At 42.8% G+C, this 252063-nt stretch overlaps 10 protein-coding genes, 3 long non-coding RNA genes and 1 other non-coding gene across 28 annotated transcripts in view; 4 read left to right on the plus strand and 10 right to left on the minus strand.

The window, feature by feature from the left end:
* Window positions 1-10500, plus strand: part of LOC149975136 (uncharacterized) — a 15721-nt gene extending 5221 nt beyond the window's left edge. The window contains exons 3-6 of one of the 2 annotated variants that reach the window (XM_021575102.3): window positions 897-1070; window positions 3262-3423; window positions 3746-3857; window positions 9155-10500. In XM_021575102.3, the coding sequence (XP_021430777.2) occupies window positions 897-1070; window positions 3262-3423; window positions 3746-3857; window positions 9155-10113 (1407 nt within the window). In that variant the 3' untranslated portion in view covers window positions 10114-10500. Of the gene's footprint in view, window positions 1-896; window positions 2332-3261; window positions 3424-3745; window positions 3858-9154 lie in introns of those variants that run through there. The other variant, XM_090210533.1, reaches the window with a different exon arrangement.
* A 586-nt stretch (window positions 10501-11086) lies between these two features.
* On the minus strand, window positions 11087-18088 carry LOC149975137 (uncharacterized). The gene is made up of 2 exons (XR_016488848.1): window positions 17807-18088; window positions 11087-14330 (listed from the first exon to the last, which is right to left on the minus strand). It is a non-coding gene; the product is annotated as an uncharacterized LOC149975137 (long non-coding RNA).
* On the plus strand, window positions 17657-21833 carry LOC118941341 (uncharacterized). The gene is made up of 3 exons (XM_036953791.2): window positions 17657-18159; window positions 19183-19313; window positions 19487-21833. The coding sequence occupies exons 1-3, from the start codon at window positions 17883-17885 to the stop codon at window positions 20609-20611; spliced, it is 1533 nt and encodes a 510-aa protein (XP_036809686.2). The 5' UTR covers window positions 17657-17882; the 3' UTR covers window positions 20612-21833.
* Window positions 21834-23106: 1273 nt separating this feature from the next.
* On the plus strand, window positions 23107-29304 carry LOC110498500 (uncharacterized). Of its 2 annotated transcripts, XM_021575153.3 has the most exons (4): window positions 23107-23613; window positions 24006-24136; window positions 24343-24513; window positions 28700-29304. In XM_021575153.3, exons 1-4 carry the CDS (start codon window positions 23337-23339, stop codon window positions 28796-28798), a joined length of 678 nt encoding a protein of 225 aa, XP_021430828.3. In that variant the 5' UTR covers window positions 23107-23336; the 3' UTR covers window positions 28799-29304. The 2 variants fall into 2 exon arrangements, with proteins under 2 accessions (XP_021430828.3, XP_021430827.3); XM_021575152.3 differs by lacking the exon at window positions 28700-29304 and having other exon boundaries at window positions 23115-23613; window positions 24343-26694.
* Window positions 29305-40818: 11514 nt separating this feature from the next.
* Window positions 40819-44297, minus strand: LOC149975138 (uncharacterized). The gene is made up of 2 exons (XM_090209687.1): window positions 44292-44297; window positions 40819-44002 (listed from the first exon to the last, which is right to left on the minus strand). Exons 1-2 carry the CDS (start codon window positions 44295-44297, stop codon window positions 42830-42832), a joined length of 1179 nt encoding a protein of 392 aa, XP_090065813.1. The 3' UTR covers window positions 40819-42829.
* A 9282-nt stretch (window positions 44298-53579) lies between these two features.
* On the minus strand, window positions 53580-61486 carry LOC149975139 (uncharacterized). Of its 3 annotated transcripts, XR_016488830.1 has the most exons (7): window positions 60960-61486; window positions 60448-60578; window positions 60074-60247; window positions 55778-55969; window positions 55290-55401; window positions 55072-55167; window positions 53580-54927 (listed from the first exon to the last, which is right to left on the minus strand). XR_016488830.1 is itself a non-coding variant. In XM_021575081.3 (6 exons), the coding sequence occupies exons 1-6, from the start codon at window positions 61246-61248 to the stop codon at window positions 53975-53977; spliced, it is 1851 nt and encodes a 616-aa protein (XP_021430756.3). In that variant the 5' UTR covers window positions 61249-61486; the 3' UTR covers window positions 53580-53974. The 3 variants fall into 3 exon arrangements, 2 of the variants coding, with proteins under 2 accessions (XP_021430756.3, XP_090066657.1); XM_021575081.3 differs by lacking the exon at window positions 55072-55167; XM_090210531.1 differs by lacking the exons at window positions 55290-55401; window positions 55778-55969; window positions 60074-60247; window positions 60448-60578; window positions 60960-61486 and having other exon boundaries at window positions 55072-55221.
* A 12818-nt stretch (window positions 61487-74304) lies between these two features.
* LOC110498510 (uncharacterized) lies at window positions 74305-82108 on the minus strand. 2 transcript variants are annotated; one of them, XM_036953722.2, is made up of 8 exons: window positions 82034-82096; window positions 81588-81830; window positions 81099-81229; window positions 80755-80928; window positions 77664-77816; window positions 77164-77275; window positions 76817-76944; window positions 74305-75488 (listed from the first exon to the last, which is right to left on the minus strand). In XM_036953722.2, exons 2-8 carry the CDS (start codon window positions 81820-81822, stop codon window positions 74541-74543), a joined length of 1881 nt encoding a protein of 626 aa, XP_036809617.1. In that variant the 5' UTR covers window positions 81823-81830; window positions 82034-82096; the 3' UTR covers window positions 74305-74540. The 2 variants fall into 2 exon arrangements, with proteins under 2 accessions (XP_036809617.1, XP_036809616.1); XM_036953721.2 differs by having other exon boundaries at window positions 81588-82108.
* Window positions 82109-84270: 2162 nt separating this feature from the next.
* LOC149975140 (uncharacterized) lies at window positions 84271-86937 on the minus strand. Its single transcript, XR_016488847.1, has 2 exons — window positions 86814-86937; window positions 84271-84910 (listed from the first exon to the last, which is right to left on the minus strand). It is a non-coding gene; the product is annotated as an uncharacterized LOC149975140 (long non-coding RNA).
* A 12336-nt stretch (window positions 86938-99273) lies between these two features.
* LOC110498480 (uncharacterized) lies at window positions 99274-139688 on the minus strand. Of its 4 annotated transcripts, none has more exons than XM_090210542.1 (8): window positions 139149-139688; window positions 138623-138753; window positions 138263-138424; window positions 127336-127500; window positions 126854-126965; window positions 121412-121536; window positions 114849-115092; window positions 99274-101191 (listed from the first exon to the last, which is right to left on the minus strand). In XM_090210542.1, exons 1-8 carry the CDS (start codon window positions 139423-139425, stop codon window positions 100500-100502), a joined length of 1908 nt encoding a protein of 635 aa, XP_090066668.1. In that variant the 5' UTR covers window positions 139426-139688; the 3' UTR covers window positions 99274-100499. The 4 variants fall into 4 exon arrangements, with proteins under 4 accessions (XP_090066668.1, XP_090066669.1, XP_090066667.1 ...); XM_090210543.1 differs by having other exon boundaries at window positions 99274-101047; window positions 114705-115092; XM_090210541.1 differs by lacking the exon at window positions 99274-101191 and having other exon boundaries at window positions 112888-115092.
* Window positions 139689-146315: 6627 nt separating this feature from the next.
* LOC110498466 (uncharacterized) lies at window positions 146316-170030 on the minus strand. Of its 4 annotated transcripts, XM_090210502.1 has the most exons (8): window positions 169291-170030; window positions 169101-169216; window positions 168763-168921; window positions 166571-166735; window positions 166340-166451; window positions 166013-166134; window positions 149025-149136; window positions 146316-148803 (listed from the first exon to the last, which is right to left on the minus strand). In XM_090210502.1, the coding sequence occupies exons 1-8, from the start codon at window positions 169553-169555 to the stop codon at window positions 147851-147853; spliced, it is 2004 nt and encodes a 667-aa protein (XP_090066628.1). In that variant the 5' UTR covers window positions 169556-170030; the 3' UTR covers window positions 146316-147850. The 4 variants fall into 4 exon arrangements, with proteins under 4 accessions (XP_090066628.1, XP_090066627.1, XP_021430768.3 ...); XM_021575089.3 differs by lacking the exons at window positions 146316-148803; window positions 149025-149136 and adding an exon at window positions 163139-164641; XM_090210501.1 differs by lacking the exons at window positions 149025-149136; window positions 166013-166134.
* Window positions 170031-185704: 15674 nt separating this feature from the next.
* LOC110498549 (uncharacterized) lies at window positions 185705-188309 on the minus strand. Its single transcript, XR_016488844.1, has 3 exons — window positions 187739-188309; window positions 187318-187448; window positions 185705-187117 (listed from the first exon to the last, which is right to left on the minus strand). It is a non-coding gene; the product is annotated as an uncharacterized LOC110498549 (transcript).
* A 2205-nt stretch (window positions 188310-190514) lies between these two features.
* On the minus strand, window positions 190515-223769 carry LOC110498528 (uncharacterized). Of its 3 annotated transcripts, none has more exons than XM_090210495.1 (7): window positions 206321-206837; window positions 203284-203414; window positions 202926-203099; window positions 199273-199437; window positions 198776-198887; window positions 198154-198275; window positions 190515-193395 (listed from the first exon to the last, which is right to left on the minus strand). In XM_090210495.1, exons 1-7 carry the CDS (start codon window positions 206613-206615, stop codon window positions 192481-192483), a joined length of 1914 nt encoding a protein of 637 aa, XP_090066621.1. In that variant the 5' UTR covers window positions 206616-206837; the 3' UTR covers window positions 190515-192480. The 3 variants fall into 3 exon arrangements, with proteins under 3 accessions (XP_090066621.1, XP_090066622.1, XP_036809675.2); XM_090210496.1 differs by lacking the exon at window positions 206321-206837 and adding an exon at window positions 223251-223664 and having other exon boundaries at window positions 190517-193395; window positions 203284-203408; XM_036953780.2 differs by lacking the exons at window positions 190515-193395; window positions 198154-198275; window positions 198776-198887; ... (2 more) ...; window positions 203284-203414; window positions 206321-206837 and adding exons at window positions 218248-221762; window positions 221955-222085; window positions 223251-223769.
* Window positions 206392-212501, plus strand: LOC149975141 (uncharacterized). The gene is made up of 2 exons (XR_016488846.1): window positions 206392-206705; window positions 211528-212501. It is a non-coding gene; the product is annotated as an uncharacterized LOC149975141 (long non-coding RNA).
* Window positions 223770-225922: 2153 nt separating the features above from the next.
* LOC110498535 (uncharacterized) lies at window positions 225923-230275 on the minus strand. 2 transcript variants are annotated; one of them, XM_036953789.2, is made up of 3 exons: window positions 229791-230275; window positions 228986-229116; window positions 225923-228797 (listed from the first exon to the last, which is right to left on the minus strand). In XM_036953789.2, the coding sequence occupies exons 1-3, from the start codon at window positions 230077-230079 to the stop codon at window positions 227646-227648; spliced, it is 1572 nt and encodes a 523-aa protein (XP_036809684.1). In that variant the 5' UTR covers window positions 230080-230275; the 3' UTR covers window positions 225923-227645. The 2 variants fall into 2 exon arrangements, with proteins under 2 accessions (XP_036809684.1, XP_036809685.1); XM_036953790.2 differs by having other exon boundaries at window positions 229209-230267.
* Between the last annotated feature and the right edge of the window lie 21788 nt (window positions 230276-252063).

A 252063-nucleotide genomic window follows, 5' to 3' on the forward strand; every position in this document is an offset into this window, starting at 1 on the left:
TGGTTTCATCTTACCATATGACATTCTTCCAATCTTCTTCTGGATCATCCAAATGCTCTCTAGCAAACTTCAGACGGGCCTGGACATGTACTGGCAGGGGGACACGTCTGGCACTGCAGGATTTGAGTCCCTGGCGGCGTAGTGTGTTACTGATGGTAGGCTTTGTTACTTTGTTCCCAGCTCTCTGCAGGTCATTCACTAGGTCCCCCTGTGTGGTTCTGGGATTTTTGCTCACCGTTCTTGTGATCATTTTGACCCCACGGGGTGAGATCTTGCATGGAGCCCCAGGTCGAGTATCAGTGGTCTTGTATGTCTTCCATTTCCTAATAATTGCTCCCACGGTTGATTTCTTCAAATCAAGCTGCTTACCTATTGCAGATTGTCTTCCCAGTCTGGTGCAGGTCTACAATTTTGTTTCTGGTGTCCTTTGACAGCTCTTTGGTCTTGGTCATAGTGGAGTTTGGAGTGTGACTGTTTGAGGTTGTGGACAGGTGTCTTTCATACTGATAACAAGTTCAAACAGGTGCCACTAATACAGGTAACGAGTGGAGGACAGAGGAGCCTCTTAAAGAAGAAGTTACAGTTCTGTGAGAGCCAGAAATCTTGCTTGTTTGTAGGTGACCACATACATATTTTCCACCATAATTTGCAAATAAATTCATTAAAAATCCTACAATGTGATTTTCTGGATTTTTTTCTTCTCATTTTGTCTGTCATAGTTGAAGTGTACCTATGATGAAAATCACAGGCCTCTCATCTTTTTAAGTGGGAGAACTTGCAACATTTTTGGCTGGCTAAATACTTTTTTGCCCCACACTATCTTATTTGACCACGTTCTCATGAATTTGATGATATAAGCGTGAAGCCCATTAAAAAACACATACTTCTTGTGTCAGGATGCAGATGCTGCAGGACCTGGGGTCAAGCTGGAGAGGTCTGAAGGAGAGGAGGACCCGCGGCACAGCAGAGACATCCAGACTGGAGCAGCGGCTGGAGTGGCGCCCCCTGTAGCCATGGAGGACACCACCACTGCCCCAGCGCAGCCCAGGACCCGATGCAGCATCACGGAGGTCAGTGGAACGCTGAACGCCGGCCTCAAGTCAGAGACAGACACCGAGACTTTAATGGGGCTCGGGCAACTGGGCTGTCCTCCTGCTCCCCGCTCAGAGTATTTACTTTATGGTAGCCCAAGGACGGTTCTATCCCATCAGGACACAGGTGATGCGTTACAGGCTGGCAATGATCCGTCCTGTTCATATGCGACAGAGATGATACCTGGTGACATGCCTGTGGGCTTAGATACACAGACTAATCCAATGAGAGGGGAAATGGACCGGTACAGTGGTAGTGTCTACTCTGAAGGGTCCCTAGATAAGAAAGGGGAGGTTATAGTCATAGATGAGGTGACTGTAAAAGTGGAGGGTGGTGCACCTCTGACATGGAATGCAGACGAGACTCATTTAAGAGAAGGACACTCGCAAGGCAACACCAGTGACTTCTTAGACTATAGTGAAAGCATAGAAAAAAATCTAAATGTCGTGACCCACTCCCCTTTACTCACTTTCAGGGATTGCGACCCAGTGTCCACGTCGATGGCACCTTCCGATTCACACGGTCGCGTCCTTTTTGATCAGGCATTGAACTCAAACAAAAGGGCTAGAGCTCAGGCTCAGGGAGGGGGCACCACATCGGGCAATAGTAAAGAGAAACGGTTCCTCTGCATGTTCTGTAACAAAGGCTTCAGCTGCCCCCAGAAGGTGGAGATTCACCAGAGGGTCCACACGGGGGAGAAACCCTTCAGCTGTACCCAGTGTCACATGCGCTTCGCCCAGGCTTGCACCCTGAAGAGGCACCAAAGGGTCCACACGGGGGAAAAACCCTACAGCTGTACCCAGTGTCACATGCGCTTCGCCCAGGCTGGTAACCTGAAGATGCACCTGAAGGTCCACACAGGAGAAAGGTCTTCTGACATGTAGATCAAATCCTGCATTAAAGACAAAGGTTAATTGTCATTGTTGTCAGCATAAAAGATCCACAGATACATTTGGAATACCGAGAGTAACAGATTTCAGTGTTGAATATTCCTGGGTAGAATATTGCATCCAGACATTGTGTGATATTTTAGCCTAAAAATCTGTTACCATATTGTGTTTGTACTTTGTAAGCTATATGATGGTCACGAATGCCTATTTCATTACTTCCATTCAAAAGAAAATGAATGCAATTCGTCAAGTTCATGCAGATTTTTTTGTTGAGACGTGTATGTGTGGTTTTCATATGGTGTATTTAACACTTGTTTGTTTAATAAACACAAAATGGGACTTTTCATTCTAACACTTTCATTGAGACTCTCTTCAGTATACATCACATCTGATCTCACCCTATTCTGCATAAACCCAACAGCACTTTATAACCAATATACTCTTACTAAATACACCTAAAGCTTGCCTCATAATATGAAGTAAAATGTTAATGTTTCAAACAGCATAATGCCTCCAGCTCACATTGCAAGTGGTGTGTGATGCGCTGAGTGGCGAATGGGAAGCTCGCTTCAATTACCAGTTGAGAATTTAAAACAGTAGCTCTTTTTAATAGTGAATTCAAAACTGTTTTAACGCGCTCATGTGCGGTGCACTTTTGATGACTTGGGTTGTCCTGCTAATTGCATTATGGAACGACAATTTGCACACTGCCTTGTGTACATTGCTGTGCTTATAATGTGAAGAAATAATAGTTTATCAACATTTTAAGGTAAACGTTCTGATCTGTTGTATCGGCCTCATTGCGATTGAATGTTTTTCTTATGTAGCCTAGGCCTACTGGTTGTATGAATTTGGGATCTTTCGTCCCACAACTGTCCCAGAGTCTGTTTGGAATAGGCTATTTCTTTCTCGCATAGAACGACAAGCTGACCAATATAACAGGTACACTTTTCTACTGTGGGGTGTAGTCTTGACATAGGCTAGTGATTCTGCTGTTGGTTACTCATCTTGTTGGCTGAAAGAAAAGTACATGTGGACAGTTATTCTAACATCTTCAAAGTGCGCATCGGAATTCGGTAAGAAGGACGTTCTATTGAGATGAATTACCATAGTCTAAATGTGATTTCTGTCATTCTGAGCACTGTGGGTGGACGGCCTAATCAGGTTACGCACCCAATGCATATGGGTCTGGTACATTTCTCAAATGTCACATAAATGAAAATGCTTCCAGAAATGTCCTGTGTGTATGTAACCTGAGGGTATCACCTGTCTCTTCCAGGAGGAGGGTCCAGAGATGGTGCTGGTGAAGGAGGAGGGGTGTGAGGAGAGTCTGGGGAACCCTGAGGGAACCATGGTCATGGAGGACAACCAGACTACACCCTCTCCTGAACCCACGGAGGAATCAGCTGAGCAGCACAGGACCACTTACAGTCTCACTGAGGTGAGCCCAATGTAAACTAGAGTCTGAATGGTATTAGGTCAGGGCCTGAATCCACAAAGCTTCTCAGTGTGAGTGCTAATCTGCATCAGTTTTGCCTTTTGGATCATAATGAATAAGATTATATGTACAGATCCTAGATCAGCACTTTTTGTCTTAAGTGTGGGACCATGTATTTTGAATTATCAAATCATTAAAGACTGTCAAGTAATCAAATCAACTAACATTTTTGCATAGTACTCATAGCAATCCCTCATTTCCCAATCAGAAGATGCTCATATCAGATTTCTTGATCCAACACAATGTTTTTCTGTACCTCTTACAGTCAGTAGACATGGAGGATGGGAAGCCTGATCTGATGCTGGTCAAAGAGGAGACAACAGAAGATGGACCAGAGAGCACTGACCTGCTGAGTGGACTAAAGATGGGGGAGCAAGGTAAGGGAGAAATACATATTTTATTCATTTTTTTTATTTTACCTTTATTTAACTGGGCAAGTCAGTTAAGAACAAATTCTTATTTTCAATGACGGCCTAGGAACAGTGGGTTAACTGCCTGTTCAGGGGCATACGGTAATAGCTCTTCAATGGGAATAGTGATGCTTCTGGCTATTAGGTCGTTCCACCAATTAGGTGGCTTTTGAGTAGTGTAACTTGGTGTAAAAAATAATGAGCACATATTCAATTAAATAAAAAACATTTTGTCCCCATCTCAAGAGGTTAACCCTTGTGTAGTCTTAACATTCTGTATACTCCCCTTGTCCTAAGGGTAAAAAATGACCCCCCCTTCACTAAACCCCTAAAATAAAGCATCTTAATTGAATTTTAAACCCCAAATCTATTTTGCATGAAGAAACAACCTGTCATTCATCACAAACTTTGTGAATATCTGGGTTATCCCTGTTGACAATGCAGAAAGACTGCATTTAATCAGTGGACACCACTCGTTTTTATTACAACACACCTCTCATACTTGTTTTCTTTACTAAAGTAGAGGTTTATTATTATTATTGCTAAAGGTACTGCATAGGTGTAAACATACATTTTTCAGCAAGAGATAGCACTTGTATAGCCTAAGAAAGTAGCAGAAAGGTGCAGAAAGTAGTTTTGAATGCATTTTATTGAAGGGAAACAACACGTCTTGAACCTTTTTGGCAACATAGTGATATATTCTTATTTACTGTACAATGAGGAATTCAGCTACAAAATACTAGCCTTCTCCCATTTTTTTACTATTGCCCCCACCCACAAGGTGTATAAACAACAACAATAAATAAGAATAAAATAAGATAATAGATACAAAAACGTGAAGAACATAAATCAATCAACTCGAATTATCACATGTAGGACAGTATGCAAGTGTGTGTGCATGGACTTTGCAGATGTATTTCTCACATGTGCAGCACATAGTATTTGTTTTACAATCCTCCTTTGGGGGCAGAATTGGCATCTCCTCTTGCCTGCCCCAGCTGCAGCCTCAGGTGGATCAAGACAAGATTCAGACCCCTGAACAGCTTTCACAAGCGCTGCAGAGGCTGCTGTGTGGGGACGCGCTCCCTTCTTTGAATGTGTGGAGTTACAAGTGCCTTTTCCAGCTGCTCCCTCCTCTTGTTCTGCTTATTAGGCATCCAGATAGGGTTGATCTTGCTCCATATCACGAAGGCATTGTATGAGGACACATCAATGATATTATGGAAGATGACCAGGAGTCAGCGGGCAGTCATCCTCCTGCAGCTTTAAGTTCTAATCACCTTGTCCAGGTTGTCCACGCCTCCTTTGTGGGGGTTGTAGTCCAGGATGATGGCATGGTCCTGTCCTCACGATTACTGATCTCAGCTGTTTTGTGCAGTGTGCTCAGGAGTGCCACATTCTTGATCCTCTTTGGGAGATAAGAAACTAGAGTGGTGATGGGGGTGAAGGCAAACTTTGACGAGAAGGCCTCTCTCCCCCTTGTTGTGAGGATTGCAGGGGTGGAGCTCAGGCTTGTTCTTTCTAACTGTGCCAACCATGGTGATCTTCCTCTTCAGGAGCTGCTGGCTGAGTTCAATCAGTAGCACACATAATCTCAATTTCTAATTGTGTGTGTCTTTGTGATTTTTCTGGTGTGTAAATGGTTTTATAACGTGCCAGGTCAAAAATGATCCTAAGACAATCTTTGTACCCTGGTGGTGTACAGCTTTCATGGAAATATGAACAAAGGCGATGTTTCACTTTTTCTAATGTTGGGGTCACTCTAGGAAAAGTAATACAATTTCAAGTTGGTTTTCTCTGCAATTAAGACAAGGGTTAAATAAAATAAAAAAGGCTAAGTCCCAAATAAAGTAACAGGGTTGATAAATTCATCTTAAAACAGCCATGAATCCCCTTGTGACAGGGAATGGTTGCCTAAAATCAGACGGTTACCATGGTTACTCCATGGATATACGTCTTAAAGAAATAGTCTCTACAAGGCAAAATGTTGAATCAAATTATATTTACACTTACTTTACCGGTTGTTCATGCTGCTGGTCCTTTTGGGAGTAGGAGGTGGAGATAAGGTATCCAAAAGGAAGTGTTGTTTACCCAACTTTTTGTGGTGCCGGTAGGTTCTCTCGCTTGTATTTTCAATCAGTTAATACATTGCACGTGATGCACAATATGTAGACAATAGCCGAATGTAACCGAATGTAGTCGACCGAAGCATGTTATATCGCAATCAGCTGGTAGTGTTTGCCGTTAGGTTAGGCTCGGGCACGTTGTGCAAGTGTTTGTCACCTGCAAATTGCATCAGTATTGAAAATAAAAAACGGAAATACAAACAATATACATTCCTACCTGCAAAAGGACCAACCACACAGACAACGGTAAAGTATAATTTTATTCAGCTTTATGGCTTGTAGAGGTCTTGAGAGGAAACTTTCCTGATCCAAATGCTCATTTCTGCCCGACGTGGTTCTTCAACCTAGGGGAATGGACGCTTGTTGTGTACAGCAGGAAGGGGAAATTAAATGCAAGCTTTAAAAAAAAAAAACAGTCTAGAAATGTTTTGTCTATCTATAGGTGTTAGGAGAAATATACATTCTCATGGTTCATAAGCTGAACTTCAATTAGAATTCTCGGTCTGTGACCCAGAAGTTGTAAGGTTCTGGTTGAAATGAAACAGATAGAGACCAGTCCACAATAGTCAGTTACGTTTATTCTCGAGAGCTCTGGTCATAATCCCATGTACATTCGTTTATATATCACACATAGCGTCCTAAATGTCCCTCCTCCTCTCTGACAATGACAAAGCTGCTTTTCAATTCCATTCCAACACATACATATTGCTTATCATATGCTACCACATGTTACACAATCTACTGCAAGCCCAACGGTTTCTCCCCTCCCTGGATGGGGAAGAGACATCTTTCCTGTTGTTAGTTTCACTGTGGTCACAAGTTGTCTGTCCACAAGTTGTCTGTTAACACTTCTTCTTTGGCTATGTACAAACATTCTTCATCAGACAGGATAGAATTCAATTAGTTACAGTTCTACGTTAAATGTATACATCATTTAGTCATTATTCATAAAAATCCCATAACAATAGGTAACAGGGTTTACATGTTATGCTCGACCCGCTCAGAGTATAAAGAGAATAACCAGCTCAACTGATTTTACACTATGATTTCACGACGAGATGTTCAATGTCTTTTGAAAATAATATTTATTTACATTAAAATTAAGGTAAAAATCACATGAAACAAATAATCTTCAGTAATTACTTTGTCAAAGCAAAACAATAACTAGGGCTTAATGAGGGTGAAAACGTATAGAAATGTGGGTTAAAATGTACAAAGGGAAATGTCAAAATGCTGAATTTTGACACAGGCTATAAATGTATTTATTCATATAAGCAAATCTGATTTTTTTTTTGTGCTCTATATTAAAGGGCACTTTAATATTAGTGAATCATTTCTATCTAAAAGATCAATGAGATGCATTTTTTTTTTTTAATTACTGTGTGATGACACTTATTCTTTCTTTAAAAAAAAATTCATTCCATAAGATGAAATTAATAAAATTTACACTACCGGTGAAAAGTTTTTGAACACTTACTCATTCGGCGGCAGGGTAAAGGTAAATTAAAAATAAAAATTCCAGGGTGTTTCTTTATTTTTACTATTTTCTACATTGTAGAATAATAGTGAAGACATACAAACTATGAAATAACACATGGAATCATGTAGCAACCAAAAAAATCTAAATATATTTTATATTTTGAGATTATTCAAATAGCTACCCTTTTCCTTGATGACCGCTTTGCACACTCTTGGAATTCTCTCAACCAGCTTCATGAGGTAGTCACCTGGAATGCATTTCAATTAACAGGTGTGCCTTGTTAAAAGTTAATTTGTGGAATTTCTTTCCTTAATGCGTTTGAGCCAATCATTTGTGTTGTGACAAGGTAGCCCCCCTACCTTGTCACAACACAAATGATTGGCTCAAACGCATACAGCAGTATACAGCAGATAGCCCTATTTGGTTAAAGACCAAGTCCATATTATGGCACGAACAGCTCAAATAAGCAAAGAGAAACGACAGTCCATCATTACTTTAAGACAAAGGTCAGTCAATGCGAAAAATTTCAAGAACTTTTAAAGTTTCTTCAAGTGCAGTTGCAAAAACCATTGAGCTATGATGAAACTGGCTTTCATGAGGACCGCCACAGGAATAGAAGACCCAGAGTCTCCTCTGCAGCAGAGGATAAGTTCATTAGAGTTATCAGCCTCAGAAATTGCAGCCCAAATAAATGCTTCAGAGTTCAAGTAACAGACACATCTCAACCTCAACTGTTCAGAGGAGACTGCGTGAATCAGGCCTTCATTGTCGAATTGCTGTATAGAAACCTCTACTAAAGGACACCAATAAGAAGAAAAGACTTGCCTGGGCCAAGGAACACGAGCAATGGACATTAGACCGGTGGAAATCTTTGCTTTGGTCTGATAAGTCAAAATGTTTGTATCTTTCTGTATCTGTATCTTTCTGTGGAACGCAGAGTAGGTGAACGCATGTTCTCAGCATGTGTGGTTCTCAGCATGGAGGAGGAGGTGTGATGGTGCTTTGCTGGTGACACTGATTTATTTAGAATTCAAGGCACACTTAACCAGCATGGGTACCAAAGCATTCTGCAGCAATACGCCATCCCATCTGGTTTGCGCTTAGTGGGACTATCATTTGTTTTTCAACAGGACAATTACCCTAAACACACCTCCAGGCTGTATAAGGGTTATTTGACAAAGATGGAAAGTGATTGAGTGCTGCATCAGATGACCTGACCTCCGCAATCACCCACCTCGACCCAATTGAGATGGTTTGGGATGAGTTGTACCTTAGAGTGAAGGAAAAGCAGCCAACAAGTGCTCAGCATATGTGGGAACTCCTTCAAGACTGTTGGAAAAGCATTCCAGGTGAAGCTGGTTGAGGGACTGCCAAGAGTGTGCAATGCTGTCATTAAGGCAAAGGGTGGCTATTTGAAGAATCTCAAATATAAAATATATTTTGATTTGTTAAACACTTTTTTGTTTACTACTTGATTCCATATGTGTTATTTCATAGTTTAGATGTCTTCACTATTTTTCTACAATGTAGAAAATAGTTTAAAAAAAACACACATTACAATGTATGAACTAGACCAGGTAATTTACTTATTTTTCTTCTCCATATGTAGAGTTTTCTCTGCCATGTTTAGAAGTCTATTTTGTAACCCCTTCCTGCAGGTGATTGGCTGGAGGATAACAGAGGAGACTGGGCGGCCATCTTGGATTCCCAGGCCCAGACGGGTGCAGCCAAGGGCCCGGGGGATGACATCACTGAGCAGGCCAGGACCAGAGATGACATAGTGGAGGTCAGTGGATGGGACAGCATCCTCAACTCTGGCCTGGGGAACAACACTGTTAACCAGAAACAGAGAGTTGAACACAAAACAACGGAACCTAGTCTCCATGACAACAGACTGATTGAGACAAGGGTGAGGCGTAGACTTGGTCTGCGGGGACAGGGAGGTGTCCGTATGCGGCGGGAGAGAACAGACACAGACTCTAGCGATGCTCCATCCTGCTCCTATAGTCGTGATTCAGAGACATTGGTGGCGCCTCAGGTTAACCCCCTAACAGGTGCTGCCTTCAGCCTGCCTTCTATAGGATCTATCAACTGGAACATGGACCCTGCGACAACACAGACACTCCCAGGCCTTCATGCTCCTCACACTCTCCTAATGTTAAACCAGACCTCAGAAAATGCCAGTGCCTCAACACTAAATGGCTACACTAGCCCATTGACAAATGAGAGTAGTAGAGATGGAATCAGTAAAGGTGGCAGCGCCAAAGAGAAGCGATTCCCGTGTTCGTTCTGTGGGAAAGCGTTCAGTTTCCCTAAACAGGTGGAGATCCACCAGAGGATGCACACGGGGGAGAAACCATTCGGCTGCCACCTATGCCGGGCCAATTTCTCTCACTCGTCCAGCCTGAAGAGGCACCAGAGGGTCCACACAGGGGAGAAACCCTACAATTGTCCCCAGTGTGAGAAGAGGTTCTCCCACCAGCACCAGCTGAAGATGCACCTGAAGATCCACACGGGAGAGAGGCCGTTCGCCTGTACACATTGTGGGAAGAGGTTCTCAGAGAGAAGCTACCTGAGGATACACCAGCAGAAAATGCACACGGCCCATGTAATGTAGAACTAGTTAGTTTGTTTGTCGTCAATTTAGTTGATTTTGGATGTATAGGGAACTTCAACTGGATGAAGTGAACTGGGGAAAGAATTAGTACGATAAAATGCTTCACTGATTAAGAGTGATAAGTATGTCCCTTTTTAAGTTGATGCTGGTGTTTATAGTGACATGATGATAGTGCCTTAATTCATGTTTACTTGATATAAAGTAGTAAAGATGTGTGTAATGTTGAATTTTATCCAAAGTATTCTAAAATGTATTTCATCAAAGCGAGGGTAAAGTGTTAGCATAGTGAGAACAGTTATTCTACTTGTCACGTATCGTTTTGTGCAATAAAAGTAATGTACTTCAAAGTTGTGAGTGTTGTTGAAATTAAATACAAAATTGACTCTGTGCTGACTTGGTTATTTTTGTATCATTGCAGGGACTGAGTTTCCCTTATCTCAGTCGAACCAAAACATTATACTTAGTTCTTGAATCAACACATATGGAATTTTTTTTAATAAACTCCAATATTGTTGGGTACTTGAATCAGGGTTAGAGATGGGCTTGACATTTTATAATGCCATGTTTCTTATATAAACTTTTATGTATTTCTGTTCAATTTGGGCAATTCCACTTCAAGATGTTACAAAACAAAAAACATTGATTTCAAAGTTGAACAAACACACAACTCTATGCATAAGGACTAATTTGAACAATTTCCACAGAATATTTTACAGAAACAAAACTGTTTGGTAACACAATTTCAGAAGGGCGGACTGACCAAATTTCAACATCCACGGACGTCCGGTTTCGCTTGGTGCTCACTGGGTGAGGATGCTTGTAACAGTAAATGGAAAAAGGGTATGTAGTAGGAGACAGGAGAGGAGAGGGTGGGTTGGTCCAGACTGTTTTCACAGTCTTGCTTTGACCACCAGATGACAGAAAGAATAAACAGTATGCCAGTGGATGGAAGAACAGTAGCAAGAGACCTAACTGCGGTGTGTGACTACTGTGATTTCCAATTGTAGCCAATTTAATTGCAGTTAATCCATCACCATTTTGGAAACACAATTACAAGTCCTGTAATTCATAAACTTGATATCAGTAAAAACACGAACTAATGGTAGGTCTACTTTTACTTGTAACTTCTGTGAACTTTCATTATCCTTCCTCATGAGGGAGAGAAATGAGAAAATATCCAAAAGATATGTGGGGTTTTGCAAATGGAATTACAATGTTTCTTAAACGTACAGAAAAAGTTATCCAAAACAAAATATAAGTGTTGAAATTAGTTAGCAGGGGTCTTTACTTCAGCATGATTGTGGTTTGATGCATTTCTAAAACCTGAAGACTTTTTTCTGGTAGATATTGTTGTCTAAGAACCTCTTTCCATCTGTTTGACCAGAAATCAAGGCCTCTGCCCATTGACATTTTTTATGATGGAAAATGTTTGAAAAATGCATATATGCCTTAATTTAAAAAATATATACTCCCAGCATTCGTTTGACACTCAATTTGACATGCTCTTATGAATGTCACATCAGTGCTCATGGGTCTTTTTACATTGAAATGCCCATTTGTGTATGCAGTCTGCAGTCCGGTGTTGCTGGTGGGAGAGACTGGACCTATGAAGTGTCTGGTCACAAACCCTGACCCCAGATCAGGACGCTGGATCAGGAGCCATTGCTTTTCCTTCCCGAGTCAGAACCAGGACCCAACCGCAAGGGACAGAGACTCCACCACCACACAGAACACAACCAGTGGACAGGTGGACTGAACAACCTCAGTCCTGGTGGTCATCAGAGAGACAGAGGCTCCAGTCAGGGATCCAGTCTGCAGTCCAGACCCTTCTCTTCACAGTCTCAGTGCAGGGATGGAGCAGGGCCTGGAGCTGATAGAGATAGGAACAGGAGGGTCTTTGATAAACACCCACAGTAACCATGATTAACAGAGCAGGTCAACCTGGGCTTCAGCCTTCACAGAGAGTGGTGGGAGACCCCCTCCCCCTCCCCCTGGTGGTAGTCTATCAGCAAGTCTGTCTTCTCCTTCAGGATATATTTTAATGCCTCGTGACTGGGTTCATAGAAACCCTGGGCCTAGACCTGGGTTTAGCCTTCCTCAGTTACCAATACAGACAGGGTCAGGATGGGTGTTCACCACAAGAGGTACATAGCCGATAACACAGTATAGAATCCCAACAACTTCCAAACATTGACTAGAAGTCAAGGAGGGAGCTCAAAGACTAACCACCTGAGTGTGGTGGCTCCTGATTCTATCCCCTCCGGTGTCATTTTGTCACAACGTAGGAGGCTGAGCGTTAGGACGGACGCTGACAAACTCATTCAAGGGTTTTTCTTTATTTTTACTATTTTTCTACATTGTAGAATAATAGTGAAGACATCAACACTATGAAACAACACATATGGAATTGTGTAGTAACCAAAAAAGTATTAAACAAATCAAAATATATTTTATATTTGAGATTCTTCAAAGTAGCCACCCTTTGCCTTGATGACAGCTTTGCACACTTGGCATCCTCTCAACAAGCTTCATGATGTAGCCACCTGGAATGAATTTCAATTAACAGGTGTACCTTGTTAAAAGTTCATTTGTGGAATTTCTTTTATGAACACCTTTGGCAGCAATTACAGCTGAGTCTTCTTGGTTAAGTCTGTAAGAGCTTTGTGCACCTGGATTGTGGAATAGTTGCTCATTATTATTTTGAAAATTCAAGCTCTGTCAAGGTGTTGGTGATCAGATTTTCAAGCAGATTAAAGTCCAATTGTAACTTGCCCACTCAGGAACATTCATAGTCTTCTTGGTAAGCAACTCCAGTGTATATTTGGCCTTGTGTTGTAGGTCATTGTCCTGCTGAAAGGTGCATTCCTCTCCCAGTGTCTGGTATAAAGCAGACTGAAGCAGGTTTTCCTCTATGATTTTAGTGTAAGACGTCATCCACGGCATACTTGTTAACTTGAGCATGCTTAAAGAGATTCAACGTCTGATTTGTTATTGTTACCCATCTACCAATCACTGACCTTCTGTATCAGGCTTTCAAACAGCTCCCTGGTCTTTGTAGTTGAATCTGTACTTGAAATTCAATACTTGACTGAGGGACCTTACAGATGTATGGGCAGAGGAAGGGGTAGTCATTCAGAAATCATGTCAACCCCTATTTCACACAGTAAATCCATGTAACTTATGTGATTTGTAAAGCCAAATTTTACTCCTAATTTTACTCCTAATTTTACTCCTAAACTAACTAACTTGCCTTAACAAAAGGGGTGAATACTTATGCAACAACTAACTAATTAATTTGTAAGCATTGGTAAAATGTTATTTTCATTTTGACATTATGGAGTATTTTGTGTAGATTAATGACACAATAAGAAAATTAGCTGTTTTTCAAAGATAATTCGTAAAAATCAAAATAACTTCACAGATCTTCATTGTAAAGGGTTTAAACACTGTTTCCCATGCTTGTTCAATGAACCATAAACAATGAATGAACATGCACCTGCGGAACAGTCATTGAGACACTAACAGCTTACAGACGGTAGGCAATTAAGGTCACAGTTGTGAAAACTTAGGACACTAAAGAGACCTTTCTACTGACTGAAACACCAAAAGAAAGATGCACAGGGTCCCTGCTCATCTGCGTGAAAGTGCCTTAGGCATGCTGCAAGGAGGCATGAGGACTGCAGATGTTTTTCAGGGCAATAAATTGCAATGTCCGTACTACGGGACGCCTAAGATAGCGCTACAGGGAGACAGGACGGACAGTTGATTGTCCTCGCAGTGGCAGTCCATTATTCCTCCTCCACCAAACTTTACAGTTGGCACTATGCAGTCGGGCAGATAGCGTTCTCCTGGCGTCCGCCAAACCCAGATTTGTCCGTCGAACTGCCAGATGGTGAAGCGTGATTCATCACTCGAGAATGCGTTTTCACTGCTCCAGAGTCCAATGGCAGCAAGCATTACACCACTCCAGCCAACGCTTTGCATTGAGCATGGTGATCTTAGACTTGTGTGTGGCTACTCGGCCATGGAAACCATTTTCATGAAGCTTCCGACCAAGATTCTTGTGCTGACGTTGCTTCCAGAGGCAGTGCTGCGCGCAACAGCACTCAGCGTTCCCATTCTGTGTACTTGTGTGACCTACCACTTTGTGGTTGAGCCATTGTTGCTCCTAGATGTTTCCATTTCACAATAACAGCACTTACAGTTGACCAGGGCACCTGTAGCAGGGCAGAAATTTGACAAACTGAATTGTTAGAAAGGTGGTGTCAAATCAAATCTGTCACATGCGCCGAATTCACCTTACAGTGAAATGTGCGCTGGCACCAGTTAGTAGAGGTATTTGAGGTAATATGTACATGTAGGTAGAGTTAACGTGACTATGCATAGATAATAAACAGAGAGTAGCAGCAGCGTAAAAGAGGTGGGGACAATGCAAATTGTCTGGGTAGCCATTTGATTAGCTGTTCAGGAGTCTTATGGCTTGGGGGTAGAAGCAGTTAAGAAGTCTTTTGGACCTAGACTTGGCGCTCCGGTACCACAATGACAGTGCCACGTTGAAAGTCACTGAGATCTTCAGTACAGGCCATTCCACTGTCAATGTTTGTCTATCGATTTTATACACCTGTTAGCAACGGATGTGGCTGAAATAGCCGAATCCACAAATTTGAAGGGACCTACTTTTGTCCATGTGTCAATGTGTAGTTCATACATGCATAATCTATGGGCAGAATTACTGTTTTACCTCAATTAGCCACGAAATCCCCAGTTTTGAAGCAACTGTTGATTGCTCCATTTTGCAAATCTAACCATAACTCTTATCCTCCTGATTCCTTCTTTACAAGCAAATATTAAAGCAGGAAGCACCAGTGACTCGGTCTATAAAAAAAGTGGTCAGATGAAGCAGATGCTTCAGGACTGTTTTGCTAGCACAGACTGGAATATGTTCCGGGATTCTTCCAATGGCATTGAGGAGTACACCACATAAGTCACTGGCTTTATCAATAAGTGCATCGAGGACATCGTCCCCACAGTGACTGTACGTACATACCCCAACCAGAAGCCATGGATTACAGGCAACATTCGCACTGAGCTAAAGGGTAGAGCTGCCGCTTTCAAGGAGCGGTATTCTAACCCGGAAGCTTATAAGAAATCCTGCTATGCCCTCCGACGAACCATCAAACAGGCAAAGCGTCAACACAGGACTAAGATCGAATCGTACTACACTGGCTCCGACGCTCGTCGGATGTGACAAGGCTTGCAAACTATTACAAACTACAAAGGGAAGCACAGCTGAGAGCTGCCCACTGACACAAGCCTACCAGACAAGCTAAATAACTTCTATGCTCGCTTTGAGGCAAGTAACACTGAAACATGCATGAGAGCATCAGCTGCTCCGAACAACTCTGTGATCACGCTCTCCGCAGCCGATGAGAGTAAGACCTTTAAACAAGTCAACATTCACAAGGCCGCTGGGCCAGACGGATTACCAGGACGTACACTCCGAGCATGCGCTGACCAACTGGCAAGTGTCTTCACTGACATTTTCAACCTCTCCCTGTCTGAGTCTGTAATACCAATATGTTAAAAGCAGACCACCATAGTCCCTGTGCCCAAGAACACTAAGGTAACCTGCCTAAATGACTACCGACCCGTAGCACTCATGTCTGTAGCCATGAAATGCTTTGAAAGGCTTGTCATTGCTCACATCAACACTATTATCCCAGAAACCCCGGACCTACTCCAATTTGCATAAGACACCAACAGGTACACAGATGATACACTCTATTGCACTCCACACTGCCATTTCCCACCTGGACAAAAGGAACACCTAAGTGAGAATGCTATTCATTGACTACAGTTCAGCGTTCAACGCCATAGTGCCCTCAAAGCTCATCACTAAGCTAAGGACCCTGAGACTAAACACCTCCCTCTGCAACTGGATCCTGGACTTCCTGACGTGCTACCCCAAGTGGTAAGGGTAGGTAACAACACATCCGCCACGCTGATCCTCAACACGGGGGCCCCTCAGGCGTGCGTGCTCAGTCCCTCCCTTCCTGTACTCCCTGTTCACACCAACACCATCATTAAGTTTACTGATGACACAACAGCCTGATCACCGACAACTATGAGACAGCCTACAGGGAGGTGAGGGACCTGACAGGGTGGTGCAGGGCAACAACCTCTTCCTCAACGTGATCAAGACAAAAGGATATGATTGTGGACTACAGGAAGAGGAGGACAGAGCACATCCCCTATTCTCATCGACGGGGCTGTAGTGGAGCAGGTTGAGAGTTTCAAGTTCCTTAGCGTCCACATCGCCAACAAACTAACATGGTCCAAGCACACCAAGACAGTTGTGAAGAGGGCACGACAAAACCTTTTCCACCGCAGGAGACTGAAAAGATTTGGCATGGGTCCTCAGATCCTCAAGCTGCACCATCGAGAGCATCCTGACGGGTTGTATCACTGCCTGGTATGACAACTGCTCGGCCTCTGACCGCAAGGCAACAGAGGGTAGTCCGTACAGCCCGGTACATCACAGGGGCCAAGCTTCCTGCCATCCAGGACCTCTATACCAGGCGGTGTCAGAGGAAGGCCCTAAAAATTGTCAAAGAATCCAGCCAACCTAGTCATAGACTGTTTTCTCTGCTACCGAATGGCAAGCGGTACCGGAGTGCCAAGTCTAGGTCAAAGAGGCTTCTAAACAGCTTCTAACCCAAAGCCATAAGACTCCTGAACAGCTAATCAAATGGCTACCCAGACTATTGCATTGCCACCCCCCACACACACTACTGCTACTATCTGTTATTATCTATGCATAGCCACTCTACCTACATGTACATAATTACCTCGACACCAGTGCCCTCGCACATTGACTCTGAACTGGTAACCCCTGTATATAGTCCTGCTATTGTTATTTACTGCTGCTCTTTAATTATTTGTTATTCTAATCTCTTACTTTTTGGGTAGTATTTTCTTAAAACTGCATTGTTGTTTAAGGGCTTGTAAGTAAGCATTTCACTGTATTCAACGCATGTGACAAATAACATTTGATTTGTATTCTTGAAGTTGTGCTAAGCCATTTTCTCTACATTTCCCTTCCCCATCTGGGCCAGCCCCTAGGCAATTCAAGTTCTAACCAATGTACTTCAGCCCCCCACAGCATTATCCAATGAGGTTGCAGTGCGGCCTAACGGCTCAGTGGACACAGCAGAGAGAAAGAAATGACGTGGTGCACATATCTGGACATATGTGATGTAGTACACATTTTCTCTAAAAAAAAGACATCTTAAACTGACAATTATATATCATCATAATGACATAATGTGCCAGTTGGAATGTAGTACTGTCTCACCCTCTCAGTTCCCAGAGCCTTAGCAAGGTATTTGAGTTTTTGAATGACTGGTGGGATTTTTTTTAGTTTTTGTAAAATGTTGGTAGTTTGTGTGGAATAATGTTATTTTCCGTTCCCCATAATATAATTTAGTGCATTTTTTCACCCCTATCCAGTTGGTGGCGGCAAAACACATTTTGCTTGAAAATCGCAACAAAACCTCATCTAAGAAGTAGTAAACGGAAGTAAGCATAGACCAGTTACAATTTTCACGTTAGCGGTTATATTGTTGTTATTTAGACATTTATTAAATCAATAGAACTCAAAATATTACTAATTTAACTACACGGCATTACATACTTGCCCCAGGTAGTATTTGATTCGCGTTGGAGACAGGACTTGGCTGATGTTGTCCTGGTAAAGTTAGCTGCTAACAATGGCTGACTGTTTGGTTTTTCACACTCAAATAGCCTCCATCATGGAGGTGCTAGCGAATGCAGCCGTAGCAGAGATCTGTAAACTCGTAGATGACGACTATGCAGTGTTTCGTTTGGAAATAACTCAAAGCCGGAAAGAAAACAGGACATTGCGGAGGAAACTACTAGAACTGAAGGTGGCACGTGAGCGCGCAGAGAGGACAACGCAAGAGCGCGTCCTCGCCAGTCGTCCCAGTAGTGTCAAGATCCTCGACCGATACAGAGGAATGGCAAGAGGTACATTTTGCAAGGCCCAGGCTGTCTCGGTTCATATAGCTCAGTGCCTGTCGCCCCGTTCCCCTTTGTGCATGTGTGTCTTTAGATGTGTTAATCAGAATTGGATATTGGTCAGTTTTTGGATAGTTAGAATGCAATAATTCACCTGATTACTTAGTTATTTTGCCCAAAGACACAATAGGGTCGTTCCACATCTCCCCCCACAAATGAGCTTAACCAAAACCATTCTGTTTATAGCTCGATTGATTTTGTTCCATACATCACATTGTTTTAAGTGAGTTAATAATAGATAATGTCGTGCATCAAGAATCTGTTTAGAATATGATATTGGGTCTTTCCATTTGATTTCAATCACTTTTTTAACCACACCCCATTTGAGTTGAACAAAACTTTCTCTACATGTTTGCTCATGGTAGAAGTGGTCAGAAAGTAACTTTTTGGACCTGAATACCAAAACATTTAGGAGATCGATGTGCTCAAAGTCGACCCGTCCCGTTTTGCATACCCCACCTTACCATGAGACATCTATGTCTTCATCACTGGAAAATATAAATCGTTGAGTTTTATATAATTTAAAAGCTTACAAACAGGGTTGTTAAACTATTTTATAATTTGTTTATTACATTTTTATTTTTAAATAACAATTATTATTATTTTTATTTTTTTTACCATTTAACGTCAATTGTCTAAAATTTGGTAAAATCAGCTACTTTCTCAGAACAGTTCATATCTGACTACTTCTATCATGGGCAAATATGTATACAAGTTTAGTCCAAATGAAAAGTTCTGCGGTCAAAATATGATTGAAATTAAATGGGATGACACAATATCATATTCTAATTTGATTTACTGCATTTTCTATTATTTACTCATTGAAAACTGGGATGCATAGAACATAATCAATCAATAGTATATCAAGAAGTTATATCCTTGCCAATTCTAGAACATGTCAATAGTGTAAAACATACCACTAAGCATTGACAGTAGCTAACCTAACCTCTTTTCCCGAAATCACTCTCTCAGGTGAAGGACATCTCACTGAAGGCCACGGGAGCTTTGTGAAGCCAGCAGGACACAATACATGGAGAGATGACCAACCAATCACTGTTGATGAGGGGAGTGGAACCTCAACCCAGCAAGTTATCATAATAGAGGTTAGTGTAATTATGTGGCATGAAATATTACAGTTACTTTGTAAATCAAATGTGGCCGTTTATTTCAGTAAGGCTCCCCTCAGGTATTCACTGTCTTACATGTACATCCTCAACAACATTGTAATCCAATTCAACTCATGTACCGGTAATAACCTCCTCTCTTCTTGTGTCAGTCTGCAGAAACAGAGGCTGCAGGTTCTGGGGTCAAGCTGGAGAGGTCTGAAAGAGAGGAGGACCCATGGCACAGCATTGACACCCAGACTCGGGCAGCTATAGAGCCCCATGTAGCCACAAAGGACCCCCCCACCATCGCCCCAGCGCCGCCCAGGACCCGACACAGACTCACGGAGGTCAGTGGAACGCAGAACGCCGTCCTCAAGTCAGAGACAGACACGGATACTTTAACTGTAACACACAGGCTGTTACGCACAGGATCTGACCACAGATCAGACCCAGAAAGACTGGGGCTGGGGAGACTGGGCTGTCCTCCTGCTTCCGGCTCAGAGTATTTACTTCACAGTAACCCAAGCCCAAGGATTGTTCATTCCCTTCGGGACTCAGGTGACGCATTAGAGACTGGCAATGATCTGTCTTGTTCTTACACTACAGAGATGGACCCTGGCATCATGCCCTTGGGCTTAGAGACACTCACTGATCTGTCCAGAGGGGACTGGAACCGGTACAGTAGTAGTGTATACTCTGAAGGGTGCCTAGATAAGAAAGGGGAGGTTGTAGTCGTAGATGAAGTCACTGTGAAAGTGGAGGGCGACGCTCCTCTGACATGGAATGTAGACAAGACTGACTTAGGAGAAGGACACTCACAAGGCAGAGATTTCTTAAATTACAGGGAAAGCTTAGAGACAAATCCAAATGTCACGACCCAATCTCCTTTACACACCGTCAGGGATCGCGAGTCAGTGTCCACGTCGATGGGACCTTCCAATTCACAGGACCACATCCTTTTTGATCAGGTATTGAACTCAAAGGGCCAAAAGGCCAAGGCACAGGGTAGAGGAGCAACATCAGGCAAAAGTAAAGAGAAACGGTTCCTATGCATATTCTGTAACAAAGGCTTCAGCTGCCCCCAGAAGGTGGAGATCCACCAGAGGGTCCACACAGGGGAGAAACCCTTCGGCTGTACCCAGTGTCATATGCGCTTCTCTGAGGCTGGCAACCTGAAGAAGCACCAGAGGGTCCACACAGGGGAGAAACCCTTCAGCTGTACCCAGTGTCACATGCGCTTTGCCCAGGCTGGTCACCTGAAGAGACACCAGAGGGTCCACAAAGGGGATAAATAATACAGCTGACCCCAGTGTGAGAACAGATTCTCCAGCCAGCACCATCTGAAGATGCACCTGAAGGGCCAAACGGGCGAAATGCGGTTCGCCTGTACGCACTGTGGGAAGAGGTTGTCAGAGAGGAGCTACCTCAGAATACACCAGCAGAAAAACCATTCCACTTCATAGCTTCTGATGTTTGGATCAAACACTGCATTAAAGACAACGATTCATTTTCATTGTTTTCAGCAGAAAATATCATTTGGAATAACCATAGTAACAGATTTCAGTGTTGAATATTTTTGGGTAGAATATTGCATCCAGACATGTGTGATATACACTGAGTGTACAAAACATTAAGGACACCTGCACTTTCCATGACATAGACTGACCAGGTGAAAGCTTTGATCCCTTATTGATGTCACTTTTTAAATCCACTTCAATCAGTGTAGAGGAAGGGGAGCAGACAGGTTAAATAAGGATTGTGTATGTCTGCCATTCAGAGGGTGAATGGGCAAGACAAAATATTTAAGTGCCTTTGAAAGGGGTATGGTAGTAGATGACAGGCGCACCGGTTTGTGTCAAGAACTGCAACGCTGCTGGATGTTTCACGCTCAAAAGTTTTCTGTGTCTATCGAGAATGGTCCACTACCCAAAGGACATTCAGCCAACTTGTAGGAAGAGTTGGAGTCAACATAGGCCAGAATCCCTGTGGAATGCTTTCGATACCTTATAGAGTCCATACCCCAACAAATTGAGGCTGTTCTGAGGGCAAGTCAATATTAGGAAGGTGTCAATGTTTTGTACACACTTTGTACAGCCTAAAAAGTGTTACGTAATGTGTTTGATTCTAACATGTATTGACTCAGGGGTTGAATCTGATGAAGATTAGTTTTATTTTTCACTTTCTTTTACAAATGTTACATTTTTCTTCCACTTTGACATTTAGAGTATTTTGTTTCGTTAAAACAAAAGACAAATCCATTTTAATCCCACTTTGTAACAACAAAATGTGGAATAAGTAAAGGTGATATATTGTTAGTACTGTATAGGCTAAATGATGTTCACAAATGCCTATTTCATTACTTCCATTCAACAACTGCATTTTTTCCCCCCGAATAACCTTTTAATGAAAAAATGAATGCAGTGTGTCAAGCAGATTTGTAGCGGAGACATGGGCATGTGTGGTTTTAATATGGTGTGTTTAAAATTATTAATAAACATAATAAAAACAATGGGACTTCTAAGACTTGCATTGAGACTCTTTAATATACATCACATCTGATCTCACCCTATTCTGCATACACCGAAGAACACTTTATAACTAATATACACTTACTAAATATACCAACACAAACCCAGACACTAACCTACTGTACATGTCAAAATAGTTTAGTCAGGTTTGTCTGATGACTTTTGACCTATCATAGCTGACTCATATTTACCCACAACATCATATTTATGTCCACCATGATGGGTTTAACAACAATGAGGTCATTTTGTAACTACAGTATAGGACTCAAAAGTAGTGGGGATGGGTAAACACTCCACGTTGAAAGTGTGTTTATTATCTGTGTGTACATACCTGATGGAGTGTATGTCTGTGTGATCTGTATCACCTCTCTTCCAGGGGGAGGAGGGTCCATAGGTGCTGCTGGTGAAGGAGGAGGGGTGTGAGGAGGGTCTGGGGAACCCTGAGGGGACCATGGTCATAGAGGACAACCAGACTACACCTCCTCCTGAACCCACAGAGGAACCAGCTGAGCAGCACATAGCAATCCCTCATTGCCTAATCAGATGATGTTCCACAGCAATTTGACAAACTGACTTGTTAGAGAGGTGGCACCCCATGATGCTGCCACGTTGAAAGTCACTGAGCTCTTCAGTACGGGCCCTTCTACTGCCAATGTTTGTCTGTGGAGATTGCATGGGTGTGTGCTCGATTTTATACACCTGTTAGCAACAGTTGTGGCTGAAATAGCTGAATCCACTAATTTGAAGGGCCATACTTTTGGCCATGTAGTGTATTGTTTAAACCTCCCGCTTTGGGCTGGATGTGTCAATGAGTAGTTCATACATGCATAATTTATGTGCAGAATTACTGCCTTCCTTCAATTTGCCACGGAAGTGACTGTTTTCTTGAAGTTGTTCCATTCCCCCCCCTGGCAATCCAAATTCTAGCAAATGTACTTCAGCCACTCGCACCATTTTCCAATTAGGTTGCAGGGTTGGCCCAATGGCTCAGTGGACACGAGAGAGATAGCGAGAGAGAGAAATGACGTGGTGCACATATCTGGACATGCGAAGCAGTACGCAATTTTCGGGGAACACTTTTGGCCTGTGCATGCTAGTTTCAGAACTACTAGCAAAAAAATTATACAAAAGTACCATTTTTGTAGATTGAATAATGTTATTTTCCCTTCCCCATAACGGAATAAAATGTTACCTTGTGCATTTTTTCACCCCGTCCAGTGGGTGGCGGCAATGCATATTTTGCTTAATATTCGCCACAAAACCTCACCGAAGTAGTAGTAAACGGAAGTAAGCATTGACCATTTACAATTTTCACGTTAGCGGTTTGTTGTTGTTATTTATACATTTATTAACGCCATGGAACTCAAAATATTACTAATTTAACTGCATATCATCACATACTTGCACCAGGTAGTCTTAAATTTGCGTTGGAGACAGGACTTGGTTGATATTGTCTAGGTAAACTAGCTGCAAACGTTAACGTTAGCTAACAATGGCTGACTGTGTGGTTTTTCACACTCAAATAGCCTCCATCATGGAGGTGTTAGCGAATGCAGCCGTGGCAAATATCTGTAAACTCGTAGATGACGACTATGCAGTGTTTCGTATGGAAATAAATCAAAGCCAGAAAGAAAACAGGTCATTGCGGAGGAAACTACTAGAACTGAAGGTGGCACGGGAGCGCGCTGAGAGGACAATGCGAGAGCGCGTCCTCGCCATTCGTCCCAGTAGTGTCAAGATCTCCGACCGATACAGAGGAACCGCAAGAGGTACATTTTGCAAGGCAGAGGGTACGGGGACTGTCGCCCCGGTGCCCTCTGTGTCTTTCGATGTGGTTAACCAAAATTGGAGCTTGGTCCGTTTTTGGATACTATGCAATATTTCACACCTGATCCAAATTAAAAGGTGTGCAGTCAAAATCTGATTGAAATTAAATGGAACGACCTAATATTTTATTCTAACTAAATTATTGATTTACTGCACTTCCCATTATTTACTCAATGAAAACAAAGTGATGCATGGAACATAATCAATCAATTGTATGTCAAGAAGTTATGAAATGTTTTACCTACATCTGTGTCAATAGTGTATATTAAGCTACACTGTTGAGCACTGACAGTAGCTAACCTAAGCACCTCTTTCCACCCCATCAATCTCTCAGGGGAAGGAAATCTCACTGGAGGCCACAGGAGCTTTGTGAAGCCAGCAGCACACAAAACATGGAAAGATGACCAACCAATCACTGTTGATGAGGGGATTGGAACCTCAACCCAGCACGTTATCATGATAGAGGTCAGTGGAATAGTGTTGCATGAAATATTAGTTACTTTGTAAATCAAATGTGGCCGTTTACTTCAGAAAGGCTCCCCTCAGGTATTCACTGTCTTACATGTACATCCTCATGTATCTGCCATAGGGGAGATTGTCAGACTTCCCTACAACATTGTTATCCAATTCAACTCATGTACCAGTAATAACCTCCCCTCTTCTTGTGCCAGTCTGCAGAGGCTGCAGGTCCTGGGGTCAAGCTGGAGAGGTCTGAAAGAGAGGAGGACCCATTGCACAGCAGAGACACCCAGACTCGAGCGGTGGTAGAGCCCCATGTAGCCACAAAGGACCCCCCCACCATCACCCCAGCGCAGCCCAGGACCCGACACAGAATCACGGAGGTCAGTGGAACGCAGAACGCCGTCCTCAAGTCAGAGACAGACACGGATACTTTAACTGTAACACACAGGCTCTTACGCACAGGATCTGACCACAGATCAGACCCAGAGAGACTGGGGAGGGGGCCACTGCGCTATCCTCCTGCTCCCGGCACAGATTACTTACCGGTATTTCACCAGAGCCAGAGGATGGTTCATTCCCGTGGAGATGGTGAAATGTTAGACACTGCTGGTGATGATCCGTCTTGTTCTTACACTACAGAGATGGACCCTGGCAACATATCCTTGGGTTTAGAGACACATACTGATCTGTCTAGAGGGGACTGGAACCGGTACAGTAGTAGTGTATACTCTGAAGGGTGCCTAGATAAGAAAGGGGAGGGTCTGGTTGTAGATGAGGTGACTGTGAAAGTGGAGGGCGACGCTCCTATGACATGGAATGTAGACAAGACTCACTTAGGAGAAGGATACTCACAAGGAAGAGATTTCTTAGATTACAGGGAAAGTTTGGAGACAAATCCAAATGTCACAACCCACTCTCCTTTACACACGGTCAGGGATCGCGAGTCAGTGTCCACGTCGATGGGACCTTCCGATTCACACGATCACGTCCTTTTCGATCAGGTATTGAACTCAAAGGGCCAAAAGGCCAAGGGGAGGGGAGGGGGAGCAACATCAGGCAATAGTAAAGAGAAACGGTTCCTCTGCATGTTCTGTAACAAAGGCTTCAGCTGCCTCCAGAAGGTGGAGATCCACCAGAGGGTCCACACAGGGGAGAAACCCTACAGCTGTACGCAGTGTCATATGCGCTTCGCTGAGGCTGGCAACCTGAAGAGGCACCAGAGGGTCCACACAGGGGAGAAACCCTTTGGCTGTACCCAGTGTCACATGCGCTTCGCCCAGGCTGGTCACCTGAAGAGACACCAGAGGGTCCACACAGGGGAGAAATCTTACAGCTGACTCCATTGTGAGAAGAGATTCTCCTGGAAGAGCTTCTCAGACGGGAGCTACCACCAGCAGAAAAAACATTCCACTCTATAACATAGAAAGCAACTATTCGTCTCAGTAGCTTCTGATGTTAAGTTCAAACACTGCATTAAAGACAACAATTAATTTTCATTATTGTCATCAGAAAATATCATTTGACACAACGAGAGTAACAGATTTCAGTGTTGAATATTTCTGGGTAGAATATTGCATCCAGACATTGTGTGATATACACTGAGTGCACAAAACATTAACACCTGCTCTTTCCATGGCATAGACTGATCAGATGAAAGCTATGATCCCTTATTGATATCACTTAAATCCACTTCAATCAGTGGAGATGAAGGGGGGAGACCGGTAGAAGGATTTTTAAGCGTTAAAGACAATTGAGAAATGGATTGTGTATGTGTGCCATTCAGAGGGTGAATGGGAAAGACAAAAGATTTAAGTGCTTTTGAAAGGGGTATGGAAGTAGGTGCCAGGCACACTGGCTTGTGTCAAGAACTGCAACACTGCAGTTTTCGATGTGTATGAAGACTGGTCCACAACCCAAAGGACATCCAGCCAACTTGACAGAACTATAAGAAGCATTGGAGTCAACATGGGCCAGCATCCCTGTGGAATGCTTTCGACACCTTGTAGAGTCTATACCCAAATTGAGGCTGTTTCTGAGACAAAAGGGGGGGGTGGGCACGCAACTCAATATTAGGAAGGTGTCTGTTTTGTAAAAAGTCTTACATAGTGTGTTTGATTTTAACATGTATTGACTCAGGGTTTGAATACTTATCTAATCAAGATATATTATGTTATTTTTTTCAATCTTAAAAGTCAAGTGTTAGAATTTTTCTTCCACTTTGACAGAGTATTTTGTGTTGATCATTGACACAGAAAAACACAATTAAATCAATTTTAATCCCTCTTTGTAACACAGCAAAATGTGGAAAAAGTCAAGTGGTGTGAATACTTTCTGAAGGCACTACTTAATTTCTATAAGGTGCTATATTGTGCTTGAACGTTGTAGGCTAAATGCCTATTTCATTACTTCCATACAACTATTTAATTTTTCCCCCAAGACACTTGTATTGATAAAATGAATGCAATTGATCAAGCAGATTTGTAGTGGAGACATGTGCATGTGGTGGTTTTCATATGTTGTATTTCAAATGAGTTTGTTTAATAAAAACCCAAAAAATATTCTAATACTTTTTTTTATTATCATTGAGATGATCTTTAATATACATCGCATCTGATCTCACCCTATTCTGCATAAGCACGACTGCACGTTATATGCATACCGGCACACTAGCAAACACCTACTGTACACGTCAAAATAGTTTAGTCAGGTTTGTCTGATGATGACTTTTGACTTATCATAGCTGACTTATTTACCCACAACAACCTATTTATGTCCACCATGATGGGTTTAACAACAATTAAGTCATTCTGTGACTACAGTATACAGTGCCTTGCGAAAGTATTCGGCCCCCTTGAACTTTGCGACCTTTTGCCACATTTCAGGCTTCAAACATAAAGATATAAAACTGCATTTTTTTGTGAAGAATCAACAACAAGTGGGACACAATTGTGAAGTGGAACGACATTTATTGGATATTTCAAACTTTTTTAACAAATCAAAAACTGAAAAATTGGGTGTGCAAAATTATTCAGCCCCTTTACTTTCAGTGCAGCAAACTCTCTCCAGAAGTTCAGTGAGGATCTCTGAATGATCCAATGTTGACCTAAATGACTAATGATGATAAATACAATCCACCTGTGTGTAATCAAGTCTCCGTATAAATGCACCTGCACTGTGATAGTCTCAGAGGTCCGTTAAAAGCGCAGAGAGCATCATGAAGAACAAGGAACACACCAGGCAGGTCCGAGATACTGTTGTGAAGAAGTTTAAAGCCGGATTTGGATACAAAAAGATTTCCCAAGCTTTAAACATCCCAAGGAGCACTGTGCAAGCGATAATATTGAAATGGAAGGAGTATCAGACCACTGCAAATCTACCAAGACCTGGCCGTCCCTCTAAACTTTCAGCTCATACAAGGAGAAGACTGATCAGAGATGCAGCCAAGAGGCCCATGATCACTCTGGATGAACTGCAGAGATCTACAGCTGAGGTGGGAGACTCTGTCCATAGGACAACAATCAGTCGTATATTGCACAAATCTGGCCTTTATGGAAGAGTGGCAAGAAGAAAGCCATTTCTTAAAGATATCCATAAAAAGTGTCGTTTAAAGTTTGCCACAAGCCACCTGGGAGACACACCAAACATGTGGAAGAAGGTGCTCTGGTCAGATGAAACCAAAATTGAACTTTTTGGCAACAATGCAAAACGTTATGTTTGGCGTAAAAGCAACACAGCTCATCACCCTGAACACACCATCCCCACTGTCAAACATGGTGGTGGCAGCATCATGGTTTGGGCCTGCTTTTCTTCAGCAGGGACAGGGAAGATGGTTAAAATTGATGGGAAGATGGATGGAGCCAAATACAGGACCATTCTGGAAGAAAACCTGATGGAGTCTGCAAAAGACCTGAGACTGGGACGGAGATTTGTCTTCCAACAAGACAATGATCCAAAACATAAAGCAAAATCTACAATGGAATGGTTCAAAAATAAACATATCCAGGTGTTAGAATGGCCAAGTCAAAGTCCAGACCTGAATCCAATCGAGAATCTGTGGAAAGAACTGAAAACTGCTGTTCACAAATGCTCTCCATCCAACCTCACTGAGCTCGAGCTGTTTTGCAAGGAGGAATGGGAAAAAAATTAAATCTCTCGATGTGCAAAACTGATAGAGACATACCCCAAGCGACTTACAGCTGTAATCGCAGCAAAAGGTGGCGCTACAAAGTATTAACTTAAGGGGGCTGAATAATTTTGCACGCCCAATTTTTCAGTTTTTGATTTGTTACAAAAAGTTTGAAATATCCAATAAATGTTGTTCCACTTCATGATTGTGTCCCACTTGTTGTTGATTCTTCACAAAAAAATACAGTTTTATATCTTTATGTTTGAAGCCTGAAATGTGGCAAAAGGTCGCAAAGTTCAAGGGGGCCGAATACTTTCGCAAGGCACTGTAGGACTCAAACGTAGTTGGGATGGGTAAACACTCCATGTTGAAGGTGTGTTTATCTGTGTGTACATACCTGAGGGAGTGTGTCCGTAATCTGTATCACCTCTCTATTCAAGGAGGGGGGTCCAGAGGTGATGCGGGTGAAGGAGGTGGTGTGTGAGGAGGGTCAGGGGAACAATGGTCATGGAGGACAACCAGACTACACCTCCTCCTGAACCCACAGAGGAACTGGCTGAGCAGCACAGGACCACACACAATCTCACTGAGGTGAGCCAACTGTGAACTATTGTCTGAATGGTATTAGGTCAGGTCTTGATACATTTTGTCTTAAGTGTAGGAACATACCTTTTGAATTTAAAAAACTTTCACGCCCTGACCTTAGTTATCTTTGTTTTCTTTATTATTTTGGTTAGGTCAGGGTGTGACTAGGGTGGGTATGTTAGTTTTTGTATTGTCTAGGGTTTTTTGTATATCTAGTTTTTTTTGTAAGTCTAGGTATTTGTATGTCTATGGTGGCCTGAATTGGTTCCCAATCAGAGGCAGCTGTTTATCGTTGTCTCTGATTGGGGACCATATTTAGGTAGCCATATTCCCTTGGGTATTTTGTGGGTTCTGTCTATGTATAGTTGCCTGTCTGCACTAGTTGTATAGCTTCACGTTTCGTTCGGTCATTTTGTTAGTTTGTTCAGTGTTCATTCTAAAATAAAGAGGAATGTACGTATACCACGCTGCACCTTGGTCTCCTTACGACGGATGTGACAAAAACAGTGTGTGAATTGCTTTGCCATACTTTTTGCAGTATTACTTCAGTGCCTTGTTGCAAACAGGATGCATGTTTTGGAATATTTTAACCTGTACAGGCTTCCTTCTTTTCACTCTGCAATTAGGTTAGTATTGTGGACTAACTACAATGTTGTTGATCCATCCTCAGTTTAATGGCTGTGATAAGAGAAAACTATGTAACTGTTTTAAACTCACCATGGTGAAATCCCTGAGCGTTTTTTCCCCTCTCCGGCAACTGAGTTATAAAGGACGCCTGTATCTTCGTAGTAACTGGGTGTATTGATACACCACCTAAAGTGTAATTAATAACTTCACACATCATGTTAAACCCTATTATTGCACACAAAGTGACTCCATGCAACTTATGTGACTTGCTATGCACAGTTTTACTCCTGAACTTTTAGGCTGAAATTTAGGCTTGTCATAAAGGGTTGACTCGACATTTCAGCTTTTCATGAATTTGTAAACATTTCGGAAAACATAATTCCACTTTGACATTATGGGGTTTTGTGTGTAGGCCAGTGACAAAACATCTAAATGTAGTCCATTTTAAATTCAAGCTGTAACACAACAAAATGTGGAAAAAGTCCAGGGGTGTGAATACTGTATTTTAAGGAAGTGAGCTCAGCTAATTTATCAAAGAAGGGGGAGAGAAAACGGGAGAGGAGCAACCTGGAGTGATGGACAGGAGGGAGGATGTAAATGATGCATTGGATGCACCATTTACCATGGCAGATATGAAGACAGCAATAGGCAAGGCTGGGTTAACTTCACCTGGGAAAGATGAGGTTTGCTATGTCATATTGGCCCATCTCAGCGATGAGGCGCTGGATAATGTATTGGGCCTGTACAACAGAGTGTGGGAGGAAGGGAAACTACCAGCCAGCTGAGTGTGGGAGGAAGGGAAACTACTGGCCAGCTGAGTGTGGGAGGAAGGGAAACTACTGGCTAGCTGAGTGTGGGAGGAAGGGAAACTACCGGCCAGCTGAGTATGGGAGGAAGGGAAATTACCGGCCAGCTGGAAGGAGGCAGTAGTGGTAGCAATCCAGAAACCCAACAAGCTATCGGCCAATAGCCCTAACATCTCATGTATGTAAGATTATGGAACGTATGATTACGGAGAGACTAACTTACTTCCTGGAGAACAGGGAGTTAATATCGCCACATCAGAGTGGGTTCAGGAAGGGGAACTATGGACCCAGTGCTCTGCTTAGAAGCAGAGGTCAGGAAGGCCCAGGTCAACAAGAGGTGGTTGTGGCGGTGTTTTTTTGATGTGGAAGGCGTATGATATGATGTTGAAGGAGGGGTTGCTAATCAAGCTTGACCTTATGGGTGTAGAACGGTCAACTGTTTGGAAGGTCTCTCCAGGTGAGGGTGGGGAAATCTCTATCAGGCAGCTACTTGGTGGATAACGGTACACCGCAGGGGAGCGTGATTTAGTCCTCTTTTGTTCTCAAATCAATATCAATGATATTTACTCTCAGGTAGGCCAGATTATTGGAAGGTCTTTATTTGCAGATGGGGCTTAGTGGAAGAAATGTATCATACACAGTTAAGATATAGATGAGGTGGAGAGGTGGTCATTAAAGTAGGGATTCAGATTATCTGTAGAGAAGTCAGACGGTGTTCTTTACCATGAGGAAGGTTGGAGATGAGGTATGCCTGAGGTTGTATGGGAGAAACTTGGAGAGGCTGGGAGCCTTCAGGTTCCTAGGGGTGTACTTTGACACTAGGCTGACCTGGGCAGAACACATTGAGAGAGTGGTGAGAAATTTCTGAAGGTTCTGAATGTGATGCACTGTCTGACAGGGTTGGAGTGGGGGGCTGGGCGTTCCTCACTGAGGACAATGTATGTACCACTGATTCAATCTGCGATAGACCTTGGCAGTATAGCGTATGGTTCGGCAGCCAGGATATCACTGGAAAGTTTAGATATCATACAGGCACAAGGACTCAATATGAATCCGGACAGAGTAGTAGTTTGCTCTGTCGCATGTCATCAGTATTGATAAGTCTGCAGTCCTTTAGCTCACGCAGCACCAGACAAGATCCGCTGTATGAGGTACTACAAACCCATGGCCGAGTGAAACAGATGGGTATACAGACAAGATTTACTTGGGTCCCAGCCCATGTGGGGGTGGAGGGGAACGAGGCAGCTGAGGTTCTGGCTAAACAGGCGTTTTAGGAGTAGTGAGGTGGACGTTACAGTTCCAATGAGCAAGGCAGAGGCAAAAGGGCCCAGCCGTAGAAAAATGCTTATTGAAATTCTTCAATAAGCATATGCCAGTTTAGGTCACCTAACAGTACGAATTCTGAAGAGTGATGGGGGTCAATGAATTCACATATGGTGTCCAGGGCACAGCTGAGGGGGGTCTATAACAAGTGGCAACAGTGAGAGACTTATTTCTGGAAAGGTGGATTTTTAAAAGTAGAAGCTCGAACTGTTTGGGCACAGACCTGGATAGTATGACAGAACTCTGCAGGCTATCTCTGCAGTAGATTGCAACTCTTCCCCCTTTGGCAGTTCTATCTTGACGGAAAATGTTGTTGTTGGGGATGGACATTTCAGAATTTTTGTTGGCCTTCCTCAGCCAGGATTCAGACACGACTAGGACATCAGGGTTGGCAGAGTGTGCTAAAGCAGTGAATAAAACAAACTTAGGACAGAGGCTTTTGATGTTAACATGCATGAAACCAAGGCTTTTACGGTTACAATATTCACAATGAAAATCTGTCACCAATTGGGATGGAAACCTAGGTAGCTCCTCTCTGAGAACCTCTTCCCGCAATCCTTTGGTCATTTCAGTTCTGATCGAAAAGGAAGTGGCCGTGTGCACATCGATGTGCACACTGGGTCGCGATCTCTGAATGCGTGTAAAGGGGAGTGGTTGGCGCCATTTAGATTTGTCTCTAAGCTTCCCCTGTAATCTAAGAAATCTCTGCCCTGTGAGAGTCACCTAGGAGACGGACAATTTTCATTCCATGTGGGTCGAGCGTCACCCTCCACTTTCACCTCTACCACTATAGCCTCCCCTTTATTATCTTGGCAGCCTTCAGAGTATACACTACTAATGTACTGGTTCCAGTCCCCTCTAGACAGATCAGTCTGTGTCTCTAAATCCAAGCGCATGTTGCCAGGGTCCATCTCTGTAGTGTAAGAACAAGACGGATCATTGACAGTCTGACGCGTCACCCAAGTCCAGATGGGAATGAATAGTCCTCGGGCTTGGGTTACCGTAAAGTAAATACTCTGAGCTGGAAGCAGGACAGCCCAGTGGCCCCTGCACCAATCTCTCTGAGTCTGATCTGTGGTCAGATCTTGTGTGTAAGTGCCTTTGTGTTACAGTTAAGGTCTCAATGTCTGTCTCTGACTTGAGGACGGCGTTCGGCATACCACTGACCTCCGTGATGCTGCGTTTTTTCTGGTGCTGGGGCATGGCAGCAGTCGCAAGGTCCTTCGTGGTTACAGGGGGCGCCACTCCAGCTGCTGCTCCAGTCTGAATGTCTCTGCTGTGTCGTGGGTCCTCTCCTTCAGTCCTCTACCGCTTGATCAGAGATGATCCTCCAAGACCTGTAGCCTGACAAGAAGAGAGGTGGTAATTATCAGTACATGAGTTGACCTGGATAACAATGTCATAGGGAAGTCTCACAAACTCCCCTATAGCAGATAAATAAGGATGTACATGTAAGTAAATGAATAGCTGAGCGGTGTCTTTCTGAAATAAACTGGCCACATTTGATGTACTGTCATTTTTTATGTCACGCTATGATACTAACCTCTATCATGGTAACGTGCTGGGTTGAAGTTCCACTCGCCTCAATAGCTGTGGTTTGGTGATCTCTCAACGCGTTTTGTCCCGCTGGCTTCACAAAGCTCCTGTCGCCTCCAGTGAGATGTACTTCACCTGAGAGTGATTGGTGGGAAAAGGGGTGGTTAAGTTAGGTACTGTTAATGCTCAACGCTATATTGTACACTCTTGACAGATGCCGTGTCCGAATACCCCATACTTGCGTCCTAAATAGTAGGCCGTTTGAGTGTTGTGAAAATGTTACGTTTGATAGTATGTGCATTTTCAAAAAACGACTATGCTTTAAAATGTCAGGATGTAATACTCATTTCGGCTCTTCATCTTGTAGAATTCGCCGCACACATTTCAGGAATTTTACAGCCACAACGCATTGGAAGAGGGGCAATAGCGAAGCTTCTGCGGTGGTGTTCAAATGTAAGTAGTTTTTGTTTTCCTTAACATTATCACTAATGTTTCCTCATAACGTTACATCTTTGAAAACAGATCTGCCGTGCCTTTCAATAGTGTGTGACTGCGGCCCGCAATTCGGGGCGTTCCTGCATGTGGGCATTGCAGGAACCCCCCTTTAGTGCATCCCATTGGGTTCTGCATGAACGCCCCCCATCGAGCATCCCATTGATATTTTGGATTTCCCCTGATTGTTTGTGATTAAAATGTGGGTCAAAAGGGAAATAAAGGTATATCTGAGTTTTTTCACACTGTCTACCAGTGTCCTAGCTAGCTACCTGTGTCACCCCCACCTGTGCACCGGAGTCCTCCTTGCTAGTTTCACCTGTGTCTAGCTAGCACACAGTGTCGCCCCTGCCACATTCTTTGTACTGGAGTCCTCTTTGCTAGCTAGCCAGCTAGCTAGCATGCAGTGTATTTCGCTCCCGCCTGCCCTCACCATCGTTAACAGAACTGCAAGAAAACCACGCTGGACAGGCGGGAGCAAAGGACACTGTCTACCGGTGTACTAGCTAGTTACTGTTGTGCCCCTGCCTTTTCGTCTGTGGGGTTTATCGGCGCTTGGCATCCAACGTTATGGTGAATTACCGCCACTTACTGTACAGGAGCACCCCCACCTCCCGCATGTATATCGGAGCTTAGAAATGGACCACTAGAAGTATAACGAGGGGTTCCTGCAGATGTAGAAATGCCCACATGCAGAAACAACCCGAATAGCAGGCCGCAGTTGCTCCCTTCTCGTGCCTTTAGCTAGTTACCTGAATTTATAGGACTGGAAGTTATAACTGTTAGAACAGTAACATTACCTACAAGGTTATCTGCTTGCTGTTGAGCAACAAGTTCATATTTAACATTAGCTTAGTTTCTAGCTATCTACTTGTTTGCAAACTGTTGCTGGGTCTGATGACAATACCATACATTTAATTCAGTGGCAAACACGACAGTTTGATAAAGTATGTGGCAGTCTAGCTATCTACAGAAAGTTCACAACTCTACTTTTCTCATGTTTTGGTTAATGTTGTACTTCATCATATACAGATGGCGCCGACAGATATGGTAGCTCTGCTTCTAGCTCCTAAGCAACAAAATACAGAGAAGTATCCTAGTCCGACTCAGGAGGCGTGCACACTATCCACCGCTTCCGAGTATATTACTCACTCATGTTCAGTCTCTGGATAATAAAGTAGACAAGCTCAGGGGGAGGATCTCCTTCCAGAGAGACATCGGGGATTGTAACATACTCTGTTTCACGGAAACATGGCTCTCTCGGGATATACTGCCCCGGTCCGTACAGCCAGCTGGGTTCTCAGTACAATGCGCAGACAGGAAAAAATAACTCTCAAGAAAGGAAGAAAGGCGGGGGTGTATATTTCATGATTGCGATAACATAAAGAAACTCAAGTCCTTTTGTTTATCTGATCTAGAAAACCGCAATCAAATGCAGACCGGATTACCTCCCAAGAGAAATCTCTTCGGTTATAGTTACAGACGTGTATATTCCCCCTCAAGCCGATACCACAACGGCCCTCAAAGAACTACACTGGACTTTATGCAAACTGGAAACCACATATAGGTAGCTGGGGATTTTAACAAAGCAAATTTGAGGAAAACACTACCGTAGTTCTACCAACACATTGGCTGCAGTACTCTCTCTGGAAAAACATTGGACCACTGCTACTCAACTTTCGAATTGCCTACAAGGCCCTCCCCCGCCCTCCCTTCGGCAAATCTGATCACGGCTCCATTTTGCTCCCCCCTTCCTATAAACAGAAACTCAAAACAGGAAGTACCCGTGCTAAGGTCTATTCAACGCTAATCTGACCAATCGGAATCCATGCTTCAAGATTGTTTTGATCACACGGACTGGGATATGTTCTGGGTAGACTCTGAGGAATAACATCGACAAATACACGGATACGGTGACTGAGTTCATCAGGAAGTGTATAGGAGATGTTGTACCCACTGTGACTATTAAAACCTACCCAAACCAGGAACCGTGGATAGATGGCAGCATTCGCGCAAAAGTGAAAGCGCGAACCACCGCATTTAACCATGGCAAGGTGGCTGTTAATATGGCCGAATATAAACAGTGTAGTTATTCCCTCCGTAAGTAAATCAAACAGGCAAAACGTCAGTACCGAGACAAAGTAAGAGTCGCAATTCAACGGCTCAGACACGAGACATATGTGGCAGGGTCTACAGACAATCACGGACTACAAAGGGAAAACCAGCCATGTCGCGGACACCGACGTCTTGCTTCCAGATAAGATCAACACTTTCTTTGCCATCTTTGAGGATAACACAGTGCTACCAACGCGGCCCGCTACCAAGGACTGTGGGCTCTCCTTCTCCGTGGCCGATGAGAGTAAGATATTTAAGCGGGTTAACCCTTGCAAGGCTGCCGGCCCAGACGGCATCACTAGCCACGTCCTCTGAGAATGCGCAGACCAGCTGGCTGGAGTGTTTACGGACATATTCAATCTCTCCTTATCCCAGTCTGCTGTCCCCACTTCAAGATGTCCACCATTGTTCCTGTACCCAAAGGTAACTGAACTACATGACTATCGCCCCATAGCGCTCACTTCTCGCACCATTAAGTGCTTTGAGAGGCTAGTTAAGGATCATATCACCACTACCTTACCTGAGACCCTAGACCCACTTCAATTTGCTTACTGCCCCAATAGATCCACATACGATGCAATCACCATCACACTGCCCTATCCCATCTGGACAAGTGGAATACCTATGTAAGAATGCTGTTCATTGACTATAGCTCAGCATTCAACACTATAGTATCCTCCAAGCTCATCATTAAGCTCGGGCCCTGGGTCTGAAGCCTGCCTTGTGCACCTGGGTCCTGGACTTCCTGGCGGGCCACCCCCAGGTGGTGAAGGAAGGAAACAACACCTCCACTTCGCTGATCCTCAACACAGTGATATGCCTGTGGCTTTTTGCAAGAGGAATTTGTTCTTAATTGACCTGCCTGGTAAAATTGTTTTTTAAATGTATATATTTATATATGTAGCAAAGTTATAACGGGGATTATTGCACCTATGTGAAGCTAGCCACAATAAAATTAGCCACGATCGTGGAATTTGCGGTTTCCCTTCAAAATAAAAGTCCCCCATTGGAAGTGATGATACAAGTGTAACTGATACATATAGAAGAAGCATGCCATATTTGCCCTAGCTATTGCTAAACATGGTCGGAATGTTATATAAAAATAAACAAAAGACAATAATTTGACAAATGTTTTAAATCGCACTTTATTGGACTTCATAATTGCATTGGGGGCATTCGTATATGCAATGTACAGCCTTACCTATGAATCTGGGGTCCATGAAATGGGGTGACACCCACCGATTACAATTCTGAAGAGAATACACAAATATTAGCATCATAACTCATATTAGGTAACTTTAACTGTGGGAAATTACCACAGTATTCAATCTATTGAAGATTCATATTGCAATGTACAGCCTTACCTATGGATCTTGGGTACATGAAATGCGATATCAGTCTACCCTGTGACAACCACAGAATACAACTGTTTAGAGTTTTCACAAATATTAGCATCGTAGCTCTTATTGCGGGACTCTGAAACCACTGAAATGAGCCCCTTTAAGCTCACCGGTCAACCCACTATGTATTTAACATTCATATTGCAATGTACAGCCTTACCTATGGATTCTGGGTCCATGAAATGGCGTATCAGCCTACTCAGTGATGCCAACAGATTACAATTAGGTAGAGTTCACACAAATATTCGCATCGTAGCTCATATTAGGGAACTTGGGAAATCATCTCACTATTCAGCCTTTTGAACATTCATAATGTAATGTACAACCTTACCCCATTTCATGGACCCAAGATCCATAGGTATCGTCCTTTGACATAGGTAAGTATTGCGTACTATTCAAAAACTGACAGACACAATTCTGAGTTACACATCTGAACACGTGTGCAGAGGAGAACCGTGCGACAGCCCCGCAGCCTCAGCCTTCTGCAAAATGTACCTCTTGCCATTCCGCTGTCGGTCGTGAATCTTGAGACGACTGGCGAGGACGCGCTCCCGTACCACCTTAATTTCCAGTAGCTGTATTTTCCTCCGCAATCCCGTTTTCTTTCCGGCTTTGAGTTATTTTCAAACGTAACACAGCATAGTCGTCTACGACTATGATATATCTGATATATCTGCCACGGCTGCATTCGCTAACACCTCCACCCTTGAGGCTATTTGAGTGTAAAAAACCATATAGTTTGCCATCGTTAGGTTAGCAGCTAGCTAGCTTTACCGAGAATCAACCAAGTTCCGTCTCCTTAAGCTCAAAGTTCTTGAAATGTTCCAAATTGACTGACCTTCATGTCTTAAAGCAATGATGGACTGTCGTTTCTCTTTGCTTATTTGAGCTGTTCTTGCCATAATATGGACTTGGTATTTTACCAAATAGGGCTATCTTCTGTATACCACCCCTACCTTGTCACAACACAACTGATTGGCTCAAAGGCATTATGAAGGAAAGAAATACCACAAATTCATTTTTAACAAGGCCACAGCTGTTAATTGAAATGCATTCCAGGTTCATCATGAAGCTGGTTGAGAGAATGCCAAGAGTGTGCAAAGCTGTCATCAAGGAAAAATAATCTAAAATATATTTTGATTTGATTAACACTTTTTTGGTTACGACATGATTCCAATTGTGTTATTTCATAGTTTTGATGTCTTCACTATTATTCTACAATGTAGGAAATGGTAAAAAATTAAGAAAAACCCTGGAATGAGTAGGGGTGTCCAAACCTTTGACTGGTACTGTATATACCACTATTTCATTAAAAAAAGACACCACCCTAGTCCACTACATTGACCCTAACTGATCCTACACCAGGCAGACTCTTTCGTTCAACACAACTTGTAACTCGCCTGCAGTAAAACCTTGTACACCCAAGTACTTCTTTGCAGCTGCCACCACAACATATATTTTCTGTGATTTACATTCCATTTCTGCGGCACAGTTGATAACCTTACTGAAGCACAAATTTGTATCACTATGTATTGGCCTAGGCCTACTACTCACACTTGACCCATCATCCTCTACTCTCTTCACTGCCTCAGTGTACGACACCTTCTGTTCTACTCTGACTCTGGCAGCCTCTCTCGCACTGGGCACTTCTGATCCCCAGCAACATGGGCACCCCCACAGTTGACACTAACATTCCTTCGGCCTATGCCCTCCTACACACTTCTCACATCTTGAATTCTACCTCCTACACACTGCTGCTGCAACATGACCATAAGCTTGGCATCTGAAACACCTTAGTGGGTTAGGCACATAAGCTCTCACGGGATAACTGACATATCCTAACATGAATTTGTTAGGTAAAGACTGCTTCAAAACTCAAAAAGGGACAGCCGTGTCTGCGTCGCACCAAACAACGGGTATCACAGACACAGGGAATCTTCCATTTCAGTTGCTCCACCTCAACACTTAACGCCAACCCAGTACTCACTCCTTGCAAAGGCACCCTGCTCCAGAGAGCAAAGCAAGTCATGCGTCTTGTCCCGAGGTGTGTTCCTCGAAGCACCCTATTCCTCTGGAAGGAAGAAACACTGAAAATCATTAAGTCCACTTTGAGCTACCTTCACCGGTTTAACAGTACCCAAATTATTTTTTTACCCAGCCTGAGACTACATATGGGTCAGCCAAAAAGCGGAGAGAACCACTTTCTCCAAAACTGGGACAAAATCATTCTTTGCATGAACATCAGGTGAGGCTTTACTCGGAGGCCTTCACCACACCTGCCACCCCAGGTAATTCATCCTCACTCTCGTCAGGTTCAAGTTCAGAGACGGCAGAGTACGGTTTGTACTTCGCGCCATTCTTCCTCAACACACATCTTCCCACTACACTCGTCTCTTCTTTTTCCTCGGCTGTCTATAACCACATCTCTCTGTTCACCACGCTCATGCTGCGCCTTCACCCACTGTATTGTTTGCAGAACATGCAATGATGGGCTTTCTCCAATACCCAATATCTGTTCTTTAGCCTAATTTATTAGTCTGTCTTTCTCTGGCCTCTCCCAATTGGGACTTGTTACTTGCTGTTCAGTTTGATTATTTTGCACATGTTGATTTCATTTGTCAGCTGACATAAAAACAAGGAATTGCCAAAGAGCCACTTTTCACCTCTGTTTACTTATTCTTTCAATTAGTATTGGAGGATGGCTACTGGTGATGTGCAGATCAAACAATGCGTTATTTTTTTAACAACTCTTTTTACTGACTCGAGTCATGGTTTGTTTTTCTGAGTGACTCTTTCATTTTAGTCGTTCGTTTGACCTCCTAGTGCTGGTCGCAATGAGTTCTACGGCTCAGCGGCTCCAGAGATGTGCTCCGACCACCAACTGTCTGTCATATGCACACAGGAAAATAGATTGAGCATAAAGAAGAAAAATACATGTTTAGAACTGGTAACTGATCACATGGTTCAAGAATGACTGCAATTAATTGATTATTATGATGGACACGTCTTTGTAGAACCAAAACATACACAGCCTATGCTCAACAAACTCAAACTCGAGAATTAATTATTTGGGTGGCTGCAGTTTGCAAACAAATGTGCTTATCACCCTCATGGTAGTCAAGCAATGCGTTCTGCCAAGAGTAGTTCACAATCTAGTCCAGTTGCGGCCACAACTAGACATCGTTTCAAATGGATCAATAAATACTCTTAATTGTATGCCTAGCAATCAACAAAATGTACATTGTATAAAGCACACGTTTACAAGTCTCAGTCACAAATGACAGATCACACAATTATACCATTTATAAATTGGTCAGGTATTTTTTTTGTTATACACTAACAGCTGTCAGTAGCCTATTTGTTGTTGTTTCTCCACTCAGTCTGGAAATCACCACTGTGTCATTCTTCAGAGGTGGAACCTAAATGAACATTTCCACTCTAGAACAGGAATTACATTGAAATAGGGGCAGCATTTTCCTCTGGCGGGGGGCCCTTTAAGACTAAATTAATCAAGACCTGGGCTTGTATCCACAAAGCGTCTCAGAGTAAAGAAGGCTGATCTAGGATCAGGTTCCCATCTGTCCTATGATCTAAAAGACAAAACTGATCCTAGATCAGCACTCCTACTCTGAGAGGCTTTGTGGATACGGGCCCTGACCAAATAATATTCAGACAGTAGTTTACTATGGGCTCGTGAGACTGTGTGAAGTCCTGTGCTGCTCAGCTGGTTAATCTGGAGGTGCAGTCTGGTTGTCCTCCATGACCATGGTCCCCTCAGGGTTCCCCAGACCCTCCTCACACCCCTCCTCCTTCACCAGCAGCACCCTCCTAGAAGAGAGAGGTGATACAGATTACAAGGCCATACCCAGCTAACAATTCTAGGGAGAGAGAGACATTTTTTAAAATCTTACCTGCAATGTGCCCCTAATGTTTGAGTGTCCAGTTTTCTGTTAGGGGAACATTCTATTTATGTCAGCAAAAACCTTCTTAGAACCTTTTTATCCATTCATAGCTCGACTGTTCAGGGATACTTACACGCGATGTTTTCAACTTACATATTTTAGACACACTTTGACGTACATGATTATACTATGCATGTTCCGTTATACATGAATAATTATAAAAACAGTCCTCACGTGGAATTTGAACTCACAACCTCTTGGTTCACGGTACGTCGATCTTCCTGCAACGCCACAACGTCCGTGTCATGTAGCATTTAGTCAGACTAGATGTATTTACTTCAGCAATATAAGGGCTTTCAGTATAGTTGTCTAATGTTGGTGGGGCATGTTAACCTGATTTAAAGATACTGCTGAATCGCTATGATCAATTTGTTTTTCTTGAGTGTACTTTAACAGAGCTGAGATTTACTTCAAAGTGCATTCACCCTTACACCTATCAAGTTGTTTCAGCTCTTCACAAGTGCTGAGAGAGGAGGGGGTAGGGTTTCTTCGGGACAGGACAGTGCGTAACAATACTGGCCCAATAAGCACATGTTCTAGTGATATCCCTTGTTGGGACTGTGGTTAGGGCATTCGTCATTGGTGCTTGTGGCCAGGGTTCAAGACTTGCTTGGGGAATCACCCTTCGCTCATATTTTTAGCAAACTATATTAATGTAATTTTATGGCAACAGTTCCAACATACCTATCTGATCTAATTAAAATGAATTTACCAATAATTTCTATTGGGCAGAAAATAAACTGAAAGGCAACCCAAACATCCAAAAAGTTTGTAGAGTCACAAGCTTGATGTAATCATTTAACGCTAGGAATATGGGAACAAATACTAAACCTTTGACTACTTTAATACACATAAGTGAATTTGCCCAATACTTTGGTACCCTAAAATGGGGGGACTATGTAAAAAAAAAAAAAAAAAATTAAGTGCTGTAATTTCTAAAAGGTTCACCCGATATGGATGAAAATACCATAAAATTAAAGCTGATAGTCTGCACTTTAACCTCAGACATTACATCATTTCAAATCCAAAGTGCTGGAGTACAGAGTCAGAACAACACAAAATGTGTCACTGTCTCAATATTTTTGGAGCTCACTGTATACAATGTAGAACAAACATGTCATTGACAAACTAATTTGAATTAAATCAGATAGGTGTGATGTAACTGTTGACAAATAATGACATTAACATACAGTGAGTTCCAAAAACATTAGGAACACCTTCCTACTATTGAGTTGCACTCCCCTTTGCCCTCAGAACAGTCTCAATTCATCGGGGCATGGACTCTACAAGGTGTCGAAATCGTTCCACAGGGATGCTGGCCTAAGTTGGCTAGATGTCCTTTGGGTGGTGGATCACTCTAGATACACATGGGAAACTGTTGAGCGTGAAAAAAGTTAGTCTGGCACCTACTAGCATACTCCGTTTCAAGGCACTTAAATAATTTGTTTTGCCCATTCCCTCTCTGAATGGCACACATACACGATCCATGTCTCAATTGTCTCAAGACTTAAAAACCCTTCTACACTGATTGAAGTGGATTTAGCAAGTGACATCAATAAGGTATCCTAGTTTTCACCTGGTCAGTCTATGTCATGGAAAGAGCAGGTGTTCCTAATGTTTTGTACACTCTTTTCTGCAGACAAGTATGAAAATTTATCTTTGTATTTAATGCAGGGTTTGATTTAAATGTCAGAAGCCATCGAGTGGAATGGTTACTTTCTAAGTTATAGAGTGGAATGGTTTTTCTGCTGGTGTATACTGAGGTAGCTCCTCTCTGAGAACCTTTTCCCGCAGTCCGTACAGGCGAACGGCCTCTCTCCCGTGTGGACCTTCAGGTGCATCTTCAGGTGGTCCTGGCGGGAGAACCTCTTCTCACACTGGGTACAGCTGTAGGGTTTCTCCCCTGAGTGGATCCTCTGGTGCCTCTTCAGGTCACCAGCCTGGGCAAAGTGCATGTGACACTGAGTAGAACTAAAGGGTTTCTCCCCCGTGTGGAACCTCTGGTGGATCTCCACCTTCTGGGGGCAGCTGAAGCCTTTGTTACAGAACATGCAGAGGAACCGGTTTCCCTTACCACTGCCTGATGTTTCTCCCCCTCCCTGAGCCTGGGGTCTAGCCCTGTCGAAAAGGAAGCGGCCGTGTGAATCGGAAGGCCCCATTGACGTGGACACTCGGAAGCAATCCCTGAACCCGTGTAAAGGGGAGTGGGTCGAGGCATCTGGATTTGTCTCTAACCTTTCCCTGTAATTTAAGAAATCTCTGCCTTGTGAGTGTCCATCTCCCAGGTGATTATCTGAATTCCATGTGGGAGAAACATCTCCCTCCACTTTCACAGTCACTTCATCTATGACCAGACCCTCCCCTTTCTTATCTAGGCACCCTTCAGAGTATACACTACTATTGTACCGGTTCCATTTCCCTCTAGATAGATCAGTCTGTCTCTCTAAACCCAAGGATATGTTGCCAGGGTCCATCTTTGTAACGTAAGAACAAGATGGATCATCACCTCCAGTGTCTAACGTGTCACCATCTCCATGGGAATGAACCATCCTTTGGCTATGTTGAAATACCGGTAAATACTCTGAGCCGGGAGCAGTAGGACAACCCAGTGGCCCCAGTCTCTCTGGGTCTGATCTGTGGTCAGATCCTGTGTGCAAGAGCCTTTGTGTTACAATTAAAGTCTTGATGTCTGTCTCTGACTTGAGGACGGCGTTCAGCGTTCCACTGCTTCGGGTCCAGGGCTGCGCTAGGGCAATGGTGGGGTCATCCGTGGCTACAGGGGGCGTTCCAGCTGCTACTCCAGTCTGGATGTCTCTGCTGTGCCGTCGGTCTTCCTCTCCTTCAGACCTCTCCTGCTTCACCAGAGATGATCCACCAGGACCTGCAGCCTCTGCAGACTGACAAGAAGAGAGGAGGTTATTACCTGTACATGAGTCGAATTGGATAAAAATGTCATAGGGAAGTCTCACAAGCTCCCCTATGGCAGATACATGAGGATGTACATGTAAGCAAGTGAATAGCTGAGAGTCTTCCTGAAATATCCCGAGACCCAGTAATTCATTTTTGTCCTTTCTAATGAACATTTGTTTTTGATCTAAAGCCATACATGCCACTGTGTTAGATCCTGTTGTAACTTTGAGAGGACATTCTGGGCTTTTCAATGATATATATATATGGGTGTGTCACCATCATTTTTTCTTTATGGTTTTTTAAAATGGCTACCATCACAATTAGCACGTTTTATGGTAAGTGTGTGTAATTTGAGAGTTTGATATTCAAATTGTTTCTAATAGGTAAATATCTCAGAAATAGTTTGAGTTTATGGCAGTTTAATCATTTTTTCAAATTGAATAAGAGCTTGTTAATAAATGTCCTCTGTTCATATTTAGTACCAACTGAGTATAATGGGCTCTACAGTGCACATACAATAAAATCTAGACATTTATTTCACCAAAAATGATGCCAAATTATGCATAATTACTCAAAAATATGCATAATTCCCTAGCCTTTTTTGTACTGGGTTTCATGTAAGCAAGTGAAAAGCTGAGGGGAGCCTTCCTGAAAATAAACTGGCCACATTTGATTTACAAAGTAACACAATTTTTATGCAACACTATTACACTAACCTCTATTATGATAACATGCTGGGTTGAGGTTCCACTCCCCTCACCAACAGTGATTGGTTGGTCATCTCTCCAAGCATTCTGTCCCGCTGGCTTCACAAAGCTCCCGTGGCCTCCAGTGAGATGTCCTTCACCTAAGAGAGTGATTGGGGGAAAAGAGGTGGTCAGGTTAGCTACTGTCAGTGCTCAACAGTATATTTATTGACACGGTTTAGAATTGGCAAGGATGTAAGGTAACACTTGAACTTCTTGATATACTATTTATTGATTGATGTATTATGTTCCATGCATCACATTGTTTTCATTAAGTAAATAATAGGAAATGCAGTAAATAAAGAATCTGGTTAGAATATGATCGTGTATCTGCGCATGATAGCTAAGTAATCGGGGCACAGGGTTGGGGAGTAACGGATTACATGTAACTGATAAAGAAAAAGAAAAACTTTAACGGCAAAAATATTGTCATCGGATTACAGTTACTTTTGCAAAACTAGAGGATTACTTCTAAATTCTGAAAGGATGTTTACGGAATACTGAGCGAGTCTGACCACTATGATGACACACCAAATCCGTTTGATGGATCACGGGAAAAGTGCAAGAATAGTTTTATGTAGAGCTTAATTTGGATGAACAACGAGTCGCCGGCAGAGGACATGCAGCTAACCTCGGAACAGGCCCTAATCCCTAAGACTCGGTAAAGACTTCTTAAGAGATAAATAATCTGCCATCACTCTCCGTTCTTTTGGACAACGTACAATCACTGGAGAACAAACTGGACAAGCTCCGTTCGAGACTATCCTATCAACGGGACCTGAAGAACTGTAATATCCTACGTTTCTCGGATTCGGGGCTGAACAACGATAGTTTTTCTATGCATCGTCAAGACCGTGCGGCAGCGTTGGGTAAGGTTAAGGGGCAGGGGTGTGTCTTTGTTAACAACAGCTAGAGCGTGATCTTTAATATTAAAGAAGTCTTGAGGTTCTGCTTGCCAAGTTAAAATACCTCATGATAAGCTGTAGACCAAACTATTTACCAAGAGAGTTTATCTATATTCGTAGCTGTTTATTTACCACCACAACCCGAAGCTGGTACTAAGACCACTAAGCGCCACTAAGATGAGCTGTATTCGGCCATAAACAAACATGCTCATCCAGAGGTGACGCTTCTAGTGGCCAGTGATTTTAAGGCAGGGAAAGTGAAATCCATTTCACCTAAGCAACTAGAGGAGAAAACTCTAGATCACCTTTACTCCACAACACATAAATGCACACAAAGCTCTTCCTTCATTTGGAAAACCAACAAACCATGCATGAGAGCACCAGTTGTTCTGGACGACTGTGTGATCATGCTCTGCGTAGCCGATGTGAGTAACACCTTTAACTTCTTATGGCTGGGGGCAGTATTGAGTAGCTTGGATGAATAAGGTGCCCAGAGTAAACTGCCTGCTACTCAGGCCCAGTTGCTAATATATGCATATTATTAGTAGATTTGGACAGAAAACACTCTGAAGTTTCTAAAACTGTTTGAATGATGTCTGAGTATAACAGAACTCATATGGCAGGCAAAAACCTGAGAAAAAAATCCAACCAGGAAGTAGGAAATCTGAGGTTTGTAGTTTTTCAACTCTTTGCCTATTGAATATGCAGTGTCTATGGGGTCATATTGCACTTCCTAAGGCTTCCACTAGATGTCAACAGTATTTAGAACCTTGTTTGATGCTTCTACTGTGAAGGAGGGGGGAATGGGAGCTGAATGAGTCAGAGGTCTGCCAGAGTGGCATGAGCTGGTCACGTTCATTCACGTGAGAGTTAGCTCGAGTTCATTGCATTTCTGAAGACAAAGGAATTCTCCGGTTGGAACATTATTTTAGATTTATGTTAAAAACATCCTAAAGATTGATTCTATACTTCCTTTGACATGTTTCTAGGGACTGTAACGGAACTTTTTGACTTTTCGTCTGCTCCTAGTGATCGCGCGTCATGAATTTGTATTACTGGGCTGAACACGCTAGCAAAAAGGGGGGGGGGGGGGGAGTATCGAACAAAACATACATGTATTGTGTAACATAAAGTACTATGAGTGTCATCTGATGAAGATCAAAAGGTTATCTCTATTTCTGCTTTTTGTGACTCCTCTTGTTGGCTGGAAAAATGGCTGTGTTTTTCTGTGACTAGGCGCAAACCTAACATTATCGTTTGGTGTGCTTTCGTCGTAAAGCCTTTTTGAAATCGGACACTGGTGGGGTTAACAACAAGTTTATCTTTAAAATGGTGTAAAATACTTCTATGTTTGAGGAATTCAAATTATGAGATTTCTGTTGTTTTGAATTTGGCGCCCTACACTTTCACTGGCTGTTGTCATGTCGATCCCGTTAGCGGGATCTAAGGCATAAGAAGTTTTAAACAGGTTAACTTTCACAAGGCTACAGTGCCAGATGGATTACCAGGACATGTACTCAGAGCATCCGCTGACCAGCTGCCAAGTGACATTTTCAACGTCTCCCTGGCCCAGTCTGTAATACCTACATGTTTCAGGCAGACCACCATAGTCCCTGTGCCCAAGAAGGCCTGGTAATCTTTCTTAATGACTATCGCACTGTAGCACTTACATCTGTAGCCATGAAATGCTTTTAAAGGCTTGTCATGGCTCAACACCATCATCCCGGACACCCTGAACCCACTCCAATTTGCATATGGCCCCAAAAGATACACAGATGCAATCTGTATCGCACTCCACACTGCCCTCTCCCATCTGGACAAGAGGAACACCTACGTGAGAATGCTGTTCATTGACTACAGCTCAGCGTTAAACACCATAGTGCCCTCCAAGCTCATCACTAAGCTAAGGACCCTGGGACTGAACACCTCCCTCTGCAACTGGATCCTGGAATCCCTGACGGGCCACCCTCAGGTGATGAGGGTAGGCAACAAAACATCTGCCACCCTCAACACTGGGGCCCATCAGGGGTGTGTGCTTAGTCCCCTTTTGTACTCCCTGTTCACCCACAACTGCATGGACTCGCACAACTCCAACACCATCATCAAGTTTGCTGACAGCACACGTTGGTAGGCCTGATCACCGACGACGATGAAACAGCCTATAAGGAGGTCAGAGACCTGGCAGTGTGGTGCTAGGACAACAACCTCTCCCTCAACATCAGCAAGACAAAGGAGCTGATCGTGGACTACTGGAAATGGAGGGCTGAGCACGCCCCCATTCACATCGACGGGGGTGTAGAGGAGCAGTTCGAGAGCGATTGACAGCATATTGACTGGCTGCATCACCGCTTGGTATGGCAACTAACCACATGGCACTACAGAGGGTAGTGCGTACAGCCCAGTACATCACTCGGGCTGAGCTCCCTGCCATCCAGGAACTCTATACCAGGCGGTGTCAGTGGAAGGCCCTAAAAATGGTCAAAGACTCCAGCCACCCAAGTCATCAACTGTTCTCTCGGCTACCGCACGGCAAGCAGTACCGATGCACCTAGTCTGGAACCAACAGGACCCTGAACAGCTACTACCCTCTAAGCCAGGCCTGGGCAACTCCAGTCCTTGAGGGCTTGATTGGGGTCACACTTTCCCCCCATCCCTAGCAAACACACCTGATTGAAAATAATTGCATTTTTAACAGAAGATCATGTTTAGTTGATTATTGGAGTCAGTTGTTAGCTGGGGCAAAAGTGTGACATCAATCAGGCCCCCGAGGACTGGAGTTGCCCAGGCCTGGTCTAAGCCATAACACTGCTAAATAGATAGTTAAATAGCCCTGGTAGCTATTTGGTTATCTGCATTGACCCTTTCTGCACTAACTTTCTGGATTCATCACATACCCTGCTGCTACTGTTTTATCTATCCTGTTGCCTAGTCATGGTATTCCTAGTTATATGTACAGTGCCTTGCGAAAGTATTCGGCCCCTTTGAACTTTGCGACCTTTTGCCACATTTCAGGCTTCAAACATAAAGATATAAAACTGTATTTTTTTGTGAAGAATCAACAACAAGTGGGACACAATCATGAAGTGGAACGACATTTATTGGATATTTCAAACTTTTTTAACAAATCAAAAACTGAAAAATTGGGCGTGCAAAATTATTCAGCCCCCTTAAGTTAATACTTTGTAGCGCCACCTTTTGCTGCGATTACAGCTGTAAGTCGCTTGGGGTATGTCTCTATCAGTTTTGCACATCGAGAGACTGACATTTTTTCCCATTCCTCCTTGCAAAACAGCTCGAGCTCAGTGAGGTTGGATGGAGAGCATTTGTGAACAGCAGTTTTCAGTTCTTTCCACAGATTCTCGATTGGATTCAGGTCTGGACTTTGACTTGGCCATTCTAACACCTGGATATGTTTATTTTTGAACCATTCCATTGTAGATTTTGCTTTATGTTTTGGATCATTGTCTTGTTGGAAGACAAATCTCCGTCCCAGTCTCAGGTCTTTTGCAGACTCCATCAGGTTTTCTTCCAGAATGGTCTTGTATTTGGCTCCATCCATCTTCCCATCAATTTTAACCATCTTCCCTGTCCCTGCTGAAGAAAAGCAGGCCCAAACCATGATGCTGCCACCACCATGTTTGACAGTGGGGATGGTGTGTTCAGCTGTGTTGCTTTTACGCCAAACATAACGTTTTGCATTGTTGCCAAAAAGTTCAATTTTGGTTTCATCTGACCAGAGCACCTTCTTCCACATGTTTGGTGTGTCTCCCAGGTGGCTTGTGGCAAACTTTAAACAACACTTTTTATGGATATCTTTAAGAAATGGCTTTCTTCTTGCCACTCTTCCATAAAGGCCAGATTTGTGCAATATACGACTGATTGTTGTCCTATGGACAGAGTCTCCCACCTCAGCTGTAGATCTCTGCAGTTCATCCAGAGTGATCATGGGCCTCTTGGCTGCATCTCTGATCAGTCTTCTCCTTGTATGAGCTGAAAGTTTAGAGGGACGGCCAGGTCTTGGTAGATTTGCAGTGGTCTGATACTCCTTCCATTTCAATATTATCGCTTGCACAGTGCTCCTTGGGATGTTTAAAGCTTGGGAAATCTTTTTGTATCCAAATCCGGCTTTAAACTTCTTCACAACAGTATCTCGGACCTGCCTGGTGTGTTCCTTGTTCTTCATGATGCTCTCTGCGCTTTTAACGGACCTCTGAGACTATCACAGTGCAGGTGCATTTATACGGAGACTTGATTACACACAGGTGGATTGTATTTATCATCATTAGTCATTTAGGTCAACGTTGGATCATTCAGAGATCCTCACTGAACTTCTGGAGAGAGTTTGCTGCACTGAAAGTAAAGGGGCTGAATAATTTTGCACGCCCAATTTTTCAGTTTTTGATTTGTTAAAAAAGTTTGAAATATCCAATAAATGTCGTTCCACTTCATGAGTGTGTCCCACTTGTTGTTGATTCTTCACAAAAAAATACAGTTTTATATCTTTATGTTTGAAGCCTGAAATGTGGTAAAAGGTCGCAAAGTTCAAGGGGGCCGAATACTTTCGCAAGGCACTGTACATATCTACATTACCTCGTACCCCTGCACATCGGCTCGGTACTGGTACCTGTGTATATAGTCAAGTTATCGTTACTCATTGTGTATGAATTATTTTCCTATTATTTCTCTATTTTCTCTCACTCTGAATGGTTAAGAAGGGCCCGTAAGTAAGCATTTCACTGTTAGTCTACACCTGTAGTTTACGAAGCATGTGACTAATAAAATTTGATTTGACAGCAGTGGTGTAGCCTATGGGCGATATGGATATCACATAAGGTCTATTATTGATATCTACATAGCCATTATGTGATTCACACCGCCGCTGTGCTGGTTGTGGATGGCTGTTCACAGATGTATAAGTTGTGTTTTACCCCAATAATGGTTGAATTGAAAAGTGTAGGCTAAGCTACCTATCAATCATTGTTTATGAGACCCATGGACAGCCAGTGAAAAATGTGCTCTTGTAACAGCTGCATAACCCGGATCCCAGTCTATGGAATAAAAGTTTGAGGGAGTTCCTCCCTTGTAAACTCCTCTGTGGTATTGTGCTCCACTAATACTGTCAAAAAACAGTTTAATTTAAGATGACCAGGGCTTTTTTTGCTCAATCTAATTTAATTCTAACATGCTTAAAAGCTGCAAATTATCGAGATAAAGTGTCCCCCATAGAGATCCTATTAAAAAGTAGTTCTATGGTATCGGCAACAAAAAATGTAATAACAGCTCAAAGCATGCCTTTCAATGAGGGCAGCATTTCTTTTTTTAACCATGTTTTGAAGCAATGAGCCCTCCATGACAAAAACAGAGTAGGCTAATAAGTCCTTCATTTTTTGGGGTAAAAACAATTAGACTTTGGTTTTTAATGTAAATTTACACTGAGTGTACAACACATTAAGAACACCTTGCTTTTTCCATGACAGACTGACCAGGTGAAAGCTATGATCCCTTATTGATGTCACTTGTTGAATCAACTTCAATTAGTGTAATGATTTTTAAGCCTACAGACAAGACAAAATATTTAAGTGCCTATGGTAGTAGGTGCCAGGTGCACCGGTTTGTGTTAAGGCCTGCAACGCTGCAGGGTTTTTCATGCTCAACAGTTTCCCATGTGTATCAATAATGGTCCACCACTTAAACGACATCCAGCCAACTAGACAAGTTTGGGGAGCATTGGAGTCAACATGGGCCAGCATCCCTATGGAAACCTTTCGACACCTTGTAAAGTCCATGCACCCACGAATTGAAGCTGTTCTGATGGGAGGGGACATTCATGTTTTGTACACTCAGTGTATCTGAAAGTGATTGCTGTTTAGCAGTCTGATGGCCTTGAGATAGAAGCTGTTTTTGGTAGGTAGGGGTGTCCTTGTCTCATCGCGCACCAGCGAATCCTGTGGCGGCCACGGTGTTTCCTCCGGCGCATTGGTGTGGCTGGCTTCCGGGTTGGATGTGTGCTGTGTTAAAGATGCGGCTTGGTTGGTTGTGTATCGGAGGACGCATGACTTTCAACCTTCGTCTCTCCCGGACTCATAATGTTGTATTATTCAGTATGGAGATATTCTACTGTAATGGGGTCTCCCCTTGGATTCTAGTTTGTTTAACAATTGGATATGGGGAGAAAAAAGGGGTAAAAATGTAATAAATAAATAAAAATAATGCCACTTTAAATAAATGTTTACACATTATATGAATTTTATACCATATTTATACCATATTACTGAAGATCTTATTGGCTGACGTCAGCTCAAAGAGCGTATGTTAATTGAAAACCGGTACCGCATATTACAAACTCGTATTCATGATCACGGTATTTCAAGCTGAACATACTTCTTTGTTAGCAAGAATAGAGTAGAAAATAATGACTTTATTCCATCATCAATATTAAACTGTCCTTGTTCTAGCCTAAGTTTTGTCTCTCAAAACAAGTATTTACTCAAGCCTGTTTCAAATGACAAGTTAACTAAAGGTTAATGCGGGGTTTTAATTACCCTCTTACCAAGACACTTCAAATAACTATAATATTTCAGCTAAAGAATAGTTCCCTAACATCCTCTGCATACATATCAAGCCACACCGCTACGATTTACCCCCTTGGTGGACACTCCTATGTCTGATAAGGCTAGTCAGAAAGGAGAAGCTCTTGTAACATAGTTTGCACTTGAAAGGCCTCTCCTTGGTGTGAACAGTCTGGTGTCTCTTCACATAGTTCGCATGAGCCGGCTTGTCTGAATCCGTCCTAATACTCGGCCTCCCACTTTGTGACCCAATGACAGCAGAGGACGTTTTCTGACCTCCATCCTTGAGCCATTGTTTGGGTGTTGATGGAATTGTGTGCTGTGTTATAAGCTCTTGTGATGAACACCAATTCTGACCCTGTCTGTATTGGTGGGGTAACAGAGGAAGCTTAGATCCAGGTCCAGACCTTCTATGAACCAAGTCACCAGGCATTAGATGAAACCCTGAAGGAGAAGACAGACCTGCTGATAGACTACCACCAGGGGTTTCTCCCACCACTATCTGTGAAGGCTGAAGCCCAGGGTGACTTGCTCTGTTAAACAGGAGTACTGTGCTTTTGTATCACAGGACCAGGAGGGTCTATCTCTATCAGCCCCAGACCCTGCTCCATCCCTGCACTGAGACTGTGAAGAGAAGGGTCTGGGCTGCAGACTGGATCCCTGACTGGAGCCTCTGTCTCTCTGATGACCACCAGGACTGAGGTTGTTCAGTCCACCGGTTGTGTTCTGTGTGATTGAGTCTCTGTCCCTCTTGGTTGGGTCCTGACTCAGGAAGGAAGAGTAACTGCTCCTGATCCGGGGCCACCTCAGAGGTCCAGTCTCTCCAACCAGTAACACCGGATATCAGCAGATCTTCATGGACTGGAAACCACAAAGATTATACAGAAATGCATAAAGGTTAAGACATTCTTTGCTGTACACAGAAACATGACATGTTATAAAATGCTAACCACAGTCAAGCCTGTACCTAATGATGGGTATGAATTTCTGAGCTTTAAATGTTAATAATTAGTTATAATAGAGACCTGAGGGGTGCTATAGCCGAGGGGCTACACCAGAGGTTAATGGTTATCTGTAGGAGGAAGGTAAATGGTGGATGCAATCAAGCTTGGAATGTACTGAGTGCAGGGAAAACAATCACGTGGCAGCATTGATCAGGGGAGAGAACCATGGATTAGTGATGAACGGGGTTGAGGTCAGGTTAAGGGAGAAAGAAAAGTTTATTGCCAGTATCACTTAGTTTCCTGCCAAGCAATAACAATATGGAGCAATTTTAGTTGTTTTTGAAAAGTCCAAACTCAGTCCAAGTCTCTGCAATGATACAAAAATAATCAGGTCAGTCAGCAGAGTCAATTTAGTATTTAATTTAAACAAATAGCATTACAAATAACATGTATTGCACAAAACGATACATGACAAGTAGAAAAACTTACTTTTCTGTAAATCTAGTACCTTCGCTTTGATGTAACTATAGAATACTTTGGAAATGGTTCAATATTACACACAGCTTCAATACTTCATGAATTAAGGCACTATCATTATCTCACTATAAAACACCTAAAGACAAAGTTTGTCACTTCATTAGTGAAGCATTTTTACACCATCCATCACCATATCATCTACTCGGCCTCATCATACTCATTCTTTCCTCAGTTCACCTCATCCAGTTCCCGATACATCCATTACCAACAGAATTAACTACAAACTAACTAGTATTACATTACATGTCACTCTATACTCTATACATGGGCCGTGTGCATTTTCTGCTGGTGTATCCTGAGGTAGCTCCTCTCTGAGAACCTCTTCCCACAGTGTGTACAGGCAAACGGCCGCTCTCCTGTATGGACCTTCAGGTGCATCTTCAGCTGGTGCTGGCGGGAGAACCTCTTCTCACACTGGGGGCAGCTGTAGGGTTTCTCCCCTGTGTGGACTCTCTGGTGCCTCTTCAGGTTGGATGATTGAGAGAAACTGGCCCGGCACAGCTGGCAGCCAAATGGTTTCTCCCCCGTGTGCATCCTCTGGTGGATCTCCATCTGTTTGGGGAAACTGAAGGCTTTCCCACAGAACGAACATGGGAAGCGCTTCTCTTTGCCACTGGATCTGCTGATAGCGATACTACTACTACTGTCAATTGTCAATGGACTTGTGTAGCCATTAAGTGTTGAGGCATTGGCATTGTCTGAGGTCTGGTTTAACAGAAGAGTGTGAGGAGGACGAAGGCCAGAGAGTGTCTGTGTTGTCGCAGGGTCAATGTTCAAGTTGATAGATCCTTTAGAAGGCAGGCTGAAGGCAGATCCTGTTAGGGCATTAACCTGAGGCGCCATCAGTCTCTCTGAATCACAACTATAGGAGCAGGACGGAGAATTGCTAGCCGAGTCTGTGTCTGTTCTCATACGGATACCTCCCCATCCCGGCGGACTAAATCTACACCTTGCCCTGGTTTCAACTAGTATGTTGTCATGGAGATTAAGTTTAGATTTTGTTTTGTGTTCAACTGTCAGTTTCTGGTTATGTTGAACAATGCTCCCTAGCCCAGAGGTAAGGACGCTGTTCCATCCACTGGCCGCCACTATGTCGCCTCTGGTCCAGGCCGGCTTGTTGATGTTATCCCTGGAGCCCTTGGCTGTACTCGTCTGGGTTTGGGAATCCAAGATGGCCATCCAGTCTCCACTGTTAGCCTCCAGCCAACCATCTACAGGAAGAGGTTACAAAATAGACTTTACAGACATGGAAGAGAACTCGGGTCCCAAATTATTGGCACCGCTGATAAAGATAAAGCAAAAACAGGAACAGCAAAATAGCCCCATAACATCAAAGCTCTACTACCATATTTTACCGTAGGTATGAGGTACTTTTTTTTGCATATGCTTCCATGTTTCATTTTTTCGACGCCAAAGAGCTCTATTTTCAAGTCATCTGGCCAAAGCACCACCTGGAGTTTGATAAACGGCATTGGCACTTGAATTGAAACCGGTACTATGAGGAGGAACGAGCGTGGTGTTGGAGTGACGTCAGCTGACGTAAGACAATGGGCTATATGTATTTCTCCTTTACCTTGCTCCCCCTTCTTTAGTCCACTCAGTAGGTCAATGCTCTCTGGTTCGTCTTCTATTGTCTCCTCTTTGACTAGCAGCAGATCAGGCTTCCCATCCTCCATGTCTACTGACTGTAAGAGATACAGAGTGAGAGGATTTTGGATCAAGAAATCTGATATGAGCACCCTGCTATGGAGCATCTTCTGATTGGGCAACAAGGGATTGCTATGAGTACTATGCAAACATGTTAGTTGATTTGATTACATTACACTTTATTTAATGCTTTGATCAGAGGCAGGGTCCCACACTTTAGACAAAATTAATCAAGAACTGGGCCCGTATCCACAAAGAGTCTCAAGAGTAGAAGTGCTGATCTTTCCATATAATCCTATTCATTATGATCTAAAAGGGTAAACTGATCCTAGATCATCACTCCTGCAATGAGAGGCTTTGTGGATACAGACCCTGACCTAATACCATTCAGACAGTAGTTTGCAGTGGGCTCACCTCAGCGAGACTGAGTGTGGTCCTGTGCAACTCAGCTGGTTCCTCTGTGGATTCAGGAGGAGGTGTAGTCTGGTTGTCCTCCATGATCATGGTCCCCTCAGGGTTCCGTAGACCCTCCTCACACCCCTCATCCTTCACCAGCAGCACCTCTGGACCCTCATCCTTCACCAGCAGCACCTCTGGACCCTCATCCTGGAAGAGAAAGGTGATACAGATTAAACAGACATACTCCCTCAGGTACGTACACACACACACACAGATAATAAACTTGTTCAACATGGAGTGTTTACGCTTCCCCACTACATTTGAGTCCTATACTGTAGTTAGAGAATGACTTCATTGTTGTTAAACTCATCATGGTGGACATAAATATGATGATGTGTGTAAATATAAGTCCGCTATTTAGAACCTCTTCTCACAGTGTGTACAGGCGAACTGCATTTCTCCAGTGAGGATCTTCAGCTGGTGCTGGCGGGAGAACTTCTTCTCACATTGGGGGCAGCTGTACAATTTCTCCCTTGTGTGGTTCCTCTAGTGCCTCTTCAGGCTGCCAGCCTCTGTAAAGCACATGTGACACTGGGTACAGCTGAAGGGTTTCACCCCTGTGTGGACACTCTGGTGGATCTCTACCTTCTGGGAGCAGCTGAAGCCTTTGTTACAGAACATGCAGAGGAACCGTTTCTCTTTACTGTTGCCTGATGTGGCTCCCCCCCCCTGAACCTGTCGTTTGAGTTCAATACCTGATTAAAAATAAGAAACGAGTGTAAAGGGTGTAAAGGGGAGTGGGTCGCAACATTTAGATTTGTCGCTAAACTTTCACTGTAATCTAAGAAATCTCTGCCCTGTGAGTATCCGTCTCCTAGGTGACTATCTGGATTCCATGTGGGAGGAATGTCACCCTCCACTTTCACCTCATCTACGACCAGACCCTCCCCTTTCTTATCTAGACACCCTTCTGAGTTTACACTACTACTGTACTGGTTCCAGTCCCCTCTAGACAGATCAGTCTGTGTCTCTAAACCAGAGGTGGGAGGGACCAAGTCACTATTATTCGAGTCAAAACCAAGTCACAACCTCCGAGTCTCACATGCTAACGTTTTAGAATTTGTGGTACAAATCCCATTCAAGTCATTGGAAAGATGTGACTTTGTTGAGCTTCACAATCAATTTGAGATACTTTTGGATGATTTGGACATGATGCATGAAAAATGCTAATATCAGTGGCCCGTTTTGATGTTTGAAAGCCTATACACATAAATACCCCACTAAATTGGACAAGAGGCCACTAGCTTCTTTTTTGAAAAACGCCCTATAGAATCTTGGCCTAGCTCCTCATGTACCAGAGACCTAGCAGAGCTGTTACTCACAAATACAGTGGGGCAAAAAAGTATTTAGTCAGCCACCAATTGTGCAAGTTCTCCCACTTAAAAAGATGAGGCCTGTAATTTTCATCATAGGTACACTTCAACTATGACAGTCAAAATGAGAAAAAAAATCCAGAAAATCACATTGTAGGATTTTTTATGAATTTATTTGCAAATTATGGTGGAAAATAAGTATTTGGTCACCTACAAACAAGCAAGATTTCTGGCTCTCACAGACCTGTAACTTCTTCTTTAAGAGGCTCCTCTGGGCCTACCGGGTGGCGCAGTGGTTAAGGGCGCTCTACTGCAGCGCCAGCTGTGCCATCAGAGTCCCTGGATTCGCGCCCAGGCTCTGTCGTAACCGGCCGCGAGGTCCGTGGGGCGACGCACAATTGACCTAGCGTCGTCCGGGTTAGGGAGGAATTGGTCGGTAGGGATGTCCTTGTCTCATCGCGCACCAGCGACTCCTGTGGCGGGTCGGGCGCAGTGCGCACTAACCAAGGTTGCCAGGTGCACAGTGTTTCCTCCGACACATTGGTGCGGCTGGCTTCCGGGTTGGATGCGCGCTGTGTTAAGAAGCAGTGCGGCTTGGTTGGGTTGTGTATCAGAGGACGCATTACTTTCAACCTTCGTCTCTCCCGAGCCCGTACGGGAGTTGTAGCGATGAGACAAGATAGTAGCTACTACAACAATTGGATACCACGAAATTAGGGAGAAAAAGGGGTTAAAATAAAATAAATAATAATAAAAGGCTCCTCTGTCCTCCACTCGTTACCTGTATTAATGGCACCTGTTTGAACTTGTTATCAGTATAAAAGACACCTGTCCACAACCTCAAACAGTCACACTCCAAACAAGACCAAAGAGCTGTCAAAGGACACCAGAAACAAAATTGTAGACCTGCACCAGGCTGGGAAGACTGAATCTGCAATAGGTAAGCAGCTTGGTTTGAAGAAATCAACTGTGGGAGCAATTATTAGGAAATGGAAGACATACAAGACCACTGATAATCTCCCTCGATCTGGGGCTCCATGCAAGATCTCACCCCGTGGGGTCAAAATGATCACAAGAACGGTGAGCAAAAATCCCAGAACCACGCGGGGGGACCTAGTGAATGACCTGCAGAGAGCTGGGACCAAAGTAACAAAGCCTACCATCAGTAACACACTACGCCGCCAGGGACTCAAATCCTGCAGTGCCAGACGTGTCCCCCTGCTTAAGCCAGTACATGTCCAGGCCCGTCTGAAGTTTGCTAGAGAGCATTTGGATGATCCAGAAGAAGACAATGATTCCAAACACACCACCCGGGCAACGAAGGAGTGGCTTCGTAAGAAGCATTTCAAGGTCCTGGAGTGGCCTAGCCAGTCTCCAGATCTCAACCCCATAGAAAATCTTTGGAGGGAGTTGAAAGTCTGTGTTGCCCAGCAACAGCCGCAAAACATCACTGCTCTAGAGGAGATCTGCATTGAGGAATGGGCCAGAATACCAGCAACAGTGTGTGCAAACCTTGTGAAGACTTACAGAAAACAATTGACCTCTGTCATTGCCAACAAAGGGTATATAACAAAGTATTGAGGTAAACTTTTGTTAATGACCAAATACTTATTTCCCACCATAATTTGCAAATAAATTCATAAAAAATCCTACAATGTGATTTTCTGGATTTCTTTCCCCTCATTTTGTCTGTCATAGTTGAAGTGTACCTATGATGAAAATTACAGGCCTCTCATCTTTTTAAGTGGGAGAACTTGCACAATTGGTGGCTGACTAAATACTTTTTTGCCACACTGTAACTGTTTCACGTTTAGAAGTGACTTTTTCTAACAAACAAATGGAACCACTATGGGGAGTACGATGGCACCCAATTATGGTAATCTTTATATGGGACAATTAGAGCAGTGGTTCCCAACCAGGGTTACTAGGACCCCAGGGGGTACTTGAGAAGACTCATGAGACCATAGACTTACTGGTAAAATGCACATGAGGTGACACTTCAGGGGTACTCCGGGCAGAGCAAAATTCAGTTGGTGGTACAACAATCGAAAAAGGTTGGGAACTACTGGCTTAGAGCATGATCACATTCCCAACCCTGATCAGAATCCCTTTTTTTAATCCATGATCAAACTATATCAATGTTATATAGATGATATATTGGTATTACTTGATGGGACTCTCACTGAGCTTGATGTTCCATGTGTTTCTTAATAAATCAAATGATCATTTCATTTCACCGTGGACTTTGATTACAATAGTGTCAGCTTCCTTGGCATTCAGATCACTAAAGAAAATGACACACTCATCACCGATCTATACAGGAAGCCCACAGTTTGAAACAGGCTTCTAAGAAGTGGTAGTTTCCACCCCATTCCTCTAATGAAAAGCCTGTCAGTTTAACCCATAACAGTCTAAGCCAGGGTGGGAGGGATTCCACTAAACTATATGGAATTGTTTTAAGAAGGCCATACCAAGGATCATTTTACTATTTGATTTTGAATTTTAAGACCCCTTGAAGTATCCCCCCCAAAAAAATGTTTGAAAAAAATAAAATGTTGGACCTTACTGCTATTAGCCCACACAAACGCAATGAATATGAGATTCACTACAATGTACAACAGATAGCCCCTCCAAAGAAAATCTAAAGTAAGTTCGTTCTGAAGTGTCTGTCCTATATCTGAGAGATATAAAAAAGATTAGGAAACATTTGTCATTTTCTACATGTATTTAACCCCTTTTTTGTCACTAAATAGACTCCAAATATATTGCCATTGATTGATGAATTGTCCTCTGGCTCTGGATTACAGCTTAGCTTCCCCAGCCCCAGTCTCTCTGGGTCTGATCTGTGGTCAGATCCTGTATGTAAGAGCCTGTGTGTTACAGTTAAAGTCTTGGTGTCGGTCTCTAACTTGAGGACGGCGTTCGGTGTTCCACTAACCTCCATGATGCTGCGTTGGGTCCTGGACTGCGCTGGGGTGGTGGTGGGGTTCTCTGTGGCTACAGGGGGCTCCCCTGCCGCTCCAGTCTGGACGTCTCCGCTGTGCCGTGGGTCCTCCACTACTTCAGTCATCTCCTGCTTCAACCCAGGACCTGTAGCCTCTGCACCTCCAGACTGACACAAGAAGAGAGGAGGTTATTACCGGTACATTAGTTTTATTGGATAACAATGTTGTAGTGAAGTCTCACAAGCTCCTCTATGGAAGATAAATGAGGACGTACATGTAAGCAAGTGAATAGCTGAGGGGAGCCTTTCTGAAATGAACTGGCCACATTTGATGTACTGTAATTTTAATGTGACAATATTGCACTGACCTCTATCACGACAACATGCTGGGTTGAGGTTCCACTCCTCTCATCAACAATGATTGTTTGGTCTTCTCTCCATGTATTGTGTCCCGCTGGCTTCACAAAGCTCCTGTGGCCTCCAGTCAGATGTCCTTCACCTGAGAGAGCGATTGGGGGAAAATAAGTGGTTAGGTTAGCAACTGTCAATGCTCAACAGTATATTGTATACTATTGATACTGTCTAGAATTGGCCAGGATGTAATGTAACACTTCTCAACTTCTTGATATACTATTTATAGGTTGATTATGTTCCATGCATCATTGTTTTCAATTAGTAAATAGGAAATACAGTAAATCAAGAATACGATATTGTATCTTTGTGCAAGATAGCTCAGCAATCAGAGGAATTATAGAATACTATCCAACACCCAATTCTCGTTAACACAAGTCACACGTGCAGAGGGGAACTAGGCGACAGGCACTGTTCTATAGCTATAGAACGGCACCAGGCCGCGCACCCACGCCTTTGCAAAATGTACCTCTTGCCATTCCTCTGTATCGGTCTAGGATGTTGAAAGTACTGGGACGACTGGCGAAAACGCGCTCTCGCATTGTCCTCTCTGTGCGCTCCCGTGCCACCTTCAGTTCCAGTAGCTGTAGTTTCCTCCGCAATCCCCTATTTTCTTTCTGGCTTTGAGTTATTTCCAAACGAAACACTGCATAGTCGTCGTCTACGACTTTACAGATCTCTGCCACGGCTGCATTTGCTAGCACCTCCATGATGGAGGCTATTTGAGTGTGAAAAACCATACCGTTTGAGTTAGCCATTGTTAGCAACTAGCTGGCTAGAGTTACCTAGATAACATCTATCAACCAAGTCTGGTCTCCAACGCGAACTAAACACTACCTAGGGTAGGTATGTGATGCTGTGTAGTGAAATTTGTCATATTGAGTTCCAGGGTGTTAAAAAAAACTTTGAAATAACAAAACCCTAACGTGGAAATGATTCTTGGTCACCGTTCACTTCCGTTTACTTCTTCTTCTATGGTATTATGGCGGTCCGCAAAAAAATCGTTAGGGGTGGTATGCCACCGCCTGCTGCGTTCGCCCACTGTTCTGGAGCGTGAATTCATTACACTTTGTAGCTAGATTTCCAACTAATTGTCGCCTACTGTTCTGGAGTGTGAATTAATTACACTTTGTAGCTAGATTTCCCAAAAATTGGCGACAGATTTTCATGCGAAAATTCAAAAATCTGCATAAAGAAAATATGCCCATTTTTCCCACCAGCATTGTGTTTCCACCAAACTGACTTGTGGATAAAAAGCAGTGCGTGATTACTTTTTCCCTTACTTTTTCATTTACCGAAAGCTAAATTTAATGTTAAATGTGTTTCTATTGCATTTTTCAACTCTACCATAGTTTTGCCACATTAAATAGCAAATGTGCCTACTTTGGTCTTGGTAGCAGGAAAAATCTCTCATCATCATGGCAAAATGTGAAGAATAGCATGAGAGTAGCTATAAAACAGCATACAGCAAAACATCCCTCAATAGAGGCAATATAAGTCAAACTGTGTAGAATTTCAAGAAATACATTTAAAAATTGCATTTTTTTTTCTCCAGAAAATACCCCCTACCCCTCATCTACTGCGCCCCATAAAGTATTTTTTAAATGCATTTTAGCTAACCCTAATCCTTGTCCTAAACTTAACCTAGTTCTCTTAACCTGCTACGTTAATTCTCCATGTGATATATAAGGCCTAAAAGCCATACATCATTTCACAGAAACAGTTCCATAAGACACACTCGCACAGAGGTGGAATAAATTCAGCCACACATACGCCTAACTATTGATTCAGGACCATGGACAGCAAATAAAACAGGTATGCTGGGTATGCTTGCCATCGGCAAGGACTTTTTATAAAAAGAAACAGAATAGAGCACAGGCAAAATCCTAGAGGAAAACATGGTTCAGTCTGCTTTCCACCAGACAGTGGGAGACAAATTAACCTTTCAACAGGACAATAACCTAAAACACAAGGCCAAATATACACTGGAATTGCTTACCAAGACAACATTGAATGTTCCTAAGTGGCCTAGTTACAATTTTGACTTAAATCAGCTTGAACATCAATGGCAAGACTTGAAAATGGCTGTCTAGCAATGATCAACAACCAACATGACAGAGCTTGAATAATTAAATAATGGGCAAATATTTGGCAATCCAGGTGTGCAAAGCTCTTAGAGACTTACCCAAAAGGACCCACAGCTGTAATCGCTGCCAAAGGTGATTCTAACATGTATGAAACGTATCTAATCAAGATTCGTATTTTACTTTTCATTCATCTTTCAAAAATGTTAGAATTTTTCTTCCACTTTGACAGAGTATTTTGTGCAGATTGTTGGGAAAAAAAGACAATTAAATCTGTTTTAATTCCAATTTGTAACAGCAAAATGTGGAAAAGGTCTAGAGCTGTCCTTAAATTTTAAATCTGAGAGAAGTACTTTCTCAATTGAGATCAAACCCAAAGCTCACAGTCAGGCTGGTCCGGTGGTATTCCTAGAGTAGGTCTTGATCTGTTTCAGGGTGGAAAATGTGGACACAGGAATGGTAAAAACCAGACAGGTAAGCAGATACAGTTGGTACATACTCCTTTTCAGCCTCTTCTGCCGGAGAACATGGATAAGATTGGCCGGAATCCTACCCTCGAAGTCAGACATGGAGTACATTACTATGAGTTCAGTTGAGCCGCAACAGATCATAGTTGAGCCCAAAGCTTTCCTAAAGACTTAAGGATACAGCACTGGGTAAGGTTTTACTACATCTAGGGAACTGTTGTGGGACAAGGAGGACAAGGAACATGAGCCTTTCGTGGTCCTTGAATGTATAAGATAAAATACTTGACTTTAGCTATATTTCCGAGCTGAGGGAGAAAGTTGTCAATGATCCCACGGTGTTGCTACCGCACGTGAACTTCTCCATGTGTCTAGATATAATCAAATTTCCCTTTCTCCCTCTGTGGTGCTGCAGAAGTTGTTGATCCTGTGCTTGCTCTGCAAAATCCCAAACAGCGTGTAAGAGTACGCAAAGATGGAGTTGAAAAAAATGGTTGTCTTTCAATTTTGCAGCACCTTGTGACATAACCAGGTTAAAAGTGTGGGCATAATAATGCATGAACTGAGCCTGTGATATTGTTTCTTTGACTTTTGCTTGTACTCCGTTTAGACCCGAGGCCATGACTGCGGCCACATCGTAACACTGTGCCAATACTTTGAAGGTCTACTCGTGTCCCCAAATGTTTTTGAACTCACCATAGCTCGCAGGTGTGGTGTGATGTTGAGTTTTGGTGATGCAGAGCTGACTTGTAAAACTGTCTAGGTCTTTTGAAACCAGTACTGGCCCAGGTTGACATATTGTTAGCACTGAAGAGTACAAACCCAGCAGTACAGTTTATTGGTTTTCTTACATCGTCATCCACGGATAACACTCATAATTGTTAACTTGAAAATACCTTTCAAAACTCTTTACTAGTTTTTGATTTGATTTATTAGGATCCCCATTAGCCAAAGGCGACAGCTAGTCTGACATAACAAAAAATACATTAAATACTTTATAATTGACATACATTTAAAAACATTCATATTTAGTGTGTGTGCATCTACCAGTTACACATACACGTCAGTACATATACATGGGATGCCAACCGCGTCACGGGGTCCAAACTCAAAAGGTAGTTAGCAACCAAACTTTTTCAATAGACTTTGAAAACTTTCCAAAACAACAAACCGAGCTCTCCGCGTTCAACGGGAAGTGACGAGATGCACCAATATTTAACTTATAGTTGAAAGTTAGTCTTGAAAAATGCGATGCTAACAAATTATCCACCAGATCCTCCTGATAACACCTGCTACAGCCGCAACCATTGTTACACACTGCAACAAAAGTTAGCTCAAGCATGGTAAAACTAGGCTTCTGCTTGCTATTGGCTCTGTCAGTAGTGACATGTCACTTTTATTTCAAATGGTCCCACCCATTGCAAGTCAAAAGGTGATTGCTTCATTTCACTGTCACTCTACAATTCGGCTCTAATATTTTTGATTTAAACTTTATTTAACTAGGCAAGTCAGTTGAGAACAAATTCTTATTTACAATGGCGGCCTACCAAAAGGCAAAAGGCCTCCTGCGGGGACGGGGCCTGGGATTAAAAAATGTAAATAAATACAATATAAATATAGGACAAAACACACATCACAACAAGAGACAACGCAACACTACATAAAGAGAGACATAAGACAACAACATAGCAAGGCAGCAACACAACATAACAAAAACATGGTAGCAACACAACATGGTAGCATCACAAAACATGGTACAAACATTATTGGGCACAGACAACAGCACAAAGGGCAAGAAGGTAGAGACAACAATACATCACACAAAGCAGCCACAACTGTCAGTAAGAGTGTCCAGGATTGAGTCTTTGAAGATATTGAGATAAAACTGTCCAGTTTGAGTGTTTGTTGCAGCTCGTTCCAGTCGCGAGCTGCATCGAACTGAAGAGAGGAGCGACCCAGGGATGCATGTGCTTTGGGGACCTTTAACAGAATGTGACTTGCTGCAGTAGATATCTCAGATAGGGTGGAGTGAGGCCTAAGAGAGTTTATAAATAAGCATCAACCAGTGAGTCTTGCGACAGATATACAGAGATGACCAGTTTACAGAAGAGTATAGAGTGCAGTAATGTGTCCTATAAGGAGCATTGGTGGCAAATCTGATGGCCAAAAGATTACCTGCCGATCTATAAATTATGTCTCCGTAATCTAGCATGGGTTGGATGGTCATCTGAATCAGGGTTAGTTTGGCAGCTGTGTTGAAAGAGGAGCGATTACGATATAGGAAACCAAGTCCAGATTTAACTTTAGCCTCCAGCTTTGATATGTGCTGAGAGAAGGACAGTGCACCATCTAGCCATACTCCCAAGTACTTGTATGAGGTGACTACCTCATGCTCTAAACCCTCAGAGGTAGTAAAAACACCTGTGGGAAGAGGAGCATTCTTCTTACCAAACCACATTTAAAGGGGGAGATGTTCAGAACAAGGTTAAGGGTAGTGAAAGTGTGTTGGACACTAAGAAAGCTTTGTTGTAGACCATTTAACACTAAATCTGGGGAGGGGCCAGCTGAGTACAAGACTATCATCTGCATATAAATGAATGAGAGAGCTTCCTACTGCCTGAACTATGTTGTTGATGTAAATTGAGAAGAGCGTGACAGGTAGTGGCTGAGACAGCAGTTTTTCTGACTTTATACACTGCACTCTTTGAGATAGGTAGTTAGCAAATCAGGCCAAAGACCCCTCAGAGTCACCAATACTCCTTAGCCGGCCCACAAGAATGGAATGGTCTACCGTATCAAAAGCTTTGGCCAAGTCAATAAAAATAGCAGTATTGCTTAGAATCAAGGGCAATGGTGACATCTTTGAGGACCTTTTAAGGTTGCAGTGACACATCCATAACCTGAGCAGAAACCAGATTGCATACCCGAGAAAATAATATAGACATCAAGAAAGCCAGTCAGTTGATTATTGACAAGTTTTTCCAACTCTTTTGATAAACAGGGCAAAATCAAAATAGGCCTATAACAGTTAGGATCAGTTTGATCTCCCCCTTTAAATGAAGGACGAACTGTGGCTGCATTCCAAGCAATGGGAACCTCCCCAGAAAGGAGAGACAGGCTTGGCAATGATAGGGGCAGCAACCTTAAAGAAGAAAGGGTCTAAACCATCTGACCCAGAGGTTTTTTTGGGGTCAAGTTCAAGGAGCGCCTTTAGCACCTCGGACTCCGTGACTGCCTGCAGGGAGAAACTTTGTAGCGGGGCAGGGGAAAAAGAGGGAGAAGCATTGGGGATAGTCGCATTAGAAGGGGTGGGAAATGTTGGATGGGGAGGGAGGCATGGCTGAGTCAAATAGGAATCATGACTTAATGAAGTGGTGATTAAAGAGCTCAGCCATGTGCTTCTTGTCAGTAACAATCATCAACATTAAGGAGGAGGGTTTATTCTCTAGGTCTTTAACCGTTTTCCACTTGTCATCAAGGCAAAGAGTGGCTACTTTGAACAATCTTAAATATAAAATATATTTTGATCTGTTTAACACTTCTTTGGTTACTACATGATTCCAAATGTGTTATTTCTTAGTTTTGATGTCTTCACTATTATTCTACAATGTAGAATATAGTACAAATAAAGAAAACCCCTTGAATGAGTAGCTGTGTGCAAACTTTTGACTGGTACTGTATATTATCTAGTCTTGAGGAAATAAGGGCATTTATAAGTTTCTCCAGATCAGTGACTGAGATAAAAGACTTGACTTTAGCTATATTTCTTAGATGATAAAAGCAGAAATTGACACGTTTTTTTTACATGCAGATCAAGGTTTAGGTCAGGGCCAAAGAAGACCTCAAGGTTTAAGGCCATAGGCTTTACATTTGTGGATAAATGACCAATATCTACAATCGGAGTTCTAGCAAGGTGGGGGTCAAATACAACAACCTCAGATTTAAAAAAAAACATTAATCCGGAGAAAAATTGTCAAACATCCAACATTTGATGTCAGCAAGAGACCTGTGAAGGGTAGCTACGCTAGCTTGGTCACTGGGTCTGATTGGTCAATAGAGCTGCGTGTCCTCCGCATAGTAGTGAAACTGAATGTTATGATTGCGGGTGATGTCACCAAGGGGAAGCATATACAGGGAAAAAAGGATGGGGCCCAGAATTGACCCCTGAGGGACACCAACAACACGCTCAATTGTCTTAAACAGAATTTTCAAGTTGTGGGAGTTCTTAGAGATCGGGGTTGAGAAGTAGATCAAGGTAGAGAAGTAGTTCAGTGTAGAGAAGTAGCATAAGAGCAACATTATAATTTCTTATCAGATCCTTCATTATCTCATAGAATACTTGAAGTTTGCAGGCCTTCCATTTATGTTCAGCCTTTTTAATTTCATTTTTTCCAACCACGAGTGTGTTCATTTAACCTGGGTGAGACACTGGCAGACAATTTATTCTTAGTTATAACTGAGTCTAAAGCAGCCTGACATACAGTATGTCATTGAAACTGTTCACCAAATCATCGGTGTGAAGAAAATAACAGGATCAGTGTTAAGGGATAGAAAAGCATTCGTGAATTTACTAGCAGTTGTGGAGTTAATGATGCGAGAGCGAGTGAGGACAGACATGTTTAGGAGGAGGAGGAGAAATGCTGCGATGCCCCATCGGGTCCTGGGCGGTGCTGGTGAGGTCTTCCGTGGCTACAGGGTGCGCTTCAGCAGCTTCAGTCTGGATGTCTCTCCTTCAGTCCTCTCCTGCTTGACCAGAGACGATCCTCCAGGACCTGCAACTGCAAACTGACAAGAAGAGAGGAGGTTATTACCGGTACATGAGTTGAATTGGATAACAATATAGTAGGTCTCACAAGCTCCCCTATGGCAGAAATGTACATTTAAGGATGTACATTTAAGCAAGTGAATAGCTGAGGGGAGCCTTTCTGAAAAAAACTGGCCACATTTGATGTACGGTAATTTTGATGTAATGCTATTACACTAACCTCTATCATGATAATGTGCTGGTGTGAGGTTCCACTCCCCTCATCAGCACTCTCTCCCCCTGGTCATGCAGAAAGAGAGGGAGAGAGCACAGAGAGAGAACAAAGGACTTCACTTGGCCAAACTCCTAAATCCCCAAAATGGGAGAATTAAACATTCTTTCTACTTTTGAAAATGTGGGACTTATGGGACAGTTATGTTGAGTGTGTTTCATTTGGTGATCTCATAAAGGACAGGAAACACACATAACGGTATCTCTTAAGATGTACATTTCCCAGCTGTCAGGATTACATCAAAATATTGTGAAATGTATGTGATTTCACAAATAGTTTCATGTTTAAAGATGTCATGTGATAACCTTCTAAATGAGAGTGTGGATTTTCATATAAAGATTAACTAGTCAGTGGCCACACCCCCGTGAGCCCAGACATCACATTAGGCTTCATGGAACCGCCCTTTTTTACTGAAACGTATAAAACCCACTCCTGATGAGATTCACACCAGACCACGCAAACACAAGTGTAAACTAAGGTTGCAAATGGTTGAATTTCTAAGACCAAAATGCTGGGTGACGCTGGTGTGTGAAGTGGTTTAAATGTACAACTCTACCAAAGGACAAGATTATACCTCGTGGAGTATTGGCTACATGGCTGGAAATGGTTAAACTCTGAGACTATCGATTCCTACAGAATAAGAGCAAATCTTAGACGTATAATTACTAGTCTGCAGCCAGAAATTACGTAAATCTAGGTCGAGAATACAGACAACTGCAGAAACAGAGATCTATGAGAATATTTCTGAATGGTACTCTGAAGTATTCATTCTAACCACCTACAACCACGAAAGACTTTGACTTCAACTTCATGTCCTGAATCCATGTTGTCTTTCTCGCTCTCTCAGTCCACACTCCCTTCCCTTTGTCTACCAAGCCGTCATATCGGCTTAGCCCACTAGGGACTTTCCTATCATTGTTAGTAACCAATATCTACTGTTTGTTTGTTATGTATTCTGTGATTATTTAGTTAGTTAGTAAATACATAATTGAGCCAATTTGTATGTTGCTGATTCATAATTTATACTAGGGTTCGTGCAGATTTTTTTTTTAAAATAATTTTACTACGTTCAGATGAGACTGATAGAAGGTAAAGAATAATTAATGATTGACTGCTATTGATATAAAATATCATCAGATCTGTGGATTCGGAAGATAGCCGCTCTTTTTAAACTAATGCTTCCGTGGTGCCCCGGATTCCTAATGAGTTAGTTATTGCCTGATTAATTTAATCAAATAATTAAACATTAGGTGATCGATTTGAAAATGTAATCTCATTTAATCACAGTAAGGGCATGACACTACTGTCAATGCTCAAAGTTATATTGCACACTATTATTTGACACGGTCTAGAATTGGCAAGGATGTAAGGTAACACTTCGCATAACTTCTTGATATACTATTCATAGATCGATTGATTATGTTCTATGCATCATATTGTTTTCAATTAGTAAATAATAGGAAATGCAGGTAAATCAAGAATGTGGTTAGAATATGATATTGTGTCTTTGTGCAAGATAGCTAAGTAATCAGGGGAATTATTGCATACTATCCAAAAACTGACCAAGACCCAATTCTGGTTAACCATATGTGGTTAACAAATGGGCAATTCCATGGTAACGGAGACTTAGAATAACGGAGACTGAGACTTAGAATTTTCCCCTAAAATGTATGCCAAACGAAAAACCATTGATTGAACAGTTTAACAAACCATACAACTCTATGCATAAGGCCTACTTTTAACAATGTATAGGAACATTTGTACAAAAACACATTTACTGGAGGAACTGTGCAGATGAAAAGTTAAGTAAAATAATTTTGGGAAAATCTCTCTCAGTTTGTGTGACCACGTTTTCCAAAATCATAAATATCTGCTAAGATTCAAAGATGTCTGCAGAAAGAATGGGGTGTCAGCTATGACATGACACCTTGAGTTGAGAAAAAAATATTTTGGTTTTTGAACTACAGTAAGTGAAGTGGATTTATACCCGGTAACAGAATTGCGGTAAATTAATTTCATCATGAGCCCCTCTACTAGCTATACAGAAATGCTTATTTATTGATATGAATGTAATTCTCTTCATGGTGATGTATAATAAATTGGTACACTAAGATAGAAATAAGCAATATCCTCCTTTGCATATTTGGGTATTATTCTACATACAGGCTATTATTTTAATGAGCTCCGCCATAAACCAAGACCAAATTTGGTTGGTCCAGCCCAGATCAAATCTGAACCAGCTATTGACCTCTATGTCTCACAAGTTTGAACATCAAAGTACAGCACAGTAGAGCTCAATAGAGTACAGTACATTAGTGTCCTCAACTCCAGTGTGCTCTTCTGAACTCTACTCCACTCTATTCTACTCAACAGTACAGGACTGTACTGAACTATACTCTACTCTACTGTACTGTCCAAACATGTGAAACATAGACGTCTGTGACTGCTTCAGAATTGGTCTATTATGGGACAAAATCTGAACCAATCATGAACGTCAATGTTTGGAAAAATGAAGGGCGGTCCAGACGTCTACGGACATTAAAATAAAGGCTGGTCCGGACAGGAACATAAACTGGCGTCTGTGGACTTCGAAATCAATGCCAGGGCAGACAGAATAAATGTAGACATGTGGTCAGTCTGTGCTCAGTGAGTGAGCAAGCTGGTTGCAATAAATGGAAAGATGGGGCTCATGGGTAGGTGTCAGTAAGAGCCAGGAGGGGTGACATTACTTGGAGAGAGAGAAAAAAAGAGAGAGGGAGGGGCTGTCCAGACTATTCACACACTTACTTTGACCACCAGGTGACAGAAAGAAAACAGTTATCAGCTGAACATAACAGTATGTCACTGGGGAGGACAGTAGCAGGTGACTCAACTGTGGTTTGTGACCAGTAGGATTTCTCATTGCAGCCAATTCAATTGACGAAATTCCATTAGTGATTTTATATATTTACTTTTAATCACTTAATAATTCAGAAACAAAATTGATATCAGTAAAAACAATAACTAATTGATAGGTCTACCTTCACTTATTACATCTGAACTTTTATTTGATCCTCTCTCCTCATGAGGGAGAGAATATCTTAAAGATGTGGGTTTTTGGTAACGGAATTTCAATCCACAAGGCAATGTTGGCATGGGTCTTCAACATCATCGTGTTTTGATGTATTTCTAATACCTTTTAAGACATTCTGGTAGACATTTTCTAAGGCCCCTTATCCATCTGTTTGACAAGAAATCAAAGCTTTTGTTTATTCAACATTTTGAGGTTGGAAAATTATTGAACATGTATGTATGCCTTCATTTCAGAAAAATATAGACCGCTTTCATTTGACATGCTCCTATGAACGTCACATGTTGGTGTTCATGGATCCATGCAAGTCACACATGCGCAAGAGGCCCCGCAACCGGGTCATCACTAGTTACCACAGCCACAGAGTCATACCCCCCCCATCCTATTTCTACAATGTATCTTCTTAAAATGTGATTCTAAACCTAACCTAACTGGAAATTAAGGTCAAAAAAGCACATTGTTGTCTTTATAAATTGTTACAATACTTTGTGATTGTGGTAACTAGTGGAAATGCCGCAAGTCAGCCTCGGCCTTCCGCAAATTGTACGAACCTCTGGCCATTCCACTCCTCAGTATTGGAGGAGATACTGAGGATCTTGACACTACTGGGATGACGGGCTCTTGCATTGTCCTCTGCGAACTCCCGTGCCACCTTCAGTTCCAGCAGCTGTAGTTTACTCCGCAATACCCTGCTATGTTTCACTATATTGAATCACTCCGATATATTGGTATCACTCTGCAACAGAGGGATACATCCAAGGCGAGGATTTACAGATTTACTCCGATGTACACCTGTGTCAAGACTGGGGTCCGCCCCTATATATAGACCCCAAGGCCGCGACACACGTTCTCTTTCATTTTCTCGGCAGACGTTCATATAGTTTGAGGTACAAACTTCCTGAAGTTCGCTTGGTAAGTCACTGGTAAGTGTAATATGTGTAAATTTATTAATAATAATAAGTGTATTAATATCTTGCGTGGAAGTAAACTCACTGGCTGTTAGCAGCTGACCACATGGCAGTACCTCTGATTCACTTTTGAAGGGACAGCTTACGAATTCAGGATCTTCCCTTTGGGCTCTCCTTGGCACCCCGCACTTTCACAAAGTTCATGGATGCTGACCTGGCACCTCTCAAGTCCCGAGGATTGTTGATCCTCAATTATCTGGATGGTTGTCTGGACTCAGGTCCTGTCACACAGAGACATGCTCCTGACCCACATCGGAAGGGCTGGGGATTACTGTAAACGACAAGTCATCTGACGCCAACCCAGAGGGTGGCCTTCAATGTCATGGAGCTGGACTCAGTCCTCATGAGCAAGCCTGCCCTCCAGAAGGGTTCAGGCAAACATATCTTGCCTCAACCACTTTTGGCAGGGGTGGGTAGAATCCGCCTTGACCTGCCAACGCCTGTTGGGCTTGCTGACGGCGGCCTTGTTGCTGATTCCCCTGGGCCTGCTTCAAATCCGGCCTCTTCAATGGTGGTTCATCTCACACCGGCTGCACCCGAAGCGCCACTGCACAGTGCCTCAGGGCATTGTTGAGGTGGCGCTGTCGCTCCTTTCTCTCAGGTGGGGTGTTGCGGAGGATGTGCCGCCGGGAGCTGGTCAGCACAGACAGGCAAGGGCACCGGCTACAACCGCAGCATGCCAGTTGCGCTGGCGGTTGTTCTGCTCTTGGTGCACTGGTATTGAGGTTGTGCCCGAGTCATGCATGGTGCAGTAAGTCCTCCAATACCTGCAGTCTGGTTTGGATGAGGGCTTGGCAGTCTCTACACTCAGAGGGTATTTGGCTGCTATATCTGCCTGCCATGTGGGGTGGATGGACAGGCCAGTGGGGTGCCATCCCTTGGTCTCCAGTTTTATGAAGAGGGTTTGTCCCCTGCGTCCAGCTAGGACCCTCTCAATGGTGATCTGGATGTGGTCTTGGCAACTTTGGCAAAGCCTCCTTTGAACTGTTGGGAGTCTGCCACCCTGAAACCACCTCTCTATGAAGGTGGCTTTCTTGGTAGCGATTACTTCCATGAAGAGGGTGAGCTCCATGCTCTTTCGGTAAGTTCTGAGTGCTACCGGATGGACCCCGGTGGAAGAAGTATATCTCTTTGCCCCAACTCTTCCCCAACTCTTCATTTCTCCCGAAGGTTCTGTCAGACATCCCTTTTATCCTGTCTGCTTACGACCCTCCGACAGTGGCGGAGGGACACTGGCTTCTAACCGGAGGGCCTCCCTCCGGCATGCTGTGCCCTGTGCAGGCACTGGCTGCCTATGTGGAGCGGATATGGTCAGCATGAACAACAGACCAGGTCTTTGTCTGCTACGGTAAGAGAGTCCTGATGCCTGGGCTATCAAAGCAGAGGCTCTCTCACTGGATCGTGGACACGATTACGACAGCATACCGCCTGGCTGGCAGGCCAGTGCTGGGATCTGTGGTGGCACAATCAACACGAGGTGTGGCTGCGTCCTGGGCTCTACTGACAGGAGTGCCCCTCGCTGATATCTGTACTGCGGCCAGCTGGGCTTCCTCTCACACCTTTGCTAGGTACTATCGGGTAAATGTGGCACCTCCCTCTGTGGCTTGTACAGCAGTCCTCGGAGTAGCCGCCTCGTCCCGGGACATTGCTGGGACCCCCCTTCCACATGGACGGCTCTTGCATCTCGACCCGGCGCTGGGACTTCGCTGCTGACTGGCCAGGTACTTCTAGCACCGACTAAATCGGGTACGGGTATACCGATATATTGGAGTGATCCAATATAGTGAAAAATAAAAGGGTATGTATGTAAACACGGTTATGGGAGCTATATGGGTTACTCCAATCCTCTACGGTGCTAGTGGCGCCTCAAATTATGTAGAGAACGTGTGTCGCTGCCATGGGGTCTATGTATAGGGGCGTACCCCAGCCGTACACTGGAATAAATCTGTAAATCCTCATCTCGGATGTATCCCTCTACCACGTAGTGATACCAATATATTGGAGTGATCCATATAGCTCACATAACCGTGGTTACATACGTAACCTTCGTTATTGGTTGGCATCATAGCTCAAAGGTGTAGCTAAATGAAAAATGGATGCGTGCTGTTCTTGGAAGTATGGTACTGCTTATTATGTTACACATCAAATCTCCTATGAGAAGTACTGTATCTTTCAAGCTGAGAGCAGACTTGTTTAGAAAAGTAGAATTAATTTATTCCATCTACATTACCTCAGTAAGGTAAATATTAAACTGTCTTTGTTCTAGCCTAGGTTTATTGTCTCTCTAAAAACCAGTGTTACACAAGCCTGTTTTTAAATTACAAGTTAATGAGGGGTATGTGATTAATTATCCTCTTACCCCAAGACACTTCACATGAGAACTATATTTCAGCTAAAGAATAGTTCCCAGACATCCCCTGTGTACTTCTCAAGCCACACTGCTATGATTTTCCCCTTTGTGGACACTCTTATGTCTGATAAGGCTAGTCAAGAAGGAGAAGCTCTTGTAACATAGTTTGCATTTGAAGGGCTTCTCCTTGGTGTGAACGGTCTGGTGCCTCTTCACATAATTTGCATCAGCAAAGCGCTTCCCACACATGGGGCAGGCGTATGGCTTGTCTGCATCCGTCCTAATACTCTGCCTCCCACGTTGTGACCCAATGACACCAGAGGTAGAAGCAGGAGCCACTGCCCTCAGGTGGTTAGTGTTTGAGCTCCCTCCTTGACCTCTAGCCATTGGTTGGGTGTTGTTGGGATTGTGTGCTGTGTTATAAGCTAGATACCTCTTGTGATGAACACCCATTCTGACCCTGTCTGTATTGGTGGGGTAACCATGAAGTAACTGAGGAAGCCTAGATCCAGGTCCAGACCTTCTATGAACCAAGTCACCAGGCATTAGATGAAACCCTGAAGGAGAAGACAGACCTGCTGATAGACTACCACCAGGGGTTTCTTCCACCACTCTCTGTGAAGGCTGAAGCCCAGGGTGACTTGCTCTGTTCAACATGGATATTGTGGTGTTTGTATCATAGGAACAGGAGGGTCTATCTCCATCAGCCCCAGGCCCTGTACCATCCCTGCACTGAGATTGTGAAGTGAAGGGTCTGGGCTGCAGACTGGATCCCTGACTGGAGCCTCTGTCTCTCTGATGACCACCAGGACTGAGGTTATTCAGTCCACCTGTCCACTGGTTGTGTTCTGTGTGGTGGAGTCTCTGTCCCTTGTGGTTCTGTCCTGGTTTCAACCCGGGAAGAAAGAGTGACGGCTCCGGACCCAGGGTTCTGATCCGGGGCCAGGGTTTGTGACCAGGCACCTCAGAAGTCCAGTCTCTCCCAAAAGCAACACCAGATATCAACTGGTCCTCATTGACTGCGGACTGTAAACACAAATTGAACAGAGGAACATAAAGGTTTATATAAGAAACTCTTTGCTGTACATACAGAAACATGACATTATAAAATGGTAACCACTGTCAAACATCTCTAACACTGATTGAAATACTGTACCTAACAATATAGAGCCATTGGTGTTTATTATAAAAACAATTTCATATGCGTTGATTCAATAATTAAGTATACTGTTTTGGTTCGACTGAGATAAAGGAAACTCAGTCCCTGTAATGATCCATAAATAACCAAGTCGGTCAGCTTTTTATTTAATTTCAACAAAATGATACGTGACAAGTAGAATAACTTTCTCACTATGGTAACACTTAACATTTTCTGTAAATCTGATACCCTCGCAATGATAAAATGTATTTTAGAATACTATGGAAAAGGTTAAACATTACACTCAGTTTCACCACTTTATGTCAAGTAAACATGAATTAAGGCACTATAATTTCCTCGTTATAAAACACCAGCATCAAACAACAGGATAAGGCTGTAACTTTTCATTAGTGAAGAATTTTTATAGATACCATCACCATATCATCTACTCTACCTCATCATACTCATTCTTTCCTCATTTCACCTCATCCAGTTCCCTATACCTCTAAAACCGAACTAATTGACAACAAACTAACTAGTTCATGTCTCCCGTGTGGACCTTCAGGTGCATCTTCAGCTGGTGCTGGTGGGAGAACCTTTTCTCACACTGGGGGCAGCTGTAGGGTTTCTCCCCTGTGTGGACCCTCTGGTGCCTCTTCAGGCTGCCCTAGCACAGGTGGCAACCAAATGGTTTCTCCCCGGTGTGAATCCTCTGGTGACTCTTCACCTGTTGGGGGAAACTGAAGGCCTTCCCACAGGACGAACACGGGAACCGCCTCTCTGTGGCGCTGCCACCTTTACGGATTCTGTCTCTACTACTGTTATTTGTCAATGGGCTATTTAATGTTGAGGCACTGACATTGTCTGAGGTCTGGTTTAACATTCAGAAAGTGTAGGGTGGATGAAGGCTAGGAAGTGTCTTTTGTCCCAGGGTCCATATTCCACTTGGTAGATCCTATAAAAGGCAGGCTGAAGGCAGCACCTGTTAGGGGGTTACTATAGAAGCAGGACCTAGCATCGGTAGGCAGTCTGTGTCTGTTTTCTCAAGCCACATACCGACACCTCTCCGTCCCCGCAGACCAAATCGACGCCTCAACCTTGTCTCAGACAATCTGTTGTTATGGATACTAAGTTTGGTTGTTGTTTTGTGTTCGACTGTCTGTTTCTGGTTGTGGTTAACAGTGTTGTTTCCCAGCCCAGAGTTGAGGACACTGACCTCAACTATGTCGTCACTGGTCCTGGCCTGCTCAGTGATGTTGTTCCCTGGAACCTTAGCTGCACCGGTTGGGGTCTGAAAATCCAAGATGGCCGCCCAGTCTCCTCTGTTATCATCCAGCCAATCACCTGAAGGTTACAAAATAGACTTTACAAACATGGCAGAGAACTGTAGATAGTTTTTTTTTGTCAATTACCTGGTGAAGTTCATACATTGTGTGTTTTAGTATGTAAACATACATTGTACTGATTTCATTTTATGAATGAAGAAAAAATAATAACCATGTACATCACTATTCCCATTGAAGATCTACTACTGTATGTAGGCTATATGCATTTCTCTCTTACCTTGCTCCCCCATCTTTAGTCCACTCAGCAGATCAATGCTCTCTGGTCCGTCCTCTATCGTCTCCTCTTTGACCAGCAGCAGATCAGGCTTCCCATCCTCTATGACTACTGACTGTAAGAGATAGAGTGATAATGTTGGATCAAGAGATCTGATTTGAGCACCCACCTATGGAGCATCTTCTGATTGGGCAATGAGGGATTGATGTGATACTACACAAACGTGTTAATTGAATTGATTACTTGACACTCTTTATTGGTTTGATAATTAAAAGGCATGGTCCCACACTTAAGGCAAAATTAATCAAGACCTGGGTCCTTATCAATAAACAGTCTCAGAGTGGGAGTATTGATCGAGGATCAGGTCCCCACTTGTCTATATAATCTTAGTCATTATGATCTAAAAGGCTAAACTAATCCTAGATCAGAAATCCTACTCTGAAAGGCTTTGTGGATACAGGCACTGACCTAATAACATTCAAACTAGTTTACCGTGGGCTTACCTCTGTGAGACTGTGTGTTGTCCTGTGCTGCTCAGCTGGGGGTTCAGGAGGAGGTGTAGTCTGGTTGTCTTCCATGACAATGGTCACCTCAGGGTTTTCCAGACCCTCCTCACACCCCTCCTCCTTAACCAGCAGCACCTCTGGACCCTCCTCCTAGAAGAGACAGCTTATACAGATTACATACATACACTCCCTCAGTTATGTACATGTACACACAGATAAAACACACTTTCAATATGGAGTGTTTACCCATCCCCACTATGTTTGAGTCCTATACTGTGGTTACAGAATTACTTCATTGTTGTTAAACCCATGACGGGGGACATACAGTACCAGTCAAAAGTTTGGACATACCTACTCATTCAAGGGTTTTTCTTTATTTTTACTATTTTCTACGTTGTAGTAACCAAAAGTGTTCAACAAATCTAAATATATTTTATATTTGAGATTCTTCAAAGTAGCCACCCTTTGCCTTGACAGTTTTGCACACTCTTGGCATTCTCTCAAGCAGCTTCATGAGGTAGTCAACTGGAATCCATTTCAATTAGCAGGTGTGCCTTGTTAAAAGTTAATTTGTGCAATTTCTTTCCTTCTTAATGCATTTGAGCCAATCAGTTGTGTTGTGACAAGGCCCTATTTGGTAAAAGACCAAGTCCATATTGTGGATTTGGCAGTCCATCATTATTTTAAGACATGAAGGTCAGTCAATATGGAACATTTCAAGAACTTTGAACGTTTCTTCAAGTGCAGTCGCAAAAACTAATTGAGCTATGATGAAATTGGCTCTCGTGAGGACCGCCACAGGAAAGTAAGACCCAGAGTTACCTCTGCTACAGAGGATAAGTTCATTAGAGTTACCAGCCTCAGAAATTGCAGCCCAAATAAATGCTTCAGAGTTCAAGTAACAGACACATCAACTGTTCAGAGGAGACTGCATGAATCCGGCCTTCATGGCCAAGAAACCAATACTAATGGACATCAATAAGAAGAATTGCTTGGGCCAAGAAACACGAGCAATGGACATTAGACCGGTGGAAATCTGTCCTTTGGTCTGATGAGTCCAAATTTGAGCTCTTTGGTTTCCAACCACTGTATCTTTGAGACGGAGTGTAGGTGGACGGATGATGTCTGCATGTGAGGTTCACACTGAAGCATGGAGGAGGTGGTGTGATGGTGCTTTGCTGGTGACACTGTCAGTGATTTATTTAGAATTAAAAAGGCACTTAATCAGCATGGCTACCACAGCATTCTGCAGCGATACGCCATTCCATCTGGTTTGGGCTTAGTGGGACTATCATTTGTTTTTTAACAGGACAATGACCGAACACACCTCCAGGCTGTGTAAGGGCTATTTGACCAAGGAGAGTGATGGAGTGCTGCATCAGAGGACCTGGCCTCCACAATCACCCAACCTCATCCCAATTGAGATGGTTTGGTATGAGTAGGACCGCAGAGTGAAGGAAAAGCAACCAACAAGTGCTCAGCATATGTGGGAACTCATTCAAGACTGTTGGAAAAGCATTCCAGGTGAAGCTGGTTGAGAGAATGCCAAGTGTGCGCAAAGCTGTCATCAAGGCAAAGGGTGGTTACTTTGAATAATCTAAAATAAATGTAGATTTATTTAACACTCTTGGTTACTATATGATTCCATGTGTTATTTCAAAGTTGTCTTCACTATTATTCAACAATGTAAAAAAATAGTAAAAAAATTGGGAAAACCCTTGAATGTGTGGGTGTGTCAACTTTTGACTGGTACTGTAAATATGGCAATGTGGGTCAAGTCATCTGACAAACCTTACAAACTATTTTAACATGTACAGTAGGTTTTTGTTAGTGTGTGGGTCTAGAGTCAATGAAAGTCTTAGAATAAAAAGTTAAATTTTTTGTTTATTAAACAAACAAGTGTTAAATACACCATATGAAAACCACAAGTCTCAACGAAATCAGCATGAACATTATAAACTTAATTAATTTTCTCACTAATTGCCTTGGGAAAGTTTGAACATCACATAGCCTACAAAGAACAAATAATATGAAAGACTTTTTAGGCTTAAATATCACACAATCTGTGGATCTTTTCTGCTGACATTTAAAATAATGCAGGGTTTGATCTAAAAGTCAGAAGATTGTGTGGAATGGTTACTTTATGTTATAGAGTGGAATGGTTTTTCTGCTGGTGTATCCTGAGATATCTCCTCTCTGAGAACCTCTTCCCACAGTGCGTACAGGCGAACGGCCTTTCTCCTGTGTGGACTTTCAGGTGCATCTTCAGATGGTCCTGGCGGGAGAACCTCTTCTCACACTGGGTACAGCTGTAGGGTTTCTCCCCTGTGTGGACCCTCTGGTGCCTCTCCACCTTCTGGAGGCAACTGAAGCCTTTGTTACAGAACATGCAGAGGAACCGTTTCTCTTTACTATTGCCTGATGTGGCTCCCACTCCCTGAGCCGGGACTCTAGCCCTGTCGTTTGAGTTCAATACCTGATCGAAAAGGACGTGGCTGTGTGAATCGGAAGGCCCCATCGATGTGGACACTGGGTCGTGATCCCCGAACAAGTGTAAAGGGGAGTGGGTGGTGATATTTAGATCAGTCTCTAAGCTTTCCCTGTAATCTAAGAAATCTCTGCCCTGTGAGTGTCCGTCTCCAAGGTGACTATCTGCATTCCATGTGGGAGGAGCGTCGTCCTCCACTTTCACCGTCACTTCATCTACCACTATAACCTCCCCTTCCTTATCTAGGCGCCCTTCAGAGTATGCACTACTACTGTACTGGTTCCAGTCCCCTCTAGACAGATCAGTCTGTGTCTCTAAACCCAAGGGCATGTTGCCAGGGTCCATTTCTGTAGCGTAAGAATAAGACGGATCATCACCGCCAGTGTCTAACACATCACTATCACCACGGGAATGAACCATCCTCTGGCTCTGGTGAAATACCGGTAAAAACTCTGAGCCGGGAGCAGGAGGACAGCCCAGTCTCCCCAGCCCCAGCCTCTCTGGGTCTGATCTGTGGTCAGATCCTGTGTTTAAGAGCCTGTGTGTTACAGTTAAAGTCTTGGTCTCTGACTTGAGGACGGCGTTCTGCGTTCCACTGACCTCCGTGATGCTGCGTCGGGTCCTGGGTGGTGCTGGGGCGGTGGTGGGGTCCTCTGTGGCTACAGGGGGTGCTCCAGCTACTCCAGTCTGGATGTCTCTGCTGTGCCATGGATCCTCCTCTCCTTCAGACCTCTCCTGCTTGACCCCAGGACCTGTAGCCTCTGCATCTGCAGACTGACACAAATATATCAATGTTGTAGGGAAGTCTCACAAGCTCCCCTATGGCAGATAAATGAGGATGTACATGTAAGCAAGTGAAAAGGTGAGGGGAGCCTTACTGACAAACAGGCCACATTTGATTTCCAAAGTAACTGTAATTTGTAATGAAACACTTTTACACTAACCTCTATCACAATAACGTGCTGGTTTGAGGTTCCACCACCCTCATCAACAGTGATTGTTTGGTCATCTCTCCATGTATTGTGTCCCGCTGGCTTCACAAAGCTCCTTTGGCCTCCAGTGGGATGTCCTTCACCTGAGAGTGATTGAGGTGGTTAGGTTAACTACTGTCAATGCTATACTGTACACTATTAACAATGTCTACAATTGGCAAGGATGTAAGGTAACACTTCTCATAACTTCCTGGTAAACCATTTATTGTATTGACCAATATATTATGCATCATTGTTTTTGAGTAAATAGTCAATGCAGTAAATCAGTGTTTAGAATATGATAGTCCCTTTGCGCAAGAATGCTAAGTAATCAGATGAATTATTGCATACAATCCAAAAATTGACCAAGAACCAATTATGGGTAACATCTTAACAGAGGGTAACAGGGCGTCAGGCACTGGGGAATTTATAATCCGCGACAGGCCAAGCAGCAAAATGTACCTCTTGCCATTCCTCTGTATCTGTCGAGGATCTTGACACTACTGGGACGACTGGCGACGACGCGCTCTCGCATTGTCCTCTCTGCGCGCTCCCGTGCCACCTTCAGTTCTAGTAGTTTCCTCCGCAATGCCCTGTTTTCTTTCCGGCTTTGAGTTATTTCCAAACGAAACACTGCATAGTCGTCATCTACGAGTTTACAGATCTCTGCTACGGCTGCATTCGCTAGCACCTCCATGATGGAGGCTATTTGAGTGTGAAAAACCATACAGTTAGCCATTGTTAGCAACTTAGCTAGCGTTACCTAGATAACATCTATCAACCACGTTCTGTCTCTAGAGCGAATTAAACACCACATGGGATAAGTATTCGATGCTGTGCAGTTAAATGAGTCATATTATGAGTTACAGGTTGTTAATAAACGTCCAAATAACAACAAAAATGCTAACGTGGAAATTGTTTCTTGGTCACTGTTCACTTCCCTTTCTTCTTCGTATGCGTTTCCGGTAGGCTAGAAGCTGCGTGGCGTAACCTATTGCTGCTGCCTTTTACAGATCGGAGTGTGAATTGCACATTTTGTCACAAATTCGGGGGGCACACCAATTGCACCATCCAACCCTACACAAACACTGAGTGTACAAAACATTAGGAACACCTTCCTAATATTGAGTTGCATCCCCTTGGGCCCTCAGAACAGCCTCAATTAGTTGGGTATGGACTACAAGGGTTTGAAAACATCCCACAGGCATCCTGGCCCATGTTGATTCCAATAATTCCAACATTTGTGTCAAGTTGGCTGGATGTCGTTTGGGTGGTGGACCATTCTTGATTCCCATGGTTAACTGTTAAGCGTGAACAACCCAGCAGTGTTTTTGACACACTCTAACCGGTGTGCCTGGCACCTACTAACATACCCTGTTCAAAGACACATATTTTATGTTGCCCATTCACCCTCTGAATGGCACACAAAAATGTGTCAAGGATTAAAAATCCTTCTTTAACCTGTCCCCTCCCCTCCATCTACACTGATTTTGGATTTAACGGGTGACATTATTAAGGGATAATAGCTTTCATCTGGTCAGTCATGCAATGGAAAAAACAGTGTCCTAATGTTTTGTACACAGTGTATATACAGTTGAAATCAGAAGTTTACATTTATGTTGGAGTTATTAAAACTCATTTTTCAACCACTCCACAAATTCCTTGTTAACAAACTATAGTTTTGGCAAGTAATTTTTCCAACAATTGTTTACAGACAGATTATTTCACTTGTAATTCACTATCACAATTCCAGTGGGTCAGAAGTTTACATACACTAAACTGACTGTGCCCTTAATTTTCTGGAATTTTCCAAGCTGTTTATGTAATGGCTTTAGAAGCTTCTGATAGGCTAATTGACATCATTTGAGTCAATTGGAGGTGTACCTGTGGATGTATTTCAAGGCCTACCTTCAAACTCAGTGCCTCTTTGCTTGACATCATGGGAAAATCAGAAGAAATCAGCCAAGACCTCAGAAAAAAAGTTGTAGACCTCCACAAGTCTGGTTCATCATTGGGAGCAATTTCCAAACACCTGAAGGTACCCAGTTCATCTGTACAAACAATAGTACGCAAGTATAAACACCATGGGACCATGCAGACCATCGCTCAGGAAGAAGACGTGTTCTGTCTCCTAGAGATGAATGTACTTTGGTGCAAAAAGTGCAAATCAATCCCAGAACAACAGCAAAGGACCTTGTGAAGATGCTGGAGGAAACAGGTACAAAAGTATCTATGTCCACAGTAAAACAAGTCCTATATTGACATATCCCGAAAGGCCACTCAGCAAGGAAGAAGCCACTGCTCCAAAACCACCATAAAAGAGCCAGACTACGGTTTGCAACTGCACATGGGGACAAAGATCGTACTTTTTGGAGAAATGTCCTCTGGTCTGATGAAACAAAAATAGAACTGTTTGGCCATAATGACCATCGTTATGTTTGGAGGAAAAAGGGGAAGGCTTGCAAGCCGAAGATTACCATCCCAACCGTGAAGCACAGGGGTGGCAACATCATGTTCTGGGTGTGCCTAGATGCAGGAGGGACTGGTGCACTTCACAAAGTAGATGGCATCATGAGAGAGGGGAAATTATGTGGATATATTGAAGCAACATCTCAAGACATCAGTCAGGAAGTTAAAGCTTGATTGCAAATGGGTCTTCCAAATGGACAATGACCCCAAGCATACTTCCAAAGTTGTGGCAAAATGGCTTAAGGACAACAAAGTCAAGGTATTGGGAATGGCCATCACAAAGCCCTGACCTCAATCCTATAGAAAATGTGTGGGAAAAACTGAAAAAGGCCTACAAACCTGACTCAGTTAAACCAACTCTGTCAGGGGGAATGGGCTAAAATTCACCAAACTTAATGTGGGAAGCTTGTGGAAGGCTACCCAAAACATTTGACCTAAGTTAAGCAATTTAAAGGCAATGCAACCAAATACTAATTGAGTGTATGTGAACATTTCACATTCTTAAAATAAAGTGGTGATCCTAACTGACCTAAGACAGGGAATTTTTATGAGGATTAAATGTCAGGAATTGTGAAGAATGGAGTTTAAATGTACTTGGCTAAGGTGTATGTAAACTTCCGACTTCAACTGTATATAAAGATCCAGTCCATTAAAAAAGAAATTGAGACCTCTTATACTGTTAAATGCTTTGCGCATAGAATTTTGTCAAATATTATTCATCCTAATGAGACATTTTTTTTCTACATGGACGATACATTGGACATAATATCAAATCAAATGTATTTATATAGCCCTTCTTACATCAGCTGATATCTTAAAGTGCTGTACAGAAACCCAGCTAAAACCCCAAACAGCAAGCAATGCAGGTGTAGAAGCACAGTGGCTAGGAAAAACTCCCTAGAAAGGCCAAAACCTAGGAAGAAACCTAGAGGAACCAGGCAATGAGGGGTGGCCAGTCCTCTTCTGTCTGTGCCGGGTGGAGATTATAACAGAACATGGCCAAGGTGTTCAAATGTTCATGTTCAAATAATAATAATCACAGTGGTTGTCGAGGGTGCAACAGGTCAGCACTTCAGGAGTAAATGTCAGCTGGCTTTTCATAGCCGATCATTGAGAGTATCTCTACCGCTCCTGCTGTCTCTAGAGAGTTGAAAACAGCAGGTCTGGGACAAGTAGCACCTCCGGTGAACAGGTCAGGGTTCCATAGCAGCAGGCAGAACAGTTGAAACTGGAGCAGCAGCACGACCAGGTGGACTGGGGACAGCAAGGAGTCATCAGGCCAGGTAGTCCTGAGGCATGGTCCTAGGGCTCAAGTCCTTCGAGAGAGAGAGAGAGAAAGAAAGAAAGAGCGAAATACTTAAATTCACACTGGACACCAGATAAGACAAGAGAAATACTCCAGATACAGTGCCTTGCGAAAGTATTCGGCCCCCTTGAACTTTGCGACCTTTTGCCACATTTCAGGCTTCAAACATAAAGATATAAAACTGTATTTTTTTGTGAAGAATCAACAACAAGTGGGACACAATCATGAAATGGAACGACATTTATTGGATATTTCAAACTTTTTTAACAAATCAAAAACTGAAAAATTGGGCGTGCAAAATTATTCAGCCCCTTTACTTTCAGTGCAGCAAACTCTCTCCAGAAGTTCAGTGAGGATCTCTGAATGATCCAATGTTGACCTAAATGACTAATGATGATAAATACAATCCACCTGTGTGTAATCAAGTCTCCGTATAAATGCACCTGCACTGTGATAGTCTCAGAGGTCCGTTAAAAGCGCAGAGAGCATCATGAAGAACAAGGAACACACCAGGCAGGTCCGAGATACTGTTGTGAAGAAGTTTAAAGCCGGATTTGTATACAAAAAGATTTCCCAAGCTTTAAACATCCCAAGGAGCACTGTGCAAGCGATAATATTGAAATGGAAGGAGTATCAGACCACTGCAAATCTACCAAGACCTGGCCGTCCCTCTAAACTTTCAGCTCATACAAGGAGAAGACTGATCAGAGATGCAGCCAAGAGGCCCATGATCACTCTGGATGAACTGCAGAGATCTACAGCTGAGGTGGGAGACTCTGTCCATAGGACAACAATCAGTCGTATATTGCACAAATCTGGCCTTTATGGAAGAGTGGCAAGAAGAAAGCCATTTCTTAAAGATATCCATAAAAAGTGTCGTTTAAAGTTTGCCACAAGCCACATGGGAGACACACCAAACATGTGGAAGAAGCTGCTCTGGTCAGATGAAACCAAAATTGAACTTTTTGGCAACAATGCAAAATGTTATGTTTGGCGTAAAAGCAACACAGCTGAACACACCATCCCCACTGTCAAACATGGTGGTGGCAGCATCATGGTTTGGGCCTGCTTTTCTTCAGCAGGGACAGGGAAGATGGTTAAAATGGATGGGAAGATGGATGGAGCCAAATACAGGACCATTCTGGAAGAAAACCTGATGGAGTCTGCAAAAGACCTGAGACTGGGACGGAGATTTGTCTTCCAACAAGACAATGATCCAAAACATAAAGCAAAATCTACAATGGAATGGTTCAAAAATAAACATATCCAGGTGTTAGAATGGCCAAGTCAAAGTCCAGACCTGAATCCAATCGAGAATCTGTGGAAAGAACTGAAAACTGCTGTTCACAAATGCTCTCCATCCAACCTCACTGAGCTCGAGCTGTTTTGCAAGGAGGAATGGGAAAAAATGTCAGTCTCTCGATGTGCAAAACTGATAGAGACATACCCCAAGCGACTTACAGCTGTAATCGCAGCAAAAGGTGGCGCTACAAAGTATTAACTTAAGGGGGCTGAATAATTTTGCACGCCCAATTTTTCAGTTTTTGATTTGTTAAAAAAGTTTGAAATATCCAATAAATGTCGTTCCACTTCATGATTGTGTCCCACTTGTTGTTGATTCTTCACAAAAAAATACAGTTTTATATCTTTATGTTTGAAGCCTGAAACGTGGCAAAAGGTCGCAAAGTTCAAGGAGGCCGAATACTTTCGCAAGGCACTGTATAACAGACTGACCCTAGCCCCCCGACACAAAGCATAAATACTGGAGGCTGAGACAGGGGGGGTCAGGAGACACTGTGGCCCCATCTGAAGAAACCCCCGGACATGGCCAAACAGGCAGGATATAACCCCACCCACTTTGCCAAAGCACAGCCCCCACACCACTAGAGGGATATCTTCAACCACCAACTTACCATCCTGAGACAAGGCCGAGGATAGCCCACGAAGATCTCCGCCACGGCACAACCCGAAGGGGGGCGGCAACCCAGACAGGAAGGCCACGTCAGTGACTCAACCCACTCAAGTGATGCACCCCTCCTAGAGACGGCATGGAAGAGCAACAGTAAGCCAGTGACTCAGCCCCTGTAATAGGGTTAGAGGCAGAGAATCCCAGTGGAGAGAGGGGAACCGGCCAGGCAGAGACAGCAAGAGTGGTTCGTTGCTCCAGTGCCTTTCCGTTCACCTTCACACTCCTGGGCCAGACTACACTCAATCATAGGACCTACTGAAGAGATGAGTCTTCAATAAAGACTTAAAGGTTGAGACTGAGTCTGCGTCTCTCACATGGGTAGACAGACCATTCCATAAAAATGGAGCTCTATAGGAGAAAGCCCTGCCTCCAGCTGTTTGCTTAGAAATTCTAGGGACATTTAGGAGGCCTGCGTCTTGTGACCGTAGCGTACGTGTAGGTATGTACAGCAGGACCAAATCAGAAAATAGGTAGGAGCAAGCCCATGTAATGCTTTGTAGGTTAGCAGTAAAACCTTGAAATCAGCCCTTGCCTTAACAGGAAGCCAGTGTAGGGAGACTAGCACTGGAGTAATATGATAATTTTTTGGGGTTCTAGTCAGGATTCTAGCAGCCGTATTTAGCACTAACTGAAGTTTATTTAGTGCTTTATCCAGGTAGCCGGAAAGTAGAGCATTGCAGTAGTCTAACCTAGAAGTGATAAAAGCATGGATTAATTTCTCTGCATAATTTTCTGATTTTTGCAATGTTACGTAGATGGATAAAAGCTGTCCTTCAAATATTATTGATATCAAAAGAGAGACCAGGGTCCAGAGTAACACCAAGGTCCTTCACAATTTTATTTGAGATGACTGTACAACCATCAAGATTAATTGTCAGATTCAACAGAAGATCTCTTTGTTTCTTGGGACCTAGAACAAGCATCTCTGTTCTGTCTGAATTTAAAAGTAGAACATTTGCAGCCATCCACTTCCTTGTGTCTGAAACACAGGCTTCCAGCGAGGGCAATTTTGGGGCTTCACCATGTTTCATCGAAATGTACAGCTGTGTGTCATCTGCATAGCAGTGAAAGTTAACATTATGTTTTCGAATGACATCCCTAAGAGGTTTATATATAGTGAAAACAATATTGGTCCTAATACAGAACCTTGAGGAATACCAAAATGTACAGTTGATTTGTCAGAAAACAAACCATCCACAGAGACAAACTGATATCTTTCTGACAGATAAGATCTAAACCAGGCCAGAACTTGTCCGTGTAGACCAATTAGGGTTTCCAATCTCTCCAAAAGAATGTGGTGATCGATGGTATCAAAAGCAGCACTAAGGTCTAGGAGCACAAGGACAGATGCAGAGCCCCGGTCTGACGCCATGAAAAGGTCATTTACCATCTTCACAAGTGCAGTCTTAGTGCTATGATGGGGTCTAAAACCAGACTGAAGCATTTCGTATACATTGTTTGTCTGCAGTGAGTTGCTGCGCCACAGATTTTTCAAAAATTTTTGAGAGGAATGGGAGATTCGATATAGGCCAATTGTTTTTTAAATTTTCTGTGTCAAGGTTTGGCATTTTCAAGAGAGGCTTTATTACTGCCACTTTTAGTGAGTTTGGTACACATCTGGTGGATAGAGAGCCGTTTATTATGTTCACCATAGGAGGGCCAAGCACAGGAAGCAGCTCTTTCAGTAGTTTAGTTGGAATAGGGTCCAGTATGCAGCTTGAAGGTTTAGAGGCCATGATTATTTTCATCATTGTATCAAGAGATATAGTACTAAAACACTTGAGTGTCTCCCTTAATCCTAGGTCCTGGCAGAGTAGTGCAGACTCAGGACAACTGAGCTTTGGAGGAATACGCAGATTTAAAGAGGTGTCTGTAATTTGCTTATTAATGATCATGATCATTAGTGTTCAACACCATAGTGCCCCTAAAGCTCATCATTAAGCTAAGGACCCTGGGACTAAACACCTCCCTCTGCAACTGGATCCTGGACTTCCTGATGGGCCGCACCCAGGTGGTAAGGGTAAGTAGCGACACATCCGCCACACTGATCCTCAAAACGGAGGCCCCTCAGGGGTGCGTGCTCAGTCGCCACCTGTACTCCTCCTTTTTTCTGGTCTATCCGGTAGCTCCTCTCTGAGAATTTTTTCTGCGCAGTGTGTACATGCGAACGGCCTTTCTGGACTTTCATGTGTATTTTCAGATGGTGCTGGGGGGAGAACCTCTTCTCACACAGTGCAGATGTAGGATTTATTCCGTGTGGACTCTCTGGTGCCTCTTCAGGTTGGACAACTGGGAGAAACTGGCCCGGGAACAAAGATGGCAGCCAAACTATTTCTCCCATGTGCATCCTCTGGTGGAGCTCCACTTGTTTGGGGAAACTGAAGACTTTCCCAGAGAATGAACACAGGAAGCGCTTCTCTCTGCCACCGGATCTACTGATAGCCTTACTTCTACTGTCATTTGTCAATGGGCTTGTGTTGCCATTTAGTGTTGAGGCACAGGCATTGTCTGAGGTCTGGTTTAACATTAGGAGAGTTTGAGGAGGACGAAGGCCATTGGGTGTCTGTGTAGTCGCAGGGTCCATGTTCCAGTTGATATATCCTATAGAAGGCAGGCTGAAGGCAGCACCTGTTAGGGGGTTAACCTGAGGCGCCATCAGTCTCTCTGAATCACAACTATAGGAGCAGGACGGAGCATCGCTAGCCCAGTATGTGTCTGTTCTCTTCCGCTGCATACCAAAACCTCCCTGTCCCGCAGACAAAATCTATACCTCGCCCTGGTCTCAGTCAGTCTGTTGTCATGGAGACTAAGTCTAGTTATTGTTTTGGGTTTGACAGTCTGTTTCTGGTTGTGGTTAAGAATGTTGTTCCTCAGCCCAGAGATGAGGATGCTGTCCCATCCACTGACCTCCACTATGTCGCCTCTGGTGCTGGCCAGCTCAGTGATGTCGTCCCCCAAGCCCTTGGCTGCACCCGTCTGGGAATCCAAGATGGCCGCCCAGTCTCCTCTGTTAGCCTCCAGCCAATCACCTACAGAAAGAGGTTACAAAATAGACTTTGCAAACATGGCAGAGAAAGCTCTACATTAAGTTTTTTTGTCAATTACCAGGTCAAGTTCATACATTGTGTGTTTTTGTATGTAAACACAAGTTTGTTGATTTCATTTTATGAATGAAGAATAAATAGCCAGGTTGTTACTGTAATTTAATTATGCCAATGTGTTTTAATTTAATTGAAAACCCTTCATCTATTTTATGAGAATTTGTAAGATTCTTGTTTGCATAAAATAGACGGAGACCAGCCATTTCAATAATAGGTAACAGAATTTATTCTCGGAGCGCGCTGCCACGTTCCCACGAGCAACAGTTTATATACAAATAACATGATGTCATTTCATTGCTTAACAGAATCACGTGGACTGGGACATGTTTCGTATTGCGTCAGAAAACAACATTGACGAATACGCTGATTCGGTGTGCGAGTTCATTAGAACGTGCGTTGAAGATGTCGTTCCCATAGCAACAATTAAAACATTCCCTAACCAGAAACCGTGGATTGATGGCAGCATTCGCGTGAAACTGAAAGCGCGAACCACTGCTTTTAATCAGGGCAAGGTGTCTGGTAACATGACCGAATACAAACAGTGCAGCTATTCCCTCCGCAAGGCTATCAAACAAGCTAAGCGTCAGTACAGAGACAAAGTAGAATCTCAATTCAACGGCTCAGACACAAGAGGCATGTGGCAGGGTCTACAGTCAATCACGGACTACAGGAAGAAATCCAGCCCAGTCACGGACCAGGATGTCCTGCTCCCAGGCAGACTAAATAACTTTTTTGCCCGCTTTGAGGACAATACAGTGCCACTGACACGGCCTGCAACGAAAACTTGCGGTCTCTCCTTCACTGCAGCCGAGGTGAGTAAGACATTTAAACGTGTTAACCCTCGCAAGGCTGCAGGCCCAGACGGCATCCCCAGCCGCACCCTCAGAGCATGCGCAGACCAGCTGGCCGGTGTGTTTACGGACATATTCAATCAATCCCTATACCAGTCTGCTGTTCCCACATGCTTCAAGAGGGCCACCATTGTTCCTGTTCCCAAGAAAGCTAAGGTAACTGAGCTAAACGACTACCGCCCCGTAGCACTCACTTCCGTCATCATGAAGTGCTTTGAGAGACTAGTCAAGGACCATATCACCTCCACCCTACCTGACACCCTAGACCCACTCCAATTTGCTTACCACCCAAATAGGTCCACAGACGATGCAATCTCAACCACACTGCACACTGCCCTAACCCATCTGGACAAGAGGAATACCTATGTGAGAATGCTGTTCATTGACTACAGCTCGGCATTCAACACCATAGTACCCTCCAAGCTCGTCATCAAGCTCGAGACCCTGGGTCTCGACCCCGCCCTGTGCAACTGGGTACTGGACTTCCTGACGGGCCGCCCCCAGGTGGTGAGGGTAGGCAACAACATCTCCTCCCCGCTGATCCTCAACACTGGGGCCCCACAAGGGTGCGTTCTGAGCCCTCTCCTGTACTCCCTGTTCACCCACGACTGCGTGGCCACGCACGCCTCCAACTCAATCATCAAGTTTGCGGACGACACAACAGTGATTACCAACAACGACGAAACGAAACGGCCTACAGGGAGGAGGTGAGGGCCCTCGGAGTGTGGTGTCAGGAAAATAACCTCACACTCAACGTCAACAAAACTAAGGAGATGATTGTGGACTTCAGGAAACAGCAGAGGGAACACCCCCCTATCCACATCGATGGAACAGTAGTGGAGAGGGTAGCAAGTTTTAAGTTCCTCGGCATACACATCACAGACAAACTGAATTGGTCCACTCACACAGACAGCATTGTGAAGAAGGCGCAGCAGCGCCTCTTCAACCTTAGGAGGCTGAAGAAATTTGGCTTGTCACCAAAAGCACTCACAAACTTCTACAGATGCACAATCGAGAGCATCCTGGCGGGCTGTATCACCGCCTGGTACGGCAACTGCTCCGCCCTCAACCGTAAGGCTCTCCAGAGGGTAGTGAGGTCTGCACAACGCATCACCGGGGGCAAACTACCTGCCCTCCAGGACACCTACACCACCCGATGTCACAGGAAGGCCATAAAGATCATCAAGGACATCAACCACCCGAGCCACTGCCTGTTCACCCCGCTATCATCCAGAAGGCGAGGTCAGTACAGGTGCATCAAAGCTGGGACCGAGAGACTGAAAAACAGCTTCTATCTCAAGGCCATCAGACTGTTGAACAGCCACCACTAACATTGAGTGGCTGTCGCCAACACACTGACACTGACTCAACTCCAGCCACTTTAATAATGGGAAATGATGTAAATATATCACTAGCCACTTTAAACAATGCTACCTTATATAATGTTACTTACCCTACATTATTCATCTCATATGCATACGTATATACTGTACTCTATATCACCGACTGTATCCTTATGTAATACATGTATCACTAGCCACTTTAACTATGCCACTTTGTTTACATACTCATCTCATATGTATATACTGTACTCGATACCATCTACTGTATCTTGCCTATGCTGCTCTGTACCATCACTCATTCATATATCCTTATGTACATATTCTTTATCCCCTCACACTGTGTACAAGACAGTAGTTTTGGAATTGTTAGTTAGATTACTTGTTGGTTATTACTGCATTGTCGGAACTAGAAGCACAAGCATTTCGCTACACTCGCATTAACATCTGCTAACCATGTGTATGTGACAAATAAAATTTGATTTGATTTGATTTGATTTGAATCCCCTCCTCTCGACCGGGACAAAGTGAGGTGAAAAGTTCATTCTAACTTACTAACACACTCCCAGGTAACTTTTGACCCCTCAACATTATCGATCACCACTCAGCTGACAGTTCTAATTAACAGAAAACCAGGAATGCACTCACTGTCTTATCTTAAACACCCCAGAGCTCAGTTTCGTCGGTTCAGCCATAGGTTAACGACCTTATCTGTTTACACAGTCCACTTCTTTCTTCCTAGTTGGAATGGTGTTTATTAACTTGAATTACTCCTTGTCTGTGTCACACAATCCCATCTTATGAACTCATATTGTTAATCAGATATAATAAAACCGAGTATAAGTTTACTTAGTCACTGTTCCATTTAAAATGATTTGTTCAGTCATTTAATAATAATTTTACTAACACAGGTGCATCACTATTCCAATTGAAGATCTATTACTGTATGCAGGCTATATGTATTTCTCTCTTACCTTGCTCCCCCATCTTTAGTCCACTCAGCAGATCAATGCTCTTTGGTCTGTCTTCTATTGTCTCCTCTTTGACCAGCAGCAGATCAGGCTTCCCATCCTCCATGTCTACTGACTGTAAGAGATACAGAGTGAGAGGATGTTGGATCAAGAAATCTGATATGAGCATCCTGCTATCGAGCATCTTCTGATTGAGCAATGAGGGATTGCTATGAGTATAGTCTCACATTGCCATACCTTCGAAATCACATCGTTGTCACGCCTCCCTTGAATGTCTGGAGAATTTTGTATTGCAAAATTGGTTTGAATGGGCTGCTGGCTCCCAGGGGAAAAATTCTGAATGGATGTTACAGTTAAAGAACCCTCCCCCATAGCCCTGTAGAAGGGTTCTGCGTGTCACTGTTTTCTGTCCGGGTAGGACACATTTTGAACAGAGTTGTTGCGTATGCTTGTTTCAAGTTATGAAGTGTGGTCGACAGTCTTGCGATTTATATTTATTGAAATTGAAAGTGGATTACGCTGGTAAAGTCAAACGTCACAACACATTCTAAACCGCTCTGGTGACGTACACACCTTTTGCCCAGTCTCCATTCATCCACATGGCTACTGGCTGCGCTTTGCTACCACCGGATATATCTTGAACATTGTCCATTATTTCGTTGTTGTAAGGACCCAAAAAACAGAGGCACTGTTAGCTATTCAAGTAAGTAAATACATTTTGAAAATGTAAAAAAAAAAAAAAACGATGTATACTACTAGTAGTAGGCTACTTTGTAAGATAACTCAACTAACTTTACACCAGTCGTCACCAACCTTTTCTGAGTCAAAATCATTTTGTGGGAGGACATTATGAAAAGATTCTCCAGTTCCAGTCCCTAGAGGAAAACTATGAGGACAGAGAGATAATAGCAACATAATATTCAGTGATGTCTAATTTGGAGTCTAATGAAGCCTGTGTCTTTGAGATGTTTTCTGTCCTAAGATATGGAAAGCTGTGAAAGCCTCTGTTTGCAGATAAAAAGAGAGGTCCCAAGAGACTAATGATGCATTTCCATATCAGAGTTTTCTGTTTCCATCTACGCGGGGCAGCACCCGTATCTCACCGGACCATGGTTCTGGCGGACCTGCTCTCACTTTGGGCCCAAGGCAAGCCACTGGTACTTTTCAGCTAACTGTGAACATTAACACCTTCTCACAAAACAACTGTGTATATTATCAGGATTTTTCCATTCAACATGTGCTAACATAGGTAGGCCTACCTACAGTGCATTCGGAAAGTATTCAGACCCCTTGACTTTTTCCACATTTTGTTACATTACAGCCTTACTCATTTTGTCCTCATCAATCTACACACAATACCTCCTAATGACAAAGTGAAAACAGGTTTTTGCAAAGTTATTCAACATAAAAAACAGATACCTTATTTATTCAGAAACTTTGCTATGAGACTCGAAATTAAGCTCAGGTACATGCTGTTTCCATCGATCATCCGTGGTAAATTCAATTGATTGGACATGCTTTGGATTGGCACACACCTGTCTATATAAGGTCCCACAGTTGACAATACATGTCAGAGCAAAAACCAAGCCATGAGGTCGAAGGAAATGTCTGTAGAGCTTTCCACACGTGGATTGTGCAACATTTGCCCATTATTCTTTTAAAAATTCTTCATGCTCTGCCATAGATTTTCAAGTAGATTTAGGTAAACTGTAACTCGGCCACTCAGGAACCTTCACTGTCTTCTTAGTAAGCAACTCCAGTGTAGAGTAGATTTAGCCTTGTGTTTTAGGTTATTGGCCTGCTGAAAGACAAATTAATCTCCCGGTATCTGGTGGAAAGCAGACTGATCCAGGTTTTCCTTTAGGACTTTGCCTGTGCTTAGCTCTATGCCGTTTCATTTTTATCCTAAAAAACTCCACAGTCCTTAACGATTACAAGCATACCCATAACATGATGCAGCCAACACTATGCTTGAAAATATGGTGATACTCAGTCATTTGTTGTATTGGATTTGCCACAAACATAAGACTTTGTATTCAGCACAGCGCAAACAGGATGCATGTTTTGAGAATATTCTGTACAGGCTTCCTTATTTTCACTCTGACAATTAGGCTAGTATTGTGGACTAACTATAATGTTGTTGATCCTTCCTCAGTTTTCACCTATCACAGCCATTAAACTCTGTAACCGTTTTAAAGTCACCATTGGCCTCATGCTGAAATCCCTGAGCAGTTTCCTTCCTCTCCGGCAACTGAGTTAGGAAGGACACCTGTATCTTTGTATTAACTTTGTATATTGCTACACCATCCATATTGTAATTAATAACTTCACCATGCTCAAAGGGATATTCAATGTCCTCTTCTTTTTTTTTTTACCATTAGTGCCCTTCTTGGTGATGTCTTTGTGGTTGAATCTGTGTTTGAAATTCACTGCTCGACTGAGGGACCATACAAATAGTTGTATGTGTGGGTTACAAAAACATGCAACTTATTATGTGACTTGTTAAGCTTTTTTTTGTTACTCCTGAATTCATTTAGGCTTTCCATAAAAGGGATGTAATACTTATTGACTCAATACATTTCAGCTTTCATTTTGTATTCATTTGTAAAAAATTATGGAATACATTATTCCACTTTGACATTATGGGTTATTGTGTAGGCCAGTGACAACACATCTCAATTTAATAAATGTTAAATTCAGGCTGTAACAACATTTGGAGAAAGTCAAGGAATATGAATACTTTCTAAAGACACTGTTGTTATGAAAATACCCTCAAATAAAAGTGACATTCTGTACTGTCACCTCACATGAAACAATTGACCTCAAATCCAAAATTCTGGGAATAGAGCCAAATTAAAAAATTTAGCTTCACTGTCCAAATAAATACTAGGGGAGTGTAGATCAGTATACATACAGCCAACTTTGAGTGTGTGACTTGTGTGGCTGAGTAAGTAAATGATTGAGTGGCAATGTTTGCTACAGCCATGAGGGATTCATAATATCTAGGTTTCGATCCAATTAGCAACAGATTTTCATGCGAATAATCTAACATCTGCATAAAAACAATGTGCACATTTTCCCACCAGAGATGTTTCCATCAAAACGACTTGTTGCGGATGAAAGGCTCTGCGTGATCACGTAGTGCACATGCAAATAATTTTAGAAGTTATGTTTTCATGTACCGAATAAAAATCTACTGATTTGTCACAAAAACTGTTGTGTTAAATCGCAAATTCTCTGGTCTTGGCACGTGCGCCCTAGCCAACAGCTCACAGATACAGTGTGGGAAGGCTGTGAGGGTTGGGTAGTCTAGGCTACATGATTAAATGATTATGGATAAGAGCTAGAATATTGTCAAGCATCGATCATCAAGTCACCAGAATCAGACCCTCTATATTTATTGGAAAAAAGCATCAAGATCACCGTGCACTTTAACCACCCTGTGAACTTCATAAATTATTTAATCTGTAGCCTAATAAACTGCATGTTTTCCCGAGTGGTAGTGGGAGGACCACACACCATATCATAGCGGGACTCCACATTTACTTCGATATGCAGCCTCGGGATATGTGGTTTCAGTTCACATAGAGTCCAAGAAGTTATTTCGGGGCCGTTGAGGTGTCTGCTTGGGGGGGATATACACGACTGTGATTATAATCGAAGAGAATTCTCTTGGTAGATAATGCGGTCGGGATTTGATTGTAAGGAATTCTAGGTTAGGTGAACAAAAGGACTTGAGTTCCTGTATGTTGTTATGATCACACCACGACTCGTTAATCATAAGGCATACACCCCCGCCCCTTTTCTTACCAGAGAGATGTTTGTTTCTGTCAGCACGATGCGTGAAGAAACCAGGAGGCTGTACCGACTCTGATAGCGTATTTTTAATTTGACCTTTATTTAACTAAGCAAGTTAAGAACAAATTATTATTTTCAATGACGGCCTTGGAACAGTGGGTTAACTGCCTGTTCAGGGGCAGAACGACAGATTTGTACCTTGTCAGCCGGAGATTTGAACTTGCAATAACAGAGGATCCGCTTCGGAAAAGTCCTATTCCTGGTCATAATGTTGGTAAGTTGACGTTGCTCTTATATCCAATAGTTCCTCCAAGCTGTATGTAATAAGACTTCCTGGGGTAACAGCGCAAGAAATAAAACATAAAAAAACAAAATACTGCATAGTTTCCTAAGAACGCGAAACGAGTCGGCCATCTCTTTTGGCGCCGAATGTTGATTCATCCTTGATGTTTCTACAACTTGATTGGAGTCCACCTGTGGTAAATTCAATTGATTGGACATGATTTGGAAAAGCACACACCTGTCTATATAAGGTCTGACAGTTGACAGTGCATGTCAGAGCAAAAACCAAGCCATGAGGTCGAAAGAATTGTCCATAGAGCTCCGAGACAGGATTGTGTTGAGGAACAGATTTGGGGAAGGGTTCCAAAAAATGAAGGACATTGAAGAACCCCAAGAACACCGTGGACTCAATCCTTATTAAATGGAAGAAGTTTGGAACCACCAAGATTCTTCCTAGAGCTGGCCCCCTGGCCATACTGAGCAATCGGGGAAGAATGGACTTGGTCAGGGAGGTGACCAAGAACCCGATGGTCACTCTGACAGAGCTCCAGAGTTCCTCTGCAGCACTCCACCAATCATTTCTGCAGCACTCCACCAATCAGGCCTTTATGGTAGAGTGGCCAGACAGAGGCCATTCTTCAGTAAAAGGCACATGACAGCCCGCTTGGAGTTTGCCAAAAGGCACCTTGGATTTTTGTATTTTATTTATCTAACCAGAAAATGATTGTAAACTGTCATGGTCAAAACATATTAATTGAGTGGTTGTAAAGATGGAGAGAGATCTGTCCATGATAAAGATAATGCTCTGCTTTTTTGACACCACACTCCAAAAAGAAAGCTCTAGTTTTATCTCTTCTTGATTATTACCCAGTCTGGTGCTGCAAAGGACATAGAAAAACTGCAGCTGGTCCAGAACAGAGCGGCACGTGTTGCCCTTCACTGTAATCAGAGAGCTAATATCAATACTATACACACCAGTCTCTCTTGGCTAAAAGTGACTGCATCACTTTTTTTCATAAGAAACAATGTGTTGAAAATTCCAAATTCTTTGCATTGTCCACTTACACATAGCTCTGACACACACACTTAGCCTACCCGACATGCCACTAGGGGTCTTTTCAGTCCTAAATCCAGAACAAATTAAAGAAACATACAGTATTATATACAGCCATGATTGCATGGATCTCTCTTCCATCTCAAATTACTCAAGTGAACAGCAAACCTGTTTTAAAAAAAAACAGATTAATGAACATCTCATGTCACAGAGCCTCTCCCCTATTTGACCTAGATATTTTGTGTGTATGTGCTCATATGTAGTCTGTGTGACGTTTTAAATGTATGTAGTTCTGTCCATAAGCTGTTCTTGTCTATTAATGTTCTGTATTGTGTCATGTTTTTTGTGGACCCCAGGAAGAGAACCTGATGCTTTTGCAAAAGCTAATGGGGATCCTAATAAAATAACAATACTAACAAAACTCAAGCCACACTGCTACAATTTCTCCATATTGTGGACACTCCTGTGTCTGATAAGGATACTCAAGGAGAAGCTCTTGTAAGATACACTATATATACAAAGGTATGTGGACACCCCTTCAAATTAGTGGATTCACCATTGTGGAAGGACCACCAGGGGGCAGGCTGGTCCCACGGATAGTAACCTAGTCCGGCATGTGAGTCAAGGTGATCAGAGGCACGTAAGCACAGCTGACGATTTTACCTATTCTCTTCCCCCTACAAGAGAGAGGAGGGAACCGGCAGTGGGGGAGACTGGAGAAAAAAAAGAGTGATTGCTTCTCCAAAGGTGAAGACCTACCGGATGGGAGGGAGAAGAAGAGGACAAACGACCTCTTGGGAATGGCAACCATGGATCCGCAACACCACCAGAAGGGAGCTCTCCACGAACGGATAGTTAAGGCGGGGACACACTCGTAATTATGTTATAGTTAAAAGTTGTGTTCCTTGTTCCTGTAAAGAAGAAGATTTCTGTTTTTCTTGTGAGATCATCCTTGATTGTGTGGGATTCTTTGAGAAGTAAGAAAGACATCAATAGACAACTTTGTTCAATGTAAGAAAACCTGCTCCCGACTTGTTTATTCCACCTTTCAGCTTTAGAGCAGCCTCAAAGGTCTTGGTCTACTCACACCATAAACAAACATTGGTAGTGGAATGACCTTACTGAAGAGCTCAGTGACTTTCAATGTGGCACCGTCACAGGATGCCACCTTTCCAACAAGTCCGTTTGTCAAATTTCTGCCCTGCTACAGCTGCCCCGGTCAACTGTAAATGCTGTTATTTTGAAGTGGAAACATTTAGTAGGAACAATGGCACAGCTGCGAAGTGGTAGGCCGCACAAGTTCACAGAACTGGACTGCTGAAGAGCGTAGCGTGTACAAATTGTCGGTAGCAACACTCACTACCCAGTTCCCAGCTGCCTCTGGAAGCAACGTCAGCACAAGAATTGTTCGTCTGGAGCTTCATGAAATGGGTTTCTATGGCTGAGCAGCCGCACACAAGTCTAAGATCACCATATGCAATGCCAACGGTTGGCATTGGACTCTGGAGCAGAGGAAATGCATTCTCTGGAGTGATGAATCACGCTTCGCAATCTGGCAGTCCAACTTCACCATCTGGCAGTCCGACCGACAAATCTGAGTTTGGCAGATGCCACGAGAACACTACTTGCCCGAATTCATAGTGCCAACTGTAAAGTTGGGTGGAGGAGGAATAATGGTTTGGAGCTGTTTTTCATGGTTCGGGCTAGGCCCCTTAGTTCCAGTGAAGGGAAATCTTAACGCTACAGCATGCAATGACATTCTAGACGATTCTGTGCGTCCAAGTTTGTGGCAACAGTTTGGGGAAGACCCTTTCCTGTTTCAGCATGACAACGCCCCTGTGCACAAAGCAAGGTCCATACACAAATGGTCTGTTGAGATTGGTGTGGAAGAACTTGACTGGCCTGCACAGAGCACTGACCTCAACCCCATCTTACACCTTTGGGATGAATTGGAACGCCAACTGCGAGCCAGGCCTAATTGCCCAACATCAGTGCCCGAGCTCACTAATTCTTTTGTGGTTGAATGGAAGGAAGTCCCTGCAGCAATGTTCCAACATGTAGTGGAAAGCCTTCCCAGAAGAGTGGATGATGTTATAGCAGCAAAGGGGATACCAATATTAATGCCCATGATTTTGGAATGAGATGTTTGACGAGCAGGTGTCCACATACGTTTGGTCATGTCAGCTAAAGAATGGTTCCCAGATATCCCCTGTTTAAAACTCAAGCCACAATGCTACGATTTCTCTCCTTTGTGGACACTGTGTTTGGTAAGGTTAGTCAGGAAGGAGAAGCTCTTGTGACATAGTTTGCATTTGAAGGGCCTCTCCTTGGTGTGAACGGTCTGGTGCTTCTTCACATAGGTCGCCTCAGTAAAGCGCTTCCCACACGTGGGGCAGATGTACGGCTTGTTTGCGTCTGTCCTAATGCTCAGCCTCCCACGTTGTGACCCAATGAGACCAGAGGAGGTAGAATCAGGAGCCACTGCCCTCAGGTGGTTAGTCTTTGAGCTCCCTCCTTGACCTCTTGTCAATGTTTGGGTGTTGTTGGGATTGTGTGCTGTGTTATAAGCAAGGTAAATCTCGTGGTGAACGCTCATCCTTACCCTGTCTGTATTGGTGGGGTAACCATGAGGTAACTGAGGAAGGCTAGACCCAGGTCCAGGACTTCTATGAACCCAGTCACCAGGCATTAGACGAGACCCTGAAGAAGACAGACCTCCTGAAAGACAATCACCAGGGGGGTCTCCCACCACCCTCTGTGAAGGCTGAAGCCCAGGGTGACCTGCTTTGTTCATCATGGATACTGTGGTGTTTGTATCATAGGAACAGGAGGGTCTATCTCTATCAGCCCCAGGCCCTGCTTCATCCCTGCACTGAGACTGTGAAGAGAAGGGTCTATGCTGCAGACTGGATCCCTGATTGGAGCCTGTCTCTCTGAGGTTGTTCAGTCCCCCTGTCCACTGGTTGTGTTCTGTGTGGTGCTGGAGTCTCTGTCCCTCACGGTTGGGTGTTGGTTCCGACTTGGGAAGGAAGCATGACAGCTCCTGATCCACTGTTTTGATCTGAGGCCAGGGTTTGTGTCCAGCCGCCTCAGAGATCCAGTCTCTCCCGCCAGCAACACCTGATATCTGCAGGTCTTCATGGACTGCAGACTGTAAACACAAATTGTACAGAAGAGCATATAAAGGTTTATATAAGAAACCATTTGCTGTACACACGTTCTCAGCTCAAATGTCATGTTTAGCAACAGAGGCCAGAACAAATGGATGTGTTTCGCTGGCAGCCTTCATCAGCGGCACCCGCAGAACTCTTGTCACTATGAACATTTGAGCTGCGCACACCCATTTCCCTTTCTATGATTATAAAACATGAACCATTAGAACAAGCTCCCCAAGGAGCGAAAAGATGCAGAAACAAATCTGTGGACATTTGATTTGGAATGTACTACAGTCCGTCGACAAGAAATGATCAATGCTAGAAGTTGTGTGCAAATGGACAGTGTTTCCTCCGACACATTGGTGCGGCTGGCTTCCGGGTTAAGTGAGCAGTGTGTCAAGAAGAAGTTTGGCTTGGCAGGGTCGCGTTTCGGTGGACGCATGGCTCTCGACCTTCACCTCTCCTGAGTCTGTAGGAGGGTTGCAGCGATGGGACAAGACTAACTACCAAATGGATATCATGAAATTGGGGAGAATAAGCGTTAAATGTACTACAACAAAAATGTGTGCACAAATATCTCAGTGACCTAGCAGCCAGTCTGGAATTCAGCCAGCTCCAATTAAAATACCTGATCAAAGACAACCTACAGCTCAAAGGTAATGTCAAAACATTCACAACTACTGTTAATTCATTATCAAGTGACAAAATGCTCAAATACATGTTATTTCTCTAGAGTTTAAGACTGGGGGGTTATTTTTGTTCTAAGATGGTCATACCGTGTATTATTTAGCTATTCGATTTTGAATTTGTAGGTCTAAAAATAGATAGACAGTACCAGTCAAGTTTGGACACACCTACTCATTCAAAGGTTGTTTATTTTTGCTATTTTCTACATTGTAAAATAATAGTGAAGACATTCAAACTATGAAATAACACATATGGAATAATGTAGTAACCAAAAAAGTGTTAAACAAATCAAAATATATTTTAGATTCTTCAAAGTAGCCAACCTTTGCCTTGATGACAGCTTTGCACACTCTTGGCATTCTCTCAACCAGCTTCTCCTGGAATGCTTTTCATATACTGAACACTTGTTGGCTGCTTTTCTTTCACTCTGAGGTTCAACTCATCCAATACCATCTCAATTGGGTTGAGGTTTGGTGATTATGGAGGCTAGGTAATCGGATGCAGCTCTCCATCATTCTACTTCTTGGTCAAATAGCCCTTACACAGCCTAGAGGTGTGTTGGATCATTGTCCTGTTGAAAAACAAAAGATAGTCCCACGAAGCGCAAACCAGATGGAGTGGTGTATCGCTGCAGAATGCTGTGGTAGCCATGCTGGTTAAGTCTGCTTTGAATTCTAAACAAATCACAGACACCTCCACCACTTCACAGTGGGAACCACACATGCGGAGATCATCCATTCACCTACTCTGCGTCTCACAAAGACACGGTGGTTGGAACCAAAAATCTCAAATTTGGACTCATCAGACCAACTGACAGATTTCCACCGGTCTAATTTCCATTGATTGTGTTTCTTGGCCCAAGCAAGTCTCTTCTTCTTATTGGTGTCCTTTAGTAGTGGTTTCTTTGCAGCAATTTGACCATGAAGGCCTGATTTCTTGCAGTCTCCTCTGAACAGTTGATGTTGAGATGTGACTGTTACTTGAACTCTGTGAAGCATTTATTTGGGCTGCAATTTCTGAAGCTGGTATCTCTAATGAACTTATCCTCTGCAGCAGAGAACTCTGGGTCTTCCATTCCTGTGGCGGTCCTCATGAACCAGTTTCCTTATAGAGCTTGATGGTTTTTGCAACTGCACTTGAAGAAACTTTCAAAGTTCTTAATTCTCCAGATTGACTGACCTTCATGTCCTAAACTAATGATGGACTGTTGTTTCTCTTTGCTTATTTGAGCTGTTCTTGCCATAATATGGACTTGGTCTTTAACCAAATAGGGCTATTTTCTGTATACCACCAATAACTTGTCACAACACAACTGATTGTCTCAAATGCATTAAGAAGGAAATTAATTCCACAAATTAACTTTTAACAAGGCACGCCTGTTAATTGAAATGCATTCCAGGTGACTACCTCATGAAGCTGGTTGAGAGAATGGCAAGTGTGCAAAGCTGTCATCAAGTAAAAGGGTGGCTACTTTGAAGAATCTCAAATATAAAATATATTTTGATTTGTTTAACACTTTTTTTGTTACTACATGATTCCATGTGTGTTATTTCATAGTTTTGATGTCTTCACTATTATTCTACAATGTAGAAAATAGTAAAAATAAAGAAAAACCCTTGAATGAGTTGGTGTGTCAACTTTTGACTGGTTCTGTATATATTTGATCAAATATAGACTTTGGCCTTTAGTACCAGATCCCATGAATAACACATTGAATAACACATTCATAAATGGAAATAATAAATCAAAAGGAATCAAAAGGTTTTGTTTTATTTGTGCTTTTCTTTTACACATAATTAACCCCTTTTTTTGTGGTAGACACAAAACTACCTCCATACTTCCGTTCATGTTTAAAAACTGGTACCAGTTACATTCAGACGGGTCCCGTGACACTTGTGGGGATCGTAGAGCAAAACGGATAGTTTTCGTGATAGTCTCATCTTTCCATATTCGCTTTGTAGGCCAAACCGTTCAGACACTACAGACGTTTTCATGCGAAGACCAATTTTCGGGATGTCTCATGGTCTGACAAACACCACTGTAGCTTGGCCACCTTCCACCGCAGATGCGGATGTGATGGATTGAGAGTCAGCCTATGCCACAAAACAGATTTCTCTAGCTTAAACTGAAAGATTTTGATGGGAATTTTTAAGTGTTACTTATATTGACGCACTGGTGTATCAATAGACTCTAGGGGGATTTATTAGACCTAGAGTCCCATTCGATGAAAGAGAACCTGGTTATCACAGGTCTTTCTGAAAATAATGATGGAAATTCTTAGGAAAATACGTTATACAAACAAAACTATATATCCTAGCAGATGAGGTATTGAAAATTGCCCCATCATGGCCAAATTCGGTCGTTGGAGAAAAATAACCAGTTAAATCCAAGGGTAGACTATTACAAGGTACAAACTTTGGGCTTAAAGACCAGTTTCCTAAAGAAAGAAATAACAGGTGGAAAACATCCTACCCAATGCTTAAATATGCAATATGAAGCACTGGTTGCTAAAATTCTAATAGTTTGCCTAATTTCAGTTTGTGTGACGAAACAAGAAATCAGTGTAGAGAATCATTGTACTATCTAAACCAATGTGAAATATCTTTTCAACTGTCTACACAAAACCAAAAGTAAAAGATGCAAAAACTAAACTTAAGAAATTCGCACATATAACAGATCTACCGCTTCTTAGACTTGCGTTCAATGAGATTTTTTTGAATTTTTTACCCTGTTTTCTCCCCAATTTCGTGGTATCCAATTGTTGTACTATCTTGTCTCATTGCTACAACTCCCGTACGGGCTCGGGAGAGACGAAGGCTGAATGTCATGCATCCTCACTTTGTGCTGTGATACCCATATTCTATCAAGATGTTTAGCACTTAGAATGAAGAAAGTAATAAACAAAGTGAGCAATCTGGCTTAAATTAGGGTTGCTACATAGTGGTCAATATTGGTTATTTTTCGTAAACTATTGAACATTGTGAAATAGAAGAAAAGACAGGTGCAGATTTTGAGGAGGCTTTTGATCGTCGTTTATTCAATGATTTAGAGTCTTATATCAGAAACCAATGAGTAAAGTAGTGAATATTGGGTATTTATTTATTTAGAGGGTCCGACAAGGGGTTCCAGTTTCGCCTTATTTATTCTTATTGGCTATCGAGATTCTGGCCATCCCAATCAGGAACAATTCCAAGATATACTGAACAAAAATATAAACCCAACATGTAAAGTGTTGGTCCCATGTTGATCTGAAATAAAAGATCACAGAAATGTTCCATACACAAGAAAATATTATTTCTCTCTAGTGAGTATTTTTCCTTTGCCAAGATAATCCATCCACCTGACAGGTGTGGCATATCAAGAAGCTGATTAAACAGCATGATCATTACACAGGTGCACCTTGTGCTGGGGACAATAAAAGGCCACTCTAAAATGTGCAGTTTTGTCACACATTACAATGCCACAGGTTTCTCAAGTTTAGAAGGTGTGCACAATTGGCATGCTGACAGCAGGAATGTCCACCAGAGCTGTTCCCAGAGAATCTAATGTTCATTTCTCTACCATAAGTCACCTTCAACGTCTGTTTAGAGAATTTGACAGTACAGGATCTCCACATCTGTCTTCTTTACCTGCGGGATCACCTGAGACCAGCCACCCAGACAGCTGATGAAACTGAGGAGTATTTATGTCTGTAATAAAGCCCTTTTGTAGGGATAAACTCATTCTGATTGGCTGCACCTGGCTCCTCAGTAGGTGGGCCTATGCCCTCCCAGGCCCACCCATGGCTGTGCCCCTGCCCAGTCATGTGAAATCCATAGATTCGGGCATAATGAATTTATTTCAATTGACTGATGTTCTTATATGAACTGTAACTAAGTAAAATCATGAAGTTGTTGCATTTATTTTTGTTCAGTATAGTAGGTCTGTGTATCAGTGGTATTACAACCAAAATGTCCTTATATGCAGATGATACAGCATTTGCCTTTCAGCCTCAACAATCATCACTAGTTGCTCTTATTGAAGATTTGAATGACTTTTCTAATTTATCGGGTCTGAAACCAAATTATGAGAAATACACCTTTTTGAGAGTGGGTTCCTTAAGAAAGTTAAGACCTATCTTTTGCCCTGTTGTGTACCAATGAAGTGGAGCAATGGGCCAGTGGACATGCTTGGCATCCACATTCCAAAATAATGAAGGATCTTGTAAAGGAGAACTTAGATGTGAAGCTAGCCAAGATTGACAAAATACTATTGCTGTGGAAAGGTAAAGCTTTGTCTTTATATGGCAGAATAACCTTGAAAAACACATTCATTACCCTGTTTATCTACAGTGCCTTCAGAAAGTATTCACACCCCTTTACAGCCTGAATTTTGTGTCACTGGACTACACACATTACCCTATAATGTCAAAGTGGAATTATGTTTTTAGAAATGTTTACAAATAAATACAAAATAAAAACCTGAAATGTCTCGAGTCAATACAGTGGCAAGAAAAAGTATGTGAACCCTTTGGAATTACCTGGATTTATGCATAAATTGGTTATCAAATTTAATCTGATCTTCATCTAAGTCACAACATCAGACAAATATAGTGTTCTTAAACTAATAACACACACATTATTGTATTTGTCTTGTCTATATTGAATACATCATTTAAACAATCACAGTGTAGGTTGGAAAAAGTATGTGAATAGGCTAATGACTTCTCTAAAAGCTAATTTAAGTCAGGAGTCAGCTAACCTGGAGCCCAATCAGTGAGACGAGATTGGAGATGTTGGTTAGAGCTGCCTTGCCCTATAAAATAATAATCTATACACCTAGTCACTACAAAGATAGATGTTCTTCCTAACTCAGTTGCCGGAGAAGAAGGAAACTGCTCAGGATTTATCAGGATAAAAAAAAATTATGGAACGGAGCTAAGCACAGGCAAAGTCCTAGAGGAAAACCTGGTTCAGTCTGCTTTTCACCAGACACTGGGAGATGATTTCACCTTTCAGCAGGACAATAGCCTAAAACACAAGGCCAAATCTACACTGGAGTTGCTTATCAAAGAAGATAATGAATGTTCAGTGTGCAATAATAGTGTTTAGCATACTTTTTGAATGACTACCTCATCTCTGTATCCCACACATACATATTATATGTAAGGTCCCTCAGTTGAGTTGTGAATTTCAAACAAACACTGATTCAACCACAAAGACCACGGAGGTTTTACAATGCCTTGCAAATAAGGGCACCTATTGGTAGATGGGTAAAAATGTAAAAAAGCAGACATTGAATATCCCTTTGGACATGGTGAAGTTATTAATTAAACTTTGGATGGTGTATCAATACACCATCACTACAAAGACACAGGCATCCTTCCTAACTCAGTTGCCGGACAGGAAGGAAACTGTTCCATGAGGCCAATGGTGACCAATTTCACCATGACGCCTATGGTGACTTTAAAACAATTACAAAGTTTAATGGCTGTGATAGGAGAAAACTGAGGATGGATGAACAACATTGTAGTTTCTCCACAATATTAACCTAAATGACAGATTGAAAAGAATTAAGCCTGTACATAATAAATATATTCCAAAACATGTTTGCAATAAGGCACTAAAGTAAAACAGCAAAACATGTGGCAAAGAAATTAACTTTTTATACTGAATAGTAAGTGTTATGTTTGAGGCAAATCCAACACAACACATCACTGAGTACCAGTCTTCATACACTGCTCAAAAAAATAAAGGGAACACTTAAACAACACAATGTAACTCCAAGTCAATCACACTTCTGTGAAATGAAACTGTCCACTTAGGAAGCAACACTGATTGACAATAAATTTCACATGCTGTTGTGCAAATGGAATAGACAACAGGTGGAAATTATAGGCAATTAGCAAGACACCCCCAATAAAGGAGTGGTTCTGCAGGTGGTGACAACAGACCACTTCTCAGTTCCTATGCTTCCTGGCTGATGTTTTGGTCACTTTTGAATGCTGGTGGTGCTTTCACTCTAGTGGTAGCATGAGACGGAGTCTAGAACCTACACAAGTGTCTCAGGTAGTGCAGCTCATCCAGGATGGCACATGAGAGCTGAGGCAAGAAGGTTTGCTGTGTCTGTCAGAGTAGTGTCCAGAGCATGGAGGCGCTACCAGGAGACAGGCCAGTACATCAGGAGACGTGGAGGAGGCCGTAGGAGGGCAACAACCCAGCAGCAGGACCGCTACCTCCGCCTTTGTGCAAGGAGGAGCAGGAGGAGCACTGCCAGAGCCCTGCAAAATGACCTCCAGCAGGCCACAAATGTGCATGTGTCTGCTCAAACGGTCAGAAACAGACTCCATGAGGGTGGTATGAGGGCCCGACGTCCACAGGTGGGGGTTGTGCTTACAGCCCAACACCGTGCAGGACGTTTGGCATTTGCCAGAGAACACCAAGATTGGCAAATTTGCTACTGGCGCCCTGTGCTCTTCACAGATGAAAGCAGATTCACACTGAGCACGTGACAGACGTGACAGAGTCTGGAGACGCCGTGGAGAACGTTCTGCTGCCTGCAACATCCTCCAGCATGACCGGTTTGGCGGTGGGTCAGTCATGGTGTGGGGTGGCACAGCCCTCCATGTGCTCGCCAGAGGTAGCCTGACTGCCATTAGGTACCGAGATGAGATCCTCAGACCCCCTGTGAGACCATATGCTGGTGCGGTTGGCCCTGGGTTCCTCCTACTGCAAGACAATGTGGCTGGAGTGTGTCAGCAGTTCCTGCAAGAGGAAGGCATTGATGCTATGGACTGGCCCACCCGTTCCCCAGACCTGAATCCAATTGAGCACATCTGGGACATCATGTCTCGCTCCATCCACCAACGCCACGTTGCACCACAGACTGTCCAGGAGTTGGCGGATGCTTTAGTCCAGGTCAGGGAGGAGATCCCTCAGGAGACCATCTGCCACCTCATCAGGAGCATGCCCAGGCATTGTAGGGAGGGCATACAGGCACGTGGAGGCCACACACACTACTGAGCCTCATTTTGACTTGTTTTAAGGACATTACATCAAAGTTGGATCAGCCTGTAGTGTGGTTTTACACTTTAATTTTGAGTGTGATTCCAAATCCAGACCTCCATGAGTTGATAAATTTGATTTCCATTGATCATTTTTGTGTGATTTTGTTGTCAGCACATTCAACTATGTAAAGAAAAAAGTATTTAATAAGAATATTTCATTCATTCAGATCTAGGATGTGTTATTTTAGTGTTCCCTTTATTTTTTTGAGCAGTGTATTTTAAAACATGGTGGTGGCTGCATCATGTTATGGGTATGCTTGTCATCGGCAAGGGACTTTTTTTCTTAGGATAAAAAGAAACGGAATAAAGCTAAGCACAGGAAAATCCTAGAGGAAGACCTGGTTCAGTCTGCATTCCAACACACTGGGAGACAAATTCACCTTTCAGCAGGACAATAACCTAAAACACAAGGCCAAATACACACTGGAGTTGCTTACCAAGATGACATTGAATGTTCCTGAGTGGCCTAGTTACAGTTTTGACTTAAATCAGCTTGAAAATATATAGCAAGACTTCAAAATGGCTGTCTAGCTATGATCAACAACCAACTTGAATTAAAACAAAATGTTAACAATGTGCAAATATTGTACAATTCAGGTGTGCAACACTCTTACAGACTTATCCAGAAAGACTCACAGCTGTAATCGCTGCCAAAGGTGATTTTAACATATATTGACTTGTGGGTGTGAATATTTATGTCAATTATATATTTATGTATGTCATTTTCAATACATTTTCTGACATTTCTAAAAACACTGCATTAATTCAAGAGATATTCATATGTTATGAAGGCACCCATTCTTCAAATAATCAATAAAAGCTTTCTTGCATTTTCAATATTATCCCCAGGAGAATTCAGAGCCATTATCCTCAGGAAAATTCAGAGGCAGATCATATGGTTGAATTCAAATATACTGATGAATTAAAAAAAATTGGGAATGTGTTTCTGGAAAAGAAGATATATATTTTTTTATTATATCATTGATAGTAATGGGAATTTTACACTGTGCACAATTGTATGGGAAAATATTTACTATCAGGTACTGGCAGCACTTCCAACAGAATGGAAGAAAAAGTTAAGGGAAAGGAAAGAGAAACTGTTTGTAGATATCATATCAAATCTCACAGATGGTTAACTAGAGATACAGTGCCTTGCGAAAGTATTCGGCCCTCTTGAACTTTGCGACCTTTTGCCACATTTCAGGCTTCAAACATAAAGATATAAAACTGTATTTTTTTGTGAAGAATCAACAACAAGTGGGACACAATCATGAAGTGGAACGACATTTATTGGATATTTCAAACTTTTTTAACAAATCAAAAACTGAAATTGGGCGTGCAAAATTATTCAGCCCCTTTACTTTCAGTGCAGCAAACTCTCTCCAGAAGTTCAGTGAGGATCTCTGAATGATCCAATGTTGACCTAAATGACTAATGATGATAAATACAATCCACCTGTGTGTAATCAAGTCTCCGTATAAATGCACCTGCACTGTGATAGTCTCAGAGGTCCGTTAAAAGCGCAGAGAGCATCATGAAGAACAAGGAACACACCAGGCAGGTCCGAGATACTGTTGTGAAGAAGTTTAAAGCCGGATTTGGATACAAAAAGATTTCCCAAGCTTTAAACATCCCAAGGAGCACTGTGCAAGCGATAATATTGAAATGGAAGGAGTATCAGACCACTGCAAATCTACCAAGACCTGGCCGTCCCTCTAAACTTTCAGCTCATACAAGGAGAAGACTGATCAGAGATGCAGCCAAGAGGCCCATGATCACTCTGGATGAACTGCAGAGATCTACAGCTGAGGTGGGAGACTCTGTCCATAGGACAACAATCAGTCGTATATTGCACAAATCTGGCCTTTATGGAAGAGTGGCAAGAAGAAAGCCATTTCTTAAAGATATCCATAAAAAGTGTCGTTTAAAGTTTGCTACAAGCCACCTGGGAGACACACCAAACATGTGGAAGAAGGTGCTCTGGTCAGATGAAACCAAAATTTTTTGGCAACAATGCAAAACGTTATGTTTGGCGTAAAAGCAACACAGCTGAACACACCATCCCCACTGTCAAACATGGTGGTGGCAGCATCATGGTTTGGGCCTGCTTTTCTTCAGCAGGGACAGGGAAGACGGTTAAAATTGATGGGAAGATGGATAGAGCCAAATACAGGACCATTCTGGAAGAAAACCTGATGGAGTCTGCAAAAGACCTGAGACTGGGACGGAGATTTGTCTTCCAACAAGACAATGATCCAAAACATAAAGCAAAATCTACAATGGAATGGTTCAAAATTAACATATCCAGGTGTTAGAATGGCCAAGTCAAAGTCCAGACCTGAATCCAATCGAGAATCTGTGGAAAGAACTGAAAACTGCTGTTCACAAATGCTCTCCATCCAACCTCACTGAGCTCGAGCTGTTTTGCAAGGAGGAATGGGAAAAAATGTCAGTCTCTCGATGTGCAAAACTGATAGACATACCCCAAGCGACTTACAGCTGTAATCGCAGCAAAAGGTGGCGCTACAAAGTATTAACTTAAGGGGGCTGAATAATTTTGCACGCCCAATTTTTCAGTTTTTGATTTGTTAAAAAAGTTTGAAATATCCAATAAATGTCGTTCCACTTCATGATTGTGTCCCACTTGTTGTTGATTCTTCACAAAAAAATACAGTTTTATATCTTTATGTTTGAAGCCTGAAATGTGGCAAAAGGTCGCAAAGTTCAAGGGGGCCGAATACTTTCGCAAGGCACTGTACAATCAATAAAGACAAGTACCATTTTCATTTGAAAAAAACAAAAAATTAGATGCCTTCCCACACAATTTCAACTCTTACTGGGGGAAGCATTTATAGAACATTAGACTCCACAATCTGAATGTTTCAGTTGAAGATATTGTACATATTTTTGGCTACTAATAAGATGGAGGATTTCTTACATATTTTCTGGTATTGCCACATAGGTGTTAACTTTTGGACAAAAGTACAAGAGTGGTTACTCCCTGTTTTACACGGTTTTGTTATTTTTTCACAAACAGTCAAATTGGCTGCTGCTGGGGGAGGTTTCCATTTTTAAAACTCAGAAAACAAATATGTTAATATTGGACTCTTTCAACCTAATTGTCAAACACTATTATACACTAGATTGCAAAAGAAAATGTGAGGTCTCCAGATTTAACTGATAAGTGGGACCAAATAACACATCAAGAAGGATGGGCCTTGATTTCATATACAAAAGAAAGGTGCAGCGAGGTAGTGGACTGAAGAGGGTTGGGTGGTCTGGGGGAGATGTGGCTGGTAGTCTGGGTGACCACGAACCTTTAGCTCCCACTTCCCTATCGTGGGATGGTTATTTGTAACATCTGTCAATGATATTACATGCCTACGATTGAAACAAATATAAGGAAAGAAAAAACCCCAAAAGATAAAGGACGGCTCCTTGAAAAAAATAATATATATATATATTTAGAATAATAAATAGTTTCATGATAAAAAATAGTTTAGTTCCCCTAAATGTGGGAAGGTGGAGGTGGGTAAAACATTTTTTTATAAGTCTAGTCCATCTCTAACACTGTGATTCAAGTACCTAACAATATGGAGCCATTGGAGTTAATAATAATAAAAAAAAGGTTTTCCATATGTGTTGATTCATGAATGAAGTATAATGTTTTGGTCAGAGTGAGATAAAGGAAATTAGTCCTTAAAACTATACAAAAATAACCAAGTCAGTCAGCACAGAGTCAATTTTGAATTTAATTTCAACAAAATGGTCATACACTCACATAACATGAAGTACAGTACTTATATTGCACAAAATGATACGTGACAAGTAGAATAACTTGTCTCACTCTGGTACACTTTTCTGTAAATCTAGTACCATCGCTTTGATACAATTCATTTGAAAAAACGTAGGAAAAGGTTTAACATTACCTTTCACATATTTTCAACACTTTATACCAGTGAAGAGTTTTTACAGACACCTTCACACCAACCATCACCATATCATCTACCCTGCCTCATCATACTCATTATTTCCTCGGTTCACTTCATCCAGTTCACTACTACATCCAAAACCAACAGAATTAACTACAAACTAACTAGTACTACATATTCATATACAAACTAACTAGTATTACATTTTCTGCTGGAATGACCTTACTGAAGAGCTCAGTGACTTTCAATGTGGCACCGTCACAGGATGCCACCTTTCCAACAAGTCAGTTTGTCAAATTTCTGCCATGCTATAGCTGCCCCGGTCAACTGTAAATGCTGTTATTTTGAAGTGGAAACGTCTAGTAGGAACAATGCCTCAGCCGCAAAGTGGTAGGCCGCACAAGATCACAGAACTGGACCGCTGAAGCGCGTAGCATGTAAAAATCGTTGGTGTCAACACTCACTACCCAGTTCCAAGCTGCCTCTGGAAGCAACATCAGCACAAGAACTGTTCATCGGGAGCTTCATGAAATGGGTTTCTATGGCCAAGCAGCCGCACACAAGCCAAAGAGCACCATGCGCAATGCCAAAGGTTGGCTGGAATGGTGTAAAGCTGCCCGCCATTGGACTCTGGAGCAGAGGAAACGCATTCTCTGGTGTGATGAATCACGCTTCACAATCTGGCAGTCTTAACGCGACAGCATGCAATGATATTCTAGACGATTCTGTGCATCCAAGTTTGTGACAACAGTTTGGGGAAGGCCCTTTCCTGTTTCAGCATGACAACGCCCCTGTGCACAAAGTGAGGTCCATACACAAATGGTTTGTTGAGATTGGTGTGGAAGAACTTGACTGGCCTGCACAGAGCCCTGACCTCAACCCCATCTTACACCTTTGGGATGAATTGGAACGCCGATTGCGAGCCAGGCCTAATTGCCCAACAACAGTGCCCGATCTCACAAATTATTTTGTGGTTGAATGGAAGGAAGTCCCTGCAGCAATGTTCCAACATGTAGTGGAAAGCCTTCCCAGAAGAGTGGAGGCTGTTATAGCAGCAAAGGGGATAGCAATATTAATGCCCATGATTTTGGAATGAGATGTTCGACGAGCAGGTGTCCACATTCTTTTGGTCATGTCAGCTAAAGAATGGTTCCCAGATATCTCCTGTGTAAAACTCAAGCCACACTGCTACAATTTCTCTCCTTTGTGGACACTCCTATGTCTGGTAAGGTTAGTCAGGAAGGAGAAGCTCTTGTGACATAGTTTGCACTTGAAGGGCCTCTCCTTGGTGTGAACGGTCTGGTGCTTCTTCACATAGGTCGCCTCAGTAAAGCGCTTCCCACACGTGGGGCAGGCGTACGGCTTGTCTGCGTCTGTCCTAATGCTCAGCCTCCCACGTTGTGACCCAATGACACCAGAGGAGGTAGAAGCAGGAGCCACCGCCCTCAGGTGGTTAGTCTTTGAGCTCCCTCCTTGACCTCTTGTCATTGTTTGGGTGTTGTTTGGATTGTGTGCTGTGTTATAAGCAAGGTAAATCTTGTGGTGAACGCCCATCCTTACCCTGTCTGTATTGGTGGGGTAACCATGAGGTAACTGAGGAAGGCTAGACCCAGGGTGACCTGCATTGTTCATCATGGATACTGTGGTGTTTGTATCATAGGAACAGGAGGGTCTATCTCTATCAGCCCCAGGCCCTGCTTCATCCCTGCACTGAGACTGTGAAGAGAAGGGTCTGGGCTGCAGACTGGATCCCTGATTCGAGCCTCTGTCTCTATGATGACCACCAGGACTGAGATTGTTCAGTCCCCCTGTCCACTGGTTGTGTTCTGTGTGGTGGTGGAGTCTCTGTCCCTCACGGTTGGGTACTGGTTCTGACTTGGGAAGGAAGCATGACAGCTCCTGATCCACTGTCCTGATCTGAGGCCAGGGTTTGTGTCCAGCCGCCTCAGAGGTCCAGTCTCTCCCGCCAACAACACCTGATATCTGCAGGTCTTCATGGACTGCAGACTGTAAACACAAATTGTACAGAAGAGCATATAAAGGTTTATATGAGAAACAATTTGCTGTACACACATGTTCTCAGCTCAAATGTCATGTTTAGCAACAGAGGCCAGAACAAATGGATGCGTTTCACCGGCAGCCTTCATCAGCGGCACCCGCAGAACTTTTGTCACTATGAACATTTGAGCTGCGCACACCCATTTCTCTTTCTATGATTATAAAACATGAACCATTAGAACAAGCTCCCCAAGGAGCGAAAAGATGCAGAAACAAATCTATGGACATTTGATTTGGAATGTACTACAGTCCGTCGACAAGAAATTATCCATGCTAGAAGTTGTGTACAAATGGACAGTGTTTCCTCCGACACATTGGTGCGGCTGGCTTCCTGGATAAGTGAGCAGTGTGTCAAGAAGCAGTTTGGCTTGGCAGGGTCGTGTTTCGGTGGACACGTGTTACGGATGTGAAATGGCTAGCTAGTTAGCGGTGGTGCGCGCTAATAGCATTTCAATCGGTGACGTCACTCGCTTTGAGACCTGGAAGTAGTGGTTCCCCTTGCTCTGCAAGGGCCGCGGCTTTTGTGGAGCGATCGGTAACGATGCTTCGAGGGTGACTGTGGATGTGTGCAGAGGGTCCCCGATCGCGTCCAGGTAGGGGCGAGGGGACGGACGGAAGCTATACTGTTAAACATGGCTCTCGACCTTCGCCTCTCCCGAATCTGTAGGAGAGTTGCAGCGATGGGACAAGACTAACTACCAATTGGATGTCACAAAATTGGGGAGAATAAGCGGAAAATATACAACAACAAAAATGTGTGCACAAATATCTCAGTGACCTAACAGCCAGTCTGGAATTCAGCCAGCTCCAATTAAAAATCTGATCAAAGACAACCTACAGCTCAAAGGTAATGTCAAAACATTCACAACTACTGTTAATTCATTATCAAGTGACAAAATGCTCAAATAAATGTTATTTCTCTAGAGTTTAAGACTGGGGGGTTAATATTGTTCTAAGATGGTCAACCCGGGATTATTTAGCTATTTGATTTTGAATTTGTAGGTCTAAAAATAGATATACAGTACCAGTCAAGTTTGGACACACCTACTCATTCAAATATTATTATTATTTTTTTAGCTATTTTTTTTAGCTATTTTCTACATTGTAAAATAATAATGAAGACATCAAAACTATGAAATAACACATATGGAATCATGTAGTAACCAAAAAAGTGTTAAACAAATCAAAATATATTTTAGATTCTTCAAAGTAGCCAACCTTTGCCTTGATGACAGCTTTGCACAATCTTGGCATTCTCTCAACCAGCTTCACCTGGAATTTTTTTCATATACTGAGCACTTGTTGGCTGCTTTTCTTTCACTCTGAGGTTCAACTCATCCAATACCATCTCAATTGGGTTGAGGTTGGGAGACTATGGAGGCTAGGTAATCTGATGCAGCACTCTATCACTCTACTTCTTGGTCAAATAGCCCTTACACAGCCTGGAGGTGTGTTGGATCATTGTCCTGTTGAAAAACAAAAGAAAGTCCCACGAAGCGCAAACCAGATGGGATGGTGTATCGCTGCAGAATGCTGTGGTAGCCATGCTGGTTAAGTCTGCCTTGAATTCTAAACAAATCACAGACACCTCCACCACTTCACGGTGGGAACCACATATGCGGAGATCATCCATTCACTTACTCTGCGTCTCACAAAGACACGGTGGTTGGAACCAAAAATCTCAAATTTGGACTCATCAGACCAACTGACAGATTTCCACCGGTCTAATTTCCATTGATCGTGTTTCTTGGCCCAAGCAAGTCTCTTCTTCTTATTGGTGTCCTTTAGTAGTGGTTTCTTTGCAGCAATTTGACCATGAAGGCCTGATTTCATGCAGTCTCCTCTGAACAGTTGATGTTGAGATGTGACTGTTGCTTGAACTCTGTGAAGCATTTATTTGGGCTGCAATTTCTGAGGCTGGTATCTCTAATGAACTTATCCTCTGCAGCGGAGAACTCTGGGTCTTCCATTCCTGTGGCGGTCCTCATGAACCAGTTTCTTCACAGAGCTTGATGGTTTTTGCGACTGCACTTGAAGAAACTTTCAAAGTCTCAAAGTTCTTTAGGACCTTCATGTCCTAAACTAATGATGGACTGTCGTTTCTCTTTGCTTATTCGAGCTGTTCTTGCCATAATATGGACTTGGTCTTTAACCAAATAGGGCTATCTTCTGTATACCACCCTTAACTTGTCACAACACAACTGATTGGCTCAAATGCATTAAGAAGGAAATTAGTTCCACAAATGAACTTTGAAATGCATTCCAGGTGACTGCCTCATGAAGCTGGTTGAGAGAATGCCAAGTGTGCAAAGCTGTCATCAAGTAAAAGGGTGTCTACTTTGAATCTCAAATATAAAATATATTTTGATTTGTTTAACACTTGTTTTGTTACTACATGATTCCATGTGTGTTATTTCATAGTTTTGATGTCTTCACTATTATTCTACAATGTAGAAAATAGTAAAAATAAAGAAAAACCCTTGAATGAGTTGGTGTGTCAACTTTGACTGGTACTGTATATATTTGATCAAATATAGACTTTGGCCTTTAGTACCAGATCCCCCAAAAACGCATTGAATAACACATTCATAAATGGAAATATCAAATCAAAATTGAGACTCAGCCTATGCCACAAAACAGATTTCTCTGGCTTAAACTGAAAGATTTTGATGGGAATTTTTAAGTGTTACTTATATTGATGCACTGGTGTATCAATAGACTCTAGGGGGATTTATTAGACATCCTACCCAATGCTTAAATATTCAATATGAAGCACTGGTTGCTAAAATTCTAATAGTTTGCCTAATTTCAGTTTATGTGACAAAACAAGAAATCAGTGTAGAGAATCATTGTACTATCTAAACCAATGTGAAATATCTTTTCAACTGTCTACACAAAACCAAAAGTAAAAGATGCAAAAACTAAACTTAAGAAATTCGCACATATAACAGATCTACCGCTTCTTAGACTTGCGTTCAATGAGATTGACAGATCTATAACGCACATTTCTATATGAATTTGATTGGGTCGCCCAAAATATTACATATTGCAGCTTTAAGAACCTTTGCTCACCTGCTTACATTTTTCATTTGAACAGGGGGAATGATCAACATCCCAAAGAGAGGGACTAATTACATTAATATTGAAGCAGGAAGCAAATGGCCATTATATAAGCCCTGTGCACCTCAAACTGAAGACCCCTCGCTTTGTGCTGTGATACCCATATTCTATCAAGATGTTGAGCACTTAGAATGAAGAAAGTAATAAACAAAGTGAGCAATCTGGCTTTATTTAGGGTTGCTACATAGGTGTCAATATTGGTTATTTTTCGTAAACTATTGAACATTGTGAAATAGAAGAAAAGACAGGTGCAGATTTTGAGGAGGCTTTTGATCGTCGTTTATTCAATGATTTAGAGTCTTATATCAGAAACCGATGAGTAAAGTAGTGAATATTGGGTATTTATTTATTTAGAGGGTCCGACAAGGGGTTCCAGTTTCGCCTTATTTATTCTTATTGGCTATCGAGATTCTGGCCATCCCAATCAGGAACAATTCCAATATATACTGAACAAAAATATAAACCCAACATGTAAAGTGTTGGTCCCATGTTGATCTGAAATAAAAGATCACAGAAATGTTCCATACACAAGAAAATATGATTTCTCTCTAGTGAGTATTTTTCCTTTGCCAAGATAATCCATCCACCTGACAGGTGTGGCATATCAAGAAGCTGATTAAACAGCATGATCATTACACAGGTGCACCTTGTGCTGGGGACAATAAAAGGCCACTCTAAAATGTGCAGTTTTGTCACACATTACAATGCCACAGGTTTCTCAAGTTTAGAAGGTGTGCGCAATTGGCATGCTGACAGCAGGAATGTCCACCAGAGCTGTAAAATCATGAAGTTGTTGCATTTATTTTTGTTCAGTATAGTAGGTCTGTGTATCAGTGGTATTACAACCAAAATGTCCTTATATGCAGATGATACAGCATTTGCCTTTCAGCCTCAACAATCATCACTAGTTGCTCTTATTGAAGACTTGAATGACTTTTCTAATTTATCGGGTCAGAAACCAAATTATGAGAAATACACCTTTTTGAGAGTGGGTTCCTTAAGAAAGTTAAGAACTATCTTTTGCCCTGTTTTGTACCAATGAAGTGGAGCAATGGCCCAGTGGACATGCACATTCCAAAAGAATGAAGGATCTTGTAAAGGAGAACTTAGATGTGAAGCTAGCCAAGATTGACAAAATACTATTGCTGTGGAAAGGTAAAGCTTTGTCTTTATATGGCAGAATAACCTTGAAAAACACATTCATTACCCTGTTTATCTACAGTGCCTTCAGAAAGTATTCACACCCCTTTACAGCCTGAATTTTGTGTCACTGGACTACACACATTACCCTATAATGTCAAAGTGGAATTATGTTTTTAGAAATGTTTACAAATAAATACAAAATATAAACCTGAAATGTCTTGAGTCAATACAGTGGCAAGACAAAGTATGTGAACCCTTTGGAATTACCTGGATTTATGCATAAATTGGTTATCAAATTTAATCTGATCTTCATCTAAGTCACAACATCAGACAAATATAGTGTGCTTAAACTAATAACACACAAATTATTGTATTTGTCTTGTCTATATTGAATACATCATTTAAACAATCACAGTGTAGGTTGGAAAAAGTATGTGAATAGGCTAATGACTTCTCTAAAAGCTCATTTAAGTCAGGAGTCAGCTAACCTGGAGCCCAATCAGTGAGACGAGATTGGAGATGTTGGTTAGAGCTGCCTTGCCCTATAAAATAATAATCTATACACCCAGTCACTACAAAGATACAGGTGTTCTTCCTAACTCAGTTGCCGGAGAAGAAGGAAACTGCTCAGGAATTATCAGGATAAAAATAAATTATGTAACGGAGATAAGCGCAGGCAAAGTCATGAATGAAGTATAATGTTTTGGTCAGACTGAGATAAAGGAAACTCAGTCCCTAAAATGATACAAAAATAACCAAGTCAGTCAGCACAGAGTCAATTTTGAATTTAATTTCAACAAAATGGTCATATACTCACATAACGTGAAGTATAGTACTTCTATTGCACAAAACGATACGTGACAAGTTGAATAACTTGTCTCACTATGGTACACTTTTCTGTAAATCTAGTACCATCGCTTTGATAAAATTCATTTGAGAAAACTTTGGAAAAGGTTCAACATTACCTTTCACATATTTTCAATACTTTATACCAGTGAAGAGTTTTTACAGACACCTTCACACCAACCATATCATCTACTCTGTCTCATCATACTCATTCTTTCCTCGGTTTACTTCATCCGGTTCACTTCATCCAGTTCACTACTACATCCAAAACCAACAGATTTAACTACAAACAAACTAATACTACATTACATGTCACTCACTATACATGGGCCGTGTGCATTTTCTGCTGGTGTATCCTGAGGTAGCTCCTCTCTGAGAACCTCTTCCCACAATGCGTACAGGCGAACGGCCTCTCTCCCGTGTGGACTTTCAGGTGCATCTTCAGCTGGTGCTGGTGGGAGAACCTCTTCTCACACTGGGGGCAGCTGTAGGGTTTCTCCCCTGTGTGGACCCTCTGGTGTCTCTTTAGGTGACCAGCCTGAGCGAAGCACATTTGACAATGGGTACAACTGTAGGGTTTCTCCCCTGTGTGCATCCTCTGATGGATCTCCACCTGTTTGGGGAAACTGAAGGCTTTCCCACAGAACAAACACGGGAAGCGCTTCTCTTTGCCACTGGATCTGCAGATAGAGTTACTGCTACTGTAATTTGTCAATGGGCTTGTGTAGCCATTTGGTGTTGAGGCACTGGCATTGTCGGAAGTCTGGTTTAACATTAGGAAAGTGTGAGGAGGATGAAGGCCAGGGAATGTCTGTGTTGTTGCAGGGTCCATGTTCCAGTTTATAGATCCTATAGAAGGCAGGCTGAAGGAAGCACCTATTAGGGGGTTAACCTGAGGCGCCACCAATGTCTCTGAATCACAATTATAGGAGCAGGACGGAGCATTGCTAGCCCAGTCTGTGTCTGTTGTTCTCTCCCCTCGCATACGGACACCTCCTTGTCCCCGCATACCAAATCTACACCTTGCCCTGGTCTCAGACAGTCTATTGTCATGGTGACTAAGTTTGGTTATTGTTTTGGGTTCAACAGTCTGTTTCTGGTTGTGTTTAACAGTGTTGTTCCCCAGCCCAGAGTTGAGAACGCTGTCCCATCCACTGACCTCCACTATGTCGCCTCTGGTCCTGGCCTTCTCAGTGATGTCCCCTGGGCCCTTGGTTGCACCCGTCTGGTTCTGGGAATCCAAGATGGCCACCCAGTCTCCCCTGTTAGCCTGCAGCCAACCACCTGCAAGAAGAGGTTAGAATATAGACTTATATTTAGTTTTTTTGTTGTCAATTACCAGGTCAAGTTCATACATTTATAATTTGAGTTTTTGTATGTAAACATAAGTTGTATTGATTTAATTGTATGAATGAAAAAAAATAATAGCCAGGTGCATCACTATTTCAATGGAAGATCTATCCCTATATGTAGGCTGTATGTACACTGAGTATACAAAACATGCTCTTTCCTTGACATTGAGATGACAGACACAAAGGGAGGGGACAGGAAAAAAATAAGGATTTTTAAGTCTTGAGACAATTGAGACATGGTTTGTGTATGTACAGTGGGGCAAAAAAGTATTTAGTCAGCCACCAATTGTGCAAGTTCTCCCGCTTAAAAAGATGAGAGAGGCCTGTAATTTTCATCATAGGTACACTTCAACTATGATAGACAAAATATTTTTAAAATCCAGAAAATCACATTGTAGGATTTTTTATGAATTTATTTGCAAATGATGGTGGAAAATAAGTATTTGGTCAATAACAAAAGTTTATCTCAATACTTTGTTATATTCCCTTTGTTGGCAATGACAGAGGTCAAATGTTTTCTGTAAGTCTTCACAAGGTTTTCACACACTGTTGCTGGAATTTTGGCCCATTCCTCCATGCAGATCTCCTCTAGAGCAGTGATGTTTTGGGGCTGTTGCTGGGCAACACGGACTTTCAACTCCCTCCAAAGATTTTCTATGGGGTTGAGATCTGGAGACTGGCTAGGTTACTCCAGGACCTTGAAATGCTTCTTACGAAGCCACTCCTTCGTTGCCCGGGCGGTGTGTTTGGGATCATTGTCATGCTGAAAGACCCAGCCACGTTTCATCTTCAATGCCCTTGCTGATGGAAGGAGGTTTTCACTCAAAATCTCACGATACATGGCCCCATTCATTCTTTCCTTTACACGGATCAGTCGTCCTGGTCCCTTTGCAGAAAAACAGCCCCAAAGCATGATGTTTCCACCCCCATGCTTCACAGTAGGTATGGTGTTCTTTGGATGCAACTCAGCATTCTTTGTCCTCCAAACACGACGAGTTGAGTTTTTACCAAAAAGTTCTATTTTGGTTTCATCTGACCATATGACATTCTCCCAATCTTCTTCTGGATCATCCAAATGCTCTCTAGCAAACTTCAGATGGGCCTGGACGTGTACTGGCTTAAGCAGGGGGACACGTCTGGCACTGCAGGATTTGAGTCCCTGGCGGCGTAGTGTGTTACTGATGGTAGGCTTTATTACTTTGGTCCCAGCTCTCTGCAGGTCATTCACTAGGTCCCCCCCGTGTGGTTCTGGGATTTTTGCTCACCATTCTTGTGATCATTTTGACCTCACGGGGTGAGATCTTGCGTGGAGCGCCAGATCGAGGGAGATTATCAGTGGTCTTGTATGTCTTCCATTTCCTAATAATTGCTCCCACAGTTGATTTCTTCAAACCAAGCTGCTTACCTATTGCAGATTCAGTCTTCCCAGCCTGGTGCAGGTCTACAATTTTGTTTCTGGTGTCCTTTGACAGCTCTTTGGTCTTGGCCATAGTGGAGTTTGGAGTGTGACTGTTTGAGATTGTGGACAGGTGTCTTTTATACTGATAACAAGTTCAAACAGGTGCCATTAATACAGGTAACGAGTGGAGGACAGAGGAGCCTCTTAAAGAAGAAGTTACAGGTCTGTGAGAGACAGAAATCTTGCTTATTTGTAGGTGACCAAATACTTATTTTCCACCATAATTTGCAAATAAATTAATTAAAAATCCTACAATGTGATGTTCTGGATTTTTTTTCTCAATTTGTCTGTCATAGTTGAAGTGTACCTATGATGAAAATTGCAGGCCTCTCATCTTTTTAAGTGGGAGAACTTGCACAATAGGTGGCTGACTAAATACTTGTTTGCCCCACTGTATGTGTGCCATTTAGATGGTGAATGGGCAAGACAAAAGATTTAAGTGCCTTTGAACGGGGTATGGGAGTAGGTGCCAGGCATAGTGCTGTTGAGGTGACTGTATTACCGCCACACCAGCAGTCACAAGTCATGAAGGCAGTCAAATTCGGCGTGACCGTTTAGTCATAGTAATTAGGCTTCTCCAAGCTCTGATGCTGCTGCTTGTCATTAGTGGCCTACCAAACTTGCTAACTGCCTTGTAATCAGCACTCTATTGTCCTTCTAATCACTCTGACAATGCAAATGTATTCGAAAATCTAATCAAACAATTAATGAGAGCCCATGAGCTCATGTTGAGCAACATTTCAATAGGCTATGCAATTGCGTGATGGCCTCTTAAAAAGAGGAGGAACCCATCAGCTTTCTATAGGCTAGGCCACTATATTTATTTCTCAACTTTCCTAATATTAAGAACATTTCTTATATTTACAACAGGAGTATAGCCTACCTGGCTGGAATGAAAATAAATCACGGGGAAAAACATCCTCCATTTGCTACTTACAATAAGTGCATAGATGACATGTATTTTTTCCCGCTGCCCCTGTTTCGAAACAGGTGCATGATAATGGTCCATTCTAAATCAACACAAATTTCACACATTTATTATTTAGTATATGTACAGACAAGAATAAATCAGGAATAGTCTGATGTGTGACAATATTAGCCTATCACTTGTGAATGATGCCCAGCATAAGAACAATGACTTTTGTTTGCAACTTTTTCTAATCATAGTAGCACACCTCATGTGGTCTAGCCTATGGGCCTATATGTTTTAATAAGGTTTGTATCACAACTAAAGTGGCCAAATAACTTTACAAGGGGTGTATAGCCTAACTGGCATACATAAGCAGCGCATGAGTTTCAAGTTTGGGTTAGATAATTTTCACCATAAAAAATAAAATGTATAATAAAAGCATGCATAATTGCATTTGTGGTCACTCTTGACAAAGGTGTTTTCCGCTAATGGAACATCCGCGCTTATAGCCTACTACCATGTGCGCAATGCTGCGCTTATAATGTTAAAAAAATTGCCTAACATTTTAAGCTAAACATTCTGATGTGTTGCGTCAGCCACATTGCGTAAAAAAAATTTTTTTATGTAAGTGTTTGTATTCATTTGGGATCTATCGCATCCCACAACTGTCCCAGACTATGTTTGGAATATTTATTTATTGCACAGAATAGGTCGACAAAGGTTGACAAAAGATTGACAAAGGCTAGTGCTTTTGCTGTTCGTTAGGCCTACTCATCTTGTTGGCTGACGAAAAGTAAATGTGGACAGTTCTTGAAATATATTCAATATGCACCTTGGAATTGGATAAGGACACGCGCAGTTGCGTCCCCGATGTGTCTATCTTCACTTGTAGCCTGTGAGAAAGACCCGCTCACTTGAAGGAGCACGCAGCACTCAGGGAGAAGGGCACAATGGCCACTGGCCGCAAAAGGCATGGATTTTTTTAGGGTGCATTACGGCCACACAAAGGGGTTGCCGCAGTAAAATTCTAGGCATTATCAAGTGCTTGTCAAATTGTGAATGAGTGACTGATGTAGTGTGTACAGTCTGCGCAAAAAACTAAGCAGAGCCCATGCCTTTCAAGCTATTTTTTTCAAATAATCATTAGAGTCGCATCATGCAGCCTTCCAATGTATTACAAATCAAAACATATAGCCCAACGTTTGTATCACAACTAAAGTTACAAATTAATAACTATAAATTAAGCATATAGGAGTACCTATTTCTTTGTTAACCACCCAACGCAGAATAACCGCAAAAATATCCTTTCTATTTTATTCAGCTTTGTTCAATTGTATTCTTCATACTATAAAATAATGCCACGGAATTCTAAGCAAATCTTGTCTGCTAAATGAACTAGTCAGTCATTTGGCATAGTCATTTGGCACAGTCATTTGGCATAGCCAGATCAGGACCTAACATAAGGACAACTCACAGCTATTCTGTTCTTCTGTGTCACGTTCTGACCTTTATTTCCATTGTTTTGTCATTATTTAGTATAGTCAGGGCGTGAGTTGGGGTGAACAGTCTATGTTTGTTTTCTATGATTTTGGGATTTCTATGTTTCGGCCTAGTATGGTTCTCAATCAGAGGCAGGTGTCATTAGTTGATTGAGAATCATACTTAGGTAGCCTGGGTTTCACTGTTTGTTCGTGGGTGTTTGTTTCCGTGTCCGTGTTTTTCACCACACGTTACTGTTTTGGTTTTAGTTCGTTCCACGTTTATTGTTTTTGTATTCAGTTGTTCATGTTGAGTATTTCTTTTTTTTTCTCTTCTTTTTAATTTTTTTTTTTTTACCCCTTTTTTTACCCCTTTTTCTCCCCAATTTCGTGGTATCCAATTGTTGTAGTAGCTACTATCTTGTCTCATCGCTACAACTCCCGTACAGGCTCGGGAGAGACGAAGGTTGAAAGTCATGCGTCCTCCGATACACCGTGAACCTGGCAACCTTGGTTAGCGCGCACTGCGCCCGGCCCGCCACAGGAGTCGCTGGTGCGCGATGAGACAAGGACATCCCTACCGACCAAGCCCTGCCTAACCCGGACAACGCTAGGCCAATTTTGCGTCGCCCCACGGACCTCCCGGTCGCGGCCGGTTACGACAGAGCCTGGGCGCGAACCCAGGGACTCTGATGGCACAGCTGGCGCTGCAGTACAGCGTCCTTAACCGCTGCGCCACCCGGGAGGCCCATGTTGAGTATTTCTTATTAAAAGAACCATGGACACTTACCATGCCGCATATTGGTCCTCCGATCCTTCTCGCCTCTCCTCTTCAGAAGAAGAGGAGGAAAACCTTTACATTCTGAAATAGACTACATTTTCTTCATATCATGCTTCTTTAGACCTGTCTAAAATAAATAATGGATTTATTGTGATGGTGTAGGCTATATTAAATGGATTTATTATACTTTTTAAAATGTAGATGTAGGCAATATGTTGTAGCCAGGAGATGCTAAATATGTTTATGTTAATTAATGGTCAATTACCGTGGGAGAGACAGTTATTTGCTTGGCAATCACCAGCTGACAAAATTTCGCGACCACCACAGCCTTAGCCAGGCACACCGGTTTGTGTCAAGAACTGCAACGCTGCTAGGTTTTTCACGCTCAACAGTTTCCCGTGTGTATCAAGAATGGCCCCCCACACAAAGGACATCCAACCAACTTGACACAAATGTGGAAAGCATTGGAGTCAACATGGGCCAGCATCCCTGTGGAACGCTTTCAATACTTTGTAGAGTCCATGCCCTGACGAATTGAGGCTGCTCTGAGTGGGGAGGGTGCAACTCAATATTAGGAAGGTGTTCTTAATGTTTGGCAATCTCAGTGTATTTCTCCCTTACCTTGCTCCCCCATCTTTAGTCCACTCAAAAGCTCAATGCTCTCTGGTCCATCTTCTATTGTCTCCTCTTTGACTAGCAACAGATCAAGATTCCCATCCTCCATGTCTACTGACTGTAAGATACAGAGCGAGAGGATGTTAGATCATGAAATCTAATATGGAGCATCTTCTGATTGGGCAATGAGGTACTGCTATTAATACTATGCAAGTGTGTTAGTTGATTTGATTACTTGACACTCTTTAATGTTTTGATAATTCAAAGGCATGGTCCCACACTTAAGACACAAATAATTAATCAAGACCTGGGCCCGTATCCACAAAGAGTCTGAGTAAGAGTGCTGATCTAGGATCTTTCCATATAATCTTATTCATTATGATCTAAAAGGCTAAACTTATCCTAAATCAGCACTCCAACTCTGAGAGGCTTCGTGGATACAGACCCTGACCTAATAACATTCAGACAGTAGTTCACAGTGGGTTTACCTCAGTGAGACTGTGTTTGGTCCTGTGCTGCTCAGCTGGTTCCTCTGTGGATTCAGGAGGAGGTGTAGTCTGGTTGTCCTCCATGACCATGGGACCCTCAGGGTTCCCCAGGCCCTCCTCACACCCCTCCTCCTTCACCAGCAGCACCTCTGGACCCTCCTCCTCCTGGAAGAGAGAGGTGATACAGACATTCACTCCCTCAGGTACATACATACATACACACACAAGATAATAAACACATTCAACATGGAGGGGCCAAACTTGCAAACATAAGCAAGCATTTAAAGTTAAACAGGTTATCACGCAGAAAATGCACATAAGCCAACTAAAATGTGTGTTTTACTTGCAAGTGACAGAAAGCTAAATTGTAACTGGTCCCATCAGATAACACAGATTAGCCCTTTGCTAACCTCACCAGGTGGCAGTGATTACTTCCTGGCACAACTTCTGCAGCCAATTAAAGTCGTAGATGTAGTTGGACGTGTTCATGGAAGCATCCTTAAAGCACGCCAGTCCAAAAGCACATTCTGATCAGCAAAGCAACAAGGCTATCGTGTGTATTTCATTGACTGGTGGAATTGCTCTCTGTCTAAAGTGCCTAGTCCATGTAATTGTCGCAGATTGTGGCAAGGGTTCGAATCTCACATGAGTCGCCACCCCCCCGCACACAAACAAACTGCTATTGCCAAATAATCACATTGCATATGATTACATGGATGTGTACACCTAAATGTAGGCCAAGGTTTTATATGCATTTTTATAATCTGCTTTGTCACACATATTTTTTCCCTCGAGGAAGATGATCCAAAGTGTACAGTAGAAACAGTTTGCACTCTCGTTCTCGTCCTACAGGTGGCAGTGTTGCAGCTTGAATCAACAATCTTAATATTTTTTCCCTCGAGGAAGATGATCCAAAGTGTCCAATAGAAATAGTTTGCACTCTCGTTCTCGTCCTACAGGTGGCAGTGTTGCAGCTTGAATCAACAGTCTTAATGGGACATTTCAAAATGTTTTTTTTGTTATTTAACCAGGCAAGTCAGTCAAATTCTTATTTACAATGACAGCCTAGGAACAGTGGGTTAGCTGCCTTGTTCAGGGGCAGAACTACAGATTTTTACCTTGTCAGCTTGGGGATTCGATCTAGCAACCTTTCGGTTACTGGCCCAACGCTCTAAACACCAGGCTACCTGCCGCCAGCTTCTACTTCATATTCATCTCAAGCACCACCCCAACATCAACAAATGTGAAAATGGCGCTTTCTATGTTTTGTAGTAAAAAAGATAGAGGAAGATAAGTGTTTCTAGTGACATCAACCAATTAGTTGACAATTAGTAGCCAGTGCCTACTTATAATTGGTTAATAATCACGCAATGCACACCAATGATGTCATTGGAAACACTTATCTTCCTCTATCTTTTTTACTACAAAACATAGAATGCGCCATTTTCACATTATGTTGATGTTGGGGTGGTGAATATAAAGTTGAACATTTTTATATATGTCCCTTTAATGTAGGAAGAGTATATTTGTATGTAAGCTACACTTACAGTACCAGTCAAAAGTTGACTCACCTACTCATTCCAGGGTTTTTCTTTTATTTGTACTATTTTCTACATTGTAGAATAATAGTGAAGACATCAAAACTATGTAATAACACATATGGAATCATGTAGTAACCAAACAAGTGTTAAACAAATCAAAATAGATTTGATATTCTTCAAAGTAGCCACCCTTCGCCTTGATGACAGCTTTGCACATTTTTGGCATTCTCTCAACTGAAAATGTTAGAAATGTCCCTTTAATGTAGGAAGATACTTGGCTGTCATCAGTATATTTTATGTAGTCTACACTACAATGTTTTATAGTTTATGCATTATTATAATATTCCACTTCGTCACATGTGCTTTGAATCAAGTATCAAGGACTGACATTGAACAGTTTATTCCTCAACAAAAAAGCTTGATGTGAGGTTACAAGTCAACCTCTTTAGCAGCCACCTAGAAGTGATGAGGATGGCAATAGCCCTCATGACTGCTATTTGACAAATCCATAAGGCTCTTGATTTTTATTTAACGATAAACTTTCTTTCATACAAGCATATGAATGTGTGTGAAACAGATGAACCAAAAATGTGGATTTTGTCATAATGTGGAAAATGTGAAATGTTGTCTAGCGTTAACAAGTCTAAAAAGCAGTAGCTCTGTTCCATTTGAGCTATTTCTATGCTTCAGTTCTTAAGTTTAGTTTTTGCGTGTTGTACACCAACTTCAAACAGCTGAAAATGCTATCTTTTTTGGTTCTGAAAAATATTTTTCACAGTGGTTTAGATGGTACAATGACTCTCTACACTATACTTGCTTGTTTTGTCACATAAACTGAAATTAGGTAAAATATTAGAATTTTAACAACCAGGAAATGGCAGAGCAATTTCTGCATAGTGCATATTTAAGAAATGCCATTGGATGGTGGGTAGAAAATCTAAGACCTTTGATAGGCTGAAGCAGAAGTTCTGCCAGGATGTAATCAGTGCCACCTGGTGAGGTCAGCATACTGTATTGCTAACTTCTAACATGTTATCTGATGGGACCAGTAACAAGTTTGCGTTTGGTCACATGGAAGTAAATCAACTATTTGAATTGGTGCCAAAACATTGCTGGGAATGTATGTGTATATATATATATATATATATATATATATATATATATATATATATATATATATATATATATATATATATATATACACACACACACACACAGTGGGGCAAAAAAGTATTTAGTCAGCCACCTATTGTGCACGTTGTCCCACTTAAAAAGATGAGAGAGGACAGTAATTTTCATCATAGGTACACTTCAACTATGACAGACAGAATAAAAAATCCAGAAAATCACATTGTAGGATTTTTTATGAATTTATTTGCAAATTATGGTGGAAAATAAGTATTTGGTCACCTACAAACAAGCAAGATTTCTGTCTCTCACAGACCTGTAACAACTTATTTAAGAGGCTCCTCTGTCCTCCACTTGTTACCTGTATTAATGGCACCTGTTTGAACTTGTTATCAGTATAAAAGACACCTGTCCACAACCTCAAACAGTCACACTCCAAACTCCACTATGACCAAGACCAAAGAGCTGTCAAAGGACACCAGAAACAAAATTGTAGACCTGCACCAGGCTGGGAAGACTGAATCTGCAATAGGTAAGCAGCTTGGTTTGAAGAAATCAACTGTGGGAGCAATTATTAGGAAATGGAAGACATACAAGACCACTGATAATCTCCCTCGATCTGGCGCTCCACACAAGATCTCACCCAGTGGGGCCAAAATGATCACAAGAACGGTGAGCAAAAATCCCAGAACCACACGGGGGGACCTAGTGAATGACCTGCAGAGAGCTGGGACCAAAGTAACAAAGCCTACCATCAGCAAGGGCATTGAAGATGAAACGTGGCTGGGTCTTTCAGCATGACAATGATCCCAAACACACCGCCCGGGCAACGAAGGAGTGGCTTCGTAAGAAGCATTTCAAGGTCCTGGAGTGGCCTAGCCAGTCTCCAGACCTCAACCCCATAGAAAATCTTTGGAGGGAGTTGAAAGTCCGTGTTGCCCAGCAACAGCCACAAAACATCACTGCTCTAGAGGAGATCTGCATGGAGGGATGGGCCAAAATACCAGCAACAGTGTGTGAAAACCTTGTGAAGACTTACAGAAAACGTTTGACCTCTGTCGTTGCCAACAAAGTGTATATAACAAAGTATTGAGATAAACTTTTGTTATTGACCAAATACTTATTTTCCACCATAATTTGCAAATAAATAACTTAAAAATCCTACAATGTGATTTTCTGGAATTTTTTTTCTCATTTTGTCTGTCATAGTTGAAGTGTACCTATGATGAAAATTACAGGCCTCTCTCATCTTTTTAAGTGGGATAACTTGCACAATTGGTGGCTGACTAAATACTTTTTTGCCCCACTGTGTGTGTGTGTGTGTGTGTGTGTATATATATATATATATAATCACTGCTCAAAAAAATAAAGCGAACACTTAAACAACACAATGTACAGTGCCTTGCGAAAGTATTCGGCCCCCTTGAACTTTGCGACCTTTTGACACATTTCAAGCTTCAAACATAAAGATATAAAACTGTATTTTTTTGTGAAGAATCAACAACAAGTGGGACACAATCATGAAGTGGAACGACATTTATTGGATATTTCAAACTTTTTTAACAAACCAAAAACTGACAAATTGGGCGTGCAAAATTATTCAGCCCCCTTAAGTTAATACTTTGTAGCGCCACCTTTTGCTGCGATTACAGCTGTAAGTCGCTTGGGGTATGTCTCTATCAGTTTTGCACATCGAGAGACTGACATTTTTTCCCATTCCTCCTTGCAAAACAGCTCGAGCTCAGTGAGGTTGGATGGAGAGCATTTGTGAACAGCAGTTTTCAATTCTTTCCACAGATTCTCGATTGAATTCAGGTCTGGACTTTGACTTGGCCATTCTAACACCTGGATATGTTTATTTTTGAACCATTCCATTGTAGATTTTGCTTTATGTTTTGGATCATTGTCTTGTTGGAAGACAAATCTCCGTCCCAGTCTCAGGTCTTTTGCAGACTCCATCAGGTTTTCTTCCAGAATGGTCCTGTATTTGGCTCCATCCATCTTCCCATCACTTTTAACCATCTTCCCTGTCCCTGCTGAAGAAAAGCAGGCCCAAACCATGATGCTGCCACCACCATGTTTGACAGTGGGGATGGTGTGTTCAGCTGTGTTGCTTTTACGCCAAACATAACGTTTTGCATTGTTGCCAAAAAGTTCAATTTTGGTTTCATCTGACCAGAGCACCTTCTTCCACATGTTTGGTGTGTCTCCCAGGTGGCTTGTGGCAAACTTTAAACAACACTTTTTATGGATATCTTTAAGAAATGGCTTTCTTCTTGCCACTCTTCCATAAAGGCCAGATTTGTGCAATATACGACTGATTGTTGTCCTATGGACAGAGTCTCCCACCTCAGCTGTAGATCTCTGCAGTTCATCCAGAGTGATCATGGGCCTCTTGGCTGCATCTCTGATCAGTCTTCTCCTTGTATGAGCTGAAAGTTTAGAGGGACGGCCAGGTCTTGGTAGATTTGCAGTGGTCTGATACTCCTTCCATTTCAATATTATCGCTTGCACAGTGCTCCTTGGGATGTTTAAAGCTTGGGAAATATTTTTGTATCCAAATCTGGCTTTAAACTTCTTCACAACAGTATCTCGGACCTGCCTGGTGTGTTCCTTGTTCTTCATGATGCTCTCTGCGCTTTTGACGGACCTCTGAGACTATCACAGTGCAGGTGCATTTATACGGAGACTTGATTACACACAGGTGGATTGTATTTATCATCATTAGTCATTTAGGTCAACATTGGATCATTCAGAGATCCTCACTGAACTTCTGGAGAGAGTTTGCTGCACTGAAAGTAAAGGGGCTGAATAATTTTGCACGCTCAATTTTTCAGTTTTTGATTTGTTAAAAAAAGTTTGAAATATCCAATAAATGTCGTTCCACTTCATGATTGTGTCCCACTTGTTGTTGATTCTTCACAAAAAAAAATACAGTTTTATATCTTTATGTTTGAAGCCTGAAATGTGGCAAAAGGTCGCAAAGTTCAAGGGGGCCGAATACTTTCGCAAGGCACTGTAACTCCAAGTCAATCACACTTTTGTGAAATCAAACTGTCCACCTAGGAAGCAACACTGATTGACAAAAAATGTAACATGCTGTTGTGCAAATAGAATAGACAACAGGTGGAAATTATAGGCATTTAGCAAGACACCCCCAATAAAGGAGTGGTTCTGCAGGTGGGGACCACAGACCACTTCTCAGTTCCTATGCTTCCTGGCTGATGTTTTGGTCACTTTTGAATGCTGGCGGTGCTTTCACTCTAGTGGTAGCATGAGACGGAGTCTACAACCCACACAAGTGGCTCAGGTAGTGCAGCTCATCCAGGATGGCACATCAATGTGAGATGTGGCAAGAAGGTTTGCTGTGTCTGTCAGCGTAGTGTCCAGAGCATGGAGGCGCTACCAGGAGACAGGCCAGTACATCATGAGACGTGGAGGAGGCCGTAGGAGGGCAATAACCCAGCAGCAGGACCTCTACCTCCGCCTTTGTGCAAGGAGGAGCACTGCCAGAGCCCTGCAAAATGACCTCCAGCAGGCCACAAATGTGCATGTGTCTGCTCAAATGGTCAGAAACAGACGCCATGAGGGTGGTATGAGGGCCCGACGTCCACAGGTGGGGGTTGTGCTTACAGCCCAACACCGTGCAGGACGTTTGGCATTTGCCAGAGAACACTAAGATTGGCAAATTTGCCACTGGCGCCCTGTGCTCTTCACAGATGAAAGCAGGCTCACACTGAGCACGTGACAGAGTCTGGAGACGCCGTGGAGAACGTTCTGCTGCCTGCAACATCCTCCAGCATGACCAGTTTGGCGGTGGGTCGGTCATGGTGTGGGGTGGCATTTCTTTGGGGCCTGACTGCCATTAGGTACCGAGATGAGATCCTCAGACCCCTTGTGAGACCATATGCTGGTGTGGTTGGCCCTGGGTTCCTCCTACTGCAAGACAATGCTAGACCTCATGTGGCTGGAGTGTGTCAGCAGTTCCTGCAAGAGGAAGGCATTGATGCTATGGACTGGCCCGCCCATTCCCCAGACCTGAATCCAATTGAGCACATCTGGGACATCATGTCTCGCTCCATCCACCAATGCTACATTGCACCACAGACTGTCCAGGAGTTGGCGGATGCTTTAGTCCAGGTCTGGGAGGAGATCCCTCAGGAGACCATCCGCCCCCTCATCAGGAGCATGCCCAGGCATTGTAGGGAGGTCATACAGGCACGTGGAGGCCACACACACTTTAAGGACATTACATCAAAGTTGGATCAGCCTGTAGTGTGGTTTTCCACTTTGATTTTGAGTGTGACTCCAAATCCAGACCTCCATGGGTTGATAAATTTGATTTCCATTGATAATTTTTGTGTGATTTTGTTGTCAGCACATTCAACTATGTAAAGAAAAAAGTATTTAATAAGAATATTTCATTGATTCAGATCTAGGATGTGTTATTTTAGTGTTCCCTTTATTTTTTTGAGCAGTGTATATATATATATATATAAATAAATTACTGGGAGTTTTTCTATATATATATATATATATGAGGTCGACTGGTTAATCGGAATGGCCGATTAATTAGGGCCGATTTCAAGTTTTCATAACAATCGGAAATCAGTATTTTTCAACGCCGATTTTGTAAATAAAAAATAAAAAAATTACAACTTTATTTAACGAGGCATGTCAGTTAAGAACACATTCTTATTTTCAATGACGGCCTAGGAACGGTGGGTTAACTGCCTTGTTCAGGGGCAGAACGAGGGGATTCAATCTTGCAACCTTTCGTTAACTAGTCCAACGCTCTAACCACCTGCCTCACGAGGAGCCTGCCTGTTACGCGAATGCAGCAAGAAGCCAAGGTAAGTTGCTAGCTAGCATTAAACTTATCTTATAAAAATCAATCAATCAATCATAATCACTAGTTATAACTACACATGGTTGATGATATATATCATAATATATATAATCATAATATATATATTACTGGTTTATCTAGCGTGTCCTGTGTTGCATGTAATCGATGTGGTAGGCATTCGCGGAAAAGGACTATCATTGCTCTGTGTACCTAACCATAAAGATCAATGCCTTTCTTAAAATCAATACACAGAAGTATATATTTTTAAACCTGCATATTTAGCTAAAAGAAAGGTTAGCAGGCAATATTAACCAGGTGAAATTGTGTCACTTCTCCTGCGTTCATTGCACAGTTTGCAACAGTTTGGGCCGCCTGGCTCATTGCAAACTAATTTGCCAGAATTTTACATAATTATGACATAACATTGAAGGTTGTGCAATGTAACAGCAATATTTAGACTTAGGGATACCATCCGTTAGACAAAATATGGAACGGTTCCGCTGTTGTCGATGTGTTCCTGGTTTGCGCCCAGGTAGGAACGAGGAGAGGGATGGAAGCTATACCGTTACACTGGCAATACTAAATTGCCTATAAGAACATCTAATAGTCAAAGGTATATGAAATACAAATCGTAGAGAGAGAAATAGTCCTATAATTCCTATAATAACTACAACCTAAAACTTCTTACCTGGGAATACTCATGTTAAAAGGAACCACCAGCTGTCATATGTTCTCATGTTCTGAGCAAGGAACTTAAACGTTAGCTTTCTTACATGGCACATATTGCACTTTTACTTTCTTCTCCAACACTTTGTTTTTGCATTATTTAAACCAAATCGAACATGTTTCATTATTTATTTGAGGCTAAATTGATTTTATTGATGTATTATATTAAGTTAAAATAAGTGTTCATTCAGTATTGTTGTAATTGTTATTATTACAAATAAATAAAATTTAAAATGTTAAAAAAAAAATCGGCTTTTTTGGTCCTCCAATAATCGGTATCGGCGTTGAAAAATCATATATAGTTTTTTTTACCTTGATTTAACTAGGCAAGTCAGTTAAGAACACATTCTTAGTTTCAATGATGGCCTAGGAACAGTGGGTTAACTATCCTTGTTCAGGGGCAGAACGACAGATTTTACCTTATCAGCTCGGGGATTCGATCTTGCAACCTTTCGGTTACTAGTCCAACGCTCTAACCACTAGGCTACCTGCCTAGTGTGCAACTATTTATTTTTAAACCCATCATGGTGGACATAAATATGTCAGCTGTGATAAGTCAAAAGTAATCAGCAGACAAATGTGACTAAACTATGACGTGTACAGTAGGTGTTTGTTAGTGTGTGGGTATGTGTAGGTATATTTAGCAAGTGTATATTGGTTATAAAGTGCTGTCGGATGCATGCAGAATAGGGTGAGATCCGATGTGATGTACACGGAGTATACCAAACATTAGGAACACCTTCCTAATATTTAGTTACCCCCCGCTATTTTGTGCCACCAGAACAACTTCAATATGTCGGGGCATAGACTTTACCAGGTGTTGAAAGCGTTCCACAGGGATGCTGGCCCATGTTGACTCCAATGCTTCCCATAGTTGTGTCAAGTTAACTGGATGTCCTTTGGGTGTTGGACCATTCTTGATACACACAGGAAACTGTTGAGCGTGGAAAAACCCAGCACCGTTGCAGTTCTTGACACAAACTGGTGCGCTGGCACCTACTACCATACCCTGTTCAAAGTCACTTAAATCTTGTCTTGCCCCTTCACCCTCTGAATGGCACACATACACAATCCATGTCTCAAATGTCTTAAGGCGTAAAAGTCCATTTTTACCCTGTCTCCTCCTCTTCAGCTACACTGATTGAAGTGGATTTAACAAGTGACATCAATAACGGATCACAGCTTTCACCTGGTCAGTCTATGTCATGGAAAGAGCAGATGTTATTAATGTTATGTATACTCAGTGTATATTAAAGGGAGTCTCAATGAAAGTCAGAATAAAAATACCCATTTTGTGTTTATTAAACATAAACAAGGGTTAAATACACCATATGAAAACCACATATACACATATCTAAACTAAAACTGCATTCACTTTCTTACTAAAAGTGTCTTGGGAAAAAATGTATTGTTGAATGGAAGTAATGAAATAGACATTTGTAAACATTACAGTACAAACACTATGTAAAATACTTTTCAGGCTTATATATGCCTTACATATCGCATGTCTGGATGCAATATTCTACCCAGGAATATTCAACACTGAAATCTGTCACTCTCGTTATTCCAAATGCATCTGTGGATCTTTTCAGCTGACATTTTTTTTTATGCAGGGTTTGATATAAACGTCAGAAGCTATCGAGTGGAATGGTTACTTTCTATGTTATAGAGTGGAATGTTTTTTCTGCTGGTGTAGCCTGAGGTAGCTCCTCTCTGAGAACCTCTTCCCGCAGTGAATACAGGCAAATGGCCTTTCTCCCGTGTGGACCTTCAAGTGCATCTTCAGTTGACCAGGCTGTGCGAAGCGCATGTGACACTGTGAACAGCTGTAAGGTTTCTCCCCTGTGTGGATCCTCTGGTGCCTCTTCAGGGTGTCCTGGCGAGAGAACCTCTTCTCACACTGGGTACAGCTGAATGGTTTCTCTCCTGTGTGTACCCTCTGGTGCCTCTCCACCTTCTGGGAGCTGCTGAAGCCTTTGTTACAGAACATGCAGAGGAACCGTTTCTCTTTATTATTGCCTGATGTGGCTCCCCCTCCCTGAGCCCTGTCGTTTGAGTTCAATACCTGATCGAAAAGGACACGGCCGCGTGAATCGGAAGGTGCCATCAACGTGGACACTGGGTCGCGATCCTTGAACACGTGTAAAGGGGAGTGGGTGGCGACATTTGGATTTGTCTCCAAGCTTCCCCTGTAATCTAAGAAATCTCTGCCCTGTGAGTGTCCGTCTCCTAGGTGACTATCTGCATTCCACGTGGGAGGAACGTTGCCCTCCACTTTTACAGTCCCCTCATCTGCCAATATAACCTCCTCTTTCTTATCTAGGCACCCTTCAGAGTATACACTACTACTGCGCCGGTTCCAGTCCCCTCTAGACAGATCAGTCTGTGTGTCTAAACCCAAGGGTATGTTGCCAGGGTCCATCTCTGCAGTGTAAGAACAAGACGGATCATCACCGGCAGTGTCTAACGCGTCACCATCACCATGGGAATTAACCATCCTCTGGCTCTGGTGAAATACTGGTAAATACTCTGAGCTGGGAGCAAGAGGACTGCCCAGACTACCCAGCCCCAATCTCTCTGGGTCTGATCTGTGGTCAGATCCTGTGTGTAAGAGCCTGTGTGTTACAGTTAAAGTCTTGGTGTCTGTCTCTGACTTGAGGACAGCGTTCGGTGTTCCACTGACCTCCGTGATGCTGCGTCGGGTCCTGGGCTGCGCTGGGGTGGTGGGGTCCTCCGTAGCTACAGAGGGCGCTCCAGACTGAATGTCTCTGATGTTCTGTGGGTCCTCCTCTCCTTCAGACCTCTCCAGTTTGACCCCAGGACCTGCAGCCTCTGCATCTGTAGACTGGAACAAGAAGATAACAATGTCCTAAGGAAGTCTCACATGCTCCCCTATGGCAGATTACTTCTTTTTTTCTCTCTTTCCTTTATTTAACTTACATGTAAGCAAGTGAATAGCTGAGGGGAGATTTTCTGAAATAAACGTGACACATTTGATTTACAAAGTAACTCATTGTTTTTAATGCAACACTATTACACTAACCTCTATCATGATAATGTGCTGGGTTGAGGTTCCACTCCCCTCATCAACAGTGATTGTTTGGTCATCTCTCCATGTATTGTGTTCTGCTGGCTTCACAAAGCTTCTGTGGACTCCAGTGAGATGTCCTTCACCTGAGAGAGTGATTGGGGGAAATGAGCTGGTTAGGTTAGCTACTGTCAATGCTATATTGTACACTTTTGACACTGTCTACAATTGGTAAGGATGTAAGATAAAACTTCTCATAACTTCTTGAAAAACTATTTATTGAGTATGGATTATGTTCCATGCATCTAATTGTTTAATTTAATAAATAATAGAAAATGCAGTAAATCAAGAATCAGGTTAGAATATGATTGTGTCTCTCACAAGATAGCTAAGTAATCAGGGGATTTATTGTATACGATCCAAAAACTGACCAAGACCCAATTCTGGGTAATATCTGAACACATGTGCAGAGGGGAACGGTTCGACAGGCACTGAACTAGATATGAACGGCAACAGGTAGCACAGCCTCTGCAAAATGTACCTCTTGTCATTCCTCTGTATCGGTCAAGGATCTTGACACTACTTGGGCGACTGGCGAGGACGCGCTCTCGCATTGTCCTCTCTGCGCGCTCCCGTGCAACCTTCAGTTCTAGTAGTTTCCTCCGCAATGCCCTGTTTTCTTTCTGGCTTTGATTTATTTCCAAACGAAACACTGCATAGTCGTCGTCTACCAGTTTACAGATCTCTGCCACGGCTGCATTCGCTAACACCTCCATGATGGAGGCTATTTGAGTGTGAAAAACCATACAGTTAGCCATTTTTGCTAACGTTAGCAACTAGCTAGCTAGCGTTTCCTAGATAACAGCTATCAACCAAGTCCTGTCTCCAACGTGAATTAAACACGACATGGGGTTTGATGCTATACAGTTAAAGGAGTCATATTTTGAGTTCCAGTGTGTCAATACACGTCTAAATAAAAACGATAAGGTGGAAATTAACTTGTAATAACTGTTCACTTCCGTTTACTTCTTCGTGTGAGTTTCCGGCAGACTCGACGTTGTTTTGCGTATTTCCGCCTTTCACAGGGGTCCCACTAGTTACCACAGCCACAAAGTCAAAATTGTCTATATCGTAAAAGTTCATGTGAATAAAAACATATTTTTTGGTCTTAATTTAGGGTTAGGTTTAAAATCAGAAGACAATTTGTAGAAATATGCGGGGTTTTGACTTTACAACTGTGGTAGATAGTGACTGACCCTTTTACATGTCGGAGGAGTCCTGGGTAACTGCATACATGGAGTGTGTCTGTAAGTGTGCGTGTCAACATACAATATGTATAGGGGTAAGGTGACTAGGCATCAGGATAAATGATAAACAGAGTAGAAGGAGCATTATTTTATTGAACTTTTACTTTAACAGGGAAGAAATATTGTGCCTTGTATAATTTAATATACACATTATACACACACACACATATATATATATATATTAAAATACAAAACCACAGGCATGGGAAGCACAAATAAAACATCATGAATCACCCTGAAAAACAGTTACATTCCTCCACAAAATCCCCAATCAATACTTTAAATGGCCCGAATGGCACCAGAACATCAGATGAAATGTGTTTCGAATTTTGTTCCAGCGTTACGGTGCATTTAAACTAAAAGCAGATTTACTTAGCTCTGTGGAGAACCTAGGAACCTCAAGAGTTAACCAATCCTGTAAATGGGTTTGGCAACTCAGGTGCCTATAATTCAACAACAAAGTTAGATAAAACTGACATTTATGTAGGGCCTTGCAAACATAAAGGGAGTAATGTCGAAATCTACGGGTCTTTAGCTAAGAACAGAAAACTTTTGAAACAGGATGCAGTGATGAGTATCAAATCTGTAACCTGTAACAAAATGAAGGGCGCTATGGTAGATTACATCCAAAGGTATGAGAGTCGTAACAGCTGCACTTTGATAAATAATATCACATTAATCAAGAACAGATTCAAAGGTTGACTGAATAACCTGAAAGGCACGATTTGTTTCTGGACTTTTTCCACATTTTGTTACATTACAGCCTTATTCTAAAATTGTTTTTCCCCCTTCATCAATCTACATACAATACCCCATAATGCAAAGCAAAAACAGGTTATTAGAAATTTGGGAAAATGTATAAAAAACTGAAATATCAAATTTACATAAGTATTCAGACCCTTTACTCAGTACTTTGTTGAAGCACCATTGGCAGTGATTACAGACTCGAGTCTTCTTAGGTATGACTCTACAAGCTTGGCATTCTTCTCTGCAGATCCTCTCAAGCTCTATCGGGTTGAATGGGGAGCATTGCTGCCCCGCTAATTTCAGGTCTCTCCAGAGATGTTCGATCAGGTTCAAGTCTGGGCTCTGGCTGGGCCACTCAAGGATATTCAGGGACTTGTCCCAAAGTCACTCCTGCGTTGTCTTGGCTGTGTGCTTCATTCAGGTCATTGTCCTGTTGGAAGGTGAATCTTCGCCCTAGTCTGAGGTTCTGAGCGCTTTGGAGCAGGGTTTGATCAAGGATCTCTCTGTACTTTGCTCCATTGATCTTTCCCTCAATCCTGACTAGTCTCCCAGTCCAGGCCCCTGAAAAAGATCCCCACAGCATGATGCTGCCACCACCATGCTTCACCGCAAGGATGGTGGCAGGTTTCCTCCAGACGTGACTCTTGGTATTCAAGCCAAAGAGTTCAATCTTGGTTTCATCAGACCAGAGAATCTTGTTTCTAATGGTCTGAGAGTCCTTTCGGTGTCATTTGGCAAACTCCAAACGGGCTGTCATGTGCCTTTTACTGAGGAGTGGCTTCCATCTGGCCACTCTACCATAAAGGCCTGATTGGTGGAGTGCTGCAGAGATGGTTGTCCTTCTGGAAGGTTCTCCCATCTCCACAGAGGAACTCTGGAGCTCTGTTAGCGTGACCATTGGGTTCTTGGTCACCTCCCTGACCAAGGCCCTTTGCCGCCGATTGCTCAGTTTGGCCAGGTGGCCAGCTCTAGGAAAAGTCTTCCATTTAACGTCTTCCATTTAATAATAATAATAATGATGGAGGCCATTGTGTTCTTCGGGATCTCCAATGCTGGAGAAATGTTTTGGTACCCTTCCCCAGAACTGTGACTCGACACAATCCTGTCTCGGAGCTCTATGAACAATTCCTTCGACCTCATGGCTTGGTTTTTGCTCTGACATGCACTGTCAACCGTGGGACCTTATACCCCGCCATCGTCCAGAAGGCGAGGTCAGTACAGGTGCATCAAAGCTGGGACCGAGAGACTAAAAAACAGCTTCTATCTCAAGGCCATCAGATTGTTAAATAGCCATCACTAGCACAGATAGGCTCCTGCCTATATACACAGACTTGAAATCATTGGCCACTTCAATAATGTCACTTTAATAATGTTTACATATCTTGAATTACTAATCTCATATGTATATACTGTATTCTATATTATTCTACTGTATCTTAGTCTACGCCTCTCTGACATTGCTTGTCCACATATTTATATATTCTTAATTCCATTCCTTAGATTTGTGTGTATTGGGTATATGTTGTGAAATTGTTAGATATTACTTGTTAGATATTGCTGCACTGTCAGAACTAGAAGCACAAGCACTTCACTACACATGCAATAACATCTGCTAAACACGTGTATGTGACCAATAACATTTGATTTGATTTGATTTAGTGTGCCTTTCCAAATCATATCCAATCAATTGAATTTACCACAGGTGGACTCCATTCATGTTGTAGAAACATCTCAAGGATGATCAATAGAACAGGATGCACCTGACCTCAATTTCGAGTCTCATAGCAAAGGGTCTGAATACTTATGTAAATAAGTCTTTAAAAAAAACTGTTTTAACTTTGTCATTATGGGGTATTGTGTGTAGATTGCAGATGTAAAAAATAAGGCTGTAATGTAACAAAATGTGGAAAAAGTCAAGGGGTCTGAATACATTCTGAATGCACTGGAGATTAAGTTTACAATTTTTATCAGAGTGACCCCTGTGGTACACCTTTATGTACTTCAATAAATTTAGACTTAATAATCCAATCTATCACAATGGCCTGAGTTCTGAAACCATGAACAGGCGTCAGAGCTCAGGTCTATCGATGACAACTTATTCAATAAAATGGCATGATCAACAGTATCAAAGGCTTTTGACAGGTCCACAAACAAAGAAGTACATTTATTTTAGTGTCTAAAGCATTGACAAGATCATTAACAAGTAAAGTGGTTGCTGTAGTAGTGCTCTGCCCAGGCCTAAACCCTGATTGGTTTACATTCAAAATACATTTCTCAGATAGAAAAAAGCAAGTTGTACATTTACCAAAGATTCCAGAATCTTAGCTTTTTTAAAAATATATTTGTATTTATTATTTCACCTTTATTTAACCAGGTAGGCCAGTTGAGAACAAGTTCTCATTTACAACTGTGACCCGGCCAAGATAAAGCAAAGCATTGCAACACAAACGACACAGAGTTACACATGGGATAAACAAACATACAGTCAAAAACACAATAGAAAAATCTGTATACAGTGTGTGCAAATATAGTAAGATCAGGGAGGTAGGGCAATAAATAAATAGGCCATAGTGGCAAAATAATTACAATTTAGCATTAACACTGGAGTGATAGATGTGCAGAAGATGAACGTGCAAGTAGAGATAATGGGGTGCAAAGAAGAAGAAGAAAAAAATATGGGGATGAGGTAGTTGGGTGGGTTATTTACAGATCGGCTGTGTACAGGTGCAATGATCGGTCAGCTGTTCTGACAGCTGATGCTTAAATTTAGTGAGGGAGATGTAAGACTCCAGCTTCAGTGATTTTTGCAATTCGTTCCAGTCATTGGCAGCAGAAAACTGGAAGGAAAGGGGGCCAAAGAGGAGTTGGCTTTGTGGATGACCAGTGAGAAATACCTGCTGGAGCGCATGCTACGGGTGGGTTTTGCTAAGGTGACAAGTGAGCTGAGATAAGGTGGGGCTTTACCTAGCAAAGACTTATAGATGACCTGGAGCCAGTGGGTTTGGCGATGAATATGTAGCGAGGACCAGCCAACGAGAGCATACAGGATGCAATGGTAGGTAGTATATGGGGCTTTGGTGATGTGATGCTAGACAAACTTTTATTCCATCATGCAACCTTGCAAGGTTTTCACTGTTGAGTAATATTCTCACTTTTGGATGGGATGCATTGCTGCAATTATTTAAACCCAGGAATAACGCATCATGTCAAGATCTGCCCATCTGCCCAAGACACTTGAAATAACGGCAACATCGAACTTGCCCACGTGTTGACACTGACATCATGTAACAATGCGCAAAGAATGGGGTTGAAAAGAAGGTAAGTGTGCAAAATCCAGACATGAAAAATTGCTGCGAAAGAAACAAAAGTGTTGTAGATCAAAAATGTCAACACAGGAGATAGAAAGTAAGTTTTCTATGCAATTTGTTTCGGGTTTTTTTTTATACATGAACTCAGCTGGACGATTTAGCATAGGTAGTTAGCTAGAATTTGCTCGCCAGCTAGCCCAGTGCTGCTAGCTAGCTAACTGTAGCTAACTAGATAGAAAACGTTAGCTGGAGTTTTTGTTGGGCCTACCAACTAGGCTAGCTAGTTGGCATCTACATCTAGACTTTCCGTTCAATCTCAAAGTTTTTGGGGATTAGCTAGCACGCTAGCTAGCTAGTTTTCTAACCTTGACTTAAGCTAAAGCTGGCAAATATGCTATGATCGCTGCTAGCTAACGTTACCTGGGCTCAATAGTCTTCCCTGAACCTTTATCTCACAGTATCTGTTACCCAAGAGTGTTATGTGAGTAGGCCTATATATTTGTTTACGTCAAGGCTGAGAAATGTCTGTTCTTCCAACAGTCGATCTCCTTCCTAGGGTACCGCTTTTCCGCATCAGTAGTGGAGATGGAGGATGACCGCATTTCAGCCATGCGTAATTGGCCGACTCCAACCACAGTAAAGGAGGTGCAGCGGTTCTTAGGGTTTGCCAACTACTACTGGAGGTTTATCCGGGGTTTCGGTCAGGTAGCGGCTCCCATTACCTCCTTGCTGAAGGGGGGACCAGTGTGACTGCAGTGGACAGGGCTTTTAGTCAACCGAAGGCTCTGTTTACCTCGGCTCCCGTGCTGGCTTGTTTCATTATTGTTTGTCATGTGGGTTCGTGTTTTTTGTGCTCTGGATTATTGTGTTTTCCTTGTTGGAACATTACTTATTTTTTTGAGTACATTTCGGACTATTACCCCTATCTGTGTCCTGCGCCTGACTCCACATTTTTCCATTCACCAACACCCTCACACTGGGTGGAATAATTGTCCAGCAGAATTATGGCTTATGGGTAGAAGCTGTTAATGAGCCTTTTGGTCCTAGACTTGACGCTCAGGTACCGCTTGCCATGCGGTAGCAGAGAGAACAGTCTATGACTTGGGTGACTGGAGTCTTTGACCATTTTTTGGGCCTTCCTCTGACACCACTTAGAATATAGATCCTGGATGTCAGGAAGCTTGGCCCCAGTGATGTACTGGGCCGTACGCACTACCCTCTGTAGTGCTTTACGGTCAGATGCCGAGCAGTTGCCATATCGGTGATGCAACTGGTCAGGATGCTCTCGATGGTGCAGCTGTAGAACTTTTTGAAGATCTGGGGACCCATGCCAAATCTTTTCAGTTTCCTGAGGGGGAAAAGGTTTTGTCATGCACTCTTCACAACAGTCTTGGTGTGTTTGGATCATGATAGTTTGTTGGTGATGTGGACACCAAGGAACTTGAAACCCTCCAACCCGCTCTACTACAGCCCCATCAATGTTAATGGGGGCCTGTATGGCCCTCCTTTTCCTATAGGCTGTCTCATCGTTGTCAGTAATCAGGCCTACCAGTGTAGTGTCATCAGCAAACTTAGTGAGGGTGTTGGAGTCGTGCTTGGCTACGCAGTCGTGGGTGAACATGGAGTACAGGAGGGGACTAAGCACACACCCCTGAGGGACCCCAATGTTGAGGATTAGCATGACAGATGTGTTGTTGCCTACCCTTACCACCTGGGGCGGTCTGTCAGGAAGTCCAAGATCCAGTTGCAGAGGGAGGTGTTTAGTCCCAGGGTCCTTAGCTTAGTGATGAGCTTCGTGGGCACTATGTTGTTGAACGCTGAGCTGTAGTCAATGAACAGCATTCTCACATAGGTATTCCTTTTGTCCAGGTGGGAAAGGGTAGTGTGGAGTGCGATTGAGTCATTTGTGGATCTGTTGGGGTGGTATTCAAATTGGAGTGGGTCTAGGTTTTCCGGCATGATGGTGTTGGTGTGAGCCATGACCAGCCTTTCAAAGCACTTCATGGCTCACCGACATGAGTGCTACGGGGCGGTAATCATTTAGGCAGGTGACCTTCGCTTTCTTGGGCACAGGGACTATGGTGGTCTGTTTGAAACATGTAGGTATTACAGACTCGGTCAGGGAGAGATTGGAAATGTCAGTGAAGACACTTGTCAGTCGGTCCGCACATGCTTTTGAGTACACGTCCTGGTAATCCGTCTGGCTTGAGCTCATAACTTGAAAAGACACTTACATGCCATGATTTAGACTTTCATTATAACCGTTTTTACGATCTGTTTATTATGTTTATTATGTTATGTCAATAACTGAAAGGATCATTTATGAAGAATGACAACAATCTTTCATTGCAGTCTGGTTTCTTTATTTACTTTCAACAGCAAAACATTCCAAACTGTGTATTCATTCGAAAAATGTAAATCAGTTATCATCTCCAGTATCATCACAAAGTCTATTTCGTAAAATGTTGTCGACATTCACATAGCAGTTATTTTGGTGGTGTCGGAGGTGGAACTGTGTTAGAGCTGTCAAATCCACAAGGGGCTCCTAGCATTATAACTAAAGCGGACATTGCCATTGGCTGCACGCAGTCGCATTAACAGAAATAATATACAGCCTTGTTTACAAGTTTGAACACTGGAATGTAAAATGTAATCTACACCTCGATTAGGATGATAGAGATCCTCATTATTTAGTTGAATGATTTTTCAAGTTGAATGTAATTATTTCTACATAGTCTACACTTTCTTGTTTTGAACTAAATCGAGGGGGCGGGTGTGGCTTTGTGACCATAATCACAAGAGCAGCTGCTCACCAATTTGACAGCTGCAACGCAGTTCCACCTCCGACACCACAAAAACATCCGGTATCGCCAGTTAACGCTTGATCTGATTGATTCTATGCTTTATTGATGATACTGAAGATTATACCATATAGACTGCCCTGTAGATAATCATTGCATTCTGCAATGAATTGTTTTATTTATTATGGATCCCCATTAGCTGCTGCCTGGGGTTCATCAAATTTAAGGCAGTTTATACAATAAAAACATTACAACACATTCACAGATTTCACAACACACTGTGTGCCCTCAGGCCCCTACTCCACCACTACCACATATCTACAGTACACGGCAGACAGGGTATAGGCCAGGATGGTCCACCATGCAAAAAGTCTGTTCTGGCCCTGCATCTTCTGGTGACCTATTGGAAAACGTACAACAATGATATTAAGATTACTTTTGTTTTGATGACAAGACAAAGTAACCTACACACCTGTGGAAGTTATCTACACCCCTCCTATCAGCCAATCAGGACTGTGTATGTAAATATATAATTTCATATTCAAATTTGATTCCTAACTTCCACACGATCAGACTGAGCATTTCAGTAGATTCTCAGGGAAATAAATGATAAAAAAATATATTTTGGCATTCTATTAAAAAAAATAAACACACAATGAATTATTAGACAAAGTGACGATTAAAAAAATGTAATTAAAAAGACTGCTTTAAAATGAGTAATTAAAAAGAGTTGTATGATTTGTTGAAGAACTTGTATGATCACAACTGATCTTTTCTGTAAATCTGGTACCCCACTTTGATCAAATACATTTTAGAATACTTTGGAAAAGGTTTAACATTACATTACACACAGCTTCATGTCAAGTAAACATTTCCTCATTATAAAACACCAAAATTCAAACAATAGGACAAGGTTGTCCCTTTTCATCGGTGAAGCATTTTTACAGACACCATCACACCAACCATCATCACCATATCATCTACTAATTCTTTCCTCAGTTCACCTCATCCAGTTCCTTCTACATCCAACACCAACAGAATTAACAAATGTACTATTACTACGTTACATGTCCCTATACTCTATACATGGGCCATGTGCATTTTCTGCTGGTGTATCCTGAGGTAGCTCCTCTCTGAGAACCTCTTCCCACAGTGCGTACAGGCAAACGGCCTCTCTCCCGTGTGGACCTTCAGGTGCATCTTCAGCTGGTCCTGGCGGGAGAACCTCTTCTCACACTGGGGGCAGCTGTGGGGTTTCTCCCCTGTGTGGACCCTCTGGTGCCTCTTCAGGTTGGACGAGTCGGAGAAACTTGCCCGGCACAGTTGGCAGCCGAATGGTTTCTCCCCCGTGTGCATCCTCTGGTGGATCTCCACCTGTTTGGGGAAACTGAAGGCTTTCCCACAGAAGGAACACGGGAAGCGCTTCTCTTTGGCGCTGCCACCTTTACTGACTCCATCTCTATTACTCTCATTTGTCAATGGGCTTGTGTAGCCATTTGGTGTTGAGGCACTGGCATTGTCTGAGGTCTGGTTTAACATTAGGAGAGTGTCAGGAGGACAAAGGCCAGGGAGTGTCTGTGTTGTCGCAGGGTCCATGTTCCAGTTGATAGATCCTATAGAAGGCAGGATGAAGGCACCACCTGTTAGGGGGTCAACCTGAAGTGCCATCAGTCTCTCTGAATCACAACTATAGGAGCAGGACGGAGCATCGCTAGCCGAGTCTGTGTCTGTTCTCGCCAGCCGAATAGGGACACCTCCAAATCTACGCCTCGCCCTGGTCTCAGCCAGTCTGTTGTCATGGAGACTACGTTCGGACGTTGTTTTGTGTCCGACTGTCTGTTTCTGGTTGTGGTTAACAGCGTTGTTCCCCAGCCCAGAGTTGAGGACGCTGTCCCATCCACTGACTTCCACTATGTCGCCTCTGGTCCTCGCCTGCTCAGTGATGTTGTCCCCAGGCCCCTTGGCTGCACCTTCCTGGTAGGGGGAATCCAAGATGGCTACCCAGTCTCCTCTGTTAGCCTCCAGCCAACCACCTGCAGGAAGAGGTTAGAAAATTGACCTTACAAACATGGCAGAGAGAACTCTACATATGGAGTTTAAAAAAAATCAATTATCTGGTCAAGTTCATACATTGTGTGTTTTTGTATGTAAACAATTAATTTGATGAATGAAGAAAATGAAAAAAATTATAGCCAGGCGCTATTCCCATTGAAGATCTATTACTGTATGGAGGCTATATGTATTTCTCCCTTACCTTGCTCCCCCATCTTTAGTTGACTCAGCAGGTCAATGCTCTCTGGTTCGTCTTCTATTGTCTCCTCTTTGACTATCAGCAGATCAGGCTTCCCATCCTCCATGTCTACTGACTGTAAGAGATACAGAGTGAGAGGATGTTGGATCAAGAAATCTGATACGAGCACCCTGCTATGAAGCAGCTTCTGATTGGGCAATGAGGGATTTCTATGAGTACTATGCAAACATGTTAGTTGATTTTATTACTTGATACTCTTTAATGGTTTGATAATTCAAAGACATGGTCCCACACTTCATACAAAATGAATCAAGACCAGGACCCGTATCCACAAAGAGTCTCAGTGTAGAAATACTGATCGAGGATCATGTCCCCACCTGTCTACATAGTCTTATTCATTATGATCTAAAAGGCTAAACTGATCCTAGACCAGCACTCATGCAATGAGAGGCTTTGTGGATCCGAGCTCTGACCTAATACCATGCAGACAGTAGTTTACAGTGGGCTCACCTCAGTGATACTGTATGTGGTCTTGTGCTGTTCAGCTGGTTCCTCTGTGGGTTCAGGAGGAGGTGTAGTCTGGTTGTCCTCCATGACCATGTTCCCCAGACCCTCCTCACACCCCTCATCCTTCACCAAAAGCACCTCTGGACCCTCCTCCTCCTGGAATAGACAGGTGATACAGATTACACAGACATACACTCCCTCAGGTACATACACACAGATAATAAACACACTTTCAACATGGAGTGTTTACCCATCCCCACTACGTTTGAGTCCTATACTGTAGTTACAGAATGACTTCATTGTCCCCCACGATGAAATCAGAGAGGGGACTATGGAACTGTCTCTGTACGCACGTTAGTCACACGCAATATCTCAGACACCACTGGCCCGAATTTGACTAAAGTTGGATTAATAAAACATCTTGCCATAGAGCTCTGGGTCCCAGTTTCCCAAAAGCATCTTAAGGCTAGGTTCATCATTAGCACCATTTTGGGAAACCGGGCCCTAGCATTTACAAAATGACACTGATTGGCTCAAGAGGGCGCTATAGCAATCAACTGAAATTTCAAACTTTGAACAAGCAGATCTCCTGTCTCGACATGTTTACTGTTGCTTTGTTGTTGTTAAAACCATCAAGGTGGACATAAACTGAGTGTACAATACATTAGGAACACCTGCTCTCTCCATGACATAGACTGACCAGGTGAAAGCTATGATCCCTTCTTGATGTCACTTGTAAAATCCACTTCAATCAGTGTAGCGGAGGAGAAATTTGTAAAAATATTTCCGGTTAAAAAATATATTTTCAAGCCTTGAGATAATTAAGACATGGAATGTGTATGTGTACCAATCAGAGGGTGAAGGGGCAAGACAAAAGATGTAAGTGCCTTTGAAAGGGGTATGGTAGTAGGTGCCAGGCGCACCAGTTTGAGTGTGTCAAGAACTGCAACGCTGCTGGGTTTTTCACGCTCAACAGAATGGTCCACCACCTGACATCCAGCCAACATGACATAACTGTGGGAAGCATTGGAGTCAACATGGGCCAGCATCCCTGTGGGATGCTTGTAGATGACTTGTAGAGTCCATTCCCCTACAAATTGAGGTTTTTCCATCACTTTACTTAGATGTGTGTATTAGGTAGTTGTTGGGGAATTGTTAGATTACTTGTTAGATATTACTGCACTGTCAGAACTAGAAACACAAGCATTTCGCTACATTCGCAATAACATCTGCTAACCATGTGTATGTGACCAATAAAAATTGATTTGATTTGTTCTTAGGGCGAAAGGGGGTGAAACTCAATATTAGGAAGGTGTTTCTAATTTTTTTGCTCTCGGTGTAAATATGTTGTGGGTAAATAAGTCAGCTATGACAAGTCAAAAGTCATCATCAGACAAACCTGACAAAACTATTTTGAGGGGTACAGTAGGTGTTTGTTAGTCTGTGGGTATGTGTAAGGTATATGTTCAGTGTACATACATACCACTACATTTACATTACAATTGAGTCATTCAGCAGATGCACCCATCCAGAGTGACCCACAGCTAGTGTATTCATCTTAAGATAGTCAGGCGAGACCACATATCACAGTCGTATCCCAACCACGTATCACATGCATAATACAATACGTAATACAATACAAAATGAATAGAATTGTCTGTGTGTCTCTTTACAATCACTGTTGTACTCTTATCTGTTTTTTTATTATCTTGAGTTACCTGGGGTGGCAGAGAGTTCAATTTAGTCATGGCTCTATTTAATACTGTGTGTTTCCCAGCCTCTGTTCTGGACCTGGAGACTGACGAGACCTCCGGTTGCCTGTCTTGTGTGATACAGATAAGTTACTGTGTGCCAACTGCTTGAACAGATAGTTCGGTACCTTCAACGCATCAACACCTCGCACAAAGACCAACACTGACGCAGTCAATCTCTCCTCAACTTTGACATTCGCCATCTGTGTACATCTAAGTGCAAAACCTGCTGCTCTGTTTTGGACCAACTGCAATTTGCCTATGTTCTTCTTTGCCGCACCTGACCACACAACAGGAAAGTAGTCTAGGTGCGACAAAACTTGGACCTGTAGGACCTGCCTGGTTGACTGAGGTATCAAGAAAGCTGAGTAACGCCCTCCCATTTTAGTAACTATTGAGTTTATATGTTTTGACCATGATATCTTGCTATCTAGAGTGACACGCAGCAGTTTAGTCTCTTCAACTTGCTCAATTGACACATTTTTCAATAATATATCCAAATTAGGTTTAAGGTTGAGCCAGTGATTTTTACCAGAAATTATGATTTTAGTTTTTGAGATATTTAGCACCAGACTACTGCTAGTTACAAAATTCTAAAACTGACTGGAGCTCTATGTTAAGGGTGTCAGTTATTTATTTTGCACCAGCAGTGTATACTGTTGAGTCGTCATTGTACATGGACAAACAGGCTTTATTCAAAGTCAGTGGAAGGTCATAAGTAAACACAGAAAACAATAATGGTCCAAGCCGGCTGCCCTGCGGTACACCACACAAAATCAAATTTGCATTAGAGAGGCTTCCATTAAAGAAAACCCTCTGTGTTCTATTGGATTGATAACTGTCCATCCATAAGGCAGAAGATATTAATCCATAACACCTATGTTTTTTCAGCAATTTGTTATGATCAATGATATCAAAGTCTAACAAAACAACTCCCACAATCTTCTTACAATTTCTTGTCATCAGTCGTGTCAGTGCTGAGTATGTTGAGTGCCCTTCCCTATAAGCATGCTGAAAGTCTGTTGTTAATTTGTTTTCTGTAAAATAACATAGTATTTGGTTGAAGGTGCTTTGCTATTTTTGGGCAGCGGAATGACCTTTGCCTCCTTCCAGGCCTGAGGGCACACTGTCTTCTAGGCTTCGATTGAATATCTGGAAAATAGGAGTCGCAATATATTCCGCAACAAACCTCAGTAATTTACCATCCAGCTAGTCAGTTCCAGGTGGTTTGTCCTTATTTATAGATCACACTTAAAAAATAAAACAAATTATTCCACACTAACTTTGCAGGATTCAAAGCTACAGCGCTTGTCTTTCATAATTTGGTGTGTTATGCATGAATATGAAGGCTCAGCATTTCTTGTTTGCATGTCATGTTAATCTTGTCAACAAAAACGTTATTAAAGTAGTTGGCAATATCAAAGCGTTTTGTTATGAATGAGCCATCAGCCTTAGTGAAGGATGGAGCCGAGTTAGCTTTAATGCCTAGAATTTCATTTAAGAATTCCAAAGCTTTTTATTATAATTCTTTATATAATTTATCTTTGTTCCATTGTATAGTTTCTTCTTCTTTTTGTTTAGTTTAGTTACATGATTTCTCAATTTGCTGAATGTTTGCCAATCTGCTGTGCTTCCAGACTTATTTTCCATTCCCTTAGCGTACAGGCGAACGACCTCTCTCCCGTGTGGACCTTCAGGTGCCTCTTCAGATGGTGCTGGTGGCAGGACCGCTTCTCACAGTGGGGGCAACTGTAGCGTTTCATCCCTGTGTGGACCCTCTGATACTTCTTCAGGGTGCCAGCTTCGACGAAGCGCATGTGACACTGTGTACAGCTGTAGGGTTTCTCCCGTATGGACCCTCTTGTGGATCTCCTTCTGGGGGCAGCTGAAGCCTTTGTTACAGAACATGCAGAAGACCAGTTTTCTTTACGATTGCCTGATGTCGCTCCGACTCCCTGAGCCTGAGCTCTAGGCATGTCGTTTGAGTTAAATACCTGATCGAAAAGGGCATGGCCGCGTGAATCGGAAGGCCCCATCGCGGTGGACACTGGGTCGCGATCCCTCAACGCGTTTCGTGACATTTATCGAAGCTTTCCCTGTAATCTAAGAAATCTCTGCCCTGTGAGTGTCTGTCACCTAGGTGATTATCTTCATTCCATGTTGTAGGAACTTCACAGTCACTTCATCTACAACCAGACCCTCCCCTTTCTTATCTTGGCACCCTTCAGAGTATACACTACTACTGTACCGGTTCCAGTCCCCTCTAAATCAGTCTGTGTCTCTAAACCCAAGGGCATGTTGCCAGGGTCCTTCTCTGTAGTGTAAGAACAAGCAGGATCACCACCACCAGTTTCTAACATATCACCATCCCCATGGGAATGAACTGTCCTCTGGCTCTGGTGAAATACCAAGAGGACAGCCCAGTCTCCCCAGACCCAGTCTCTCTGAGTCTGATCTGTGGTCAGATCCTGTGTGTAAGGGCCTGTGTGTTACAGTTAAAGCCTTGGGTGTCTGTTTCTGATTTGAGGACGGCGATCTGCGTTCCACTGACCTCCGTCATGCTGCGTCGGGTCCTGGGCTGCACTGGGGCGGTGGTGGGGTCCTCTGTGGCTACTGGAGTCGCTCCAGCCACTCCAGTTTTGATGTCTCTGCTGTGCAGTGGAGCTTGCTCTCCTTCAGACCTTTCCAGCTTGACCCCAGAACCTGCAGTCTCTGCATACTGACACAAGAAAAGAGGAGGTTATTACTGGTACATGAGTGCAATTGGGTAACAATGTCCTAGGGAAGTCTCACAAGCTCCCCTATGGCAGATGTACATGTAAGCAAGTAAATAGCTGAGTGGAGACTTTCTGAAATAAATCAGCCACATTTGATTTACAAAGTACTTGTAATTATTAATGCAACAATGTTACCCTAACCTCTATCACGTGCTGGGTTAATGTTCCACTCCCCTCATCAACAGTGATTAGTTGGTCATCTCTCCATGTATCGTGTCCCGCTGGCTTCTCAAAGCGCCTGTGGCCTCCAGTGAGATGTCCTTCACCTGAGAAAGTGATTGGGGGGAAATAGGTTGTTAGGTTAGCTATTGTCTACTCAAAGGTATATAGACCCCTTTCTGTGTTTGCAAACATTGCTGCACGAGGGCGACATGCACAATTTGGTTGCAGAACACGGCAGAGTTGTCATAGAACGCCGCCCCCTCCCCCAAAAAAAACATATATTTACATATTTCTTATGAATGCATTGCAAACTACTTTTGGATTATAAGGCTCATATGAATGTCCTGCTTAATATAAAGTTTGTGTCATCTCAAATCAACTGCATTATACTTTTAAAAAACACTTCAATTTGGCCCAGTAAAATGGCTCTTTGGCTAACTTTGCTACAGCCTATGTGAACGAGCGTCAGCATTCTAGCTAACAACTGCTGCATCCAAAGTAGATATATCATACAAAGATCACAACCAAATATAATGTTGGTGACTGTTCAAGCAATAATCAAAACAACACTGTAAGTGTACGACAACCCAAAAATATATTGCTGTGGTTACAACAACCAATGAATGTTTCTTTGTGGCGCTGACTGATGACTGGGTGACCTGCTTTTATTCTGCAATCTGCATCCAAAAACTGTGCGCATCTGGTTAGAATATTCAGGGTTGGGTAGGTTACTTTCTAAATGTAATCGGGAATGAGTTACCTGTCCAAAATTGTAATCAGTAACGTAACTTTGGATTACCCAAACTCAGTAACGTAATCTGATTACTTTCAATTAATTTTAGATTACTTTCCACTTAAGAGGCATTAGAAGAAGACAAAAATGAATATTACCAATTGAGCGACATTATTAAAAAAAAACTTCAGTATATTTTAGTAAATACTTTCATAACACTTATTTTTCTTAAAACTGCATTGTTGGTTAAGGGCTTGTAAGTAAGCATTTCACTGTAAGATCAGTGCATGTGACAAAAAACATTTTAATTGATTTAACAATGACATTCTAGACGATTATGTACTTCCAACTTTGTGGCAACAGTTTGGAATAGGCCCTTTCAAGTTTCAGCATGGCAATGCCACTTTGCACAAAGCGGTCCATATAGAAATGGTTTGTCGAGATCGGTGTGGAAGAACTTGACGGGTCTGCACAGAGCCCTGACCTCAACCCCATCAAACACCTTCGGGATGAATTGGAACGCCGACTGTGAACCAGGCCTACTCGCCCAACATCAGTACCCTATCTCACTAATGCTCTTGTGGCTGAATGGAAGCAAGTCCCAGCAGCAATGTTTGAACATCTAGTGGAAAGCTTTCACAGAAAAGTGGAGGCTGTTATTTATTAATTAAACCCTTATTTTACCAGGTAAGTTGACTGAGAACACATTCTCATTTACAGCAACGACCTGGGGTATAGCTACGCCCCTACTCTTACGATAAGTGCCATGGGATCTTTAGTGACCACAGATAGTCAGGACACCTGTTTAACGTCCCATCTGAAAGACGGCACCCTACATAGGGCAATGTCAAGCTGAGGGAAGAGATTGGAAAAATGTAACCACTTTTGCTATGGATGCAAGGACTGACCATCCATTATATCACAATTCTAGTTTTAACCATGTTTTGAGTCTATATAGTGTTTGTTTACATTTACTTTGTTTACAAATATTGGAATAAAACAATTGTATATTTGGGGTTCTGATTGGGTTAGACAGTTGAACTAAGCTCATGAGGCAAAGGGGGACCAACTCCATATTAATTAGAGGTCGACCGATTAAATCGTAATGGCCGATTAATTAGGGCCGATTTCAAGTTTTCATAACAATCGGAAATCTGTATTTTTGGACACCGATTTTGCAGATTTTTTATTTATTTTTTACACCTTTATTTAATCTTTATTTAACTAGGCAAGTCAGTTAAGAACACATTCTTATTTTCAATGACGGCCTAGGAACGGTGGGTTAACTGCCTCGTTCAGGGGCAGAACGACAGATTTTCAAACTTGTCAGCTCGGGGGACCAATCTTGCAACTTTACAGTTAACTAGTCCAACGCAATAACGACCTGCCTCCTTGCACTCCACAAGGAGACTGCCTGTTACGCGAATGCAGTAAACCAAGGTAAGTTGCTAGCTAGCATTAACTTGTTATGGCTGCAATCCCGCTAACGGGATCGATATGACAACCACCAGTGAAAATAGAGGGCGCCAAATTCAAACCACAGAAATCTCATAATTACAATTCCTAAAACATACATGTGTTTTATATCATTTTAAAGTTCATCTTATTGTTAATCCCACCAAAGTGTCCGATTTCAATTATGCTTTTCAGCAAAAGCACTACAAACGACTATGTTAGGTCTCCACCAAACCACAATAAGCACATCCATTTTCCAGCAAAATATAGCATTCGCAAAAAAGCAGAAATAGAGATAAAATTAATCACTAACCTTGAATTATCTTCATCAGAAGACACTCATGACTTCATATTACACAATACATGCATGTTTTGTTTGATAAAGTTAATATTTATATAAAAAAATCTGAGTTTACATTGGGGTATTAAATTCACTAGTTCCAAAAACATCAAGTGATTTTGCATAGCCACATCGTTTCAACAGAAATACTCATAAATGTAGATGATAATACAAGTTATACAAATGGAATTATAGATATACCTCTCCTTACTGCAACCGCTGTGTCAGATTTTTTTTTAAGTTAACGGAAAAAGCAACCCATGCAATAATCTGAGACGGAGCTCAGAACAGAATATACATGATAAATGTTTCCTTAACTTTGATGAACTTCATCAGAATGCAGTCCTAGGAATCCCAGGTCCACAATAAATGCTTGATTTGTTCGAAAATGTCCGTTATTTATGTCCAATTAGCTACTTTGGTTAGCGCGTTTGGTAAACAATTCCAAAGTCACAAAGCGTGTCCACTATAACGTGACGAAATGTCCAAAAGTTCCGTAACAGTCAGTAGAAACATGTCAAACGATGTACTGAATCAATCTTTAGAATGTTGTTTTACATATATCTTGAAATATGTTCCAACCGGAGAATTAGAATGACTTCAGATGACCGGTGGAACGCAGGTCCTTCACCTGTGAACGCGCATGGTGAAAGCATGGTCAACTCGTGGCAGTGGTGACTATTTCCTGTCTCATTCGACCCTCCTTCACATTAGAGTCATCAGACAAAGTTCTATTGACTGTTGACATCTAGTGGAAGGCGTAGGAAGTGAAAACTCATCCATATCTCGCTGTAATTTCAATGAGAGCTTGGTTGAAAATCTGCCACCACCAGAAGAAAATACAAACAGGAAGTGGAATTTCTCAGGTTTTTGCCTGCAATATGAGTTCTGTTATACTCACAGACATAATTCAAACAGTTTTAAAAACTTCAGAGTGTTTTCTATCCAATACTACTAATAATATGCATATATTAGCAACTGAGACTGAGGAGCTGGCCGTTTACAATGGGCACCTTTTCATCCAAGCTACTCAATACTGCCCCTGCAGCCATAAAAAGTTAAACTTAAATTATAAAAAACAATCAATCAATCATAATCACGCGTTAACTACACATGGTTGATGATATTTCTAGATATTATCTAGCGTGTCACGCATTGCGTATAATCTGACTGAGCATGCAAGCATTAAGTATCTGACTGAGCGGTGGTAGGCAGAAGCAGGCGCGTAAACATTCATTCAAACAAGACTTTCGTGCGTTTTGCCAGCAGCTCTTCTTGTGCGTTGTGCTGTTTATGACTTCAAGCATATCAACTCCTGAGATGAGGCTGGTGTAACCGAAGTGAAATGGCTGGCTAGTTAGCGCGCGCTAATAGCGTTTCAAATGTCACTCGCTCGCTCTGATCCTTGGAGTGGTTGTTTCCCTTGCTCTGCATTTGTAACGCTGCTTCGAGGGTGGCTGTTGTCGATGTGTTCCTGGTTCGAGCCCAGGGAGGAGCGAGGAGAGGGAAGGAAGCTATACTGTTACACTGGCAATACTAAAGTGCCTATAAGTACATCCAATAGTCAAAGGTTAATGAAATACAAATGGTATAGAGAGAAATAGTCCTATAATTACTACAACCTAAAACTTCTTACCAGGGAATATTGAAGACTCATGTTTAAAGGAACCACCAGCTTTCATATGTTCTCAAGTTCTGAGCAAGGAACTTAAACGTTAGCTTTCTTACATGGCATATATTGCACTTTTACTTTCTCTAAAAGTAACACTTTGTTTTTGCATTATTTAAGCCAAATTGAACAGGTTTCATTATTTATTCGAGGCTAAATTGATTTTATTGATGTATTATATTAAGTTAAAATAAGTGTTCATTCAGTATTGTTGTAATTGTCATTATTACAAATAAAATAAATTGGCCGATTAATCGGTATCGGCTTTTTTGGGCCTCCAATAAATCGGTATTGGCGTTGAAAAATCACAATCAGTCGACCTCTAATATTAATGCCCATGATTTTGGAATAAGATGTTTGACAAGCAGGAGTCCACATACGTTTGGTCATGTAGTGTAGTAATCTGGGGAATTATTGCATACTGTCCAAAAACTGACCCAAGACCAAATTCTGGTTAACACATCTGAACACATGTGCAGAGGAGAACCAGGCAACAGGCACTGAGCTATATGAAGACAGGAACGGGGCGACAGCCCCCTCCTTCTGCAAAATGTACCTCTTGCCATTCCTCTGTACCGATCAAGGATCTTGACACTACTGGTACGACTGGCGAGGGTGCGCTCTCGAATGGTCCTCTCTGCGCGTTCCCGTGCCACCTTCAGGTCCAGTAGCTGTAGTTTCCTCCGCAATGCCCTGTTTTCTTTCTGGCTTTGAGTTATTTCCAAACGAAACACTGCATAGTCGTTGTCTACGAGTGTACATATCTCTGCAACGGCTGCATTCGCTAGCATCTCCATAATGGAGGCTATTTGAGTGTGAAAGCCCAAACCGTTAAAGTTATCCATTGGCATTGTTAGCTGATGTTAGCAGCTAGCTAGCGTTACTTAGAAAACATCTATCAAGCAAGTCCTGTCTCCAACACGAATTAAACGGCTTTCAGTTAAAATATGAATATGTTTTGTTCCCGTGTGTTAATAAACGTCTAAGTAACAAAAATAAAACACTAACGTGGGAGTTGTTCTTGGTCAATGTTCACTTCCGTTTACACATAAGAGAAAGGATCTTATTGGTTCGCGTCATTGCTCAAAGGGCGTGGTGAAATGAAAAACGTATGCGAGCTGTTTGAAATCCAAATAAGTTACTGCTTATTACTTTACACATTAAAGCGCCAATCAGTGTTTGAAACAATAAGGGAAGTCTCCTCTTCTGTTTCTGTAAAAAGCTTAGGGATAGGGTTGGAAAAATGTAGCCGCTCTCAAATTCATAGACAAGCTAAGGATGCAAGGGCTGACCAGCCACTCGGGCGCAACGGTCTAAAGCATTACATCTCAGGGCAAGAGGCATCACTACAATTCCTTGTTCGAATCCAGGCTGTATCACATCCGGTCGTGATTGGGAGTCCCATAGGGCAGCGCATAATTGGCCCAGCGTCGTCTGGGTTTGGCCGGGGTAGGCCGTCATTGTAAGAATTTGTTCTTAACTGACGTATTTAAAATAAAATAAAAATCAATGATATCAAATTCTAGTTTTAACCATGTTGAGGCTATATCGTTCTTGTTTACATTTACTTTGTCTACAAATATTGGAGTAAAACAATTGTATATTTTGGGTTCTGATGGGGTTAGACAGTTGAACTAAGCTCATGAGGCAATTCTTAGTTATATTATTCAAGAATCAATGGGTACATATTCATTTATGAGAACAAAAATGCATGTAGAAACTGCAGATTGCCCCTTTAAAGAGAAAATGTGCAGTTACTTTATACATTTTTGGACTTATATATTAATGGTATGTGCCCATTGATTCTTGGAAAACTCCGGTATCATCTTTCTACAGCGAGTAAGCAAGTCTGAAATTTCAGAGCTTCCGACATGACGTGAACGCGCCATTAGTCCCTTATAATCTAGTTTGTTAAAAAGCCTTCAGAAACAAAATAACAAAATGTAGGCCAATCCTATCTTTGCTAAATACATTGTTTTATTATTTTCTTTAGAGACGTTGAACAGGTCATTTGATCTCCACTGCAGTGACGGCTCAAGATCACATGACCAGAGACAGCTGCACACCTGAAAGAGTGGGAGATAAAGGGGGATACCTAGTCAGTTGTCCAACTGAAATGTGTCCTCCGCATTTAATCCAACCCCTCTGAATCAGAGAGGTGCAGGGGGGCTGCCTTAAACTGACATCCACGTCTTCGGCTCCTGGGGAACAGTGGGTTAACTGCCTTGCTCAGGGGCAGAACAACAGATTATTACCTTGTAAGCTCAGGGATTTGATCCAGCAACCTTCCGGTTACTGGCCCACCACTCTAACCACTAGGCTACCTGCTAAATACTCAAAGATGGAAGAGAGCTAGACCCTGGGTCATGAAGAAAGTGAGTGCCCAGAGCTAGTGACTTGGGGCCTGACCGAGCTTGAAACTTGGGCCTGACCGGGCTACAGACTTTGAGCTAGGGGGAGTTAGACCTATTGGGACCGAGAGCCGTGGGCCTACTGGGATAGGAGACTGGGGACCTAGCATAGCAGGAAACTGTGAAGCCACTAGATGATCAGGGAACTGAGGGCTATGATGCTCTGGACCTACTGGGGCTATAGACTGAGGACCAAGTAGGACAGAGGGTGAAGTGTTTCCTACGACAGGACACTGAACACCTCGGTCAGGAGGGGCTAGCAAGAACACCAAGGCTGGGACCGGCAGGTCCCTACAGCCAGGGGCTGACAGGGCCTGGACAACAGACATGGACCAAACCACTGCAGCAGAGACTGGAGGGGGCCCCCAGGGAGAAGCAGGGAGATGTCTTTAGACAGCAGCAGGCTGGACATCGAAGGTGGGACTTAGCAGATCCCACCAGACAGGGACCGGAGAGATCTGAGTGGCACGGCCGGACTTGTTGCCTACAGCAGCTGCAGGCATGGCTCCCACAATCTGGACCAACTGACATTCTGAGGTGTCGGCTGGAGTAGGAGTAGGGATTCTACCTCAGGGTGGGAGCTCTGGCAGCTCCTCCATCCCTGGAGAAGGCACTGGAACCACTATGAGGGATGCCACAGAGGGAGTCAGTTGGAGCACAGTGGTATGGTGCTCCCCCAGGGTGAGCTCAGGCAGCTCCTCTGACCCTGGGGAAGGCTGAGGTTCCATGGTAGGAGCGGCTGTAGTAGGCCCCACTACTACCTTGAGCTCCAAGGTAGGAACAGGCTGGATCTTAACAGCTGAGGGATCGAGACCCGGGCTGATGGCGACTCCGACGCTGATGGTGAGGGCGTCGTCGATGGCTCATGCTAATGGTGACGCTGATGAGCAGTTTTAAACATGGTGAGAGTGGAGTTGGGCTGAAGGGTGTAAATCTGCAGCATCCCCTTGACGGTGAGCCACAGCAGCTGGCAGTGAATGAGCTGTACTGCGGCGGAGGACCTCGACCCTGTCCCTTATAGCATGCAACCGATCCTTCTGCAACAAGTTGGGGGGAAGTGTCTTGCTGTGTTTTCAAATTAAATGAAATGTATTTATATAGCCCTTCTTACATCAGCTGATATCTCAAAGTGCTGTGCAGAAACCCAGCCTAAAAGTGAGTCCAAAATGACAATACATTACTCACCATTTATTTCTATTGGGCACAAAATCATCTGACACAACCAAAACAAACAGAAAATGCATCCAACAAATTTGTAGTCACAAGCTTGGTGTAATCATTGCTTGCAAGGAATATGGGACCAAATACAAAACCTTTGACTACTTTAATACACATAAGTGAATTTGTCCCAATACTTTGGTACCCAAAAATGGGGGGACTATGTACAAAAAGTCCTAAACTGTTCACTCAATATGGATGAAAATACCCTCAAATTAGAGCTGACAGTCTGCTCTTTAACCTCATAGTCATTGTATAATTTCAAATCCCAAAATGCTAGAGTACGGAGCCAAAACAACAAAAAATGTGTCACTGTCCCAAAAATGACAGAGGGCACTGTATTTCTAAGCAGTCTCACGAGCAAAACCCTTTATTGATAGGCTTGGCTACTTGGCAAACCCAATGGGCAGGACAAAAAAAACAGCCTTGTTTATTAATACAAGGGTTACCAGCACATAAAGCACATATCTTCTCTTGTTCCATTAGTAGAAGGGCAATTTGCGTCACAGCTGGATAGGTTGCACTTCCGCTCACAAAATCCATGCCAGTTACAACTATGACCTGCTTTTCCTTGGTTTTAAATGTCTCGATATGCGCTGCATGAAATTGTGACTTTTGCACTTGTTTTCAACGACACACCTTAAATATTACCACCCCTCCCACCTCAGAGCTAGTGAGCTGAGATTAGACAAAAATTGCTGAACCTGGCACATGGGGTGGAAAACGCCAGTGTCAGTTTTTAACATAGTAAAATTTTAACTAACGTGAGCTTGCCCTGCCATAACGCCAGGCAAAAATAGAGCCCCAAAATCTCCTATGATCAGTATCTTTCAAGCTGAGAGCAGACTTGTTTAGAAAGAACAGTGTTAGCAAGAATAAAATACAAAATAATGACTTTATTCCATCTATATCACCTCAGCAAGGTAAGTATTCAACTGTCCTTGTTCTAGCCTTGGTTTACTGTCTCTATAAAAACAGGTATTTACGCAATCCTGTTTCAAATGACAAGTTAACAAAGGGCTAATGAGTGGTTAACTGTCCTCTTACCCAGTGGTGAAGTGGTGCAACAAAAAAAAATCCAGAATGCGAAGGCGCCCTGTGTAATTGTTTTAATGTGAAACAGTGACATACACTCTGAATGACCTAAAATGATAGAATCCATATTGGTCTTTCACAGTCAGGCCAAAACTTAGAGATGGAAAGAGGCCTCATCATTGTATCCGTTCCATTATGGCGTCTGTGGCAGCATGGACAGCGCCACTGAGTCGATCTCCATTTTGAAGTAGCCAAGTTTTTTCCCCCACAAATTGCATTTTGGATCATTTGCCCGTAGGCCTACCACCGTGTGCACATTGCGAAGATGTGAATAAATAATAAATTATCAACATTGTAAGATAAACATTCTAGATCTGCTCCATCAGCTTTATTGACACAGTCTATACCTCCACTGCACTACTTTGATAGGCATCGTGGGGATTAAGAAGCGACTATACTCATTGCCCACTGAAAAATAAGTGGGTATACGGCCACCTGCGTACACCCTCCAGAACACCACTGCTCTTACTCCAGGACACTTCACATGATAACTATAATATGTCAGCTAAAGAATGGTTTCCAGACATCCCCTGCGTACATCTGAAGACAAACTGCTACGATTTCTCACCATTGTGGACACTCCTATGTCTGATAAGGCTACTCCGGAAGGAGAAGCTCTTGTAACATAGTTTGCACTTGAAGGGCCTTTCCTTGGTGTGAACGGTCTGGTGCTCCTTCACATAGCTCGCCTCAGCGAAGCGCTTCCCACACGTGGAGCAAGAGAACAGCTTGTCGGCGTCCGTCCTGTTGCTTGGCCTCTTACGTTGTGACCCAACGACACCAGAGGAGGTAGAAGCAGGAGCCACCGCCCTCAGGTTGTTAGTCTTTGAGCTCCCTCCTTGACCTTTAGCCATTGTTTGGGTGTTGTTGGGATTGTGTGCTGTGTTATAGGCAAGGTACCTCTTGTGGTGAACACCCATTCTGACCCTGTCTGTATTGGTGGGGTAACCCTGAGGTAACTGAGGAAGGCTAGACCCAGGTCCAGTCCCAGGCCTTCTATGAACCCAGTCACAAGGCATTAGACGAGAACCTGAAGGAGAAGACATACTTCCTGTTAGACTACCACCAGGGGGGTCTCCCATCACTCTCTGTGAAGGCTGAAGCCCAGGGTGACCTGCTCTGTTCATCATGGATACTGTGGTGTTTGTATCATAGGAACAGGAGGGTCTATCTCTATCAGCCTCAGGTCCTGCTTCATCCCTGCACTGAGACTGTGAAGAGAAGGGTCTGGGCTGCAGACTGGATCCCTGACTGGAGCCTCTGTCTCTCTGATGACCACCAGGACTGAGGTTGTTCAGTCCCTCTGTCCACTGGTTGTGTTCTGTGTGGTGGTGGAGTCTCTCCCCCTCTAGGTTGGGTCCTGGCTCCGACTCGGGAAGGAAGAGCGATGGCTCCTGATCCAGGGTTCTGATCCGGGGCCAGGGTTTGTGACCAGCCACCTCAGAGGTCCAGTATTTCCAGCCAGCAACACCGGATATCAGCAGGTCCTCATGGACTGCAGACTTTAAACACAAATTGAATAGAAAAGTATCAAGTTTTATATAAGAAACTTTCCTGTACACACGGAAACATGACATTATATTATAAAATGTTATCCACAGTTAAGCCCATCTCTAACAATGGATTCAAGTACCTAACAATATGGAGCCATTGGAGTTTATTATAAAAAGTATCCATATGTGTTGATAAAAAAAATTATATATAATGTTTTGGTTCCACTGAGATAAGGGAAACTCAGTTGCAGCAATAAAAAAAATAAAAAATAGTCAATTTTGTAATTCAGTTCAACTAAATGGTCACACACTCATAACGTGAAGTTAGATCTGGTACCTTCACTGATAGAATGCATTTTTAAATACTTTGAAGGATAAATGTAACAAGACACAATCATTATTTCACTATAAACCACAGTGTCAAACAGGACAAGGTTGTCACTCTTCATCAGTAAAGTATTTTTACAGACACCATCACACCAACCATCACCATATCATCTACTCTGTCTCATCATACTCATTCTTTCCTCAGTTCACCTCATCCAGTTCCCTATGACATCCTAAACCAACAGAAGTAACTACAAACATACTAATTAGTACTACATTACATTATACATGGGCTGTGTGCATTTTCTGCTGGTGTATCCTGAGGTAGCTCCTCTCTGAGAACCTCTTCCCAGTGTGTACAGGCGAACAGCCTCTCTTCTGTGTGGACCTTCAGATGGTGCTGGTGGGAGAACCTCTTCTCACACCGGGGGCAGCTGTAGGATTTCTCCCCTGCCTGGACTCTCTGGTGCCTCTTCAGGTTGGATGAGTCTGAGAAACTGGCTCAGGACCGGTGGCACCCCAACAATGTCTCTCCCGTGTGCGTCTTCTGGTGGATCTCCACCTGTTTGGGGAAACCGAAGGCTTTCCCACAGACCGAACGCAGGAAACGCTTCTCCTTGCCAATACATCTGCTGATAGCATCACTACTACTGTAATTTGTCAATGGGCTTGTGTAGCTTGTCTGAGGTCTGGTTTAACATTAGGAGAGTGTGAGGAGGACGAAGCCCAGGGAGTGTCTGTGTTGTTGCAGGGTCCATGTTCCAGTTGATAGATCCTATAGAAGGCAGGCTGAAGGCAGCACCTGTTAGGGGGTTAACCTGAGGTGCCATCAGTCTCTCTCAATCAGCATCGCTAGCCGAGTCCGTCTGTTCTCTCCCGCCGCATATGCACACCTCCCTGTCCCTGCAGACCAAATCTATGTCTCGCCCTGGTCTCATCCAGTCTGTTGTTATGGAGTTCAGTTGTTGTTTTGTGTTTGACTGTCTGTTTCTGGTTGTGGTTAACAGTATTGTTCCTCAGCCCAGAGTTGAAAACGCTGTCCCATTCACTGACCTCAACTATGTCGCTTTTGGTCCTGGCCTGCTCTGTGATGTCGTCCCTTGGGCCCTTGGCTGCACCCGTCTGGTAATCCAAGATGGCCGCCCAGTCTCCACTATCAGTCTCCAGCCAACCACCTGCAGGAAGAGGTTAGAAAATAGACTTTAAAACATGGCAGAGAACTCTACATATGGAGTTTTTTTTGTAAATTACCTGGTCAAGTTAATACATTATAATGTCCGTTTTTGTATGTAAACTGGGGAAAATTAGGGAAAAAACAATAGCCAGGCGTATTACTATTCCCATATTACTGTATGGAGGCTATATGTATTTCTCCCTTACCTTGCTCCCCCATCTTTAGTCCACTCAGCAGGTCAATGCTCTCTGGTTCGTCTTCTATTGTCTCCTCTTTGACCAGCAGCAGATCAGGCTTCCCATCCTCCATGTCTACTGGCTGTAAGAGATACAGAGTGAGAGGATGTTGGATCAAGACATCTGATATCAGCACCCTGCTATGGAGCATCTTCTGATTGGACAATGAGTGATTAATCGAGACCTGGCCTTTATCCGTACCTCAGTGAGACTGTGTGTAGTCCTGTGCTGCTCAGCTGGTTCCTCTGTGCGTTCAGGAGGAGGTGTAGTCGGGTTGACCTCCATGATCATGGTCCCCTCAGGGTTCCCCAGACCCTCCTCACACCCCTCCTCCTTCACCAGCAGCACCTCTGGACCCTCCCCCTCCTGGAAGAGACAGGTGATGCAGATTACACAGACATACACTCCCTCAGGTACGTACACACACATAAACACTTTCAACATGGAGTGTTTACCTATCCCCACTACATGAGTCCTATACTGTAGTTACAGAAGGACTTCATTATTGTTAAACTCATCATGGTGGACATGAATATGTTGTTGTGGGTAAATATGAGTCAGCTATAGAGTCAGACAAACCTGACTAAACTATTTTGACGTGTACAGTAAGTGTTTGTTAGTGTGTGGGCATGTGTAGGTATATTTAGCAAGTGTATATTGGTTATAAAGTGCTGTCGTTTTTATGCAGAATACGGTGAGATCAGATATGATGTGTACTAAAGAGAGTCTAAATGAAAGTCTTAGAATGAAAAGTCCCATTTTGTGTTTATTAAACAAGTTTTAAATACATCATATGAAAACCACACATACGTCTTAACTAAAATGATGCATTCATTTTCTCATTAAAAGTGTCTTGGGAAAAAAATAGTAGTTGAATGGAAGTAATGAAACAGGCATTTCCTAACATCATATAGCCTACACAGTATCAACACAATATGTAATAGACCTTTTAGGCTTATTATCACACAATGTCTGCAAGCAATATTTTACTCAGGAATATTCAACACTGACATCTGTTACTCTCGTTATTCCAAATGCATCTGTGGATCTTTCCTGCTGACAACAATGAAAATGAACCTTCGTCTTTAAAGGAAGACTCAGCGCTATGAGGTTTCCAGGAGCAGCACCGCAGATATTGCGATGAGTGCGATGCAAGACGTTGGTCTCACCTAGTCACAAAGAGTACCTGCACATGCACACAGCTGCGGGACCAAAACCGCAGAGAAGTTTAGCCTCTCGCGTCAACGTTCTTAGTTCTTGAGGAAATAGACCCATTACTGCTGTTTTTACTTTGTGCGTTTCATCATCTCGCTGAGTCTACCTTTAATGCGGGGTTAAATCAAAACATCAGAAGCCATCGAGTGGAATGGTTACTTTCTATGTTATAGAGTGGAATGGTTTTTCTGCTGGTGTATCCTTAGGCATCTTCTCTCTGAGAACCTCTTCCCGCAGTGCATACAGGCAAATGGCCTTTCCCCCGTGTGGACCTTCAGGTGCGTCTTCAGCTGGTGCTGGCGAGAGAACCTCTTCTCACACTGGGGGCAGCTGTAGGGTTTCTCCCCTGTGTGGACCCTCTGGTGCCTCTTCAGGCTGCAGGCCTGGGCGAAGCACATGTGACACTGGGGGCAGCTGAATGGTTTCTCCCCTGTGTGGACCCTCTGGTGGATCTCCACCTTCTGGGGGCAGCTGAAGCCTTTGTTACAGAACATGCAGAGGAACCGTTTCTCTTTACTATTGCCTGATGTGTCCCCCCCTCCCTGATTCTGGGCTCTATCCCTGTCGTTTGAGTTTAATACCTGATCGAAAAGGACAAGGCCGTGTGAATCGGAATGCCCCATCGACGTGGACTCTGGATCACAATCCCTGAACGTGTGTAAAAGGGAGTGGGTGGCGACATTTGGATTTGTCTCTAAGCTTTCCCTGTAATCTAAGAAATCTATGCCCTGCGAGTGTCTGTCTCCTAGGTGACTATCTGCATTCCATGTGGGAGAAACGTCACCCTCCACTTTCACCTCATCTACCACTATAACCTCCCCTTTCTTATCCAGGCACCCTTCAGAGTATACACTACTACTGTGCTGGTTCCAGTCCCCTCTAGACAGATCAGTCTGTGTCTCTAAACCCAAGGATATGTTGCCTGGTTCCATCTCTGTAGTGTAAGAACAAGACGGATCATCCCCGCCAGTGTCGAACGCATCACCATCCCCATCCCCACAGGAATAAACCGTCCTCTGGTGAAATACCGGTAAATACTCTGAGCTGGGAGCAGGACGACAGCCCAGTCTCCCCAGCCCGAGTCTCTCTGGGTCTGATCTGTGGTCAGATCCTGTGTGTACAGTTAAGATCTTGGTGTCTGTCTCTGACTTGAGGACGGCGTTCGGCGTTCCACTGACCTCCGTGATGCTGCATCGGGTCCTGGGCTGCGCTGGGGTGGTGGTGGGGTTCTCTGTGGCTATAGGGGGCGCTCCAGTCTGGATGTTTCTGCTGTGCCGTGGCTCCTCCTCTCCTTCAGACCTCTCCTGCTTGATCCCTGGAACTGAAGCCTCTGCAGACTGACACAAGAAGAGAGGTAATTACCAGTACTCCGCAGAGAAGTCTCACAAGCTCCCCTATGGCAGGTAAATGTGGATGTACTGTACATGTAAGCACTTGAATAGCTGAGGGGAGCCTTACAGAAATAAACAGGGACATTGATTTACAAAGTAACTGTCATTCTTTATGCAACAGTAACCTCTATCACAATAACATGCTGGGTTGAGGTTCCACTCCCCTCATCAACAGTGATTGGTTGGTCATCTCTCCATGTATTGTGTCCCGCTGGCTTCACAAAACTCCTGTGGCCTTCACCTGAGAGTGGGGAAAAAGTGGTGGTTAGATACTGTAAATGCTAAAGTCTCGGTCTTCTGCTAAATGTAAAGTACCTCTTGCCAGTGCTCTGTATCTGACACTACTGGGACGACTGGCGAGGACGCGCTCTCGCATTGTCCTTTCTGCGCGCTCCCGTGCCACCTTCAATTCCAGTAGTTTCCTCCGCAATGCCCTGTTTTCTTTCTGGCTTTGAGTTATTTCCAAACGAAACACTGCATAGTCGTCGTCTACGAGTTTACAAATCTCTGCCACGGCTGCATTCGCTAGCACCTCCATGATGGAGGCTATTTGAGTGTGAAAAACCATACAGTTAGCCATTGTTAGCTAACGTTAGCAGCTAGCGTTACCTAGATACCATATATCAACCAAGTCCTGTCTCCAACGCGAATTAAACACTATGTGGGGTAAATATGTGACGCTGTGTAGTCAAATGAGTCATATTTTGAGTTCAAGAGTGTTAATAAAGGTTTAAATAACAACAATAAAAACGCTAACTTGGAAATTGTTCTTGGTCACGTCTTTGTGTGATTTTCCGGCAGACTAGACGCTGTGATTCGTTTTGCTGCCTGTCACAGGTCGGAGTGTGAATTGCACATTTTGTCACAAAAAAATAGTTCAAGCAAAGTAAAAAAGTAAATCGCACCACCATCTAACCCTACACATATACACCACTATAACCCCAAAACCAACCACCCCTATCCCACGACCTTAGCTCTACCAGATCCTACTCCAGGAGAACAGCCTGGGAGGATGGAACCTATACTCCAGAACCCCCCTGTAGATCTTCTGCACTAAAATCTTACACCTGTAAATGTCTCTGCTGCTGCCACTACCACATCTATTTTCTGGGTTTTATGCTCCATCAGTGCAGTACAATTAATAACCATAGCAATAAATGCAAGAAATCCTACCTTAATAAAGCTAATACTCTGGATCTTTCTCTTCAGGCCTATTCACTGGGGGGCTCCCAGTCAAATCACTCACCCTTGGGTAATCTCAACCTGTCTTTCTCTCACATGGCTTTTCTGATCCCCAGCTGCACAGTTGACACACAGTGCTTTCTCTATCCCAACTTTACACTTCCCCTGACTATGCCCTCCTGAACATTTCTCACATCATGGGATTTCCTTTCTACACACTGCTGCAACATGTCCTTATCCTTGGCACCTAAAGCTCCGTAGCGGGTTTGGAAAATAGGACCTAACAGAATTGCATATCCAGTTGAAGTCGGAAGTTTACATACACCTTAGCAAAATATATTTAAACTCAGTTATTCATATTCCTGACATTTAATCCTAGTAAAAAATTATCTGTTTTAGGTCAGTTAGGATCACTACTTTATTTTAAGAATGTGAAATGACAGAATAATAGTAGAGAGAATGATTTATTTCAGCTTTTATTTCTTTCATCACATTTGGAAATTGCTCCCAAGGATGAACTAGACTTGTGGAGGTCTACAATTATTTTTCTGAGGTCTTCGCTGATTTCTTTAGATTTTCCCATAATGTCAATCAAAGAGGCACTGAGTTTGAAGGTAGACCTTGAAATACATCCACAGGTACACCTCCAATTGACTCAAATGATGTGAGAAGCTTCTAAAGCCATTTTCTTCTAAAGCTTCTAAAGAATTTTCCAAGCTGTTTAAAGGCACGGTCAACTTGGTGTATGTAAACTTCTGACCCACTGGAATTGTGACAGCAAATTATAAGTGAAATAATCTGCCTGTAAACAATTGTTGGAAAAATTACTATAGCTTGTTAACAAGAAATTTGTGGAGTGGTTGAAAAACAAGTTTTAAACACTCCAACCTAAGTGTATGTAAATTTCCGACTTCAACTGTACTCTTAATGTAACTTTATAACTACTGTTCCCTGAAGGAGGGAAACGAGGTATAACATACTATGGTTGAAGGATCTAAAATCCAATGAAGGCCAAAGAAATCTACGCTTCGCTGGAAGCCCCGCCTTCCACAGGTGAAAAGCGTGAAGTTCGATCCATTCCTTCAATTTAATACTGGTCTTCAACGAGCCCAGTAACGGGCGGTGCGGGGCCAAATGGGTGTCGTATCTCGTTTCCCTCCTTCAGGGAACAGTAGTTATAGTCATAACGTTACCTTCCCTTTCAGTCAGTCCCCTGTCCCCGCAGTATGCACGTTGTGGGCTAAACTGGGAGCAGTGACATCCAAGCGATAAAATCTCACAAAAGTGTGTGGTGATGCCCAACTCGCCACAGCACAAATATCTCCTACAGTCAACCCTTTAAACAACAGCCAAGACGCTGCCAGGGCCCTGGTGGAGTTGGGGCGTGCAGCGCTACAGTAGTTAACCCTTGCTGCGCTATGCCAGGGAGATCCAGTGGGAGAGAATCTGCTTAGAGAGCAAGTTATAGGCACCTCTTGTGGTGAACACCCATCCTGACCCTGTCTGTATTGGTGGGGTAACCATGAGGTAACTGAGGAAGTCTAGACACAGACCTTTTATAAACCCATTCACTAGGCATTAAACAAGATCCTGAAGGAGAAGAAGGACTTGCTGATAGACTACCACCAGGGGGATCTCCCACCACTCTCTGTGAAGGCTGAAGCCCAGGGTGACCTACTATGTTCATTATGGATACTGTGACGTTTGTATCATAGGAACAGGAAGGTCTATCTCTATCAGCCCCAAGCCCTGCTTCATCCCTGCACTGAGACTGAAGAGAGGGGTCTGGGCTGCAGACTGGATCCCTAACTGGAGCCTCTGTCTCTCTGATGACCACCAGAACTGAGGTTGTTCAGTCCACCTGTCCACCGGTTGTGTTCTGTGTGGTGGTGGAGTCTCTTTCCTTCATGGTTGGGTCCTGGTTCCGACTTGGGAAGGAAGCGCGACAGCTCCTGATCCAGGGTTCTGACCCGGGGCCAGGGTTTGTGACCAGCCACCTCAGAGGTCAAGTCTCTCCCGTCAGCAAGCGCAGACTATAAACACAAATTGAACAGAAAAGCATAGCGTTTTAAATAAGAAGCTCTTTGCTGTACACACAGAAACATGACATTTTATCATAAAATATTAACCTCAGTCAAGCCCATCTCTAACACTGTGAACAATATGGAGCCATTGGAGGTTATTAAAAAAGCGTTCCATATGTATTGATTCAAGAATTAAGTATGTTTTGGTTCGACTGAGATAAGGGAAACTCAGTTCCTGCAGTGATACAAAAATAACCAAGTCAAACAACATAGAGTCAATTTTATATTTAATTTTAACAAAATGGTCTTACACTCAACTTTGAAGTTCAATACTTTTATTGCGATACATGTGACAGGTCCAATAACTTTTCTCACTATGGTAACACTTGACCTTTTCTGTAAATCTGGTACCCTCGCTTTGATAACATTTATTTTAGAATACTCTGGAAAAGGTTCAACATTACACACATCTTCATGTCAAGAAAACATAAATTAAGGCACTATCGTTAACTGACTATAAAACACCAGTATCAACCTAAAGGGACAAAGTTTGTCACTCTTCACTGGTGAAGCATTTTTACAGTGTGTTTGTCTACAAGACTTAAGAAAGAGGTAGCTCCTTATTAAATTAATTCTTAATTTTAATTTTCAAGCTGTTGGCTTCGTACCTTCAACACACAATACATTTAATTCTACATTTCAAAAGGGGGTGAAAAAAACGTGCGATTCGAAACCTTGTCACAATCTGCGACAACTGCATGGAGCTAGGCACTCTACACAGAGCGCAATTTGACCAGTCAGTTAAAGACACTTGATGTAGTTGCATTGATTATCAGTATGTGCCGTTGTACTTCTCTTAATTCTCTGAAGGACGCTTCCGTGAACAAGTGTAGGAACACGTACAACTACGTTGATGATTTGAATGGGCTGATACGGAATTTGTTACAGGAAATAGTAAAGGCCACCTGGTGAGGTTATCATAGGGCTAAATGTACAAGGTTATGCAATGGGAAAAGCTAACATGTAGCTTTTGATCACGTGCCACTACATCAATGATTTTAATTGGCTGATGCTTAAACTTAACCTTGAACTTCTTCTTTTTCTAATGTTTGGCCCCGAAGTATTTACCCATCCCCACTACGTTTGAGTCCTATACTGTAGTTACAGAATTACTTAATTGTTGATAAACCCATCATGGTGTACATAAATATGATGTTGTGGGTAAATAAGTCAGCTATGATAAGTCAAAAGTCATCAACGGACAAACCTGACAACTATTTTGACGTGTACAGTAGGTGTTTGTTTGTGTGTGGGTATGTGTAGCTATATTTAGTAAGTATGTATTGGTTATAAAGCTCTGTCGGGTGTATGTAGAACAGGGTGAGATCAGATGTGATGTATACTAAAGAGTCTCAATCAAGTCTTAACCACAAAATGTAACTTTTCATTCTATTGAACATAAACACGTTTTAAACGCACCATAAATATCTGGATGAACTTCATGAACTGCATACATTTTCTCATTAAAGGTGTCTTGGGGAAAAAAAATGAAGCAGTTGAATGGAAGTAATGAAATAGGCCTTTGTTAATATCATATAGCCTATTTAGTACAAACACAATATGTAACAGCCGTTTAGGCTTATACAGTGCCTTCAGAAAGTACTCAAAACCTTGACTTATTTTACATTTTGTTGTTAGTCTGAATTCAAAATGGATTCAATAGATTTTTTCTCTCTCATCCACACACTCTACCCCATAATGATAAAGTGAAAACATGTTTTTAGACATTTTTGTAAATGTATTGAAAATGAAATATATACAGTGCCTTGCGAAAGTATTCGGCCCCCTTGAACTTTGCGACCTTTTGCCACATTTCAGGCTTCAAACATAAAGATATAAAACTGTATTTTTTTGTGAAGAATCAACAACAAGTGGGACACAATCATGAAGTGGAACGACATTTATTGGATATTTCAAACTTTTTTAACAAATCAAAAACTGAAAAATTGGGCGTGCAAAATTATTCAGCCCCTTTACTTTCAGTGCAGCAAACTCTCTCCAGAAGATCAGTGAGGATCTCTGAATGATCCAATGTTGACCTAAATGACTAATGATGATAAATACAATCCACCTGTTTGTAATCAAGTCTCCGTATAAATGCACCTGCACTGTGATAGTCTCAGAGGTCCGTTAAAAACGCAGAGAGCATCATGAAGAACAAGGAACACCAGGCAGGTCCGAGATACTGTTGTGAAGAAGTTTAAAGCCGGATTTGGATACAAAAAGATTTCCCAAGCTTTAAACATCCCAAGGAGCACTGTGCAAGCGATAATATTGAAATGGAAGGAGTATCAGACCACTGCAAATCTACCAAGACCTGGCCGTCCCTCTAAACTTTCAGCTCATACAAGGAGAAGACTGATCAGAGATGCAGCCAAGAGGCCCATGATCACTCTGGATGAACTGCAGAGATCTACAGCTGAGGTGGGAGACTCTGTCCATAGGACAACAATCAGTTGTATATTGCACAAATCTGGCCTTTATGGAAGAGTGGCAAGAAGAAAGCCATTTCTTAAAGATATTCATAAAAAGTGTCGTTTAAAGTTTGCCACAAGCCACCTGGGAGACACACCAAACATGTGGAAGAAGGTGCTCTGGTCAGATGAAACCAAAATTGAACCTTTTGGCAACAATGCAAAACGTTATGTTTGGCGTAAAAGCAACACCCTGAACACACCATCCCCACTGTCAAACATGGTGGTGGCAGTATCATGGTTTGGGCCTGCTTTTGTTCAGCAGGGACAGGGAAGATGGTTAAAATTGACGGGAAGATGGATGGAGCCAAATACAGGACCATTCTGGAAGAAAACCTGATGGAGTCTGCAAAAGACCTGAGACTGGGACGGAGATTTGTCTTCCAACAAGACAATGATCCAAAACATAAAGCAAAATCTACAATGGAATGGTTCAAAAATAAACATATCCAGGTGTTAGAATGGCCAAGTCAAAGTCCAGACCTGAATCCAATCGAGAATCTGTGGAAAGATCTGAAAACTGCTGTTCACAAATGCTCTCCATCCAACCTCACTGAGCTCGAGCTGTTTTGCAAGGAGGAATGGGAAAAAATGTCAGTCTCTCGATGTGCAAAACTGATAGAGACATACCCCAAGCGACTTACAGCTGTAATCGCCGCAAAAGGTGGCGCTACAAAGTATTAACTTAAGGGGGCTGAATAATTTTGCACGCCCAATTTTTCAGTTTTTGATTTGTTAAAAAAGTTTGAAATATCCAATAAATGTCGTTCCACTTCATGATTGTGTCCCACTTGTTGTTGATTCTTCACAAAAAAAATACAGTTTTATATCTTTATGTTTGAAGCCTGAAATGTGGCAAAAGGTCGCAAAGTTCAAGGGGGCCGAATACTTTCGCAAGGCACTGTAGTTTACGTAAGTATTCACACCCCCGAGTCAATACTTTGTTGAAGCACCTTTGGCAGTGATTACAACTGAGTATTTCGGGGTCTCTGGGTCTCTACGAGATTTCCTCACCTGGATTGTGCAATATTTGCCCATTTATACTTTTCAAATGTTTCAAGAGCTGTTAAATTAGTTGTTGATCATTGCTAGAAAACCAGTTTCAGTTCTTGCCATAGATTAAGTAAATATACAGACAGACAGTACCAGTCAAAAGTTTGGACACCTACTCTTTCCAGGGGTTTTCTTTTTTTTTGCATTGTAGAATAATATTGAATACATCAAACCTATGAAATAACACATGGAATCATGTTTTAAGCAAAAAAAAGTGTGAAACAAATCAAAATAGATTTTAGATTCTTCAAAGTGGCCACCCTTTGCCTTGACAGCTTTATACACTCTTGAAGAATCTCAAATCTAAAATATATTTTGATTTGTTGAACACTTTTTTTGGTTACTACATGATTCCATGTATTATTTCATAGTTTTGATGTCTTCACTATTATTCTACAATGTAGAAAATATTAAAATAGGGTGCAGGCCAGGCAGCAGGCTGTTAGCCAGCCTGCCAGCTTAGTGGAGTCTGCCACTAGCACAGTCAGTGTAGTCAGCTCAGCTATCCCCATTGAGACGGTGTCTGTGCCTCGACCTAGGTTGGGCAAAACTAAACATGGCGATGTTCGCCTTAGCAATCTCACTAGGATAAAGACCTCCTCCATTCCTGATGAATTGACTGTGTTAAATGAGGCCTCACCTCTTGGTTACACTAGTGACCATATCCCCCGTGCATCCCGCAAAGGCGGAGGTGTTGCTAACATTTACGAAAGCAAATTTCAATTTACAAAAAAATAAACAACGTTTTCGTCTTTTGAGCTTCTAGTCATGAAATCTATGCAGCCTACTCAATCACTTTTTATAGCTACTGTTTACAGGCCTCCTGGGCCATATACAGCGTTCCTCATTGAGTTCCCTGAATTCCTATCGGGCCTTGTAGTCATAGCAGATAATATTCACATTTTTGGTGACTTTAATATTCACATGGAAAAGTCCACAGACCCACTCCAAAAGGCTTTCGGAGCCATCGTCGACTCAGTGGGTTTTGTCCAACATATCCCTGGACCTACTCACTGTCACAGTCATACTCTGGACCTAGTTTTGTCCCATGGAATAAATGTTGTGGATCTTAATGTTTTTCCTCATAGTCCAGGATTATCAGACCACCATTTTATTACGTTTGGAATTGCAACAAATAATCTGCTCAGACCCCAACCAAGGAGCATCAAAAGTCATGCTATAAATTCATAGACAACACAAAGATTCCTTGATGCCCTTCCAGACTCCCTCTGCCTACCCAAGGACGTCAGAGGACAAAAATCAGTTAACCACCTAAGGAACTCAATTTAACCTTGCGCAATACCCTAGATGCAGTTGCACCCCTAAAAACTAAAAACATTTCTCATAAGAAACTAGCTCCCTGGTATACAGATAATACCCGAGCTCTGAAGCAGGCTTCCAGAAAATTGGACCGGAAATGGTGCCACACCAAACTGGATGTCTTCCGACTAGCTTGAAAAGACAGTATCGTGCAGTATCGAAGAGCCCTCACTGCTGCTCGATCATCCTATTTTTCCAACTTAATTTAGGAAAATTATTTTTGATACTGTCGCAAAGCTAACTAAAAAGCAGTATTCCCCAAGTGAGGGCTTTCACTTCAGCAGTAATAAATTCATGAACTTCTTTGAGGAAAAGATCATGATTAGAAAGCAAATTACAGACTCCTCTTTAAATCTGCGTATTCCTTCAAAGCTCAGTTGTCCTGAGTCTGCACAACTCTGCCAGGACATAGCATCAAGAGAGACACTCAAGTGTTTTAGTACTATATCTCTTGACACAATGATGAAAATAATCATGGCCTCTAAACCTTCAAGCTGCATACTGGACCCTATTCCAACTAAACTACTGAAAGAGCTGCTTCCTGTGCTTGGCCCTCCTATGTTGAACATAATAAACGGCTCTCTATCCACCGGATGTGTACCAAACTCACTAAAAGTGGCAGTAATAAAGCCTCTCTTGAAAAAGCCAAAGCTTGACCCAGAAAAAACTATTGGCCTATATCGAATCTTCCATTCCGCTAAAGAAATTTTGAAAAAGCTGTTGCGCAGCAACTCACTGCCTCCCTGAAGACAAACAATGTATATGAAATGCTTCAGTCTGGTTTTAGACCCATCATAGCACTGAGACTGCACTTGTGAAGGTGGTAAATTACCTTTTAATGGCATCAGACCGAGGCTCTGCATCTGTCCTCGTGCTCCTAGACCTTAGTGCTGCTTTTGATACCATCAATCACCACATTCTTTTGGAAAGATTGGAAACCCAAATTGGTCTACACGGACATGTTCTGGCCTGGTTTAGATCTTATCTGTCGGAAAGATATCAGTTTGTCTCTGTGAATGGTTTGTCCTCTGAGAAATCGACTATAAATTTTGGTGTTCCTCAAGGTTCCGTTTTAGGACCACTATTGTTTTCACTATATATTTTACCTCTTGGGGATGTAATTTGAAAACATAATGTTAACTTTCACTGCTATGCGGATGACATTTCAAATTTGCCCTCGCTAGAAGCCTGTGTTTCAGACATAAGGAAGTGGATGGCTGCAAACGTTCTACTTTTAAACTTGGACAAAACAGAGATGCTTGTTCTAGGTCCCAAGAAACAAAGAGATCTTCTGTTGAATCTGACAATTAATCTTAATGGTTGTACAGTCGTCTCAAATAAAACTGTGAAGGACCTAGGCGTTACTCTGGACCCTGATCTCTCTTTTGACGAATATATCAATTAATCCATGCTTTTGTTACTTCTAGGTTAGACTACTGCAATGCTCTACTTTCCGGCTACCCTGATAAAGCACTAAACAACCTTCAGCTAGTGCTAAATACGGATGCTAGAATCCTGACTAGAACCAAAAAATGTGATAATATTACTCCAGTGCTAGCCTCCCTACACTGGCTTCCTGTTAAGGCAAGGGCTGGTTTCAAGGTTTTACTGCTAACCTACAAAGCATTACATGGGCTTGCTCCTACCTATCTTTCTGATTTGGTCCTGCCGTACATACCTACACGTACGCTACGGTCACAAGACGCAGGCCTCCTAATTGTCCCTAGAAGTTCTAAGCAAACAGCTGGAGGCAGGGCTTTCTCCTATAGAGTTCAATTTTTATGGAATGGTCTGTCTACCCATGTGAGAGACGCAAACTCGGTCTCAACCTTTTAAGTGTTTATTGAAGACTCATCTCTTCAGTGGGTCATATGATTGAGTGTAGTCTGGCTCAGGAGTGTGAAGGTGAACGGAAAGGCTCTGGAGCAACGAACCGCCCTTGCTGTCTCGGCCTGACCGGTTACCCTCTTTCCACTGGGATTCTCTGCCTCTAACCCTATTACAGGGGCTGAGTCACTGGCTTACTGGTGCTCTTTCATGCCATCCCTAGGAGGGGTGTGTCACTTGAGTGGGTTGAGTCACTGATGTGATCATCCTGTCTGGGTTGGCTCCCCCCCTTGGGTTGTGCCGTGGCGGAGATCTTTGTGGGCTATCCTCGGCCTTGTCTCAGGATGGTAAGTTGGTGGTTGAAGATATCCCTCTAGTGGTGTGGGGGCTGTGCTTTGGCAAAGTGGGTGGAGTTATATCCTTCTTGTTTGGCCCTATCCGGCGGTATCGTCAGATGGGGCCATAGTGCCTCCCGACCCCTCCTGTCTCAGCCGCCAGTATTTATGCTGCAGTAGTTTATGTGTCGGGGGGGGGGGGGGCTAGGGTCAGTCTGTTATATCTTTAGTATTTCTCCTGTCTTTTCCGGTGTCCTGTGTGAATTTAAGTATGCTCTCTCTAATTCTCTCTTTCTCTCATTCTTTCTTTCTTTCTCTCGGAGGACCTGAGCCCTAGGACCATGCCTCAGGACTACCTGGCCTGATGACTCCTTGCTGTCCCCAGTCCACCTGGCCATGCTGCTACTCCAGTTTCAACTGTTCTGCCTGCGGCTATGGAACCCTGACCTGTTCACGGGACATGCTACCTGTCCCAGACCTGCTCTTTTCAACTCTCTAGAGACAGCAGGAGCGGCAGAGATACTATGAATGATCGGCTATGAAAAGCCAACTGACATTTACTCCTGAGGTGCTGACCTGTTTCACCCTCGACAACCACTGTGATTATTATTATTTCACCCTGCTGGTCATCTATGAACATTTGAACATCTTCGCCATGTTCTGTTATAATCTCCACCTGTTTGGGATTTTAGGCTGGGTTTCTGTACAGCACTTTGAGATATCAAATGTGTGTCATCATTTGGTGAAGAACAAGAATAGGCTTTTGTAGGCAACAGTCCAAGCTATGTCTTCCAATGGTACGACTGCTGTTGTCATCCAAAGATTATCCAACTTCAATAAATACTTGGAGGTAAGGATGACAGCAGTGGTGTACTCTACGGCGATACGGATATCACTTATTATTGATATCTACACAGCGCATTGATGTGAATCACAATGCTGCACTCTCTTTTAGCTATTTGCGCCTTACGGATTGTGGTTGTTGTGGATGGCTGTTCGCAAATCTAAATGTGTATTTGAACCCAATAATGGTTGAGTTCAAGAAGTTTACGCTGCCTATCAATCATTGTTTTTGAAACCAGTGGACAGCCAGTGAAAAATGTGCTCTTGCAACAGCAGCACAGTGCGGATTCCAGCCTATGGAATAAAAGAGGGGCTTTTAATTCATGCTGATACATTTTTTAAAAATCCATAGGCTTAATGGACACATGTTCAAACTTGCACACTTTTCATAGACTGAAAAGGGACAATCTGTAATTGCTACATCCATTTTGGGACTTATATATCCATTGGTTCTTGAAGAATATAACTTGTAAAATGTCTCGAACTTAGTTCAACTGTCACACTTTATTAGAACCCAAAATATAAGCTTGTTTTTCTCCAATGTTTGTAAACAAACACTGTATAGCCTCATAACATGGTTAAAACAATCATTTTGATATCATGGATGGTCGGTCCTTGCATCCATAGCTCTGTCTATTAATTTGACAGTGGTTACATTTCTCCAGCCCCATCCCTCAGCTTTTTACCAAAACAGAGGCGGGGTGTCCATTTTGTTATTATTTCATCTGTGGATTTGCCCTTTAAACAGCTGCGTATTATAAAGATATCAAAGTGTCACCAACAAAAAAGGTAAACAATAGGCCTATAGCAAATGCAGCATATGGCGTTAATTTTTCACATGTAAATAGCACTTTTCAGTAGTGCTCAAAGCATGCCATTCCATGAGCGCAGCTTTTAATTTTTCAACTCGAATCAATGAGCCCAATCAGTCCTCCATGACAACAAAATCATAAACAACAGAGTAGGCTGGCTAATAAGGCCTTCGTTTTGGGGTTATGCTCAGGTAAAACAATTTGGCTAATCTATACTTCCATATTTCCAAGTCCTATTCCTGGACATCAAGGGGTATAACATCTATTGTAATGACTGGAATTTTTATATATCTTTACATTAAAAACCAAAGTCTAATTTAATTGTATTATTATATGTAGTAGAAAGCGATGGGTTAGAAGAAGCCTACATAACCAACCCATAAGGTAAAATGTAACATCAATATATGGCCAGCTATGTAAACTTTAAAATTGATTTATCCTGCAATAGATGTGGTTCAATTGGTAACATACATTTTTGTCGTATTCTAAAGCATCTTAAGGGGAAAGTAGTATAAAAGTAACTGAATGTAATCAGATTACGTTACTGAGTTTAGGTAATCCAAAAGTTACGTTACAGATAATTAGTAACTGTAATGGATTACACTTAGAAAGTAACCTGCTTACTGGGTACATAATGGGTACATCATTTAAAAGCATGTCTGACATGTATTGGGGTGCACAATCATGGATTGATTTAAAAACCAAGAGAAGAATCTTAAAATTAATTATAAAACTCACAGGCAGCCTGTGCAGAGACCTTAAAACCGGTGTAATGTGTGCTCTCCGTCTGGTCTTGGCCAGTACTCATGCTGCAGCATTCTGTATGTTTTGCAGTTGACCAATGGCTTTCTTGGGTAGACCAGACAGGAGAGCATTACAGTAGTCAAGCCTGCTTATAATAAAAGCGTAAATGAGTCTCTCTGTATCAGCCTGAGAGAGAAACAGCCCCACCATGGCAATGTTCCTCAGGTTGTAAAAAGTTATTTTGGTCACATTCCTAATGTGTGATTCAAAATTGAGTTCCGAATCTAAAATAACACCTATGTTTTTTTACCTGGTGTTTAATCTTTATTGAATTAAAAAGTGTGACCAGGTTCTCTCTGTGCTTTAGCTCCAACAATAAGTACCTCGTCTTGTCTTGATTTAGCTGGAGGAAGTTGTGTCATCCAAGTATTTACATCACTAACACAGTATAATCATTTATCCGTGGAGCTAAAATCCTCCGGTGTCACAGAAATGTAAAGTTGTGTATTGTTGTTGTGTTTCATGTGCTTTCTGATAACATATATAAACTGAACAGTACCCGACCCAAAATCAAACCTTGTGGTATGCCACAAGTTATGTTCACTATGCCACTAAGTTATGTTCACTAAGGGTGACAAAAAAAATATTGACTGATTAAATAGGTCCTAAACCAATATAGAACTGGATCGGAGAGGCTAACCCACCTCTCCAGTCTGTCCAGAAAGACATCATTGTCAACAGTGTCGAATGTATCACTTGGGTTTAGCTGATTTGGCTATTTCAGCTAAACCCATTTCTGACAGGTGTATAAAATTGAGCATACAGCCATGGAATCATGGACAAGCAAACATTCACTGTAGATTGGCCTTTACTGAAGAGATCAGTGACTTTCAACGGGGCACCGTCAGAAGATGCCACCTTTCCAACAAGTCAGTTTGTCAAATTTCTGCCCTGCTAGAGCTTCCCCGGTCAACTGTAAGTGCTGTTATTGTGAAGTGGAAACGTTTAGGAGCAACAACTCAGCCGCGAAGCGGTAGGCCACACAAGCTCACAGAACGGGACGCCGATGATCTGTCCTTGGTTGCAACACTCAGTACTGAGTTCCAAACTGTTTCTGGAAGCAACGTCAGCACAATAACTGTTCGTCGAGAGCTTCATGAAATGGGTTTCCATGGCCGAACAGCTGCACACAAGCCTAAGATCACCATGCGCAATGCCAAGTGTCGGCTGGAGAGGTGTAAAGCTTGCCACCTGCCCCAATGCATAGTGCCAACTGTAAAATTTGGTGGAGGAGGAATAATGGTCTGGGGCCCCCTAGTTCCAGTGAAGTGAAATCTTAACGCTACAGCATACAATGACATTCTAGACGATTCTGTGCTTCCAAGTTTGTGGCAACAGTTTGAAGAAGGCCCTTTCCTGTTTCAGCATGACAACGCCCCTGTGCACAAAGCAAAGTCCATACAGAAATTGTTTTTCGAGATCAGTGTGGAAGAACTTGACTGGCCTGCACAGAGCCCTAACCTCAACCCCATCGAAAACCTTTGGGATGAATTGAAATGGTACAGTACTCAGTAATATATTGTATTTTCCCCAAACATATGATTTTGTATTCAGGACAAAAAGTAAATTGCTTTGCAAAATGTTTTGCAGTATTACTTCAGCGCCTTGTTAAAATCAAATCAAATCAAATTTTATTTATCACATACACATGGTTAACAGATGTTAATGCTAGTGTAACGAAATGCTTGTGCTTCTAGTTCCGACCATGCAGTAATTTCTAACAAGTATTCTAACCTAACAATTTCACAACAACTACCTTATACACACACAAGTATAAAGGAATGAATAAGAATATGTGCATAAAAATATATGAATGAGTGATGGCCGAACGGCATAGGCAACATGCAGTAGATGGTATAGAGTACAGTATATACATATGCGATGAGTAATGTAGGGTAAACATTATATAAAGTGGCATTGTTTAAAGTGGCTAGTGATACATGTATTACCTCAATTTGTCCATTATTAAAGTGGCTAGAGTTGAGTCAGTATGTTGGCAGCAGCCACTCAATGTTAGTGATGACTGTTTAACAGTCTGATGGCCTTGAGATAGAAGCTGTTTTTCAGTCTCTCGGTCCCCGCTTTGATGCACCTGTACTGACCTCGCCTTCTGGATGATAGCGGGGTGAACAGGCAGTGGCTCGGGTGGTTGTTGTCCTTGATGATCTTTTTGGCCTTCCTGTGAAATCGGGTGGTGTAGGTGTCCTGGGGGGCAGGTAGTTTTCCCCCGGTGATGCGTTGTGCAGACCTCACTACCCTCTGGAGAGCCTTACGGTTATGGGCGGAGCAGTTGCCGTACCAGGCGGTGATACAGCCTGACAGGATGCTCTCGATTGTGCATCTGTAAAAGTTTGTGAGTGTTTTTGGTGACAAGCCAAATTTCTTCAGCCTCCTGAGGTTTAATAGGCGCTGCTTCGCCTTCTTCACCACGCTGTCTGTGTGGGTGGACCATTTCAGTTTGTCCGTTATGTGTATGCCAAGGAACTTAAAACTTTCCACCCTCTCCACTACTGTCCCGTCAATGTGGATAGGGGGCTGCTCCCTCTTCTGTTTCCTGAAGTCCACAATCATCTCCTTTGTTTTGTTGACATTGAGTGTGAGGTTATTTTCCAGACACCACACTCCATGGGCCCTCACCTCCTCCCTGTAGGCCATCTCGTCATTATTGGTAATCAAGCGTACCACTGTAGTGTCGTCTGCAAACTTGATGATTGAGTTGGAGGTGTGCATGGCCACGCAGTCGTGGGTGAACAGGGAGTACAGGAGAGTGCTGAGAAAGCACCCTTGTGGGGCCCCAGTGTTGTGGATCAGCGGGGTGGAGATGTTGTTACCTACCCTCACCACCTGGGGGCGGGCCGTCAGGAAGTCCAGGACCCAGTTGCACAGGACAGGGTCTCGAGCTTAATGACGAGTTTGGAGGGTACTATGGTGTTAAATGCTGAGCTGTAGTCAATTAACAGCATTCTTACATAGGAATTCCTCTTGTCCAGATGGGTTAGGGCAGTGTGCAGTGTAATTGCGATTGTGTCGTCTGTGGACCTATTGGGGCGGTAAGCAAATTGGAGTGGGTCTAGGGTGTCAGGTAGGGTGGAGGTGATATGGTCCTTGACTAGTCTCTCAAAGCACTTCATGATTACGGAAGTGAGTGCTACGGGGCAATAGTTATTTAGCTCAGTTACTGTAGCTTTCTTGGGAACAGGAACAATGGTGGCCCTCTTGAAGCATGTGGGAACAGCAGACTGGGATAAGGATTGATTGAATATGTCCGTAAACACACCAGCCCGCTGGTCTGCGCATGCTCTGAGGACGCGGCTGGGGATGCCGTCTGGGCTTGCAGCCTTGCGAGGTTTAACACGTTTAAGTGTTTTACTGACGTTGGCTGCAGTGAAGGAGAGCCCGCAGGTTTTGGTAGTAGGCCGTGTTGCAAACAGGATGCATATTGTGGAATATGTTTTATTCTGTAGTCTTCCTTCTTTTCACTCTGTCAATTAGACTAGTATTGTGGAGTAACTACAATGTTGTTGATCCATCCTCAATTTTCTCCTATCACAGCCATTAAACTCTTTTTTAAAGTCACCATTGGCCTCATAGTGAAATCCCTGAGCAGTTTCCTTCCTCTCCGGCAACTGAGTAAGGAAGGACGCCTGTCTCTTTGTATTAATACAACATCCAAAGTGTAATTAATAACTTCACTATGCTCAAAGGGATATCCAATGTCTTCTAAATTTTTAACCAATCTTTGCAAGGCATTGAAAATCCTCCCTGGTCTTTGTGGTTGATTCTATGTTTGATATTCACTGCTCAATCTGAGGGACCTTACAGATAATTACATGTGTGGCGTACAGAGATAAGATAGTCATTCAAAAATCATGTTAAACACTATTATTGTACACAGAGTGAGTCCATGCAACTTATGTGACTTGTTAAGCACATTTTTACTCCCAAAAGTATATAGGCTTGCCATAACAAAGGGGTTGAATACTTGACTCAAGACATTTCAGCTTTTCATTTATTTATTATTTGTAAAAAAATAAATCTAAAAACATAATTCACTTTAACATTATTTAACATTATATTGCATGTAGGCCAGTGAAAAACAATATATTTAATCTATTTTAAATTCAGGCTGTAACACAACAAAACGTGGAAAAAGTCAAGGGGTGTGAATACTTTCTGAAGGCACTGTTTGTCTTATATATCACACAGTGTCTGGATGCAATATTTTACTCAGGAATATTCAACACTGAAATCTTTTACTCTCGTAATTCCAAATGCATCTGTGGATGTTTTCTGCTGACAACAATCACAATTCATTGTCTTTAATGCAGGGTTTGACCTAAACATCAGAAGCTATCGAGTGGAATGGTTTCTTTCTATGTTCTAGAGTGGGATTGTTTTCTGCTGGTGTGTCCTTAGGTAGCTCTTCTCTAAGAACATCTTCCTGCAGTGTGTACAGGCTTCTCTCCCCTGTGGACCTTCAGGCTCATGTTCAGCTGGTGATGTCGGGAGAATCCACCCTCTGGTGCCTCTTCAAGTGGTCCTGGCGGGAGAATCTCTTATCACACTGGGTACAGCTGAAGGGATTCTCCCCTGTGTGGACCCTCTGGTGGAACTCCACCTTCTGGAGGCAGCCAAAGCCTTTGTTACAGAACATGCAGAGGAACCGTTTCTCTTTACTATTGCCTGATGTGGCTCCCCCTCCCCGTGATTTGGCCCTTGAGTTCAATACCTGATCGAAAAGGACGTTTGAATCGGAACGCCCCATCGATGAGGAAACTGGGTCGCAGTCCCTGAGCATGTGGAAAGGGGAGTGGGTTGTGAATATTTGGATTTGTCTCTAAACTTTCCCTGTAATCTAAGAAATCTCTGCATTCCATGTAGGAGGAATGTCGCCTTCCCTGCCCTTTCCTATCTAGGCACCCTTCAGAGTATACACTACTACTGTACAGGTTCCAATTCCCTCTAGACAGATCAGTCTGTGTCTAAACCCAAGGATATGTTGCCAGGGTCCATCTCTGTAGCATAAGAACAAGATGGATAATGGCTGCCAATGTCTAATGCATCACTATCCCCACAGGAATTAACTGTCCTCTGGCTCTGCTGAAATACCTGTAAATACTCTGAGCCAGGATCAGACCCAGCCTCTCTGGGTCTGATTTGTGGGAAGATCTGGTGTGTAAGAGCCTTTGTGTTACAGTTAAAGTCTTGGTGTACGTCTCTGACATGAGGACGGTGTTCGCCGTTCCACTGACGTTGTGCTGGGTCCTGGTCTGGGGCATGGTGACGGTGGGGAGGTCCTCCATGGCTACAGGGGGCATCACTCCAGCCGCTGCTCTAGTCAATGTCTCTGTTGTGTCTTAGGTCCTCACCTTCAGTCCTCTCCTGCTTGAACCCAGGACCTGCAGCCTCTGCAGATTGACACGAGAGGTTATTATCTGTACATGATTTGAATTGGATGACAATGTCACTGGGAAGTCTCACAAGTACCCCTATGGCTGATAAATAAGGATGAACACGTAAGAAAATTAATAGCTGAGGGGAGCCTTTTTGAAATAAACAAGCCACATTTGATGTACAATAATTTTCTATGTTACACTATGACACCAACCTCTATCACGATAACATGCTAGGTTGAGGTTCCACAACCCTCATCTATAGATATGGGTTGGTCATCTCTCCACATGCTGTGTCGCGCTGGCTTCACAAAGCTCCTGTAGCCTCAAGTGAGATGTCCTTCACCTAAAAAGGTTATTGGGGGGAAAGGAGGTGGTTCAATAATGTACTGTCCACGTAGCGTCGATTTTGACTAGGTAGGATGCAGCTAATGTCAGAAGTCACTTTTCGTATCAGGTTAGAGGACTTTAAGCAGCTTTGGATACTTAACGTAGCAGGTTACTATAATAATTAGGTTAATGTTAGGAAAAGTATTAGCTGAAATTTCAAAAGTCTCACTGACGAAACTTTTGACATTAGCGGCATGACATGCCTTCTAGACATGACCCACGGCATCGGCCTTCTGAAAAATGTACCTCTTGTCATTCATCTGTATCGGTCGACGATCTTGACTCTACTGGGACGACTGGCGAGGACGCGCTCTCGTGCCACCTTCATTTCCAGTAGCTGTAGTTTCCGCCGCAATCATGTTTTCTTTCTGGCTTTGAGTTATTTCCAAACTAAACACTGCATAGTCGTCGTCTACGAATTTACAGATCTCAGCCACGGCTGAATTCGGTAGCAGCTCCATGATGGAGGCTATTTGAGTGTGAAAATCCATACAGTTAGCCAACGTTACCTAGATAACATCAAGTAAGTTCGGACTCCAACGCGATTTAAATTCTACATGGAGTGATGTGCAGTTTTGAGTTCCAGGATGTTAATAAAAGTCTAAATATCAACACAAATGCAACGTGGAAATTGTTATTGGTCATTGTTTACACAGATGTTATTGGTTGGCGGATAAATAAAAAGTCTATGCGCGCTGTTCTTTGAAATACGGTATTGTTTATTACGTTACACATCAAACCTATTCATGGGCCTTCCCGCATTTGAGGGAGAAAAAAAAGTATCGTCCGTGAACCGGAAACCGATAAGTGGTCTTCTTCTTTGAGGTTTAACCACGGTTGGCATCAAATACATGTTGCATTGCCGCCACCTACTAGACTGGAGGACAACTCACTTATACAGTTCGACAAAAACAACAACACTGAGTTACACATGGGATAAACAAACGTACAGTCAATAACACAATAGAAAAATGAAAGGATGGGACACCACCACTTAACACACCCTGTAACTCTTCTGATGTCAAATCTCGCACACACAACTACCTCTCTGCAGCTGCCACCACAACCTGAATTTGAGACTTACGTTCCATCCCTGCAGTACAGCTGATAATCATTGCTATAAATGCAAAAAAACAACAACATATTACTGAAACATATCACTTGTTGGTTTATTCTTCTGTACTGGTACAGATCCACTATTCACACCACTGCTCTCAGGACCCCCCACTCTAACCTTGGAAACCTCAACCTGCCTCTCTCGCACGGGACATTTCTGATCTGATTTTAGCCTACTTGGTAAATATTTTCTTCTTCTTGAACTGCACTGTTGCTTAAGGGCTTATAAGTCAGCATTTCACGGTAAAGTCTACCTCTGTTGTATTTGGCGCATGTGGCAAATAAAGTTTGATTTGATGGGCACCGCTACAATTAACACATACCACTACTTTCCCCAATGCTACACATTCCTTTGTCTCATGCCCTTCTGCACACTTCTCACACCTAGGATCCTCCCTCCTACACACTGCTGCCACATGCCCATAAGCTTGACACCTGTAACAACGTAATGTATTCGGCACAAAAGCTTGTACAGGATAGCTTATATATCCTAACATCACTTTGTCGGCTAAAGACAACATCAAAACTCAAAAGAACAGACAATGACTCTTCTGTTTCATCACTCAAGCCACCCTGTCTGGGCATCTTCCCCTTCAGTTGGTCAACTTTTACATTTATTGCTACCCCAGTAATCACTCCTTTCAATGGTGCCCTTTTCTTGAGAGCAAAACAATTCAATTCATTTCTTGCCCCCATTTGTTTAACTTGGAGCGCCTTCTCCCTCTGACCAGCAGAAACACAAACAATTATCACAAGACCACTTCTGGTTACCCTCATCGATTCCACAGCACCCAACTCTATTTTCACCCACCCTGAAACGGCAAATGGATCAGCCAAAAGGCAAGGGTCCACTTTTCCCAAAAACTTCACTCCTACTGTAACAGACTCATCTTTATCTATCCTGACCCTAAGTGCAAGCCTCGGGCTCAGAGTACTTCACCACACCTACCACCTCTGATACTTTGACCTCATTTCTCCTCCTGTCTTCAGCTCTCTGCTTACACTTTCTACAATTCTTCTTTAACAAACCATCCCTTTTTTCTGCCATTTTTAACCGACTCAAGCTCACCGTATTCCTCCCTCTCTCTCTTAGACCTCCTCTGTCTCTCTTTTTCCCTCCATTCCTCCTCCTACGTCTCCTTATGATAATACTGCACTTCTTCTGACATAGATGTTGTTCTTGCCTTGTGCCTTGTCAAGGGACACCATTTAACCGGCTGTCACAATCTCCGGACAATCAGCACGAACCCCTCGGGATGTAGCGCTCAACAGTGTATCCCACTTATAAAGCAGCTGCTTCGTCTTGATGTTATTCTTTATCAAAGCTACGCAACGCTTTTCCATTTCAAACAAGCGCGCCCTTCCAACCACCATCCACCCGGGTGCGCCTTACGTCCTAGGATAAGTGGTCGAGGACATATGAATTCGTTAGTAGTCGGAAGGAAGTGTCCTCCCCTCCTTGATAGTCTTTTTGAAATCTACCATGCAACCTTTGAATCAGCTTTTGTTTTGTTGGTGGAGAAAAGCATGCAGATGTTTAAAAACAAATGTGCTACTTATGTTTTATCTTGCACAACTAACTTAATTATCACTTTACACATTTATTTTGGGATCCAGCCCTAAACATTATTTGCCTCATGATCCGCGAATACGGAGAAGCAGTCTCATTTCATTCAAGCGCATTTTCGTCCACATTACCTCTCCTCGATTACCTTTGAACTTATTAAAAAGGAGGCCGGAGGAGAGAGGACACAGGATTTGCTCAAAACCAATTGAGAAAAGGCCATGATCAGTATCTTTCATGCTCAGAGCAGACTTGTATAGAACAATTACCGTGAATGACCTAAAGAGAATGGTTGGCTAGATCCAATCGGTGGCAAGGATAGACACTTATAGGTTCGAAGGATGCCAAGGAGACTAAGTTGAATTTTAATTCTAAATGATAAACAAGCAAATACAAAATCAATACATGAAAGGATAACATGATTTCTCATTCATTAACAGATTTGCTCACCTACAGTGGGGCAAAAATGTATTTAGTCAGCCACCAATTGTGCAAGTTCTCCCACTTAAAAAGATGAGAGGCCTGTAATTTTCATCATAGGTACACTTCAACTATGACAGACAAAATGAGAAAAAAAATCCAGAACATCACATTGTAGGATTTTTTATGAATTTATTTGCAAATTATGGTGGAAAATAAGTATTTGGTCAATAACAAAAGTTTATCTCAATACTTTGTTATATACCCTTTGTTGGCAATGACAGAGGTCAAACGTTTTCTGTAATTCTTCACAAGGTTTTCACACACTGTTGCTGGTATTTTGGCCCATTCCTCCATGCAGATCTCCTCTAGAGCAGTGATGTTTTGGGGCTGTTGCTGGGCAACACGGACTTTCAACTCCCTCTAAAGATTTTGTTATGGGGTTGAGATCTGGAGACTGGCTAGGCCACTCCAGGACCTTGAAATGCTTCTTACGAAGCCACTCCTTCATTGCCCGGGCGGTGTGTTTGGGATCATTGTCATGCTGAAAGACCTAGCCACGTTTCATCTTCAATGCCCTTGCTGATGGAAGGAGGTTTTCACTCAAACTCTCACAATACATGGCCCCATTCATTCTTTCCTTTACACGGATCAGTCGTCCTGGTCCCTTTGCAGAAAAACAGCCCCAAAGCATGATGTTTCCACCCCCATGTTTCTAAGTAGGTATGGTGTTCTTTGGATGCAACTCAGCATTCTTTGTCGTCCAAACACAACGAGTTGAGTTTTTACCAAAAAGTTCTATTTTAGTTTCATCTGACCATATGACATTCTCCCAATCTTCTTCTGGATCATCCAAATGCTCTCTAGCAAACTTCAGACGGGCCTGGACATGTACTGGCTTAAGCAGGGGGACACGTCTGGCACTGCAGGATTTGAGTCCCTGGCGGTGTAGTGTGTTACTGATGGTAGGCTTTGTTACTTTGGTCCCAGCTCTCTGCAGGTCATTCACTAGGTCCCCCCGTGTGGTTCTGGGATTTTTGCTCACCGTTCTTGTGATCATTTTGACCCCACGGGGTGAGATCTTGCGTGGAGCCCCAGATCGAGGGAGATTATCAGTGGTCTTGTATGTCTTCCATTTCCTAATAATTGCTCCCACAGTTGATTTCTTCAAACCAAGCTGCTTACTTATTGCAGATTCAGTCTTCCCAGCCTGGTGCAGGTCTACAATTTTGTTTCTGGTGTCCTTTGACAGCTCTTGGGTCTTGGCCATAGTGGAGTTTGGAGTGTGACTGTTTGAGGTTGTGGACAGGTGTCTTCTTTACTGATAACAAGTTCAAACAGGTGCCATTAATACAGGTAACGAGTGGAGGACAGAGGAGCCCCTTAAATAAGAAGTTACAGGTCTGTGAGAGCCAGAAATCTTGCTTGTTTGTAGGTGACCAAATACTTATTTTCCACCATAATTTGCAAATAAATTCATAAAAAATCCTACAATGTGATTTTCTGGATTTTTTTTCTCATTTTGTCTGTCATAGTTGAAGAGTACCTATGATGAAAATTACAGGCCTCTCATCCTTTTAAGTGGGAGAACTTGCACAATTGGTGGCTGACTAAATACTTTTTTGCCCCACTGTATTTCTTTGTACAAAACAAACTATTGTTCAATCCTGGTAGTTAATTGCACTCGCCTGGTGTCCTAGGTCTGAATTAGTCCCTTATTAGGAAAAGATGAAGACCAGAAGGGTTTTGGCCCTCCAAGACTGACATTGAACAGCGCTGAAGGATTTAGTAATCCAAAAAACCCTCTAACCCCAAGACACTTCACATGATAACCATGTCAGCTAAATAATGGTTCCCAGATATCCTGTGTACATCTCAAGCCACACTACTATGATTTCTCCCCATTGTGAACACTTCTATGTTTGATAAGGTTACTCTGGAAGGAGAAGCTCTTGTAACACAGCTTGCACATAAATGGCCTCTCCTTGGTGTGAACAGTCTGGTGCTGCTTCACATAGTTTGCATGAGCGAAGCGCTTCCCACATGTGGGGCAGGCGTACGGCTTGTCTGCGTCCGTCTTAATGCTCGGCCTCCCACGTTGTGACCCAATGACACCAGATGAGGTGGAAGCAGGAGCCAATTTAGAGCTACCTCCTTGACCTCTAGCCATTGTTTGGGTGTTGTTGTGTGCTATGTTATAGGCTAGGTACCTCTCATGGTGACCGCTCATCCTGACCCTGTCTGCATTCGTGGGGTTACCACGAGGCAGCTGAGGAAGGCTAGACCCAGGTCCAGGCCTTCTATGAACCCAGTCACCAGGCATTAGACGAGAACCTGAAGGAGACAGACTTCCTGATCGACTACTGCCAGGGGGGTCTACCACCACTCTCTGTGAAAGCTGAAGCCCAGTGTGACCTGCTCTGTTCATCATGGATACTGTGGCGTTTGTATCATAGACCCTCCTGTTCCTATCTCTATCAGCCCCAGGCCCTACTCCATCCCTGCACTGAGACTGTGAAGAGAAGGGTCTGGGCTGCAGACTGGATCCCTGACTGGAGCCTCTGTCTCTCTGATGACCACCAGGACTGAGGTTGTTCAGTCCACCTGTCCACTGGTTGTGTTCTGTGTGGTGGTGGAGTCTCTTAACCTCACGTTTGGGTCCTGGTTCCGACTCAGAAAGGAAGAGTGAAGGCTCCTGGTCCAGGATCCTGATCCGGAGCCAGGGTTTGTGATCAGCCTCTTCAGAGGTCCACTCTCTCCCACCAGTAACACTGGATATCAGCAGGTCTTCTTCGACTGCAGACTGCAAAAAAAGATTGTGCAGAAAAGTGTAAAGGTTTATATAATAAACTCTGCTGTACACACAGAAACATTACATGATATTATAAACTGTTAACCACAGTCAAGCCCATCTCTAATACTGTGATATAAGTACCTAACAATATGGAGCCATTGGAGTTTATTATTAAAACAATTGCATATGTGTTGATTTAAGAATGAAGTATGTTTTGGTTCGACTGAGATAAGGGAAACTCAGTCCCTAAAAATACAAATAAAAAATCAAGTCAGCAGTGTCAATTTTGGATTTCATTTCAACAAAATAGCCATATGCTCACATTACTTCAACGTTAAGTACTTTTATCGCACAAAACGATACGTGACAAGTAAAATATACATTGCTCAAAAAAATAAAGGGAACACTAAAATAACACATCCTAGATCTGAATGAATGAAATATTCTTATTGAATACTTTTTTCTTTACATAGTTGAATGTGCTGACAACAAAATCACACAAAAATGATCAATGGAAATCAAATTTATCAACCCATGGAGGTCTGGATTTGGAGTCACACTCAAAATTAAAGTGGAAAACCACACTACAGGCTGATCCAACTTTGATGTAATGTCCTTAAAACAAGTCCAAATGAGGCTCAGTAGTGTGTGTGGCCTCCACGTGCCTGTATGACCTCCCTACAACGCCTGGGCATGCTCCTGATGAGGTGGCATATGGTCTCCTGAGGGATCTCCTCCCAGACCTGGACTAAAGCATCCGCCAACTCCTGGACAGTCTGTGGTGCAACGTGGCGTTGGTGGATGGAGCGAGACATGATGTCCCAGATGTGCTCAATTGGATTCAGGTCTGGGGAACGGGCGGGCCAGTCCATAGCATCAATGCCTTCCTCTTGCAGGAACTGCTGACACACTCCAGCCACATGAGGTCTAGCATTGTCTTGCATTAGGAGGAACCCAGGGCCAACCGCACCAGCATATGGTCTCACAAGGGGTCTGAGGATCTCATCTCGGTACCTAATGGCAGTCAGGCTACCTCTGGCGAGCACATGGAGGGCTGTGCGGCCCCCCCACACCATGACTGACCCACCGCCAAACCGGTCATGTTGGAGGATGTTGCAGGCAGCAGAACGTTCTCCACGGCGTCTCCAGACTCTGTCACGTCTGTCACATGTGCTCAGTGTGAACCTGCTTTCATCTGTGAAGAGCACAGGGCACCAGTGGCGAATTTGCCAATATTATTTCTCTGGCAAATGCCAAACGTCCTGCACGGTGTAAGCACAACCCCCACCTGTGGACGTCGGGCCCTCATACCACCCTCATGGAGTCTGTTTCTGAACGTTTGAGCAGACACATGCACATTTGTGGCCTGCTGAAGGTCATTTTGCAGGGCTCTGGCAGTGCTCCTCCTTGCACAAAGGCGGAGGTAGCGGTCCTGCTGCAGGGTTGTCATCATCTCCTGATATACTGGCCTGTCTCCTGGTAGCGCCTCAATGCTCTGGACACTACGCTGACAGAGACAGCAAACCTTCTTGCCACAGCTCGCATTGATGTTCCATTCTGGATGAGCTGCACTACCTGAGCCACTTGTGTGGCTTGTAGACTCCGTCTCATGCTACCACTAGAGTGAAAGCACCGCCAGCATTCAAAAGTGACCAAAACATCAGCCAGGAAGCACAGGAATTGAGAAGGGGTCTGTGGTCACCACCTGCAGAACCACTCCTTTATTGGGGGTGTCTTGCTAATTGCCTATAATTTCCACCTGTTGTCTATTCCATTTGCACAACAGCATGTCAAATTTATTGTCAATCAGTGTTGCTTCCTAAGTGGACAGTTTGATTTCACAGAAGTGTGATTGACTTGGAGTTACATTGTGTTGTTTAAGTGTTCCCTTTATTTTTTTGAGCAGTGTATTTTCTCACTGTGTTAATGTGACCAGGTAGAAGTTTGGGGTCAGACCCTGCCCTAGCTGGTACGGGAAGGTTAAAGGTAAACAGTATGGCAGACGGCAGTCTCTCTTACTTGGTCAACACTGTCCACGCTTTGCTAACAGCGGGTTGTTCAAGCAGTGTTGCGTGCAGTTAGACAAGAGCTACAACCGAGAGACGGGGATATAGTGTTTGTGTGAGAACCTGCGTTGCTGTGTTGAAGAACTGTTTTGGACATTACATTGACTATTTTTAATGTAAATGAAATAAATGGCATGCGCCATTTCTCTCAAAAGGGAAGACAGATAGCAAGTGTGTGTAACCAGCCCTTTTGAGTCCTTCCGTGTGGGTTACAGATAAGAAACGATATGTTACTTCTGCTGATTGTATTGATTTCTGTAAAAGCTCACTGGTAGGGATTGTCAACCGTTTGTCTGCCGACAGTGCCTCTGAACAGTGTCGACAGTCAATTATATTTTGTATTCACACAGCAAAGACCTTGATGTCGCCTGCCACTCAGCCTTGTTACAATTCTCCAAATCAGAAGGTGGCAGTAGCATTGCTTGGTAACGGATGTCCCGTCTGTGTTAAGTTATGGTCTAGATTCCAATGTTTGCTAACTAGCTGTGCTAATGTTGATGTTTGTTGTTTGTTGTAGAAAGCCCTTGTTGATACTAGCCGGACGGCCACAACTAGATAACTACCTCGTAAAATATATATATATTTTTTATTCACTCTCCATAATCCCATACTACCAGTACCAGCCCATGGCCAAATGTTTAAATATCTAGTTAACGTTAGCATATTCGCAAGCTAGCACAACATGGCTAGCTAAGGACACTGCACTAACACAGGCAGCTGTTTCATGGAAACTAATCCATTGTGATTGAATTATGTCAATACTGGCTACATCACGCAAAGCTGCCACAACTGTCAGTGAGAGTGTCCATGGATTGAGTCTTTGAATGAAGAGATTGAGATACAACTGTCCTGTTTGAGTGTTTTTCTGCAGCGAACTGATAAGACGAGCGACCCAGGGATGTGTGTGCTTTGGGGGACCTTTAACAGAATGTGACTGGCAGAACGGGCGTTGTATGTGGAGAATGAGACCTGCAGTAGATATCTCAGATAGGGGGGAGTGAGGCCTAAGAGGGTTTTATAAATAAGCATAAACCGCATTGCGTCTGTGCACTTAGCCAGCTACCATCCTATAGCTTACATTGCATATGAAGTCTGGCTCATGACATTTAACCATGGATGTACAGAGAATGTGCCATATTTTCTTCCCCCTTTTGTTGTCACACATTTTAGCTCCCCCAGTTCGTGCTCTCGGATTGGCTCAAAGTCAAGTTGTTGGCCAATGACAAGCATCACAATTTTACAAGTAGAAACCGCAGGTTCGTCGCTACCGGGTCGGCATACAGCAGGTAACGCTTTTGTTCTAGCAAGAGGAGGAAAGGCCTCCCACTGTGATAAGTACCCATCGGAAGTATTCTCAGTGCGTTTCATGCTTAACCAATTGCATTTTCATCTTTAAATCATGCATTGTAGCCATGCTGTATTTCTTACATTGTGTTCTGTTTTTGGTTTCAGATTTGGCCTTTGTCAGTTTCTTAGACCTGAATAACTAACTATATGAGCTATAATAGAGTGACTAGAACTCTATATGAATGAAGCATTTTACCTAAATCATGTGAACCTGATTTGCTCTTCTGTCATAATAAACTATTTTTCTAAGAAGGGAAACTAGTCTGTGCCTCTAAACGAGGGACAACCTGAGTACATTCTTGATATTACGTAAACCTTTCTGTACCTTTGCTTTAATAAAATACAATTTAGAATCCTTTGGAAAATATTTAACATTATACACATCTTTATGTCATCTTTACTTTATGTCAAGTAAAAATGACACTTAATAAGTGAAGCATTCTTACAGACACAATCACACCAACTCTACCTCATCATACACATTCTTACCTCAGTTCACCTCATCCAGTTCCCTATACATCCACAAGCAACAGAATTAACTACAAAGTAACTAGTACTACATTACTATACATGGGCCGTGTGCATTTTCTGCTGGTGTATCCTGAGGTAGCTCCTCTCTGAGAACCTCTTCCCGCAGTGTGAACAGCCCCTCTCCCGTGTGGACCTTCGGTTGCTTCTTCAGCTGGTGCTGGCAGGAGAACCTCTTCGCACACTGGGGTGCAGCTGTAGGATTTCTCCCCTGCCACATCAGGACGAGTGTGAAACACTGGCAGCTGAAAGGTTTAGCCCCCGTGTGCATCCCCTGGTGGATCTCCACCTGTTTGGGGAAACCGAAGGCTTTCCCACAGAATGAACACGCTTCTCTTTGCCACCGGATCTACTGATAGCGTCTCTACTACTGTCATTTGTCAATGGGCTTGTGTAGCCATTTAGTGTTGAGGCACTAGCATTGTCTGAGGTCTGGTTTAACATTAGGAGAGTGTGAGGAGGATGAAGGCCAGGGAGTGTCTGTGTTGTCACAGGATCCATGTTCCAGTTGATATATCCTATAGAAGGCAGGTTGAAGGCAGCACCTGTTAGGGGGTTAACCTGAGGCCCCATCTGTCTCTCTGAATCACAACTATAGGAGCAGGACGGAGCATCGCTAGCCGAGTCTGTATCTGTTCCCTCCTGCTGCATATGTACACCTCCTCGTCCCCGCAGACCAAATCTACACCTCGCCCTTGTCTCAATCAGTCTGTTGTCATGGAGTCTAAGATCGGTTGTTGTTTTGTGTTTGACTGTCTGTTTCTGGTTGTGGTTAACAGTGTTGTTCCCCAGCCCAGAGTTGAGGACACTGTCCTCATCCACTGACCTCCACTATGTCGCCTCTGGTCCTGACCTGCTCAGTGACGTCGTCCTCTGGGCTCTTGGCTGCACCCGTCTGGGAATCCAAGCTGGCCGCCCAGTCTCCTCTACTAGCCTCCAACCAACCACCTGCAGGAAGAGGTTAGAAAATACACTTTACAAACATGACAGGGAAAACTCACTTTATTTTGGTCAATTAACTGGTCAAGTTCAGACATTATAATGTGTTTTTGATTTAATTTTATGAATGAGGAGAGCCAGGCGCATCGCTATTCCTTTTGAAAATCTATTACTGTATGTAGACTATATGCATTGTTTTATATCAGTTTTTTAAATTGAACCTTTATTTAACTAGGCAACGTCAGTTAAGAACAAATTCTTATTTACAATGACGGCCTGGGAACAGTGGGTAAACCTGCCTTGTTCAGGGGGAGAACGACAGATGTTTATCTTGTCAGCTCAGGGATTCGATCCACCAACCTTTCGGTTACTGGCCCAACGCTCTAACCACTAGGCTATCTGCCGCCCAGATAGTGAGAAGATCCCTCCAGCACTGATGAGGGATGAGCTTTGCATAGAAGCGATGCCACCTGCCGGAAAACAATGTGCTATATGTATTTCTCCCTTACCTTGCTCCCCCATATTTAGTCCACTCTGCAGGTTAATGCTCTCTGGTCCGTCTTCTATTGTCTCCTCTTTGACTTGCAGCAGATCAAGCTTCCCATCCTCCATGTCTACTGACTGTAAGAGATACAGAGTGAGAGGATGTTGGATCAAGACATCTGATATGAGCATCCTGCTTTGGAGCATCTTCTGATTGGGCAATGAGGGATTGATATGAGTACTATGCAACTTTTAGTTAATTTGATACGATGCAAACGTATTAATTGATTTGATTAATTTACTCTTTAATGGTTTGATAATTCAAAGGCATAGTCGCACATAATTCATAAAGACCCGGCCCCGTACCCACAAAGAGTGCTGATCTAGGATCTTTCCATATAGTCTTATTCATTATGATCTACAAGGCAAAACTGATCCTAGACCAGTCCTCCTACACTAAGAGTCTTTGTGGATTCGGGCCCTGACCTAATATAATTCAGACAGTAGTTTACAGTGGGCTCACCTCAGGAAGACTGTGTGTGGTCCTGTGCTGCTCAGCTGGTTCCTCTGTGGGTTCAGGAGGAGGTGTAGTCTGGTTGTCCTCCATGACCATGGTCCCCTCAGGGTTCCCCAGACCCTCCTCACACCCCTCCTCCTTCACCAGCAGCACCTCTGGACCCTCCTCTTCCTGGAAGAGACAGGTGATACAGATTACACAGACATACACTCCCTCAGGTAAGTACACACAGATTAACACACTTTCAACATGGAGTGTTTATCCCTCCCCACTACGTTTGAGTCCTATACTGTAGTTAGTGACTTCATTGTTGTTAAACCCATCATGGTGGACATAAATATGATGTGGGCAAAAATAAGTCAGCTATGATAAGTCAAAAGTCATCAGACAAATCTGACTAAACTATTTTGACGTGTACAGTAGGTGTTTGTTAGTGTGTGGGTATGTGTAGCTATATTTAGTGTATATTGGTTATAAAGCACTGTCGTGTGTATGCAGAATAGGGTGAGATCAGATGTGATGTATACTAAAGAGTCTCAAGGAAAGTCTTGGAATGAAAAGTCCCATTTTGTGTTTATTAAACAAACAAGTGTTAAATACACCATATGAAAACCACACATACACGTTTGAACAAAAAAATCTGCATGAAGTTGATGAACTGCATTCTTTTTCTCATTAAAGGTATTCTGGGATAAAAAGTAGTTGAATGGAAGTAATGTAATATGCATTTCAAATCAAATCAAATCAAATTTATTTATATAGCCCTTCGTACATCAGCTGATATCTCAAAGTGCTGTACAGAAATTTGTGAACATCATATAGTCTACACAGTACACACACAATATGTAACATACTTTTTATGCTATACTGTTTGTCATTTTACCTTTACATGTTTATGTCATTTAGCAGACACTCTTATCCAGAGCGACTTACAGGAGAAATTAGAAATTGCTCAAGGGCAGAGACAGATTTCACACCTAGTCTACTCAGGGAATCGAACCAGCCACCTTTCGGTTACTGGCCCAAAGCGTTTAACCGCCAGGCTACCTGCTGCCCTCTAAATATGACTTATATATTCCACAATGTCTGGGCCTTGCATTTCAACACACTTAGTTGTTGTGGAAATTGACCCACTACTGCGGTTTACTTTGTGCATCTACAGTGCCTTTGGAAAGTATTCAGACCCCTTGATCTTTTCCACATTTTGTTAAGTCACAGCCTTATTCTAAAATGGACTAAATAAATACAAATTCTCAGTAATCTACAAATAATACCCCCTAATGACAATGTTTTTAAATAATACCTTACTTACATTAGTATTCAGACTATTTGCTATGAGACTCAAAATTGAGCTCAGGTGCATCCTGTTTCCATTGATCATCTTTGAGATGTTTCTACAACTTGATTGGAGTCCACCTGTAGTAAATGCAATTGATTGGACATGATTTGGAAAGGCACAGACCTGTCTATATAAGGTTCCACAGTTGACAGTGCATATCAGAACAAAAAACAAGCCATAGAGCTCCGAGACAGGCACAGATCTGGGGAAGAGTACCAAAAAATGTCTACAGCATTGAAGGTCCCCCAAGAACACAGTGGCCTCCATCATTATTAAATGGAAGAAGTTTGGAACCATCAAGACTCTTCCTAGGCCTGGACGCCCGGCCAAACTGAACAATCGGTGGGGGAGGGCCTTGGTCAGGGAGGTGACCAAGAACCCGATGGTCACTCTGACAGAGCTCCAGAGTTCCTCTGTGGAGATGGTTGTCCATCTGGAAGGTTCTCCCATCTCTGCAGCACTCCACCAATCAGGCCTTTATGATAGAGTGGCCAGACGGAAGCCACTCCTTAGTAAAAGGCACATGACAGCCCGCTTGGAGTTTGCCAAAAGGCACCTAAAGACTGTCAGACCATGAGAAACAAAGATTCTCTGGTCTGATGAAACCAAGACTCAACTCTTTGGCCTGAATGCCAAGTGTCATGTCTGGAGGAGACTTGGCACCATCCCTACGGTGAAGCATGGTGGTGGCAGCATCATATTGTGTTGTTCTTTTTTCAGCGGCTGGGACTGGGAGACTAGTCAGGATCAAGGCAAAGATGAATGGAGCAAAGTACAGAGAGGTTCTTGATGAAAACCTGCTCCAGAGCGGAAGGTTCACCTTCCAACAGTACAAGTCTCTGAATGTCTGAGTGGCCCAGCCAGAGCCCGGACTTGAACCCGATCGAACATCTCTGTAGAGAACTGAAAATAGCTGTGCAGCAACACTCCCCATCCAACCTGACAGAGCTTGAGGGGATCTGCAGAGAAGAATGGAAGAACTCCCAAAATACAGGTGTGGCAAGCTTGTAGGGTCATACCCAGACTTGACGCTGTAATTGCTGCCAAAGGTGCTTCAACAAAGTACTAAGTAAAGAGTCTGAATACTTATGTAAATGTAAATGTCATTTTTGTTTTTATTTGTAATAAATTAGCAAAAATGTCTAAACCTGTTTTTGCTTTGTCATTATGGGGTATTGTGTGTAGATTGATGAGGGGGAAAAAACAATTTAATCAATTTCAGAATAAGGCTGTAACCTAAATTTTTTGGGGAAAAAGTCAAGGGGTCTGAATACTTTCCGAAGGCACTGTACATCATCTTGCCGAGTCTACCTTTAATACAGGGTTTGATCTAAACGTCAGAAGCTATTGAGTGGAATGATTACTATCTATGTTATAGAGTGGAATGGTTTTTCTGCAGGTGTATCTTGAGGTAGCTCCTCTCTGAAAACCTCTTCCCACAGTGCGTACAGGCAAACGGCCTCTCTCCCGTGTGGATCTTCAGGTGCATCTTCAGATGGTCCTGGCGGGAGAACCTCTTCTCACACTGGGGACAGTTGTAGGGTTTCTCCCCTGTGTGGACCCTCTGGTGCCTCTTCAGGGTGCCAGCTTCGGTGAAGCGCATGTGACACTGGGTACAGCTGAACCGTTTCTCTTTACTATTGCCTGATGTGGCCCTCCCTCCCTGAGCCTGGGCTCTAGCCCTGTCATTTGAGTTCAAAACCTGATGGAAAAGGACGTGGCTATGCAAATCGGAAGGGCCCATTGATGTGGACACTGGGTCGTGATCCCTGAACAAGTGTAAAGGAGAGTGGGTCGTGACATTTGGATTTGTCTCTAAGCTTTCCCTGTAATCTAAGAAATCTCTGCCCTGTGAGTGTCCATCTCCTAGGTTACCATCTGCATTCCATGTGGGAGGAACATCACCCTCCAATTTCATAGTCACTTCATCAACGACTAGACCCTCCCCTTTCTTATCAAGGCACCCTTCAGAGTATACACTACTACTGTAACGGTTCCAGTCCCCTCTAGACAGATCAGTCTGTATCTCTAAACCCAAGGGCATGTTGCCAGGGTCTAGCTCTGTAGAGTAAGAACACGACGGATCATCACTGCCAGTGTCTAAAGATTCACCAAGCCCACTTGAATGAACCATCCTCTGGCTTTGGTGAAATACAGGTAAATAGTCTGAGCTGGGGGCAGGAGGAACCCCCAGTCTCCGCGCCCCCAGTCTCTCTGGTTCTGATCTGTGGTCAGATCCTGTGTGTAAGAGCCTGTGTGTTTCAGTTAAAGTCTTGGTGTCTGTCGCTGACTTGAGAACGGCGTTCTGCGTTCCACTGACCTCCGTGATGCTGTGTCGGGTCCTGGGCTGTGCTGGGGCGGTGGTGGGGTTCTCCGTGGCTACAGGGGGCGCTTCAGACCCTCCAGTCTGGTTGTCTCTGCTGTGCCGTGGGTCCTTCTCTCCTTCAGTCCTCTCCTGCTTGACTCCAGAACCTGCAGCCTCTGCAGCTGCAGACTGACAAGAAAAGAGGAGGTTATTATCGGTACAACGGTTGAATTGGATAAGAATGTCGTAAGGAAGTCTCATAAACTCCCATATGGCAGATAAATGAGGACGTACATGTAAGCAAGTGAATAGCTGGGGACACATTTGATTTACAAAGTAACTGTCATTTTTAATGCAACACTATTCCACTGACCTCTATCATAATAATGTGCTGGGTTGAGGTTCCACTCCCCTCATCAACAGTGATTGGTTGGTCATCTCTCCATGTGCTGTGTCCTGCTGGCTTCACAAAGCTCCTGTGGCCTTCAGTGAGATGTCCTTCACCTGAGAGAGTGATTGGGGGAAAATAGGTGGTTAGGTTAGCTACTATCTGCTCCAAGGTATAGACCCCTTTCTGTGTTTGCAATTTGGTTGCAGAACTCGCGGGAGTTAGACAAAAGTCCATACCTTTTCATTTTGGGGAGATTTCTATTCTTCAATAGCTCTTCAACAAAGTGTGCCAAGCCTGCCCCAAAAAGTGGATTTTTCTCCATCCTCCCAATATTCATGACACACTTTCTCTAGGAGCTAGTCTGGGTACCAGTCTTCGTAGCTAACATTCCACTCCTGTCATTTTCCAAAGCTTTTGGGCAATCTCAACATTTATTATGCAGCCGGACAGCGGCTGTCCTCTACCGAGCAAAACTATTGTACCACACGGAGTGAGCTACTGGCAGTAGTGGAGTTCACTACACACTTTCGGCAATTCCTGCTCGGAAGACCTTTCATCGTGCGAACCGACCACAGCAGTCTTCGGTGGCTCATAAGGATGAAGGAACCAGAAGGTCAACTGGCGAGGTGGCTCGAGAAGCTTGGGGAGTATAACTTCAAGGTCATACATCCAGGATGCCACCGCAAATGCTGACGTCCTGTCCAGGAGGCCCTGCTGCCAGACTTGCCCCTGCACTTACAGGACCCTACCCAGAAAAATGACCGTTTCAGGTACCAGGAAGTGCAGTCTGACCACGGCCCCAGTATAGCCAATTTACGCTGTGGAAGATACCTCTGTGGAGCGCCGCTCAGTGGGGGTAGGATAAGACCCCAGCCTACACTCCCTGGAGATTCTGGAGCTGCCTTCGATGTGGAGTCGGGTCATTGGGACAGTGAAGATGAAACGTTGCGCAGGTCGTGCATATCCACTGGCCTCACGCTCTTCCAACCTCTCTCTATTCCTCTTAAAGCTCCTGAACTAGTTGCCTATCCCAAATGTGTCCCAGAGGTAGATGTATAGTTTGGTCACTTATTGAGCAACTCAAAAATATATATATATCTATGTTAAGGGATTTTTATCAATAATGACTAAATTATGTATACATTTCAATCAGAACTATACTAAACAGAATACTATTATGTTACTGTATGGATTTATGAATCTTATAATCATAGTACTGAATATAGTGTGTGTAATTATAATCAAGAATTAGAACAAAGATGTTCTGTTCCTTGTTAGAAACGAATGGAGCTATCGTCAGACTGGCTGGAATGCTGTGTTCCTTACGAGACATCCTGTCTCTACACAGGGAGGGGAGAGACCTTGGGCTGGTAGTAAATGATCTAACAGGTGGTGGACGATGTGGGAAGGCTTGTGAACTATACTGCCATTGTATCAGAGTGGAGGAGGGACAGTTTAAAACCTATGACGTCATTTTTAGTTTATAACCTGTTGTAAACTGTACCATGATCAGTACTCTCGAGAATAAACGCTATTGATTGATTTTGAGACTGGCCTCTGTCCATTTTATGCAAATAAGTATCTTACAAATTCTTAGGAATGGGCAGAGTGTTTAATTGAATTGGTTAATAATGATATAGGAATCTAATTCCTTTAACAATCTACAATACCAGTCAAACGTTTGGACACACCTACACATTCCAGGGTTTTTATTTATTTAGACTATTTTCTACATTGTAGAATAATAGTGAAGACAAACTATGAAATAATACACATGTAGTAACCAAAAAAATATGAGATTCTTCAAAGTAGCCATCCTTTGTCTTAATATCTTTGCACACTCTTGGCAACTTTTGACTGGTACTGTATATTTGAGGAAAGAAGCACCTTGCTCTTGCTTGCTGGATATAAAATAGGTTACAGCATTCACACAGTGAACTGGCGGGGAGATTTGAATGGCGAGAGCTTCTCTGGTGTGATGTGATCACATTGGCTTGTTATAAAGATGCAACAATGGGGAATCCTCTCTTCTCCAGGCACCCAATGCTTATGTTTACAATAAAATGTATTACATTAGAATGCCCAATGTTTCTAATGAAATGTATTGAAAATGAAATACAGAAATCTCATTTACATAAGTTCACACCCCTTAGTCAATACATATTATCACCTTCGGCAGTGATTACAGCAGTGAGTGTTTCTGGGTAAGTCTCTAAGAGCATTGCACACCTGGATTGTACAATATTTGCATTGGAAAACATCCCTGGTCTTTGTGGTTGAATCTGTGTTTGAAATTCACTGCTCAACTGAGGGACCTTACAATTATCAGTATGTATGGGGTACAGAGATGAGGTAGTCATTCAAAAACCATGTTGAACACTTAGTGTACACAGAGTGAGTCCATGCAACTTATGTGACTTGATAAGAACATTTTTACTCCTGAACTTATTTAGGCTTGCAAAGGGGTTGAATGCTTATTGAGTCAAGACATTTCAGCTTTTCATTTTTAATTCATTTCAACGAAACAAAATCCTCTTTGACAGTATGGGGTATTGTGTGTGTGGGCCAGTGACACAATCTCTATATAATAAATGTAAAATTCAGGCTGTAACAAAACCAAATGTGGAAATAGTCAAGGGATGTGAATACTTTCTGAGGGCACTAATAGCTGAACAGTGAATGCTATTGAAGACTGAAATCCGAAAATAATAAATAATAATAATTCAACAACGAAAAAAGGGGTGGATTTTTCTCCATCCTCTGGTTCAGAATATAGTCATTTCTTAGTTATGTGCCGACATCGTATTATCTCATGCTTGGTAGCTATTGCAGAGAGAGAACCAAATATACACCGAATACCCAATATAAAACAAATTTGACCTGGTCAGTTTGACAGACTAGAATTGGCAAGGATATAAACTAACACTTAACTTCTTGCAAGACATCCAAGTAATCACACCAGAGGAATTATTGTATACTATCCAAACACATGCGCAGAGGGGAACGGGGCAAAATGTACCTCTTGCCATTCCTCTGTATCGGTCGAGGATCTTGACACTTCTGGGACGACTGCCGAGGACGCGTTCTCGCATTGTCCTCTCTGCGCGCTCCCGTGCCACCTTCAGTTCCAGTAGCTGTAGTTTCCTTCGCAATCCCCTGTTTTCTTTCTGGCTTTGAGTTATTTCCAAACGACACACTGCATAGTCGTCGTCTACGAGTTTACATATCTCTGCTACGGCTGCATTCGCTAACACCTCCATGATGGAGGCTATTTGCGTGTGAAAAACCATAACGTTGCCATTACAGTTAGCCATTGTTAGATAACCTTAGCAGCTAGTTAGCGTTACCTAAATAACACATATCAACCAAGTCCTGTCTCTAACGCGAATTAAAGACTGCCTGTGGTAAGTATGTTTTGCTATGAAATGTAATTTGTCTTTAAGTTAATAAATGTCGAAATAAGAACTATACAATCGCTAAGGCGTTCTTGGTCACTGTTCACTTCCGTTTACTTATTTTTCTTCGTGTGGTTTTACGGCAGACTAGACGTGTTGTTGTGTATTGCCGCCTGACACAGGTCGGAGAGTGAATTGCACATTTCGTTTACAAAAAAGTATTGCATAACCACCCAACAAATACAGTGCCTTCAGAAAGTATTCACACCCCTTGACTTTTTCCATAATTTGTGTTTTAATTAATACACCCCCCCCCCCCCCCCCCACTGGCCTACACACAATACCCCATAATGTCAAAATTGAATTAGGTTTTTATATATATTTTTTACAAAATGAATTAAATTAAAAGCTGAGATGTCTAAAGTCAATAAGTATTCAACCTCTTATGGCAAGCCTAAATACGTTCAGGAGTTAAAATGTGCATAACAAGTCACATAGTTGCATGGACTCACTCTGTGTGCAATCATGCTCAACATGATTGTTGAATAACTACAGTGCCTTGCGAAAGTATTCGGCCCCCTTGAACTTTGCGACCTTTTGCCACATTTCAGGCTTCAAACATAAAGATATAAAACTGTATTTTTTTTGTGAAGAATCAACAACAAGTGGGACACAATCATGAAGTGGAACGACATTTATTGGATATTTCAAACTTTTATAACAAATCAAAAACGGAAAAATTGGGCGTGCAAAATTATTCAGCCCCCTTAAGTTAATACTTTGTAGCGCCACCTTTTGCTGCGATTACAGCTATAAGTTGCTTGGGGTATGTCTCTATCAGTTTTGCACATCGAGAGACTGAAATGTTTTCCCATTCCTCCTTGCAAAACAGCTCGAGCTCAGTGAGGTTGGATGGAGAGCATTTGTGAACAGCAGTTTTCAGTTCTTTCCACAGATTCTCGATTGGATTCAGGTCTGGACTTTGACTTGGCCATTCTAACACCTGGATATGTTTATTTTTGAACCATTCCATTGTAGATTTTGCTTTATGTTTTGGATTATTGTCTTGTTGGAAGACAAATCTCGGTCCCAGTCTCAGGTCTTTTGCAGACTCCATCAGGTTTTCTTCCAGAATGGTCCTGTATTTGGCTCCATCCATCTTCCCATCACTTTTAACCATCTTCCCTGTCCCTGCTGAAGAAAAGCAGGCCCAAACCATGATGCTGCCACCACCATGTTTGACAGTGGGCATGGTGTGTTCAGGGTGATGAGCTGTGTTGCTTTTACGCCAAACATAACGTTTTGCATTGTTGCCAAAAAGTTCAATTTTGGTTTCATCTGACCAGAGCACCTTCTTTCACATGTTTGGTGTGTCTCCCAGGTGGCTTGTGGCAAACTTTAAACGACACTTTTTATGGATATCTTTAAGAAATGGCTTTCTTCTTGCCACTCTTCCATAAAGGCCAGATTTGTGCAATATACGACTGATTGTTGTCCTATGGACAGAGTCTCCCACCTCAGCTGTAGATCTCTGCAGTTCATCCAGAGTGATCATGGGCCTCTTGGCTGCATCTCTGATCAGTCTTCTCCTTGTATGAGCTGAAAGTTTAGAGGGACGGCCAGGTCTTGGTAGATTTGCAGTGGTCTGATACTCCTTCCATTTCAATATTATCGCTTGCACAGTGCTCCTTGGGATGTTTAAAGCTTGGGAAATCTTTTTGTATCCAAATCCGGCTTTAAACTTCTTCACAACAGTATCTCGGACCTGCCTGGTGTGTTCATTGTTCTTCATGATGCTCTCTGCGCTTTTAATGGACCTCTGAGACTATCACAGTGCAGGTGCATTTATACGGAGACTTGATTACACACAGGTGGATTGTATTTATCATCATTAGTCACTTAGGTCAACATTGGATCATTCAGAGATCCTCACTGAACTTCTGGAGAGAGTTTGCTGCACTGAAAGTAAAGGGGCTGAATAATTTTGCACGCCCAATTTTTCAGTTTTTGATTTGTTGAAAAAGTTTGAAATATCCAATAAATGTCGTTCCACTTCATGATTGTGTCCCACTTGTTGTTGATTCGTCACAAAAATATACAGTTTTATATCTTTATGTTTGAAGCCTGAAATGTGGCAAAAGGTCGCAAAGTTCAAGGGGGACGAATACTTTCGCAAGGCACTGTACCTCATCTCTGTACCCCATACATATTTAGGCTTGCCATAAGAGGTTGAATACTTATGTAAGGTCCCTCAGTCGAGCAGTGAATTTCAAACACAAATTCAACCACGAAGACCAGGGATGTTTTCCATTGGATATCCCTTTGAGCATGGGGGGGTTATTAATTATTAATTACACGTTAAATTGTGTATCAATACACCCAGTCACTACAAAAATACATGCGTCCTTCCTAAATCAGTTGCCGGAGAGGAAGGAAACCACCCAGGGATTTCACCATGAGGTCAATGGTGACTTAAAACAGTTACTGAGTTTAATGGCTGGAAGAGAAATAACTGAGGATGGATCAACAACATTGTAGTTACTCCACAATACTAACCTAAATGACAGAGTGAAAAGAAGGAAGCATGTACAGAATACAACTGTTTGGAATAAGGCACCAAAGTAAAACTGCTAACAACTTTGTCCTGAATACAAAGCGTTTTGTTTGGGGCATATCTAACACATCATTGAGTCCCACTCTTCATATTTTCAAGCATGGTGGTGGCTGCATTGTGCTATGGATATGCTTGTCATGGGCAAGGACTAGGGATAACAAAAAATTAACGGAATGGAGCTAAGCACAGGCAAAATCCGAGAGGAAAAACCTGGCTGTCTGCTTTCCAACAAACAGCAGGACAATAACCTAAAACAAGGCCAAATATACACAAACATCATTTACAATGGAGTTGCTTACCAAGATGACATTGAATGTTCCTGAGTGGCCTAGATAGTTTCACTAAAATAGGCTTGAACATCTATGGCAAGACTTGAAAATGGCTGTCTAGCAATGATCAACAACCAATTTGATAAGGCTTGAAGAATTTAAAAAATAATGTACAAATATTGTACAATCTAGGTGTGTCAAGCTCTTAAAGACATACCCAGAAAGATTCACAGTTGTAATTGCTGCCAAAGGTGATTCTAACATGTATTGACTCGGGTGTGAATTCTTATGTAAATTTGATAGATATATACACTGCTCAAAAAAATAAAGGGAACACTTAAACAACACAATGTAACTCCAAGTCAATCACACTTCTGTGAAATCAAACTGTCCACTTAGGAAGCAACACTGATGACAATAAATTTCACATGCTGTTGTGCAAATGGAATAGACAACAGGTGGTAATTATAGGCAATTAGCAGATAAAGGAGTGGTTCTGCAGGTGGGGACCACGGACCACTTCTCAGTTCCTATGCTTCCTGGCTGATGTTTTGGTCACTTTTGAATGCTGGCGGTGCTTTCACTCTAGTGGTAGCATGAGACGGAGTCCACAACCCACACAAGTGGCTCAGGTAGTGCAGCTCATCCAGGATGGTACATCAATGCGAGCTGTGGCAAGAAGGTTTGCTGTGTCTGTCAGAGTAGTGTCCAGAGCATGGAGGCGCTAACAGGAGACAGGCCAGTACATCAGGAGACGTGGAGGAGGCCGTAGGAGGGCAACAACCCAGGTTTGGCAGTGGATCAGTCAGGGGTGGCAATTCTTTGAGAGGCCGCACAGCCCTCCATGTGCTCGCCAGAGGTAGCCTGACTGCCATTAGGTACCGAGATGAGATCCTCAGACCCCTTGTGAGACCATATGCTGGTGCGGTTGGCCCTCCTAATGCAAGACAATGCTAGACCTCATGTGGCTGGAGTGTGTCAGCAGTTCCTGCAAGAGGAAGGCATTGATGCTATGGACTGGCCCGCCCGTTCCCCAGACCTGAATCCAATTGAGCACATCTGGGACATCATGTCTCGCTCCATCCACCAACGCCACGTTGCACCACAGACTGTCCAGGAGTTGGTGGATGCTTTAGTCCAGGTCTGGGAGGAGATCCCTCAGGAGACCATCCGCCACCTCATCAGGAGCATGCCCAGGCGTTGTAGGGAGGTCATACAGGCACGTGGAAGCCACACACACTACTGAGCCTCATTTGACTTGTTTTAAGGACATTACATCAAAGTTGGATCAGCCTGTAGTGTAGTTTTCCACTTTAATTTTGAGTGTGACTCCAAATCCAGACCTCCATGGATTGATACATTTGATTTCCATTGATAATTTTTGTGTGATTTTGTTGTCAGCACATTCAACTATGTAAAGAAAAAAGTATTCAATAAGAATATTTCATTCATTCAGATCTAGGATGTGTTATTTTAGTGTTCCCTTTATTTTTTTGAGCAGTGTATTTAATTTAATACATTTGCAAACATTTCTAAAAACATGTTCACTTTGTCATTATGGGGTATTGTGTGGGTGAGATTTTGTATTAAAAATATTTAATACATTTTGAATTCAGGCTGTATTCAACAACATGTGGAATAAGTCAATGGGTATGACTACTTTCTGATGGCACTGTATGTGCCTTATACCGTGTATATCAAAAAATGTCTGGATGCAATATTCAACACTGAAATCTGTTACTCTCAGGGTTTGATCTAAACATCAGAAGCTATTGAGTAGAATGGTTACTTTCTATGTTATACAGTGGAATGGTTTTTCTGCTGGTGTATCCTGAGGTAGCTCCTTTGAGAACCTCTTCCCACAGTGTGTACAGTCTCTCCCATGTGGATCTTCAGGTGCACATTCAGCTGGTACTGACGGGATAATCTCTTCTCGCATTGGGGGCAGCTGTAGGGTTTCTCCCCTGTGTGGACCCTCTGGTGCCTCTTTAGGTTGAACGAGTGGGAGAAACTGGCCTGGCACAGATGGCAGCTGAACGATTTCTCCACCATGTGCATCCTCTGGTGGATCTCCACCTCTATGGGGAAACTGAAGGAATTCTCACAGAATGAACACGGGAAGCGCTTCTCTTAGGCGCTGTCACCTTTACTGATGCCTTCTCTACTACTCTCATTTGTCAATGGGCTTGTGTAGCCATTTAGTGTTGATGTACTGGCATTGTCTGAGGACTGGTTTAACGTTATGAGAGTGTGAGGAGGATGAAGGCCAGGGCGTGTATGTGTTGTTGCAGGGTCCATGTTCCAGTTGATAGATCCTTTAGAAGGCAGGCTGAAGGCAGAACCTGCTAGGGGGTTAACCTTCGACACCATCCATTTTTCTGAATCACAAGTATGGGAGCAGGACGAAGCATCGCTAGCCGAGTCTGTGTCTGTTCTCTCCCACCACATATGGACACCTCCCTGTCCCCGTAGACCAAATCTACGCCTCGGGCCTGGTCTCAGACAGTTTGCTGTCATGGAGACTAAGATTGGATGTTGTTTTGTGTTTGACAGTCTGTTTCTGGTTAACAGTATTGTACCGCAGCTCAGAGTTGAGGATGCTGTCCCATCCACTGATCTCCACTATGTCGCCTATGGTCCTGGCCTGCCTAGTGATGTCATCCCTAGAGCCCTTGGCTGCACCTCTCTGGGAATCCAAGTTGGCCACCCAGTCTCCACTATTAGCCTCCAGCCAAACACCTGCAGGAAGATGTTAGAAAATAGACTTTACAAACATGGCAGAGAAAACTCTTGTTTCAAGTTTATACATTATAACGTGTGTTTTTGGATGTAAACATAGGTTGCATTGATTTCATTTTATGAATGCTGAAAATTCTGAAAAATTCCCAGGTGCATCACTATTCCCAATGAAGATCTATTACTGTATGTAGGCTATATGTATTTCTCCCTTACCTTATCCCCTATCTTTAGTCCACTTAGCAGATCAATGCTCTCTGGTCCATCTTCTATTGTCTCCTCTTTAATCAGCAACAGATCAGGCTTCCATTCCTCCATGTCTACTGACTATAAGAGATACAGAGTGAGAGGATGTTGGATCAAGAAATCTGATATGAGCACCCTGCTATGGAACATCTTCTGATTGGGATTGCTATGAGTACTATGCAAACATGTTAGTTGATTTGCTTACTCAACACTCTTTTTAATGGTTTGATAATTCAAAGACATGGTCCCACACTTAAGACAAATTGAATCAATACCTGGGCCTGTATCCACAAAGCGTCTGAGTAGAATTGCTGATCTAGCATCTTTCCATTTAATTATATTCATTATGATCTAAAAGGCTAAACTGATCATAGATCAGCATTCCTGCTCTGAGAGGCTTTGTGGATAAGGGCCCAGACCTAATACCATTCAGACAGTAGTTCACAGTGGGCTCACCTCAGTGAGACTGTGTGTGGTCCTGTGCTGCTCAACTGGTTCCTCTGTGGTTTCGGGAGGAAGTGTAGCCCTGTTGTCAGGACCCTAGTATGCGGAAAGGCAGTTGGAGTTCGCCAGTCCCCTCTGCACCACCAGTATAGGAACGCTAGCTTGGTGTGCAACGTTCGGTGGTGGTGAGTATAACCAGAGATACTGTTATATGACCTCTGGCATAATTTAGCTAACGTTATTGCTGGTTAAGTAGCTATCTAGTCATTTTTGGCGTCATCACTGCAAGCGATCATCATTCTCAAAGCCGCTGTTTACTTCTGAAGATCACTTTAGCACCGCCCAAAAAACACAATTTAAATTCGACACAAACCTTCAAATAGGTATGTAATGACACATTATATAAACTCTTTATATAGTGTTTTATTTATATTTTATTGGCGATAAGGTGATAAGTTGGACAGATCGAGTGAAAGAAAGCAATTTTCCCACACATCTCTCCTCACTATCACGCATTAGTTTCGCTTCCCCACCCGCCATTTAAAAAAAGACCCGATGGGGCTCATTGCCTGCTTGAATCATGCAGAAACGGGCAGCATGGGGGTCAAATCAAATCAAATCAAATTTTATTTGTCACATACACATGGTTAGCAGATGTTAATGCGGGTGTAGCGAAATGCTTGTGCTTCTAGTTCCGACAATGCAGTAATAACAAGTAATCTAACTAACAATTCCAAAACTACTGTCTTGTACACAGTGTAAGGGGATAAAGAATATGTACATAAGGATATATGAATGAGTGATGGTACAGAGCAGCATAGGCAAGATACAGTAGATGGTATCGAGTACAGTATGTACAAATGAGATGAGTATGTAAACAAAGTGGCATAGTTTAAAGTGGCTAGTGATACATGTATTACATAAGGATACAGTCGATGATATAGAGTACAGTATATACGTATGCATATGAGATGAATAATGTAGGGTAAGTAACATTATATAAGGTAGCATTGTTTAAAGTGGCTAGTGATATACAGTGCCTTGCGAAAGTATTCGGCCCCCTTGAACTTTGCGACCTTTTGCCACATTTCAGGCTTCAAACATAAATATATAAAACTGTATTTTTTTGTGAAGAATCAACAACAAGTGGGACACAATCATGAAGTGGAACGACATTTATTGGATATTTCAAACTTTTTTAACAAATCAAAAACTTAAGAATTGGGCGTGCAAAATTATTCAGCCCCTTTACTTTCAGTGCAGCAAACTCTCACCAGAAGTTCAGTGAGGATCTCTGAATGATCCAATGTTGACCTAAATGACTAATGATGACAAATACAATCCACCTGTGTGTAATCAAGTCTCCGTATAAATGCACCTGCACTGTGATAGTCTCAGAGGTCCGTTAAAAGCGCAGAGAGCATCATGAAGAACAAGGAACACACCAGGCAGGTCCGAGATACTGTTGTGAAGAAGTTTAAAGCCGGATTTGGATACAAAAAGATTTCCCAAGCTTTAAACATCCCAAGGAGCACTGTGCAAGCGATAATATTGAAATGGAAGGAGTATCAGACCACTGCAAATCTACCAAGACCTGGCCGTCCCTCTAAACTTTCAGCTCATACAAGGAGAAGACTGATCAGAGATGCGGCCAAGAGGCCCATGATCACTCTGGATGAACTGCAGAGATCTACAGCTGAGGTGGGAGACTCTGTCCATAGGACAACAATCAGTCGTATATTGCACAAATCTGGCCTTTATGGAAGAGTGGCAAGAAGAAAGCCATTTCTTAAAGATATCCATAAAAAGTGTTGTTTAAAGTTTGCCACAAGCCACCTGGGAGACACACCAAACATGTGGAAGAAGGTGCTCTGGTCAGATGAAACCAAAATGTAACTTTTTGGCAACAATGCAAAACGTTATGTTTGGCGTAAAAGCAACACAGCTCATCACACTGAACACACCATCCCCACTGTCAAACATGGTGGTGGCAGCATCATGGTTTGGGCCTGCTTTTCTTCAGCAGGGACAGGGAAGATGGTTAAAATTGATGGGAAGATGGATGGAGCCAAATACAGGACCATTCTGGAAGAAAACCTGATGGAGTCTGCAAAAGACCTGAGACTGGGACGGAGATGTGTCTTCCAACAAGACAATGATCCAAAACATAAAGCAAAATCTACAATGGAATGGTTCAAAAATAAACATATCCAGGTGTTAGAATGGCCAAGTCAAAGTCCAGACCTGAATCCAATCGAGAATCTGTGGAAAGAACTGAAAACTGCTGTTCATAAATGCTCTCCATCCAACCTCACTGAGCTCGAGCTGTTTTGCAAGGAGGAATGGGAAAACATTTCAGTCTCTCGATGTGCAAAACTGATAGAGACATACCCCAAGCGACTTACAGCTGTAATCGCAGCAAAAGGTGGCGCTACAAAGTATTAACTTAAGGGGGCTGAATAATTTTGCACGCCCAATTTTTCAGTTTTTGATTTGTTAAAAAAGTTTGAAATATCAAATAAATGTTGTTCCACTTCATGATTGTGTCCCACTTGTTGCTGATTCTTCACAAAAAAATACAGTTTTATATCTTTATGTTTGAAGCCTGAAATGTGGCAAAAGGTCGCAAAGTTCAAGGGGGCCGAATACTTTCGCAAGGCACTGTAACTCTTGTTTGCTCTTTCAGGCCCACAAAGGCAACAAGAAAGAAGTTGCTACATTAACTGTTTCTCTGGGATTTGAACTCTCAAACTCTGGTTTGGGGAGCAAACACCATAACCACTACTCTACCAGACAGACAGAGACTAAATGTTAAGGGGTACTTCAAAATGCACACATCAAAGACAACATTTCAGAGGTTGGAGAATGGTGTGGGGGCTTGTACTTCTTGGATCCACCAACCGTTCCTCAATCTTCTTCTGATGACTACAAACATAGATTATGAATCTTCAAAACCTACACTATAGAATGGATGTTTTTAGGAACGGGGGACGAAATTCGAAAGGGGCATGTTTCCAATTACCAGAAAATAGACCCTAGAAATGTTATTCCATCATCTTAATATTTGAACTTTGTCCCTTCATTTGCCTACTACTGTCTATAAGCTATCATAACATGTGGGGTTTTTCTTGCGGACAAGGTATCGGAACACTTTTGAATGGTCTACAAAGCATGCCCCCACGTCAAAGTTGTTTTTTTTGCAGACAAGGTTTATATTGTTACTCCTCGACATAGTATGTTATCACAACTCTATTAAAAGGACATTCTATGCAAGGTGTCAATTCAGTCCTTCTATTTGATGGGAACTAGCCCATAAGAAGTACTGCCAAATTCTCTAAAACGGAGGCAGCTTATGGTAGAGAAATTAACATTAAATTCTCTGCAACAGCTCTGGTGGACATTCCTACAGTCAGCATGCCAACTGCATATTCAACTTGAGACTTATGTGGCATTTTAGTAGCCTTGTATTGACCCCTAGCACAAGGTGCACCTGTGTAACGATCATGCTGTCAGCTTCTTGATATGCCACACCTGTCAGATGGATTATCTTGGCAAAGGAGAAATGATCACTAATGGGGATGTAAACAAATCTGTGCACAAAAGTTGAGAAAAGCTTTTTGTGTGTATGGAACATTTCCAGGGTCTTTTATTTCAGCTCATGCAACGAATTGTTTACATGTTAACCAACACTTTACAAAGCTAAATGTTAGCGATTCCCATTACACAAGCTTGAACATTTAGCTCTACGCTAACCTCACCAGGTGGCAGTGAATATTTCCTATAAAAAAAATCTGTATCAGCCTATCAAAGACCTTGAACTTTTTCTCCACAAACCAATGGAATTTCTTAAAATAGAACAACTTGGCCACTTTTAAACCTCAATTCAAGGTTTACTTTTGTTCCTCTTCACTTGGTCTGTCTCAGGTGTAGATTGACAATATTACATAATCGTCGCATCCTTGACTAGGAGACTTACTAAAGTAAAATGTTTGTATATAAGTCCCACGTTTTTGCTTACCCGTTTCACATACATCCATGTGTTTTTACGGAGAAAAGACGAGGTCTGGACAACATTTAAATTGATCGTACATTGTAAAAAAAGAAAAAAAATCAGTATCGTGGAATTGTCATGTAAGGTAACCATCATTGCTTTCCAGGTGGCAAACCGCGCAGAAGCGGTTTAGTAAACAAACCCGCGGTTAATATACACTGGCGAACACCCCTCGCTGCCGGCCTTTTTGGTAAGGAAAATATTGTTCACTGCTGTTCCACATGTGACGAAGTGAATGATTATAATACATACATCATTGTATATGTAGGTCTACACGTCTATGTAATAGAGCATATACTATAGTAGTGACGATTATTTATGTAGCGGTGCCAGTAGCCTATGTACCAGTCTACATTTTTACATTGAATTAATGGATTTCACATGAGGGCTCAAGGAGTGATTCGTTTAATTTATGTAGGTCTATAGCCTCTCACACACATTGTCGAAGTGAATTGAAGTGTACCATACAAAGTCCCATATGCATTAATAAATTAAAGCATAAGGATGACACTATCTGACGTGAATTAATGTAGACTAGCTATATTCGTGATCAGAATTCCTATATTACAGAGTAATGAGAATCGAAGTTGAATAACTTTGTCAAATAGAAGTAATTCACCATCTGATACTGCTAAGTGTCTTCCTCCATTTAAGACTGTCGATTTGGAATATTTTACATATAGTAGGCTAAGTGTGGGTTCGGATCCGGAGTCACAATACACTTTCTAAATAACTGCAATACTCCCATCTGTAGGATGATGGTGAGAGTGCAACCTGTAATCCTACTCTATTACACTTGAATGCTCGTCGAGTCAAATAACGTGACGAAGTAGATGATTATAAATATGCATATAAAACGTAGGCCTACATTTATGTGTACAAGTCCATATAATATAGCCTATGCAATATGATTATTAGGCCATAGCAGATTGTTTGTCTGCAAGGCTGAAGAAAAAGGTAGCTCCTTATTAAATTAATTATTAATCTTAATTTTCAAACTGTTGGCTGTAGGCTACGTCCCTTAACACAAAATAAATTGAATTTCAAAGGGGGGGGGGGGATCTCAAGTGAGATTCGAACCGAGCTAATCACAATTTGAGCAGTAAATCAAATACACAATGTAGTTGCTATGATTATCAGTGTGCGGTTATACTTCTGTTAAGGACGCTTCCATGAAAAATTGTTGAAACATTTTAATTTGTAAATACACAATTTATTACAGGAAACAATCAAGGCCACCTGGTGAGATTAGCATAGAATTACATGTGCAAGTTTATGTAATGGGAACAGCTAACATGAAGCCTTTAATCACGTGCATCTACGTCAATGATTTTAATTGGCGGATGCTTCAATTTAACCTTGGCTCCGGAGCGTTTACCCATCCCCACTACGTTTGCGTCCTATAATGTGGTTACAGAATGACTTCATGGTTGTTAAACCCTACATGGAGAACTTAAATATGATGGGAAAGGGGGATACCCAGTCAGTTTTACAACTGAATGCATTAAAATGTGTCTTCCGCATTTAGAGATGTGTGTAAATATAAGTCCACTATGATAAGTCAAGTCAGACAAACCTGACTAAACTATTTGGACATGTAGAGTAGGTGTTTGTTAGTGTGGGTATGTGTAGGTATATTTAGTAAGCATATACTGGTTATAGAGTATATGGGTGTATGCAGAATAAGGGTGAGATTAGATGTGATGTACAGTACCAGTCAAAAGTTGACACACCTACTCATTCCATAAAAAAAAAAAACTTTTCTACATTGTAGAATAATAGAAGACATCAAAACTAGGACATAACACATGGAATTGTGTAGTAACCAAAAAAGTGTTAAACAAATGAAAATACTTGAGATTCTTCAAAGTAATCACCCTTTGCCTTGATGATAGCTTTGCATTCTCTCAACCAGCTTCATGAGGTAGTCACCTGGAATGCCTTTCAATTAACAGGTGTGCCTGTTCACAGGTGTGCCTTGTTCAAAGTTAATTTGTGGAATTAATTTCCTTAATGTGTTTGGGCCAATCAGTTGTGTTGTGACAAGGTAGGGGTGGTATACAGAAGATAGCCCTATTTGGTAAAAGACCAAGTCCATTTTATGGTAAGAACAACTAAGCAAAGAGAAACGACAGTCCATCATTACTTTAAGAAATGAAGGTCAGTCAATGCGGAACATTAAGAACTTTGAACGTTTCTTCAAGTGCAGTCGCAAAACCCATCAAGCGGTATGATGAAACCTAGAGTTACCTCTGCTGCAGAGGATAAGTTCATTAGTTAACTGCACCTCAGATTGCAGCCCAAATAAATGATTCACAGAGTTCAAATAACAGTTCTCAACAGCAACTGTTCAGATGAGACCGTGTGAATCTGGCCTTCATGGTTGAATTGCTGCAAAGAAAGCACTACTAAAGGACACCAATAAGAAGAGACTTGCTTGGGCCAAGAAACACGAGCAATGGACATTACACCTGTGGAAATCTGTCCTTTGGTCTGACGAGTCCAAATCTGAGATTTTTTGTTCCAACCGCCGTGTCTTTGTGAGACGAAGAGTAGGTGAACGGATGATCTCCGCATGTGTGGATCCCAGTGTGGAGGTGTGATGGTGCTTTGCTGGTGACACTGTCAGTGATTTATTTCGAATTTAAGGCACACTTAACCAGCATGGCTACCACAGCATTCTGCAGCGATATGTCATGCCATCTGGTTTGTGCTTAGTGGGACTATAATTTGTTTTACAAGAGGGCAATGACCCAACACACCTCCAGGCTGGGTAAGGGCTATTTGACCAATAAGGAGAGTGATGGACTGCTGCAACAGATAACCTGGCCTCAACCCAGTTGAGATGGTTTGGGATAAGTTGGATGGCAAAGTAAAGGAAAATCAGCCAACAAGTGCTCAGCATATGTGGGAAATCCTTCAAGACTGTTGGAAAAGCATTCTTCATGAAGCAGGTTGAGAGAATACCAAGAGTGTGCAAAGCTGTCATCAAGGCAAAGGGTGATTACTTTGAAGAATCTCAAGTATTTTCATTTGTTTAACACTTTTTTGGGTACTACATATGTGTTATTGTATAGTTTTGATGTCTTCACAATGATTAAACAATGTAGAAAATAGTAAAATAAAGAAACCCTTGAATGAGTAGGTGTTTCCAAACTTTTGACTGGTACTGATTACTAAAGAATCACCAAAATGGGACTTTTCATTCTATTGAACATAACACATTAAGTACACTATTAAAAATGAAAGCGGGCATTTCCTAACATCATGTAGACTATTCAGTACAAACTCAATATGTAACAGACATTTTAGGCTTATATATCACACAATGTCTGGATGCAATATTCTACCCAGGAATATTCAACACTGAAATCTGTTAATCTCATTATTCCAAATGCATCTGTGGATCTTTTTTGCAGACAACAATTAAAATTAAACTTTGTCTTTAATGCAGGGTTTGATCTAAATGTAATAAGCTTTAAAGTAGAATGGTTTACATTTTATAGAGTGGGATGGTTTTTCTGATGGTGTATCCTGAGGTAGGTCCTCTCCGAGAACCTCTTCCCGCAATGCGTACAGGCAAACGGCCTTTCCCCCGTGTGGACCTTCAGGTGCCTCTTCAGGCTGCCAGCCTGGGTGAAGCGCATGTGACACTGGGGGCAGCTGTAGGGTTTCTCGCCTGTGTGGACCCTCTGGTGCCTCTTCAGGTCACCAGCCTGGGTGAAGCGCATGTGACACTGGGGGCAGCTGTAGGGTTTTTCCCCTGTGTGGACTCTCTGGTGGATCTCCACCTTCTGGGAGCAGCTGAAGCCTTTCTTACAGAACATGCAAAGGAACCGTTTCTCTTTACTATTGCCTGATGTTGCTCCCCCTCGCGGAGCCTGGGCTCTAGGCCTGTCGTTTGAGTTCAATACCTGATCGAAAGGGACGAGGCCGTTTGAATCGGAAGGCCCCATTGAGGTGGACACTGGCTCACGATCCCTGAATGAGTGTAAAGGGGAGTGGGTTGTGACAATTGGATTTGTCTCTAATCTTCCCCTGTAATCTAAGAAATATCTGCCCTGTGAGTGTCCTTCTCCTAGGTGACTATCTGGATTCAGTGTTGGAGGAATGTCGCCTTCCACTTTCACAGTCACCTCATCTACGACCAGACCCTCCCCTTTCTTATCTAGGCACCCTTCAGAGTATACACTACTACTGTACTGGTTCCAGTCCCCTCTAGACAGATCAGTCTGTGTCTCTAAACCCAAGAGCATGTTGCCAGAATCCATCTCTGTAGCATAGGAACAAGACGGATCATCACCGCCAGTGTCTAACACATCACTATCACCATGGGAATGAACTGTCCTTTGGCTATGGGGAAATACCGGTATATATTCTGAGCCAGGAGCAGGAGGACAGCCCATTCTCCTCAGCCCCAGTCTCTCTGGGTCTGATCTGTGGTCAGATCCTGTATGTAAGAGCCTGTGTGTTACAGTTAAAGTCTCGGTGTCTGTCTTTGACTTGAGGATATCGTTCGGCGTTCCACTGACCTCTGCGATACTACATTGGGTCCTGGGCTGCCCTGGGGTGGTGGTGGGGTCCTCTGTGGCTACAAGGGGCACTCCATCTACCCCAGTCTGGATTTCTCTGCTGTGCCGTGGGTTCTCATCTCCTTCAGATCTCTCTAGCTTGACCCCAGGACCTGCAGCCTTTGCATCTTCAGACTGAGAAGACGAGAGGAGGTTATTACCGGAACATTAGTTGAGTTGCTGTAGGGCCTCACAAGCTCCCCTTTGGAAGATACATGAGGATGTACATGTAAGCAAGTGAATAGATGAGGGGAGCCTTTCTTAAATAAATGGGCCATATTTGATTTGCAAAAGGAACTGTAATTTGTTTTTCAATGCCACACTAACCTCTATCACGATAACGTGCTGGGTTGAGGTTCTACTACCCTCATCAACAGTGATTGGCTGGTCATCTCTCCATGTATTGTGTCCCACTGGCTTCACAAAGCTCCTTTGGCCTCCAGTTAGATGTCCTTCACCTGAGAGAGTGATTGGAGAAGAGAGGTGGTTAGGTTAACTACTCAATGCTCAACGCTATAATTGTACACTATTGACACGGTCTAGAAAATGATGTAAAGTAACACTTCTTATAACTTCTTGATATACTATTTATTGATTGATGTATTATGTCCCATGCATCATTGCTTTCATTGAGTAAATAATAAGAAAATTGTTTTAATTTAGCAAATAATTAGAAACGCAGGAAATCAAGAATCTGGTTAGAATATGAGTGTCAGATAGCTAAGTAAATCTGGGGAATTAATACATACTATCCAAAAACTGACCAAGAACTAATTTTGGATAAACACCTGAACACATGTGCAGAGAGGCTATAGACTAACACCGAATAATGTGATTTAACCAAAACATTTGGTATCTATTGTACTAGTAGTTACAGGTGTGGCTATACAAAATGTAGTCAGAGATTTTTCAACTAATCCGGTATTGGCGATACTATCTTCATCCTCAATTAGTGGAAACAGGAGTCTCATAAAATGTCTGTCCAATGTCTGTTTGAATTTAGAAAATGCTCCGTTATTAAAATAAATACTTTTTTGGGGTCCATTAACTAATCCAACAATGTTCAATCCTGTGTTTTTCAAATCTTCTCTCACTGGTTGAGTTCGTTTTGAATGACCCACCAGAGTTTGGACATTTTAGACCATTCCATTGGTCCATAAATTAATCTTCACTTACCAGATGCAGCACCGCCAAGCAAAATTAACTCCACCATTGATTGAGACAGGTGAGTCCACCCCAAACTGTCTAACGTCATGATGACAGACACCGGTCTTGGCTACTTCATGGACCAAAAATCGGATTGAATTTAGAAAATGTACAGTTTTAAAGTTAAACGGACTCCCTGCAACTGGACACTAACATTTTTATTAGACTCCTGTTTCCACAAATCAAGGACGAAAATAGTATCGCCAATACCAGGTGAGATTAGTTCATCTCTGGCGACGTTTTGTAGAGCCACGCCAGTAACTACGAGTATAATGGTCCAAAACATATTTGGTTGAATCACATTCATTATCTGGTGTTACAATCTGTACCTAGTGCAGAGGGAAACGGGGAGATAGGCACTGTGCTATACACTAGGGGCGACAGGCAGCGCACCGTCGTCGTCCTGCAAAAATGTACCTCTTGCCATTCCTCTGTATCGATCGAGGATCTTGACACTACTGGGACGACTGGCGAGGACGCGCTCTCGCATTGTCCTCTCTGCGCGCTCCCGGGCCACCTTAACTTCCAGTAGTTTCCTTCGCAATGCCCTGTTTTCTTTCTGGCTTTGAGTTATTTCCAAACGAAACACTGCATAGTCGTCGTCTACGAGTTTACAGATCTCTGCCACGGCGGCATTCGCTAGCACCTCCATGATGGAGGCTATTTGAGTGTGAAAAACCATACAGTTAGCCATTGTTAGCAGCTAGCGTTATCTAGATAATATCAATCAACCAAGCCCCGTCTCCAACGCGAATTAAAGATGACCTAGGGTAAGTATGTGATGCAGTGCAGTTAATTCATATTTAGACTTCCAGGGTGTTAACAAGCGTCTAAATCACAACAATAAAAACGTTAATAAAAACGTAAATGTTTTTACCACTGAAGCAGGCAAGAATAACAAGCTAAGTACTTCCAGGTCACGGATTTTTGTAATCCTTCAGAATAAGAATCCTTTCCTATTACTTTGTACATTAATAATTAAGGCGAAAATGTGCAGAATTGTCGATATTTTATACTAGTTATCATACAACCAATAATTACAAGTATTTCTAAAATATATTTTGATTGTACTTAATTTTATGTTTTCAATCCTAAATGGTCTATTTTTTTTGTGTGTGTATCATTTATTGCACCTTACATCATTTTCTGTATGCAGTAAAAGGGGGATCCATTGTAGTCAGGGTCACTTTAGTTTCAAATCCAGAGTTAACACCCAGAGGAATTTGGGTAGGGTAGGCCGTCATTGTAAATAAGAATTGGTTCTTAACTGACTTGCCTAGTGAAATAAAGGTTAAATATATATTTGTTTAAATACATGCAAAAAAGCATCCATAACCATATGTCATTCTTTATAAAAGGTTAATAAATGTGGCATAACCGTGTGACAATCACCAATGTCAAATGTGACATAACCCACTGTCAAATGATATAAACACGTGCTTTATAAAGGGTGACATGTTGTGCTGAAGGATGGCAATATGCTCTAATGGGATGTCATGTTACACCTAATCTCGTTCCCAGACACTTCCGCCCTAATGTGCGGAAGGTCTGGTGGACCAACGCATCAAACTTGGCCTTCATTAGTTAGGATTAGGTTTAAAATCACGTAAGAAAATAAATTGTGGAAATGGGCGGGTTTAGCCATAATTATGACTTTGTTTAGTGATGACATATGTTATACTCAGTAAGGTCACTCCTATAGAATTCTATGGTCACTCCCACTAAGGCCAACTTTGAATGGTTGATATCCCAGGTTTATACAGTATGTGCTGTGTGTGCAATAGCCAACACTTACCTTGATGAAAGCCCCCAACCGAAAGAAATTGTCTTTCTTCTGGAACCAAGTTACATGTTCCTCAGTACAGAAACACACACACACACATACGCACAACAAAAATTAGCCATATGCGCAGGTGCTAAGCCCAGTCATGTCTTTGACACATTCCCCCACTAAAAGATCAGTCACAAAATGTTGGCAACATTGTAACAGGTTGTAATCAAGCCCTGGTCTCCAGCATGGGAACACTAGAGTAATACCTGGTGCGGTAATTTCAGGTTGGACTACTCCCAAATCTTCTTGGTTCTGACACACACACACACACACACACAATTTTGCAGGTCCATCAACCCATTTTAAATACCTCTCACAGCATACACCTGTGGATCATGAGAGATCCTTCATAAATCAGCAGACTGTAAATAACCTATTTATTGACACTTTATGTAGTGTTCTGTATTACTTAGTTTGAAGTGAAAGTCAGTCATTCATAACACATCCATAAAGACGCTATAATGCATGACGCTGTACTTAATTTAAAGTCAGACCACTTTGGTCATTTATAACACATACATAAAGCCTTAATGATGTGAACACAAATGTATTATCACGTTGGGAATTATAACTAACAGCTAAAACAAATACACATTAAAGACATGTTTCAAAAAATATAATAATGCGATTACATTGAACATTACACAGGGCTGTGAATAGTGTAGCTTGTCAGTGAGATGGCGGACAAATGGTTCTTGCCTCTCTTCCTGCTGGAGGTACTGCTTGTTGGTTTCAACCTTTAATGTAACATAGAAAGTTAACAGATCTGTTAGGAAATGCCTTTTGTCACACATCCTGGATAAGGGCATTTCTGTGCCCTGCCAGAAACTCTAAATGGGAAGATGGGGAAACTCCAATTTGTATTATTATATTCCTCTTTCATTCACAAATCTCATGATGTCGCTGTATATAGGGGGATTTGTATTTAGCTGAGCCTGCTAGCTAGTTACATTTCGAATAGGTAGCATTCGCTGTGAAGTCACCAAAATGATTTGAAATAACTATTTAGGAAGGAGCTATAGTATTTCATCTAACTCAACACTAACTTTTTTTAAAGGTTGAGTTTGTAGTAAACTAAATTACAATAAATTAAGTTTTCCGCTGTCCAGTGGCAGCACAAGTGGGAATTTGATTTGCGAACGCGTCATGTCAGCAACACTAAAAAAGTACTTTCGTGTAGTGGAATTTGAGATTTTCAGAATAAAAGTCCCCCATGTAATAGTGGCAACCACTCATATGAAAAATAATTGTCTAAAAAATGTAACAATTATTTATTTGTTCATATTTAAGTGACATTTCCATTAAGGTCAAATAAATGCCCCCAATGCGAATCACTGTATATGGAATACACATAGGCTTAGAGCATGAACTATTCTGTGTGCCGTAGTAAAATAATTGTTGAGAATATTCAGGGACTGTAGAATGAACAGCGCATTCGAAAAGTATTCAGACCCCTTGACTTTACACATTTTGTTACGTTACAGCCTTATTCTATAATTGATTAAATTGTGTCTCCCCCCAATCTTCACACAATACCCTATAACAACAAAGCAAAAACAGCTTTTTAGAAATGTTTGCACATTTCTAAAAATAAAATCTAAAATATCACATTTACATAAGTATTCAGACCCCTTTACTCAGTACTTTGAGTAAAGGGTACCATTGGCAACGATTACAGCTTCGAGTCTAATTGGGTATGGCGCTACAAGCTTGGCACACCTGTATTTGGGGAGTTTCTCCCATTCTTGTCTGCAGAGCCTTTCAAGCTCTGTCAAGTTGGATGGGGAGGTGGTGGTTCCATACCTCTTCCATTTAAGAATGAGGCCACTGGTACCCTTCCCCAGATCTGTGCCTCGACACAATCCTGTCTCGGGGCTCTATGGACAATTACTTTGAACTCATGCATACATACATACAGTACCAGTCAAAAGTTTGGACACCTACTCATTCCAGGGTTTCTTTATTTTTACTATTTTCTACATTGTAGAATAATAGTGAAGACATCAACTATGAAGTAACACATATGGAATCATGTAGTAACCAAAAAAAGTGTTAAACAAATCAAAATATATTTTGTATTTGAGATTCTTCAAATTAGCCATCCTTTGCCTTCGACAGCTTTGCATTCTCTCAACCAGCTTCATGATGTCACATGGAATGCATTTCAATTAACAGGTGTGCTTGTTAAAAGTTAATTTGTGAAATGTCTTTCCTTCTTAATGCGTTTGAGCCAATCAGTTGTGTTGTGACCAGGTAGCGGTGGTATACAGGAGATAGCCCTATTTGGTAAAAGACCAAGTAAAATTGAGACTTTTGGTTTTAACTGCCGTGTCTTTGTGTGACGCAGAGTCGATGAATGGATGATCTCGGCATGTGTAGTTCCCACCGTGAAGCATGGAGGAGGTGGTGTGATGGTGCTTTGCTGGTGACACTATCTGATTTATTTTGAATTCAAGGCACACTTAACTAGCATGGCTACCACAGCATTCTGCAGCGATACGCCATCCCATCTGGTTTGCACTTAGTGGAACTATAATTTGTTTTTCAACAGGAGAATGACCCAACACACCTCCAGGCTATGTAAGGGCTATTTGACGAAGAAGGAGAGTGATGGAGTGCTGCATCAGATAACCTGGTCTCCACAATCACCTGACCTCAACCCAGTTAAGATTGTTTGGGATGAGTTAGACTGCAGAGTGAAGGAAAAGCAGCCAACAAGTGCTCAGCACATGTGGGAAATCCTTCAAGACGGTTGGAAAAGCATTCCAGGTGAAGCAGGTTGAGAGAATGCCAAGAGTGTGCAAAGCTGTCATCAAGGCAAAAGGGTGGCTACTTTGAAGAATCTAAAAAATAAAATATATTTTGATTTGTTTAACACTTTTTGGGTTACTACATGACTCCACGCATATATATGTATGCCTTATTACACAATGTCTGGATGCAATATAATATTCAAATATTAAACAAATCTATATATGCCTTCAGGAGAATGCCCTCTCTCCTGTGTGGACCTTTAGGTGCATCTTCAGCTGGTGCTGGCGGGAGAACCTCTTCTCACACATCTGGCAGCTAAAGGGTTTCTCCCCTGAGTGGACTCTCTGGTGCCTCTTCAGGTCACCAGCCTGAGCAAAGCGCATTTGACACTGGGTACAGCTGAAGGGTTTCACCCCTGTGTGGACCCTCTGGTGCCTCTTCAGGTGGCCAGCCTGGGCAAAGCGCATGTGACACTGGGTACAGCTGAAAGGTTTCACCCCTGTGTGGATCCTCTGATGGATCTCCACCTTCTGGGTGCAGCTGAAGCCTTTGCTACAGAACATGCAGAGGAACCGTTTCTCTTTACTATTGCCTAATGTGGCTCCCCCACCCTGAGTCTGGGCTCTAGCCCTGATGTTTGAGTTCAATACCTGATCGAAAAGGACACGGCCTTGTAAATCGCAAGGCGCAATCGACGTGGACACTGGGTCGCGATCCCTGAGCATGTCTAAAGGGGAGTGTGTCACAACATTTAGATTTGTCTCTAAACTGTAATCTAAGAAATCTCTGCCCTGTGAGAGTCCTGCACAAGCTGCATTCCAAGTGGGAGAAACGTCACCCTCCACTTTCACAGTCACTTCATCTACCACTATAACCTCCCCTTTCTTATCCAGGCACCCTTCAGAGTATACACTACTACTGTGCTGGTTCCAGTCCCCTCTAGACGGATCAGCATGTGTCTCTAAATCTAAGGATATGTTGCCAGGGTCCATCTCTATAGCGTAAGAACAAGATTGATCATTGCCAGTTTCTAACGCGTCATCTGAGTCCCGATGGGAATGAACCAGGCTTTGGTTACCGTAAAGTAAATACTCTGAGCCGGGAGCAGGAGGACAGCCCAGTCTCCCCAGTCTCTCTGTGTCTGACCTGTCGTCAGATCCTGTGTGTAAAAGCCTTTGTGTCACAGTTAAAGTCTCTGACTCTGACCTAAGGATGGCATTCCGTGTTCCACTGACCTCCGTGATGCTGTGTCGGGAGCTGGGCTGCGCTGGGGTGGTGGCGGGGTCCTCCATTGCTACAGCCGCACCAGTCTGGATGTCTCTGCTGTGCTGTGGGTCCACTCCTCTCACCCCAGGACCTGCAGCCTTGGCATCTGCAGACTGACACATTAAGAGAGGAGGTTATTACCGGTACATGAGTTGAATAGGATAACAATGTCATAGGGAAGTCTCACAAGCTCAACCTTGGCAGATTAATAAGTATGTACATGTAAGCAAGTGAATAGCAGACGGGATAAACGGGACACATTTGATGTACTGTAATTCTGATGTAACACGATTACACTAACCTCTATCACGATAACATGCTGGGTTGAGGTTCCACTCCCCTCATCAACAGTGATTGGTTGGTCATCTGTCCATGTATTGTCTCCCACTGGCTTCACAAAGCTCCTGTGGCCTCCAGTGAGATGTCCTTCACCTGAGAAAATGATTTGGGGGGGGGGGAATGTAACCTTTATTTAACTAGGCAAGTCAGTTAAGAACAAATTCTTCTTTACAATGATAGCCTACCCAGGCCAAACCCGGACGATGCTGGGACAATTGTGCGCCACCCTATGGGACTCCCAATTACGGCCAGATGGGATACAGCCTGGATTCGAACCACTGACATGCTGTGCCTTAGACCGCTGCGCCACTCGGGAGCCAAGAGGTGGTTAGGTTAGGTACTTTCAATGCTCAACTCTATATTGTACACACTATTGACAGGTAACACTTCGCATAACTTATTGATATTGTAACGACCCTGGGTTTATAAGCGCGGAAATCGACCCTGCCGCACGAGCATGCTTTTGCGGCACAGTCGATAGCGCGCCGGACCTCAGGCTCGAAGGTTCGAGACCTGCTCCGTGCGGTTTCATTACAATATATTATTTATTGATCGATTATGTTCCATGCATCATATTGTTTTCAATTAGTAAATAATAGGACATGCAGTAAATCAATATGTTTAGAATATGATAGTGTCTTTGTGCAAGATGGCTAAGTAATTAAGGGAATTATTGCATCCGACCCCAAAAACAGACCAATTTCTGGTTAACGCGTCAAAAGTCACACACGCGCAGAGGGGTTGTCTCGGCCCAATGCTAAATGTACCTCTTGCCATTTCTTTGTATCGGTCCGGAATCTTGACAATTCTGGGACGACTGGTGACGACGCGCTGTTGCATTGTCCTCTCTGCACGCTCCCGTGCCACCTTCAATTCTAGTAGCTGTAGTTTCCTCCGCAATGCCCTATTTTCTTTCTGGCTTTGAGTTATTTCCAAACGAAACACTGCATAGTCGTCGTCTACAAGTTTACAGACATCTGCCACGGCTGCACTAGCTAGCACCTCCATGATGGAGGCTATTTGAGTGTGAAAAACCATAACGTTACAGTTAGTCATTGTTAGCAGCTAGCTATCGTTATCTATATAATATCAAGTCCTATCTACAACGCGAATTAAGTATGTGATTCTGTGCAGTTAAATTAGTCATATTTAGATTTCCAGTGTGTTAATAAACGTCTAAATAACGACTATAAAAACACTAACGTGGAAACTCACTGTTCACGTCCGTTTACTTCTTATTCTTTGGTGTCATGGCGTTTACACATTTTGTTTGTGCATGCCGCCACCTACTGTGAAAATAAAGGAAAACATTGCACCGCCAACTAACCCAACACCTATATACCAACACACCATTCCAATAATTTGACCCTAACTGATCCTACACCAGGCCAACGGTGTTGTAACCCTTCTGTAGTAAAACCTCATACACCCAAGTATTTCAATGCAGCTGCCACCATCATTTTTTTAACATTCCAATTCTGCTGTGCAGTTGATAACCATGGCAATGAATGCTAAGAAGAAGCCAACCTTGAGTGAAGCACACATTTGTATCACTATGTATTGGCCTAGGCCTAGGCCTACTACTCACACTTAACTCATCATCCAGGTTCACTCCAGACCTGACTGCCCTTGACCAGCACAAAAACATCCTGTGGAGTACGGCATTAGCATCAAATAGCCCCCGCGATATGTAACTTTTCAGGGAAGTTAGGAACCAATATACACATGCTGTTAGGAAAGCAAAGGCTAGCTTTTTCAAACAGAAATTAGCATCCTGCAGCACAAACTCCAGAAAGTTCTGGGACACTAAAGTCCATGGAAAATAAGAGCACCTCCTCCCAGTTGCCCACTGCACTGAGGCTAGGAAACACTGTCACAACCGATAAATCCACAATAATTGAGAATTTCAATAAGCATTTTTCTACGGCTGGCCATGCTTTCCACCTGGCAACCCCTACCCTGGTCAACAGCCCTGCACCCCCCACAGCAGCTTGCCCAAGCCTCCCCATTTCTCCTTCACCCAAATCCAGATAGCTGATGTTCTGAAAGAGCTGCAAAATTTGGACCCCTACAAATCAGCAGAGCTAGACAATCTGGACCCTCTCTTTCTAAAATTAACAGCCAAAATTGTTGCAACCCCTATTACTAGCCTGTTCAACCTCTTTCGTATCGTCCCGGATCCCCAAAGATTGGAATGCTGCCGTCTTTGCTAGGTAAAGCCCCGCCTTATCTCAGCTCACTGGTCACCGTAGCATGCGCTCCAGCAGTTATAATTCACTGGTCACCCCCAAAGCCAATTCCTCCTTTGGCTGCCTTTCCTTCCAGTTCTCTGCTGCCAATGACTGGAACGAAAATCACTGAAGCTGGAGACCCATATCTCCCTCACTAACTTTAAGCCCCAGCTGTCAGAGCAGCTCACAGATCACTGCACCTGCACCTGTACATAGCTAATACCTCATCCCCATACTGTTTGCACCGCAGTATCTCTACTTGCACATTCATCTTCTGCACATCTATCACTCCAGTGTTTAATTGCTAAATTGTAATTATTTCACCACTATGGCCTATTTATTGCCTTACCTCCCTTATCTTACCTCATTTGCACACACTGTATATAGCCTTTTCTCTATTGTGTTATTGACTGTATGTTTGTTTATTCCATGGGTAACTCTGTTGTTGTTTGTGTCGCACTGCTTTAGTTTATCTTGGCCAGGTCGCAGTTGTAAATGAGAACTTGTTCTCAACTAGCCTACCTCGTTAAAAAAAAGGTGAAATAAAAAAAACTCTTCTCTCCTCACTGCCTCAACATATGACAACTTCTGTTCTACTTTGACCCTGGCAACCTCAACCTGTCTTTCTCGCACCAGGCACTTCTGATTCCCAGCAACATGGGCACCCCATAATTAACAGTTTTTTTCCCTCACCAATACTACATATTCGTTTGGCCCATGCTCTCCTGCACACTTCACATCTCGGTATCTCCATTCTACACACTGCTGCAAAATTACCATAAGCTTAGCATCTGAAACACCTTAGTGGGTTCCAGTGGTGGTTAGTGGTGCTACCCTACAGAGTGCTGTTGAGGCTACTGTAACATTCATTGAAAAACAGCGTTTTAATCAACTATTTCGGTGACATTAATATTATAGTTTAATCTAAAAACGTAACTTTCTAAATGTTTAACCATTTTTATATTTAAGAAATTCACTGAATTTAATTTGGAAATTCACAGCTCTGGTGGACATTCCTGCAGTCAGCATGCAAACTCTTAAATAATTATAGGCCAATCTCAAAGCTGTCACCCCTGGTGAAAGTACATGAAACCCTTGTGAATGAACAGCTAAAAGAGTTTTTAATTACTAACTATTTTATCAATATACCAATCGGGCTTCAGGAAGAAGCATAGCACAATTACAGCAGCCATGAAGGTTTAAATGATATCACTGAAGCCCTTGACAAAAACAGCACTGTGTCTCACTTTTTATTGATCTCTCGAAGGCTTTTGATACAGTTGATCATGCTATACTAAGGCAGAGATTGTCGAGTGTAGGTCTTTCAGATCATGCAGTTGCATGGTTTGCTAACTATCTGTCTGATAGAACTCAGTGCACTCAATTTGATGGGCTTATGTCTGTTATTATTAAAATGTTAAAATGTTCAGTTTATATCTTAAACAAACACTAACAACCGTATCTTTCCAGGCAAAACATACCAATAGTTGAATTACAAACAGAAACCCAGATTTTAGTCAATTGGTGCATAGGCCGGGAAACAAACCCGAGCCTCCCGTGTGGCAGGCAAGAATTCTACCACTGAACCAAAGCTATTGAAATGACGAATAACCCTATTTATAATTGTCTGTAGTCGTAAAATCAGGCACATACTACCGAGACAATTCCCAGAAAATAGCCCTAATTTAAAGGTCCAAGCATTACTCCGGCAATGATTCTCATTACTCTCGCTCTCGTTGTCTCTGTTGCTCTCTTTCTCTATGTCTCCTTATCTTCTCTCCTGCCTTTCCCTTTGGTCTTACCGTTTCAGGAAAGATGCCCTGGTTTATGACAGCTGGAACAGGGTGCCTTGCAGTCTCTAGCGAAATGGCCAGTTATCACAATTAAAACATTTCCAATTGCTCCCGGTCCATTTTCCACTGTCTTTCCCAGGTTTCCTACCCTTGAATCCTCCGTTATGCTGGTCTACAATTACCCCGAGAGTTACTATTAGATGCTCTGCTTCTGTCTGTTCTTTATTTTCTATTCCTCCTCTGAGTCTGGCTGTGGGCGCCTGACCTTTTTCTTCCTGTTCTTGCCTTTGCTCCTACTACTCCTCTCGCTCTCTCATTGCCTACGTTCTCTTTTCTGTCTATTCCTAAACTGTCTCCGTCTACTGTTCCTTGGTGGGGCCTTACAATCCTCTGCCATGTGGCCTGTTTTATCGCAGTTGTTATTACAATTAAGATTATTACAAAGCTGTGTCAATTTGACTGCATAATCCCCATCTCCTGCCCATGGTAAAACCGGTTCTCCTCTGAGCCCTGGAACCCAGGCTCCCCTCACTGCTGCCCAGTCTTTCCCCACTATCTGTAGGAAAGCCCTTTCCAATTCTCCTGTATTTAGTTTAAAACTCTCCGTCAGTTGAATTACAAAATTACATATCTCTCCTAAACCCTTCTATTCCGGTTTTTGGATGTACTATTCCCTCAACTTCTCTTGCTACATCTCTTTGAGTCCAGGGTCGATACACTTGTAAGGTATCCGATTGATCAGCTTCGCCTGCCCTAGGATTAGGAAGCTCTATGAGAGGACACTGATCCTCCTCCCAATCTGATTGAACCTCCCTCAGTCCTGGTTTATTATATGGTGCTAATCGCTTTTTAAGGTTAGACTCTCTTGGTTCTGGCTCTTCTTTCCTCTTCCTGGCTTTGGCTTGCTCTCCCTGTTCGTGTTCATATCTTTCTTATCTTTCATTGTTTCTTCCTGAATACTTTGCTCTCTCTCTCTAATCCTACTTGGCTCCTTCTGCTTTTCACTTGCCCTTTTATTATTACCTTCTACTCTTTTCCGGGCCTCTGACAGCCACACCCTGGCTGTATCCAAACCTTCGACCTGCTGTTCCCCTGATTATACACACACGTCTTATGTATCTGTTTTATCATTAATTCTGGCTTTTTTACTTCTAGACGTCCATCAAATTCGTACTTCTTTCTCCATTTTGTGCCAAAATAAATGTTCCTTTTATCTTTAGATTCCATATCTCTCTCATCTCCGGTTAATTCCGGAACCTTCTTTGAGGATTTGCCACCCATGTTTATTCAATTACTAATTGTTGTTATTATGCTTATTCTCACAATCTGTGTGTGTGTTTCTATAATCTGTTATGATCCTTAGTCTCACAATTTATATGTATGTGCTTTTACTTTCTATGTTGATAAATGTTATGGTGAGTGAATGAGGACCCAAAAGCGAACTAACTTAAACAGAGCTTCTTTAATAACCAAACATAGGTAGGCTCAGATAGACCGGCAGATTCCGACAGGACAGGACAAGGTTACAGCAAACATGACGATAGTCTGGCTCAGGCATGAAACACAACAAACAAGAATCCGACAAGGACAGGAACAGAAACAGAGAGAGATATAGGGACCTAATCAGAGGGAAAAAGGGAACAGGTGGGAAACGGGGTGAATGGGTAGTTAGAGGAGACAAGGAACAGCTGGGGGAAAGCGGGGGAGAAAAGGTAACCTAACAACGACCAGCAGAGGGAGACAGGGTGAAGGGAAAGGACAGAGACAAGACACAACATGACAGTACATGACAGTACCAGGAAACCTGGCGGCAACGGAGGAAATCCTCGATCAGCGCACGGTCCAGCACGTCCCGAGAGGGAACCCAACTCCTCTCCTCAGGACCGTACCCCTCCCAATCTACGAGGTACTGGTGACCACGGCCCCGAGGACGCATGTCCAAAATTCTACGGACCCTGTAGATGGGTGCGCCCTCGACAAGGATGGGGGGGTGGGGGGGGGGAAGACGAGCGGGGGCGCGAAGGACGGGCTTGATGCAGGAGACATGGAAGACCGGGTGGACGCGACGAAGGTATCGCGGAAGAAGAAGTCGAACTGCGACAGGATTAATGACCCGAGAAATACGGAACGGACCAATGAACCGCGGGGTCAACTTGCGAGAAGCCGTCTTAAGGGGAAGGTTCTGAGTGGAGAGCCAAACTCTCTGACCGCGACAATATCTAGGACTCTTAGTTCTACGCTTATTAGCAGCCCTCACAGTCTGCGTCCTATAACGGCAAAGTGCAGACCTGACCCTCTTCCAGGTGCGCTCGCAACGTTGGACAAAAGCCTGAGCGGAGGGGACGCTGGACTCGGCGAACTGAGATGAGAACAGCGGAGGCTGGTACCCGAGGCTACTCTGAAAAGGAGATAGCCCGGTCGCAGACGAAGGAAGCGAGTTGTGGGCGTATTCTGCCCAGGGGAGCTGTTCTGACCAAGACGCAGGGTTACGAAAAGAAAGACTGCGTAAGATGCGACCAATAGTCTGATTGGCCCGTTCTGCTTGACCGTTAGACTGGGGGTGAAAGCCGGAAGAGAGACTGACGGAAGCCCCAATCAAACGGCAAAACTCCCTCCAAAATTGAGACGTGAATTGCGGACCTCTGTCCGAAACGACGTCTGACGGAAGGCCATGAATTCTGAAAACATTCTCGATGATGATTTGTGCCGTCTCTTTAGCAGAAGGAAGCTTAGCAAGGGGAATGAAATGAGCCGCCTTAGAGAACCTATCGACAACCGTAAGAATAACAGTCTTCCCCGCTGACGAAGGCAGTCCGGTGACAAAATCTAAGGCGATGTGAGACCACGGTCGAGAGGGAATAGGAAGCGGCCTGAGACGGCCGGCAGGAGGAGAGTTACCGGACTTAGTCTGCGCGCAGACCGAACAAGCAGCCACGAAACGACGCGTGTCATGCTCCCGGGTGGGCCACCAAAAACGCTGGCGAATGGAAGCAAGCGTACCCCGAACGCCAGGGTGGCCGGCTAACTTGGCAGAGTGAGCCCACTGAAGAACGGCCAGACGAGTAGGAACGGGAACGAAAAGAAGGTTCCTAGGACAAGCGCGCGGCGACGGAGTGTGAGTGAGCGCTTGTTTTACCTGCCTCTCAATTCCCCAGACAGTCAACCCGACAACACGCCCCTCAGGGAGAATCCCCTCGGGGTCAGTGGAGGCTACTGAAGAACTGAAGAGACGAGACAAAGCATCAGGCTTGGTGTTCTTAGAGCCCGGACGATAAGAAATCACGAACTCGAAACGAGCGAAAAACAGCGCCCAACGCGCCTGACGCGCATTAAGTCGTTTGGCAGAACGGATGTACTCAAGGTTCCTATGGTCAGTCCAAACGACAAAAGGAACGGTCGCCCCCTCCAACCACTGTCGCCATTCGCCTAGGGCTAACCGGATGGCGAGCAGTTTGCGGTTACCCACATCATAGTTACGTTCCGACGGCGACAGGCGATGAGAAAAATACGCGCATGGGTGGACCTTGTCGTCAGAGAGGGAGCGCTGAGAAAGGATGGCTCCCACGCCCACCTCTGACGCGTCAACCTCGACAACGAACTGTCTAGAGACGTCAGGTGTAACAAGGATAGGAGCGGATGTAAAACGATTCTTGAGGAGATCAAAAGCTCCCTGGGCGGAAACGGACCACTTAAAGCACGTCTTGACAGAAGTAAGGGCTGTGAGAGGAGCTGCCACCTGACCGAAATTACGGATGAAACGACGATAGAAGTTCGCGAAGCCGAGAAAGCGCTGCAGCTCGACGCGTGACTTAGGGACGGGCCAATCAATGACAGCTTGGACCTTAGCGGGATCCATCTTAATGCCTTCAGCGGAAATAACAGAACCGAGAAATGTGACGGAGGAGGCATGAAAAGTGCACTTCTCAGCCTTCACAAAAAGACAATTCTCTAAAAGGCGCTGGAGGACACGTCGAACGTGCTGAACATGAATCTGGAGTGACGGTGAAAAAATCAGGATATTGTCAAGGTAAACGAAAACAAAGATGTTCAGCATGTCTCTCAGGACATCATTGACTAATGCCTGAAAGACAGCTGGAGCGTTAGCGAGGCCGAAAGGAAGAACCCGGTATTCAAAGTGCCCTAACGGAGTGTTAAACGCCGTCTTCCACTCGTCCCCCTCCCTGATGCGCACGAGATGGTAAGCGTTACGAAGGTCCAACTTAGTGAAAAACCTGGCTCCCTGCAGGATCTCGAAGGCTGAAGACATAAGAGGAAGCGGATAACGATTCTTCACTGTTATGTCATTCAGCCCTCGATAATCTATGCAGGGGCGCAGAGACCCGTCCTTCTTCTTGACAAAAAAAAACCCCGCTCCGGCGGGAGAGGAGGAGGGGACTATGGTACCGGCGTCAAGAGCTACAGACAAATAATCTTCGAGAGCCTTACGTTCGGGAGCCGACAGAGAGTATAGTCTACCCCGGGGGGGGGTGGTTCCCGGAAGGAGATCAATACTACAATCATACGACCGGTGTGGAGGAAGAGAGGTGGCCCTGGACCGACTGAACACCGTGCGCAGATCGTGATATTCCTCCGGCACCCCTGTCAAATCACCAGGCTCCTCCTGTGAAGAAGAGACAGAGGAAACAGGAGGGATAGCAGACATTAAACATTTCACATGACAAGAGACGTTCCAGGAGAGGATAGAATTACTAGACCAATTAATGGAAGGATTATGACAAACTAGCCAGGGATGGCCCAAAACAACAGGTGTAAAAGGTGAACGAAAAATTTAAAAAGAAATGGTTTCACTATGATTACCAGAAACAGTGAGGGTTAAAGGTAGCGTCTCACGCTGAATCCTGGGGAGAGGACTACCATCCAGGGCGAACAAGGCCGTGGGCTCCTTTAACTGTCTGAGAGGAATGTCATGTTCCCGAGCCCAGGTCTCGTCCATAAAACAGCCCTCCGCCCCAGAGTCTATTAAGGCACTGCAGGAAGCTGACGAACCGGTCCAGCGTAGATGGACCGACAAGGTAGTGCAGGATCTTGAAGGAGAGACAGGAGTAGTAGCGCTCACCAGTAGCCCTCCGCTTACTGACGAGCTCTGGCCTTTTACTGGACATGAAGTGACAAAATGACCAGCGGAACCGCAATAGAGACAGAGGCGGTTGGTGATTCTCCGTTCCCTCTCCTTAGTCGAGATGCGGATACCTCCCAGCTGCATGGGCTCAGCACCCGAGCCGGCAGAGGAAGATGGTAGTGATGCGGAGAGGGAGGCGACGGAGAGCGCGAGCTCCTTTCCACGAGCTCGGTGACGAAGATCAACCCGTCGCTCAATGCGAATAGCGAGTTCAATCAAGGAATCCACGCTGGAAGGAACCTCCCGGGAGAGAATCTCATCCTTTACCTCTGCGCGGAAACCCTCCAGAAGACGAGCGAGCAAGGCCGGCTCGTTCCAGCCACTGGAGACAGCAAGAGTGCGAAACTCAATAGAGTAGTCTGTTATGGATCGATTGCCTTGACATAGGGAAGACAGGGCCCTGGAAGCCTCCTCCCCAAAAACAGATCGATCAAAAACCCGTATCATCTCCTCCTTAAAGTCTTGATACTGGTTAGTACACTCAGCCCTTGCCTCCCAGATTGCCGTGCCCCACTCACGAGCCCGTCCAATAAGGAGAGATATGACGTAGGCGACACGAGCAGTGCTCCTGGAGTAAGTGTTGGGCTGGAGAGAAAACACAATATCACACTGGGTGAGGAACGAGCGGCATTCAGTGGGCTCCCCAGAGTAACACGGCGGGTTATTGATTCTGGGCTCCGGAGATTCGAAAGCCCTGGAAGTGGCCGGTGGATCGAGGCGGAGATGGTGAACCTGTTCTGTGAGGTTGGAGACTTGGGTGGCCAGGGTCTCAACGGCATGTCGAGCAGCAGACACTTCCTGCTCGTGTCTGCCTAGCATCGCTCCCTGGATCCCGACGGCTGAGTGGAGAGGATCCGAAGTCGCTGGGTCCATTCTTGGTCGGATTCTTCTGTTATGGTGAGTGAATGAGGACCCAAAAGCGAACTAACTTAAACAGAGCTTCTTTAATAACCAAACATAGGTAGGCTCAGATAGACCGGCAGATTCCGACAGGACAGGACAAGGTTACAGCAAACATGACGATAGTCTGGCTCAGGCATGAAACACAACAAACAAGAATCCGACAAGGACAGGAACAGAAACAGAGAGAGATATAGGGACCTAATCAGAGGGAAAAAGGGAACAGGTGGGAAACGGGGTGAATGGGTAGTTAGAGGAGACAAGGAACAGCTGGGGGAAAGCGGGGGAGAAAAGGTAACCTAACAACGACCAGCAGAGGGAGACAGGGTGAAGGGAAAGGACAGAGACAAGACACAACATGACAGTACATGACAATAAATACCTCCCGTTGATCTCTCCTAGGATCTTAGAATAATTCTTTTTATGACTTTTGATAGATTATTAGGTCTTAACACGTATACAACACCAGAACTCTTACGTTCAATAAGCTATTTCCCAGGGGTTGTAAGGCCCTGGTTAACAGCCTATTTTTCCGTTGTTTCTTATGACTTTCGACTGATTAATATATCTATCTTAGACCCAAGTAATTATCTTCTTATCCTCATTGAAAACTTCTGTGTGTGCTTTTTAAAATCTGAAATAATTATTTCTGTATGTATCTCTGCCTCCTATGTGTGTGCTTTTACCTTCTACTGTTATTATACTTAATCTCACTTACTCCCGTTGGACTTAGACTAACGTAATTTACTAGGTTTATTTTGGTAATGGCCTCAACTACCCTGAGTCATTTCAGACCCAAATTTACTTACTCTACATTTCTCACTGGGATCTGTAATACAGTGCTAACTATGTTAGTGTTGGCGGCACTGTATTACAGATCCCAGTAAGAAATAAGAGTAAGAGTAAGTAAATGTGGGTCTGAAATGACTCAGGGTAGTTGATACTTTTGTTTTAAAATTTCTCTACATTAGATTATATGGACGGTATACCCGATACAAATCTTACTTACTGTTAGTTTTGCAGTTAAAATTCTCCCTCACATTTATCTTGACCAATGCTCTATAGGAATTTAATCTAGTGCATTTAGAATTTAACCCCAAACTAATGAATAAAGATTACTGACCTTATCCTTGCAGCTGAGATTTCAATGTAGGTTGGATCTTGTCACCGTTTCTTTCGTGTACCAGTTCGCCACAGGCCTGTAAAGAACCCTCAGAATGGGGCAAGGTCTTTAATCTACCTTGCACGGTTTCGGTGTCCCATGGGACGACAGAAAAAGGTATTGAGATCCGGCTCGAAAGGACCAAGCTGTCACGAGAATTTTCAATCCCAATGATGATAACAATCACTATAGCTTTGACCAATTCCCCCTAGGTTGTAAAGCTAGGGTTAATAAGAATTAGGCAAAGTCACAGATTTCTGCAAAAGGTTGGTTCTTTATTCAGAGAGCTCTAAAGTCACCCAAAATTTGAAGTGTTTATAACCCCCTAAACACACACACACACACACACACATATACACACACACACACACACAGACAGGTTTATCACTTTTCTACCAGCCTTGGCAGTTTCTCGCCATTCCTTTCCTCCCCAGATAAGAGGGACCTTGGAAGGAATCTCTTTCCTGTTTGTTCTCTCAACTCTCACACCACTACACAGCAACACAATGGTCTAGTCACACATATTATGGAATTATGACTACTAACACATTTCATACAATTATATGATTTCAGGGTGGAATCCTTTAGTCATTACTTTAAACATATAAATTCCCTTATCAGATATAGATTCGTATTTATTTTTGCGATTAGCAGCTATGAAACAAAATGTCAGAAGTACTTTGAAAACAGCTACTGCAGCATTTCTCTGTTATAAATCACAACTTTCACATGTGCTCATACTTGACTTGTTACTCTTATTTTTATTTCCAAATGCGAATGTAATGCTCACACTGTAGAGCCCTGCAAATTGACCACCCATCCACGTGGCTAGTGAAATAGACATTCTTACCAGGCAATACCTAAATCTACCCACATTTGGCAGGTATTAATTTTATTCCCTGCCCAAGACACTTCACATGAGAACTTTAATTTGCCAGATAAAGAATGTTGCCCAGATATCCCCTGTGTACATCTCAAGCCACACTGCTATGATTTCTCCCCATTGTGGACACTCCTATGTCTGATAATATTAGTCAGGAAGTAAAAGCTCTTCTAACAAAGTTTGCACTGGAAGGGCCTCTCCTTCGTGTGAACGGTCTGGTGCATCTTCACATAGTTTGCCTCAACAAAGCGCTTCCCATAAGTGGGGCAGGCGTACAGCTTGTGTCTGAACACTCAGCCACTCACGTTGTGACCCAATGACACCATAGGTGATAGAAGCAGCTGCCACCACCCTCAGGTGGTTAGTCTTGACCTCTAGCCATTGTTTTGGGTGTTGTTGGGATTGTGTGCAGTGTTAAAGGCTAGGTACCTGGGCTTTAGCTCTATCGGTTGAGTTCAATACCTGATCGAAAAGGACGTGGCCATGTGAATCGAGTCTGGATGTCTCTGCTTCGCCGTGGTTCCACATCTCCTTCAGTCTTCTCCTGCTTGACTCTAGGACCTGCAGCCTCTGCATCTACAGACTGGCACAAGAATAGAGGAGGTTATTATCGGTACATGAGTAGAATTGGATAACAATGTCATAGGGAAGTCTCACAACAAGATCCCCTATGGCAGATAAATTGGGATGCAAGCAAGTGAATAGCTGAGTGGAGCCTTTCTGAAATAAACAGGCCACATTTGATTACAAAAGTAACACATTTTTTATGCAACATTATTCAACTAACCTCTATCCCGATAATGTGCTGGGTTGAGGTTCTACTCCCCTCGTCAACAGTGATTGGTTGGTCATCTCCATGTATTGTGTCCCGCTGGCTTCACAAAGCTCCTGTGTTCTGGCACTGAGCTACAGTATATATGACTGGCGAAAGGCCCAGCAGCTTCAAAATGTACCTCTTGCCATTCCTCTGTATCGGTCGAGGATCTTGACGCTACTGGGTGACTGTCGAGGACGCACTCTTGTGCCACCTTCAGTTCCAGTAGCTGTAGTTTTCTCCGTAATACCCTGTTTTCTTTCTGGCTTTGAGAAATTTCCAAACGAAACACTGCATAGTCGTCGTCTACGAGTTTACAGATCTCTGCCACGGCTGCATTCGCTAGCAGCTCCATGATGGAGGCTATTTGAGTGTGAAAAACCATACAGTTATCCAGCACCTAGCTAGGGTTACCTAGATAACGTCTGTCAACCAAATCATGTCTTCAAAGCGAATTAAACACTACCTGGGGTAAGTATGCGAGGCTGTGCAGTTAAAATAGTCATATTTTGAGTCCCATGGTGTAAATAAAGTTCAAAATAATAACCATAAAAACGCTAAGGTGGAAATTGTTGTTGGCCACTGTTCATGTCTGTTTACACTGAAGAGAAAGTGTGTTATTGGTTGGCATCATAGTTTAAAGGGTGTGGTTAAATGAAAAGGCTATGCTCCAGGTCCTCGAGTACCCCAACAGTACACATATTTTTAATGTAGCCCTGGACAAACACCTGGACAAACACACCTCATTCAACTTAGTGAGGGCTTGATGATTAGTTGACAAGTTGAATCAGGTGTGCTTATCCAGGGGTACTCGAGGACCAGGGCTGGGAAACACTGCAATCATGAGATAATAATAATACACATAACAGATATAGATGAACGTTTATAGAGGAGCACAAACAAATATCTGATTTAAGTGTAACTCCAACTTACTACCCAGTGACTTGGGAGGGCCACAGTAGGGGTTGTTGACAGTTACCGTAGGTCCAACAGAGGAAAGTGGAAGATGCAGTCTTTTTTTAAATAAATTGATGTTCCTAAACAGGCTTCCCACAGTCACCTTTCATTCAATGGGCATCGCATTTAATACAACATTGATATGCCACTGACTAGGCTACTGTGCTGGCTAAATCCATGCCACAGCCAGCCTTAATTGGCAGTTTGGCACACATTTTTTAGGACACCTCAAATATTTCCACCCCTCCCATCTCAGTGATAGCAAGTTGATGTTAGACTGGTAGGGTAATATCGCGAGACGCCTTCCCCCGTTCGTAAATTGCCTCCAGGGTGTCAGAGTGCTCTCTGGGTCATTCATAAATTCAGAGATTTGTCAGATTGTCTGTTTTTAAATTCAGACCGTTTCACTCTTGGTCATGTAGAAACCAATCATGTGAAATCCATAGATTAAGGCTTAATGAATCTAAACTCAGTAAAAAAAGAAACGTCCCTTTTTCAGGACCCTGTCTTTCAAAGATAATTCGTAAAAATCAAAAAAACGTCACAGATCTTCATTGTAAAGGGTTTAAACACTGTTTCCTAAGCTTGTTCAATGAACCATAAACAATTAATGAACATGCACCTGTGGAATGGTCGTTAAGACACTAACAGCTTACAGACGTTAGGCAATTAAGGTCACAGTTATGAAAACTTAGGACACTAAAGAGGCCTTTCTACTGACTCTGAAATACACCAAAAGAAAGATGCCCAGGATCCCTGCTCATCTGTGTGAACGTGCCTTAGGCATGCTGCAAGGAGGCATGAGGACTGCAGATGTGGCCAGGGCAATAAATTGCAATGTCCGTACTGTGAGATGCCTAAGACAGCGCTTCAGGGAGACAGGACGGACAGCTGATCGTCCTCGCAGTGGCAGACCTGACCTGACCCCGTTTTTGGATTGCGTAAATGAAGAAAAAAAAAAGAATTTATGTTTAAAGATAATGGTTAAATAATTCTACCCTGAAACTTCACCATTAGGGATTATAGTTTATGTAGCATTTATAAGGAATAATTAAAGTATTAAACCAAAGTCCAACTAGGTTGGACTGGGAGGGAGAGAAATGTGTGTGTATGTGTGTGCCCAAGAAAATACAGAGAACAATTAAACTGTGGTTGACCCGACCTGGCTAGAACTCTGAGAAACATATGATAGGACAGGGAGTACTTCTCAAGGTTTCCCTAATCTCGGGGGAATGGAACTGTCGGCTGGGTAGTGATACACAGTGGTGAGAACTCTGGAGAAGGATACAACTCACCTACTGTTCGTGTGTATGTATGTGCGTAGGATACCTACTGTTTGTGTGGAAGTATGTGCGCAAGTATAAAATGGATGTCTTTGTATAATGGACTTCAGAACATTCTCGTGAATAAACTGTACTAACCTTTTGCATAAGCTGAGTCTTTGCCTAATTATTATTAAACACATGGTCTTACAAACTTCGGGGATTGGTCAAAGCTATTGATTGTTAGTTATTATCATTGTGATTGAAAATTCTCATGACAGTAAACAACAGTGATGTGATGGTGGGGATTTAGAGCTGTGTTCCAAGCTTAAATTACTCAATGGCCAAGCAAGGAGAGCAACAAAAAAAATTTGCATTGGATATTTGAAAGCTCTTTCCTTGAGTCATAAGATTCAATTTGACAGATGTTGCAAAAAGTACAGTAAATGTAAAATGCACATAAAATCTAGTGTAATATTTGGATTCAGTCTTGTGTCCTCACCTTTAGTCTGCATTTCCCCATAACCTCCAGTGTTCCCTTTCAATTAGTACCATGGTTATGCATATGCTACTCATATTTCTTCTGCTCAAAATAGTTAACTTTATCGCTACCCATGTACATGCAATATCCCATTATTATTGAAGATACTAAAGTATTGTTTTTGAGTTGACGCATATAAACATCACGTCCGGTTTACAATAACCCAGATAAACTCGTATCATGGTTATGAGAAATCCAGCTATGGGTTATGTTGATCTTAGCCCCACCTGTTTTGAGACCCACATTTTTAGCTAAAAATAAATACATTTTTTTGCATGTTATTTTGGCATTAGTTTGCAAACAATGTTTATTTTTTTATTTCATCTTTATTTAACCAGGTAGGCTAGTTGAGAACAAGTTCTCATTTGCAACTGCGACCTGGCCAAGATAAAGCATAGCAGTGTGAACAGACAACACAGAGTTACACATGGAGTAAACAATTAACAAGTCAATAACACAGTAGAAAAAAAGGAGAGTCTATATACATTGTGTGCAAAAGGCATGAGGAGGTAGGCGAATAATTAAAATTTTGCAGATTAACACTGGAGTGATAAATGATCAGATGGGCATGTACAGGTAGAGATATTGGCGTGCAAAAGAGCAGAAAAGTAAATAAATAAAAACAGTATGGAGATGAGGTAGGTAAAAATGGGTGGGCTATTTACCGATAGACTATGTACAGCTGCAGCGATCGGTTAGCTGCTCAGATAGCAGATGTTTGAAGTTGGTGAGGGAGATAAAAGTCTCCAACTTCAGCGATTTTTGCAATTCGTTCCAGTCACAGGCAGCAGAGAACTGGAACGAAAGGCGGCCAAATGAGGTGTTGGCTTTAGGGATGATCAGTGAGATACACCTGCTGGAGTGCGTGTTACGGGTGGGTGTTGCCATCGTGACCAGTGAACTGGTCATTGAGTTAATAAAACATCCATACAAACACAGTCTCTTTTTTTTCTTTCTTGAGTAAGTCAACTCCAAAATGCAGGTGTTTCAGTCTAGCTAAGTGCTTTCTGTGGTGGTGGGGAAGCCAAATTAAAATACAGAGTGTAGGGGTTGGTAATATTCTCTATAGTTTCTTCGTGATTGACTCAGTGTTATGTCACTCATGGGGACACTATGTCACTGCCAAATCTAAGGGCTCAAAAATGCAAGCACCTTGGATGCTGCCATAGAGTTACATTAGAAGTGCCCATCCAAGAAGGCTCAAGGTCATTGGCCGCAAATAAAATGACATCAAATCACGTTATACAGTGCCTTGCGAAAGTATTCGGCCCCCTTGAACTTTGCGACCTTTTGCCACATTTCAGGCTTCAAACATAAAGATATAAAACTGTATTTTTTTTGTGAAGAATCAACAACAAGTGGGACACAATCATGAAGTGGAACGACATTTATTGGATATTTCAAACTTTTTTAACAAATCCAAAACTGAAAAATTGGGCGTGCAAAATTATTCAGCCCCCTTAAGTTAATACTTTGTAGCGCCACCTTTTTCTGCGATTACAGCTGTAAGTCGCTTGGGGTATGTCTCTATCAGTTTTGCACATCGAGAGACTGAAATTTTTTCCCATTCCTCCTTGCAAAACAGCTCGAGCTCAGTGAGGTTGGATGGAGACCATTTGTGAACAGCAGTTTTCAGTTCTTTCCACAGATTCTCGATTGGATTCAGGTCTGGACTTTGACTTGGCCATTCTAACACCTGGATATGTTTATTTTTGAACCATTCCATTGTAGATTTTGCTTTATGTTTTGGATCATTGTCTTGTTGGAAGACAAATCTCCGTCCCAGTCTCAGGTCTTTTGCAGACTCTATCAGGTTTTCTTCCAGAATGGTCCTGTATTTGGCTCCATCCATCTTCCCATCACTTTTAACCATCTTCCCTGTCCCTGCTGAAGAAAAGCAGGCCCAAACCATGATGCTGCCACCACCATGTTTGACAGTGGGGATGGTGTGTTCAGCTGTGTTGCTTTTACGCCAAACATAACGTTTTGCATTGTTGCCAAAAAGTTCAATTTTGGTTTCATCTGACCAGAGCACCTTCTTCCACATGTTTGGTGTGTCTCCCAGGTGGCTTGTGGCAAACTTTAAACAACACTTTTTAAGGATATCTTTAAGAAATGTCTTTCTTCTTGCCACTCTTCCATAAAGGCCAGATTTGTGCAATATACGACTGATTGTTGTCCTATGGACAGAGTCTCCCACCTCAGCTGTAGATCTCTGCAGTTCATCCAGAGTGATCATGGGCCTCTTGGCTGCATCTCTGATCAGTCTTCTCCTTGTATGAGCTGAAAGTTTAGAGGGACGGCCAGGTCTTGGTAGATTTGCAGTGGTCTGATACTCCTTCCATTTCAATATTATCGCTTGCACAGTGCTCCTTGGGATGTTTAAAGCTTGGGAAATCTTTTTGTATCCAAATCCGGCTTTAAACTTCTTCACAACAGTATCTCGGACCTGCCTGGTGTGTTCCTTGTTCTTCATGATGCTCTCTGCGCTTTTAACGGACCTCTGAGACTATCACAGTGCAGGTGCATTTATACGGAGACTTGATTACACACAGGTGGATTGTATTTATCATCTTTAGTCATTTAGGTCAACATTGGATCATTCAGAGATCCTCACTGAACTTCTGGAGAGAGTTTGCTGCACTGAAAGTAAAGGGGCTGAATAATTTTGCACGCCCAATTTTTCAGTTTTTGATTTGTTAAAAAAGTTTGAAATATCTAATAAATGTCGTTCCACTTCATGATTGTGTCCCACTTGTTGTTGATTCTTCACAAAAAAATACAGTTTTATATCTTTATGTTTGAAGCCTGAAATGTGGCAAAAGGTCGCAAAGTTCAAGGGGGCCGAATACTTTCGCAAGGCACTGTATCTACAGTAGCTTTGATTGGACTGATCATGTCAACATCATACAATCAAAAACTTAGCTAGCAGTCATCATGAATCAAGTCGACAATCTACTGGCAAATCCTTTTTACTCCTTGTCATATGAAGATAAATAATGATGAGAAATTATATATTATTATATTATAGATAAAACGTGTTTATAACCCCCTAAACACACACACACACACACACACATATACACACACACACACACACAGACAGGTTTATCACTTTTCTACCAGCCTTGGCAGTTTCTCGCCATTCCTTTCCTCCCCAGATAAGAGGGACCTTGGAAGGAATCTCTTTCCTGTTTGTTCTCTCAACTCTCACACCACTACACAGCAACACAATGGTCTAGTCACACATATTATGGAATTATGACTACTAACACATTTCATACAATTATATGATTTCAGGGTGGAATCCTTTAGTCATTACTTTAAACATATAAATTCCCTTATCAGATATAGATTCGTATTTATTTTTGCGATTAGCAGCTATGAAACAAAATGTCAGAAGTACTTTGAAAACAGCTACTGCAGCATTTCTCTGTTATAAATCACAACTTTCACATGTGCTCATACTTGACTTGTTACTCTTATTTTTATTTCCAAATGCGAATGTAATGCTCACACTGTAGAGCCCTGCAAATTGACCACCCATCCACGTGGCTAGTGAAATAGACATTCTTACCAGGCAATACCTAAATCTACCCACATTTGGCAGGTATTAATTTTATTCCCTGCCCAAGACACTTCACATGAGAACTTTAATTTGCCAGATAAAGAATGTTGCCCAGATATCCCCTGTGTACATCTCAAGCCACACTGCTATGATTTCTCCCCATTGTGGACACTCCTATGTCTGATAATATTAGTCAGGAAGTAAAAGCTCTTCTAACAAAGTTTGCACTGGAAGGGCCTCTCCTTCGTGTGAACGGTCTGGTGCATCTTCACATAGTTTGCCTCAACAAAGCGCTTCCCATAAGTGGGGCAGGCGTACAGCTTGTGTCTGAACACTCAGCCACTCACGTTGTGACCCAATGACACCATAGGTGATAGAAGCAGCTGCCACCACCCTCAGGTGGTTAGTCTTGACCTCTAGCCATTGTTTTGGGTGTTGTTGGGATTGTGTGCAGTGTTAAAGGCTAGGTACCTGGGCTTTAGCTCTATCGGTTGAGTTCAATACCTGATCGAAAAGGACGTGGCCATGTGAATCGAGTCTGGATGTCTCTGCTTCGCCGTGGTTCCACATCTCCTTCAGTCTTCTCCTGCTTGACTCTAGGACCTGCAGCCTCTGCATCTACAGACTGGCACAAGAATAGAGGAGGTTATTATCGGTACATGAGTAGAATTGGATAACAATGTCATAGGGAAGTCTCACAACAAGATCCCCTATGGCAGATAAATTGGGATGCAAGCAAGTGAATAGCTGAGTGGAGCCTTTCTGAAATAAACAGGCCACATTTGATTACAAAAGTAACACATTTTTTATGCAACATTATTCAACTAACCTCTATCCCGATAATGTGCTGGGTTGAGGTTCTACTCCCCTCGTCAACAGTGATTGGTTGGTCATCTCCATGTATTGTGTCCCGCTGGCTTCACAAAGCTCCTGTGTTCTGGCACTGAGCTACAGTATATATGACTGGCGAAAGGCCCAGCAGCTTCAAAATGTACCTCTTGCCATTCCTCTGTATCGGTCGAGGATCTTGACGCTACTGGGTGACTGTCGAGGACGCACTCTTGTGCCACCTTCAGTTCCAGTAGCTGTAGTTTTCTCCGTAATACCCTGTTTTCTTTCTGGCTTTGAGAAATTTCCAAACGAAACACTGCATAGTCGTCGTCTACGAGTTTACAGATCTCTGCCACGGCTGCATTCGCTAGCAGCTCCATGATGGAGGCTATTTGAGTGTGAAAAACCATACAGTTATCCAGCACCTAGCTAGGGTTACCTAGATAACGTCTGTCAACCAAATCATGTCTTCAAAGCGAATTAAACACTACCTGGGGTAAGTATGCGAGGCTGTGCAGTTAAAATAGTCATATTTTGAGTCCCATGGTGTAAATAAAGTTCAAAATAATAACCATAAAAACGCTAAGGTGGAAATTGTTGTTGGCCACTGTTCATGTCTGTTTACACTGAAGAGAAAGTGTGTTATTGGTTGGCATCATAGTTTAAAGGGTGTGGTTAAATGAAAAGGCTATGCTCCAGGTCCTCGAGTACCCCAACAGTACACATATTTTTAATGTAGCCCTGGACAAACACCTGGACAAACACACCTCATTCAACTTAGTGAGGGCTTGATGATTAGTTGACAAGTTGAATCAGGTGTGCTTATCCAGGGGTACTCGAGGACCAGGGCTGGGAAACACTGCAATCATGAGATAATAATAATACACATAACAGATATAGATGAAGGTTTATAGAGGAGCACAAACAAATATCTGATTTAAGTGTAACTCCAACTTACTACCCAGTGACTTGGGAGGGCCACAGTAGGGGTTGTTGACAGTTACCGTAGGTCCAACAGAGGAAAGTGGAAGATGCAGTCTTTTTTTAAATAAATTGATGTTCCTAAACAGGCTTCCCACAGTCACCTTTCATTCAATGGGCATCGCATTTAATACAACATTGATATGCCACTGACTAGGCTACTGTGCTGGCTAAATCCATGCCACAGCCAGCCTTAATTGGCAGTTTGGCACACATTTTTTAGGACACCTCAAATATTTCCACCCCTCCCATCTCAGTGATAGCAAGTTGATGTTAGACTGGTAGGGTAATATCGCGAGACGCCTTCCCCCGTTCGTAAATTGCCTCCAGGGTGTCAGAGTGCTCTCTGGGTCATTCATAAATTCAGAGATTTGTCAGATTGTCTGTTTTTAAATTCAGACCGTTTCACTCTTGGTCATGTAGAAACCAATCATGTGAAATCCATAGATTAAGGCTTAATGAATCTAAACTCAGTAAAAAAAGAAACGTCCCTTTTTCAGGACCCTGTCTTTCAAAGATAATTCGTAAAAATCAAAAAAACGTCACAGATCTTCATTGTAAAGGGTTTAAACACTGTTTCCTAAGCTTGTTCAATGAACCATAAACAATTAATGAACATGCACCTGTGGAATGGTCGTTAAGACACTAACAGCTTACAGACGTTAGGCAATTAAGGTCACAGTTATGAAAACTTAGGACACTAAAGAGGCCTTTCTACTGACTCTGAAATACACCAAAAGAAAGATGCCCAGGATCCCTGCTCATCTGTGTGAACGTGCCTTAGGCATGCTGCAAGGAGGCATGAGGACTGCAGATGTGGCCAGGGCAATAAATTGCAATGTCCGTACTGTGAGATGCCTAAGACAGCGCTTCAGGGAGACAGGACGGACAGCTGATCGTCCTCGCAGTGGCAGACCTGACCTGACCCCGTTTTTGGATTGCGTAAATGAAGAAAAAAAAAAGAATTTATGTTTAAAGATAATGGTTAAATAATTCTACCCTGAAACTTCACCATTAGGGATTATAGTTTATGTAGCATTTATAAGGAATAATTAAAGTATTAAACCAAAGTCCAACTAGGTTGGACTGGGAGGGAGAGAAATGTGTGTGTATGTGTGTGCCCAAGAAAATACAGAGAACAATTAAACTGTGGTTGACCCGACCTGGCTAGAACTCTGAGAAACATATGATAGGACAGGGAGTACTTCTCAAGGTTTCCCTAATCTCGGGGGAATGGAACTGTCGGCTGGGTAGTGATACACAGTGGTGAGAACTCTGGAGAAGGATACAACTCACCTACTGTTCGTGTGTATGTATGTGCGTAGGATACCTACTGTTTGTGTGGAAGTATGTGCGCAAGTATAAAATGGATGTCTTTGTATAATGGACTTCAGAACATTCTCGTGAATAAACTGTACTAACCTTTTGCATAAGCTGAGTCTTTGCCTAATTATTATTAAACACATGGTCTTACAAACTTCGGGGATTGGTCAAAGCTATTGATTGTTAGTTATTATCATTGTGATTGAAAATTCTCATGACAGTAAACAACAGTGATGTGATGGTGGGGATTTAGAGCTGTGTTCCAAGCTTAAATTACTCAATGGCCAAGCAAGGAGAGCAACAAAAAAAATTTGCATTGGATATTTGAAAGCTCTTTCCTTGAGTCATAAGATTCAATTTGACAGATGTTGCAAAAAGTACAGTAAATGTAAAATGCACATAAAATCTAGTGTAATATTTGGATTCAGTCTTGTGTCCTCACCTTTAGTCTGCATTTCCCCATAACCTCCAGTGTTCCCTTTCAATTAGTACCATGGTTATGCATATGCTACTCATATTTCTTCTGCTCAAAATAGTTAACTTTATCGCTACCCATGTACATGCAATATCCCATTATTATTGAAGATACTAAAGTATTGTTTTTGAGTTGACGCATATAAACATCACGTCCGGTTTACAATAACCCAGATAAAC

The sequence above is a fragment of the Oncorhynchus mykiss genome, chromosome 19 (assembly GCF_057628025.1).
Source record: "Oncorhynchus mykiss isolate SJ-2025 chromosome 19, ASM5762802v1, whole genome shotgun sequence".
Classification (NCBI taxonomy): domain Eukaryota; kingdom Metazoa; phylum Chordata; class Actinopteri; order Salmoniformes; family Salmonidae; genus Oncorhynchus; species Oncorhynchus mykiss.

Coding starts and splice junctions, on each gene's coding strand:
- LOC110498535 (XM_036953789.2), bottom strand. CDS start 230,079: ATGACTAACTGTAACGTTATGGTTTTTCACACTCAAATAGCCTCCATC. Junction 229,117..229,790: donor ATACAAAGAAATGGCAAGAG/GTACATTTAGCA, acceptor TCATTTTCTCAG/GTGAAGGACATCTCACTGGA. Junction 228,798..228,985: donor AGCATGTTATCGTGATAGAG/GTTAGTGTAATC, acceptor TTAATGTGTCAG/TCTGCAGATGCCAAGGCTGC.
- LOC110498510 (XM_036953721.2), bottom strand. CDS start 81,864: ATGGCTAACTGTATGGTTTTTCACACTCAAATAGCCTCCATCATGGAG. Junction 77,817..80,754: donor CCCGACGCAGCATCACGGAG/GTCAGTGGAACG, acceptor TGTCTCTTCTAG/GAGGAGGGTCCAGAGGTGCT. Junction 77,276..77,663: donor CAACACACAGTCTCACAGAG/GTAAGCCCACGG, acceptor TATCTCTTACAG/TCAGTAGTCATAGAGGATGG.
- LOC110498480 (XM_090210542.1), bottom strand. CDS start 139,425: ATGGCTAACTGTATGGTTTTTCACACTCAAATAGCCTCCATCATGGAG. Junction 126,966..127,335: donor CCAAACACAGTCTCACTGAG/GTAAACCCACTG, acceptor TGTATCTTACAG/TCAGTAGACATGGAGGATGG. Junction 121,537..126,853: donor ACTAAAGATGGGGGAGCAAG/GTAAGGGAGAAA, acceptor CTCTTCTTGCAG/GTGGTTGGCTGCAGGCTAAC.
- LOC118941341 (XM_036953791.2), top strand. CDS start 17,883: ATGGCTGACTGTTTGGTTTTTCACACTCAAATAGCCTCCATCATGGAG. Junction 18,160..19,182: donor ATACAGAGGAATGGCAAGAG/GTACATTTTGCA, acceptor TCACTCTCTCAG/GTGAAGGACATCTCACTGAA. Junction 19,314..19,486: donor AGCAAGTTATCATAATAGAG/GTTAGTGTAATT, acceptor TTCTTGTGTCAG/TCTGCAGAAACAGAGGCTGC.
- LOC149975139 (XM_021575081.3), bottom strand. CDS start 61,248: ATGGCTAACTCAAACGGTATGGTTTTTCACACTCAAATAGCCTCCATC. Junction 55,402..55,777: donor CCACACTCAGTCTCGCTGAG/GTGAGCCCACTG, acceptor TATCTCTTACAG/TCAGTAGACATGGAGGATGG. Junction 54,928..55,289: donor ACTAAAGAAGGGGGAGCAAG/GTAAAGGAGAAA, acceptor CTCTTCCTGTAG/ATGGTTGGCTGGAGGCTAAC.
- LOC110498528 (XM_090210495.1), bottom strand. CDS start 206,615: ATGGCTAACTGTAATGGCAACGTTATGGTTTTTCACACGCAAATAGCC. Junction 198,888..199,272: donor CCACACACAGTCTTCCTGAG/GTGAGCCCACTG, acceptor TATCTCTTACAG/TCAGTAGACATGGAGGATGG. Junction 193,396..198,153: donor CCAGAGGCGACATAGTGGAG/GTCAGTGGATGA, acceptor CTTTTTTTGCAG/TCTGCAGTCGAAGAAGACCT.
- LOC110498500 (XM_021575152.3), top strand. CDS start 23,337: ATGGCTGACTGTGTGGTTTTTCACACTCAAATAGCCTCCATCATGGAG. Junction 23,614..24,005: donor ATACAGAGGAACCGCAAGAG/GTACATTTTGCA, acceptor TCAATCTCTCAG/GGGAAGGAAATCTCACTGGA. Junction 24,137..24,342: donor AGCACGTTATCATGATAGAG/GTCAGTGGAATA, acceptor TTCTTGTGCCAG/TCTGCAGAGGCTGCAGGTCC.
- LOC110498466 (XM_090210502.1), bottom strand. CDS start 169,555: ATGGCTAACTGTATGGTTTTTCACACTCAAATAGCCTCCATCATGGAG. Junction 168,922..169,100: donor AGCATGTTATTGTGATAGAG/GTTACTGTTGCA, acceptor TTCTTGTGTCAG/TCTGCAGAGGCTTCAGTTCC. Junction 149,137..166,012: donor CCAAAAGCGACATAGTTGAG/GTCAGTGAATGG, acceptor TATCTCTTACAG/TCAGTAGACATGGAGGATGG.